Below are 250673 nucleotides of genomic sequence, written 5' to 3'. Positions count from 1 at the left end.
TCTATGACCATCTGCAGGAGCCTGGAAACACAGTCAATAGTACTATAGCCTCAGCCCCAGATGTGGTCCCTACTCCCTAAAGAAAGTACTTTCTTGGGACACCTGGGTCTCAGTGCTTGAGCGTCTGCCTTCAGCTCAGGGTGTGATCCCGGGGTCCTAGAATTGAGTCCCACCTCAGGCTCCCTGCAAGGAGCCTGCTTATCCCTCTGCCTGTGTCTCTGCCTCTCTCTGTGTGTCTCTCAAGGATAAATAAATAAAATCTTAAAAAGAAAGAAAGAAAAAAGAAAGCACTTGCTTGATCAAGGCACATTCCATTTGGCTGATCCTGCAACAGTTTCTCAGGGGGCTTTGGGGAAGGGAAAAGACATCTCTCACAGGGCTATGGCCCCTCTATGACACACAATCCTGGACATCCAGTGTTGGAACTCTTTGTTTATACAGGGATACTTAAATACAACTGGTTTATTTCCCCAGGTATACCAATAGTGTGCTTGGGTAGCTGGATTGGAGCCCATTTCCAGGCTCAGCTACACACTGTCCCTAGAGGCAGCAGCCCCAAGCTCTTGCCCTTTCTAGGCTCACTGGAGGGTAGCTCTTCGTTTGTAGCAGAGCCTGGAAACTAGGAAACCCTTTCCCTCCCCGGTTTCACTAAGGGAAGTTGCCTCTCCCCCTGACTGTTTTGGGCAGGTGTGATTCTTGGCTTCCTCCTCCTACCCTTGGCCTCCTCCAGTTAAAGACAAAGGGTTCACTCCCCTGGGCGAATCAGTGGGGAACATGTCATCTAAAATGCTTTTTTCCAGGGATGCTGGAGTGGCTCAGTGGTTGAGTATCTGCCTTTAGCTCACGGTGTGATCCTCGAGTCCCACATCGGGCTCTCTGCATGGAGCCTGCTTCTCTCTCTGCCTATGTCTCTGCCTCTCTCTGTGTCTCTCATGAATAAATAAAATCTTAAAAAATAATAATAATAATAAAATGCTTTTTCTGGGACGCCTGGGTGGCTCAGCAGTTGAGCATCTGCCTTTGGCTCAGGGCGTGATCCCAGAGTCTCAGGATCGAGTCTCCCATCGGGCTTCCTGCGTGGAGCCTGCTTCTCCCCCTGCCTGTGTCTCTGCCTCTCTTTCTGTGTGTCTTTCATGAATATATAAACTAAATCTATAAATAAATAAATAAATAAATAAATAAATAAATAAATTGCTCTTTCTATGGACTTTGGCTCTGATGGGGGCAGGGGAATAGTTTCTAGTCACTCTCTTAGGGCAGTGGCGATGCTGAGGTCACTGGTCGCATCCACTGTCCTGATGAAAGGCAATGGCTGCTTTTCCTACTTGCTGCTTCTTGGCCTTCGGAGTTCCCTGAATTTCTGCTAACCCAAACCTGCTCTTCTAGTCTCTCAATTGTGTACGCTTCCATTGGCCTGAGCCCCAAGAGCTCTTGTCCTCTAAATTCTGGTGCTTATGCTGAGAACCCCGTTTGATACAACCCCCAAGGATGGACTATCTCTTTCCCTCTCTCACTTCCAAGACTTGCCCCAATTCCTTCCTCAGAGGATAATCTGGGTCCTCCAGGGCAGGCCCCCACTTTGCCTCATATTTATCCTTGTAGAAAAAGTAAACAAACACAAAAGAATATGCTCCCCAAATGTTGTCGCTAGTAGTGCAGGGTGGTGATGACTGGAGGACTTCATTCTCCCCTTTCAGCTCATCTCCTGAAAGATTGCTTCCTATTTACATTTATGGTTTTCATCATAACAACAATACTCGTGTGTGTTTGTTCGATTGCAATTAGAGAACCCGAGACACTGAGCAAAGGGCAGTGAAGCCCTTCCTCGTGCTGAAGGAGTGAGCCCTGTCCCTGCATGGGTGCCCTTGAGTGGGGGACACGGTCATTGTTTGGCACTGCCACCTCTTATCACCCCGCTGGTATGGGTGGATTTATGGACAGAGCCCAGGACTGATATTCCGTTGCCCTTGTTGTACACATGACTCAGGACCGGTCCTCGTCCGCTTTGGCCTCCAGGTCACCCCACATAAACAAGGAGAGATTGGGACTAAGTGACTAGCTGTGCTGTTCAGCTCTGGGGCCTTTTTAAAGGTCATTGCCTGGTGGAAGCAGCACCCAGGAGAGCCACTGGAATCCCACTCTGGGCAAGAAGGCTCTTTAGATGTCCTGTCTCCTGTCCTTGAGCTGGCAAACACCCACCTCCAACTAGCTTAAGTGAAAAAGAATCGATTGGCTCATGTAGCTGAAGCATTTAGGTCCAGAGTTGGGCTTGGCTGGATCCAGAGGGGAAGAGGGTATCAGGGCAACTGGTCTCTATTGGTCTCTTCTTTTTTTTTTTTTAAAGATTTTTTTAAGGATTTTATTTATGTATGTATGTATCTATTTATTTTAAAGATTTTATTTATTTATTCATGAGAGACACACAGGGAGAGGCAGAGACATAGGCAGAGGGAGAAGCAGGCTCCCTGCAAGGAGCCCAATGCGGGACTCGATCCATGGACCAGGAATCATGCCCTGAGCCAAAGGCAGATGCTCAACCACTGAGCCACCCAGGTGTCCCTTAAGATTTTATTCAATTGTTTGTTTTAGAGAAAGAGCTCCAACACCTAAGTGAGAGGGCGAGGGAGAGTCAGAAGCAGACCCCTGCTGAGTATAGAGCCAAACGTGGGGCTTGATCCCACAACCCTGGGATCTTGACCTGAGCCAAAGGCAGACACTCAATTGACTGAGCCAGACACCCAGACACCCCTCTATTGGTCTTTTCTGCTATCTGTTTCCTGCTTTGTCATCAGTCTCTTCCCCTGCAAAAGCAAGATGCAAAAGCCCCAGGCTTACCTCTTGCCAGCCTAGTGCCTCTTCCCCAGCATTCCAGCAAAAGTCACAGGGCTAACTGTCACTGGACTCTATTAAGTGACATGCCCATAGCTGAACCACGATTCCCTGGAGCCAGGGCATAGATTCTGTTGATTGGCTGGATTTGGTCATGTTCCTGCTCCAAATGTTAGGTAGCAAGCAAGGTGAATACCATTCACATCTATGGTCTAAGCGGTGAAGAGTGGGAGGGTAATTCACTAAAGACAAGTCAGGGGAAGAAAGAATGCTGGGAAGGAAAAGACCTCCAGAGGCCCACTCAGGCTCATCTAGAGCAGCTGTTATCAAAGTGTGCCCCTTCCCTCCAAGACTGGCAGCATCAACAACACATGGAAACCTGCTAGAGATGCAAATTCTCCAGACCTATGGGACAGATGGCACCCAGCCCTCCAGGGGATTTGGAGGCATGCTGAAGTTTGAAGATCCCTCATATAGACCAGAAGATCTTGCACCTGATTTCAATTAGAATTACCTAGAGAGTTTTATTTTTTTAAGATTTTATTTATTTATTCATGAGACACACACACAGAGATGCAGAGACACAGGCAGAGGGAGAAGCAGGCTCCATGCAAAGAGCCGGATGTGGGACTCGATCCCAGATCCTGGGATCATGCCCTGAGCCTAAGGCAGGTGCTCAACTGCGTCCCTCAAAGGAACTCTTGTTCTCAGCTCCTTCTAACTTCTGTAGCAGTGATAAAAGAGGATGTGGACAGTCCCTCTGCTATGAATGGTAGTTTATTAAAGCCATGAGTCGGGCATGTGACAACTCAAGCCAAACCAAGTGAAACAACAATGTGCGGGAGACATGTGACCCAACCAATTGCATGGAGTCTGAACTGTGGCTTCCCTGTGTGTGATAAATTAATCTCTACCATGGTCCCCCTCTTACCCAGATCTCCCCCTCCCCCAGGCAGACTGATTCACCCAAGAGGGAAAGAACTGGAAGGAAAAATGACAGGCACAGTTTACTGAGAGCTTATTGTATGCCAGCAATGAGTTTGGCTCATCGAAATCTGACATAACCCTGTGAGGTAGGTAATATTAACTGTCAGAGAAGAAGACACCGAGGATCAAAGGGTAGAGTAAGTAGACCTGAGAGGCTGAGCTGGGATTTGAATTCAGGACGGTCTGGTTTGACAACCAGGGCCCTAATCCCAACTCTGCTGCCTTCTAGGAGAAGCCATGGTGTCCAGTTAGGAATAGAGGAGCTTGGGACAGGGTTTAGAGGGGAAACCTCAGATTCCACAGGTTTTGAAGAAAGACCACTGAGCTGGAATGAAAATCTGAGTTGCACTCACAGTTCCCCCACTGATTAGCTGTGGAACCTGGAGCAAGCCACTTCCCTCCATCTCCTAGTCTGTACAGTGGGATGGCTTTAGCTGACCCCTGAGGGGTTTTTGTTGGTTGGATTTTTTTGTTTTTTGTTTTTGTTTTTTTTTTTTTTTTGGTTCCGTTTGGATGATGGTATCAGAAAGTATCCAGCAGAAGAACCTGCTTCCCAGGATCCTAAGACCTATTTTGAAACACAATCCTGTGCTCCAAGCTGGCCAGGTGTTCAAGTCATTCTGCTGGCTAAAGAATTTCTCCCTAGACCAGCCCAGGACTTCTGATTTCTTTAAGGCCTGGAGGACAACACAGCTCTGAGAGAAGCTCAGCATGCACAGTGAGATCTTGAAGAACTGAGACACTGTGAATTTCTGTGGATCTCATAACACACCTTAGGGGCCCCTGGGTGACTCAGTAGGTTAAGCATCTGCCTTCGGCTCAGACTGTGATCCTGGATCTGGGATGGAGTCCCGCATCGGGCTCCCTGCAGAGACCCTGCTTCTCCCTCTGCCTGTGTCTCTGCCTCTCTCTGTGTGTCTCTCATGAATAAATAAATAAATCTTAAAAAAAAAAAAACAGTTTCTGCATTCAGCTCAGGTCATGATCCCGGGGTCCTGGGATCCAGTCCTACATTGGGCCACCCGCTCAATGGGGAACCCGCTTCTCACTTTGCCACCCCCTGCTCGTGCTCTCTGTTGCTATCTCTGTCTCCATCTCTGTCTCTCTCAAATAAATAAATAAAATCTTAAAAAAAAAAAAAAAAGAACACACTTTAGTCATGTAAAAACCACAGTGCCTAACTCGCATTTATCACCCGCTGCTGCTCTCAGCTCCATGCTGGGCAGCATGGAAGACACAGAGACAAAAGGGGTGGCCCCTAGCACCAAAGAGAACAGCCATGTGTTAGGATAAGGCGCCTAGTCAACTTGACACTGATGAAGGAACTGCAAATGTAAGGAAAAGGCTTTTGGCACCAATGAAAGGGCTAAAATCCAGGGCTGGCATGCGGTAGTGAAATGAATATTCTCATACACCATTGGTGGAGTGTAAATTGGTGGAGCTTTTGCAGAGGGTAATTCATAAAATCTTCAAGAATTTTAAATGTGTATAGCCCTTAATCCAGCAATTTGGCTTCTTTTCTTTAAAAGATTTATTTATTTATTTATTTATTTATTTATTTATTTATTTATTTGAAAGAGAGAAAGAGAGCATGAGCAAGGGGAGGGGCAGACAGAGAAGCAGACTCCTTGCTGAACAGGGAGCCCAACATGAGGCTTGATCCCAGTATGCAGATCTCAATCCCAGGACTCTGGGATCATGACCTAAGCCCAAGGCAGACGCTCAATCGACTAAGCCACCGAGGTGCCCCAACAATTTTACTTCTAAGACTGTCCTCAAGAAATGTGTCCTCTGTGCACAACAAGAATCTTCATTGCTTTGTTGTTTGTAATGGTAAAAAGTTAAAAACAGCCCAGTTAGCCATCAAAGGGAATGGCTGAACAGGACTCCAGCTGTGCTTAGCAATACTATGTAGCATTTAAAAAGCACAAGGATCTATATGTAATCACATGGGGAAAAGTCCAAGATCTAGAAATGAATTTTTTAGAACAATATATTTGGCTAAAAACACATATGCCCCACAATGAGATCCTGCTTTACAACCATAATGGGGGGGAAAAAAAACAGATAATGACAAATGTTAGCAAGGCTATGGAGAAATTAGAACCCTCATACATTGACCCTGGGAATATAAATGGCGCGACCACTTTGGAAAACATACTGACACTTCCTCCAATGGTTAAACATAGAGTTACCATAAGACCCAGCGATTCCACTCCTAGATATATAACCAAGAGGAATGGAACGATGTGTTCACACAACAGCCCGTGCACAGATGTTCTTAGCAGCATTATTCACAATAGTCAAAAAAGTGGAAACCACCCAAATGTCCATGAGCTGATGGATACATGAGCCATACAGTAGAATGGCACTCTGCAGTAAGAAGTGATGAAGTCCTGACACCTGCTTAGGGCAGAGATGAACCTGGAAAACTTCATGCTGAGTGAAACAGGCTTTTCACAGAGACCACAGATTGTATGGTTCTCTATAAATATCCAAAATAGGCAGAGAGACAGAGAATAGATTAGTAGTTGCCTATAGCTCAGGGGAGTTATGAGGGATGGGGATGATCGCTAAGGAGTGAGGGGTTTCTCCCAAAGTAATGGCAGTGCTCTAAAATCGACCGTGTTGCCATGTCACAGCTCTGCAGATACCCCTTTTTAAATTTTTTTTTATTTTTTAATATATTTTTAAAGATTTTATTTATTTATTCATGAGAGACAGAGAGAGAGAGAGGCAGAGACACAGGCAGAGGGAGAAGCAGGCTCCATGCAGGGAGCCTGACATGGGACTCAATCCCAGGTCTCCAGGATCACACCCCGGGCTGAAGGCGGCACACCGAGGCTGCCCCCCCACCTTTTAAAAAAGATTTTATTCATTTATTTGACACACACACACACACAGAGAGAGAGAGAACACGAGTGAGCAGAAGTAGGCAGAGCAACAAGTAAAGGGAGAGGGAGAAACAGGCTCCCCACTGAGCAGAGAGCCTGACTTGGCGCTGGATCCCAGGACTGGGGGATCATGACCTGAGCTGAAGGCAGATGCTCAGCTGGCTGAGCCACCCAGGTGTCCCTAAAGGCTATTTAATTGTATACTTAAAAATGGATAAGTTGTATGGTATGTGAATTAGATCTCAATAGAGCTCAAAACGCACACACACACACACTCTCACACACACATGAACAAGTGATTGGCTAAGGAAACTGTGCTAAATACATTATCATGGAATAAAATGTAATATGCCAAAGGCAAAAGTGGATAAGTTGTGCATGGAGCACTGTATGACATGATCTCTAGGACATAGCACAAAATGAGAACATTAAGGTATAAGACAATGTGTATAGTGTGGTCTCCTCACATAAATAAGAAAGAGGGCAAAGAATGTTGGGGCATATTTGTTTTTTACGTGAGGAGGCCAGGGTTGGCATCCAACAATCCAAGGGCCAAATCCAGCCTGCTTCCTGTCTTAGCATCCCCAGCGAGCTAAGACTGGTATTTAGATTCTTAAATGTTTGAAAAGCAACCAAAAGAAGAATAGTATTTCATCACATGTGAAGGTGATATAAAATTCACAATTTCCACGGCTTTAAATAAAGTTTTATTGGCACACAGCCACACTCATTCATTTACGTATTGTCTACGGCTGCATTCTCGGGTACAGTGGCAGAGTTGATTAGTTGTGACAGAGACCATAAGCCCACAGAGCCTAAAGTATTTATGATCCGGCCCTTCACAGACAAGTTTTACTGACTTCTCTCCCAGCTTATCTGGAAGCTGGTGACTTCGGCGACTGTTCTGGGAGGGCATGGAGCAGCTGGGAGATGGAGTAAAAGGGAGTCTTCACCGTGTACTCTTTGGGATTTATTGTTGTAATTGTCAACCAAGCAAAAGCTATACATTTCTGCATGTGAACATATTGGGATGTGCGTATGTAGGACATATTTTACAGCTATGCACCAAATGAGTAACTGATGGTACTTTGAGGGAGGACCTGTCTGGGAAAAGTCAATTGGCCTCAGTAGTAAATATATTGTTGGAACATTTTACAAAGAGAATCACTTCGTGCATAACTTGTGCAATTAAAAATGAAGGATGCACACTTTTTAGAGCTGTGCACCCTGCGAGGTTGTGGGCTAGGCCTGTCTGGGGATTCACTATAGCTCCTGGTATGGGGTGGGGCCCATTCTAGGTGATAATCTAGTTACCGAATGAATACAATTGCCCCAGAGATGTGTATCTGGAGTGAAGGGTATGCTCAGAGGAGGAATGCAGAGTTGAGAAGGTTCTAGGGTGGGGGTGGAGGTGGCCCAGGAAGAAGGGAGGGGAAAGTCGAGAGTAACTGAGCATAATCCCTGATGCCCTCCTAGCCCAAGGCCGTGGCTTCCCAGGGTCTTCAGCATGCTGGTTGAGGAGTCCTAGCCTCTGGAGAGCTGGGGGCATTTTAGCATCTCTCCTCTTCCCCCTCCTGATAAGGTCCCTCAATTGTTGTCCTTCACCACCTCTCTTGAAGGACATTGGAGAAATCCAGCTGGGGACTCGTGCATACCAGCTGCACCTGCTGCTCCCTAGAATTGCGTCTTCAGCAAGCACCATCTGTGGTGTAGCCACTCTGAGAGGCGAGGCTCCTCCTACCAGCCTTCCAGGGCTGCAAGAATCCCGGCCCAAGGACCAAGCCTGTGATGGCTGTGGCACCATGACAAGGATGCTCAGGTGCCCAGGTGCTTGGCTCCAGGGACAGCTGGTGACAGGGATGTCTCACACGGACTCTTGTACTTGTCCTCATGCCTTCCTCCAGAATCAAGGCCCCCCTTTTTTTTTTTTTTTTTAATTTTTTTTTAAATTTTTATTTATTTATGATAGTCACACACACACACAGAGAGAGAGAGAGAGAGAGAGAGAGAGAGGCAGAGACACAGGTAGAGGGAGAAGCAGGCTCCATGCACCGGGAGCCTGACATGGGATTCGATCCTGGGTCTCCAGGATCGCGCCCTGGGCCAAAGGCAGGCGCCAAACCGTTGCGCCACCCAGGGATCCCAAGGCCCCTATTTTATTATTTTTTTTAAAGATTTCATTTATTCATGAGAGACACACAGAGAGAGAGAGAGGCAGAAACACAGGCTGAGGGAGGAGCAGGCTCCATGCAGGGAGCCCGACGTGGGACTCTATCCTGGGTCTCCAGGATCATGCCCGGGCTAAAGGGTGCGCTAAACCTCTGAGCCACTGGGGCTGCCCAAGGCCCCTATTTTACTCCGAGGACTCCTTATGCTCAATCCAGGTAGTTTGGATACCTGATTGGATACATGATACAGGCCTGGCCAACCAGAACATCCCATTGCTCTGGTCACAGTGATTGGTTCACTGGTGTGCGTGTGATCCAAGGCAGGCCTCCGGATGTTTGCCGGAGCTGGAGCTGCCATAGAAGAGATGCTGTGTCTCTCTTGGGGTTGCCACTTGCACAGCGACGCTGGGAGCTGCTGGTTGACTTTTCTCCATGACCAGAGCATGTGTGCCTGAGAACAAAGCTAAGACAGAAAGGAGGCAAGCCGATCACTGGAGACAGATTGATGACATTACTTAAAATGAATTCATTGACCTTCCATGCTTTTCAGTTGAATGAATCAAAAAATCCTTTTTTTCACTTAGGCTGGTTTGTAGTGGCAAGGATCGAGACTGCTACCTGAAGTTGGCGGAGCCAAGATTCCTACCAGGTTCTCCGAACACTTAATGGAGAATTGCACTTACCCCCTGGCTGCCATGCGCTTGGACCCTCTGTCAAGGCTTCCCCAGCTGCCCCCAGGTTGTTGACTCCTCTGGCCCCTGGCTCACCCTCCTCTCTGGGTAACATGTTGGTGTGCCTAGGCCTCTTGACTTTCCCTGGGCACCAGCCCACTCCTGGGGGTGTGTTGAGTGCTAGATCCCAGCCCCTGATTACCCAGGCCTGCTGCCCTTCACCCCCACGCCCATTTGTGAGTGAAATGGGATCCAAGACAGGACGGTTTTTGTTCTTCAAGCATTTCCTGCATGCCAGACTCTGTGCCAAGTGCCTTGCACGCATAATCTCAACTACTCCTCTCGATAACCCTAATGGGTAGGTTTTATGATTATTGTTCTCCTTTTTTTTTTAAGTTTTTTTTTTTTTTTTTTTTTTTAGTAATTTCTACACTCAATATGGGGCTCAAACTCATGACCCCAAGATCGAGCATGCAGAGCTGCATGCTGTTCTGACTGAGCGAGCCAGGCACCCTGTTACTCTCCTCTTTAAGAAGAGGAAGTAGTGGCTTAGGGAGATGATGGAAGTGACCTAAGGTCAAACAGCTGAGCCACATGAAGTGGAGGCAAGACCAGGACTGAACCATGGAGGGCACTGACCCCAGAGCTGCGCTCTTGACCACTGCACCTGTACTTCTAATCTGAGTGAGGCAGTGGGGTCACCTGGACACCGGTGCCCATCCCAGGGCCACCCTACCCTGAAAGAGGACGGTGCGGGCCTGGGATGGGATCTGGAGAGCACCTCTTTAACAAATGGCCCAGAGGACGCTGATGCATGAGGTACCCAGGACCTCACCCTGAGAGTAACCACCGTCTCCCCATCAAGGTCTTTGGCCCTAGAAAGAAGTTTGGCATTGCCAGGCCTATTCTGGCTGGAGCTAAAGCTCTGCCCTAGCTTAGGAATGATTACAATGTGAGACCAACTTCTTTGCTGACAGAAGGAAGAGAAAGATCAAGGGTGTGTGGGATGAGCAACTCATGCCCCGGAGGAAAACAAAAAATTAAAGAAAGCATCATGCTGCTCTTCAGGGGTGGGTGTGAGGCTATGGGCTTTAAGAAAGAGACAGATAAGCTACAGCCTGGAGAAAATTCAAATTCTATGGCTTTCTTAATTTCCCCCCGCAAAAGAAATGGCTCTCACTGCTCTTAGTGGTGACATTCAACGTTCTTAACAAAGCTTAAAGCCCTGTATGAACTGGTCGTGTACTCTTGACACCCAGCTTTAGGCACACTGTTCCCTGTTCCTGGAAGGCTGTCTCTCCCTTCCTCTCCTTTGCTTAACAAGCTTCTACTCATCTTCAGGTCCCAAATTTGGTTGCATTTCCTCTGGGAAGTCTTCTCTGACCACCAAATCTAGCTTACATGTCCCCTTGACAGTTCTCTTGGCTCCCTATGGTATTTCATGATCTTACCCTCATATTGTATTTTATGTGTCATCTCCCCTCCACTAGACTATGTGGTTCCTGAAGGAAAGGCTATATCTATCTATCATGGCCTCAGCATCAGACACACAACGGTGCATTAAAGGAAAAAATAAGTGGATGAAGGTGTGGGTTCCTAGCTGGCTCAGTCGATAGAGCATGCAACTCTTGATCTCAGCGTTGTGAGTTCGAGCCCCACGTTGAGTGTAGAGATACTTAAAAACATAAAATCTTGGGACTCCAGGGTGGCTCAGTAGTTAAGTGCCTCCCTTTGGCCCAGGGCGTGATCCTGGAGTCTTCAGGCTCCCTGGTGGAGCCCGCTTCTCCCTTTGCCTGTGTCTCTGCCTCTCTCTGTATCTCTCATGAATAAATAAAATCTTAAAAAAAAACTTTAGAGAATGAAGGTGTAATGAAATCTAGAGAAAGCTCAAAGCAGTTACTGCAGTAATCATCTTGGCCACTAGATGGCAAGCCGCCATGACATCTCCATTGAGCTGGGCTGGGAGCCGGGGTAAGAGTGAAGGCTGAGCCAGTAGATCCGGTGAGGCCAGACCTCCCGGCGGGACCTCCAATCTCCTGCAGACTAACAGCTGGAGACCTTTGCAAGCCCTTTGTACCTTTGGTGGTCTTTGCTCAGGTATTTGCATTACTCCCCAATTCCATCAAGGGTTACGCTTCGAATGCCTTTTCCAATTCTCTCCAGTTTCTTCCAGAGAAGAAACAACCAAAGAGTTGTTTTTTCTTGTCAGTGTGGTTGCTGGTGATTTCTTAAAATAGTTTTGTAAATTGTTGTTTAAAGTTACCACTTAAAGAAGAAGGTGAACTTTCTCACTGTTAGGATCTGAGCCCCACCTGATCCAATCTTCCACTCAATAGTTTATCCACAACTTCTCTTTCCTGGCTTAAGGACCAGCATGAGCTTATATATTTCTCTTACTCTTCCCTTCTATCACCAGCACAAATTGGCTTATTTTTCAAGGAACCATATTTTACAGAAAGTCAAAGATTTGTTTGTTTGTTTGTTTGTTTGTTTTGGGTGGTGGGAGGATTACCTCCTGAGAATTGCAGGATACCTGGCAAGTGACAACAACAAAGCAATGTTGAAATGTAGCTGCTGGACAGCAGGCTCGGCTCATTTACTGGCTGTTAATATTTCCAGGATACCAGGCCCCGTTGCTGAGATTTAAATTTGGGCTCAGCAAAATGCCGCACCTGTACTTGCCATGAGCATTCTGGCTCACTCAAATAATTAAAACTAAGAATTTAAACTGAATGATGTCAAGAATCCAGAGTACCAAGCTGATGAGTACCTGGTCTGACCATAAGCCCCAACAGTCCCACACTGTTATATTGGTGGCATCAGGGGAGCCCGGGTGGCTCAGTTGGTTGAGTATGTGCCTTCAGCTCAGGTCATGATCCCAGAGTCCCTGGATGGAGCCTGGCTTGGGGCTCCCTGCTCATTGGGGAGTCCAGAGGGGTGACTGCTCCTCCCTCTGCTCTCACCCTGCTCCTCTTTCTGCCCTCACCCTGCTCTTCTCTCTCCCTCTCTCAAATAAACAGAATCTTTATTCTTTTTTTAATTTTCATTTATTTATTTATTCATGAGAGACACACAGAGAGGCAGAGACACAGGCAGAGGGAGAAGCAGGCTCCATGCAGGGAGCACAATGTGGGACTTGTCTCCAGGATCACACCCCAGGCTGCAAGCAGCACTAAACCGCTGAGCCACCTGGGCCGCCCTAAACAGAATCTTTAAAAAACAAATAATGGTGGCATCCTTTGGAGAATTTTTTTCTTCTATAAGGTAATGAAAACCTCAAGTTGGCAGAAATTTGCTAACTTGGAGACTTGCAGAAGTCAGGAATTAGGTATTGGCATAATGGGGTTAATTCCAGACTAACCTATTGATGTTCACATGACTGTATTAACCTCTCTGTCTTTGCTTCCTTATCTCTCCAATGGAGGCAGCAAGACGGCCAGGTCTGCCCCATGAGGTGGAGTTCGAGCCTCCTCTTTGTATGTGTATTTGACTTGGAGCTGGTTCCAGGCCTATAGCTGCAGTAAACAGTTACAGAGGCCTCCTGTAATCTTGCTTTGCCCTGCTCCCCGGCCAATGCCAGTCTCTGCCCATTACAAACTTCATATCTGAACAGTTTGGGAATTATTTGGAAACGGCCTTATTTGTACTTTCTACAATCCAGCTAGAATGACAGCCATAAAGATTGCTTTCTGGTTCCTTGAGTTGTTGATTGAAGGGTGTGGGAAACAAAAGCTGAGTTAGTCAAGGGCTTTTCCCCAAGGTTGCTGCAAGCAACATAGGGGTAGTGGGGGCCAGGTGAGGGCCCGGGACTCCTGGGAACCCAGATGATGCCTCTGCCCTCTCCTGGCTGTTTCCACGTAGTGTGTATGTGTGTGTGTGTGTGTGTGTGTGTGTGTGTGTGTGTGTGTGTGAGTGTGTGAGTGTGTGTGTACTGGGGGTAGATATGAATTATGCAGTCACAATCCTTGCTGAGTGATGTTGTCATAAGCTGCCACAAAAATGGATTCAGTGCTGGTGGGGAGAGGGGGATGGAACAGAACAAATGAGAGCCAGTCCCTGGCCTCAGACAGCCTATAGTCGAGAATGCAGAATGTTAGTAAACAAACAAAAGATGGTAATATAAAGCAAGGTTTCTTGTAATCCTAATGTTAACTAAGTTCCTGTGTCTTTTTTTAAAAATATTTTATTTATTTATTCATGAGAGATACAGAGAGAGAGAGAGGCAGAGACACAGGCAGAGGGAGAGGCAGGCCCCATGCAGGGAGCCCGATGTGGGACTCGATCCCAGGACCCCAGGATCACGCTCTGGGCCGAAGGCAGGCACCAAACCACTGAGCCACCAGGCATCCCTTTCCTGTGTCTTTTGAGATTAAATCAAATTAGCTGGAGTTCTAGCCCTCCTCTATGGGAAGTGTGATGCCCTCTCTGAGTTTCCACAAGCTCCCAGGGACCTCTATCCTCCCTATGTCCCCATGCCCTGGGTTCCTTCTCTTTCTGAGGCTGGCCTTTTTTATTTATTTATTTATTTATTTTGATATTTAAAAAAAAATTATTTATTGAGAGATAGAGAAAGTTTGAGAGAGAGCCAGCCAGAGCAGCGGGGAAGGGCAGAGGGGCAGAGGGAGAGGAGAAGCAGGCTCCCCACTGAGCAGGGAGCCTATGTGAGGCTCCATTCCAGGACCCTGAGATCATGACCTGAGCTGAAGGCAGATGCTTAATCCACTGAGCCACCCAGGTACCCCTCTGCAGCTGTTTTGGTTCCAGGCAATTAAAGCTGTCTTTCTTTGTTTTGCCCCCAGAACTCTCCCTCCAGAGGTTTGAGCGCAGCCCCATATACCGATGCCTTGGTGTGTGTGGTCAGTAAGGCAAGCAACAGTAATGTAGATGCTGGCCAGCTCTGGGCCTGGAGGCCTTTGGACAACAAAGCCCTAAGACCTCCTCTCCGGACACCACCTTCAGGACCTTGGAACTCCATTTGAGTGCTCTGCCCCTTTGCTCTTGGAGTCCACTTTTCTGCCCCTGTGGGCTCCCCCAGGAGTGCAGTTTTCCTCACCGTATCACTTGAGGCAAGGGGATTCCCCACTCTCACTTGTACCTACCTCCTTGCACATTCAAAGGTTCATTAACGTGGTGTGCCAAGGACACACCATCTGCCTTTTGGATTCTATACCATGTACAGCTAGTATTTATTCTCTCCAAGCCAAGTACTTTTTTGAAAGAGTCTTTCTTAGGATCTCACCTTTATTTCAAAGAAAAAACAGAAGAAAAGCTGTGCGATTTCAGCCTATTGTTTCTTCTCCCACCAGCCTCTCCAAAGAAGTAATCAGTTTATTTTTTTTTAATTTTATTTATTTATGAGAGACACAGAGAGAGAGAGAAAGAAAGGGAGGCAGAGACATAGGCAGAGGGAGAAGCAGGCTCCATGCAGGGAGCCCGACGTGGGACTCAATCCTGGGTCTCCAGGATCACACCCTGGGCTGAAGGCAGTGCTAAACCACTGAGCCACCCGGGCTGCCCGAAGTAAACAGTTTAAAGATTTATTTTTCCACTGTTGGGGGCCACGCTTCCCCCTTAGAAACACAGAAGCCATTACAGTGAGCTTGAGTCTTAAATTGTTTTCTCACTCAGTTCCATTTATAACATGTCCCATTCATTCATTCAACCATGACACAGATGTTGTAGGGGTTCAACTGGAGGGAGCTCTGCTGGGCTGGAGCAATCAGGGATGACTTCACGGAAGAGGCGGGAACCGATCTGGAACCTCAAGGCAGGGAGAGACAGAATTTGGTTAGAGGAGGACAGAGGGCGGGACAGGTGGAAAGTGGGAGCGGGGACTGGTGTGCAGGGAATCAATAAGCCTCCACGCAATCCACAGGCGCTTCTGAGGCTCCGCGCGGTTCTGGTCCCGCGCTGGGCCCTGCAGCAACAGACACGGACGATTCCAACCCAGTGTGAGGGATGGGAGAAACACAGGGCTGTCAAGGCCTGGGGTCGGGGTGGGGGTCAGGGTGCTACCTCAAGGGAGAGGAGGAGAGACTGCCCAGGGACAGTAGCATTTACCCGGAGACAGGAAGAATGAGTGGGTGACAGTGAGCGGCTGCAGCGGCTTCACGTACACTGTTTACGCTGCTGCAGTCAAGGGAGAGCCTGGTAAGAAAGTGAGGCAGCCCAACATGGTGAGACCCTAGGGCTGGAGCTGGAAGGAGTGAGGAGTGAGTCTGGGGGGGCGGGGGGCCGGGAGCCTGAGGGCTGTGTGGGGACAGCCCGGAAGTGGCAGGATCCAGATTGGATCTGGGCTCTGGAAGGCACCTGGGTGTGGAGGCTAGATAGAGGGGGGCCAAGTGGGAAGCGGGGGGGAGTGCTCAGGAGGGGCTGCTGCACTGCATGGAGCTAAGGGTAGGCGCCTGTGAAGGCAGCCGGTGGGTGAGAGGAGGGACCCTGTGCTAGGGTCCAAGTGGGCAGCAGTGGAGCTCAGGACCTCATGCTGAGGAGGCCGAGACAAGAGGCCCTGCAAAGGAGGGCCTCTGAGACACATGGGGGGCTGCGGGGGTGGGGCTCTGGGGAACCGACCTGTGGGTGGCCCAGGGTGAGGCCTCTGCTCTGCACCCACAGGTTTGTTTGTTTTCTTCCCCAAGAGCAAAATAAGCCCTACTGAGGGGCTGCTGCCTCCAAGAGAGGTGGGGCATGATTCTCACAGCCAGAAAGTTCGCTTTCTCAGTTCTGCTTCAGTCCTTCCAGGAGAAAGCCTCGCTGGGAACTAGGCTGCCTTTACCACCTCTGCCGCTGCCACTCTCCCTTTTTACAAAGAGAGATCAGGCCTCAGGCGCAGAGCCTTCAGCGGGAGACGCGTCTAGCCGGGGTTTGAGAGCATTTCCTTGCCTTTATTTTCATGGCTGCTTTCCATTTATGGTAAGTGAAACCAGATTTCCAATTAGGGCAGTGAAACCAAGTTTCGCTTTCAAGCAGAAGCATTTAAGCTAAAGGGAAAAGATGGGCCACCTATAAAGTATCCTGCTAATGGTCTGGGTGGTATAGGCATCTGGCAGGACTCGGCAGGCGCAGGCGGGAGGTCGGGAAACTGTGATGGGCAAGAGAGCACTAGGGTTGGAGTCCTTCAGCTGTGCCCGAGTGCTGCCCAGCAAATGACCGGCTCTGCTCCCCAGAGTGGGGGGAACAGCCTCTGCCCTCCTGCCGGTCGTCGTCAGGACTGGTTGGCATCGTGGACGAGAAAGCAGCTTCGGGACTCTTGAGGTACAGCCAGTGAGGGACGAAGGCGGTCCCCGTCCCCATCCTCCTGCTGGGTCACGGCTGTGCAGGTACAGGTGGGATTAGAAGCCCAGCCCTGGGGAGACTAGTGTCATTTTATTCCAGGGACTTCTTTGGTTCTTCGAAGAAATTTTGCTCTTGAAAAACAAATCTCTCCGAAGATAAAATATTTAAGATAAGTTGCCCAAACACTACCAAGGTAGACTTTGCACTCCCGAAGTCATGTCAAAAATCAAGCCAAGCCATAGGGAGGTTTTGGACGTGAAGCGGTCGCCAGTGTCAACTCCGCACAGCTCCCGGGCACCGAGGGCAGGGTGACCTGGGCATGGGTCAGCAAGGGGAAGCGGTCCCTCTGCGGCTGGGGAATCGCCGTTGTTGCAAGACTCAGCACTCCATGCCCCCTGGCTTGGGGGCTTCCTCTTACACACTTTCGGTCTTGGTGGCAGTGGGTGGTTTGTGGGTGTTCTCCTGCCCACCCCCCAAGCCCTGGTGGCCAGGAGCTGGACTGGGCACTGGGCGTCGCCAGATCCAAAAATGGGATTTCCCTCCGAGCACTTAGTCTCCATAATTTAATTCTCGGTGTTTCCTGGTTGAGTAGCGTCACTCACTAGGAGGTCAGCTGGAAGAGGACAGAGCCTTGTTCTCACCTGAGTTCCCAGTGCCTTTCAGGGCCCAGCACTGCCTAAGTAAGTGTCAGAGTAAATGGGAAGGGTCAGAAATGTGTGCTTCCTCACTAGGTCCCACAAAGACTAGTTAGAGCATCCTGAGTAATACAGAGCTGGGAGCAGATTAGGAATTGGTCTTTTCTTGCCCCAGTGACCTCATCATTTATAAAAGGGGTGGAAGAAAGAATTCGTTTAAAATGAAAACTTAAAAAAATAAATAAATAAAATGAAAACTTAGGGGCACCTGAGTGGCACAGTGGATTAAGCATCTACTTTTAGCTCAGGCCATGATCCCCGGGTCCTGGGATGGAGCCCCACTTCAGGCTCCCTGCTCAGTGGGGAATCTGCTTCTCCCCCTCCCTGTGCTGTTCCCCCTGCTTGTGCTCTCTGGCTCTCTCTATATATATTGAATCAATAAATACAGTCTTTAAAAATAAAAAAATAAAATAAAATGAAATGAAAATTCAGGGGCCCCTGACTGGCTCAGTTGGAAGAGCATGCAATTCTTGATCTCGGGGCTGTGGCTTTGAGCCCCACAGTGGGTGTAGAGATGGCTAAAAAATAACTAGACTAAAAAAAAAAGTCAAAATAAATAAAGTGAAAATGTAAAGAATTGACACTTGTTCTGAGTTCAGAATCTAAAGCCATATTTTAGGAGCACTGGTGTGCTTTTATGAACCACCTAAGTCACAGAAGTGTTCCTGTTGTAGTGGAATCTGGGAAGAGGAGGGTTTTGAGTGGTTCCATGGGACGATGGGGCTGGAGAGGGGGAGTTTGCCCTCTTTCACTTGGAGGAGGTAACTTGACTAAATGCTGGCTGACTGGAGCCTGACTGATTTTCATACCAAACCACCCACCGCTTTGCTCTCGACCTATGTTCAAATCCTGGTTCTGCCACTTGGTGGCCATGGGACCTTAGACGAGTCATTTTGCTTCCTTAAACTTTGGTTTTCTCATCTGTGAAATGGGGATAATGATAGTACCTATATTATGGGGCTGTTATTGGGATTAAGTGAATGAATGAGTGTGAAGCCATTAGAACAGTGGCCAGCTCCCACATAGTAGGTGCTCAATACATGTCAGCTTTAATAATCAGTTCCCCGGTTTTCCCTTTCTGTGATAGAGTGAGCTCAGTTCCAAGAACCTAAAAGCCCTGTAAATTATTCTGAGGAACGCCACCCCCCGCCCCCCATGAACTACATTCACTAGGAAACAAAACACACACAATGATGAGAAAATTTTCAAGGGACAAATGTTGTCATCAGTGAGTTGGTGTCTTTCCTCCTACACAGTCTTGGCAACCTTTGTAAAAGATGCATGGTGTCTCTTCATCCGCCCCAAGCTCCATAACATTCGAGGCTTTCTTGACGTCAAGTGCAGGTGACTTCTGCTTCTCCTCAGCAGGCAAGCTGAAGAGGTTTCCAGAAACTTAGTAGCTATAGCTCTGTTTTTTTAAAAAAAAGTCGATGAATTAGAAGTAAATCACCGATTTATAATTATTGCCTGACAGCAAGGATCATACTTTTTAAAAAAGGATTTATTTATTTATTTATTTATTTATTTATTTATTTATTTATGATAGAGAGAGAGAGAGAGAGAGAACGAGAGAGAGAGAGAGAGAGAGGCAGAAACACAGGCAGAGGGAGAAGCAGGCTCCATGCAGGGACCCCGACACGGGACTCGATCCCGGGACTCCAGGATCGCGCCCTGGGCCAAAGGCAAGGGGCTAAACCGCTGAGCCACTCAGGGATCCCCAAGGATTATACTTTGAAATGTAATATGCTGATTGTGACCATTTGCAGTGAAATCAGCTTATACACCATACATTTTTATGTCCCTAAATTAATAAAATGATTTTTGACCTAAAAAGGGAGGGTACATATTTTGGTTTCCCCTTTCATTTTCATCCATCCCACCCCATCTCTTACAAACGCAGCAGAATGCTTTCCCCACAGTGTCAGTATTAGAGGAAATTGTAATTTCTACACTAGAAGACTTCCCATTTCCCCTGAGATTTGTTCCCCACGACCACCCACACATAGGCCTGTCTCCCGTCTAAAACTCAGCTTCTGGCTGGGGAAACCAGGAGAAACCAAAGTCCCAGTATGTGAGGACATTGAGGATCTAGTTTGGGGATCTTCTAGGAATGAGCTCTAACTATGTCCCTGTTAGAGGCACTAGTTATTCTCCTGAACCTACCAACTGGTCTCTCTAGGAGAAGGGGAAAGGGCTTGGTACACATGCCTCCCTCCCTTTCTGCCTGTCTAAAAGACCAAGGCTTACTGTGAAAATGAGTTCTAGAATTTGAATTTCCTGTGTATATCCTACAACATCAATCTCTACTCTATAGCGGAGGAAACAGTAAGTGGCATCCTGCATGGGATTACACTGTAGAGGCCATTCCTTCAAAAGCATTTTACTTTCTTTTGTTCTCAGCACCTGCTCCATGCCAGGCACTGACAACATAATGGCAAGCAAGACCCATCTGTGTTTTTCTGGAGCATGGGCATCCTTATCTGTATAATGGGAATAACAATCATGTAATAATGACTCGGCCCTTCTGAGGGGGTTGTATGGGGATTAGAGGAGCTAATGGATGTGAAAGTGCTTTATAAAATATTAAAGCCTCCTATAAATACAAGAATGACCAGGTATAGCATGAAAGAAGGAGGCTCGGTTTTCTGCACTATTTCCTTCATGATGATAAAACAACCACCACCAATTTTGCAGCACCCACTATGTGCCAGCCGTTTTACTTCAAGACCACCCAGTCATCCCAACAACCCCACTGGCAGCTGAACAACTTCCTACAGGGGCAGCGCACCTTGCCCTAGGTCATAGGCAAGTATGTGGCGGAGTCAGGCTGGAGCCAGCTCAACCAGATGGTTTCCCTTTTGCCAGACCCTCCATGGGGCAGGGCCTGGGTATCCAGGAAAGAAGGGTCAACGGAAGACCAAAGGTTGAATAGAGAAAGAAGAGGTAGGTGCATTTCCCCGTGGATCACACAGACAAAGCTGAGGCCCAGGGGCTCCAGGGAAGTTCTCAGAAAAGAGACAGGAACTAGCAACCAGGGACAATGACTTAAGGGTTTTTTAAGTTTCTAAACCACTATGACTTCCCCTTATTAGTTCTTACATTATTCAGGCCTTTTGCCTATGGGAAAGAGCAATGAGATGTATCCTTCGGTCTATTCATATTTATTAAGCACCTACTCTGGTGCCAGGCAGGCCCAGGAGACGGGCCAGGGACATCTCTTTAGAGGCAGGAAGAAAGAGGTGCTGTTGACGAGTCCTGTTCCATACCAACTGTGGTTGAGGACGAGAAGCCCAACGGACCAAGAACGCAGGGGTAGCTGGAACAACAAAAAGTCTCTAGGGTCATCAGGAAAGAAGAAAAGGGGAACACAGGGACATGGGGCTGAGCTGGTCCTGTCCCTACAGGAGGCGGTCACAGCGCTGAGTTCAGGGCCTGGGCTGGGCTGTGTCCTCCCTGGCCCTCCAGGCCCTGGAGTTCCTCTTCCTCCTCCCTCCTCCCTCCCCCTGCTTCAGAGAGGCCCACCCGCATTCTTGGGGAATCATAGGCTAAAAATAAAGTCACCACCAGACTCTGGGTCCAGGGAAAAGGTTCAACAGGAGTCCTGTGGACAGCAGGTTGGGGCTGGTCCAGCAGATGGAAGGGAGGACAGCTACAGGTCCTGAGACCCCCATCTGGTGATGCGAATAATCCCGCCCACCCCCAAGCTGGCCCTTTGGGAGCCAGGCCTTTTACCCTTCAGCTCCGTGACCTTCTATGGCTGGGGCTATTTGATCCCAAGCAATGTCACTGTGCCTGCCGGAGAGAGATAGAACATGAGGCAAAAAATAGCTTCACCCCCTTGCAATATTCCTACCCATAACGGGACAGGGTGAGTCTTTATCAGTCCAAAGGCACACTCCCACTGAAGCAAAGGTGCTTTTCTGGGAAGGCAAACCCCGTGACTCCTCAGCCCAGAGAGGACTCCGTGGGGTTCTCATTACTGACGGCATAGTTGGAATCCTTTGGATGGGAGTCTGGCTTTAGGGCAGACCGCAGAGATGGGAGTGGGCTGATGTCAACCAGCAACACCAATCTGTCATCTAAGGAGCCTTGGTGGGTCTTAGCTGTCCTTTACCCTCCAGCCTGTGTTACTAACAAATGTTAAGGCCACTCCCAAAATATACTTGATGTATTCAAGGAATGTCATTCCAACCAAGTCATTGCCTGGATTTTTGTGAACAGGAATCCAGAGGCTGGAAGACCCTCCCTGGCTCTGTGTTAATTTTATATGTGACTATAAAGAGACTACAGCTCCAGGGTCAGGCACCCTGGAGTCTCTAATGATATTAATAACAGCACAAGCTACCGTGAACCAAACACTGCTGCAGTGCCACGTATTGTGATCACAGCTTTACGTGGATTACCTTGTTAAACCCTTGTATGTTGCTGTTTCACACCCATTCGGCAAGTGGGAAAAATGAGACATGGAGAGATTAAGTTGTTTTCCCATTTTCACACACATCATGAGCTCCTAGGAGCCCAGGTCTGGTGAGTCTACATCACTCTGACTTCAGAGAGTTCTGTTTCACATGCAGGGAGATGGAAAAGGAGGCCACAAAGCCAGTGGCAAAAGTCCCCAAAACATTTTGGAGAGCTGCCATCATGTCCTGTCCACTGTGGTGACCCCAGCACCACCAGTCCCCACAATACACGCGATTGGGGATGCCATTCCCTCTGCCTCAAATGCACTTCCCTCCCCACTGACTCTGGCCGGGCTCCTGCTCACCTGCAGGTCTCAGCTTCATCCCTGTTCTCAGGGAAGCTGGACTGGCCAGCTGTGTTCTCACCACACCATGTACCTCTGTTTACTAGGCTTCAGCACAGATGCTGAGGAATACGCACGCAATGGAGTCATTTGCGGCTTGTTGCTCTCTCTGACTAGAATGGAAGCTCCAGGAGGGCAGGAACTGTGTGGGTCTTGTTCACCAAGGTATTTCTATGACTCAGCACAGACCCTGGCTTAGGTGAGTTGCTCAGGAGGTATTTTGGAATGAGGAAGCAAGGAACAGGCCAATGAATGATTTATTGAGTGTTGACTAAATGACCCCAAACAGTGATTGCAAATGGAGCTAGCTGAGCTGGAAATAATGGCAGCCCAGACACACACACACACACACACACACACACACACACACACATGCACACACGGTGGGAGGGTGAGCTGTGGGCAACAGGCTGCCACGAGACACAGAGCTTCGTTGGGGGTGGTGTCAGAGAAGGACAGGGTGGGCCTGGAGGATCCTTAATGAACCAGATCACTGGAAGACTCTGTCCAGTTGTGAAATGCTTTGACTTGATGTGAGGATGGGCTGGCGTCCTGGATGTTAACCTTTCAAGGTCATTCTCCCCGAGGCCCTCCTTGTTTCCTTGAACAATCAATCAGAGTACATCCCACCATATGGGTTCTGAACCTTGTGAGGAAACAACTGTATAAAATTGCTTTGAAATGGTTCTGGTGGAAGCTTCTGTCAGTGGTTAATTCTGGAAGGTGGGATTCCTGAGGGCTTTTGCTTCTACACACATTTCTGTAATGATTGAATTCTTCCTCCCTCCGCCCCCCCCTTCCTTCCTTCCTTTCCAACAGAAATGTGTTAGCTTTGTGTGCAGAGCAACAAAGCCAGGTTACTTAGGATGCTTTCAAATATTTAGGGGGTGGAAGGTGGCTCCTCTTTAAGAAGTTTTTGGTTGCAGAGAATGAGGAAAAAGGAGGGAGGAGGGACTGGCAGTGAGTGGCTGGGTTAGAATGACAGTATCATTGATCACTATTTTTTTCTCATTTTTAAAATTCACCTTAAGTAAAATTGACTTTCAGGTACATTTCTATGAATTTTAGCCTATGTGTAGATTGGTGTAACCACCAAGTCAATCGGGATACAAATCAGGTCCATGAGCCCAAAACCCACCTGGAGGTGCCCCTCTGTAGACCTACAACTCCCGCCCCCTACACACACACACACACACACACACATACACTGATCTGTTCTCCATTGCTCTGGCTTTGTCTTTTCAAGAATGGGAAATGGGATCCCGTAGCATGGAACCTGCTGAGACGGGCTAATTTCCCATTCATTCAGTTGTTGTGTGCATTGATCGTTTGCACCTTTTTCCTTTCTTCTGAGTAGCTTTCTAAGAGAATGGACTAACCACAGTTTGTTTACCCGTTCACCCCTTGAAGGACATCTGCGTTGCTTCTAGTTGGGGGGTGATTATAAATAGAGCTGCTACACACATTTGTGTGCAGGTTTCATATGAACCTAAGTTTTCATTTCTCTAGGGTAACCGCCTAGGAATGGGGTTGCTGGGGTTGCTGAGTCATAAAGTGAGTGTAGGGTTAGCTTTTTTTTTTTTTTTATAGGCTTAGCTTTGTAAAAAACTGCCAAACTGTTTTCCAGAGTGCCTGTATCACTTCACATTCCCTCCAGCCATGCGTGAGGATTATGGTTTCTCCAAATCTTGCTAACACTTGGTACTGTCAGGTTTTTTTTAAGCCACTCTAATAAATGTGCAGTGGTGTCTCAGCATGGTTTTGTTTTCCATTTCTCTGATAGCTAATGCTGGTGAATATCTTCTTACGTGCTTATTTGCCATTGTATATCCTCTTTGGTGAAATATCTGGTCGAGTCTTTGGTCCATTTCCTAACTGGGTTGTTATTTTCTTACTGTTGAGTTTTGAGAGTTCTCTTTATATTCGGAATATAAGCCTTCTGTCAGATACGTGATTTGCAAATATTTTCTTCCAGACTGTAACTTGTCTGTTCATTCTCTTAACAGTGTTTCTCACAGAACAAACTTTTCCAATTAAAAACAAATTCTTCTTGGAGTAGGGTTAACATACAGTGCGATATTAACTTCAGGTGTACAACATCGTGTTTCAACAACTCTATACAATACTCAGTGCTCACCATTGCCACCATACGGCATTATTTCAATATTATTGGCTATATTCCCTGTGCTGTACTTTTTATCCTTGCGGCTTGTTTATATTATTTTTTAAAGATATTTATTTATTCATGAAAAACAGAGAGAGAGAGACAGAGGGAGAAGCAGGCTCCATGCAGGGAGCCCGATGTGGGACTCCATCCTGGGTCTCTAGGATCATGCCCAGGGGTGAAGGCGGTGCTAAACCGTTGAGCCACCCGGACTGCCTTGTTTGTATCATAAAAAAAAAGTTTGTACCTCTTAATTTCCTTTCTAATTTTGATGAAAATTTGACCAATTTTTTCTTTTATCGATTGTATGTTCGACTTTTCGCCTAACATTATCATATTTTCTTAACATTCTCATTTTCGGGATCACTCACTTTCTTTATGCCGGCCTGAGAAGCCCACATTGCTTAACCCACTTAATCCTCACTGTGATCCTATGAGGTTGGCACTATTTTTATATAACCTTATATTACAGATGAAGAAACTGAGGCAACAGAGAGCTTAAATAATTTGCCTAAGGGTCACCAGCAGAACTGGGATTCCGATGAAGGTTTCCAGGACTTCAGAACCCACCCTGCTCACCACTTGGATCAGATTGAAATTCTGCCTGTGGAATGTCTCATTGGAACATCATCAGAGCAAGGAAACCAGTAACATTTGCTCCTACTTGTCATTCAGTTCTTAGCTTAAATGTCACCTCCTGAGGGAGATCTTCCTTGGCCACTCCATCTAAAATAGGCTCTCTCCCCACGTGCCCTCTTCTCCCTCACTCTCTCTCTTAACTGAGAATGAGTATCTTCAAGGCACATCCCATTATCTCTAATGTGTTAATTTTCTTCAATTATGTGTTTTCCTCTACATAATTTGTTTCTTTCTCAATAGAAGGTCAGCTAGGTGAGAGCAAGGACCTTATCTTTTCTCTGTTATATCTCCAACTTTTAGCCTAGAGTCTGGCACAGAGTGAGTGCTCACCAAATACTTGCTAGAGGATGTTAGTGGATAGATAAATGGATGGATGGATGGATGGATAGATAGATGGATGGATGGATGGACTATCTCAGTGGGGGAATTTGGTTTCTCAAGGAGAGAAATGCAACCTTGGAACAAATCAGGTTCTGACTAGAAGAAATCGAAAGGCATCTTCCGTATGAACACACTTGTTTGTGTGTATAGACAATATGTAGAGCATTTGCTTTAAAAAAAATAGAATATGTATGTGTACATGCTAGTACATACCTAGATTATCTCCGGAAAGATACAAAAGAAACTGGCATAGGGCTGGGTGGTCAGGACACCAGAGACAGAACGAGGTTCACTTTTCACTAATATACTCTGTTTTTATTTTATTTTTTTACCATGTGCATGTATTCCATATCCAGAACATATGTCTCATTTTAGAATAATCACACAATCAGATTTCTTTCCCCTGGAAGTTCGGGCAGCAGAGCAAGTCAAGAGGTTAATCAGAGGAGGTTGTTCCGAAGACAATTAACACCTTTTCTCCAACCAGAAGCTTAATTGTAGGAGCTGAAGCAAGGTAAGTGTTAAAGCAGAAAAGATTTCATGAGAGTAGACAGGCAGGCAACATTTATTGAGTCATTATCAATGAGCAAGGCTTATTAATTAGTTTGGTTTTTTTTTATAAAATATGTACTTATCATGGGGTGCTGGGCAGCTCAGTCAGTTAGCCATCTGACTCTTGAGCTCAGCTTAGGTCTTTTTTTTTTTTTTTTTTTTTCCAGCTTAGGTCTTGATCTCATGGTTGTGAGTTTGAGCCCTGCTGGGCATGGACCCTACTTATAAGAAAAAAAAATGTGTGGTCATTGAGACAACTCAAATTTAAAAACATATCTGAAGCAAAACTAACACCCCCCAGTCCAACTTCTTTGACACACTGTAATTAGAAGTTTGATTTTCCTACTTTTCTTTGCTTAAACAAGTATTCAAGGTGATTTGGAGATGCTTATTCTGTTTTCCATGAAATTAGGCATTATTCATTCACATCCTTTTTTGGCTTCCCACGGTTTAGAGAGAATTGTAATTTGGCACACATGAACCTACTTCATTGATTTTAATAGCTACATAATATGCAACTATATTGGTGCAATCAGGGTGTTTCTAAGTTCTTGTTATACAAGAATGTTGTGGTGTCTATTCTTGTGTATTTCACTATGTATTATTGTTTTCATTTCTGAAAATTGTCGCTTTTTTTGGGGGGGAGGGTAGGCTCCATACCCAATGTGGGGCTTGAACTCACAACCCTGAGATCAAGAGTTGCATGCTCTACCAACTGAGCCAGCCAGGCACCCCACATGTTTATTTATTGTCATAAAATTTTTCAAATTTTTTCCTAAAAGGTGTAATTTTTTTACAATGGGTATGGTAGTGTTGGTTTTCCTCTGCCTTCATCAGCCATGCATGTTACCAATATTATTCCTGTTTGCCAGGATTAGGAGATCTATGGGGGCTGATTATTGAATTTTCATTTCCCTGCTTAGACATATGTGTGTTGACCATTTTAATTTCTTCTTCTGTGCACTGTTTGTGATCTTTGCCCATTTTCCCATTGGGTCATCTGTATTTTTCCAGTTTATTTGTTGGAGCATGTTCACGCTAGGGATGGTAAGTCTTTGTTATATGAAGTTAAAATATTTTCTCCCACACTCTCATTTATCTTTTGGCCTCATTTGTGATGGCTTTTGTTATACAGAAGTTAACATTTTTTCCTGTGATCAGATCTTTCTATTTTTTCCTTCCCAGTTATTAATAACCACAGATGTTTCCATAACCCAGTGGTTTTCGTACCGTACTCCTGACCTTCGGGGTCCGTGGGGATGAACGGATGTCAGGGGGTGGGGTGAGCAGGGCTGCTGGCCTTGAGGCGCTTGCCACTGTTCCTTCCCCTGTTGTCATTGATCGTTCACATGCTACCACCAATACTGCAGTAGAGAAGTGCTGGAGGTATTGGGCAAAATATTGAACTTCCCTGGGCCTGAGTTTAATATCCTGAGGATTTAAAAAGAAATTTATTTATTCATGAGAGACACAGAGAAAGAAGTAGAGACATAGGGAGAGGGAGAAGCAGACTCTGTGGGGAGCCTATGTGGGACTTTCCCAGGACCACGGATCATGACCCGAGACAAAGATAGACGCTCAGCCACTGAGCCACCCAGGCATCCTAATATCCTGAGGATTTAAACAGTGCCTGCCCCCACCGTGGTGTTGAGACTCCAGTGAACTGACCCATGGAAAGCCACTGCTTAACTAGCACTTACCATGTGCCCACGAGTGTGCTAGGCAATGTACATACCTATGTTGTCACCCCATCCTTATGAGCCATCTGAGAGGCCAGCAGGATTATCTTGGTCTCGCAGAGGAGAAAACTGAGGCCCAGGAACTCAAGTTACTTGCCTAAAGGCACAAGAGTAGCAAGTAATTGAGCCAAGATTTGCACCTTGGTTTCTAGGAGACTTCAAGGTCCTGAGTCTTCTCTTACCTACTCTCTACCACATAGATGTTACCTACTCTGTTTCTGCCCAGTGCTGGGCATTGGGGAGTCCAGCGGTGAATATGACAGTATCATTCTCTTGTTGCTGGCAGTCTACTGGGTGAGGTAGTTGTGAACAACTAGACAACTTCAAATTGTGGGTCCCTGCACTTATGAGCTTTGCGGTGAGAGACAATATGGTGGTGGCTCTTCTTGACTGAGGGATCAGAAGAGGCCTTTCTGAGAGAACTCTACTTGCCCTAAGACATAAAGAATGAGTAAGAGCTGGCCAGTTGCAAACTGCACCCCATCAATTGGGTGGGCTCCTTGGCAGGCTCCAAGCATGAGTAGAAGGTCAATATGGTGGGAAAGCAATCTGTGCCAGGTCTGGGATAGAAAGAGGGAGAGGTCAGGGCATGCCAGAGCATGTGAGGCCTCTGTGGGTTGAGATGAAAAGCTTGGAGTTTATTCTGAAGGCATTGGAAAGTCATGGAAGTTCTAAGAGAGGAAATGCTACAATGTGACTGTGCTTTAAAACACCGTTCTGCAGACATGTGTGCACTCTGTGATAAAGTAGGTCTACTCCTAGGTAGGTAGGTACCCAACAGAAGTACATGCTTATAGGCACTGGAGACAAAAATATGGACAAGCGCACTCTTCGTCATAGCTGCAAATTATAAACCACTGAAATGCCTCCCATACTTGACTGAATAAATATTGATGTAGTTAGACGATGGAATATTATATGGCAATGAAAAGGAACACATTAGAACGGTACGTAATGAATGCTGTGGATGTGTCTGACAAAAGCAGTGATACAGGAATTGAGGCAGCTATAAAATAGTACACGTGGTATTAACCCATGTATATAGAGCTCAGAAGCAGCAAAACTAATCTGGGGTTAGAAGTCAGAGGAGTGGTTATCCTGGAGAGGAAACAGGGGTTTCCAGGGTGCTGCTTGTGTTCTGCTTTCGAGCCGGGTACCGGTTACACAGGTGTGTTCAGTTCATCAAGCTTAACACTTAGGATTTGTGCGCGACTCTGCACGTATGTTCCACTCTGGCCAGTCTGTGGGTGTTGAACTTGGAAAGAGGCAGGTGCGGTCTGGGGGAGATGAGGTAGGCCTATTGCAGCAGGATCCAGGTGAGTGACAATTGGTCTGGAGGGGTGGCGGTGGCAATGGAGATTTGAGAATGGGTTGGAGACACACACTGGAGAGGAAGCCACGGCACTGGTGATACTAGAGATATATGGATGTACAGTACGATTTCTTTCTTTCTTCTTAAAGATTGTATTTATTTATTCATGAGAGAGAGAGGCAGAGACACAGGCAGAGGGAGAAGCAGGCCCCATGCAGGGAGCCCAACACGGGACTCTATCCCGGGTCCCCAGGATCAGGCCCTGGGCTGAAGGCGGCGCTAAACCGCTGAGCCACCCGGGCCGCCCTACAGTACGATTTCATTTGGACAAAGAAAAGATCTTCTGCTGCTTAGGAGAATGTCTTTTTTACAAAGCACATTCAGTTTCCTTATCTCATTCCACTTAACTTCATGACAAAAATTCTTCAAAAAAAATTTTTTATTTGAGTATAGTTGACACATAATGTTACATTAGTTGCAGATGTACAACATAGTGATTTAACTTCTCTATATGTTATGCTACGCTCACCACAAGTGTAGCTACCATCTGTCACCACAGGACGCTGTTACAATATCATTGACTGTATTCCCAATGCTGTGCCTTTTATTCCCCCTAAAGCCTTATCTGTATATGAGGCATGGCGGGGGGCTGGGTGGGCAGAATGTTTCTTTGTGTAGAAAGCAGAGATATATTCACGTGTATGCTGCTACATGAACGTGCTATGTTTATATATTATAAGAGTGGGCCCTGGACTATGAGGCTGGCTGACCCGCAGAGGGCATCCGCTGTGTTGGAATGGCTGGTTGAGGTTCTGGATTTGGCTCTCAGTGCAGGGGAACGAGCTAAGAGGTCTAGGACCCAAGTGTATGTAGAGAGAAGCTTTCAGAGAGCCTTTGGCCCCTGGGACAGGCCACAGTGCAGAAACATGGGCCCTGATACCATTTGATTCCATCTGTCCCTGCCTCCCCCTGAAGAACATGGATCACATCTTGCCCCTCCTGTACCTTCCAAAACTCCCCATTACCCTCAGGCTGGAGTTCTTGGGCTAGCCAGGCAGAAGCCCTTACCATTTCTGCAGCCTCATCTTTCACTTTTTTTTAAATCAGATTCTCCATGTTCCAGACACAAGGGGCTCTCTTTCCTCCTGCTGAATGCTCTACGTTCTCTCCTATTTCCAGGTTTTAGTGCCATCTGTTTCCTCTGCCTGGGAAACTTGGTCCCTCTCGTTCACTCTTCATCAGGCTGAGCACTACACATCCTTCACGTATCGGCTTCATCGACTGTTTTCAGGAAGGCTTCCCCATTGTCTGAACAGGATGAACCCTGAACTGTTCACCTTAGGCAATCCAGCACTGCCGGATGCGACCTTCGCTGCCCCTCGTGGTAGGTCTCATTCAGTGTCTTGCCTTAGCCACCAGGCTGTGAGCTCCAGGAACTGAGTTCCGTGCTCAGCACAGGGACAGTTGAAGGACTTATCCCATGCCCTCCCAGACCGAGGACCGTGCCCTGCTCCCTGGCAGCAGATGTCAGACATGTCCTCACAGCCATGTTCTTCCCTTGCCTTCTGGGATAAACTCGAGACCCAGCCAATGACTGCGAAACTGGGCATCCTTCATTCATACCCCCAAACCCAGTGTCCACTGTGCACTCAGGGACTTATCCTTGTGCTTATAAAATCCTCTGAAAATGCTCATGACCATGACTGACCCACACCTACTTTTGTCAACAGAATGCTTGGACATAGTTTATAAGCAGATTAAAGCCCCAACCTGGACCCAACCCCTTGCAAGAAACATTTGAAGGTCAAACCCCCTGGGGCCAGCTCAAGCTGAAATAATGTAAAACCATGAAGGCATCCAACAACAAGTTGGATAATGACTCTGGAAGAGGCAATGGTCATAGAGCATGAAGGCAGTAAAACACTGTGTCACAAAGCCTTAAGGGTATGAGTACCCTTTGTTTTAGCAATTGCACCTCTAGGGGTTTATTATAATAAAATGCTGCATGGAACAGAGATGAATTTATGAGATATCTACTACAGTGTTGCTTATCATAGTGGAAAATGGAAATAATCTAGATAGCCAACAACAGGAGATTTGTTAAAAGCAAAAATTCAGACAGTTCCCTGCCACCATTAAAAATGATGTTGTACCTGTTACGTTACTGACATGGAATTATGTCTATGACACATGTGTGTGTCAAGAGCTCTTCAGTGACAAGTGACAGACTCTATCTCAAAATAGAAAAAAACAAAGGGAGGATTTATTGGTTTATGGAATCCAATGGAGAGTTGGACCATCGAGGTTCAGAAAGGACCATGGTGTGACCAAACCTTAAAAACAACTGGGAAAAAAAAAAAAAAAACAAAACTGGAATGTAGGACTGAGACAGCTCCAGGATTCCCCCTCTGTCTGCTATGTTTGCCTCTCCCCATCTCCAGACTCACTTTCTCACTGCAGACCAGAGGGGGAAATAAGTTTGCAGCACAGGAAAGAGGCTGCTGGAAGCTGTCTTAGCCCCAAATTAATATATTTTTTTTAATTTTAAAAAGAGTTTATTTATTTATTCATGAGAGATACAGACACAGGCAGAGGGAGAAACAGGCTCCCTTTAGGGAGCCCGATGTGGGACTGGATCCCAGGACCCTGGGATCGTGACCTGAGCCAAAGGCAGACGCTCAACCACTGAGCCACCCAGGTGCCCCTCCACAAATAAAGTATTTTTTAAAGATTTTATTTATTTATTTGAGAGAGAGAGAGAGAGAGAGAGAGATTAGGGGGAACAGCAGGTAGAGGGAAAAGGAGAGACAGACTCCTTGCTGACCAGAGAGCCCGACACAGGGCTTGAACCCAGGACCCTGAGATCATGACCCGAGCTGAAGGCAGACACTTAACCAACTGAGCCACCCAGGTGCCCCATAACTGTTTTTTTTCTTTTTAAGTAGTTCCATGCCCACTGTGGACCCCAACAGGGGACCCAAATTCATGGCCCTGAGATCAAGACCTGAGCCAAACCCAAAAAAATCTTAAGCAAGAAGTATATTGGCCACCTTATAGGTCGAGGATCCAAACCAGAACCAGCCAACTGTGGGCAGGGTACCTTGGCACTGTGGTTGACCCAGCTGGGGTCAAGACCTGCCTCTGGATCAATCAACTAAGACCAGGGAAGGGGGCTCCTTGATTTAACAGGAGAGCTCCAGAATTAAACAGGGGCTAGGAGTGGTTCCTAGGAAAGACAACTGGCCAATAATCTCAGTTATCCTCTACCTAGTGTTCAAGGAAATGAGTATACAGACTGGAAGCACAGTGAGGCCTCATTTCTGTAAAAATGATGGGGGGAGGCAATAGGAGAAAAATCCTGAAAGGTATTCTAAAGTATTGGAAGTGATTTTCTTGCAGCTGTGCTGTTTTCTACAACAGACTCAATGATTTGTGAGATTAAAAAACTTTTTTTCAATTTAAATTTAATTAGATTAAAATATTTTTAAGAGTTTTTATTTATTTATTTGAGTGAGAGTGAGAGACAGAGAGCATAGAGGGAGAGGGAGCATCAGACTCCCCAATCTGGGGCTAGATCCCAGGACCCTGAGATCATGACCCGAGGTGAAGGCAGATGCTTAACTGACTGAGCCACCCAGGTGCCCCTAAGATTAAAAATTTTAAGAGAGGAAAAACAATTTTTTTAAGAGATAAAAGCCATATTGACTCCATGAGTATTCAGAATGTTGACTCAATCTTCCCTTCGTTTCCCCTTCAGCTAGCCCATGTTGGATTTGAAACACAAACAGGTCTGTGACCTGCAGACCTCACTTGTTCTCCAGTCACCCATCCATCCAACTAATGGGTATTGACAGAGGCCCCCAGTAAGTGCCAGGCAGCAGTGCATCCTGGAGATTCAGTGACAAGTAAGGGCCAGACTCTGCCCTGGAGGAGCTCCCAGTCTGGAGGAAGAAACAGAAGAATGCATATCAGTTATGTTTTAAAGAAGCTCAAAACAGAAGTGTGAACAGCATGCCAGGAAAATATAGACCAAAGAGCAACACCTTCTGATTATGGGGATCTTGAAAGGTGGTTTGAGGCACTGAGGTCTTGGGGTGTATGCAAAGGTACAAGGTTCACCAGCAGTTGGCAGGTAGCCGGGTGTGGCAGGGAGTCTGAGGGGACAGGCAAGAACTCCATTCTCAAAGCATTTAGTGAGCATCTATCATGTGCCCGGCTTTTGCCTAAGGGCTTACTGATCAAATAGGAAAAGCATTTGGAATTCAATTCCAGAGGACCTTGAATTCTAACTTTTTTCCTATAAAACAAAACTGAAATTAAAATGTGGGTTTGGGCAGCTCGGGTGGCTCAGAGGTTTAGCGCCGCCTTCAGCCCAGGGCATGATCCTGGGGTCCTGGGATCGAGTCCCACGTCGGGCTCCCTGCATGGAGCCTGCTTCTCCCTCTGCCTGTGTCTCTGCCTCTCTCTGTGTCTCTCATGAATAAATAAATAAAATCTTTAAAAAATAATACAAATAAAAAATAAAATGTGGGCTTATTGGGGCGCCTGGGTGACTCAGTTTATTAAGCATCTGACTTCAGCTCAAGTTGTGATCCTGGGGATCCTGGGATTGAACCCCATGTGGTATCGAACTCCAAGCCTGCTGGTCCCTTTCCCTCTCCTGCTCCCCTCTCCCCATTTGTGTGCACTCTCTCTTTCTCTCTCAACTAAATAAAAATCTTAAAAATGTGGGCTTGTCACTTATCTCCCAGGAAGGACAAAGATCTCACACACCCTGGGCCCTCTTGAGTATCTTTAGCTTGTGCATCTCCACATTAGGAGAGGAACAATGCACCTCCACATGTTGGGGGTGATGTGGTGAGGGTTTCCCCACACCCTGCTTCCTGGATTTGTAATTACGTCCAAGTGCCAGGGATATTGGAACACAACATTTGGGGAATTCTCCCAGAAAATATTACAGAAGCTGAGCTGTGTTCAGAAGGTCCTGGCTGGGCTTTGTGGTAGAGGCCTAGAGTCACCACCATGGCACTACTCTCCCAGCTTTGGGTCTCTGGAGGGGCTCTGGGAAAGGGGGATCACGGTCTCTGAAGTGTCTTTCATGCACTAAGCCGAATGACCTTGGCCTGAATCGCTGAGGGTTATGTAAGATTAGGTAGCCACTTAGTCAAAAATAGCTCTCATGCTGACTCCAGCCTACAGAACAGCATCCAAGTGAAGGGGGTACAGATGGGCCAGAGCTGGGTGAGCACAGGGAAAGTCCCTTCCTGATCCTTACCACTGGAAAATCGTTGGAGAGCGTCAGATGGAACCTCAGAGCTCTGATGGGTGATGCCCCACGCTTGTCTGTCTGGCAGCAGCCATGTGGCTGTTTTGCTGAAGCACAGAAACCAAGGGACCACACAGAAATTCAGTGCAAACATTAGAGTAATTTGAGTAAGAGAGTACAGTAGGTACAGTAGATAGAAGAGCAGTGAACTAAGAGTCTTCAGATCTGCTACGACCACCAGCACCCTAGAGGCATTTTTGTTTATTCATTCAACAAACAGTTACTGAGCAGTCCCTATGTGCCAGAGACGGTGCTGGCAGTGGAGACACAGAAGCAAGGACCGGGGTCGTTCCTACTCCCATGGAGCTTCAGTTTGCGGTTAAATCGTCTTGTCCCCCATCCTACTGAGAACTAGTATTTTCTGAGAGCTTCCCTGTGCCGGGTGCTACCCAAGGCATTGCCCTTCCCATGAACACAGTGCCTGGCTGCAGGTTGCTCATGGTCTAGAGGAATAAACAGACAAATAACAGACAAAACAACAACAATAAAACGCAAAGTATCTTTATGACAATTCTGAGAAAGATTGTCCTTCCAGATAAGAGCCCTTCCAGATCTAAGAGGAGGACCCCTCTGTTGAATGAATGGGACTGTTCTATCTTCTTTCAGGGTTCTTCCAATGAAGGAGCATGCCAGGACCCCCGTACTCTCCCCTGGAAGTGACACCAGGGCGCACGCTTGAGGTAGAGGCACCTCTTCCACTGCTATGCACAGTAGGTGTTGGTCTGATACTTTTTGGAGGACGATTTGGCAACAGTAATCACAGATTTAGAGGTATGGCTCTCCTTCCACCTAATAAGTCCACTTCTGGGAACTTATCCAAAGGAAATAATTGAGTAAGTGCACAAAGATGTACATTATAATGAAGCTTACAACCTCCTTATTTATGATAGTTAAAAATTTGGAAAAACTATGATAGTCAATATTAAGGGATTATTGGAACAAATTGTAGTATAGCTGTAAAATGTGGTAAAATGAGTCGGTGGCCCTCTATGCCACAGACATGGAAATATGGCCATATGTGAAGTTTAAAAAGTTGGGTGCAAAGAAATCAGACCCTTGTGCACTGTTGGAGAGAATAGGAAATGGTACAGCCCCTGTGGAAGACAGTGTGGCATATCCTTAAAATATAAAAAATAGAATTGCCATGTGATCCAACAATCTCACTTCTAGGTGTATACCCAAAAGAAATACGACCAAGTTCTCAAAGAGATATTTGTATCCTCCAGTTTATAGCAGCATTATTTTTAATAGATGAAACATGGAAACAACATGTATCTGTTGATAAGCAAATGTGGTGTGTATACAGAATAGAACATTATCTGGCCTTAAAAAGGAAGGAAATTGTGACATGTGTTACAACATGGATGAACCTTGAGGACATTACACTAAAAGAAATAAGTCAGTTACAAAAAGACAAGTACTGTGTGATTCCACTTATGCGAGTCACTTAGAATAGTCAAATCATAAAGATAGAAAATAGAATGGTGGTTGCCAGGGGCTGTGGGGAGGGGAGAATGAGGAGTTACTGTTTAATGGACCTAGAGCTCCAATTTAACAAGATGAAAAGAGTTCTGGAGATAAATTGCAGTGGTGGTAGCACATTATGAATGTATTTAAGGCCACTGAGCTGTACACTTAAAAATGGTTAACATGGTAAATTTTACATTATTTTACCATAATAAAAAGTTAGAAACAAATGGGTACAATAGCACCGAAAAAGAATAAAATACTTAGGAATAAATTGAACCGCGGAGATGCAATATACTAAAACTACAAAACATTACTGAAAGAAATTAAAGAAGATCTAAAATTGCGGACACACACGTTCATGGGCTTGAGACTTAATACTGTTAAGGTAAGGGACGCCTGGGTGGCTCAGTCAGTTAACTGTACAACTCCTAAAAACAAACAAACAAACAAACCTGTACAACTCTTGATTTTGGCTGAGGTCATGATCTTAGGGTCATTGAGACTGAGTCCCTGATCTCAGGGTCAGCTCCATACTCAACTTGGAGTCTGCCTGAGATTCCCTCTCCCTCTCCCTCTGTCCTTCCCACAGATCACGTGCAAATGCTCAATCTCTCTAAGATAAATACATAATAAAATAAAATCTAAAAAAAAATGTTAAGATGACAATAATTCCCGAAGCAATTGCATATTTAATGCAATCCCCACAAAAATCTCAAAACCCCACAAATTCCACTTTTCAGAAATAGGAAAACCAATTCTGAAATTTATGTGGAATTGCAAGAAATCCCAAATTGCCAAAACAATCTTGAAAAAGAAAACTAAGTGTGAATTCTCACACTTTCTGATTTCAAGGCTTGCCATACAACCACAGTAATCAAAATAGTGTGGTATTGCATAAGGATGGTCTTACATATAGATCAGTGGAATAGAGTAGAGAGCCCAGAAATAAACCTACGTATCTTTGACAATGGGTTTTCAATAAAGATGCTAAAGCCATTCAATAGGAAAAGAATAATCTCTTTAATAAGTGGTGCTGGGCCAACTGGATATCTTCCATGTAAAGAATGAAGTTAGACCCTTACCTCACACCACATGAAAAATAAACTCAAAACATATAAGTCCTGAATATAAGAGGTAAAACTATAAGAAGAAAACACATTAAAAAAAAAAAAAAGAAAACATAGGTGTAAGTCTATGACCTCGAGCACAAGTGACAAAAGAAAAACAACACAGATAAATTGGACTTCATCAAAATAAAAATCTTTTATGCATCAAAGGAGACAACCAAGAAAGTGAAAAGAAACCCAAAGAATGGCAGAAAACATATGCAAATCATATATGTGATGAAGGTCTTGTATCCAGACTATATAAAGAAGTTGTACAAGTGAACAACAGAAAAGCAAACAACACAATTTTTTAAATTGGCAAAGGACTTGAATAGATATTTCTCCAAAGAATATATGCAAATGGCCAACAAACACATGGAAAATGCTCAGTGTCATTAGTCATTAAGAAAATGTAAATCAAAACCAAAATGAGATGCCACTTCATATACACTAGGATGGCTAGAAAACAAACAAGGAAACAAACAAGTGGAAAATAACAAATCTTAAGAAAGATGTGGGGAAATTGGATTTTTTATACATTGCTGGTAGGAATGTAAAACAATGCAGCCACTGTAGAAAGTAGTTCTGTATTTTCTCAATAAATTAAACATAGAATGACCATTCGACCCAGCAATTCTACTTTTAAGTGTAAACCTACAAAAAATCGAAAATAGATGTTCAAACAAAAATGTACACATGTGTGTTCATAGCAGCACTATTCACAATAGCCAAAGGAAGATATAACCTAAATGTCCCTCAACTGATCACTGGATAAACAAAGTATGGTATATCCATTCAATGGAATATTATTTGGCCATAAAAGGGAATGAAGGTACTGATAGAAGCTGCAACATGGATGAACCTTGGAAATATTATGCTAAATGAAAGAAGCCAGACACAAAAGACTACCTATTGGGATGCCTGGGTGGCTTAGCAGTTGAGTGTCTGCCTTTGGCTCAGGGCGTGATCCCGTAGTCCTGGGATTGAGTCCCACATCGGGCTCCCTGCAGGGAGCCTGCTTCTCCCTCTGCCTGTGTCCCGGCCTCTCTCTTTTTCTGTGTCTCTCATGAATAAATATATAAAATCTTTAAAAAAGACCACCTATTATATAATTTCATTTATATGAAATACCTAGAATAAGCAAATCCATAAAGATAGAAAGCAGATTAACAGTTATTAGAGGCCAGGAGAGGGGAATAAGGGGTGACTCCTTGATGGGTACAGAGTTTCCTTTTGGGGCAATGAAAATGTTCTGGAAATAGGTAGTGCTCATGGCTATACAATGCTGTGAATGTACTAGGTGCCACTGAATTGTACACTTGAAAATGGTTAAAATGGTAAAAAAAAAAAAAAAAAAAAAAAAAAAGGAAAAAAGAAAAAAACAAAAAAAGGTGTGCCTTCCTGAAAAATAACTGGAAGAACAGACACTAAAATGTTCGCAATGATGATTTCCGGGTAATAGTTAAGAGTGACTTTTCTCTCTCTCTCTCTCTCTTTTTAAACTTACTGATCATTTTACAATTAAGCATGTTTTGTGTTAGTAATCAGAGTGAATAAAAGCCACAATGAATTGTTTCATTTTAGAAAGCAAGAAGACAAGGAAGGAAAAAAGGAGGAGTGGAAGAGAAGGACAGAGGAGAGGGAGAGAAGGAAGGAGGGAGAGAACAAAGAAGGAAGGAAGAAAGAAGGGGGAGGAGAGAAAGAAGGCAGGAGCCCTTGAACCACCTCCCTCCTTGTCTCTCCCATCTACCTGGGGCTGCAGGCCTTGCTAAAGGTGTTCGGAGTTGTCAGGCTTTCTGGTTAGACACCCAGAAGGACACTTCAGGTCAATAGGGGTGAGGTAACAGCTAGTAGAACTCTTTACGTGTGCTATAGAAAGATTCCCCCAGAGGAGCACTTGGGTGGCTCACTGGTTGAGCATCTATCTGCCTTTGGTTCAGGTCGTGATCCTGGGACCCTGGCCCGCATCAGCCTCCTGATGGAGAGCCTGCTTCTCCCTCTGCCTGTGTCTCTGCCTCTCTCTCTGTGTCTCTCACGAATAAATAAACAAAATCTTTAAAAAGAAAGAAGAAAGAAGAAAGAAAGAAAGAAAGAAAGAAAGAAAGAAAGAAAGAAAGAAAGAAAGAAAGAAAGAAAGAAAGAAAGAATCCCCAAGATATATTGTGTAAGAAGCAAGGTTTAGAACATAGTACTCCAATTACTGTAAACACACACACACACACAATCACTAAAGAATGTAAACACATATATTTGCAAATGCAAAGATACTCCCTGCCAAGATGAATTAAAACAAAACAAAACAAAACAAAACAGTAAAAACCAGTTTTTCTCAGAGAGGGGGACTGGGTGGGGCATATAGGTGGCTCAGTCACTGAAGCATCTGACTCTTGATTTCGGCTCAGGTCATGATCTCAAGCGTGGTGAAATCCAGCCCTGCGGGTGAGATCAAGCCCTACATTGGGCTCTGTGCTCAGCAGGGACTCTACTTGAGTTCTCTCCCTCTGCCCCTTGCTCTCCCTCCCCCCCCCCCAGCTTGTGAGAGCTCTCTCTAGAAATAAATAAAATACTATAAAAAAGAGGGGAAGGGGATGGGGGCTGACTTTTTCACTATGTGTACCTTTCCATTGCTGTACCTTTTGAATTTGGTGGCATGTACTTTAAAAGATATATACTTATTATTTCTTGAATACTTGCTTTGCATCATAAAAACAGTTTCTGGGGCACCTGGATAGCACAGTTTGTTAAGCCCTGGACTCTTGGTTTCAGTGCAGGTAGTGATCTCAGGGCCAGGAGATCAAGTCCCACGTCTGGCTCTGGGCTCAGTGTGGAGTCTGCTTAAGTTTCTCTCTCCTAAAAAAAAAAAAAAAAAAAAAAAAAAAAGACTCTCCTTAGCCCAGATGTCCATCGACAGATGAATGGATAAAGAAGATGTGGTGTATATCTACAATGGAATACTACTCAGCCATCAAAAAAAACCCTGAAATCTTGCCATTTGCCATGATGTGGATGGAACTAGAGGGTATTATACTAAGGGAAATAAGTCAATCAGAGAAAGATAATCACCATATGATCTCATTCATATGTGGAATTTAAGAAACAAAACAGAGGATCATAGGGGAAGATAGGAAAAAATAAAACAAGATGAAATCAGAGAGGGAGACAAACCATAAGACTCTTAATCATAGGAAACAAACTGAGGGTTGCTAGAGGGGAGGGTGGGGAGGGTGGGGTAACTGGCTGACGGGCATTAAGGAGGACATGTGATGTAATGAGCACTGGATATTATATAAGACTGATGAATTACTGACCTCTACTCTGAAACCAATAATACACTGTACATTAATTAATTGAATTTAAATAAAATTAAACAAAAAAGAAAACAGTAAAAAAAAGGCTCTCTCCTTCTCCCTCTGCCCCTCCCCCCATTTGGTCTTTCCCTCTCTCTAAAATAAATACATCTTAAAAAAAAATAAATAAAATAAAGTTTCTGACATAAAAAGATATTCAGGTAAGAAAAGGTTGTTTCTGCCCTATTTTGTATTTATCAAAGTAACAATTAAATTTACTTAACATAAGTAAGGCAGGTATTCCTAAACATTCAAACAACACAGGAAGGTTTAAGCAGAACACTCCTAGCTTACTTACAAAGGGAAAGTATATTTAAAAATAAAATGTATTTTAAAATAGATGTATCAGAAAAATAGTCATGTTCTTTCTTTTCTTTTCTTTTTTTTTTTTTACTTCTCTTTTTCTTTTTGTCCAGATTTTCTATAATGACATCTATTATTTTATTTTGGAACAGATCTGTAATTAACCAAGTTCTTGAACATAAAGCCATGGGCTTTAGGCAGCCAGTAAAGCAGAGCTGGCCTGACCTTGACCTCCTGGCAGCCCCAGACCCTTCCCTTTGGCCCTGCTCTCTGCAGTTTCCTTGGCCCAAACTCTGGGCCCTGCCTCTCCTGCTGCCCTCAGATGGCCTGTCCTGGCTGCCAAGCCGTTCACTCTGTCCCTCATCTTCATCTTCCTTAGCTCTCCGGACTTCCTGGTGGAACCAGGGCATGGCAGAGGGCAGGGTGCTTCTGGATTATTCTCTGGGTGGGGGGGGGGCGGGGCATGGGGGCTGTTTTGAAAGTGTTTTGTCCACCAAGCACAGTGTTTTCACTTTGATAGTATGTTAGAGTTTTCAAAAGAATTTTTTATTCTTTCTTATGATAGGTTGAGCAAAAATTGTCCATTTTTTAACAGTGGGTCAGTGGGTGTGCATATGTTGGGGGGAGAACTGATGGAGACGGAGAAGTGGGCAGGCCCTGGGACCATCCTCTCTGCCCCCCCACCCCCAGTGCTATGGCCATGATGGGGAAAACTTGATGTCTGCCTGCCCATTCCCACCTTGCAAAAGACAGAGGAAAGCAAATAGCCCCCAGCCTCCTTGTCTCCAGACATGTCATTGAAAAATCTTCCTGGGCTGCCCCATGGTCTGGACCAAAGGTTTCGAAGCTTTCTCCTGGGACTTGTTTTCTGAGCCTTACCCCTGCTTGGCTTTTCTGACCTACTGTTCCCTGCACACTTCTGAGGTAATGCTAGGTCAGACCAAAGTGGGCCAGTCAGAAACTTCCAGGCTTCTCTGGTGGCAGCTCTTGCAAGGTCTTTTTTACCCTGGATAACTCCTCTATTGCCTAAAATCCTTCCATTTGAGAGCCACCTTCAGGCATTCTCAATTCTAAATACCTATTTAAGAACAAACAGAAGGTTCATTTTTCCTCTGAATTATAAAAATATGTAATTGTGTAAAATAGAAAAAGGTAGAACCTTCCCCACCAAAAGTCACAAAATAGCCACACACCCAGTACCTAAAGAGAACCACTGTAGTATTTTGGAGTACTTCTTTGAAGCCTTTAAAAATAAACCTCTGAGTCACAATTATTATTATTATTATTGCTTTATATAGTTGTGATCATTCCATATATAACTTTGATTCTTTTTAACACAAACCATTTCAACGGAAGCATTTTTTTTCATGTTGCTATAAATCCTGGCTCTACAGTGCTATTGGAAATATAATTTTGGACATATTATTAATCTGTCTGTGCCCCAATTTCTTTACCTGCAAAATGGGGATGATACCAATATTTACCTTGCAGGGCTCCTGCAAGGATTCAATGAGACAATGCAGGTTAAAAATCTCTGCTAACAGGGAAATGCAATAAATGTTAGCAATTCATCTATTGCTAGTGTAGATGGTTGATTTCACTTTTCAACGATCATGAATAATGCTATGATGAACACCTCTGTGTCTGGAGCCACGTCCACATTGAGGATTAATTCCTTAGGAAAGATTCCTAGAAATGGAATTGTTAGATCAAAGGGTGAAGACATTCTTAAAGTTCCTATACAGATTGTTATTGACACTCCTGCTGGAAGAGAAAGAATCCTGGTTTGATTTACTCTTCAATTATTTATTTGTTTGTTTATTTCCAGCTTTCTTGAGATACAATCGACCCATAAGTGTAAAGTTTACAATGCGATGCTTTGATACACTTATATATTGCAAAATATTTCCCGCAATATGGTTAGTTAACACATCATCTACCTCACTTAATTACCATTTTGTTGTTGTTATGGAGAATCCTGGTTTTAGGTGTGCATCTCTCCTCTGCAGGAGAGGCCATAGAGCCCCCATCCTCTACCCCAGCACACACAGCTTTAGTGGGCGTGAGTTTAGAAGCCTTCTCTCTCTGAACAAACCTGCCTGCAAGTCTGATAAGACATCTTGGCATCATACAGGGACCTGGGAAGATAACCCTCAGTTGTACTCTTTGAAAAACTGGGGCAAGGATCTTGCCCAAGGTGTGGTGAGGAATAATCAATGGCTGATGGCTGGACTGGACTTTTGTCCTCCTGGTCATAAAAGACCTTTGATTTGCTTGGCCACTTTTGAGTTTCTCAGGAAAAGTGATAACACTAGGCCAAAGTTCATGCCAGTTGGTCAGACTGTCTCCCTCCAGCACCCACAAGGCTGGGGTGAGTGAGGAAGGAATGCAGTCCCATGAGAGCTGGGCCAGGTTCATTGGGGTAGGGGTCATCAGGGTTAGGAGACGCTTCCCCATTGATCCTCCCACACATCACACCACAGGAAATATCTCCATGCTTTGTCAGTCTACCACCCACCTCTGACACAACTGAAGGAGGTCGGTTTGATATACAGTAGACAGAAGACTTAGGATGAGATGAGGCTCAGCCCTGATATGAGGGGACTGGTCAAAGCCACATTTGTTCCTCCTTCCAATACCATCCAGTCACCCACCATTCTGCAGAATGACGGAATCAGCTGTGTGTAGGCACAGCTGGGAAGCCAGACTAGAGGAGAAGAGAGCTATCACACGGGACTTTTGATCGTGGTGAACAATGTAATTCTCCCCTCCATGGCCCACAAAGTCTTCAGTAAAATATACAGGGCCTGGCAGTGCTTTTGGGATCAAGTGTGTTTTTGAAGGGTGAAATGGAATATAGAAACTAGCTTTGATCTATACCCATGAGTATCCAGCCACATCTGAATGTCATAAGATAGGAGAAACAAAAAAAAATTTTTTTAAGATTTTATTTATTTATTCATGAGAGACACACAGAGAGAGGCAGAGACATAGGCAGAGGAAGAAGCAGGCTCCCTGCGGGGAGCTCAATGCAGAACTCAATCCTCAGACTTGGGATCATGCGCTAAGTAGAAGGAAGATGCTCAACCACTGAGCCACCAAGGTGCCCCAGAAGAAAATTTAACGACATAGAAAAATGTTTGCAATATGTTGTTATAGAAAATTATTGGGTGCAGAAGGAAATGTGCAATTGCAATCCCATTTTGGTCAAAATAGAGAAACATCTGTTTTGTCAAAATGTGAGATTAAAGAATATTTATTTATACATATATATGTTTAATTATTCATGCTTTTAAAAATATTTATTTACTTATTCATTCATTCATTCATTCATGAGAGACAGAGAGAGAGAGAGGCAGAGACATAGGCAGAGGGAGAAGCAGGCTCCCCAGGAGGAGGCCGATGTGGGACTTGATCCGGATCCCAGGATCACGCACTGAGCCAAAGGCAGATGCTCAACCACTGAGCCACCTAGGCATCCCTAATTATTCATGTTTCATATTTTCTCTAATAAACATGTATTAGTTGTAATGTTGAAAATGTGAAATGTTTGATAATATGAGCTGTTCTTACTGTGTTTGGTTGGTAAAGAAACGCTAGAAGTGAAGTAACATTGTCAAGGTCAAGCCAAGACTGAGTGGCCCATTGATTCATGGCCAGTTCTGTGACCTTTCCATTTGACTGGAAGGAAACATCACCCCAGTAGTGCCTTGAGTGCTTTGGACACACAGCATCTAAAAGATCTGATAGACTGGACTATTCTCTCTCCCACTCACTCCCTTTTACTGGATTCCAGGGAAAGATCATTGTCTGGAGAGTGTCAGTGGCTATAAGTACATTCTTTCTCCCATTTCAAAGTATGCTCACCAGGTTTTCTTCTGCACTTCAGGTCAGTAACATGACCCTCAAGCTCTTCTGGGCAGAGAATCATGTCAGCAGGATGGGCTGTGAAGCCTCCTGCAGATTGAGCCAGTAATAATCTGTGACTCATATCTGCAGATAACAATTTTCTATAAAGGTGTCTGTTGAGTGAGAGGGACACACAGAGAGACAGAGACAGAGGGGCAGCAGGGCTACATGCCTAGACTTATAACCCTGGGATTGAAGGGACCCTTCCAGATCACCTGTCTCATTGCATGACCTGGAAATTGAGACTTGCATCACACAAGCCAGCAGTAGGGCCAGGGCCAGAAGTAGCTGGCTTTGTTTCCTGAACATGCCATCCTTTGCTGTCCCTGCTCCTCACCCCAGTGCACAGGGATGCCACAACTCCTCCCTCGCTGATCTTCCTTCCACCTACAGCTATGTCACTGGGGGCCCTATGAACCATGCTGGGGGATTTGCACGTTAATCTGGTTCAATGAGACAGCACAGAAGGATCTTTAGTCGGGAGACTAAAGTGTCAGGCACATGGCAGGTGTTCAGTAAATGATGAGTGAATGAATGAAGGAATGAATGGCTCTTAACTCCTGGATTATTGTTCTTTCTACTGTGCATCAGGCGATCCTGACCATAAACCTAAATTCTATAACCCTAAGTACTCCAAGGCCATCTCTTCCGGGCTTGCACCCAACTCAGGAATCCCCTCTACAGCATGCCTGACAGATATCCATTTGGCCTATCTTTGGAATTCTCCAGGGATAGAGTACTCGCTGCTTCAAAAAGCAATCCATATTAACAAGCAACCACCCAAACAGTAGTTTAAAACTCAGCTATATTGAATTTAATTGATGTAAAATAAAATGCACCAACTTAAGTATATAATTTAATGAGTTTGACAAACATATAGTTATGTAACCACCACCACAATGCCTTTTAGAATATTTCTATCATGTGTGCTCGCTTCGGCAGCACATATACTAAAATTGGAATAATGCAGAGAAGATTAGCATGGCCCCTGCACAAGGATGACATGCAGATTCATGAAGAATATATCTATCATGCCAAAAAGTTTGCTTGTTTTCTTTTGTAGCCATTCCGCTCCCACTGCCACCCCTGGTTTCAGCTTCCTGTCATTATATTTTTGCCTTTTCTAGAATTTCATTTAAGTGGAATTACAGTTGACCCTTGAACAACATGGATTTAAAGCGTGAGGGTTCACTTTTTTTGCAGATTTTTTTTCAATAAATACAGCACAGCACCGTAAACATATTTTCTCTTTCGTATGATTTTCTTTTTTTTTTTTGTATGATTTTCTTAACACTTTCTTTTCTCTAGCTTACTTTGTGTAAGAATATGGTATACAATACACGTAACATATAAAAAATGTGTTAGTTGACTCTTCACGTTATCAGTAAGGCTTCTGATCAACAAAAAGTTGTTAGTAGTTAAGTTTTGGGAAAGTCCAAAGTCATATGCCGATTTTCAACTACACAAAGAATCGGTGTCCTTAACTTTTGCATTGTTCAAGCAACAGCTGTGCACACTGTTGAATCGTTGAGCCTGGCATATCTCACTTAGTACAATGTATTTGAGATTCATCTATGTTGTTGCATGCATCAGTAGTTTGTTCCTTTCTTTCTCTGAATACTATTCCATTGAATGGATGTCACCATCATTTGTTTATTCATTCAATCGGTTTACTCAACCCACCACTTGGGTTGTTTCCAGCCTTTGGTTGTTGTTAACAAAGGTTCTATGATAATTCACATGTGAATCCTTATGTGCACATATTTTGAAAAGTTTCTCTTGCATAAATACTTAGAATGTGATTTCTGGGTCACGCAGGAGGTGTGTGTTTAACTTTTTTTTTTTAAGATTTTATTTATTTATTCATGAGAGACACACACACACACAGAGAGAGAGAGAGGCAGAGAGAGAGGCAGAGACAGAGGGAGAAGCAGGCTCCATGCAAGGAGCCCGATGTGGGACTCAATCCAGGGTCTCCAGAATCAGGCCCTGGGCTGAAGGCGGCGCTAAACCACTGAGCCACCCGGGTTGCCCTATGTTTAACTTTAAAAAAAAACTGCCGAGCTATTTTCCAAAGTAGTGTCTTGCATCTGTATCATTTTGCACTCCTGTCAATATTGTACAGGGGTTCCAGTTGCTCCACATTGTGGCAAACACTTGGTCAGTTTTTAAAATTGTAGTCATGGGGCCAGCCCTGGTGGCTCAGCAGTTTAGCGCTGCCTTCAGCCCAGGGCCTGATCCTGGGGACCGGGGCTCGAGTCACAGGTCAGGCTCCCTGCATGGAGTCTGCTTCTCCCTCTGCCTGTGTCTCTGCCTCTCTCTCTCTGTGTGTCTCTCATGAATAAATAAATAAAATCTTTAAAAAAAAAATAAAATTGTAGTCACGGTAGGGAATGTGTAGTGGTATTGCATTGTAATTGCCACTTGTGGTACCCTGATGACTAGTGATACTGAGCATCTTTCCGTGTGCTTGTTTGCCATACGTAGGAAAACTACGCTAGAAAACTGGCCCAAAGTCACTCAAAAGTAGAGCCAGTCTTTGAACTCAAATCTTGGGACTTTAAGTCCCAATACTGGACAGCCCGGGTGGCTCAGTGGTTTAGTGCTGCCTTCAGCCCAGGATGTGATCCTGGGGTCCCGGGATCGAGTTCCGCGTCAGGCTCTCTGCATGGGGCCTGCTTCTCCCTCTGCCTGTGTCTCTGCCTCTCTCTCTCTCTCTCTCTCTGTGTCTCTCATGAATAAATAAATAAAGTCTTAAAAAAGGAAGTAGATGAGATAGGGAATTCAGGAGAACTTCCATCTCAGCTCTGAACTGTCTTCACAGAGATATAGGCATGTTGTCAATCATCCATCACACAATTATTGAGCACCTACTGTGGACCACATGCTGTGCTGGCTCAGGGGATGGGCATGAACCAGACAGACATGGTCTTTGTTTCACGAACCTTACAGAGTCAGGGCAACACATTCACTTCCTTTCTTCGTGGCAACTTATATAAAAAATATGTATCTACCTGTAAAAGAATTGCTGAGTGATTAGGAAACATCAAAACAGATATATGCAAATTGTATATGTTATAGAATTTTATGTTGATGTCTCATTAAGTTGTCTTTCGATTAAGATATATGAACTTATTAAATATTTGATTATTTCACATGGGTTACCTTGGAGGAATTCCAAGTGCTCATCAAGGGACATTAGGATTGCTATTGTCTTTGAAACTGAGAGCCAGAGCACTAGAAAACTGGCCCAAAGTCACTCAAAAGTAGAGCCAATCTTTGAACTCAAATCTTGGGACTTTTAAGTCCCAATACTGGGCAGCCCGGGTGGCTCGGCGGTTTAGCACCGCCTTCAGCCCAGGGTGTGATCCTGGAGTCCTGGAATCGAGTCCCACGTCAGGCTCCCTGCATGGAGCCTGCTTCTCCCTCTGCCTGCGTCTCTGCTTCTCTCTCTGTATCTCTCATGAATAAATAAATAAAACCTTTAAAAGAAAAAAAAAGTCCTGATACTGCTTTGAATAGTATCTGAGTACCATTGACGTATTTTTAGTATCCTTTTAGAACTAACATACTAACTATAATCAGTTAAAATTAAGGTCCAAAGGGTTATGGTCTGGGTTATTTTCCAAAATTTTCTAAATATCTATTCGAATTCCTCATTTAGCCTGTGAGGCCACAGAGGTCCAGAGGGAACGGCCACAGAGTGAGTCAGAATCTAAGTCCAGGTCTCCTGACTCCGTATTGTTGTTTTATGTAAGTGCTGCCTCTCTGGGCTCACTTATTTGCTTGGTCTGTCTCTGTTTATTTTATTTATTTATTTTTAAAGATTTTATTTACTTATTTGAGAGAGAGAAAAAAAGAGAGAGACCTCCCCAGCAGAAGGAAGGGCAGAGGGAGAAGCAGGTTCCCACTGAGCAGAAAGCAGAAATGCTTTCTCAACAACATCTGATAGTGTCTTTTCTGTCATGATATTTTCACTCTTCTTTATAAAAAGTATAGACATTCGTTTATTTAAAATTTTACAAAGAACCATCACATGGAAAAAATAAGTAAAGGACCAATCCCAGGACCCCGAGATCATGACCTGAGCCAAAGGCAGATGCTTAACTGACTGAGCCACCCAGATGTCCCAGTCTCTGTTTATTTAGTCCATAAACATTTAAAGCAAAAAAAAAAAAAAAAAAAAAAAAAACATTTAAAGCGGTCTGTGCCGCTGTGGGCAGAGGAGTGAGGGAGGGTGGGGAGAGAGCCTCGAGAAACCTAGATTCTAACCTCAACTCTGCCACTTCCAAGCTGAATGACTCTGGCAAGGAACCTAACCTCTGAGGCTCAGTTTCCTCATCTGTGAAATGGGAATAATAATAATAGCACTGACATTAGAGAGTTGCAGAGAGGCTTCAAACTTCACATGCATGGAAAGCCCTCCCTTAGAGCTATGGATTTTACTATTTGTTGAATAAATGAAGGAATACAAGCACTTAGCTCCCTGCTGAGCTCATAACAGCAATGGATAAATTACACAATGGCCAGCTTTTCTATTTAATAATTGCACTGAAATTATTTTTTATGAAGATTGAATTAAGGGAAATTTTAGTAGAGAACATTTTCACTAAAATCAAAATTCAAATACACTGTTTCATTTCTCCATGTTTTCTTCAAACCTTTATCCCCTTTTGGAACTTGCATTTAAAGTGATTTATTATGAAGAACCTGACAACAGCAAAAAAGAAATCCTTAAAGGTACATTTTTATATAAAACCATGACTCCAAACACTAACACTTTTCATTTCTCCACATTGCCTTCAAATTTTATTCAGAAAACGTTTACTTTGTTGGAATCAGAATGGCTCTGTGTCGCTCTTTTTATTACTTTATTTTTGTTTCAAATTACTTAATAAATAAAGTGGTTTGTGAAATTTATGCTGCTGCTTTCTAATGGTTCCATAAGACCCTGCCCGGTAGAGTTCATCTATCAACCTATCTCAACCCCTGTGGGAAATTTTATGATATTGTCATATCTTATATTTCTCAAAATCACTAAATGTGTACTATGTAATGTTTGAGCATCATCACAACCCTTAGATTAAGTATTAAAATTATCCCACTTTACAGATGAGGAAACTGAGGTTCACATAATTTTAATAATGTACCAAAATTCATACAGCTAGCATTTCAGGAATCAGTCACTGTGTAACAAATTGTCCCCAAATGCAGTGGCTAAGGCAACCATATCAGCTTATTTGTTCATGATTCTGCAATGTGGCCAGGGTTTGGTGAGGTTGGCTCATCTCTGCTCCATGTGGTACTGACAGAAGCAGTTTTACTGGAGCTGGAGGATCCAAGATGGGTTTATTCAAATGCCTGGTGTCTCTTCAGGGGAGATGGAAATGGAGGGGAGCTAGCTGGTTTCTCTCTTTGTGGTCACTAGTCCTCCCAGGTCTCTTTGTTTCCATGCGGTTTGTTTGGCAGGTTGGCTGGACTTCTTTATGGGTGTGTGGCTTCTTAGAGGCTGAAAGCAGAAGCTCCAAGGCGTCTTTTTCTTTTTTTATGTTTTATTATTATTTTTTAAAGATTTTATTTATGTATTCATGAGAGACACAGAGAGAGAGAAAGAGAAGCACAGACACAGGCAGAGGGAGAAGCAGACTCCACACAGGGAGCCTGACAGGGGCCTCGATCCCAAGTCTCCAGGATCACACCCTGGGCCGAAAGCAAAACTAAACTGCTGAGCCACCCAGGCTGCCCTCCAAGGCATCTTAATGGCTAGGCTGGGAATGGGCACAACACCCTCTCTCTGCTGCATTCTTTTGGTCAAGGCAAGTCACAATGTCAGTCCAGAATCAAGGAGAAGAAAACAGCTCCCACTCCTGCTTGGAGGAGCACCATGCATGCAGAATGGGGGCTGGGGGGGAGGGGGGGACTGCTGGCTGCCATCTTGATAGCTATATTTTATGCATACCCTATGTGCCACAAAAACTGGAGTAAGTAAATTCTCTCCTGAGCCTCAGCTTCCTTATCCATACAACAGGCCTAGCTACCAATTTCAAAGATGTGGATCATCCTTCATTTAACAGCATCCTCCATGTGCCAGGTGCTGTCCTAGGCTCTGGGGGACACTTACAAGTAGACAGGCAATATAATTTCAGAGACTGAATTTAAATCACACAGCGAGAAGGACTCCCTAAGAAAGTGATATTTGGGTCAAGGTGTGAAGAATGGGAGCAAGAGCATAAGGGGAAGTGAGGGTAGAGCATTCTAGGTCAAGGGAACAGCAAATACAAAGGTCTAGAGTCAGGAGATAACACATTACAAGGAATAAAATGGAGCTCATAAGTAGGGTCATGTTCTACAAACTGTGAAGAGCTCCAATAGTAATTATTTTACACAAGAGGGCTTTAAAAGATTCTCAACATTATTATGATCCTTAAGTGATCCTCAAAATGATTCCAAAAACGGTAAGGTGGGGCAGAAAAGTATTATTAATCCTGCTTTACGGAACAAAATATTCTCATGAACTATCTTTGCATATTTTCCCAAAATGGTCCCACTATACTTCTATGCTTAAATTTAATTTCATGTATCACCATTATGTCTTATTACTTTTGATGATGGGAATCTTCTGGGAACTAGAGACATCTTTATAAATCTCTTCCCATTATGATATTTAATTCTGTGGTTAAGTCCTTATGTGTACTGCTTTTGCATCTGTATTCATAAGAGTTATTGCTCAGTAGCTTTCTTATGATGTCTTTGTCTGGTCTTGGTATCAGAGTGATACTGCCCTCATAGAATGAGTTGAGAAGTATTCCTTCCTTTTCTATTTTTTGGAAGAGTTTGTGAAGATTTGGTATGGATTCTTCTTTAAATGTTCAGCAGAATTCACCAGTGAAACCATCTGGGCCTGGGCTTTTCTATGTGGGTAGTTTTTTTATTACTAATTCCAACTCTTTACTTGTTTCAGATCTGTTCAGATGTTTTATTTCTTCTTAAATTAGTTTTAATACTTTGTGTCTTTCCTGGAATTTGATCATTTCACCTGGGTTATAGAATTCCTTGGCGTACAGTTGTTCATAGCATTCACTATAACCCCTTTTATGTCTGTAAGGTAGTAATGTCCCTTCCTTCATATCTTATGTTAATAATTTGAATCTTCTCCCTTTTTTTTTCTAGGTCCATTTAGGTGAAGGTTTGTCTATTTTGTTGGTCTTTTCAAAGAACCAACTATTGGTTGTGATGATTTTCTCTATTGTTCTTTTATTTTGTTAATTTTGGCTCTAAACTTTATTATTTTTGTTTTTCTGCTGGCTTTCAGCTTAGTTTGATTTTCTTTTTCCAGTGTCACAAATCTAAGCCCAGAGGCTTAGATTATGGATTTGAGAACTTCTTTTCTGATAGAGGCATTTAGTGCTTTACATTTCCTTCTCTCTCATGTGCTGTTTTTAACTTCAGGAGTCTGAGGTTCACTCTCACCTTCTCCATTGACCCTGAGAGGTCTAGAGTTAGGAAACCTTTGCTGGGTCCAGATACTGCCACTTGCTAAGTAATCTTGGCAAGTCCTTGCTACTCTTGGGTCTTTGCTGCTGTTGTTTTAAAGACTTTATTTTTTAAGTAATCTCTACACCCAACGTGGGGCTTGAAGTCACAATCCTGACATCAAGAGTTGCATGGTCTACCGACTGAGCCAGCTGGGAGTCCCTGTTTTTCTCATCCTGGACCCACAGCATCTGCAGGGCTCTTCTAGCCTAAATGGTTTAGAGGGCAGGCTCACATTTAGCACATCTTTACAACTTTTTGGAGTGGATATCTGTCATTTCTGTCTACTTCTGACAAAGACACCTCATTTTCCTTCAGGGAGACCTCTCTGCCCCATATTATATTTAGACCTTTTTGTGTGTGCCCTGGACCCTTCTGGCAGTCTACAGAAAGAAGTCCATGGACTCCTCTTCAGCTGGGTTTTTTTAAAAAAAGGTTTTATTTATTTATTTGAGTGAGTGAGAGAGAGAGAGAGAGTGCACATTAGTGGGGGGAGGGGCAAAGGGAGGGGAGAAGCAGACCCTCTGCTGAGCAGGGAGCCCAACAACCTTGGGATGACCTGGGGCTGAGTATCAGGACTGCGGGATCATGACCTGAGCCGAAGGCATATGCTTAACCAGCTGAGCCACATAGGCACCCCCAGATGGATTTTTTTTAATGCATACTGTAGACTGCTTATGATTTAAAAGAAGTCAATTATATATATTTTAAATTATTTTTTTAAGTAGGCGCCACACCCAGCATCCGATGTGAGGCTTGAACTCATGACCCTGAGATCAAGACCTGAGCTGAAATCAAGGGTTGGACGTTCAATTGATGGAGCCACCCAGTACCCCTAAAGGAAGTCAATTATATTGAAATAGTTCTCAAAAAAAAAAAAAAAAAAGTTCTCAAATGATTAGAAAAACAAACATTTGGCATAGTATTATTTATATATACTTATTTATTTGAGAAAGAGGGAGAGCACAAGCATGAAGTGGAAGGGGCAGAGGCAGAAGGAGAAACAGACTCCTTGGCTGAGCAGGAACCCCATGCAGGCCTCAGTCCCAGCACCCTGAGATTATGATCTGAGCCGAATGTAGAAACTTAACCAACTAAGCCACCCAGACACCCCTATATCCTTCTTTATTAGCACATTAAATAACAAGATCTAGTTGGCCTGATACCTATCATATTTGAAATAGTGATGAACATAAATGAAAGTTTGAGATACTAATGACAACTGTGATGTGGTGTGAAATATTCATACTGGTGACAAAGTTACAGGTACTTTTAATGCTACTGTGATTTGTTTGCTATATTCATAACAGAAGGAAATACTAAATTTCAGTTAGAGGTCAGTAAAACGAAAGATATAATTTTTTCCTATGCAAATTAATGGTCCCTTGTTAAGAAATCTTTGTTTAGAAACAGCTTGACTCCCAGATTCAGATGTAAGCATGTAACCCAGTACTGGCCAATCAGAACAGAGACTGGCTTAGCGATAGGCATTTAAGCCAAACTAATTGAATCAGAGTGAATCTTGGACCTTTGCTGGAAGACTGGGACAGTTTCTTCTGCTGGATTTGCTAAAGAAGATTGGGTCCAGGCCTGGATCAAACACACCTTGCCTTCATCGAGCAGATCCTGCTTTAGAATGAAGCCAACACAGAGAAAAGCAGAGCTGAGAAATGAACACTCACAACTTCCTGGCAACATTCCTCCCATGAATGTGTTAATTACGGAAGCCAATACATTATCTGTTAAAGCTGGTTTGAGTAGGGTTTTCTGTTCATTGAAATCAAAGCGGTCATAACTAATACAGTCCCATAAAGCTCAGCAGAGTGTCTGGCACAAAGTAGGTGGCTCATGAAGGAATGATGAATGAATTTCAAACAATGTGGCAACATGATTAATATTATTTACTAAATTCATCTATACAGATCTGTGTATTAAAAGATGAGGGATCTGGGCAGCCCAGGTGGCTCAGCGGTTTAGCGCCGCCTTCAGCCCAGGGAGTGGTCCTGGAGACCCAGGATCGAGTCCTGTCCCAGGTCAGCCTCCCTGCATGGAGCCTGCCTTCCCCTCTGCCTTTGTCTCTGCCTCTCTCTCTCTGTCTCTCACGAATAAATAAATAAAATCTTTAAAGAAAAAAAAAAGATGAGGGATCTACTTAAAGTAAGCATTCTTACAGGCTTTAGTTGGCTGAATGAATGAAAGAACTCATCCTTTGCTGTTACTTCCTATTTTTAGTTATTTTTTTAGTTATTTTTATTTTTTGTTTATTTTTATTTTTAGTTTTATATATTCTTCAGAGACATAACCAGGACCATATACCGCCTGGAGAAGACAAATCTACAGTCATGATGGGCCACAGTGACAAATCAAGTCCGTGCCCCACTCACCCTGGGGAATACCATGCAGTGATATAAAGGAATAAGGCAGATCTACGTATGCTGATATGGAAGCAGCTCTAGACACATTAAGAAGGAAATTACAAAACAGTAATTACAAGAAGATTCCATTTTCATTAAAAACAAAATCTCCCAAGCAAATCTCCCAATCTCTTTGAGTTTCTCTGTGAACATAGTAAGTGTATAAATCAAAGAAAAAAGTCTCGAAGGCCACTCATGAAACACTAACAGTGGGCACCTCTGGGGAGAGAGTGGTATTGCGTGGGGGTAGTCATAGTCATAGAAATGTCCTTTCTGTTGTTTCCATTTTTTATACAGGGATAATAATTGTGTGTCACTTGTGTAATTTAATTTATAGGGGCTCCCGGGTGGCTCAGTTGGTTAGGCTTCTGACTCTTGATTTTGGCTCAGGTCATGATCTCACGTGGATGGGAGGGGGTGGGGAGGTTGGGGGGTGGGGGGGTGGGGGGTAGGGGTGGGGGGTAGGGGGGATGGATCCCGTTGTTGGGCTCTGCTCCCAGCATGGAGTCTGCTTAAGATTCTCTCTCTCCTTTTCCCTCTGCCCTTCCCCCTCCTTCTCTAAAAAAATAAAAAGTAAAAAAATAATAATTTGTAGTGAAAAAATAATAAAACAACTCTGACAGAACCTGGAATATTCCCTTTTAATCTGTCCCCCCCCCCCCGAGATGTCTGTCAGTATTCTGAGGGAAACTGAAGATAGCAGGGCTGTGCCCGTGATACTCTGCTGTGCCCAGGACGCCCCGCTGCGCCCAGGACGCTGTGCCTGTGACGCCCCGCTGCGCCCAGGACGCTCTGCTGCGCCCAGGACGCTTTGCTGCACCCAGGATGCTGTGCCCAGGACGCCTCGCTGCGCCCAGGATACTGTGCCCAGGACGCCCCGCTGTGCCCAGGACGCTCTGCTGCGCCCAGGATGCTGTGCCCATGACACCATGCTCAGGACGCCCTGCTGCGCCCAGGAAGCTGTGCCCAGGACGCCCCGCTGTGCCCAGGATGCTGTACCCAGGATGCTTAGCTGCGCCCAGGATGCTGTGCCCAGGACGCCCCGCTGCGCCCAGGACGCTGTGCCCAGGACGCTGTGCTGCGCTCAGGATGCCCCGCTGAGCCCAATATGCTGTGCCCATGACGCCCCACTGCGCCCAGGATGCTGTGCCCAGGACGTTCTGCTGCGCCCAGGACGCTGTGCCCAGGACGCTGTGCTGCGCTCAGGATGCCCCGCTGAGCCCAATATGCTGTGCCCATGACGCCCCACTGCGCCCAGGATGCTGTGCCCGTGACGCCCCCGCTGCGCCCAGGATGCTCTGCTGCGCCCAGGACGCTTTGCTGCACCCAGGATGCTGTGCCCAGGACGCCTCGCTGCATCCAGGATACTGTGCCCAGGACGCCCCGCTGTGCCCAGGACGCTCTGCTGCGCCCAGGATGCTGTGCCCATGACACCATGCTCAGGACGCCCTGCTGCGCCCAGGACGCTGTGCCCAGGACGCCCCGCTGCGCCCAGGATGCTGTGCCCAGGACACCCCGCTGCGCCCAGGATGCTGTACCCAGGATGCTCAGCTGCGCCCAGGATGCTGTGCCCAGGACGCCCCGCTGCGCCCAGGACGCTGTGCCCAGGACGCTGTGCTGCGCTCAGGATGCCCCGCTGAGCCCAATATGCTGTGCCCATGACGCCCCACTGCGCCCAGGATGCTGTGCCCAGGACGCCCCGCTGCGCCCAGGATGCTGTGCTGCGCTCAGGATGCCCCGCTGAGCCCAATATGCTGTGCCCATGACGCCCCACTGCGCCCAGGATGCTGTGCCCAGGACACCCCGCTGCGCCCAGGATGCTGTGCCCAGGACGTTCTGCTGCGCCCAGGACGCTGTGCCCAGGACGCTGTGCTGCGCTCAGGATGCCCCGCTGAGCCCAATATGCTGTGCCCATGACGCCCCACTGCGCCCAGGATGCTGTGCCCAGGACGCCCCGCTGCGCCCAGGATGCTGTGCCCATGACGCCCCGCTGCGCCCAGGACGCTGTGCCCAGGACGCTCCGCTGTGCCCAGGATGCTGTGCCCAGGACGTTCTGCTGAGCCCAGGACGCTGTGCCCGTGATGCCCCGCTGCGCCCAGGATGCTCTGCTACGCCTAGGCTGCTGTGCCCATGACACCGTGCTCAGGATGCCCCGCTGTGCCCAGGATGCTGTACCCAGGATGCTCAGCTGCGCCCAGGTGCTGTGCCCATGACTCCTCGCTGCGCCCAGGACGTTCTGCTGCTCCCAGGATGCTGTGCCCATGACACCGCGCTCAGGACGCCCCGCTGGGCCCATGATGCTGTGCCCATGATGCTGTGCCCGTGACGCCCTGCTGTGCCCAGGATGCTGTACCCTGGGCACTCAGCTGCGCCCAGGACGCCGTGTCCAGGACGCTCCGCTGCACCCAGGATGCTGTGCCCAGGACGCCCGGCTGCGCCCAGGATGCTGTGCCCATGACACCGTGCCCAGGAAGCCCCGCTGCGCCCAGGACGCTGTGCGATGCTCTGCTCCACCCATGACGCTCTGCTGCGCCCAGGACGCTCTCCCCATGATCTCTGCAGTGACCATGATGCTGTGCCCGTGATGCCACACTGTACCCTTGCCATGCCTGTGAGGCCGTGCCCTTTCCCTGGAACTCTGTGGTTCTGGCTGCTCCAGGAGCCAAGGAGATTCCACCCATATAAAACCCTCCTGGGGTGGCCTACTGACCTGGATTCTCTTCTCAGTATCCTGACTCCAACTGCCTCTGCTGCCAAACTACACATGGCCCAGATGATTTCTCCCGCAAATGGGAGAGGGAATCCGAGCATCTCACAGTCAGGGCAAAGGCCTCGGGGGAGATGTCCATCCAATAAATGTTTGGGATGGCCAATGCAGTGCAGATGGCCCATTGTGCAGAATGGGAATCTGAGGCTTAGAGTAGGGAAGAGATTCATCCAAATGTGAATTTAGTGCCAGAGTGAGACTGACCTGGCTCTCAGTGCAGAGCTCATTTTAGGGAGGGTGCTAAAAGTTCCACCGTCATGGCTCTCCTTTAGGTAGAGACCTTGTCTCCAAAATGTCCTTGTCACAATGCACATTTGTTACTTAAAGAACACATTCAGCACTCGGCAACCTAGTTTCCCAGAGGAGCTGGTTTTTTAGCGTAGAAAGCAGATAGCAAGTTGCATTTTATTTATTATAAAAACAAAATTGTAGGGACGCCTGGGTGGCTCAGCGGTTTAGCGCCTGCCTTCCACCCAGGGTGTCATCCTGGAGTCCCGGGATTGAGTCTCACATTGGGCTCCCTGTATGGAGTCTGCTTCTCCCTCTGCCTGTGTCTCTGCTTCTCTCTCTGTGTGTCTCTGATGAATAAATAAATAAAGTCTTAAAACAAATAAAATTTAAAAAATTAAAAAAAACAAAATTGTAACAGCACAAATGAAAATGTTAAAATAAATTATTTCTGCCATCCTCATTCTGTTTCATGTGTTTGGATTTCTTATGTCACTCTAACATATGTACATTACACGTGCATTTATGCATAGAGCTATAATCATTTCATAAACATTTTTATAGCCTTGTGTCACTTAATATTATACATTTTCCCTATGTTTTCCACATAGCCTTCTTCTGCCTTCTACAGAGTATTTCATCACGTAAATAAACTGTATTTACATAAGGACATCTTCATTGCTCTTATAAAATATTTCAAACACACAGAAAAGCATAGGAACAATAAACTATACAAGTTTAACAAAGATTGACACTTTAAAAATATTTTTGGGACTTTTTTCAAGAAAATAAACCATTTCAGGTACAGTTGGAGTGCTCTTCTGTACAATGGACCCTAATCTCCCAGGACAGGCTACATAACTTGCAGGGCCCAGGACAAAGTGAAAATTCAGGGACTTTTCTTGAAAAATCATGAGTTTTGAGACAGCGACAGCAGAGCATTCAACCAAACATCGGGTCTTTCTAAGCGAGTGGCCCAGTGTGACTGCATGTGTCGTACACCCTGAAGCCAGCCTCGATGCCTTCTCTCCTCTCACTTTCCTAAAAGTGATCTGTGTCTTTGCTGTCCCATGTTTATGCTTTTACTTAGTATACATATATGGACCGACATTATGGAGTATTACTTTCTGTATTTTAAAATATTATCTAGGGATCCCTGGGTGGCTCAGTGGTTTAGCGCTGCCTTCCGCCCAGGGCATGATCCTGGAGTCCCGGGATCGAGTCCCACGTCAGGCTCCCTGCATGGAGCCTGCTTCTCCCTCTGCCTGTGTCTCTGCCTCTCTCTTCCTCTCTGTGTGTATCTCATGAATGGATAAATAAAATCTTTAAAAAAATATATTATCTAAGTGGCATCATACTACATCCCTAGGCTGCTTGTCTCACTTATTGTTTTTGTGATTAATCTGTGTGGATTCATGAAGGTGTTTTTGATTTTCACTATCGTCTAATACTCCACTATGTGATCTCACCACCATTCTTTTTTTTTTTTTAATTTTAGAGTCTTCTTTTTACCACAATTACCAATGCTGCAGTGAGCATCCTTGGACAGTTAGTTCTTTGTGTACGCGTGAGCTTTTGTCTACTCTCGGTGAGGGGTGTGGGATTGAACTGTTCTGGCTTACTCCATGTTGAGGTTATTTCCAGTTTTTTGCTTGGCATCAATCTGCTCCCCTTTACATGTCTCCACTTGGATGACCCACAGACTTACGATACCCCCATTAGGAGACTTCCCTCTGAGTTGCTTCTCCTCTGAGACCCACCATCCACTGAAGTCAGAAACTGGGTGGCCTGTAATTTCCCCACCATTTCCTACCTATGACCAAAGCCTATTGACTCTCAGTCTACAATCTGGTTTTAGCCCATCCACTCCTTCATATCCCTCTTGTTACTTTCATTGTCTTGGCTCAGGCCCCCAGCTCTGCCTGGGGTCTCCTCCCAGCCTATCTTGTCTCCAGCCTCCCGGTGTGTTAAAGAACTTATTAAACCCTAGTGAATTGCATGTTGACATCTCTTCCCTGCATGTTGTGGAGAGCAGAGGTGTGAGTTATACAAGAGCAAAGACTGTATCATGGTTTCCATTTGTGCAGCCATAGCACAGTGCCTGGCACCTGGCAGCTTCTAAAAATATTTGATAAATCAAAGTATGTAAACATCGTGCTCTAGTTTTCCCATCTTTTGAATCAGATCCCTAGGATAAATTCCCAGAAGGACTATTATTGATGACTTAAGATAATGAACCTAACACTCAAAGTCCTTCGTAAGTGAACTTGATCCACACAAAATTCTAGGTCAGGTAAGATAAGACAAGCCTCGCCAAGGAGTCATTTTCACAAGGTCCCAAAGCCAGTAAGTGACAGAGTGTAAAGAACAGGTCCTTGGGTCTTGCCATCTACTTGCCTTATTTGATAGGGTTCCTAAATTTAGATGGTGCCCTTTAATGTTGGGTGACTGTTGCTTTAAATGCTGCTGTTCTGGTACACACATAACAACCTGGTGGAATTTACACCTCTGCAAAAACAAAACAAATCAAAATAACCCTCACATTTATGAGCCTTTGTTTCAACATCTATCAAATGGGCACAAGGATCTTTTAGCTTTATGGGCAGATGAGGAGGAAGCACTTTTTTATCCCTCCTCTGATCCATCTTTCCCATGATCTATGCATGGTCATTTACAAGACTAAGGAGGGTGAATGAAAGACAGCCTTTGGGATGCCTGGGCTGCTCAGTGGGTTAAGCGCCTGCTTTTGGCTCAGGTCATGATTCCATCCTCATCCAGTTTCATGTGTTTGGATTTCTTATGTCACTCTAACATATGTACATTACATGTGCATTTATGCATAGAGCTATAATCATTTCATAAACATGTTTATAGCCTTGTTTCACTTAATATACATTTTCCCTATATGTTTTCCACATAGCCTTCTTCTGCCTTCTACAGAGTCCTGGGATTCCAAGATCCTGGGATGGAACCTCATATTGGGCTCCCTGCTCAGTGGGGAGCCTGCTTCTTCCTCTCCCTCTACTCCCCCCACCCCAACTCTTGCTCTCTGTCTCTCTCTCAATAAATAAAAGTCTTAGAAAGAAAGGCAGGTAGCCCTTGCATATGGAGAGACAGCAGTAGCTGACAATATCTTGGCTGTTTAATGTCCCTCACCGGCTGACCTAGAAGCCCTTTCTTTAATCACTGTAGCATATGAAAGAGAGGTCTGCTAAATGTAGCCCCAAAATGTACTGCGGGTTCATAGGCTAACCCTGCAGGAAGAAGACGGCATTGACCAACACCAGAAATGCCTTGCTTATGATGGATATTTGAGTGTCAAAGACCCCTCACCCCCAACGCTGAGACCTGAGGATGACACCATCTAGGTGGGGTCTTTCCAAAGGCTCAGCCCTGATGAGAAGCCACCTGAGCATGACACACACTGGAAGCCCTGGCTTCCAGTCCCAGCTCTGCCACTGAAGGGCTGGGTGGCCTTGGCCGCATTCTCCTACCTGTACAGTGAGGCGGGTAGATAACATGCTCTCTACTGCCCTGCCACCGTTCTAAAGTTCTGCGTTCAATGAAAGGTGGAGATGGCTGTCAGAATTAACAATACAAAGCAAGTGCCTTTTTAGTTCCTCTTGGCTCCAGTTTCTGCCTCCTGGACAGAAACTGGGGAATAGGTGTGTTTCTGACTCCTTGGCCTGGCTTATAGAATCACAGAGTTGTGGGTGGCAGGCAGGAAACCTCAGTGATTATCAAGACCTATGCCCTAGCGCCTTCACTCTTTCAATAAAAGTTCGCCAGGCACTGATCATGAATAGAATATAAGCCGGGATGGCAGCTATTGTGTTCACTGATTTATCCAAGGCACCTAGTGCGGTGGCTGGCTATTAGGTGCTCAGTAAACATTGGTTGAATGATAGGCAGTTTCTTGCAGGAGAGCCATCCAGGGGAGCCTCTTAAATGAAGATTCCTGGGTCCATTGCAGACCTACTGAATTATAATCTCTGGTAACAGAGCCCAGGTGACTGTCATGCTCTCCAGAATTTGAGACATGGTCATAGCATCTGAATAAAGCATTCTTCTATTATCAGAAGGGAGGAAATGCTCATGTTTTTAATTTTGAGCGTTTGTCAGTAGTGACTAATATTCAAATGAAAAAGGTTCATTTTACGGTAGCCATTTCTGTGGAGGCTGGAGGAGTCAGGGCTTTGCCTGGTGTATGCACAAGACAAACTTCCACTAATCTCGGGAGAGGCAGGGCCAATAAAAAGGCAGAGCAGATAGGAGAGAGCCACATGAAGTCCAAGTTTGGCATTATTATTGCCCTTCATTTAGAAGTCATAAAATAAGAAATGTGCCACCGTTCCAGCTTCTTGGGAGTGGTTGACTGGTGTGAGGTTTTTTTTAAAATTCCTTTCAAGATGGGATCCCTGGGTAGCACAGCGGTTTGGCGCCTGCCTTTGGCCCAGGGCGCGATCCTGGAGACCCGGGATCGGGTCCCACGTCGGGCTCCCTGCATGGAGCCTGCTTCTCCCTCTGCCTATGTCTCTGCCTCTCTCTCTCTCTCTGTGTGTGTGACTATCATAAATAAATAAAAAATTAAAAAAAAAATTCCTTCCAAGAGTCTATAGCTCAGACCAGGCAGGCTTGGGTTCAAATCTCAGCTGTGTCTCTAACTGCTTATTCTTGGGCTGATCACTCCAATCTCTCCTAAGCTTCAGTTTCCTCTGTTGTCAACTGGACATCAGAATGTCAACTCCTCAGGGCTGTTGGAAATGATCTGAGCTGATACACACTCAGGTGTCTGGCACATGTGCAGTATGGAAAAGCTCAGTTTTGGCTAATATCTATAAATTGCCATCCTATTTGGGCCGGAGGGTTCAGTAGAGGATCCTTTAGCTCTTTTGTTTTAAAGGTAGGGAAACAACCTGACAGAGGGCAAGCGAATTGCACAAGATCACCTAGTGCCTTAGGTCTCTGGAGAGCTTCCATTCTCAATGAAGTACCTCAACTTCCTCCTCAAACCAGAGAGGGTGAAGAGGCTGAGCTCTGTAGGTGGCCTGTGATGAAAGCATTTTGAAATGTGCTTTTGAAAAGAAAATGACATTATCTCAGGTGAGGTACCTTCTCCCGAGTTGCTTGCCAGCCAGAAGCCTATTCTGAGGAAGCGGTGGTGATTGGTGAGGAGGTCCTTGAAGCCGGTTAATTTGCAGCAATTCCTTCAACACTAGAGTTTTAAGGACTAAAGCTGCTTTGGGCGAGCACTGTTGAGGCCTTCCCTGAGAGGCCCTACCTGGTGCTGCAGCTCTGCAAGGCCAAAGCCGGGAGATGGCTGCCCTTGGGGACTCTTCAGGTCTGGCCTTTAAGCTATGAGGGCCTCAACACCAGTCACAGGCTATGTTGGATCTGGTAGGAACATCTCTGGAAAACTGTCCTGCTGGGGTCCATGGGCAGGAGGAGCAAAGCACTTTGTGCTAATGGTGATGACCTTGCTGATAGTGATGACGATGAGGGAGGAGGAACCCTCCTATCTGCCAGGTGCAGGGCCCAGCAATTTGTTTTATGTGCACAGATTCATGCAACCCTCACAAAAACCCTATGGGAAGGAAATGTGGCTCAGAGACATTAAATAAAGGACCAAGGGGCACATTATTTGTGAGCACCAAGATTCAAATCCAGATCTACTGGAATCCAAGGCAGCCAGAAGCCTGTGAGTGCTGGAAGAAAGGAAAAGAAAGTCCTTCAAGGAACATGTATGTTATCCTCATTTTTACAGATGAGGAAACAGAGGACCAGAGTTTAGCTATTTTTCTCATGAGGTCGGGCACTGTGCCAAGCACTTTACATATATTACCTCTTCCATCATCATAACATCTCTATGAAGTAAGTAATTCTACGATCCCCATGACGTAGATGAGGAAATTGAGGCCTGACACTACATGCAGGGGTTCACAATTGGGCAGTCCGACCAGGGGGCCCTTCCTCTGGACTTCTTGAGTTGCCCAATACTGAGACAAGATGTAGCACGGCTGGACCAGGACCCAGGACTCCTGACTCCCAGGCTAGTGCTCCAAGGCTAGATGTAGGCTCTCTGTTGGGATTCATTGTTCCTTAAAAGCGCTCTGGCCTACAGCCCAAAGAGTGAAATCACGCCCTGCGGTTCTGGGAACCTCAGACTGGAGAAGGAAGCTCTTGCTCTGGTGTTCAAGTCTGAGCAGGTGAGCTGAGGACTCTCCCTGTTTCCTCCTCTGGCTGGGAGGGAGCCCACGCCGGGTGGGCAGGGTGGGGCAGCCCTCCAGAGTGCCAGGGGGTGGGGGGGTGGGGGCAGGATGCAGGCGTGCCCAATGAAACAGGTCTAAATCTTCCCGCCTTTTCGCCTTTATTCAGGCGGTGCCCTCATCTGCTGTCTGGCAAACAAACAGCAGGGCATGATGGTGAGAGTTCAAGGCTGCAGCCTGGGAAGTTTTCTTATGTGTGCAATGTGTGGTGGTGGTGGGGAATCCAAATCCTCTGGTTGGCACATTATTTATTAAGCATCTATTATGTGCCAGGCACCGGAGACATGGCAAATATGACAAAAAAAAAAAAAAAAAAAAAAAGATTCAGCTCTTGGGTCTTAGAGTCTTAGAGTTAAGAAGACACACGAAGATCAAATCTTCCCTGGAACAAACGTAAAATGGCAGCTGTGGCCAGTGTTTTCAAGGAAAGGCCTGCAGAGCTAGGAGAGCCCATGACAGTGGGGCGAGGCGGGGAGAAGGAACCCCCTGACAGTCTGAGGGGCAGTGGGAAAGGACGCGCTGAAGATGTGGTTACTGGGTGAATGAATGGCCACTGGGTAGGAGACACCAGTCTGTGTGTGGAAGCTCCTTGTGAGATGGTTCATGGAAGGACCTGGGAAGCCACGGGGCCTGGGGAAGCCTGCGTGAGCCTGGCCACCTTAAGCATTGTGGGCCATGGTAAGAGAAGTCATTCAAGTTTATGGGCAGCGGCGGTGGCGGCGGTGGCGGTAGGGGAGTGAAGGAAAGCTTGAGGGTGATGGCCAAACTTAACAGAATATCGGTCAACGCATCCTTCAAAGAAAAGAAAAACATGCCACCCCCTCCTTGAGCCTGCCCGGATTTCTCCACCTTTGCCCTAAGATATTCCTCTCTCTGGCCTTGGAGCTCAGGTACGGAACCTCGGAACCTCGGGGCCAGTCAGGCCTGAGCTTTGTCTTCCAGCTGCTGAAATGCACCGCGAATTCAAACCAAGTCCTCCGCCTTCCCGGGCCTCAGTTTCCCCAGCAGTGCAGAAGCAGGTTTTCTCAAAGGACCCGCCCAGCGCTAACGCAACGTGATTCGCTCGGGCAGGAGCGGGGGGCTGCCCGCATTGCTGCGCAGGCATCGGGCCCGGGGCTGGGGCAGCGTCACCCGGCCGCGGGCGCTTCCCTCCGGGCCGGGGGGCTGCCGGGGAGCTGCCGGGGAGCACCGCGCAGCCAGACGTGGCGCAGTGAGCGGGGGCGCGACCCCCGGCTCGCGCGGGCCCCGCGCGGCCCCGCCCCCGCAGCCAGCGGCCCTGCGGCAGCCCGGGCCCGAGCTCCGCCCTCCGCCTCCCGCCGGCCTCGCTCCCTCCTCCCGCCTCCCTCGCTCGCTCGCTCGCTCCCTCCCCCCGGCCGGCTCGGCGCTGACTCCGCCGCACGCTGCAGCCGCGGCTGGAAGATGGCGGGGAACGACTGCGGCGCGCTGCTGGACGAAGAGCTCTCCTCCTTCTTCCTCAACTATCTCGCCGACGCGCAGGTACGGCCGGCAGGGGCCGCGGGCCCGGGGCAGGGGTGCTGAGCTGCGGGGGCTGCCGCCGCAGCCGCGGAGGCCGGGAGGCGGCGGTGGGCGCAGCGGGGGGAACGGGGGCTCCGGCTGCAGAGCCCCCCTTCCTTGCGCCCTGCGATGCGCCCTGCCACGGAGGCAGGGGGCCCGAGGCGCCCCCCGTGCAAGCCGGGCCGTGGGGGCGCTACGGCCGCCGGGGAGGGTCTGGCCTCGGTCGCTGGGAGTCCGCACCCCCCTGCCGGCAGAGGTGGGGGTACCGCGTTTCCTCGGGGAGGTGGAGCGGCGCCAAGGTGTGGGGGACCCCTAGGCTGGCCCTGGGAGTCGGAGGCGCGCCCTCGGACTCCCGGCACTTGCTGCCGTACTTTCACGTGGACTTAGGGCCCCGGCTCCGGTGCCTGCCCCCGTCCCCGGAGCGCCTCGGTCCTCGGGTCTCCCGCGCCCCGCGTGCTGCTGCTGGCCCCCCGCGGCTCCCCGGCGGCGCGGAGTTTCCTGCCAGTTGCCGGCTGAGGGCTTAGGAGGCTGCGGGGCACGTGGGCATGCGGGCGGGGACAGCACCTTCCTGGTTTCGCTACCGGCGGAGCCCCTCGGGAGGAAAGCACGGCAGGATGGGGGTGGAAAGACTGTCTGGGGGCGCCTGGGTCCCCCTGCGGCGCGCGGCCCCGGTGCGCGCTCGGCGATGCTGGGGGAAGGGAACGCGAGGCGGCGTCCCGGGCTCTGGCTGCGCCTGGGAGCCCCACCGGCGACACGCGCGTGACAGGAGAGGGTGCTCTGGTGTGCCGGGGCGGGGGGGGGCTCGAGGGAGCTGGTGACTTGGAGACGGGGCGGGGGGGGGGGTGCTGCCGGGACGAGCCGCCACCGAAAATGCCTGCGCTAGGCGTGCGCGCCCCCCACCCTTCCCTGGCTTTCCCCACCCCATGCCTGTTGCAAGCGTAAAGTTTGGCCCCATAGTTAGGGCTTTCCCTCCCGGCGCCGCGCTGCGGGCAGCCGGGAGGCTGGGGATGCGGCGGAGGCCAGGAGGAGCCCCCGGATGCGGGCGCACGGCTGGGCGCGGAGAGGGGCCGCCGGGCGGAACCGGGCGCGGCTCGCGAGGGCTGGTTTGGTACCTGGAGTCGGAGCGCCGGTGCCGGCTCGCTTTGCATAACACTGGGAGGGAGGGGGGAGGCGGGGGGGCGGGCGGTGGGAGGAGAGAGAGGGAAACTTTGCTTCTCGTTCTAATCTGCCTGTCTTTGGGCGGCAGCAGCTGTCATGGGACCGGGTGGGCGGGGAGAGGCTTGCAAGCTGACTCCGGGCGGTGAGACCGCGACTCGGAGGGGACGCGCCGCCGAGACGCTGGGCTCCGGGCGGCCGCTCCCCAGGCGGCCGGGACGGCGCGGCGTGGCGGGTGCCGCGGAGAGGAGGCCGCCGCGCGCCGGGGAGGGCCGGCCCCGCTCGCCGCAGACAGCCCTGCGCGGGGAGCCGCGGGGCCTCGTGGTCGGTGGCGGGCGTGCCGGGGTGGCTTCGGGGCGGGGGCCGAAGGGCCGGTGGCGGCGTGTGACCGCGCGTTCTTCGGGCCGGGGGCGGGGGCGGGGAGGGTGTGATGAGCGGGCTGCGCGCGCGGGTGTGTGTGAGTGTGTGCACACGCCGCGCGCGCCGGGCGCGTACCTTTACCTCTGACGAAACTGCGGTGGAGCTCCCGCGGCGGTCACCGGCACCGTCGCCAGCCCCGCGCCCACGTCTGCTCGGAAGGCAGATCCCAGCCCCGGTGCCACGGCCGCCCGGCTCCATCCCCCCCGCGCGCCCCCCCCCCGCACCTCCCCCCTGCACCCCCACCCCCATCCCCATCCCCACCCCCGACCCGGGCCTGCGGGCAGCCCGGGACCCGGGGGACTGGGTGCAGGCGGGACCGAGGTGCCCCTGGGAAAGTTCTGTCCTCGCCCTGGTCTGGGGGTGCCTGAGATTGCCGGAGACTCGGTCAGGGACCCCCTGTAGCGAGAACCCGTCAGTCTGCACCCCGGTTCTTAACTCCATCACTGGGGGTTCTTGGGCTCACCGATAATTCATTATTTGTCCTTCGAGCCGCCCAGCGGGCCTCCCCTGCAGGGATATTTCACCCAGGGATACTAGAAAATTGGGTAATCAGGTGTCAGCAGAAGCAGCACAGTGAAAGTTAATCTGGGACGTTTGCTTTTTTTATTTAACCACGTGACGGGCCGAGGCTCCTCTGGTGATCTTCGCCGGCCCAACTTGGGAAATGTAATTGATAGGGAAGCTTTGCAGCCACCCCTAGAAGGTTCACAGAGCCCCGCCGGAAGAGGACCTGGGCGGGCCATCGCGTGCCTCCTCATTTTACAGCTGGGGAGAGAGGCTGCGAGGGGTGAGCGGCTTGTCCAGGACCACGCAGCCAGCGGGTGACAGAGCCACCCAGGGCTCCTGACTCCAGGTCCTGTGTGTTACCTCGAAATAGCACTGGACTTGGAGTCAGAAGGCCTGAGTGGAGTCGCCTTCCCCACTCTCTGGCTGGGTGACCCCAGAGCAAGCCATTTTAACTCTCCGAGCCTCCTTTCCTCCATCTGTCAAATGGGGCTGGTGCTGCCGCAAGAGGAGACCGGGTCGAGGTGGTGGGGGTGAGCACTGCTTGCATGCGAGATGTCTGCTTGTTCCTGTGACTACCTCTCCTCCTCCAGTCCCTCCCTGGTCCTCCCCTCCATTTCCCCCTTTGGAAGGGAAGGGGTGGGGAGAGTGAATAAAAAGGTAATTTATTGTCTTTATCCCAAGGACTTGCCTTTGGTGGCTAATCCAGAGTCAGATAGAGGGAGGACTTCTGTTTGGGAGAATTAACTTTTTATCCATTCGGGCCAAAGTTCAGAAATTCTGCAGACCAAGGATTGTGAAAGCTTCTTGGAAAGGTTTGGGGCATGTATTCCAGAGGACTTTGGGTTGGCTTCACCTTTGCCCAGCCTGTGCCCCTTGCCTCCATTGCCCTCACCCACCGTTCCTGCATGGCCTTCTCTAGCAGGCCTTCCTTCCCTGGCTTGCCCTGCTTTCTCTCTCTCTCTTCTGGTTTTTGTAGTCGGTGTTATACAACCAAGCAAAAGCAGTTTTTCTGTGTGAGTCCTGTGGCCCAGTAGGATTCTAGAACTAGAGTTGTGCCTTTTATCTTTGTGCCCCCTTGGCACCTGCCACCATGCTGACTGAGTTCCTTTGCTCAGCCCTTGGTCTGGGGGTCCGAAGGTGAATTACAGGGGGGATGGGAGGGGGGGAGCCTCCTAGGCTGGCCCCCAGGACAGCTGGGCAGCAAGCATGGGTAGAGAGGAATGAAGAAAGCTACAGCTGTGGGCCATGACTTGAGCTCCAAAGGCCACACAGTAAGCCCACACTAAATATGGGTTGTTTGAAGTCACTTGGGACATCAATCATAGATGCCCCAAATGTCAGAGTTGGCAGGAACTTTACGGATCATGTGGTCCAATCTCTTATCATTGAAACATAGTTAGTAGTAGAGTTGTTAGAAAAATACTGGCAGGCATAAAGAAAAAATGGAAAGTATGTAATCTTACCCAAAGGTAACCACTGTTAATTTTTATGTATACTTCCAGGCTTTTCTTTCCTATTGATTCCTATGGATTATATCTGTTACACAAAAATGGAGTTTTTCATTATATATTCATTGTAACTTGGAATCATACTGTTGTAATTTGCTTTCCCCCCCCCTTCCAAACAATATGCTGTGATTGTCTTTCCACATCAATAAATATTCTACTTCATGTCTTAATATCCGAATGGTTATATAGTATTTCATTGTGGGTTGAACCAAAATGTATTTAATCAGCCCTTTGTTGTTAGTCATTTAATTTGTTTATAATTTTTGTTGTTGTTCTTGTAAGCCACGCTGAAATGAATGTCTCTGCATATGTCTTCTTTCGTTCATTTAAATTCCTAGAAGTGAAATTACTCTGACAAAGGAACTATGCAGGCGGTTGGTAAACACATTTCTGGAGTGCCTTCTAGGAGGATTGTGCTAATTTACACACTTACCAACATTGTGTGGGAATGCCTGGTTCCCCACAGTCAGATAACTCTTGGTATTTAATTGTTTTTCATTTTTACCAGTCTGTTCATCAATAAATTCTTTTACCCTTTTGTTTTAATGTGCATTTCTTTGATCACTTGGGATGCCCCTCCCCCCCTAATATGATCATGGGCCATTTGGGGTTCTGTTTTGTGAAATTTCATGCTTGTGAATTTGGCCCATTTCTCCATTGGTATCCTGTCCCCTCATTGTTCTAGACCTGGGTCTGAGTACATAGAGGGGGCCCCATCACGCAGAGAATCAAGAAATGGGTTGAACATCTAATGGGTTACTAGGTCTGCAGTGGTGCTGCTTCCACAGTCCGGGAAGCCAGGGCTAACTTCTTCTCCAAGCCAAAGTCCTAGGCATCTGGAGGGGCAGGTGTAGCACAGCCTTGGCTGGGTGCCTCTGTCCACCCTTCACCCGTGCGAGAATAGGGGGAATAACTTATTCACCTGAGCCCAGAAGGGGACAGGTTTGCTGGCTTCGTCTACCAGAGGCGGGGGCTCCGATTTCACTGGGGGCTCCCTGGCTGGTACTAATGATCAGGATGCCCTCGGAACCAGGAAAGGCAGTGGCCTAGCAATGGGGCCCCAGGGGCTCGTATTTCCCCTTCACCTTGGGGCTCTCCTCTCTGCAGCTGGTGCAGGCCAGCCAGAAGCTCCACCATTGCCAGGGGATGAGTCACCCTTTTCCCTCTCTCTCTGGGATAATAGAAGGAATACTGGTTTGAGTCAGAAGCAGCTTTGCAAATGGGGGTTTGGGCTTAGAAGTGAGGTCATAACATGAACATTGCAGTGTTAACAGCTAGCTTCCTCCTGCATCACCCATGACATTTGTGAGAGCATCCTTTAGATGCCATGCACTCTGCCAAGCCTTCTTTTGCATTGTTACATTTTATCCTTGTAAATAGTCTACAATGTGTAGGTGCCATGATTATTACCATTTAACAGATGAGGATTTCACAGTTTCAGAGAACCCACTGGCTTGCTAAACACAGTCTCCCTACTCCACTGCCTTGGACTGAGTAGAAGAACCAGGATCAGAGGCAAGGTTCTCAGACCACATGACTCCAAGTTCGCAAGGCAGGGACTACTCTCTACTTCTGTTCATTGTTTTTCTAGCACCTTGAGCAAATGAAGGCACGATGCATAGAGAGAAGACAACTCCTAAAGCCCTCAGTTTCTCAGTCTCTGAAATGGGGATTGTAGCCCTGACTCAGGATTGAGCGTAAAATAATAAAATGTCTGCAAAATGAGTAGCAGCTTACTGCTCAGGAAACTTGGAATTCTCTTTGGAAGCACTTCAGAAGGGCAGGATTAAGTGTAATGAAAACTCCCCTTCGTGCAGTCTTTTTTATGCAAAAAAAAAAGGAAGCATAATTCCATGTAATCTTTTTTATGTAAAAAGGGGAAGCATAATTCTTTATGTGAAGGTGAAGGAAACCCAGATAAAGTCATTTGGAAGAGAATGAGCAGGGCCATTTCCTATTTCTCCTCTTAGGTACTCAACTGACACTCAGTTGTTGCAGAATCAATTGGATTGGATTGCCCTTTCTATGCATTTCCTCTTCTGGTCTAGATCTTTGTCCTTTCACTACCGTGGGATTCCTGTAGTTAGCAGATGTGAACGCGGGATTCCTGTAGTTAGCAGATGTCCGTATCTGATGTCACTCCCTTGCTTACACATCACCCATAGCTCCCCAGTACTTTCACATTAGAGCCTAAAGTTGATTCCCAATGTTCAAGAACCTTCAGGTACTTGAAGTCAGAGAGGTAGGCCCCTGACTTTTTTCTGATTTGTCTGCTTTCCCTTGGGGATATGTCCGCTGCAGTGTAGGTCATGAGTCTTCTTCCTGGAAGGGTAGGCTCCTCCTGCTGTTGTCTGTCTCCTTTGCCCCTGTTTCTTCCATTCCTACCACTCATCCTTCCTGACCCAGCTGCCGTGCCACTGTTGTCATGCTGGCTTCTCCCTGCCCTCTGGGCACAGCTGCTCCGTCCCTTGCGTGGGCCACTGCACTCACTTTGAAGGGGGCCTGTCCGCGTTTGCCGTGCTGGCTGTGAGACCTTTGGTGGATCCCATAACTTCTCCACTTGGATCATTTAAAACTGTTGTGAGAAGTCCACGAACACCTAATGACAAATGGATTTATTTATTTATTTTTTTTAAGATTTTATTTATTTATTCATGATAGTCACAGAGAGAGAGAGAGAGAGAGGCAGAGACACAGGCAGAGGGAGAAGCAGGCTCCATGCAGGGAGCCCGATGTGGGATTCGATCCCGGGTCTCCAGGATCGCGCCCTGGGCCAAAGGCAGGCGCCAAACCGCTGCGCCACCCAGGGATCCCCTGACAAATGGATTTAAAGCGCCTAGCATAGGTGCACCTGGGTGGCTCAGTTGTTGGGCGTCTGCCTTCAGTTCAGATTGTGGGCCCAGGGTCCTGGGATCAAGTCCCGCATCTGGCTCCTTGCAGGGAGCCTGCTTCTCCCTCTGCCTATGTCTCTGCCTCTTTTTCCATGTCTCTCATAAATAGATAAATAAAAATCTTAAAATTAATAAAATGCCTAGCACAATGTGTGCTAGGTAATAAGGACCAAATAAAAGATATTTTAAGTTCCATTAAGTTTAACCACTTAAGAAATCACAGCCTGAAAATTCAGGCTCCATGAGGGCAAGGATCTTGGTCTGTTTCACTCTCCATTTTTCCCACGGGGAATAGACAAGTGCCTAGAACTCAGCCACTCTAAATCCTCACTGAGTGGATGAGTATGCTCGACTGTGAACCTTTTCAGGGCAGACACTGCTCCTCCTTTTGTTATCCGCAGTCTGTGTGTTCCTGAGAAGGGACAGAGTGATACATGCTTGTGAAATGGCCTTGGAATATGCTCCCACAACTCCACCCCCACCACCTAAATGCATTCACAGCCCCCCTGCACTTCAGGCTGCCCCTCAACCTCATCCCCACACCTGCCCTCCAGGGAAAGACTTTCAAGTCAGCTATTGTGCCTCTGCCACTCATGTGGAGGGTACTACCTACTGTCCCCCCCCCCCCCCCCCCACGTCTGCGTGCTGTTGTCCCTACCGCTAGGTTGACAATTCTGGGAGGGCAAGAATTGTTATCCTGAACTAGCTTTGTGGTTACCATTTAAGTAGATCTTTGAGCAAAAGAATGTTTTCTGTGATGAGGTGTCAGGGTCTCTGAAGAGGGGTTTGTATTTTAAACATTTTCCTGTGGCAAATGTCCAGCACCTACAGAAGGAGCCAGTCATAGAATGGTATCGTGAATCCCCAAGCTCCCATCACTCAGCTTCAGCCATTTCGGACCCATGCCACTCTTGTTCATCCATCCACACACCACATCATGTCATCCGTGACTATTTCAGTGTGTATTTGTGAAGAGACTTTTTAGTATTAGCACATGGTTTCTCCCAATAACTGTCAGGTTGGTTCTGTTGTCCCCATTTGGTAAGTGCAGAGGGTTAGGTTAGTCCTGTTGGGTCTTGCGGCGTGCGAGGGTCTAACCTGGGATTTGAATGACAACCCCTGAGCTGCTTCCTCTCCTACCATGCTTGAGAGGCTCATTGGAGAAGATCCACTCTCCCCCTCCCTTTTCCAGAAGAGGGTCACTGAGGCAGAGTTGGAGAAGCCATCTAGCTGGAGGAAGCCCAGGTGCCAGACTCTCAGACCCTTTCTTTTCCAGGATCAGGACTTGCGGTGGGGGTATCTCTGCTTTGGGGGATGAGAGACACTTTTGCCCAGGTGACTGGGCTTTGTGGTGGCTGTGGGGATGCTGGGGTGCAGTCCACTACCACTACCACTGGGCAGGCTGCATTTGCTTCCTGCTCTCACAGCTTCTAAACCCCAAAGGTCCCCCACTCCCCTTGCAGCTGAGTGTGTTTCTTCCTTCGGTGCTTTCATTGGGGTTTTCCAGTAAGCAAGTCAGGGGGACCATAGGGTCAGAAACCTGGGTTCACATGGCTGAGAGGAGGCATCTGACTTAAAGCGCAGAGCTGGGCCCGGCACAGGGTCTGTAGGCCCTTGATGGTAGCTAGACTCCTGGGCTCCCACCCTGCCCTTTCTTTCTTTGAAAAAAAATTTCCCCATCTTGCCCATTCTTCAGGGCAGAGACTGATTTGCTGCCCAGGGGTAGGGTAGACCAGAGAGACTTTTATAAATGGGAGGGTAAAGTCATTGATTAATTATCCCCCAAGGCCTGTAATTACTGCTCAGTCTTTTAGGTAAGAAAACAAACATTTGCTCTAATTATTTGTTTAGGTGGCTGAGAGGGCTTTGAGCCCTGGGGTTGGGCTCTGCTTGAGGCAGCCCTGTGGCCTTGGCATGAGGCTTCTTTGTACCTGGGGTGTTGCATTTGGGAAATGGGACTGACAATATAAGCTCCATGGGAAATGGGACTGACAAGATTCTGGTCCTAGCCTGTGATATAGAGGGTTGTAGGACAAGTTGAAATGATGCCTGTAAAGTGCTTAGGAATGTTCAGTCCGTGGGGACCATTGTTAGTAAGAAAACAGACACGTACCATGTAGAGCCTGCCACTTACCTTCCCATTGAGCTCTGGGTCCTTGATCATGTTGAGGGCCTGTGGTTTCTCTCTCAGAGCATTATGTTTTCTTTTCCCCTGTACTTCTGGGGGAACTGAAGAGGAATCCCATCCAGCCTTAGCAAGGACCGCAGTATTGACTTTGAGAAAACCAAATCCAGTTATAGACGCTGCTTGAAGAGAGAAGAAACAGATAGTGGTTAAGAGCTTTAGAGTTCCACCGCAGAGGGTTTAAACCCAGGGGCCTACCATTTACCAGTTGTGTGACCTTGAGCAAGCGGCTTAACCACTCTGACCTCAGTTGTAGAAGCAAGCTCCTGGTATGGCATCCAGGGCCTCGCATCCAATACTGGGCATGACAGTGTTGTGCCCTTCGGATGGCTGTAACAGAGGATGGATAATGCTTGGAGCATTGCCTGACACAGAGTAAGCACTCAATAAATAGTAGCCACTATGATGATGACAGTGACGAGGGTGTAAACACCAGCGTAAGACTGAGTTTTCAGCGAGTTGGGAGTGCCACGCAGACCGTCTGACTCAATGCCCTTACCTTGAAGTGAGGAAACAGGCTGGTTTTTAGCAGACCAGCCATTGGCTTCAGATCACCACCTAGCAGAGGCAGGACAGGACTCCTAGCCTCTGTCTGCGTGGGCAAGGCTGGCTCTGGATGGCAGACACTCCACTGTCTGGGACCCACTGTCTGGGAACTCAGCCGGGCGAGCCCTGCGTGTCTGAGATGGATGCTCCCCAGCAGCTCTGCAGCCGTGTTTTTCCCCTGTGCTTGCCTGGCAGAGCACAGCCATTTAGCAGAGGGAAAGCTAGGAGACGTGAGAAACCAGGCCCTGAGCAGTTGCAGCAGCCGGCCCACGAGTGGCTCCCTGAGGTTGCCATGGCAAACAGCCTTGGCAACGTGGCTGCTGGAGCCTTTATTTCTGATCCCAACCTCCTCACAGGAAGTGTGGTACCCGGGACACTGGGGAGGGCCCTGTCTTGGCTCCTTGACACCGAGGATGACCCGGTCTCCGTGCTCTTGGGGATCTCAGGCTGCAGCAGCCACAGCTGAAAACCTCTGCAGGCCTACCCTGCACAGCCTGCTGAAGGGAGCTCCTGGGTATGGCATTTGAGGCCTCAAATGCCTGTCCATCTGTCCGTCTGTATCAGTCTGTTCCTCAAATAGCCTGAGACCATGCAACACTGTATCCCTTGCTGCAGGAACAGAACAATATAATAATTTGAACATGGACTTGGTGCTAGGGGTTCCCAATCTGGCCCCCATTGACTGAGTCAGTCCCCGTGCTAAGTTAGTCACATAAATTATTCACAGTCACATCTAATCTCTGAGGAATCCCATGGAGTAGTCCCTACTCTTCTCTCCGTTTTACAGTTGGGTAGGTTGAGGCTGGCTCCAGAGTCTGTTGTGCTGGTGCCACTCTGCAGTCCTTGCTTCCCTGTACCAGGGAGGCTCTAGAACTGCCATGACGGATCTGCCCTCTCCCCATTCCCCAGCTGCATCCTTCAAAAGGCCCAGCACAAGTGCCACCTCTTCTTATTCCCCCTCTTCTAAGTGGGCCCTTTCTGCCCTGTGACCCCACAGTCCTTTAGAGACCTCTTGTGTGCCCTCTTTGTCTGTGTATTTTGTCACCCTGCTGAATTTATACCCAGACCTCTAACTGGCCCAAAACAAAACAGACAGGGAAGCTGGCTAAAGGGCAGAGCTTTGACCACCCTGTTCAGGACTTTGCACTTGGCAGGCAGTGAGGAGTCAGCAAAGGTTTTCATGAATATTGTTATTAATTACAGTAATCATAGAATTACATTAACAGTTAACATTCAATGACCACTTGGTAATCGTAGAAAACAGCTAACATTCGATGACCACTTACCAGGCACTAGGCTGGGACATTAGCTAGTTGGATCCTCTGCCATCCGGTGAGGTTGGGACAACAAACCCAAGGTCAGTGACTTGCCCCTCATCCCTCAGGCAGGTAGTGGCAAGGGCGGGACTTGAACCTAGGTTCTGCACTTGGCCTCAGCTGGAGGGGGGGTGAGTGGGAGTGAATGGGATGTGGGAGAGAAGCCACAGAGTGCAGGGGGCTCTGTGGCATCCCTATAGCTGAGATAAGGGGTGCAGAAGAGGAGTTGCTTTGGGGGAGGATTTGTGTGAGTAGACATCCATTTATTCGGGCGCACCGTGTGCCGGGTTTGTCCCTACCCTTGGCTTTCCCCAGAGCCTTGTTAAATGTAAAACTCTGGTCCCAGCCTGTGATAACTTTTGCTTACATTTTATTCTTTACTGTTCTCCTACCAATTCAGGACCAGAGGTCCCTAAGGAGAAGGACTTCATTGGTCTGGTTCACCATCAGGTCCCCCAGTGCCTTAAGGGTGGCAGGTACACCATAGGCCCCCAGGAAATATTTGTCCACTCACTGTCTGAATGAACAAGTGCTGTTTGATCTTTCAGGAAATTCACCAACCATTTGCTTGGCCCCAAAGGCCTTTTCCCTGCTTGGAACTGTGCTAGGACATGTAGGTGAGGGGAATTGGGAGAAGGGTTGTACCAGTCCCCACAAGGGGCCTATTGCCGTCGTCCCCAAGATAAGCCTTGCACACAAAGAAATCAACGACAAACATTTTTTGGAGCCTCCAGAACTCCCTATCAGAACATGCCTCCAGTGGACAGGTCTTTGTAGAATGTTAAACTACTGCTAGGAATCCAGTCTGTTACAGGGCATTGCTCTGGCCCAACTGGGAAGGGGCTCAGAGCTTTTAGGGTCTAGTGTCTGCAGGGAGGTGCCTGGTCAAATAATTCACACCTTCCAGGGAGATTGAAACCAGCACCTCACACCAGGATTTATGTCCTTTGCCCATCTGTTTATTCTGGAGGGACTGGGATGGCTAGCCTCACTCTAAAGGAAGGAGGAAATGCAGGGAGGTGAAGGACAGAGGACAGACGGAGCACCTGGGGACCAGTGACTACACTCTGTAGCCCAAGAGAATTAACTCGGTATCATATCAATCTTACCTTGCTCAGAATCCACTCAAGACCCTGTTCCACACAAGATCACCCCTTACCCTTCCTGCTTAGGGCCAACTGACTCTTCATTTACACACAATTCTTACAGGTGTGGCCTGTCCTGTCCACACCTCATGACTTGAGTAGCAGTAAGCCAGTTCTATTAGTGTATGTCCATGCAGGCATGGGACGGGGCAGGGGTGGGGTGGTGAGAATCTACCAGAGGCAGAAACACTTGGACCACAGCTCTGCAGGCCACGGGGTCCTTTTCATCAGGGGCCAAGGAGGCTCCTTGTTGCTGAATATACTATATGCAAGTTACAGAGCTGAGTCATACAGACTGTGCCGTCCCCAAGGAAAGGTACATTTCTGCTCAGTGTTCTCTGTTGGAGGAAGCAAGGAAGAGGGAAATACACTTTGGTGTTACCACCTAAAACAGGAAGTCTATCAAAAGCAGGAAAAGTTCCAAAGTTACCTACAGACTTAACTGACTGTGAGCATCCGTTATTGCTCAGTAACACCAGGTGAGTAAGGAGTGAGTCTAGCCATAAAAGTTTCTTTAGTTTTTAAAAAAGATTTTATTTATTTATTTATTCATGAGAGACACAGACACACACACACACACACACACACACAGAGAGAGGCACAGACATAGGCAGAGGGAGAAGCAGGCTCCATGCAGGGAGCCTGATGTGGGACTCGATCTTGGATTCCAGGATCACGCCCTGAGCCGAAGGCAGACACTCCACCACTGAGCCATCCAGGTGTCCCGCCATAAAAGTTTCTTTGAAAGTTAATGCTGTCTCTTATTATGAGATGTTTTTCATATTTTCAGGGCTGCACGGAGAATTAGGAGTATGTTTGGCCTCAAGAAATTGTATGGCCTTGGGGCGCCTGGCTGGTTCAGTCGGTGGGGTGTGCAACTTTTGATCTCAGGGTCGTGAGTTCGAGCCCCACATTGGGTGTAGAGATTACTTAAAAATAAAATCTTAGAAAACAGATTGTGTGGCCTCGTAATTAATGAGAGCAAACTGCCTGGTTCAGATCTTAGCTGTGTGATCCAGGAGTTACGTAGCCTCTCTGTGCTCTCGTTAGCCAGCTCCCAGATGGGAATATGAATGCATCCTGCCTTCCAGGGTTGGTAGAACTAATCAGTGGTTCTCAACCATGAGTGTGTATCAGAATCAACTGTGTAATTAAAAAAAATAATAATTATACGTCTGGGGCTGTCCCAGACTTAGTGAATGAGAATCTTTGAGAGCAAGCCCTTAAGTTTCTATGTTTTTAGAAGGCTCCCTCTCACGACACCCCTTCTTTGGTCCTAAACAATCAGATACTGTTTGTAGAGTGTCTGGCATCCACTCTGTCCTTCCCTCCCCTCTCTGTCCTTTCTGCCATTAGGCCCAGGCCACAGGGTAGCCCTTAGGATACAAATGACCCAAAAGCAGATAGAAACCCCTTTCTAATGGCTGTATAAAGCTGGGTGGCTTCTTTATCTTGCATTTCCACTTATCTTCACATCAATTCTGGGTTGGAGGCAGGAGGAGGGGAGTATTCCCATTTTACAGATCGGGGAGCCTCAGTGGTTCAATAGGATACTGCACCAAATCAGTTTTCAAATATTGCCTTCATCCCCATATCTGTCTTCCTTGATCCTCAGTAACCTACTCACTCCTGGGCCACTCACGGGGTGGGGAGTTGGGGAGTGGGAAGAAATCATGATTACTTCAAGATGTGGGTAGGTTGAAAGAGGGGGAAAGGAAAGAGCTTGAGGGAATGGGAGCTACCTACAGACCCTCAGATCAGGAAACTTTTGATTTATCAGGATGCTTAAAGATCAGAGAATGTTGGTCATGGTCCCAGGCCTTATGGTAGTTTAGGAGAAGCAATGGGATTTGAACCTACTTCTGATGCCCAGTTCACTGTCCTCCCAGCTCTGTGAGCTTCTTCTATAGAGTAGACAGAGTGTAGTTCGAGTGATAATAAAAGTAATCTTTGAGGTAGTGTAGTGAGGCCTTTGCAAGTATTGTTCGCTCTGCCAGGAATTCTCTTCCCAGGCATCATGGCTTGCTGTTCCCTCTCCTCTCCAGATCTGCTGAGACATCATGTCCTCAGAAAGGCCTTCCCTGATCCTCCAGCCCTGATTTCTATCTATCCTAGCACATGTTCTCTCTTCTTTAAGATATGCACCACTCCCAGCTACTTTTGTATTTATGATTTTGTACTCGTTGGTTGCCTGTTGTCCTGTGGGAATGGAAGGCTCCATAAGGCTGGACATCGCCTGTCTAGTTCCCACTGTATCCCCAGGACTTAGCCCAGGGCCCAGCACATGATTGGTACTCACTGAATGTGTCTTGAATGAATGAATAAATGAATGAATGAATGAATTTGCATTAAGCCCTTAATCTGTACCAGCCCCTGTGGTAAGCTCACTTTGATTCTCCCAACAACCCCTGGAGATGAAGCCTCATTCTTCAGGTGAGGGACCTGAGGCTCAGAGGGTGAGTGGTGGGGCTAGGGGATATAGCTCCTTTTTTTTTTTAAAAGATATTATTTATTTATTCATAAGAGACACACACACACACACAGAGGCAAAGACATAGGCAGAGGGAGAAGCAGGCTCCATGCAGGAAGCCTGATGGGGGACTCGATCCTGGGATTCCAGGATCATTCTCTAGGCTGAAGGCAGGCGCTAAACCGCTGAGCCACTCAGGGATCCCCAGGATATAGCTCCTTTGCTGATCAGGCCTCTCCATCTGGGGCCCCACAGATGGGTGTGACCAGCCCCCTGTCCCCTAGGAGTCCTACCCCAGTGTCCCAGTGACCTCCTACCACTTTCTCCCTAGGGTTGGGCAACAGCCCTTCTTTGTCCCGTGGGTACAGTTGAGAGTACCTGCTCAGCAGCACCCCGGGCCTCCACCTTCTCCAGCACTTGCTCTTTGTCCTAGTGGCTGAGGGAGCAGCTGCTTGACTTGAACTTTGTGGATCAGCCACCAGCAGGAGTGTGGGGGTCTCCTGCTTCTGGGTGTGGGTGTGGGCGTGGGGTGGTCTGCAGGCTGTGCAGTGTATCCCGTGGACCTAGAGGACAGTGGTGGGATCTTGCCAGAGGCTTTTCTCCCTAGAGCCCCAGTTGGCCCAGATTAATGGACCAAGTCATGGGGGAGAGCAGAGTAGGCTCAAGGATGAGATGAAAAGCATGAGAGAGGGAGGAGGGAGATTTAGAATCCACCCCAGAATGAGGAGGAAGGCCTCCTTTGCTCAGATGGCCTCACAGTAAATTTTCAGCGATCTACCTGCAGGACAATAAGAGAGGAGCAGTATCAGCTGCTTCCAGGTGGTAGACTCAGCCTGGGGTTTGGATTTTGAGGGTCAGCAGAAGGCAGACTTGAACAGACGTTAGTTAAGATGAGAAATTTGAGTCAGTCTGGGTCTAGGATCTTTAGCAGCTGAGTGATTTAGAGCATGTTATTTAAACTGCCTGGGCCTCAGTTTCCTTATCTGCAAAATGGGATGAAAGTAAGTATCTCAGTGGGTGGTTGAAATGAGAAGGTAATAGTGTTTGAAGAGAGTGCTGTGCCTGGGTGGTATTATTAATAATAGCAATGACAGCGCGACTGCTTGGTTTGATGACAGATTGGTGGAGGATACTGGACGACCCTATGAATTACAGACTGCAGGTTATCATTCGATGCCTCTTTTTCTCTCCATGCAGCAATCACTCCCTCTGTGTGGGAAGCTAGGATCACAGATTTGCATAAGTCCTGCTCCCTGGCCTGGGGAGAACCAAGCTGCAGATGGTCATGGAGGGTGGCCAGTGCAGAGGGAGTGTCCAGACAGTCTGTGTAGCAGACGGAGTGTGGAGGGGTGAGCTGGAGCTGACTGACATGGTGGGGAGGGGCATCCCAGGGAGAGACCAGCCTGTCATAAGGCCCTGGATGTCCTGTGGCTGGTGAATGATCAGTGAGTGACTCGGGGGAGACAGGAGCTCCCTTCCTACCGTTGGAAGATTTGAGCTGGCCAGAGGACTCTTGATGAGGACAAAGAACGTAAGGGATGGTCCAAGTGTCTGGAAGACACCCAATAGGAGCAAGTAGGAAGACACACAAGTAGGATATTTCCAGCCTGGAAAACTAGCGGGAGGCTGCTGGGGGGCATGGGGAGGCCTGAAGAAAGGTGGCTAGGTTTTCTCTGGGCCTCACAGGCAGGTGGACTAGTGGTATCACCCTGTGGTCTGTGCAGGCATGCAGGCCCTAGGCATGGAGCAGAGACACAAGGCTGGGGCATAGCTTCTCACCTGCAGTCCTGACCAGAGGCCTTTGCCTGATAAAGCAGCTATCCCTGTTGTGGTGGGGCCAGGCCCCACACACCCACCAGGTACTTGCGGGGCAGAGAGAAGGTTGGTAACTTTACAGAGTAGACCTTGAATAGATTTAATGATGATAATGATAGGTATTGCCATAGTAATAATTACTGTTACTCTTTTTACAACTTACTGTTATCCCTTTTAGCATACTACTGTGAAATTCTCAGGGTATTTCACATCCATAATCCATGTCCTCAGGAGGATTTTCTTGTCCATTTTACAGATTAAGAACCTGCGGCCAGGGATGTTGAAATGTCTTGCCCAATAAGGTCACCGTTGCAGGCACTTAGCAGGAATGTGGGACTTGTGCCCCCCTCCACCCTGAGGGGAAAGTGGATTTGGAGGGGGCCACAAGACCCACCTGGTCAGGAAAGGATGGTTTTGGAAAGGGCCTCTCAGCGCTTCCTGTCTGTGCCTTGTCTTAGACTGAGTTCCCAGGATTATTTTGAATTCTCCTTGGAGCGGTGATCCCCAGTCTTCTGGGAGTTGCAACATCCTTCCGTGTTAGGATTTTGCAATAGTTGCAACTCCCCCTCAGAAAAGTCTAATTTCCATTGATTCCTCTAAGTTAGAGTTAGGGAAGAGGTTTGTTTATAGAGAAGCTCGTACAGGCGCCTGGGTGGCTCAGTCGGTTGAGGGTCTGACTCTTGATCTCCGCTCAGGTCTTGATCTCAGGGTTGCAAGTTCAAGCCCCAGGTTGGGCTCTACTCTGAGTGTGGAGCCTACTTGGGGGGGGGGGGGGAGAGAGAGAGAGAGAGAGAGAGAGAGAGAGAGAGAAGTTTGTAACTGTACTGGAGATCAGTGCCGTGATGATGGCATTGTACTTGGAACTCTGGGAAGAAGGTCTGGGTTCCATCCCTACCTGTCCCTCTTTGCTCTGTGACTTGGGGACAAGTCTGGTCCCCTTCTGGGCTCTGAGTTTCCCTATCTCTGCCATGCCGTGACTCATTTTCCTACTGTGGGGGCTGTCTTACCAATTCTGCTTGGGGCGGAACTGCCAGGTACTGGAGAGAGAGGGAGAAGGTTTGTTCCTGGAGACAGATGGAGCTAGGCAACCTGTCACATCTTAGGTGGGCAACACGATTTCCCTACATCCAGTGAGCAGAGCCTGTCGCAGGTTCTTAACTTCCCCGGTTGTGTCCCTTTTTCTGGTGACAGGTGCTGACTTCTCTTTGAACTGCAAGTTGGAAGAAATTTATCATGGGATCATGTGTCTTAAATGTGTGGGTTTGGAAGGAGGAGAAGGCAGAGGAGGAGGAGGAACTTTAGGCAAGAGAATCCCCGATTTCCAACCTCCCCAGTGAATCACGGAACACTGGGATAAGTCACTCACGGGGGTGGAAAGATTGGGCGAAAATTAGGAACTTTGGGCCAGGTTTTTTCAAAGGAGCAAATTATTCAAAATCCTCTACCAATAGATTATATCTAAAATTGATTTCTTCCCTTTTTTTTTCTCTCCACAGTGCTGTTTTATCCATCTTGAATGCTTTTGTGATCTATAAAACTATCTTTGAGCTATCTCGGTTTCAGTTAAGAAAGATTTTAGCTGGGGAGAGGGAAGGTGCCAGTGAGTTTTGAGATATTGTGGGGGCCGTGGGTGCTCTTTGAGGCTCAGATGGCCATCCTTGGGCCCTGGGCCCTGGGCCCTGGTGTCTTAGACGTAGAGCTCCTGCCGGCTCAACCACAAAGTCTGCAATTATTTAAGGAAAGCTCGCATCAAGTGGAAAAAGAGCGGACCACACTACCCGAACCATGTGGCCAATAGGCAATTCAACACCAGAGCTACCCAACCCCCTCAGGCCCTCACCAGCTGCTGGATTTTGCAGCCCCGTGGATTAGGTGACTGCCTGCCTGACAGGCAGGTCCATGTGCACAGGGTGGGTGCCCGCACAGGCGGCCTGGCTCTGCGTCAGCCCGGGAGACTGGATCTGCCTATATCCAGGGGAAGCTCTGTTCTGAGCCTCACAAAGCAAGTTAATTTAACCCCCCCTCCTTTTTTTTAAATAATAAAGGAAACAAAAAGTGATGAGATTTAAAACGATTTACTGTAACTCGGACATTTGTTTAATTGCTCCATAATTTGCTGTTAACCCCAAAAGATTTTGGAGAGATACCTTCCTGCCTTAAATTCCTTTTTTCATTTTATATTTTGTTTGTTGGTTCAACAGATATTTTGTATATTTTAAATGAAAATTAAAATTTCTTCACCAAGAATTTTTTTTAAAGTAATATTTAAAAAATTTCCAATGTTTGGAATTAACTCGTCAGAAAAAAACGAGGTCACTCCCATCTTGTAATCTCTTATCCATAAGAAACAACCAATCTTAGCAGTTTGGTGTGTTTAAATGCCTTTCAACTGAATACGAGATTATCTGTTTTATTTTCATATAAGTTGTATTTTCTCGTTATGAATAGGTGGCAGGTATTAATTTATTGAAATTTGAGAGAATAGAAATAGGCAAAAAAAAAAAAAAAAGAAAAAGAAAAAGAAAAAGAAAAAGAAAAAGTTATCCCAGCACCCAGAAATAACCAGTCAAAAGCAGTGCTTTTTTTTTTTTTTTTTTCCCTTTAAAGTAACATTGTAGGTTCCACCTGCAGCCAAGCTGCCCTCCTTGGGTACACTTTCCCTGCCTTTCAGCTGGCATTTGTGAGCTGATTTCTGCCTGTGACCTTGAGAGGGAGAGAGCCTCAGCTCCAGGCCTGGTGTAAAACTGCCGCCCACCATGTGACCTCTTTCAGCCTTTCATAAATGGGAACAATCTGTGCATTGCTGTGAAAATGCACATATCATGGATTTCAAAGCTAATTGCAAGTCATAGAGTCATAAACAGATACAAGGCCACCACAGCGACTGCTATTGTTTTAACTCCAGACAGTATCAGGTTTGGACAATCTTTGATTACCTCCAAATATTTCATGTGACCAAGTGCTATTATACTCCAAGATTTGATCACTCTGAGGCTTGGCTCCTCGTTCACACAATGTGTGCGGCATCTGTCTATATATACATTTGTTAACATGAACAGAGCACGATTAACACCCTTGCCGGTAGGAAAGGTATTCCAGCACAGCCTTCCTGATTTAGAATCTATTACTCAGCTGGGCTGTTTGAAGGGTTCACTGATCCCTCTTGTGATTCAAGCTACACTTGGAGCCCACGCAAGGGGAGGAGATGGGTGGGGGTCCCTGGGAGCAGGGCCCCAGGAAGATGCAGCTGCTTGACAGGTTCATTTTGTACTTGACAAGTTTCATTTTCGTTTCAACATACAGCCCTGTTCAACGGGAAACAGACAATAGACCTACTTTTGCATTTCTTTTGAAGAGGTAATACGGGAGCCTCCTTGAGGAAATTGTCAAAGTTACAAATGGAAGTCATCTCTCCCATTTTTGTGTCCCTATCCCCCCGAGGAACCCCACTACCAATTTCTAACATGTTCTTCCCAGAGATAAACCATGCAGACACCAGCATATACAGGGTCTTGCTTCCTACCTTCATTTTTTGCACCGATGGTAACAAGCTAAGAACACTGCCGTGCCCTTTGCTTTATTTCACTTCGTAATGTATCCTGATGGTCATTTCATATTAGTACATAAAAAAAAATCTACTTCATTTTTTTGGCTTGATTGAAGTGGTTTAACCAGTTCTCTGTTGAGCGTTTAAATTGTTCCTAATTTAGCGCTGCTGCTAGTCTGCAGTGAACATCTATCTTTGTGTGAGCGTCATTTTGCACACTTGTGTGATGGATGTATGGGAAAAATAACTCCCAGGGGCAGTTGCTCAGTTAAAGGGTGTGTGCGTTTAAAATTTTGATGGCAGTTGCCACATTCCCTTTCATGAAATTTTATCAGTTTTAGATTCCTACAGAGATGAATAAGACATACTTGTTTCCCCCACACCTTCTCCAACACAGCTTGGCTTTAAACTTTTTTGATCTTTGTTAATCTGGTGTGTCTTTGGAGTTTTAATTGCAGACTTTCTCTCCTGGTTAAGAGTCACTCGTGTTTCCCCTCCAAAGAACTGCCTATTGTGTTGTTAATTTTTTCCTCCTTGATTTACATGGGTGTGCTTGTTGTCCCTTACTTACCTCACAATACCCCCGGCGTTGTCTTGGGCTCCAACCTCCCTCAGGCAGACTGTTTGGAGGAGAAAGCCCACAGGGCTAGAGTCACAATCCAGATCCTGGTGCTGCTGCCTTCCTGCTGTGTGACCTTGACTGAGTCACTTAAACTCTGAGTCACTGCTTCCCACCTCGTAAGTGAGGATGTTAGTTCAACAGCAGGATGTTGTTGGATGGATGAGATAATCAATGTAAAAGTGTTCTATAAACCGTGGAAAGCTTTAAAAACACAATCTTGCATTAATAGTGACTTAGTTGCAAGTGAGTGCTAGAGTTTAGATTCCTACAACTTTAGAGGCCAGTTGAGTCACCTGGTTAAACCGGTGCGGTAAGGGAGGCACAGAGAGAATGGACCTGCCAGAGTCATAAGGCAGTGGGGTCCTGGGTTGTCATGCGGTTTCCTCAAGAGCATTCTGATTTTTATATTAAATTATTCCAACTTCCACGTGGAAATGCAGTGTGGCCGAACCCCAGGAGGCCATGCTTCAGAACTGAAAAATCTCTAGATTGGCTCGCATTCCTGCCAGCTGGGAGTTACTGCCCCTGCACCAGGTGACTTCACCTTTTGGGACCACAATAGCCTTCTCTGTGGAGGGCAGAGGGCTGTGTGTGGAGGGATTGCCGAGACCACAGTGGTGGGGCCCTGCCCGGCTAGCGCCTGATGGGACTTGGTAAATGGTGTCATTATTGTTGTTTGGCTTCGCAGGAGGTGTGGCCGCCGGGGAATCAGGGAGCCAGGCTCTGATGCCAGACACCTGGGGTTCAAGGCCTTGCTTTGCCCTGCCTTGCTGGTTGGGCATCTTACTTCACCTCTCTGAGGTAATCATAGGAGTCCCAGCTGCAACGCTTTGGTTTGAGGAATCAGTGGACTTTGAATACAAAGTGCTTATCACGTAGGAGGCGTTTATAAATAAGTAACGAAAAAAGTACTTTGCTGAAGTGCCTGGATGTGGTGGCAGTGGCCCAGATGTTGGGGTTTAGCAGAAAAGAAGAAGGGTTCCTGGCTTCGGGGAGCTTATGTCCTAGATTCTTATTTATGTTAATTGTTGTTCTCATCATAGTAACGGCAGCGTGGTCTGGTTGGTGTCCCTAGACTCTGCTTGGCCTCTGTCTAGAAGCTCTAGGACACACACTCTGAAGGGACTTGGGGGGTTTTCCCTGTTCCTGTAGACTCTGCAGATGACTTACTTCCTATGAGATGCTCTTTTTCCATAATTATAGGGAACTTGACCCAGCCTGCCACCCTCATCCCCTCACAAGGGCTGGGGGCTGAAGCCTTTTGGTCTAGTGGCTTGTTTGACCAAGACTAGACCTGGCTTCCTGACCCCTCAGCCTGGGTCTCTTTGCTTCATTCATTGTTTGGCCATGGGAAGCTTCCCTCTCATCCAGCCCATATTTAAGTCCATTTCCTTTGTGCCAAACACTGGATTTGGGCCTGGGGACACAGCAGTGAGTCCAGTCCTGCCCACTGGGAGCTGGCATAGGGCGGCAGGAAACAAGATGATTTCTGCTAGTGATGAGCCCTGAGAAGAGAATCAGTAAGAAAGACAAGAACATCCAATGGTGGTGTGTGAGCTACGGTAGAAAGGGTGGTCTGGAAGCCTGTCTGGAATGACATTCATGCTGAGGCTGAGAAATCAGAAAGAGAGCAGGTTTCTGGGAAAAGGTGTTCTAGGCAGTGGGAACAGCAAGAGCAGGGCCTTGTGTGGCAGGGCTTGTCACTCACAGAATGCGCCCACTGCCGGTGCAAACAGCATCCAAGGGGAGGCCCTATAAGCACAACTGGTGTGTTGGAGCATCTTTTCAGAGCAGGCGGTGAATTTGTTATCAATCAGAGTGGGCCCTGCCTGAGGGGATCACTGCGTCTGGTTGGGTGCTGGGTGCTTGAGTGAGCAAATGCATTTTCCACCGTGGCTTGAGCTTCAGTATTTGTTTGGAATGAATAGAATCCACCAGGCCTTCGGCAGGGGCAGAATCAAGGCATTCCTGGATTCCGAGCAGCCCTGGCAGGCCCTCCTAACAGATGAGGACTTCCTTGCCGGCTCACCACCTAATGGTGTCAGCACCCACAGTCACCGTCGGCAAAGTCAATTTCCACTCTTGGATCTGCGATTTAACGCCCGGCTGCGCAGAGAGCTGCAGAGAGCTGAGGTCAGGGAGCTAATTGGGTTGCTTCATAAGAGGGAGGTTCTTAGGATTGGAATATCTGGGCCTGGGGCAGGGTCACAATGCAGAGAAACCAGCAAGGCTGGACTGGGGGGGCTGGGCTGGCTGGAGCCACTGGTAACAGAGCTGAAGTGACAGGGATTAATTAGCATGGAGGGTCTGGATGCCCAGGGACGGCACTCCTCTGGGGTTTATGTTCTAGAAAAAAGGCCATGTGGGCAGCCTGGGGTATTTTCTGTGCTGGATTAATCTTTCCTAGCAACAGCCTGGGCAGCGGGGACCTCCTCTTCTTCTCGCGCCCTGAGACCATGACCCCGTCCTGCATCCCACACATGTACTGTCTGTGGTCATCACCAGCTGCTGTTGGGCACAGAGCTACTGCATGATGGCCATGTGAGGGTGTAGCTCGTAAGACTGAAGAGTACTTGGCCAATTCCTATCTATATCTCTGTGGAGTGGACTCTGGCCAGGTAATCCTGCCCTTGTTCTGGGTTAGAATTCACTTATTCATCCATTCATTCATCCATTCGCTTATCCATCTAATCAGCCATACTTTTGTTTCTTTTGTTTATTTATTCCTTATGGAGCCATAGTCCATGGCAGGCTCTGTGTTGGGTGCTAGGGACACAGTCTCAACAGGAAAGCTCTCCACTGTCTTAGAGTTTAGAGTCCACAGGGATAAGAAGAAGGAAGCAGACCTGTGCATTGCACACATCATCATCATCATGGTTACACTTGTCACTGAAGCTGCGTGTCAGTTACTGTTGTGAAATATACCTCAAAAGATAAGCACCTGGCCAAGGGATCCGAATCCATGTGGGATCTCCTTGTGGTCATGTGCCAGGGTAGGTGCTGCCTTTGGGAGCTCATTGCCACAGGATTCAAAGATGACCGCAGGCCAGTTCTGCCCATGTACTCGGGCCTTCCTTCCCGGTTTAACGGTGTCTTGTGTTTCTATTATGAGTTTATATCCTGCTTTTAAAAAAAATTCACCAGATATTTAAGGATTACACATTTTTTTGCACTTGACTTCCAGTTTTTGTTTTAAAGCAGGTATAAATAAGGAATTGGCCATTAATTTTACGCATTCATAATTCCTTTCATTTACATAAGGGTAACTTCGGCTTTTTAAAATCAATTTTAATTTTATTATTTATTTATTTATTTATTAGAGAGGGAGAGAGAGCGCATGGGCACACATGAGCATGAGTTGGGGGAGGGGCAGAGGGAGAGGGACAAGCAGACTCCCCACTGAGCAAGGAATGGATGCTGGGCTTGAAGCAGGGCTCCATACCAGGGCCCCAGCATCATAACCTGAGCCGAAGGCGGATGCTTAACCAACTGTACCACCCAGGCGCCCTTCCTGCTTTGTTTTTAAAATATAAACCAAAAATGGATGTAAACATTTTTTATTACAAGATAATACAATCTTTATTAAAGAAAATTAAATAAGTAGACACACCCTCCAAAAGGAAATAGAAACCATACCAAATTTCACTATTTAGAAGGGACCACCATGAACCTTTCTTTTTTCTTTCTTCTCTGATACATTTTTCCTTTAAAAAAAAATCAGATCCTATTATCTTTGTGACTTTTTCACTTGGTGGTATATTGGATAATGTATTTTTATTAAGGTCTTATTAATCTTTATGAAGGTTTTATAGAAGGTGTTTTCCATGGCCTTACACTTTTAAACTCACCGTTTTGATGACAGCGAGCAAGGTAATGTTCCTCATGGATGGAGCTTGAGATTCTGTTTTGTGGTTTGTTCTCTCATAGCCAGTTAGATTTTACTCACAACTTCAGGCAAGGAATTGAGTTCTGTTTGCCTCGTTATTTCTTTGTTAAAAGGAGAAACCACCGTCTCTCCCCATTGGAGTACATGCTCCGGTGCCTGGAATATGCCAGAACCACAGCTGCTACTGGGGAGCGGGTAAGGAGGGAGGAGGGCCAGGTGGCCAGGAGCTGGACACTGAGCATGAGGTCACCTGCCCTAGGCGGCTGAGCTGGGTTGAACTTGAGCAGCATATAAAGGGAAGTTTAGTGTAAGGATGGAACTCTTCCTCCTCCCCCCCTTTGTCCTCACAAACCAGACCGGGAGGAAGTGCATTTGGTTAAGAATAACCCACATCCGCCACCAGGCATGCTTCCAGCCATGCTTCCAGCCTCAGTGTGGGGCAGCTGCTAGGCTGCTCCTTGGGAATTGGTGAAGGACCTAGCCTCCCAGAGCCCCCCAAACCTCGGACCTCCCACACCTGCTCTGCCCATTGAGGCTCAGAGAGACCAAGCTATCCAAATTAGGCAGTGTGTTAGTGGCAGAGCTGGGATTTGAACCCAGGATTTTCCTACCATATCTTCCATTTTTGACTCCTTCACCCACTGGGATGGCACATCTGTTACATGCAAGGAACGGTCAGGGGACAAAGAATGGGTGCAGTCCTTGCCGAAATAGTGCACAGACCATGCTGGAGATACTGTGATGGTCAAGGACCCAGTAGGGATGTCCACTGGTTCATCCCTTCAGCTTAAGCTGGGCCAGGCCCTGTGCTCAGCTCCATGGACGTAGCTGTGAGCCAGCGGATGGCATCGACCGGCAAACAGCAAACTGTTGGCAGGTTGAGGCTGATGAGCCCAGTGTTGGAAAGAGCACTGTGTAGTTGGCAGAAGGCTCTGGGCTCCAGTCCATGGGAAGAATTGCTGGAGGTGGGACTTAAGCTTGGGGTGCCCTAATGGAGGTGCCCCAGCAGCCAGGGTAGGGCCTTGGCATTGAATGGTAGTCTGTAGTAGCTAGCTAGGTCTGAAGGTTCTGCTGATTGACATGCTGTGTGACTTTAGGCAAGTTGCTTGGCTTTTCTGAACCTTCTATCCTGTTTTAAAAAGGGTGCAGGTGGGCACCTGGGTGGCTCAGATGGTTAAGTATCTGTGTTTGGCTCAGGTCATGATCTCCAGGTCCTGGGATTGGGCCCGCATTGGGCTCTGGCTCAGTGGGGTGTCTGCTTCTCTGTCTGCCTCTGCCTCTCCACACACTTGTGCTCTCTCTCTCTCAAATGAATGAAACCCTTAATAAAAAGGGTGCAAGAATGCAATGATAATCAGTGGACCTCCTGTATCTGCAGCAGCCATGATCATCATCACCAGCTTCTTGGCCGCTGTCCTTCATGGCCGTGGCAGCAGGTGTGCAGAATCTGGGACACACCCGGGACTGCCACTGCTTGTACACTGCGGAGTAAAATCTAAGTAGAGCCCAAATACTATGCAAACATGATAGATGGTATCCTAATAATGATCTCATGTACCTGCTGTATTAATAAGAGCGGGACCGAGGCCTGCTCTGCTTGGCTGCTCCTTGCTATGAGCAGGAGTGGAGTCATTTCTGGAATTAGCCCCAAGGTATAACAGGATTCCATTTGACCTGGTCCCACCAAGCACCCTGAGCATTCCAGGAGAGCCTGCCCATCCTGAAAGTAAAGGTGAAAGAAAAGGCTCCTACCCTGAAGTGGGGAGGGGTTGGGGGCGGGGTAGGTAGGGAGAAGCAGGAAAGCTTCTGGAGTCAGCGTGCTTCCTGCTGCTCTGGTTATTAAAGCAGCAAGAGGTGTCTGGGTGAATTTGTTCAGGGACAGATGCTGGCTGGGCGTCCGGCCCTTTCTCACACTTCACAGCTCTGCTCTGGTCTTGCAGGTCTCAGAGGGGCTGCCTGGGGTCCAGTCTTGCTTCTGTGGCTTATCAGCTCACTGGGCTGTGGGTCCCCACTGTCCTGTCTCCTCATGCATAACCAGGGCAATGCTTGTTGTCCCCGGGGACATCGGTGGACACATGACAGTGGTGCCATCCTCATCAGAGATAACATATGCATAAAGAACAGAGCATAGCACCTTCCCCCATGAGCACTCATGTCTGCTCTCACAACTAGGGCTTTCTTCCTCTCCTCTGCTGTTCCCTCCCTAGCTTGGACTGCCCCGCTCCCCCATCCTCTTCTCTGGCAAGACCCTTGGCTTCCCTGGGTTCCTGTGAGGGGGCCAGGATAAAAGGCAGGGGAGTGACAAGCAGGAGGCAGTGGAGTCCCCTGTGGTGGCCTCTACATGCCTCCCTTCTGATCCTGGCCTGACTCAGACATGGAGGCCCCTCTGAGTGGCTTCCCTGCCTCTTGGGCCCCGGTCTTCACTTTTGTCCTGAGGAAGAATCCAAGGTTCAAAGGAATATTAGATGGTGATGTTAGAGGCATCTCACCCCACATCTTCCCAGGCAGGGTTTTTGGATCTTCTAGCTGCTGCTTGTACACATACAAGGACAAGGTAGGTGCTAACTGTCTCTGGAGGCCCCTTTTTTGTTTGGGGGACACTGTTGGTGATGTGTGGGTGGGTGCTAAGCCAAATGTGTTTCTTCTGTCTGCTTTCGCTCCCCATGGACTCTTTCCGATGCCCCTGGGGTCCCTCCATCTCCCTGGCTCTGTAGCCTCAATCCCTCTGGCGCTTGGCCCTGGTCCTACAGTTCCCACTCTGGGTTCTGGGGGGAGCCACAGTGGAGTAGAGTCGAGAGCTCACCATGCCCCAGGTCCTGGGGTGACTCTTGAACTTTACTTTTTTTCTTCTATTAAAGATAACTCGCTTTGGCTCTCGTGTAGAACAGAAGGTGTCAAACACTTGGTGTGATTTTCTTTTCTCGTTGCAGGGGATGTTGTTGGTCATGAGGGGTGGAGTTTAAGTGTCTTATTGGGGCCCATTGTGCTCTGGGTCCTGAGTGTGAGGATTCTGAGCATGTGAGTGGGAACCAGAAGGCTTTCAGAGACTGTCGATTCCTGGGGCTTTGGCCAGAGGTCCCCCTTCATTCTTCACATCAGAAAGTCAGAACATGAAAAGGTTTACATGTGATTTCATGAATCCTCAATGCCACATACAGACCTGAAATAAGAACTAATATTTGAGTCCTTTCACCTTCATTGTACAGACAGGGAATCTGAGGTCCAGAGGAGCACCCCTATACTTCCATTTACTGGTGGGCTGGAAGAGGGGAGGGAGGAAGGGTGGGAGGAAGCACCAGGGGCCAGGAGACTGGGGATCAGGAGCATAGCCGTGGTGGATCAGCCATGGGATCAGGAGCTCAGCCAGAGGTAGGGCCTGTGGGGTGGGTGCACACAGAGCAGGGTTGGGATGGAGAGGAGCCAGGAGGAGGACCCAGAGGGATGGAGGCTCTGCAGAGGAGGCTGGGACAAACATGGCAGCCAGAGGGAGGTCGGGTGGGAATTGGCTAGAGATGTGCAACCTTTGAATTCGTGGTGGAATCAAGACGGGCTCCAGTACAAGGATGACATGATCCTTAGCCAGTGGAGGTGCCAGACTCAGGGAGACCCAGGCGTTGGGTTGGAAAGGCCTCAGATGCTACTGTTTAGAATTTTCCAGGGGAGGAAGTGAGGCCAGCAAGAGCAGGAGGGTGGGAAGTACATGTGAAACAGGTGAACTCCAGAGTCGCAAAGTGTGGCATGGGTGGTCTGCTGGGTGATTTGGGGTGGCAAGTGCATCAAGTTATTTCATTTCATTTTATTTTATTATTATTTTTTAAGTTATTTCATTTTAATAGCTAAGTACATAAGTGCACATTTGAGAAAATATAGCTAGTACATATAACTTATTGCTAAGGGTAAATCTAAGGAGGAAAAAAAATGAGTGGATTTAAAGATATACCCGGTAAGAAGTAGTAGAGAGGTACAACTCAGGCAGCTGGCATGGGAACCTAGCTCTCTAGTCCCCACTACACTAATGACAGACAGATTTGATCCAGGCTGACCCTTGAGGCCTGAGGATGGGCGCCCCTTTGGACAGAAGGGGAGCCCATCTAAGCTCTCATGCCCCCTCCGTCCCTTCTAGGTGGGCTGCTTCCCAAGAAGAGAAAGAGAGGGAGAAGCAGGCTCCCCCGCTAAGCAGGGAGCTGGATGTGGGGCTCGATCCCAGAACCCTGAGATCATGACCTGAGCCAAAGGCAGATGCCTAACCAACTGGGACACCCAAGCACCCGCCAGCCCCCCCCCCCCCCCCGGCCTTTTTTTTTTTTTTTTTTTTGGGTGGTTTTTGTATTTTTAGTGACTGAAACAAAAGAGAAGGAGGGACCAGGCAGGTTGGAGCTACTTAGGGACTTTTCTCCAGAACTTGAGCTTAGGCCACTTCCAGCCTGATGGTGCACAATGGGTTCTGACCAAAGATGTGGGTCTTGTCTAGGTTGTCCTTAGCTCTGCGACTAAGAAGATGGGAAGGAGAGTGACACACCTCCTGCCAATCTGTGCCATATCGTGGCTGGAAGAGCTGCCTAGGGCCTGTCCAGTGATGGACTCAGGTCAGTCTCTGCTGTCTGGGCGTGGAAGGCACAGGCTGCCCTCCTGGTGGCGGAGGCACCTGTGGCTGCCACTGGAGAAATAGGAGAAGGTGGAGCTGCTCTGCCCTGGGAGGTCCAGTTGGTTCCTGGGGCGGGGGGTTATTTTATTTTATTTTTTAAAGATTTCATTTATTTATTGGACAGAGAGAAAGAGAGCACACAAGCAGGGGGAGCAGTAGGCAGAAGGAGAGGAAGAAGCAGGCTCCCAGCCGAGCAGGGAGCCCAATGTGGGGTTTGATCTCAGGACCCTGGGATCATGACATGAGCCGAAGGCAGTTGCCCAACTGACTGAGCCACCTAGGTGCCCTTACTTACTTACTTACTTACTTATTTTAAAGATTTTATTTATTTGAGAGAGAATGAGAGCGAGAGATTGTGAGCCTGAGCATGCACATATGGAGGAAGAGGGAGAAGCAGACCTTCCCCCTACCCCCACCCCCAGCAGAGAGCCCGATACTGGGCTCCATCCCAGGACCCTGAGATCATGACCTGAGTGGAAGGCAGACGCTTCACCGACTGAGCCACCCAGGTGCCTGTCCCAGGTTTTTTTTTTTTTTTTTTTTTAAATTAAAAAGATACATTTATTACTATTATTTTTTGTTTTTGGCTTGAAAGGGGTTGGTTGAAAGAAGGAGATCAGCTGGAAACTCTAAATCCGTAGGGTTACAGAGGAACCAAGAAGGATGGGCTAAGGTACCTTCACCCGGTTAACTACAGAATACCGAACCTGGCAGAGACTTAATGAATGATCCACTAATCTGTGCACTTAAAGGTGCCACTTATTAAGCTCCTTCTTAATAGGCCAGGCAATTTGATTTCAGTTTCCTTCAGACGTGGCTCTAACGCCCCCTCAGAGAGGCCTTCCTGGGCCGTCCCAGGCACCCCTGACTCAGACACATCACCCTGCTGATCTGCTCTGCTTTGGGATGATGTCTGACTCACTGATGCATTCACTGCTTATTATCTCTTCCCCCCCCAGAACAGCAGCTTCAGGGGGTGCTGGGGGAGGGGGCATGAGAAAGTGCGGGGCGGGGGGAGGAGGTGGGAGTGCTGAATGGTGGAATCACAGCTACTGATAGCCAGAATGCAGGCGAGGGAGTTTGCCTCTAGGATCTGATAGAAGGAAACCGAGTCACCTCTTGATTCAAGAGGTAGGGAGGTATTATGGGTGTGCCCTGAGATAATCCAGAAATTTATTTTTAAGGCAAATAAATCCTATGAACAGAAAGGAGGGACAAGCCCTCTTTTTCACTTCTATTTATTAAATAAGAGAAGAGCTCCCTTAGACTAGGGAAAGACAGGCACTCAGGGAGGCCTCACATCAGCCTGTGTCGCTTCCTTTCTGGAAGGCACTGAGGCAGCCCGCTGGCATCTTTGGTAAATAGTAAACCAAACTGCAGGCTGGTGGAGCTGCTTGCCTGGCATCACAGCCTGGAGCCACCCAGAACTGAGGGCAAACCTTCAGGAAAGAGGTGCTCTTTCCTACCTGAAGTCCTTTCTTTAGGAGATACAGGCTATGTGGCTTGTCACTGAACCCCTCTCAGCCTTTAGTTCTTTATTTGCAAAAGTGGCAATAGTAATGCCAGCCTCTATGGGATTATTTTTAGGATTAAACAAGATTAAGCACCTGGCAGTATCTGCCAAGAAATTACTGTATATATTTTAGGCTGTTTTTTTAATAAAAGACTTTTAGTTAATGCATGAAGAAATTTAATGATTACTGATCTGAGAGAGAAGAGCAGAACTTTACCTCTGAATCAGACCTTTCCATGAGAGATCTGCCACCTTGTGGCCACTTGCCCAAATTGCAGGTTCAGCGTTTCTTTTTTTTTTTTTTTTTTAATTTAAAAATATATATTATTATTGTTATGATTGTATTTTGTTTTTGGCCTGAAAGGGGTTGGCTGAAAGAAGGAGATCAGCTGGAAAATGTACTTTCATAGGGTTTCAGAGTAACCAAAAAGGATGGGCTAGGGTATATTTGTCTATAGACTACCCGACTGGGCAGTGACTTAATGATCTATTAATCTATATACATAAAGGTACCACTTATCAGGCTGTTTCCTTTTTTTTTTTTTTAAAGATTTTATTTATTTATTCATGAGAGACAGAGCGAGAGAGAGGCACAAACACAGGCAGAGGGAGAAGCAGGCTCCATGCAGAGAACCTGACGTGGGACTCGATCCCGAGTCTCCAGGATCACACCCTGGGCTGAAGGCGGCACTAAACCGCTGAGCCACCCAGGCTGCCCTTAAGTTCTTTCCTTAATAGGCCAGGCAATTTGATTAACACTTTGCACACATCCTTTGTAGTCTGTTCTACATGGCAAGATCCATAGCAGTACCATATTTCAAAAGGGGAAACTGAGGCTCAGAAGTAACCGAGTATCTTGCTTGACGGCACATAGCCCATATATAGCAGAGCTGGTGTTTGAACCAGGCAGTTTGATTCCAAAGCCTGTGTGTGATCTCAACCTTTTTACCGTCTCTCAACCAAGGCCAGGCCAAATACCTGTCGTGCTCCTGGACCCTGGAGAGGTCAGTGGGTTGTGTTCTTGGTTTCTGCCTGCAGCTGACCTAAAGAAACACTGTATAACCCCAGCACCTGGGTGTATGCCCTGTAGTCCTGCCTGTTTGCTTTACAGAGCACCCATCATGAGTTCATTGTATCCCACTGAATGTAGATGATGGAATTCCCTGTTTGGCTACCCCTACCCCCCAATCAGGTGGCTGGTCTCTTTGGGAAGGTGGATTTTCTCTGAGTGCCTCTGAGAGAGAAGCAGGTCTTCTGCTTGTACTTTGAGAACCTGAGTGTAGAACCCACCCACAATCAGTGTGGAGGTGGCAGGAGTGTAAGGAGGAAACAGAACTGGTGTGTTTCTTTCCAAGTCCGTTTTGCTGGTGGTACAGGCCTGGCATAGCTGATGTGAAGATGGGGACCGGTCCCCGCGTTGAGTGGGTGGAGAGCTGTCCTGGCAACACCCTGGCCCCCAGCAAGGATATCCTCCTGGGCCAGGGGAGGAAGTCTGCCCCACACTAGGAAACAACAGGCTTCTTTCTGTAAAGTTGGATGCCTCTGCCTGTTTCCCACGCTGGCTTGGCTGGCAGGGCAGGGTGTGGGCTGGGGTGTAAAGTTCATGGCAGTGGGCTGGGACCTGAGGGGGTGTTTGTGCTTAGAGGTTCAAAAGCCCAGGGATGCAATCTTGTACCTCCAGCCTTTCCCTCTGCTTCGGGAGATGTGTCTGGGTGAGGCTGGCTGGAAAGATTCCCTGATAATAAAATAATTGTTTAGAAATGATGGTTTACTCAGGACTCCCAGGGGAAGAGTCTTCTTCCTGCTTTTCCCTCTGAGTCCATGGACACCAGAAAGCTTTGAGGATGTGTGGAGAGATGGTATGGGGTCTCAGACTTTATCGAGGAGAGAGTCAGATTTTACAACTTCAGGAGCATCTAGAACCTTGTTTTCAAGGTAAAACATCTGGAAATCTAGAACCATCTTAAATCATGAGTTGATGGATATCCTTTGGCCTAACATTCCTTCCCAAAGTAAGAAAGCTTCTCTTAGCATCCCTGGAAAATGCTGTACCCGCTCCTCTGTGCATCTCCAGGGATAGGACATTCATTCCTGTGGGGGGTATCCCATTCCTTTTGGACATCTGACAGCTTAACTGTTCCTTTCACTGAGCTGAACTCTGCTCCCTGGAACTTTCTAGCATTTGTTCACATTCTCCTACATAACAGCTTACATTTCCCCCTTACAAATGATAATCTGAGTGGCTAAAAGAAACTACAGGAGAGGTAAGTTCTCACTGGAACAGGAAGCCCATCGAGGATAGAGGAGTTCACCTTGCTTCTCACAGCTGAGGGACCCCCCCCCCCCCCCCGGCCACTTCCTTCTTCTCCTGGGCTTCAGTTTCTGTACTTGCACACTGATTGGGGCACTTATTAGTGTTCTATTGCTGCTCTAACAATTTCTCACAAACCTAATGGCTTAATGCAATACAGATTTTCAGTTTTCCAGGTCTGGGGGTCAAGTCCAGATGGGGTCTCCCTGGGCTAAAATCTGGCTGTTGGCAAGGCTATATTCCTTCCTGGAGGTTCGAGGACACAATATATTAGCTTCTAAAGGCTGTCTGAGTTCCTTGGCTTGTGGTCACACTGCTCCACTTGCATCATCACACCTCCCTTCTGTGGCTCTGACCCCTCTCATCTCCCTCTTATAAAGACCCTGTGATTACATCGGACCCACCAGATAATCTGGGATGATCTCCCATCTCAAGATCCTTACCTTAATTCTCTCTGCAAAATCCCTTTTACCATGTAAGGTAACACACTCACAGTTTCAGGAATGAGGATGTGGATGACTTTGAGGGGGATGTTGCTTGCCCTTGGGATGGACTCCATCCTCTCCAGAGCCCCCTCAGCTCTGCGACAGCTCAGCGTTACCACCCCCCGCCCCCGCCCCCACCCCGCCACCGCTGCACCTTTGCTGCCTTCCTCCATCAGGGTTGTGGGAACCCCCTTTTGCAGAGTCTGGCTTCCTAACGGGGAGAAATGCTGAAGTCCAGAAGGTGCCTTCACCAGCTGTCTGATTCCATCCAGTTTCTTATGACTCGAATGAAAAAAAAAAAGACTGGCTTCTTACCTTCCAGGAAGGCTATTTCCGATGTCTGGTGGCCCCTCGAGGTACAAAGAAATATGACATTATCTCTGCAGTCCAAAAAAGCTGATCATCCAGTTAGGAGGAGATGTAGGCCCCCACACAAAGTCAAGGCCTTTACTAAGCAGTGTGACTTTGGCAAGGAACCTACTATCTCTGAGTCTCAGTTTCTCCATCTATGACCTGGGAACAGTAGCATCTTCCTTTTCCCCCAAGGGCTGGGTTAGGATAAACATCAGAAGATACTATGGAAATACAAGGGTTTATTGGAATGGCATGAGATCTTTGAATGATAGCAAAACAGTCATGATAAGGACTTAGTGGGTAAATGTGACACATAATTATTGTAGGAGAGGCTGGCTATGGTTGGGGAGGATGAGGTCTGCTCTGGAAGACATGAGGACCCTGGGCTTTGAAAGATCATCATCATTACCAAATTTTGTGTTCTAGAACCTTGAAGAAATTGGATGACTGGTTTATTGAGGTGAAGGCAAGAGGACAAACAGAGGTCCTGGGCCTGCACTCAGTGTGGTGGCCCCAGCTGTGCGTCCAAGCTCTGTCTGCCTTTTCCCCTGCAGCTGACCACTGCTTAGTCACCCTTGGGGCTGAGAGGGGTTTGCCCACCACTCATGCTGTGAGTTGTACTATGGTTGGTGGACCTGGGGGAGATGTTTGCATGGAGCCGGGAAGCAGGCTCAGCACTATTTAGGCAGGGCATTTGGGGTCTGGAGTTGGGCCAGAGCGATGCCCTCTAAGAAGCAAAGCCCAGAGCGAGGGCCCTGATAGCTCTGGTCTGAAGAGCTATTTAGGGGGCAGGGTTGTGGGCCAAGGCGTGGAGGCAGGAACTAGCTGGGTGTGGTTTTGGGCCCCGAGAGGTCAGATTTTGGGGGTGGGGACGAACCGAGACAAAGGCATGGAGTAACCACCTATTATTATGTTGCACTGTGTACTACATAAATTATAGTAAGAAAAGTGTTTTCTTTCTCCTCTGCCAATTTTGCATAGAAAGACATAGTGAGCTGTATTTCTTTTTCCTTGTTCTTTCTGTTTGCCTATTTGGTAGTGCCATGTGGACAGCCCTGTGCTTACTCTACCTTACAGTCCCTGGTGTGCCAGAGAAAGAGGGACACCCGGCTCTGGGGTGGACTGGGGAGCCCTGGATTTTAGGATTTGCCAGTTTCCATGATGTAAAATTTCCCTCCTGTGGCCAATTTCATACTACTGATGTGATGCCACTGACTATTTCTCCAAGCTGGCTCCAGCTTTCATCTGCTTTACATTTTGTTTTAATCTTTCAACAATCCTGTGGACAGGTGCCATCATCCTAGATTTGCAGACAGGCGATGGACTCAGGCGAAGATTTCCAGCCCAGGCCTGTGAGACTCCTAACCTGTGTGGATGCTATACTGAGCCTTTTCCCGTTATGGACTTCATTCTATTCCCCCTCCCTGCCCCCCGTAATTATACTGAAGCTGTAAGCCCCAATATGACTGTATTTGGGGACAGGCCTTTAGTGAGGTCATAACAGTGGGCTCTCTGATAGGGCTGGTATCCTGATAAGAACAGGAGGAGATGCCAGAGAAGAGCCACGCATATATACAGCAGGAAGGCAGCTGTCTGTAAACCAGCCTATTGGCTCTGTGGTCTTGGACTTCTGGCTTCTAGAATTGTGAGAAAAGAAATGTCTGTTGTTTAGGGTCTCCCTCTGCCCCATGCCGTCTGCGGCATTTTGTTATGGCAGCCCTAGCAAACGAATCTGTTCTAATAGTATGGCCCTGAAGCCCCAGGACCATAGCCCGTTATCATCCACTGACTCATCCTGCCAGCTTTTTTTGCAGGCGGCTTGGCCCTATGAGAGGTGCTACGGAATATCTATGCAGCAGGGACCCACTGGGGTTGGCAAGACAGGATGGCTGTCCCCATTCTACAGATAGGGAAACTGAGGTCATCCCTCGGGTCTCTTTCCTGTTAAGTGGTGCTGCCTCTGCCAGACGTCAGGGCAGACAGGGCTTCCCTATCCTAGCCCATCAAGGTCAACAGCAGCTACATAGCGCCCCAGAGGCACAGAGGGTTGCTGGGGCATTTCTCTCTCCCAGTCTACCACAGGGATTCTCAGGGGTTGCGATTCAGTGTCAGAGCCCCTGGGAGCTTTTTAAAAAGTCTACCCTTCTGGGACGCTTGGGTGGCTCAGAGGTTGAGCATCTGCTCAGGTGTGATCCTGGAGTCCCGGGATCAAGTCCCACATTGGGCATGGAGACTGCTTCTCTCTCTGCCTATGTCTCTGCCTCTCTCTCTCATGAATAAATAAATAAAATCTTGAAAAAAAAAAAAAGTCTACCCTTCTGGTCTACTAGTGATTCTGCGAGTTCATCCAGGGTGACTGATGGCCCTGTGTATCTGGAGAATGTGACCAAGAATTGGGGTGGGGGTGGGAATGGGGAGGAAGGGAGAAGGCAGGTCCCAAAGGGGCCAAGAGGAGTCCAGGGTGCGTAGCCTCTGACCCGTGGCCGTGGAGCATGGTCAGGGTGGACACTGTGCACTGGGAGCCAGGAGCCAGCACAGTCAAGGACCAGAGCGGGTGCACGCCAGCCCCACACTGAATGTGGGTGGAGAGCCCTTGGAGGGGCCTCTCTCATCTGCTCTGGCCTGAGGTTGCTACCAGACCCGTGATAAGCAGGCACAGCAGTAAGACTCGATGTTGGGTCAGAGTGTGTTTTAGCAGCTTCAGTGGTGAAGGCCTGTGCCGTGAGCTTGTTGGGCTGGCAAGTATGATAGGTCGCGAGAAGGGTGTTTGGCAGGGACATTGCTGTGATGTGTCGGTGGTGGGTTAGGTGTGGTGGGTCTGCGTCACACCGGCTGTTGAGGTTTGTGCTAACGATGTCACAGTGTTTGGTAAACTGGATCCGGCTGTGGAGGATGTACAGCCGGCCGGGGCTTTTGTTGTGTTTCCAGTCACTGAGTGGTAGAGGTGGAGAAGTGGAGGGTGGAGGGGGTCGTCGGTGGGACTGACTGTGACCTTGCGAAGGTGTTGTGGCAGTGTCCCATGTCGACAGTCACACCATGGAGGCATCTGGCTTTTCAGGTAGAGGCACTGGCTGGGGTGCTCTCACAGGATGGTGTTTCCTACTAGGCTGTGGTGCTTGGTGGTTTTGGGGACCAATGCTGGCTGGACTGGTGCTTTCTCTCTGTAGCTTCTTGGTGTTTGGGGTAACCATGCAGACTTTATTTCATTTTTTTAAAGATTTTATTTATTTATTCATGAGAGACACAGAGAGAGGCAGAGACATAGGCAGAGGAAGAAGCAGGCTCCCTGCGGGGAGCCCAATGCGGGACTCCATCCCAGGACCCCAGGATCACGCCCTGAGCCGAATGCAGATGCTCAACCACCGAGCCACCCAGGTGTCCCAACCACACAGACTTTAGTGGGGTTGAGAATGGAGGTTGCTGTGGTGATGGCTTGTGTAGGCAGATGAGACCTACCTGCCTTTTATTAACAAAACAGCCTCCAGAGGAAACACAGCCGTGCCTGCCAAGCCTGACATCACCAGGGTCCCCTGGTATCCTGTCTGAGTGTCTGCCTGGTGTTTTGGGAGGGCTGGTACATGACTGAACCCTGCAGTTATCTATCTCAGCCATTGATGTCCACCAGAGGGAAGGCTGCTCTGGCTCCTTCTCTGGCTCATGGGCAGGGGTGGGACGAGGCACCATTCTCTCCAAGTGACTGTTGAACTCCTCCTCACTCATCAAAGCCTAACTCCTCTTCCAGGAAACTTCCCTGATTGACTTTCTCTCCACACCCTGGAGTGATCTCTGCCCTTTTGGATTTCTGTTGGCCCTTGCTGTTGGGACCATTCCCAACTTTGCATGTTTCTTCCCTGCTGGACTTAACTCCTTGCTAGAATAAGCACGTATTGAGTACCCAGCATTTGCCAGCACTGGGCAAGTGAACAAGATGGCATCCTGTCTGGGTGGAAGGGGATGAGGTGTGGGGGAAGACTGACAATAATCAAGTATCCTAATCAGTATGTAGTTACACATTGAGCCAGTGCTCTGAAGCTTACACACGTGGTGGTGGGAGGCTGAGCAGCCAGGGAGGTCCACTGAAGTAGCCAGGGCAGGGTGGCTTTTAGCCTCGTTGGAGACTCTTGGTGAGGTGGAAGCAGGTGGAGCAGTGGGGATCTGCCTTCCAGGGAGGGAGCTGGCTGTGAACTTCTGAAGGAGGAGACCTGATGGCCTGACTTGATGGAGAGGCCCTGGGATGGGGTGCCTGTGGCCAGGGCCTGGTATGCCAGGTCCTCCTTCCCCTTCCTGGTGTTTCTCTAGGATGTTGGAGCTCTGTCCCTAGGATCCCACCCAGCCCTGCATGGGGCCCCATGGCAGCTGGTGTGAAAGGGGGTGTCTGCAGGTGTGCCTCAGGTCTCTATCCCGAGCCCTGCCTGTTTTGGCCATTTTAGCAACAGAGCAACCGAGGCCTTTGTCCTGGATTCCCCTCACAGCTCTGACCTATTGCCCTTTGTGTAGAGGTCAGGGGCATCCTCCACCACTCAGTGGGAAGTCCAGGGGTTGGTATCTTGTAGCAGCCACGATGCAGAGAGCCTGGTGAAGCCCCCTGCCTTACTCTGTTGAGATGGCGCCATAGCCTTGCTGCTAACTGGCTGTGGGCACTGAGCCTCAATTTCCCCACCTCCAAAATGGGGCTAAAAATATTACATACTTGTGGGGGGTACATACTTCTTATGAAGTTTAAGTGGGATGACACCAGTAAAGCACTCAGCAGTGGGCATGGCCCTGAATAAGTAGATTTTGCTACTACTAGCCTTCTCTGGGGTCTGGTCCCAGGATGGCCTGCCTGACCATAGTTATCGTAGCTGGGCATTAAGGGGGGACTTGGGATGATCCTTGACTCCCAGCATTGACATTTATTTGTTCATTTGGCTCACAGGCTGCATCCCATATAAACCAGGCCTTTCAGGGTGACAGGTGTTCAGGGATACGCATGACTGAGCACCTGCCCCACGTGTGACCTGACTGCTTGGCAGGGTCTGAACCTTACCCCCTCTCCCCTCTGTCTTTGCCCCACATTGCATACTCTCCTCTGTAGCTAGGCCCTGTTGGATTGCTCAGAAAATGGCTGCAATCCTCCAGGATCTGCTCAAAGGATGAAGTTGCAGGTTTGAGAGCTGAGGGCTTTTCACCCAGGGGTGGGGTTCTATGCCTAGGTCTCAGAGTCCTTTGGGACACAGGTTCAAGTGTGGATTCCAGGTCCTGTCCCAGCTATTTGCTTGGTCTGCCACTGGGATTGGCCTATGTGTATTCATAAGTCTCTTGTGTGAGTTGCTCTGATAAAGCTGCTGGTCCACAGACTGGTGTTGGAGGCCATGAATCCACATTGAACAGATAGGAAACTGAGGCCTAAGGTGGGAAGTAGGGCCTTGGCCAGGGCCCTAGAGTCTGCGATTGGCAGAGTGGAAACCCCAGTCCAAGACTTGACTCCAAATCCAGTGCTTCTCACTGTCCAGCATAGCCTTTTGGGGGTGGTTCCTCAATCTTAGCTGGTGTGAGGCTCAGGGCTGTGGCCCAGCTGAGTGATATGTCCCCCAGTCAGAGAGCAGGGTGAGCTGCTGCGGGTAGTGGCAGCTATGGGGTGGGCACCAGTAATGGGACTGGTTACACAGCTTCACCTGGATTGGCCTCCCTTTCCTCCTTCGGTGGGGTGTGTTCATGCACAGCGAGGGGTGTGTGAGGGGTGTGTAAGGGTGTGCAGGGGTGTGTAGGGGTAGTTCCCTGCTGTAGAGGCCTCTTGACAACCTCACGTGGGTGAACTCTCACCCTTCCTTGAGGTTTTATTGCAGAAGCCATAAACCATGGTCAGGGGGAAGGGGCAGAGGCATCTGAGAATGCACTTCTGTGGGGCAGGGGCAAAACAGCAAATGGGGGACAGATGGAGTCTCAATTTCTCACCTCTGTTATCATTCTCTGACTCATTCTGTAACCTCAGATGGTTTCCCTGCCTTCAATTCCTTTTCTTTGAAGGGGCTTTAATCATTCTTGTCCTGCCCACTGCCCGGGTTGCTTGGGAGAAGACAGTAGAGTGCAGTCGGAAGAGGCTTCCTGGAAGGGAGAAAATCGGTCTGAGATGTCACACAAGGGGGAACTCCCCTTGCAGCACCCAGGGCAGACAGAACTAATCAATCACCACTGTCTGTCCTCTGAAGCTGGCCAGATTCCTTTGCCAAAACAGGGCTTCAGGCAGTCTTCCCAATCAATTGGAGCTGGCGCTTGAGACAAACATTTTCTAAGAGATCTAGAAAGGGATGCTGAGTCTGCAGCTGGGCCTATCTTGTGTTGAAGGCTTCGGCTAATGATGCCTACTTCTCTTCCTGTCCTAGGATGGGAGCCAGGAAGTACTCAGGGCTGGGTTGCTGTGGCTTTCTGGTCTACATCTGCCTTTGGACCCCTTTCTCCACCCCCCCCCCCCCTTATCCCCCACTGGTACCTCTCTCCATAGTTGGCACTGAGGGGAGTTGTGGTGCTAGGTGCACGAGGTGGTCTATAAGGAAAGTAAGTCAAGTGAGATAGAAATCAGTTAATAGGGGTGCCTGCATGGCTGAGTCCGTTAAATGTCTGTCTTCCGCTCAGGTTGTGATCTCAGGGTCCTGGGATCGAGCCCCATGTTGGGCTCCCTGCTCAGCAAGGGCGTCTGCTTCTCCCTCTCCCTCTGCCCTTTCCCACCGCTCATGCTCTCTCTCTCTCTAATAAATGAATAAATAAATCTTAAAAATAAATCCATCCATAAATAGAGACTTCTTTCTTCCCCTTCTTAACCTCCTCTTATTGGTCTTTCAACACAACCAAGCTGCCTGAGACCAACATTGCCCCCTCGTGGTCAGCAGTGAGAGCGTGCTCACTGCACCACCCTATCTCCACTGCTCCCTTTCCTTCCCCTGCCAAGCCAGGACCCCACCACTTCACCTCCATCTGTGTTGTTGGCTCCCTTCTCCACTTCTCTAACTCTGCCATGTATCATAGAAAAGACAGTAGAGCAGAGGTGATGAAGGCTATGAAGGGGCACTGGACTGGGAACAAGAGGAGCTGACTGTAGCCTCATTCCCACTCTAGCTTACTTTGTGACCACGGCAAATTCCTGCCCTTTTCTGGGCCTTAGTTTCCCTATCTGCACTATAAAAAAGTTTACTTATGTTCAGCGTTCCCCAAAAGAGGTGCCAAAAGCTTTTTAGGTTGGACAGTTTTTCACTGCACAGGATTGCCCGTGCATTCAGGACATGTAGCTTCCCCGGGCCCCAGATCATCGTGCCAACCTGAAACTCCCAAATACTCCCTAGCAGTGGTACCACCCATGACTGGTGTCTTTAGACCTGAGGTTCTTGAGATCATGTTGAGATGGCTGCTGCAGCCTAGGTGCAGTGAATTCACCCAGTGGCCCTGGGAATGGTCCACACGGAGGCCAGACTGGAGAGTCACAGTGGGATGGTGGTCTCAGCATTTGGACATGCATTTATGTCTGCGCTCGGCCCCTTACAAGCCCTAACAAGTTTGAACAAGACTGGTTCTCAGGTGAGGATGGAAATAACCCAGTAACCTTTTCCCTTTGGCAGCAGGTAGGGTGAGGCATCCTGGGCTGCCTGTGCTCTGCATGCATGCATGTGCGCACACCTGCATGCTCCTGCCCGGCTCCTGCCCCTGACTCCTAACCCACGTGCCACCCTGCTCTTCTGCCCCAGGAACAACCATTTCCGGTGTGTTGCACTTCTTAGTTGGCCAAGAGGGAGGCTGTTAATCCCATGTGCAGGTGTGGGACCTAAGGCTCACAAAAGTGATGTGACTTGTCTTAATGAAGCAGCAAGGTCAGGGCCAGGACTCGGTCTGAATTCATTTTTGTTGCTGTCATTATTGCCAAGGCAGTTTGTGGTTTGTTTCATCTCCTAGTTATCGAGCATTTAGTGTGTGCCCAGGGCTTTAGAGTAATTTCCCCCATCACCTCAAACACACACACGCACGCACGCACGCACGCATACATTCAGGCCACTTTACAGATATGAAAGTCCCAGAATGCATGCCAAGGCTGCCCGGGATTGGCACAGCCAGGATCCGAGGTCACTTCCTCTGTCTCCTCTACCCACGCATACTCTTCCTACCAACTGCCCAAAGCCCCCCACCCCCGGGGCCATTGCCAGGCCACCACGCTCAGGAGTAAGGCCTGGCCCGAGCTGTGCTGACACCCAGGGATGGGAGGGGGCGTGCTGGGCTCTGTGCCCAGGAATGTGTTGGGAAATTCCACTGCCGTCCCACGCTACCCTCCCACGGGGGAAGGGAAGAGTTAAATGGCTGCCTCGTCCCTTATGGATCACGGAGGCCTCTTCACTCCTTTTACAGCCTGGGTCTCCTCAGGAAACTGCCTGTGGCCCACCCCCTCCCCCTCCATCCTAACTTTTTGCCTTCTTTGGTCCTCTCTCCCTAGGAGGCTGCACTGCCCCACCCCCTCCCAGAGCTCCAGCTTCCCAAGAGGGGAGCACTTGGAAGTAGGGCTTACAGACTCTTCTGAAAGCACACGCACAGTGTCCAGCTGTCCACATGCACCGACTGGCATCCATGGGCTCTCGGCGCATGCCCTGTACCCATCGGGGATGGCATGAGGGAGGCCGCCCCTGAGCCCAGAGCAGGGAGGAGGCCTGTGTTCCTGGCAGGAAGATTTCCGCCTCTCTCAACCCAGCCTACAACTTGGCGGGAGGCAAAGAGGTTTGTGAGGCTTCCTGACTCCACCTGGACCTCCAGGGGCCAGAGAGAACCCTGACAGCAGCTGGGGGGGAGGCACAGAGCAGGGCTGTGGGCTCTCTAGGTCAAGGGGATTTTCAAGCCTGTCTCATCGAGACCACCACTGTCTGTCGCTCGTGCCTCCTGCCATCTCACCAAGCAGGCTGTATTTGCACATGCCCAGTCACAGAGCCCTCGCCACCTCCAAGGCTGCCTGGGACCAATCCAGCTCTGGCTGTCCCAGGGCTCTCTTAGGATCAGTGAGCTGCAGCCTCTGCTCCCACCCTGGGCGCTGGCTCAGCTTCATGGGACCTCAGAGAGTGAAGCTTATCCCTCCTACTACAAGTCACAGCCCTTTATCCCCTTCCTCCCAGTCCCCACACACTGACACACAAGGCCAGACATCCTGGATCTGTAACAGTCTGTCTGGCTGTGGCTGGCTCATCTCATACAAAACCTGGCATCTGTGACCTCCGTTTCCTTGTTTGAATAAAAGGGAAGCGTGACTATATGATCTCAGGATGTCCTCGTCCCATTTTTCTAGGATTCCATGGAAAGCAATTATCCAGAAGATTCTAGAAACATGACATAGGGAGATGACCTGTGTCCCGTATCTGTGTTTGACAGCAAGTCTGTTCACAGACCAGTTTTTTGAGAACTGCTCCCAACAGGACATGTGTTTGAGTGTCACAGATTGAAGGCCCCCCCCCAGGCCCCTCCTCAGAAGGGTCTTCCCTAGATTTCTGTTGACTACTGGATAGTTTCGGCTTCCTTCTCACAACACTGAAGGCTCATCATGATCTGATTATGGCTTGCCAGGCTCTGAGTACAGCTGTGAGAGAGTCCTGAGTTTTTAGTCCCATCTCAGCTGCCTTTTGGGTGCACAGCACAGACAGATCAGCAAGCGTCTCTGACCTCAGTGGTTGACTCTCCCCATCTTTTAGGAAGGTGTCAGGGTTGCTCAGATCCCATGGGATGAATGCAAGTACCTGGTGCGCCTTAAGGGCCCAGATACCGGAAAGCATCTGGTCTGGGAGAGGAGCTGCCATCTGTGCCCTCAAGGTCAAATATTGGTACCCCTTTTCCCCAGAGTGTCACTGGATCATCTCAGGCACCATGCGTCATTCGTGCTGTATACTGGAAACTGAGGGTACGGTGATGGAAAGACAGGCTCCTGCATTCTTGAGTGTTCTAGAGGCACAGAAATGAGGAAACAAATCAGGAGACAGAATGGGGGCAAGTGGGTGGTCAGGGCATGCACCGAGTCCGCCTTTGTTGCTGTGTCCTGGTAGTTTGGTGCTCTGTGATGTTTGATAAACTGTAGATAGAACCCGCGCCCAGCCCCTCCACGTTGGAGCTCTCCTGTTTCCGTTGGCATTACTAACACCCTCTGGCTGGCAGCAAGGGAGTGACCATTTCCCTGTCCCCAAGCTGAGAGGAGATCTGGGTGAAGGGCCTTGTATCCTGGGTGGAGTGAAAGGGAGGGCCCTGCAGTGAGTGCCTGGGCCGGCAGGTGGAAAGCCCGTGCCTACTACGGAGTTTGGGATTGGGTAAGCAGAGTGGGGAGCAGAGCCGTGTGAGGTTGGAACATTGGCACCCAGGAGGGTGAAGCCCCAAGCACAGATTCTGGTACACGGATGAGCCCTGTGTGGAGTGCAGCTGGAGCCAAGTGTGGCCAGAGGCCTGGCCCCAGGCCTGCAGGGTTCAGATTCTCATCCTGACCCGTCAACAGTTCTCAGTATGACCCAGGTTCATTCGCCTGACCTTGAATTGGGTGCAGGATTTCAAGTCAAACATTACCTAGTGTTTGGTGGGCAGAGTCCAGGACTCGGAGGAAGATATCTGGGTTCCAGTCTGGCTCTCTACCATCTTGCCACCGAAGCTGATAGGACCCCTGTCCCTCATCTGTACATGAGAGGCTTATTAAACTAGGGGTCCCTAAGCCCCGTCTTGCTCTGACAGCTTGTAATTCTGGTTTATTCTAGTTTTGCAGGATGTTGGCAGAGGAGGGTGTTTTGGGGAGAGGGGTGTATAGTATGAAGCACAAAGAATCTCAAAAACTCATTGATAGTTCTGAGAATTTGAATGTATTAATAGAAGTCTGGGGTCTAGAACTAGGGAGGAGGTGGTTCTGTCACCACCATAGGCAAACAGATATGCCCTCAGAGAAAGGAACGAAAAGCAAGATGACTTTAAACCATGTATTCTTCCAAAGGGTAGGGGCTGCAGCAGTGTGCAACCCAGAGGAAACAAGATTCTAAGGAGGGCCTGAGATTTATCTGTGAATATTTGACGTTGGAGAGGGTGGTGCTGGTGAATGGAGGTCATAAGGAGAGGTTCCAGCTCAGGCTAAGGAGGAGCTTCCCAAAAGTCTAGAACTGCCTCCAGATGGAATGATCTGGCCTGCCTTGGACGGTAGGGTGTTTCCTGCCATGGGAGATAGGAAAGAGCAGGTGGGACGGTCACCTGGCAGGCTGGCTGTCCTTTGTTCTTTGGAGGATCGGACTGGATAATTCCTGCTGGTTCTGGACGGCTGCCATTCTGTGAACCAGGTTCAGGTCCGAGCCTGCTCACTCCTGTAGCATGACCCGGAGATAGTCATTCAACCTCCACGTGCCTCGGTTTACTTACTGACAAGAGGGAGAATATCTGTGTGCCTCTCAGACTTTTTGTCCAGATCATTTGCAGTGATGGCTGTGGAGTCCTTTGTGTGGGGCCCCCACAGTTGGGAGCAGGAGATGACTGTCATTTTTTTTTTCCCTCTGCATCATCTGCTTCCACTGTGCTGACACTTTGGGTGGGGGCGTGGGAGAGAGGAACCCCTCTTCTCACAGCTCAAGCTGACTGATCTATAATAGCTGAAATTTTGCCTTTAGGAGTCTAGTCTTTGGGGGCGACAGCGTGAAGGGTCAACAGTGAAGCAGGGATAATGAAACCTGGTGTGAGTGCTGACATGGGCTCTGGCCGAGACAGACATCACCAATCAATCACCACATTCATCCTTCTGATTTTGGTTATGGTCTCATAATCCTTACACACATGATGACAGCTAGTACTGTTAGGATTTAGCCTGTGAGATAAACCCTATTTGCTACTTCTAAATAAAGGAAAATAATTATTAATGCCATTTTTGGTCAGTGCCAAGCAAGTGACTCAGTAAATGCATTAAGGGGAGTGTATGTGCTGGCAGGGAGTGGGGACTGGGGCAGCATTGAGCTAAATTAAATTAGGCTGGGATGGCTTCTTGGTGGAGGTGGTAGTGGGCTAAGTCCAAGAACGGTGAGAATAAGAGAAGAAGGGAGAAGCAGCAAGGGCATTCCAGGCCATTGGCAATGTCAGCAGAAACCCACCTTTCAATTTGTGGCACTGGCAAAGGCCCATTCCCTTTGTGTAATGTAAGGAGCACACGTTCATCTAATATCCTTCAAGCTGTTGAGAAGCTCTAAAAAACATTTCTGTAAAGACCAGCATCTCTGACACACACACATACACACACACACACAAACGCATACACATGCATACACACACACACACACACACACACAGAGGCACCCCTCTCCCCAGGCGGTGGGTTCCTAATGAATGCCTTGTTGGTGGCAGCATATTAAAGTGTGATCCAAATGACTCAGAAATCTGGGGGCTGGAAACAGTAAGTACACCAGGATAGTTACTGGGGGAAGAAGCAGGATGTGGGCTGAGTGTGGCTTGGGCTCTACAGATCACCCTGGATTCCCAGCGGCTGGAGTATTTTCCCTGAGGTCAGCACCAGGTTTGGGTCCAGAGCAGCTGAGCTGGGTATCTGGGCCTCGGCATCATTTCAAGGCGCCCTTTCATTCTTGGCCAAGAGAGAGGGGAGGCTGGGTATGGGCAGGGGGGCTGACAGGTTCTCATCTATTTATAGCTGGGATTTGGGGTCACGCGGTCCTGGGTACTGGGATGGCCTGATGCCTGGCTTTGCCAGCCAGTCACAGGGCGGCTGGCCCCAGGGTCCTGCACATTAGCAGGTGCCCTAATGTGAACCCACAAGGCTGGCCTGGGCTCTGGCCAGATGCTCAACATTCCCTCCTGACTCCCAGCAGGCCTCTGGGGGGCTGCCAAGTGCCGGCTGGGATAGAGGTGGGAGCGGGGCAGAACAGAAGGGAAGAAAGGGCTTGTGTGAAGGCAGCTGGTGGGGCTGTCCTGGCCAATGGTTCTGAGCTTGTAGGGTTGACGGAAAGTCAGGGTGCTAAGGGCAGAGGTCCCAGAATGGGTACTAGAATGCCTGGGTCCCAGTGTCAGTGTCACACGGGAATGAGAGAGAGGAGACTGAGAGACCATTGGCCTACTCAGGCCTTCCTCAACCTTAGACATATCTTTTGCCCTCCTACAATACTCGGCACCTCAGAGGCCAGTTAGTTAATTTTCCCTGAGACAAACAGCCACCACCAGGATTGGGGAACTTGTCTTGACTGATCAGCACACCTGCCCCCATTGTGCCCTGTTGGAAACTCCATTAAAGCCGTGTAGAGTTTTTTTGTAAAGAGAGTAGCATGTCGGGCAGCCCGGGTGGCTCAGTGGTTCAGCGCCGCCTTCAGCCCAGGGTGTGGTCCTGGAGACCTGGGATCGAGTCCCACGTCAGGCTCCCTGCATGGAATGGAGCCTGCTTCTCCCTCTGCCTGTGTCTCTACCTCTCTCTCTGTCTCTGTCTCTCATGAATAAATAAATTAAATCTTAAAAAAAAATGAGAGAGAGAGTAGCATGTCAGGGTAAAGAGGATTAGTGACCTCAACAATGACTGCATGGGGCTTGGGAGACAGAGTGACCTACGGGAACTCATCCAACCTTTTGGGGTTGTAGGCTCCTCATCTGCGAAATGGGGAGAACTCACCAGGATGCTCTAAGTACCACATAAGAGAGTGCATGGATCTGCTCTGTAGCATCACACAGACAGGGGTACGGTAGCAGTATTCCTACCTGCCGCTCCTGCGCACCTGTGCACATGGCCACTGGCCTGCTCTGGGCGGTACTGGCCTACCTGGGCAAGGTGGGTATGAGAGACCCCCTGCCTTTGCCTGCCTGAGGCTGCCTGTACTGCTCCCCTGCTTGTCCCAAACTCAGCAGGTCCGAAGTAGAGCTCCTTTTACGGTTCACTCCCTGCTCTCCCAGCCCTCCTTAACTTTCCCTTCTTAAGGAGAGCCTGGCTCTCACCAAGTCTGGTCACCAGAACACAGATCACAATAGGTCTAATTCATTTGCTCCTCTTCATTTTATTTCCTTCTGCCCAGACGCCACTGTGTCACATTAGTCTATGGGGCAGCCACTCACTGGGCCTCCTCCTGCCACTTTGTACCTATCTCCACATGTCAGCCAGAACACAAATCCGTCATGTCATGCTGTCCTGCAGAAATCCCCCTCCGTGGAGCCCCATGATTTCAGGTAGAGACCAGCCTTAACACATGGTTAGAAGTCTGGCAGGGTCTGGCCCTAATACTTCCCTCTTATCCCTCCTGGTCTCCCCGGACCCTCACTCCAGCCAGCTGAACATCTGTCAGTTCCCTCTCCTTGTGTTTGGATCACCTGGGCCCAGTTCTGGGAGCTTCTCCATCTTACTAGACAGTGGGGACCCCATCTTTCTATTGCCACTGTGTCCCCAGATACATGGCACAGGTTAGCATCGAAATAACTGTTTAGGAAGAAGGAAAGGTGCTTATGTACTCACGGGGCGACAAGGAGTTCTCCAGCCTGATATCCAGGTCGGGAGGTCTGGAGAGAAGCCCCACCCAGGACCACAGGGAGCTGGGTCCCATGTGGGCCTCTTCCTCTGAGGCATCAGTCTCCTTGACAAAGGATTGAACCAGACCCCTCATCAAAGGGCCCTTTTAGTTCTCATGATAGGACGGAAAAAAGGCAGAGCCTAGTGTCTCGGACGTTGCAGCCAGACAGACCCAGGTTCAAATCTTGACTTTTATCAAATGTTGGCCTGGTGATCTCGGGCTTCCTTGACCCTTGGTTTCTCCATCTGTGAAGGAGATGGAGATAATTATTTCTGCAGTCTCAAATGTCAGTGCCTGACACTTAGTACATATGCAGTAAGTGGGGGCCCCTTTCTTTTTAGTTTACAATCTGACAATGGAACGTGGCAGTTCAAATGATTCATTAAGAAAAATTCTCCTCCCCCCCCTTACCTTGTGCTATTTGTAGAGAGGTTGCTGGGCATCTGGTCCTGCCTCTACTCACCAAGATGGTCTCACCTCTGAGATCGCACCCCCCTGCTCTGTACACAGGGCAAGGACATTTTAGTCTCCGGGTGGTACCACCTGAGTGGTCCAGGTGTGTCTGTGGAGGTTAGTGTTGTGACTCGGGAGCTGATGCCACCCCAACCCAGGCGGGTACTAAATGAGGACCAGAGAACAGAATCATTTGGTAACCCTCTGCCCACATCTACAAATTAGCTGCCCAAGGGTCTGGGCCAGGCTTGGCTCAGAGTGAAGGCAAGCCAAGGGAGGGCTGAGCCTGACACCCATTCTTTTTTTTTTTTTTTCTAACCTATTTTTGAGAGAGAGAGAGAGAGAAAGCACAAGTGAGAGTGAGGGTCAGAGGGAGAGGGAGAAGCAGGCTCCCTGCTGAGCAGGGAGCCCAACCTGGGGCTCAATCCCTGGTCCCTGGAATCATGACCTGAGCCAAAAGCAGATGCTTAACCGATTGAGCCACCCATTCTTATTTTTATTTATTTATTTAAGAAAATATTTTATTTATTTATTCATGATAGACACAAAGAGAGAGGCAGAGACACAGGCAGAGGGAGAAGCAGGCTCCATGCAGGAAGCCTGACATGGGACTCGATCCCGGGTCTCCAGGATCAGGCCCTGGGCTGAAGGCAGTGCTAAACTTCTGAGCCACCCGGGGTGCCCACGCCGCCCATTCTTAATGGGAAGATGCCCCAGCGGCAGGAGCCAAGACCCAGAGAAAGAGGCAGGTATCCGTGCAGGTGCTTTCCAGACACCCTGCCACAGGGGTGGCCTATGTGCAACCACAGTTGCGTGTCTGCTGCAGACTGCCAAAACTGGATGTGGAGGCAGCCGGGGAGGAAGGTCTTAGGTAATAGAAAAGGTGAAGGAGAATTCAGAGGGTCAGAATGGAGATCACCAAATAGCAGTGAAATGTCGGCAAAACGAATAGATGCACAAGTGAACAAGTGAATGAATAAGAGTATTATCTCCCTGCCTTTAGAAGCAGAATCTTCTGCTAGGCCTCAGAAGCATAGCCTTAACCTGCTTGGCTCAAGCCTTATCAATTTTATTAGGTGTCTAGAGTAGAGAGAAAAAGTCAGAAGGAAGCCACAGGGTTAAGCTCAGTGATTTTTCAGACTTTTACATCCTATCCAGCATGCATGTTGGAGAGCCCCGGCTTGCTCCCCACGCATGCCCAGGGTAGGTACCAGTTCTGGCATGGCTAGAAGCCACAGTGGCCATGCACTTCCCAGATTTCTTTCTTACCCATACTGAGTATTTAACTATCAGGATTGTTTTGGTTATAGGGACAGAGCACTGACTCAGAGTCACCCTCTAATACAGGAATTTATTTGGTCCCATAAGTGAAAATGTGGGGTTCAGGTTCAGTCGGACCTAAGAGCTCCATCTCTCAACTCTACTTTCCTTTGTGGGTGGGTACCGCTTTCATACAGGTTCTTCCCAGTCAACGGGAAGAATGGCTCCAAGGCTTCTCATGGATCAACATAGCAGCCACAATAGGAGAGGAGCATTTCTTTTCCAAAAGCATCAGCTAATTGTGGGACTGACTCTTGTTGTCTGGATTGGGGGCACATGCTCAGCTCTGAGCCATTGTGATGGCTGGGAAACAAGGGTCGTGGATTGCCCAGGACTAAGGCATGGCACTTCTGGAGCAAGAGTGTGTATATGGGTTCAGCGTCACTGACCTGTGAGACCTAGAATGGGAAGGGACTATTCTCCAGATAGATGGTAGAGTGATAAAAACTCCTTGTGCCCACTGAACAGCTCCTCTTTACATTAAAAACCAAATCATCCTCCAGATTGGGATATTTATTTATTTAACCTTTTCTTTTTTTTAAGATTTTATTTATTTATTCATGAGAGACACAGAGAAAGAGGCAGAGGGAGAAGCAGGTTCCAGCAGGGAGCCCAATGTGGGACTCGATCCTGGGACTCCAGGATCATGTCCTGAGCCAAAGGCAGATAGATGCTCAACCACTGAGTCACCCAGGCATCTCCAGATTGGGATTTTTATTTTTTAATTTTTAAAAGTTTTTAAAGATTTTATTTATGAGAGAGAGAGAGAGAGAGAGAAGGAGAGAGAGAGAGGCAGAGACACAGGCAGAGGGAGAAGCAGGCTCCATGCAGGGAGCTCGACGTGGTACTTGATCCTGGGTCCCCAGGATCAGGCCCTGGGCTGAAGGCGGCTCTAAACCGCCGAGCCACCCGGGTTGCCTCCAGATTGGGATTTTTAAATGTGATAATAACGAATTATCTACCGCACCTTTCACCAGCGCCCTTAGCCACACAGAGGAGACCTGCTGACGTGGAAGGCTGAGAGCATCTGCTTCCCCCATGACCTGACATGACTGCCAATCACAAAGGCAAGGCTGTGGGCCCGACTCTAAGCAAGCCATCCATGTTGAGCAGCTTCTTGGATGTGGGGAAAGATGGATGCTGCTGTGACCACATTCTATCCACAGGGACACTATAATCTATGAAAAGGATCTGCCTGCAGGGAGGTTGACATGTGTAGTGATGTGATGGCTGTGGGCACCCTTGTCTCCCAGTCATAACTAGGCTTGGAAATCACCCAACTTTGGCTAGAAGAGTCTGTCCATACAATGGAAGAGTTGGGTTTGATTATCTACCATCTGTGATCCATTGGTAATGACTGTCAAGAGTGCTGTGTAGGAGAGTCCAAAGCTGTGCTCTGGCTCAGCAGGAAGGAGGCCTGTGATTGATTAGCAGTGTCTGCCACGGGTAAAGGCGTTGAAGTGGTGATGCCACTGCTGTATGGTGTTTTTTTTTTTTTTTTTTTTTTTTTTAAGCTCTCATTGTAGACACGAACCAACAGAACAAATGAGGTCAACATCAAGGCTCAAAGGAGAAACAAATGTAAACGTGGACTTGCCTGGGAAGTGACTAGAGAATTCAGAGACCTATACCGTTGGCTGTGTTTCCTCGTGGAAGTCCTTCTTCCCTGTTGATGTTCACTTTTCTCGTCTGCAAACAGGACAAATGATCCAGTCCTGTGAACCTAGAGGGATTGTTACGAGGATCAGATGAACTGATAAATGTGAAATCATTCCGTCTTGCTTACAATTATAACAGCAAGTGTTAAGTAACACTTTTTATGTTCCAGGCACAGTTTTACTTTATCCGCATTTTGTCCCCAAAACAACCCTATGAGATAGTTGCTATTGTTAATCCTCCTTTTAAAGAAGACAGCGCTTAGGCTCAGACATTGAGTCACATATCCACACAGCTGGCTTCGAACCCAGGCAGCCTGGTTCTGGCGGCACTGCGCTGAATCCCTTCATTACGGTGCTTCTCACGTAAAACTGTAGAGTGAACTGCACCTGCAAGGGATTACCTGAAGCAGCACCTCTAATTCCTTCCTTGCTCAGGAAATGTCCCACTAATCCACTCCCTCATTAACACTCACGGAGGTGAAAATGGTCTGCTTTGGTGTGTGTGTCAACGTTTCAGGGCTCAATGACACTTTCCCAAGACTTCATAGGCAGTAAGGAAGGGAAAGTGGTGTAAACCGAGGAGTGGATCCCTGATCCCCAGTCAGACTGCCTGGGTTTACCTCCTGGATCTAGCACTCCCTAGCTGGGCGACCTTGGGCAAGTAATCTAACCTCTCTGAGCCTTGGTTTTCTCATCTGTAAAAGGAGATGATAATCAGATCTGTCATGTGAGACTATTGTGAGGAGTAAATAGGATAACATCAGAGATGTACCTGGGAACATTAAATACTCAGTATGGGTCATGGAGGTAGGGGTGGGAATGTGGGTGCAGAGGCTGAAGGGACCGGAAATGGTGGGCCTGAGCTGCCCCTCTCAGGACTGGGCCAAGGACCAGGGGCTTTCTGCAGCAGTATTTATGATGCTGCCCTGGACAGCCCTGAGCAGATCACTGCCCCCCTAGAGGGAAGCTAGTACCCTCCACCCTCAGCCCCCAGACATGGGGCTTGCTAACCACTGTGGAGTGAGCCTCTGCTCTCACTGGCTCTCCCACTGCAGATAGTTGTCGCACCCTTGGTCCATGTTGCGGCAGCCCTAAACCAGCCAAATCCAGAGCGAGCTAGTCTGCAGCCTGCACTTCCTGGGGACCTTTGAGGCTTAAACAATGTAATATAAGGAGCACCGTCGGAAGCGATTCTGATACTAGGGTGAGGCGTCTGAGAGTATACAAGTGCCCTTGTTTTTGGACCAGATGAAATAAGCAAAGACATAACTGACAGTGCTCATGGATGATTTGCTTTCCTGTAATTCAGTCTGGGTACACTTCCTTCTGTTGGGAGTGGGTCTCAGGAACCCCACTGTGAAATGGGGCCTGGCAATCTATGGGGGGATGTGTGAAGTGTATAGATTCCTACACTGGAGGAGGGTTCCAGACAATGGACAGTCATGGTTCCTTCATCACTTGGGGGCTTGTTTAAAATGTACATTCCTGGGTCTTCCCCAGAGGTGGATTCAGGACCTTTGGGGGGTAGGACCCAGGAAATTGCATTTTTACTGGCTTCTCCAGGAGATTCTGTAGCAGCTGGTTAACTGAACCAAACCTTGCAAATACTGTCTCTTCTTATAAGTATATCCTTTGATTCTCTTCAGCTTCTCCTAGGCTGTCCCCTCTGAGCTACCCCACCTCCAACTCTCGGGGCAGCTTAAGGCCCTGCCAGCTGCCCAGAGCTCCTACTTTAAGAGTTTCTAGAGATGAACCTCTGCTTGTATGTGAGCTCCTCATCTCTGGAAGTGTGCAAGGAGCTCCTGAGCATGCTTGCTTTGGATCTGGGCTACTGAGCCAACCAAGCACAGAATCTCCTTTGGTGGTGGGAGTCTGTGGTTTTCTTTTCTTTTCTTTTCTTTTCTTTTCTTTTCTTTTCTTTTCTTTTCTTTTCTTTTCTTTTCTTTTCTTTTCTTTTCTTTTCTTTTTTCTTTTCTTTTCTTTTCTTTCTTTTCTTTTCTTCCCTTCCCTTCCCTTCCCTTCCCTTCCCTTCCCTTCCCTTCCCTTCCCTTCCCTTCCCTTCCCTTCCCTTCCCTTCCCTTTCCTTTCCTTTCAAGATTTTATTTATTTATTCATGAGAGACACACACACACACACAGAGGCAGAGACACAGGCAGAGGGAGAAGCAGGCTCCATGCAGGGAGCCCGACTTGGGACTCGATCCCGGGTCTCCAGGATCACACCCTGGACTAAAGGCGACTCTAAACCACTGAGCCACCGGAGCTGCCCAAGTCTATGGTTTCGTTGCCTGGAGAGGCTCCTCTGTTATAGCAGAAGTCAGTTTCTGTGGAATGGGGGGTGAGGAGAGAATCTCAGAACCGGAAGGTACCTGTTCGCCCGAGGGGTCCTTTTCTGCCCTCTGCAGACAGAACCTAACCCACAGTGGGCTGAGTGGAGGATACGAGTGGAGTTGCTCTGATGGGACCAGTGGCCAGCAGCCCCCCTTCCCTGGTCAGCAGGCTTCTCCAGATGACTGTACTGAGAGCCTGGGTCTCACTGCTTGTTGTTTTCCTGTGGAAATATAAAAGGGTACATCCGTAAGAGTTTCATTCAACAAAGGAGCACCTGTGGGACCCTAGGATGCACCCCATAATCCCCTGGTCTTGGGTTTGGGGCCTTCCCAAGGGGGAGTGATGCTAAAGCCATAGAAGGGTGTGAACTGAGCACAGGGTGTTCTCAAGCAAAACTTGGAAGGGCAGCACCCTGAAGACATGGTGCAGGGAACAAAATTGCCCTAGCAGGGCAGGCTGGGAGCAGGGTGGGGTGGTGGAAGGAGGAACAGTATGTACAGAGGAGGGACCATTCAGGGTGTTTGGAAAACGGGGTGGGGAGGGGCAGGGCAGGAGGCTGTAACAGGGCACTGAGCAAGTGGGCTCTGCATGGACAGCCCGTCCCGGAGCCAGCAGGGCTCTTTCAGGTTTCCTGACGGAGACTTCTGATCCCTAGGGAAGAGGGAGGCAGAAGTCTTCCTCCTTGGGGCCTCTTTCAGATGTGGGGCCCTCACTCATCACAGCAGCTCCCCAGAGGTGGGAGACCTCAAAGGCCATGACACTGTCCTGAAGTGGATTCATTCCACTTTGGGGATGGCACTCGGATTCTACGTGTCATTGCGGGAATGCGATTTTTGGAGACCCTGGCATTAAGAAGCTGGGCTCTCTCTTCCTGGCTGGCTGCATGGCTTTTGCCTCTCTGTTTCAACCTTTCTGAGCATGAGAGTTGCCTTCTGCAAAGCAGGAGGATAGTAGTTTTTTTTACCTTGAGGATTGTTGTGAAGTCTGAAGACTATGCCGATGAAGCGGAAGAGAACACAGCCTAGTCGCATAGTCCTTGACTCCTTAAAGCTGTCCCCGTTCTTGGGGGCAGGAGTCCCCTGTGCAGTGCACACTGACAGCCTCTGCATAAATCCCAGCACAGAGGAAATTGCTGTCTTTATTAGGACATTCTTCCTTGTATGGGAAAAAATGTGACTTCCACCCATTGGTCCTGGGATCTGCCCTTGGGGCCCCACAGGAGAGGTCAGTGTATCTTTTCCTGGAACACCTTCAGAGATGTCCAATGACAGTGGCTGGCCACAGCCTTGGGACCTGACATCCTCCACTACTTGACCCAGTCAGGGGCACTGAGGAGTTAGGTCCCTGGGTTTGGTGGTAGGTGTGCCCTCCAGCCCTCTGGACCTCCCTGCCCTCAGGGTCGCTAGTCTGGTGGGCAGAGCTGCTGCTGTTGCTTGCTCTTTCCCCTTCGCCTTCCTGAGAACTGGGTGGAGGCAATGGGCAAGCTCTTCGTTGGCAGGGGAGTGGTTTCTGCCTGCCAGGAGGAGCCCCTGACTCATAGGAGATGTTTTCCTGTCAGAAGGGAGAAGTGGTTATATCACAACTCCCAGGGGAAAGACAGAAGGAAGCTGGTTCATCAGAGCATCCTCTGTCATCCCAAAATCCCAGTGTGCTCTTAAAAATAGTGTAAGTGGACCCCTGTTTAGGATGCTCTTGCCCTGTCTCATTTGGTGTCTGTGCTACATATGTTTCTGGGGAGGACAGGTCACACCCTGATTTCCTCATGCCTCAGACCCACATCATCCAGCAGTCTCTGCCTTCTGGAATCTCGTGCAGAGCTTGTGGAAGCCAAAACCGTTATGACAGAGGCCAGGGACTGTAGCTCCCCAAATGATTCTCCTTCAGAGCCTACTCGTTCTGCTTTTAGATACAGCCTTCAGCTTGGAGATCCGGTTGACCAGTTCGCTGCAGATCAGAAATGGCGCCGAAGCAGAGGAGTGGAATTTGGTGAAGGCTGGCAGGCTCACAGGGGAAGCCCAGACTCCGGGGAAGCCCAGACTCCTACTGGCCAGAGGAGCTGCCGGTGGAGGGCAGAGATGTGTTGGAGCAAAGGGCCCCTCTGAGGGGGCAGTGGTGAAGATGATGGCTCCTGGGCTCAGCAAACTAAGGCCCTGAGGGCCAAACCCAGTCAGCTCTGTTTTTGCAAATAAAGTTTTATTGGAAGCCAGCCACACCTACCGGTTTATGCGTTGCCTGTGGCTGCTTTTACACTCCAGCCACAGAGCTGAGTGGTTGACTTTTGAGCTCAAATATTTATTATCTGGCCTTTTACAGTAAGCGCTTGCTGATGATTTGAGCTATGAGGGGAAGAGTTAAAATTCAGCCTCTGTTAGAGCAATACCAGGAGGTGTGAAGTTTCTTGGAAAAGGACTTCCAGACTGGCTGATGGTGGTGTCACTCGCGTGTTGGTGCTTTAATGAATGGGAAAGAGCCATTTTGGTCATTCAGATCATCTGGATTTCACAGAATTACCATTAAGGCTGAGATGGCTGTTGCCTGGTGTCTCGTTTGACTCTTTCACATCCATACAGAGAAACTGAGGCCCAGGGAGGTGAGCATATAGTGGCCGCTCTTGCTCTCAGATGGAGGCCAGAGCACTTTGTTCTGATTTGCTGTTTTATGGCACATGCATGTGCATGCATACGCACAAGCAAAAATCTCTAAGCAGCAAAATGGCAGAGATGTGTTTGCCTCTAAAGGGCAGTTGCTTATTTTGTCTCTTCTGTGTCCATTGCCTGAGCATTTGGAGAAGCGGGGCAAGGATTCCTGCCTTGCCCTATATAAGGAGGTTGTTGTCCCAGCCAGCCCCATCCCATGGCAACAGGGCTAAAATGGAAACAGGGAGCTCTGTTTAAGGGCAGCTTCTGCACCACAGCTGCCTCCTGCCTGCTGCGGACGGAGCATTGTCTGCCGGCACCTGTCCTTCCCGTTGGAACCAGATTGGAATGTTGGCTCTGGGGGCTGCAGGCTCAAGGGGGTCCTTTGTGGAGTTGGGACCCCCAGCTGCGTGCCACCTGTGTGCCCTGCCTTGTGTCCAGGGCCGTGGGGAGTTCACCAGAGGCAGCTTGATGCAGGCTGGGCATCTGAGCCTCAGTTTCCCCCAGTTCTGTCCACAGATTCTTTTTAGTCTGTTGTTCTGCGACTCTGGCACCTGTGCCTCCAGTGGAGAGGCTCCGAAACAAAAAGGGCTTTGTTCTTATTCTAGCTGAGAGGTAAGATACCATGGCTTAGGGGGCCACGTTTCTGGGTTCTCATCCTGGCTCAGTGACTTACTTAGCTGGGTGTCTGCAAGGGAAGTCAGCAAACCTCTCTGGGCCTCAGCTTTCCTCATCGGTAAAATGGGGGTAAGAGGGAGCCTCCCCCATGAGGTCCCTGCAGCTATTTTTTGGTGAAGGCATAGGAGGGGGATTGGACTAATGGTGTCAACAAGGTCTCTTCCTACCTGGGGTTCTGTGGTTCTAATTCCAGCTCTCTAGCCTCTGGCAGGTGTCCTCACTTTCCCATTGTCGACTGGGGAATTTCCAAGCAGAGGATACTCCGCAGCTCTGGAAACCTGATCGGGGGATTAGAGGCCCGGAAAAGCAATTGAGGAGAAAGGAGCTGTAGGGAGTTTCCCGGGCCCTGCAGGCAAATGTGGGTCCAGGTGTGGGTGCCACATCCCTGCCAGCCAGCTCCCCCGGGGGGGAGAGCGCCAGGAGGGCCACGGCTTCTTGAGCAGGATGAGGTCGCAGCATTGTGAGGCCTGGGATACCATCACTTCCGCCCCATCCCTGTGCACTTTTCTGCAGAATCATCCTTCCCTTGTCTTCTGTTTGGGGGATGATTTTTGGAGGGGGATAAGGAAGAAGGAAGGAATCTTTTTTTTTTTTTCTTCCCATTTTGAGCAGTATAATACAGTGATTAAGAACTTGGCTTTGGAGTCAGATGGCCCTCAGCCAGCTAAGGAACCTCACTGGGCCTTCTCAGCTCTCCTGGAAAATAGAAATAATAGCAACTGTGAGGATAAAATGACAGAAGGTATGTCAGCTGAGCCCGTTTTCCTGCACAAAATAAGCCCGATCAGTAAAATCTGAAGAGTGCCTACTGTGTGCCAAGATATAGTGGGAAACAAAGCCAGACTCATTTCTAGGAATCAGGAGCTTCCCTTCTGGTGAGGGTGGACAGATAACAAACACATGACCAGAACGGACAAGATCATCTCGGACAGTGACGTGGATCACGAGGAAGAGAAGACAGAGCCATGTAATGGACAGCATGACGAAGTGGGGGAAGAGTAGCCATCTTATAGAGTGAGCGGTCAGAGAAGGCTTCTTCGAAGAGGTGACATTTGGTCTCAGTGTCAGGAAGGAGCCAGCCATGCAAAAATGGCTTGTGCAGAGGCCCTGGGGCAGTAACCAACTTTTGAGTTCTAATGTATAGAAGAATGCCAGGTTGTGGGGGGTATGGTGAGTGAGCCAGAAAGTGGCCAGAGGGGATGCTGGCAAGGTAGGTGGGGTAGCCATGAGTGTTTGAATTCCATCCTAAGTGCAATAGGAAAGTCTTCAGAGAGTTTTGAGGGGGCAGTGGGGCAGCACGGTCTGATATTTTCTAAAGATGATTTTGGCTACTGGTGGAAGAGACCAGCTTGGGGTGGGGTGGGCAAGTATGGAAGTGGAAGGTAATGCCAGGCAGCCTTGTAAGCGTCTAGAGATGTTGGTAGCATGGGCTAGTATGGAGACAGCGGAGACAGAGAGAGAGTGGACAAGACCAGCCGATGGATTGAGTATGAGAGAGAGAGGTGTGCCAGGGTGTTGCTCCTGAGCAGTTGGGTGAGAGTTTTGCCATTTACTGACATGGGGAAGACTTGAAAGAGCAACTGGCTTGGATGGAAATAGAACTCCATTTGAACATAAGGTTGAGGTGCCAGTAAACCAGCCAAGGGGAGATGTCAAGGGGACAAGATCTGAAAGGGCTCCTTTGCAGGAGTAGCTGAGGACACAGCTAATGTAGAGAAGGAACTGCTTGTTTTGAGCTGAGACAGCCCAAGTGCATATCTAACTGGAGCTTAACCCTCTTCCAGCCCTAAGCTTCTGGATTAGCTTTAAGGGCCTCCCTTACTCATTCGATAGCCTTGCATGACCCACATCGCTCCCCGGGCCCCTCATGGGCTCAAGGCTGCTCCAGCCACTCCCTGAGAGGACTCCTGATGGCATGCAGGTGGAACCTTGGGCCCTGTCGTATGTGGGGACAGAGCCTGAGCCAGCCTGAGCCAGCCAGGCCCTGTGGGAAATGGTTTATAACTGAGCTGCTTAACCTTCACGCCCATGAACCCCAAGGGGTTAGAGTATGGGGGAGTGGGTGATCTGTGGATTTGGATAGAAAAAAAAATTATCTCTGACCTCCGGGTGAAAGGTTTTTTTTTTTTTTTTTTGCCAACCTGTAAGTGAAATTTAGAATTTCTATTCATTAGGAACTTAGATGACAAACTGAAAATATTAGTGGTACCTGTGACTTTGTCACCAGTGGAAGTCACGGATGTTTTCATATCACATTACAGTTATTTCAGTTACCTGGAAATATTTATGCTCATTGCTAGTTTGAAACTAGGGGTAGTTATTGGGGCACCTAGGTGGCTCAGTTGGTTGAGCATCTGACTTTTGATTTCGGCTCCTGTCATGATCTCAGGGCTGTGGGATTGAGCCCTGTGTTGGGCTTCCTGCTGGGTGTGGAGCCTGCTTAGGATTCCTCTCTCTCCCTCTCCCTCTCCTTCTGCCCTTCTCTCCCTCCCTCTCTAAAAAAAAAAAAAAAAAAAAAAAAAGAAATTATGGGTAATTATTATACTTGCTATTAGGTCTTACTATTTATTTATTTATTTATTTATTTTTAAAGATTTTATTTATTTATTCATGAGAGACACACAGGCAGAGGGAGAAGCAGGCTCCATGCAAGAAGCCCGATGTGGGACTCGATCCCAGGTCTCCAGGATCACACCCTGGGCTGCAGGCCAGGCGGTGCCAAACCACTGCACCACCAGGGCTGCCCTAGGTCTTACTATTTAACATCGTAATAAGGAAGTATGTTCTATTACCGTAACACAAATTTATTCTTTTTAATATTTTATAAATGTATCTTGATATTATTGCTTTCTTTTATAATGCTGTTATATGCATTTTAAAACATTTTACTTATTTTATGCATTTATAACATTCTGAGAAGTTTATAGGCCTCAGGAGATTGCCAGTGGGACCCAGTGACTCAAAAGAGACTGACTCCTGCTTTACAAGCACGATCTTATCACTCTCATTTTATAGATAAAGATGCTAAGTCTCAGAGAGGGTGAGGATCTTGGCCAGGGTCATACAGCTGGTTGAGTGAGGGAGCTTAGATGAAGGCAGACCTTTCTGATTCCAAGGTCAGTGTTCTTGAGAGGCCCATTGCCACCTCCAAAGTAGCCCCTCTGTTAAAACTATGACTGATTTAAACAGAATCCACAGCATAAAAACCATTCCTATTTTATCCAAAAAGATGAATGCAGCTTTTGCATTCCAGTTGCTAGTGTACCCTTGTTTTTTTTATAATAGAAGAAAGTTTTCTTTGGCGGTGAAATGAGTTAGCTTTCCATTGTGCCAGATCTTAGGGGGTGGGAGTAGAGATCTGAGAAGGGGCACCATGCCTGTCCCATGCATTTGAGTATTTCTCAGCCTACCACTGCATCCCCAATGGATGTGTGATCAGAGACAGAGAAGCTCTGTAGACTCTCATGCTGCCCTGTGGGTTGCTGCCTAGCTCACTGAACAAATGAGAAAAGTGAGGCCTCGGCCATTGGGTGGTCTGCTTATAATCCCAGAGCTCCAACCATTGAAGTCCTAGTTCTTGCTTTTCTTGCTGCTGCTGCAACCTTGGTCCAGTTTCAATAGCACTGACTTAGCTGTGTGATCTCAAGCACCTTATTTACGATTCCTATGACTCTGTTTTCTCATCTGTAAAATGGGCTGGCTGGTTGTTGGACAGTATCAAATGAGATGTCTGTAAAGTGTGTTCGCAGAGGTCCTCAGGCAGGGGCTGGCTACTGAGGAGGGCAGGGACTCCCTTGCTGCCTAAGAGGTGAGATGGGCTCATCACCAAGCTCCCACCAAGGCTGGGAGCCAAGTCTGACATGTGGGTCCAGTCTCAGCTGCAGCGCAGAGCTTCCTAGGTGAGCAATCAGGACTGGTTGACAGGGGACAGACACCCTGCCTCTCATCTTTGTCTCTCTGTCCCTTACTCAGAGCCTCAGCACCAGACGTGGTGGCTTTATTTCACGCTCCTCTATATTTAATAAGCAGGACCATGACGAGATTCGGTGACCTCAGGGCCCAAATGGACTGTCTGCTGGCATAAGCGGTGCTTGAGTCATTTCCCAGGGATGAGCACTGGGCAGGTTTCCAGGAGCTGAATTTACCCTCCGATTCTCTGCTTTCCTCTTTGCCTCCCTGCCCCCAAGCTCCATTTTAGAGTTTCCAACTTCCTTGGCTTTGGGAGGCCATGGACCAAGATAGAAAGTGAAACAGTTACTTGTTTGCAGAGGCTGTCCATGCCCCTGCCTCAGCAGAGGCCCCAGGCTCAGTGTGGGGGAGACTGTGGAGGCCCAAGGCCCTGACTCAGGCCCTGGGGCTCCTGCCTGGTGGGGTGCTCCTGTATCTGTATCCACTAGAGGATGTGGGCTCAGTGGCCTATGTGCCTGAGAGATGCAAGCAGAATATGATAGGGATTGAGAGGAGGGACAAGCTGGGGCAATCAGGGCAGGCTTCACAGGGGAGGAAGCATTATGCATTGGACCTTCCTTGGAGGATGGGTTGAAACATGTATATGACCAAATACAAATGAAACCTTCGAAGAGTGAAGAAGGACTTAAAACAGAAGGTAAATGTTCTCTGACCTCCCTGTCTCCCCAGCCAACTCCTTGTTCCTGTTTCTAAACTGTTAGTATTTTCTTGTGTCCTTTTAGCAACAGTCTATGAATATGTGAACTATGTATCTATTTTTCCATCCATCCATCCATCCATCCATCCATTTTTTAAAATTTTTATTTATTTTTATTTTTATTTTTTACATCCATCCATTTTTTATTAAAAGCACAAACAAGATCCTATAGTGTTAACTTCCCCATTTCACTTAGCGACCCATCTTGGCAATCTTCTCATGGCAGTGCACATGGGGGCAGTTTACTTCAGCTGGTCGTGTGGTCCTTGCGGGTGGCCTGGAAGGTACAGCGAGATGAGAAAACTCAGTGTGTGCAAGGAGCTTTGGCAGAGGTGTGCGGGAAGCAGTATTGCCAAGTGGTCAGAAACCGAGCCTGACCTTCGGATTTGGAAGATCTGGGGTTGAATCCCAGTTGTGGCACTTTCCGGCTGTGTGGCTCTGGGCGAGTTTCTTTACCTCTCTGAGTTTCGATTTCCCCATCTTTCTAGTGGAGCTAATAATGCTTCTCTCTGAGAGTGTTAGAGACTTTGAGTGAAAGCACTTACCACTCACAGAGGCACCTGGCAAACGAGAACAGCCACCCATTTTTGTAGCTGTTGCTGTCACGCATCATATGGGGCAGGGGCAGCCGAGCCCTGTCAGGTAGGGCTAGGTGCATGTTGGGTGTTTCTGAGCGACATTTGGAGAGAGGAGGGCCAACAGATCGATCCGAAGCTTAAAATAGCCTGGAAGTGCAAGAACAACAATAAATAAATGGGTTCCGGATGCTTTTAAATCTTGGCATTTCCTGATCTCAGCTCAGCTGGTCCAGACAGCTTCATCAGCGTTTACTGCTGAGGCCGGCGGCACACGCCTCCCCTGGCCGTGTCCCAAAGCTGCTTTCAAGAAAATCAGATCTAGAAAAGTTTGGATCTCTGGCACTGGGCCAGCGGGTCATGGATGCAGGTTGAAGATCAAGCAGTGTTGGGGTTGGTTCCATGTGTGTGGAAAGTTAAGGCTGAGGGGATGAGGTAAGAGGGATGAGGGGGTGAGGCGGTTGCCCAAGAATGGGGTTATTCATTCACTACCCAACTGTTCATTGAGCACTTACTAGGTGCCAGGTGCCAGGGATATAACAGTGAGCATTATTAAAATGCCCATTCAAAAGAAATGTTTGATTACTAACTGTGGTAAGCCCTAGAAGGCTCAGGACCTCCCGAAGGCCGAGAGAAGGTGCAGTAGGGCTCCTCACGTGGTCTTCGGGGCTCAAGGAAGGCTTCCCCTGAGAAGTAAAGAGTGAGGGACAGATGGAAGAGAGAACTAGGCACAGCTGGTCTATGGGTGGGGATGGCATCCCAGGCAGAGAAAACAGCACATGTAGGGACTCTATGTAGGAAAAGACCCTGGCAAGTGCTGGAGTGAAAAGAAGGCCAGGGGGACCAAAAGTGGAGGTAGGGGTAGGTTAGTACTGGGACAGGTAGGCAGGACCTTTCAGGCCTCAGGAAGGATTTTGGTCTTTATCTGGGAGGAATCGGGCAGGCTGTGTATGAAACAGGGCCCAGGGGGATGAGATCTGCATCTTGACCAGATGGCTGTGGTAGTTCCTGTCCAGAAGCTTGGGGGCGTCTAAAGTGGAAGCAGGAGCCTGTGGCTGCCATTCAGGTGTGAGCTGATGGCAGTGTGGACTGGATCCGTGAAGGACTAACTCTGACTGGGTGGTGAGGAAGCTCCAGCAGCCCAGAGAGGCTGCAGCAGTGCCAGCAGTTGCTTCAGGACTTGTGTAATAGTCTCACAAATGGCCATTGTCTTTTGAGCACTTACTCTGCCCCCAGACGCTCTACAAAGCCCTTCTTCTTAAACCCTCTTAAGAATATTATCCTCTGGTTTACTGAGGCCCAGAGGGGTTAAATCACCCTGCTAAGATCACATAGCTCAGCCCCCCACTGTCCAGCACGGTCCCTGGGTCAGTGTCCTGCAGTCAAGCCTGACCCTTCTCAGGGCTCGGCCCAAGCCCCCTGGCTTCCGTCTGCTTGCTCCAGTGACCTTCGGCGTTGGGTCCCCCTGGCCACAGGACCCGTTCAGAGCTGGCCTGGAAAGGCATTGTCACATGTTGGCCGAGGGGACACAGTATGTGTGGCTCTTGCTCCTCTATCCCTCCCAGCCCGGTAGCTTCTGGCAGTGCTTTTGACAAGCCTGGTGCAGGACGTGAGCTGAAGCGGCTGCATCTCTGGGTTTCACATGTCGCCTGCCTCTTGGGGATTCAGATGTCTCTGCTGCTTGTTTTTTGTTTGCTTCTTTATTTCCTCTTCTGTCTTCCTTTCCCTCTGCTCCCACCCTGTCCCCATCTGTTACTGCCCTGTGGGGGTCTTTGCTTTGCCTCCCACATGCGCAGGCAGGACTCGGAATGGAAGGAGAGGCCTTCCAGGAAGGAGAGGAAGCAGCGGTTTGGGCTGCTGTTACCTGCGGGGCACCGGGCAAGGCTCTGGCAGGCACCGTCTTACGTAACCCTCACAGCCGTCCCTGGAGGGGTGTGCGTCATTATCTGTCCTCTGCAGACAGGGGATGCTGGGGCTCCAAGGCCTGAAGTGCCGAACCCAGGATCACATGCTACAACCTGAGGCCTCATTTTAAAATGTTTGCATCCCAAACTTAAAAGTGCATATGAATCATCTGGGGTTCTTGTTTAAATGCAGATTCTGATTCAGGAGGTCTGGGATTCAGCATGAGAGCCTGCAGAATTTCGTAGGCTCCAGATGAAGCCGATGCTCTAGGCCTGTGGGCCACACTTTGAATAGCATAGTGAGGAGCTTGCAGATCTTCCCACATGCCCTCCCATGACTCCCGTGCAGACCCAGGCCACCGCGAGCTCCATCCCTCAGTGGCCACCACTCCGTGCAATACGGAAGGGGCATCAGGGGCTTTCCCACCATGCCTGGCACATCATGGGGTGAGCCTGCACATCCCAAAGCCCCAGTTGACTATGTATGGTCTCCAGTGCTGGCTTGTGTTGGAATATAGAGAAACTGAGGCTCAGAGAAGTAGAGGGACTCATTCAAGATTGGACACCAGTAGTGCAGAGAATTCAGGGTTCTGACCCCCAATCAGTGTTGTCTGTTACTGCTTCAACTAGGAGTCTGCCGTCTTGGGGTTGTGAATCCTGCTCCTTTCTTTAGCTTTCTATGTGATTGAAGGCAAATTAGTTCTCTCTGAATTTTAGCTTCCCCCAGGGAAACATGGCTTCACCTTTGCTTTGTTGTGACAATCAGATGGGAGAATGTCTAGTTTACAGCCTGAAGGATTCATATGAGCCCTGAGCCCTTCGGTCCCAGCTGGGTGAGGGAGACTTCACATGGCAGAGAAAAGCAGGTGCTTCAGATGGCGCTTACATGCGGGGATGGCAGGAACTCTGTTCCCCGAGAGGTCTCACTGTCCTGTATTTGAAAGCTTCCCACTTCTTGCCTATTTCCCATAAGGCTTTGGTGATAATCAAACACTGTGAGGTGGTTTCCCTTTCATAGTTTAGGCACCTGTTAACTCCACTGTTAGTGTTTACTAAGGAAGCTCTGCCCTGGCCCGGAAGCCCGTGGCACCCTCTCATGGGATGCAGAAGAAGGGAATGGAAATGTGGGATTTGTCTGGATGCAAATCCATTTTCTGTTCCTAGTTAACACATTTCTACACAAGGCAGGTCCACCTGTGACTGGAAGGAGCCAGTGCCTCAGGCATGGGGGACATGGGTGACAGGGGGCCTGCTAAGTAGGCCTTCTTGGCCTCCTTCCTCCTCTGGCCCTCACTGACCACATGACCAGGGAGGGCCTGCTGGGGCCAAAGAGAATCTGTTTCCCACCAGCTTTATCTGGGAGTCCATGGGTCTGGGTTTCTCATCATCTGACCCACTGGAAAAGAAAAGGCAGGAATTTCCATAAGGGAATAAATGGATATGGAAGGAAACCACCCCCTCCCCACCCCCAGTAAAGGCAGGGATGAGTGTGAGCGAGACTTTGCAGGGATCACAGTAATATGAAGCTTAGATACCAAAACTGCCCTGGGAAATGGGGGTTCTGTCCCTATTACCACCCCCTCCCCCCGTCCCGCCGAGTTTTAGTGAGTACCTACTCTGTGTCAGACACTGTTCCAGGCACTGGGATTCAATAGAGGGCCAAGCCCAGTCCTTCGCCCTTATGTAGCGTCCATTCTAGAGGAGAGACAGATGCCCCCCTGGATTTGTGCTGTGGATAACATTCCCTGTGGCCCAGTGGGTTGGGTGTCAGGAAAGTCCTCTCTCACTGAGACTGAATGTTGGCAACGTGGCCAGTGACCTGGGGAAGTGTCCCAGGTGGAAAGCCCAAGCTAAGAGGGCTTTGTTCCAGGGAGAAGGCGGCCACTATGGCTGTGGCGTGGGGCATGTGGGAAGGTCCAGGAGATGGTTAGGGGGGTGGGGGGCGCAGGCCAGGCCATACTGAGCCTCATAACCTGTTGAGGACTTTGGGTTTTTGTCCATGGCAGTGAGGAGTCAGGGAAGGTTTTTAAATAGGGAAGTGAGTGACTAGCCCTAGTCTTAGCTCTGCTCCCTGCTCCCTGCTCCCTGGTTGATGGTAGGAGAGCCCCTGCTCTCTCGGATGGGGCCTTGGATCCCTCCTCTGCTGGTCTATACCAGCAGCCTGGGACCTAGACTTCCTGAACCCATAAAGAATCTCAAAGGTACTAGCAGGGCTTTGAGAATGTTTCCCCCTCCCCATTATTTCAAGGTCTAGTAGATCAACTTGCACAGAGCAAGGAGAAGAGCCCCCTCCCCTGCCCCAATAGTGTTATTGACAGCTGTAGTCGACCTGAGTAGGGGCAGGAGGGTGTAGCAGCCAAGAGTTTGGTACCTGAGTCTGGATTCTTATTTCTGCTTAGCAAAGTCCTGTTACTTCCCCAAGCCTTACTTTGTCATCTGCAGAATGGGGAAGTACGGCCTTCGCAGGGCTCTCACCTACCACTCAGGTGCTCTTACTGATGGATACCACCTACCTGGGAAGCGGCTTTTAGTCTAAGGGTACAAATTAACCTCCGAAAACCCTTCAGTTGCCTGTGAAATAGTGTGTGTGTGTATAATAAGTATGTACGAGTGTGTGGGTATGGGGAAATCTAGAATTCATGTGCAGAGTATAATGTCACCATATTTCTAATCTCTAAGAAAGAAATAGGAATTTGGCTTCTTATGTGCATGTGTTTTGCCAAGCTCATAATGTTGAATTCACTTAGGTTCAATAGGAGTATGCTGGGTTGCCGCTGTATGGTTTTTAGTTAATAAAAATGGAAAAAACTAATTAATTAACTCCCTCCTAATCTCTCCCACTTCAAAGCCCGGGGCCCTGGTGGGCTGTGGGAGAGATGATGCTGGGGGTTCCCCAGGGAGCCCAGCGTGGGAACCACAGGGCCAGATGGGCTGCGAGGCCCCTCCCGGCTCCCACGCTGTGCAGCAGCGCAGCAGGGGCAGTTGCGGCGTGAGCGTTGCTGAGTCATCTCTCCCTCCGCGGCCGCGTGTGTTGGCTGACAAGCTGAGGCTGGTGTGCTGGTGGCTGAGACCTGGCCTGGGTTCTTGAGGGAGCTGAGTTCGGCTTCTTCCTGCGAGGCTGGGACGGGGGGCGGGGGGAGGATCCTCAGCTACCCACTACCCCTCCACCCACCCAGCGTCCCGGCCCAGCTCCTTAGCACCGCTGCCCTTCCTGGTGGGAGTGCTGCCCAGAGGCTCCCTGGCATGAGGGCAGAGTTGCAGTCAGCGCTGGGCAACACCGGTCTGGAGATGTGAGCTGGCACCTTGCTGGCCTGTGGAGTGTGACATTTCCTCAAATGCCACAGAGGGGCTGCCTGACCTTCACCCCCCTGCCAGGACCCCCTTTCTGCCTCCTTCTGGGTTATTTATAACGGTGCTAACAGGCAAAAGGGCTTCTCGGCTGAGCCCTGGCCCAGCTCTCTGAGACTCTTCCTGGCAGCTGGGGCAAGAGACACATAAATAGAACCAAAGAACACGGACACTGTAGGACCCCAGAGGATACCTCTAGACAGAGTGTGCTGGCTACTTTTTCTTTTTTTTAAGGTCTCTGGCACTTTTAATATTTATTTTTATTTTGTTGTAGTAAAGTATACATAACATAAAACTGAGCATTTTTTAAAGGGTCCAATTCAGTGGCGTTTGGCCCATTTACAATGTCAAACAAATATCACTGTCACCTATTTCCAGAAATTTCCTGTCATCCCAAAGCCATCTCACATATGAAGACGGCTGGCACATGCTTAGGACCTTCCATCACCCCAAGGAAATTCAGATTTTGAGGAAACCGCACAAACTGAGAGATGATGAGAGAGAGGCCCAGCCAGTTCAGGATTCCCACAACTTGATTAGAATGTCGGCAGTCGCCCCTTTCCGCAGCGTGGAGTGGGCAGATTTCCCAGGGCCCGCTGAAACCCTCTGTCTTTCTTCCCATTCAGGAAAGGGATCAAGACAGGAGGGGATGTCCTGGTTGCAGGGAGAACCTCGATCTGCTCTAATCGCCTTCTTTCCTTTGTTTTTTTTAAAGTTTTAAAAATTATTTGAGAGAGACAGAGAAAAAGAGGGCATGAGTAGGGAGAGGGGCAGAGGAAGAGGGAGCGTCCCAAGCAGACTCCATGCCCTACTTGGGGCTCAATCTCACACCCCTGAGATCATGACCTGAGCTGAAATCAAGAGTCCAATGCTTAACTGACTGTACCACCCAGGTGCCCCTAATCTCTTTCTCTTCTTTAAGCAAGATGTACTCATTTAGCAAACTTCACTCCTTTTAAATAGGGCAAATGTTTTGCAGCTCACCATGGTGCTGAATGCTGCTTCCCACTCGGTTGGACCATTCACTACCTTTGATAAAAGTTTCATAACAGTTCCTTGCACGCAGACAGCACTTCAGTTTTCCCAAAACACGTTTCCATCTAAAACACCACACTGGACAGGCCTGGGATAATCCCACAGCCACCAGAGGGTTACGGATCCCTTTGGAGAGATGTGGAAATGGAGACCAGAGTGACATGATCTTGGACATGATTGGGCTCCCTCCAGTCTTCTGTACATACAGTAACTCACCATCTCGTCCAGACTGGCATTAGGGTGAGGCCAAGGAGACACATGGTTCAGGCACAAAACTAGAGGAGATGCCAAAAAGTCAGTAATCAAGAGAAATCCTATTTTAATGCAATGTTTAAAAATAATTAGTTGGCACCTACATAGCCATGCAGAACAAAAACCAAATCTTTAAATAAAGGCAGGAGCAGTAAGAGTGCCATACAGAGGAGTCACAGAGGTGCCTGAAGCAAAATGAAAAATCAGTACTACTGGCCTGTCTTTATATAGAATTTTGATATTTTGCTCAATGTGGGGGTTTTGCACTAATGTTTTTTTTCGGAGTGTTGCATTAGGAACAATCTGTCTTGATTAATGAAGTTTTTGGGTGCCCAAAGGGGAGGTGCCTCCCTCACTTCATCCCAACCCTGGCTCTGATTCCCCCTTCCAATTTCGGTGTCCTAGTGTCACAGAGGACCCACCTCCCAGGTCCCCAGGCCTCAGGTCACCATATGCCAAAGCCTCTCAACCACTGCTGAGAGTGGCATTGGCTCTCTGCAGTCTATTTTTGTGCTTGCCCTTCAGCGACTGATAAAATGTTGCTCTGGGTACAGCTGATGTGTTGAAATGGTGAGTGTTCATGTCAGGTGGTTTGTGTGATCGGATATCTTCATTCTTGACCTCGCAGAGGGGCCTGGAACCAGGAAAGCAAAGGAGCTCTTGGTGGTTTTGCCTCCACAGAGATGGATTAAACTTGAAATCGTGATCTGGTCACAGAGGCTACCAGGCACGTCAGCCTCATTTTGGGGCTATATGGGGAAAATCTCCATGCTGTCTTTTTACTTTCATGCACAATTTATGAGGCATGTCCACATTTATCTGATTTTGCTTATTGAGCACCTACTAGGTGCTGAGTATCTGCTTAGTACTAGGGGAGCATAGGTCCTGCTGGTGCAGAGCTACTAGTTAGGGGAGGTGACAGCGCCGAGGTGGGTACATGGAAACTGGGGATGAGCTCTAGAGGGAGCTGGTGGCGGCTGTCTATTCACAACAGGGTGAATAGACTCAGTGCCTCTGAACTGTACACTTAAAAATGGCTAAAATGGTAAATTTTATGTTATGTGTATTTTACCATGATTTTTTTTTTTTTTTTTTTTTTTTTTAGTTCTGGAAAAAGAAAAGGAGAGGAAGGGATGTCAGGGATCAGAAAGTGGTAATGGAGGGCATGGCAGCAGGGTGACCAATAAGAGGGGAGATGGGCAGCTGCTGCGGGGTGCAGTGGTCAGGAAGGCCCATCTGGGAGAAGCCCTGCACCTGCCACAGGGATGCTAGGAAGCGACCAGCCCCTTGGAGATGCAAGAGGGAGGAGGAGGAGGAGGAGGCCCTCCGGGTGGAGAGAGCGTCAGCACAGAGGCCCCAGGCTGGAAACTCAAGCCATACGACAGTTCCCTGGGGGAGGCTGGTCTCAGGAGATGCCAAGAGGCTAGGTGATGCCCTGCAACTAGCAAGTGACGAGTCAGGGCCAGCTCTGCCCCTGCAAATCTTAACAACAGATACGTGTACACGCTTTGCAATTTACCAAGCACTTTTCCTGCCACTCTTTGAATTCAAGAGCCCTTGAACTCAAGTGTATAAAATGGACTGCAATTGCAGGCAGGCACAATGCGTGGATCACACTGTCCCCAAAACACCTTCACTCACTGCCTCGCTCACTCAAGTGGCAGGACATACTCCAGCCTTTTCCTGTTTTAAAGTAAAAAATGCAATACACACCACCTTCCTGGGCCGGGGGCAGCCTGTGCCTTCTGAAAGGCCGCTCTGACAGATGCCAGTGGGGACACCGTGGGGCCAGGGCTTAGCTGCCAAGGGAGGGGCACCTGGGCCCCGCATAGCCACCTGCCAGGGCATCCGAGAGCTGCTCCACCCCAGGTAACCCTGCCTGGGCACAGCTCCAAAAGACTTTGCAGATCTCTGTTGGATAAGGGGCTGCTTGAAGGCAACATGGAGGAAGAAAGGAGATGGCTGTGTAAGATAACATCCACCTCAGGAGACTTTCTGCCTCAGTTTCCTTATCTTCAAAATAAGAGATGAGTCTCTAGAAGTCTCTCTACAGTCTTCCAGCACCACCTGCCCCATACTGTGCTGTGTTTGTAGTCCATCGTAAGGATTTATTTCCTGTGCTGTGCAGGCCACAGACCATGTACAATAGGCATCTTATCTGATGGGAGTGGGGAACAGTAGCTGGGGGTGGCAGGGCATGGTAGGGGCTGGAGAGGGCAATTCTTAAGAAAAGTCAGTGAAAGCGCAAAATCGTGAAACATAATAATGAAGCCATGTGACATGTACATTATTTCCAGTCTTTTGCTCTAGAGCTGTCTGTGGTGCCAGCGCCGAAATCCCAGCTCATCTCCTGCATAGGCCACACCCACAACTGCACCAGGGCTCCCGTTTCCAGATTGGGGATTCATTCCACTAGATCAAGAATTTATAGTAACAAGCGGGTTTGGGAAGAAGCACAGCTGACCCCCAGTATAAACAAGCAATCCAGCCAGTGGGAGTGGCCTTAGGGAGTCCTCCCTGCAGCTCCGGAGCACTGTAGGCATCAGCGAACACTGTTGTCACAGGAGGAGATGGACAGTGTTGGTGAACGTGGGCAGCTGGTTAGGGGAGCTCCATCCTATTCCCCTGCCTACCGTGCAGAGCTGCCTTCACAAGGTCGCTGGTAACTGGTCATCCTTCCTGGTTAGCGGAGTCTGGCCAGCTTGGAGTAGCCCAGTTTGGAGTACTGGAAACCGTTTTGCTCTTTGAGCTGGGGGACTCACTCACCAGACCTGATGACCTTCTGTTGGGTTGCCTTGACACTAAAGCCCTGAATGGGCAGTTGTGTGGCTGGGGCCTTGGGTGCTGCCGAAAAGGGCTGAGCATCACTGAGTTTTGCTCGACAGGCCTGGGGCCTGATGCTTCCACGTGGAAAGGGCCTCATGTTGAGGAGCTGAGGTGCTTTAGCTTTGAGTGTTTTGGTGGGAGAGCCTTTCAATGGCCTGGTTTATCTAAGCTCTGGGTGTTTGTTCTTTTAGGCTGGGCTCAGAACCTCTCAATTATCTACTTATCTTTCCTGGAATTTAACTTTGTGTCTGTGGTTCCTAAGTCCTGTTTCAGGGGATGCTATAAGTATTTCTGTATGGACTAAGCTCAGTTACTCTTCTCACTGTACTCCTAGAAGCCTCTTTAGGAGTTTTGTACTCATTTGGAAGACAGTGGGAAGATTAGATTTTTCTTTTCTTTTCTTTCTTTCTTTCTTTTTTTTTTTTTTTTTGATATAAGAGAGATGAGTTAGTCACAACTTTCTCATTGATAGGTGACAAACTCCAACTGGCATGTAATCTGGAAAGAGAACTTATTCACTCATGTAACTGTGAAGTAAAAAGAACAGACTCACTTCAGGCACAGCTGGACCCAAGTGTTTAAATGATTTTATCAGGTCTCTCTCTCTCTCTCTTTCTCTTTGCTTCTTGGCTCTGCATCCTGCGGGCCGACTTCATTCTGAGGCAGGCTCTCTCCCCAGGCAGTGGCAAAGATGGCTGCCAGCCTCTCCAGAATTAAATTCAACCAGCTGAGCCCCTTTGTCTACGTGCCTCAGCAAAGTCTTGGTGTTCACTCTGAGCCATCCCTGAACCAGGTGAAGTACTTGTTGTGGTCGCTGGATGAGGCATTTTTAATTAGCCAGACTGTGTTTACCTGGACCGTCTGGTTGGCACGCAGAAGCAGCTTCCCCAAGAAAAATCAGCAGGCTGCCACCGTTAGGAGGAGGAATGGGTGGGAGGCCAGCCAAATCACAGAGGTGGGAGGAGAAGAAAACATCTGTAAAATGAAATGCTTTGCAGGGACTTTACGAACATTTACCTTATTTCCTTCTTGGAAGGCAAGTACAGGTACAGAGTCATAGGTCTAGACCAGGCTAGTTCTATCTGATCAGTAGTGGCTCCTGAGGCTCCATGTTGAGCAGGCTTGGGGCTCAGCAGGAAGTATAGTTGTGTTCAGTTAGTGGTGTCCACCATGGTTAGGAAGGTGGGAAAGGTGACCCCACTGCCAGGTACCTGCCACCCTAGCAGATGGCGTGGCTGGTCTGGGCATTCCTGATTGCAATTTAAAAGGGGAAACGTGCCTCAGACCATCAAATGCAACTTCTTGTCAGTGGAGGAGGTTCTGAGCTGGCAGTAGGGTGCCACCCTAAGTACCGTCCTATGCATAGAGTAACCAAGATGGTGGTCAAGAGGTCTGTCAGGCCTGGGTAGGGGCTCTGCTCCTCACCATCCCAGGCAGGCCTGGAAAGAGCCAGTGTAGTCTGGCTGTCAGGGAAAGGTTATGTCTTCAACAGAAACCATGAGTGATGATAACAGTGGGATTGGGGGCTGGTGGAGGTTGAAGGAACACAGGGTTGGAAGAGCCAGTAAGGTTTAGTACGGAGGGGATGGGTCAGAAGACATGTTTAAGCATTGACCCTCTGAGAGCCCTGTTTTTCCATGAGTCAAGTGGAGATGCTGACCATCGACCTCTTCCTGCATCTTGGGAAGGTACCAGTGAGACCATAGCTGTGAATGTCTCTTGAAAGTCAACTGTAGGTTCTGTATCATTCCATTCATGGGGTGTCCAATGCATGCTAGGCACACATCCCTATATTGCTTTACCTTTGTGAGAACGCTATGAGGTAGGATTCTTTTTATTTTCTCCATTTCGTCAGTAGCAACCAGGTGGCCAAAGTTATGTCCTGACCTCAAAAGGTTAGCATTAAACAGCAAAGCCAGGGCCCAGACCTTTGTGTAGGCCTCTTTCCATTTCATGACAGTCCTTCTCGCTCCACCTTTGTCTTCCCCTTGGTAAATTCATTCATTCATTCACTTATTTATTAAGTGCCAGGTTCTACCTAGATATTTACTGAAAGCCTATATGGATTTCAGAAACTAGATTAGTACAGAATTGCATCGAATGCTTGAGCAAGAGGGGTCTGTCCCTTTGATGTTCTCTTTTCTAGAGAGGGACAGTGAGAACTGGGAGGACAGGTGACTGTGAAGTGCACACGTGGTAAAGGATGCATAGTGAGTATGCACAGCCCCAGAATCCAGGCTCTGTCACTGCAGCCTCCCTTCTTCCCCCTCCTGCTTTCTACCACTCAGTGACTCTGACAGTGTGCTCTAGGCCAAGGACTAAGCTTGACAATTTGCTGATTGCAGTCAGGAAAGTGGAGCCACCAGTTTTTCCTGAAGATGCATTCTTTCTTAAGCAGAGAATCGATTTCCAACAAGATACACAGGCTTCCAATGAAGCCACTTATGTGAATCTGTACAAAACACCATTAATCCACTGCTAGGGCCATTTATCTCCCTGGCTTAGGGCAGCCGCAGCCTTTTCAGATCAGGGATATGATGCTGCTGGAGGAATGGGTACAGAAGGCTCAGCAACCAGAGGGACATCCCATGGCATGGGTGTAAGCAGACCATTGGTGGGGACCAGAGATGGCTGGCCATCTGCATGAGTCCAGTATACAGCACAGTGTTTGTGGCCCCAGACCTGTCCCTGAACTTGCCATGTGACTTGGATCTTTCTCAGCCTTTGTCTGAAAACCCCCCGCCTTCCCACCTGTAAATGGGAATATAAATGGTCTTGAATGCTCCTGTCCACTTTCAGAAGCAGATGCCAGGCAATGGCATAAGCTTTGCAGGGAGCAAAAAGACTTGGCTTTTAATCTCTGCTTCCCTGTTCTGGGACCCTGGGTACTGTGGGTTGAGTTGTGTCTTCTGAAAGAAGATAGGTTTGAGCCCTAACCACACAGCACCTAACCCCCAGCACCTCAGAAAATGACCTGATTTGGAGATAGGGTCTTTACAGAGGTCAGCAGGTTTAAGTGAGGTCATTAGCAAGGACCCTAATCCAGTATGGCTGGTCTCCTTATCAAAAGAGGAAAGATAGGCACCCACAGAGGCAAGACGATGGGAAGGCATATAGGGAGAAGGCCACAAGCCAACAAGAGTGGCCTCAGAAGGAGCCACCCCTGCCAACCGCTTGAGCTCAGGCTTCTAGCTTCCAGACCTGGAAAATAAAACATTCCTGTTGTTTAAGCTCCTGGCCTGTGGTGCTTTGTGATGGCAGCCCTGGCAGGCTGATCTGAGGGCCTGGATCTCCAAGTTCTCTGATGAATAACATGGGGACAATGATACCTGCCCTGCAGGGTTGCTTTAAGAATCAGATGCGAGGACACTTCTAAGGCATGTAGTGCGGCCCTGGCTTTTGGTAAGCAAGCATTTGTTGATGACCATGGATGTGAGTCCTGTGTTGTGCCCTCCAGCTCCGCTAGGGGGCCTGCAGAAGAGCCCGGGATGGAGCAAGGCCTCAAGTCAGACCTTTCAAAGAGAACTGGGTCACCCAAGGCACCCCTTCAAAAAGCCTCTCTAAATATGGAGAAGGCCAGAGAAATTACTATTAATGCAGTTCTTAATGGTTTTTAGCCAGAAAGTGGCCTCAGCCCTAATCGACAAGGCCGCGAAGCTGAGGTTTCTTTATTTTTATGTCCTAGGTACACTTTGAGTATGTTGTGCTGCTGTGGATAATCCATAAGTGCAGTAGTCACGGCCATTTAATGCGTGTTTGGTAAAGGAGGCGGCATGGTTTGGATGGGAAGGACACTCACCGGATGACCCCGAGCAAATCCATTAGTCTCCCTGGGCCTCGGTTTCTCTTCCTGTGAAGTGAAGGAGGGAGACCAAGCAGGCCAGGAATTCTGAAGCTTTGTGAGAAGGCCTGGAAGTTACATATACATTTCTTGCATGTGCATGCGTTGCTCAGACATGTTTTATGGGCAACATAAAGGCTATCCACAGCTCTTGTCTGGTTCCCGAAGGGGCCTCTGACTCCCAGATTGTCTGCAGTGACTCTCCTGGACAACCTCTCAGGGCTGCCAATTCCTGGCCAGTCTGGGATTCTGAGACTCTGATTTTAAAGTGGTTTCTAAGCCTCAAGAAGCAGGTCCTACAAATGTGGCTTTGCTGAGTTCCTGGGATGAGAGGGATCGGGGACATAGAAAGAGCTCCCAGAGAGCTCATTGCTAAAGGCTTTGCTGACCGGGGGGACCCCAGCTGCCCAGTACTCATGAGTCTGCTCTGGCCCTCACTGCAGCAGAGTGGGATCTCATAGCCCGCCACCTGTCCCTCTCCTGGATGCTCGACCTGCCTAACCTATCTGCCTGCGCCTCTGTGCTGGCCCCACCCCCATCACACTTGGAGTAAAACCCAAATCCCTTGCAATCCCTCCCTGATCCGGCTTCCACCTGCCTCTCTGGAGGCATCTTCCCCCATCTCCCCCTCGCTCCCCGAGCTGCAGCCTCACTGACCTCTGGTCAGTGCTTTATGCTCTAGCCTTGGCCCACGCTTGGGTCTTGGCCTTGCCGGGCCCTCTGCCTAGAACATTCCTCCCCACATCTTCCACTGCCTGACTCCTTCAAGTCTCAACTCAGAGTCAGCTCTTCCAGGAAGCGTTTCCTGAGCCCCCACTATCCGAGACTTCCCTTCCCTCTGTTACCCTCGCTCAGCACACCTGGCCTGTTTCCTTCAGAGCACCACCACCACCCATAAGGAAGTATTTATGTGTTTTTCCCCTCCTAAGATGCCAACTCGTGAAGGAATAAACTGTCTTACATATCTCGGGGCCCGGCTCATTGTAGCATTTAATAAATGCGGGAGCACACTCACCAGCACGGCTAAAATTAAAATGACTGACACCACTAAGCACTGGGCAGGGTGTGGAACAGTTGGCATTCTCAGCACAGCCGGTGAGCATGTACTATGGCACAACAGTTTTGGAGAATGGTTTTGTAGTTTTTAAAAAGTCACATATGCTGACTCTGTGACCCAGCAGTGCCACTCCATTTACCCAAGGGGGCTAAAGGTGCATGTCCACACGAAGATGTGTACACACATATTGCAGACTTTGTTCACAATAGCCAAAAACTGGAAATAGACCATCTAGCTGCATCCCCACAGTCTGATGGGACAAAGAGGGGAAGGAAGCCCCCGGAGGTGGCTGAGAATCCACCCAAGTGTTTCCTGCAGCCAGGGCAACTGAGTGGTGGTGGCCAGTAGTAGTAGTAGGGTGTTGGGAGGGGCCTGCAGCGATCCCAGGGATGGCCCTGGAGACAGAGGCTCGCAGAGCACCCTGGTGTCTGGTCTGAGAACAGGGGACCAGCCACTTGAGAGAACCTGGCGCTGGTGGTGCCCGTGGATACAGAGTTCTCGCAAAACACCAATTAAGACATTTGACCCAAATTCGGATAAAAGCCTTTTTCCTGTGTCAAGTTGAGCTAATAATATACATTTGTTCATAATTTATGAGGCTTAGTAAGTGGGAACAATTAAGGAAAAGGCCTGTGCAAAACCTATTTCTTTTAAGCGCTACATAGGCCTTTTCTTGTTCTCGAAGACAGGTCTACGCTCTCTGACTGCCATGAAACACTTTTTTTTTTTAATTATTATTATTTCTTACTTTTATTAGTACTGTTACTACCATTCATGGAGCGTCTCCCAAGCCAGGCTGTAGCATTGCCTTGTTTAATCTTAACTCTGTGAGGCAGGTTTTGTCCCATTCTACAGATGAGGCAGTTGAGCTTCGGAGAGGAGAAGAGCTGTGCCCCAGGTTTCATAGCTGGCACATGGGGATTATGATTCAAGTCTACCAGCCCCCAAGGGCTGTGGTGTATGCCGTTTCTGGGTCAGCCTCCCAGCTCGGGCTGTTTGTCAATCTGCAGGGCAGCCCTTCTATGGGTGGTTGTTCAAAGTGCGAGACCAGGGTCAGAAAGCCGTTGCCTTCTGATGAGTTGGCTTGGAGTTAGGCCTGAGAATCTGCATCGTCTCTAACACGTTCCCAGGTGGTGTTGACCCTGCCGGTCTTGGGACCACACTTTGAGATAGGCTGGGTCAGTCAGGGCTGCCACCATAGTCCTCTGGGCCTCCCCCCAACCCCGTCCACTGCGGACAGGTGGATTTATAGCCTTGTAGAACTTTTCCTGTATGTTTGCTACGTATTATCACACACAGAGAGTTGTATAGTTGGATTTTTCTCTTTACATGCGTGGGATAATATTCTACATGCTATATTCTACAATTTATTTCCACTTGACATGTCTTGGGCATATACCTCTGCCTCATTCTTTTTAGATGCACCGTGGTATTCCATGCTACAGTGATTATGGTTTTATTTACCTATGTCCACGGACAGGTGGTCTTCCACATTTTAGACTTTACACATAGTCCGATAAAATCCCTGAGAACATAAATGAGTATTTCTCCAGAACATCATCATCCCTCAATAATGTCGGCCATTATTATTACTGGGTTTTGTTTCATTATTAACATTGAATTCCAGAAATCCCCTTTCTGGTGGGGACAGTAATGTACATGAGTATCTATTTACAGCTTCTAATGAAGTTTTCAACACAACAGTTCTGATAAGAGGAAAGAGGTGCTATGGGAAAAGGGCTTTGAGGGATGTGTAGGAGTGCAAAGGAGGAGGGGATGGAGCAGCAGGCAGGATTTGTATTGCCAGGGCCTGGCTTAGCTCCTGGTAGATTCAACCGTTGCAGGAGGGTGAGGCCTACCGTGCCATTCCTTGGTCACGTGGCAAAATCAGGCCTTGACCGAGAGCTGCCAGAGATCCAGGCCGGCAGCACCATGAGTTAAGAGGGTCTGTGCCTGGGTCCAGCCAAGCCCAGCTCTGACTCAACTTCCTTCTTCCTGTCTCTTCAGAGTGGGGTGTCTGGGGAGGAGCAACTCTGCGCAGACTTTCCTGAGCTTGACCTCTCCCAGCTGGACGCCAGTGACTTTGACTCAGCCACCTGCTTTGGGGAGCTGCAGTGGTGCCCAGAGAACTCTGAGACTGAACCCAGCCAGTACAGCCCCGATGACTCCGAGCTCTTCCAGGTATGTCCTCTGAGCCTCCAGGTAGCTCTCTGCTCCTAAAAGCCTGGCTCTGCCCCGTACCACCTTCTTTTGCATTTGCTCATGCAAAAAAGTCTTATCACCCACCAAAGCTCTTGGGACCCTGCCTCTTATCGTGGATCTGCTCTTGATCTTGGGAGTTCTTACCCCTTGCTGGGCCCGTTACCACCCCTGGACAGCGAGGATGGGGAAGAGCTGCTCCTGCTATGCCCCCCAGTCAGAAATGAGCCCCTCCATGGGCCCGGGTGGCTTAAAACCCCAAGACCCTCCTACCCTCTATTACCTCACTGAATTCTCATCCCTACCCTGTGAGGCAGGCATGATTATAAACCCATTTCATATATGAGGAGACTGAGGCTTGGAGAAGTTAAAAGTCATGTGCCTGGGGCGATTTACCTAGTCAGTAGCTGAGCTAGATGCAAACCCAGTCTGCCTCCCTCCTGAGCCAGGGCTTTGTAACCACGGCTACGCCATATTGGAGATGACTCACATGTATTGAACAACTGCTCTGTGGCAGGACTGTCCCTGTTGTGTCTATTAACTTATTTAATTTTCTTAACAACTCTTAGAGCAAATACAGTTGTCTCCATTTTTCAACTGGAGCCCAGAGATTCTTTAAAAAGAGGCAGTGCCAAGAACTGTGAACATAAGGCCTCTTACCTTATGCGCTCTGCGTCCAGTCTCAGGGCATGTGATGGGTGACATTTCCTTTAAGAAGCCCTCAAGTATGGAATAATAAGTCTGGGATTTGCTTCAACATACAGCAAGCTCTGCTTGCATTTGCATATGTGGGTGTGGGTGTGTAGGGGAGGGTGTATGGGAAATAAGATTGGCCGTGTTGAAACTGAGTGATGGGTACAATCGGATTTATTATTATTTCCTTGAAATATGCTCCCCTATAAAGACTGGGGGGAGAACCCTTAGTCCCCGTGCCTGTCTGGCAATATAATACTAATAAACAACAATTTAACCTACTATTGTGCCGTGCTCGTATGCCGTGAGCATCATCTCAGATAGTCTCAACAGATTGTAGCATTCCTTCTAGAAATGGAAGCTCCCTCTGTGTGTCAGACACTGTGCTGTCTACAATCTAGAGAGAAAAGTGACCCTAGATCAGTTAACACCGAAACTGTGGTCATGGTGACACGTGCGCAAAAGAAACGCACCAGGTGTGAGAAGGGGATCTAAAGACTGGGTGGTCAGGAAAGACCTCTCTGAGGAGGCCGTGCTTCAGTTGGAGGATGGTTGGAGGAGCCCTGTGAAGCTCAGAGAGCAGAGACCGAGCTTTCCAGGCAGAGGAAGCAGTAAGCGCAAAGTCCGGGAACAGGAAAGCTGGCTATGTTGGAGAACAGAAGAGCTGGCAGGTAGCAGCTAAAGGGATTGTGCCAGAGGGTAGTCGGAAAGGTAGGCAGGGGCCAGATCATGCATGCAGGGTCTCGGGGGCCATGGTAAGGGGTCTAGATTTTTCCTGAGACTATCCTAACCTATAAAGAAAGGACTATTAATAACCATTTTATAGGTGAGGAAAGTGAAATTCAGAGAGGCTAAGTAACCTACGCCAGGTCACACAGCGAGCAAGGGTCAGTGAAGATCTGAGGAAGCCCTGCCCCTCGCTGCTGTACAGCTTCTCTGCCAACCGTATGCAGAGCAGCAGGGCTGGGCTCTGGTTTGGGCTAGGTCCAGGGACCTCCATTCTTTATTTGAACAATAGAGGTGAGACCTACACTACGCTGCTTTACCCCCCTCCCCCCCGGGGGTGTGTGTGGCTCACTTCCAGAAAATACCTTCAGGCAGGGAGGGCTGATGAGCAAGAGAGGTTGAGATGGTGCATGGAGAACCCCACCCGAGCTGTACGGGCTCCCTGCTTCCTCAGAAAGGAAGCCAGCCCCTGCCGAGATCCCACTGTGCGCCTGAAATGGCCTTGGACGCCAAGTGAGCCTGTGTGGCCCCCGGGTTCCCAGCCCCACAGACGGAGAGGACCTTGGCCGACCTCTGCCCACCCAGCCCCGCCCCGGTCGTGGTCGGCACACCCCACCTGCCCTCCTAAGCCCAGGCCAGCGCCACCCATTCCCCACAGATGCGCCCCTGTGCGTGTGATGGTGTGGTCAGTGGCCGTCCCCCTGCCACACACACATCCTAAACCCCCTGACCTGGGGTCACGATGGCACCATGCGCTATTATATTCCCGGGCTCTGCGCAGAGCCCCGCACTCTCCCAGGGCTTCATGAATAGCCACCAAGTGGATAATCCCCTTCAAGCTGTCGTGTCGCCTCCTTAGGCAGTCGGTGAGTTACTTCCTCTCCCAGGCGCCATCTGTGTGGCGTGCCCGTCTCCCTGTGCCCCTTGGACGGTGAGCCCCGGGGAGGGCAAACTGCGTCTGGTTAGGCTCTGGGGGCGTCGTACGTGGTGAGGACTCGCTCTCGCTCTCGTGCGTTGAATGAAGAAGCTGATTGTGAAGCTTTCTTTCCTGTCAAGGACCAGACGTCGTGGCCCGTTCCACAGGCCTCAAGCTGGCGTCGTGGCTTCTCCCGCGGCCACAAGCTCAGCTTTCTCATTTGAGCGGCGGGAACCCTGGAGCCACCGCCTGGGTCCGAGCTGTGTTCCCCCAGGCAGATGGCACCATTGCTATGGAAACAGACCTCGAGGCAGCGTGACAGGGTGAACAAGTCCTCGAGGGCAGGGAGGGATGGTGGCCTCGATTTTCTGTCTTCCCAGAGTCCTCAGGCCAGGGCCACAACCATCACCAAGTATTTTTGGAGGAAGCAGGCACCTGGTTGTCAGCTTGCTGTGTGGTCGTGGGCAAGTAGCTCCCTGGGGAAGGAACGTGGTGGATTCAGTCAGTGGTTCTTGGTCTGTTGAGGGGAGGGTCCCCGTCGCAGTTTTCTGATGGAATCTGTGGGCCCACTGCCAGAAAAAAAGGGAGGAAAAAACTGATTTCCTGGGTTTTCTGGAGCCCAGTTGAGCCCCCTGGCTGGAGGGTGGGGGTGGGGATTTCTGAGTGTTCTTCTGGCCCTCGAAGCAGAAATCCTGTTCTCTGTCATTCCTTCAGGCCCCTCCTAGGCCTTCAAAGTGAAGCATTTTCCCTCGGATTTCTTTCTTTCTTTTTTTTTTTTTTTAATTTATTTATGATAGTCACAGAGAGAGAGAGAGAGGCAGAGACATAGGCAGAGGGAGAAGCAGGCTCCGTGCACCGGGAGCCCGACGTGGGATTCGATTCCGGGTCTCCAGGATCGTGCCCTGGGCCAAAGGCAGGCGCCAAACCGCTGCGCCACCCAGGGATCCCTCCCTCGGATTTCTTGAAGTCTTTTTCCTCCTTTTTCCTCCGGCTTGAGTGCAGCTCAGGAAGGCTGGGGTGGGGTTGAGTCTATTAATATCTCTTCCTTCCCTGATTAACTCTCCATTAATTTGCACTCCGCTTCCAAGCAGAGCAGGAGAGCCTGGCCAATGGGCCCAGGAAGAGGACAGGATGGCGCGGCCCCCCGTGATGTATCATCCTAGGTGCTGACGGACGCCGTGGACGCTGTGGGCAGAGGGGCCTTCCTTCCTGGCAGGGTCAGCGCTTCCAACCCTGTCTGTCTGGCTGTTCCCGAGCTGGAGCAGCCCAGGGTGGGCTGAGGAGAGGGAGGAGGCCTTTTGTTACTCATTTTGTTTTGGCTCAGCCTGTTGGGTGCTTCCTGAGGTCTTTGCCATTTTGTATTCATTTTCACATGGTGCCTGGTACACAGTACATCCTTGACCACCACCCTGACTTGCTGTGTGACCTTGACAAGTTTGTTTCCTGGACTTTCATTTCTCCGCCTCCACAACCCCACCCCTACACCCCCCCTCCCACCATCACCAGTGACAAATAGATTTCCTCATGAGGAAATGAGGAATGGCAGTTATTGCTTGGAGGGCTCTGTTACAGGTGCTGGTATGGGAGGCGCCTTGGTGATGCAGTCAGTTAAGCATCCAACTCTTGATTTCAGCTCAGGTCATGATCTCAAGAGTTGTGAGATCAAGCCCTGCATTGGGCTCTGCGCTGGGCATGGAGCTGATTGGGATTCTCTCTCTGCCTCTGCAGCTCCCTCTTAAAAAAAAAACACAAAGAAAGAAATATAGAACGATAGATACTGGTGTGGAAAGAACAAGAGCCACAATTGGGTAGTGATATAGGGGGGCAGTGGCACACAGGACCCCATGCTTAACATCATTGGTTACTTTGTGATCCCTGAGGGATCCAGCTCTGATGTGTGTGATAATTCATAGTATTACCACTGGACCACTGGCTCTTGTCCCTGTGAGAAAGGGGGCTCTTATTTGATCCAGTGCTGGTGACATTTCTGAATAACTTCCCTCTAGAATCTCTCCCTTGAGGCGCTAGCTAATCTGTTCCAGTGGCCAGAATGCATTGTTTGGTACATTTTTCCTTGTATTTAACAAATCTGCCCAGGTGCCACCTGCCCCAGGCACTGGGCTGGGCTGGGCTTGGGAGCACCCTTCAGTCCAGATCTGGCCTTCCTAAGCAGACAGTGGTGGTGGGGTGGGGGAGTCATGTTTTCCCATTTTACAGAAAAAGCGGCAAGGCTTAGAAGAGGGAACCGATTTGCTGGCAACCACCCTGTGGTGGTGGAGCCCCATGTTGTCAGCCCCCAGAGTGGTCATTGGGTCCCTGGTTCCAAGGTCTTAGTTAACTCCCTGTCAGGCTAAACAGACCACTCTGGGAATATAGGGGACTCTGGCTTGAGGGTGGTGGTTGTGTGTGTGTGTGGGTGGGGTGGGGGGGGCGGGGGGTGGTAGGGGGTGAGAGGAGCAAGCAGTCAAATGAGCCCATCACATTCTTAAGCCAGAGTCCACAGGCCAGGATCTGCCCTTGTGTGTCATTCCCACCCCACCCCCCACCTCTTCCACACACATACTCCCCGGGGCCTGGGTCAGGCCCGACCAGAACCTTCTTTTGACCCTTCTTTTATTTTAGCTCTAATCCAAAAGCTACAAGCACATTTGTTCTCTTCACTCCATGTTCCCCCTCTTTGAGTTACTCAGCTGCCTCACTGGTTGCAAGGCCCGGAGCAGATTCAGTGCAGCCAAAAAGGCTGTCACGAGATGCGTATTTCAGATGCACTTCCTGAAGGAAGGATAAACAGCCTGACCTGGGAAAGAGTGCTGGCGGAGGCATCATGTGACAAAAGGCGCCTCCTGCCAGAACAGGCCTGGCAGCCAGGGCTTACTGAACCAGGTGCTTGGCGCCTCACCTGGAAGCTACGTGATTGCCATGCTCCAGGGCCTCTGGGCATGGGGGCCACTGGGCTGGTGTCTGGGGGTGGGCTGGCAATCTATGTGCTGACCCCCGTCATTATAGGTCTTAGACATCGGAAAGGCTCAACTCTTGGCTGATGTGGGCCATGGTGGAAGTCCTGCCTCTGTCCCGGATTTGTTATATGACCCCAGACACCTGGTTCAACCTCCAGGAGCCTCAGTTTCTCCAACTGCAAAACAGAGATTAGAGTAGAACTCCTCTCCTAGAGGTTGTTGTGAGGTTTACCCAAGGCGGTATTCATGAGGCCTGGATGCTCCTCTCCTTGGCCCCCAGTGTTTATCCCAGACTTTGGCTCTATATTTTTTTCTCTGCCTGGGGTCTTTGGTTCTCCACCCTCCGCCTGGTGCCCGCATGCCTTTTGGGCCTCAGTTGAAATGCCAGCTGCTCAGAGCAGTTGTCTGTGACCACCCTAACTTGCTTGTAAATCTTCACCACGTTCTTCTCCATGGCAACTTCCTTTTACTTTCTTCCTAGATTTTCATTCTCTGAAATGATCTCGTTTGTTCCCTTTCATAAGTCTGTTCTCTGCTGGAGAGGAAGCTTCATGAGGGCAGGGGCCACACCTGTCTTGGCAATGCGGTAGGACGAGTGCCCAGACGGTGCCAGGTGCAGAGTAGCCATTTAGTACATGCATGTCAGGGGAAGGGAGGGAGGAGGCGGGAGGAGAGCCTGCCGTTGCCTCCACCACCACCATCATAGTGGCAATGGTAGTGGCAGGACCGAGCACTTATCATGCAGCAGGCTCCTTTGGTTTGCTAAGCAGCTTATTGTATGTACGTTAGCTGAGATGAGGTTAGGTCCTCAACATTAAGCTCAAGAAGTAGGTACTGTCGTTGCATGAGACAGATGAAGAGACTAAAACTTGACCAAGGACCCATACCTGAGAAGTGTGGGATCTGAGATGCAACCGCAGCCAGAGCCCAAGCTCCTGACCCCTCCTGAGTGGTGAGCATGGCCAAGGAGCCCACTGGGGAACAGTAGCGGTTTTATTATTGCCATCGTTCTCATTGTCATTGTCAACCCCGAAGCTGCCAGCCTGTACACTGCCTGCCTGGCACCCAGTGTCCTTGGGAGTGGGGGGCTGCAATGGCATGCTGTTCCCAGAGACAGAGGCCAGCTTTGGGGACCAAGGGCTTGTCCCAGGAGTTAGAACAGGAGGTTGTAGTGTGGAGCTGCTGTCCTTGCTACAGGGGACAGCAGGTGTCTTTCAGGTAGATAACCCTGTGCCCACCCCGATGAGCAGCAGAGCCAGGATTGGGGCTCCTAGGGCAAGGCTACTTCCAGTTTCACCTGCTGCCTGCTCACAGACTCTGTGATTCCTGGAGTCGATAACATATTTCTCAGGCATCTGCCATCCCAGTGATACCGAGAGATCTGAGGGCGGGGGAAGGATGGGAGAGGATTTGGCAAGAGAGTGATGTGGTGCAGCTGCATGTGCAGAGCAGATTTCTACCACGAAGACGTGAAGACGGCTGAGCCCGGGTACTGACTAACTATGTCCCTCTCTGCTCCACCCGCGCTCCTCGTTTCAGATAACTGACAGCGAGAATGAGGCCCTCCTGGCAGCGCTCACCAAGACCCTGGACGACATCCCTGAAGATGACGTGGGTCTGGCTGCCTTCCCGGCCCTGGATGGTGGAGATGCACCATCCTGCACTTCAGCTTCGCCTGCCCCCTCATCCTCACCCCCCAGTCCCAGCCCCTCACTGGAGAGACCCCAGCCCCCGGCACCTGAGGTGGACGACCTCTCACTGGTAAGAACCTATTTCTAGCTGCGGGGATGGTAGTGGCTGGGGCTGTGGTGTCTGCTTGTAGGGGTAGCAGGTGTAGGGGAGCCAGCTCCAGCCCCTGTGGGGGGGATGTCTACGTATCACTGACACATGGCGGGCAGCCTGGACAGGGCATGGAAGTCCCTTCCGGGCCTCCCCTTTCCTTGTGGTACTGCGGGGCTCACCTTGGAGGCTCCACCTGCACTCTGTAGGTCCTTTGGGATTTCATGGATTGACCTTCCTTGTGTGGTAAAACCTCGAAATTACATGTAAACCTCTTTCTAAAGGTTATACAGACACAACGGCAGTAAAAATTCAAGCAGAAAACGTGGGTAGTTAGAAGCAAAAAAAAACACCTCTTTGCCCATCCCACAGTTGAGTTCCTTGGCTGGAGGTAACCATGATTACCAATCTGTTGTGTGACTTTCCTCTTCTACTTTTTTTTTTTTTTTTTTTTTTAACACTGCAAAAGGGAGTTGACCTCATAAATGGCTCTGCACCTTTTCTCAATGAACTGTGTGCCTTGAAAACTCAGATGAGCACAGGTAGCTCGGCTCCATCCTTTTTGTTAGCTGCATTGTGTTCTTTTGTAAGGATGGACCATAACTTATTTGACTAGTCCCCTCTTGGTGGAGATTTAGGTCTTTCCACCTCTCCCTGTGACACTGCTGCGGTCAGTGCTTTGGTAGAGGCCTTTGCACATCTAAGTGGATGAGTTGCTAACAGTGGGATTCCTGGGTCTACCGAGACCCGGTATTTCAGTTTAGACAGATATTTCCAGGTTGCCCTCCACAGAGGTCAGACTGGTTGATACCCTCCTCCCCCCCAGCAGAAGTTAAATGTCTGAGTATCTGTGGGATGGGGAAGAATGGGCACATGGCGTTGTATTTTTCTGGGGAGAAGGTCTCCGTGTTTATCAGATTCTCAGAAGAGTCCAGACCTCAAAAAGTTACTGAAAGCAGTTGCTGACTCAGGCAGAGGGAAGCTGGAAGCTGGAAGCTGGAAGCTGAGATGTCATGGGGCGTGTGAAGTCCCACCTCACTCATGTATCTTGGGCTCCCTGCCTTGGCACTGGAGAACCTAGGTGCTGATAAGACTCAGCTGGAAAATCAGGGCTTATTGAGCTGGCGAGGGTCTTAGGTCATGGAAGGTTTGAGTGGAAAGGCCCTTGGTAACTCTCAAGTGCAGCTCTGGGGAAACTGAAGCCCAGAGCAAGGAGGGATTCTCCTGTGGTCACACAGCAAGTAGGTATTCTGACTCCTTTTCCAGGATCCTTTTTCTTCTCTCCCACGGCCTGCAAGTTCCCGAGAGTGGTGTGAAACATTTAGTAAGGACCTAGTGTGTGCTGGGCGTGAGAATATGTTCAGTCGTACGTGGTGGCTTCTGCTGACAGGACTCAGACTGGGTTTGAATCCCAGCCCCACCAGTTAGTGCTTGTGTGTCCTTGAGGCCCCTAATCTCTCTGACTCCGCTTCCTGGTCCATAAGGTGGGGTTAATAATAGGGTTTATCTCAAAGGCTGTTAGGAGGAGTACAGCAGATAATGCATGGAGAGCGCTTAGAGCAGTGCCTGGCACAAAGAAGTTGCTCAATAAATACTATCTAAGTAATAGTCCTGGTGGCAGTAGTAATGAGGAATTCTCTGTGGGGGTTCTGGAGAGGCAGAGAGCGACCCCTGCTGGCCACAGGGTGTTTCCCTCCCATGCCTCCGACTGCCTTCATTCCTCCCACACCTGTTGAGCATTTCAGGAAGTGTGCTAGGCACGCAGGTAACAGACTCACCAGCTAGACTTCCAGCACACCGGCAGAGTTCAGAAAGGCCCTGACGAGTGATCCAGATGCCCTGTTCTTAACCTGGAGTCACGGATCCCAGAGAGCCCGTTGGTGGGCTGGCCTCTACATATCTGTGCATCCTTCTGAGCTCAGCAGCTTCTATCATATCTTTCGAGGGACTCCTGAATCAAAAAAGGTTCAGAACCAATCATTTAATGTGCTTGCCACCAATATGCCGATGGAAAAGCCAAGGCCTGAAGAGGGAAAGGACTCATTCAAGGGCTCGTAGTGAGTGGGGCTGAGCTGGGCCAGAACCAGATCCCTTCCCGCCAGCCCAAGAATCTCGTTCTATCCATGTCAGAGAATCACGGACCTGCGTGTGTTGGTTTGGGGTCTAGGTGGGGTGGTGGGAATCCTCTAGCTCCTAGGGGAGTGAGGATTGGCCTTCTCTCTGGCTCACCCCAGCACTCCTTGCTGGGGTGACCTGGAGGGCATATCACTTGAGGAAATACTTGGTGCTGTAGCAAAAAGCCATCCTGCTTCCTGGCTTATTCTCAGTCTTGCTGTCACAGGATCCTTGGTGGGACTTGCAGGTGTACTCAGTTCCCCGCTCTCTTCTGGGATACACTATGCACCTGTCCTCTGGGTGCAGAAGTGTAAGAGACTCAGCAATTTTTATGGAAAAATTAGAAAAGCCAGACAAGCTTTAGTATAGTATGCTTCCACTTGTGTACAAACAACCAGGTGTGTTGGGGGTGATATGTACATACATTCCTATGTGATTGAATCCCACCTCAGAATGGGGTTGCCAGAAGGTGGTTAATAGTAGTTATCTCTGGGAAGGAGGAAGGGACCTCGGGCAGGAGGGGGACTTGTCCACCCCTTAGTGTCTATAGTGTATATTTTTTTCACTACTTACAAGCATTTCTTTTTAAATTAAAAAAATTAACTTTACACAAAGCAGTATGAATAAGCAAAAAGAACAAAAGGAAAGTCAGTTGGAATCCCATACCAAAGAATCCTTGTGGTACCTGACTTTCCAGATTGTGTGTATGCATGCGCATGTGTATCGCAAGCATATGCAGAGTGTCCCAGTAAGGTGTACGTGGCATATTTTAATGGGAAGACATGACACCAGATCTGTTTGGAATTTCTCAAAGTCACAGATACTCCTCTCGGGTTAGTAACTCTGAAAAGGATTTATATTTTATTGGGATACTTGTGTGTGTCTTACATTGTTAGACAATCTGCTTTCTGTGCTTAATGTAATGGGAAACATTCTAGGTCATTAAATGCCCTCCCTGTGTTCTTCCCATGGTCCTGTGATGACCCAGAGTCAGGGCGTGCTCGGTCCCTAGAAGCTAGCTCTGGGCTTAGGCTTCTCCCCGCCACACACTTCTCCATGTCCCCCAGCGGAGCACAGCCCCAGCTCCCCTCCTCTCTGCTTCTCCCACAGCTGCAGAAACTCCTTCTCGCCACATCCTACCCAGCCTCAAGCTCCGACACCCAGAAGGAAGGCACCACCTGGCGCCAGGCAGGCCTCAGGTCCAGGAATCAGCGGCCTTGTGTCAAGGTATTTGTGTGCACATCCCAAAATCCACCTGGACTCCCAGGTGGCCTCTAAGGGGGTGCAACCTTCCACTCTTATTAGAGGGTGTCAAGTTCAATCAGCATCTGGTTTCCCTCCATTACCCCTGTAGCTGGTGTGCTTGGTGTTTCTTGAGACCCAGGCTAGTTTGGGGTTCTAGGGAGAGCACTGGGCTTTCTCTTCCACCTCAGTATTGCAGGCACCGTGTTAGAGGATGGGTTAGAACAGGGATGAGAAAGATGTGGCCTGCTCTCAGTGGGCTTATTCTAGTGGGTGACACACTGAAACATAAGCTCCTCACTGGTTGTGGGGACCTCAATAAGGAGTTTGGATTTCTTCTGGGGAAAGAAGCCATTGGAGCAACCAAAGCTCTGTCGTGAACACCAGGGAATGAAGCAAATCCCTTTTCCTCCTTGGGCTCCATCTTCTAAGACTTTCAGAGAGGTTTCGCAGGTGATTTCCCAGCATTCCCGTTACTCAAAGCCCACGCTCAGTCCTTTTCTTTGGTCCCTAGACACTTCTGCAGGGGACTGTTGCACGCAATCCCATGCCCTCAGGGCAGAATCAGGATGTTTTTTTTTTTTTTTACACAGTTTTATGGAGGTGTCACTTAAATATCATAAAGGCATTTATTAAAGTATAATTCGGGGATGCCTGGGTGGTTCAGTGGTTCAGTGTCTTGTCTTTGGCTCAGAGTATGATCCCGGAGTCCTAGGATCGGGTTCTGCATCGGGCTCCCTGCATGGAGCCTACTTCTCTCTCTGCCTATGTCTCTGCCTCTCTCTTTCTCTCTGTCTCTGTCTCTCTGTCTCTCATGAATAAGTAAATAAAATCTTTAAAAAATAAAAGTATAATTCGATGATTGTAGTAAATTTACAGAGTTGTGAAGCCATGACTACAATTGAGTTTAGAACATTCCCATCATCCCAGAAATCTCCCCAGCACTCCCACATACACTTCTTCCTTGTTCCCATGCCCAAGCCGACCACCACTAATGTAGATCCTGGTGACACAACTGAAGTGTGTAGTGCAGGAGAGTGGGGTGGTCAGAGCAGGGCTTGGGGAGTGAACCGGGAAGGGGTAAAATCCGTGCCTGGGAGGCCTGTTAGGAGGCTGGTCACTCCTTTGTTCCTTGTCACCTGAGCACTGCCTGGTGCCACGCTGCCCCCAGCCAGTGGCTGTAGGCATGGGGCAGAGTGAAGGGGGCAATGTGGGCCTCATTCCTTACCGTGTCCTCCTTCTCTCTCTAGATGGACAGCACCCAAGACAAGAAGGCCCCCACAGTGCAGTCTCAGGGCCGGAGTTGTACAGAACTGCATAAGCACCTCACGTCAGTGCCATCCTGCCCCCAGACTAAAGCCCGCTCCCCAGACAGGGGCTTGCAGCCACCACCGGCCCTGAGTCCCCCGCTCCCAGCCAAGGAGGATGAGGAAGCTAGTGAGGACTGCCCGAGCCCCCAGCCAGCTCCAGCCTTGCCCCAGGACTCCCCAACACCGGGCAGGGCAGGCCCTGGCACCCAGGTGTCCCGGGAAGACATGCAGGCGATGGTGCAGCTCATTCGCTACATGCACACTTACTGCCTCCCCCAGAGGAAGCTGCCCCCCCAGGCCTCTGAGCCAGCCCCCCAGCCCTGCAGCAGCCCCTCCAAGCAGGTCAAACCCCGGCCCCGGTCCCAACACTCTTCCAAAGGCTCCTGGGCCGAGTTCTCCATCCTGAGGGAACTTCTGGCTCAGGATGTCCTCTGCGATGTCAGCAAACCTTACCGCCTGGCCACACCTGTCTACGCCTCCCTCACGCCCCGCCCCAGGCCCAGGCCCCCCAAAGACAGCCAGGCCTCCCCTGGCCACCCATCCCCTGTGGAGGAGGTGAGGATCACAGCTTCACCCCGGAGCACCGGGCCCAGACCCAGCCTGCGCCCACTGCGGCTTGACGTGAAAGGACACACTGGCCGGACAGCCAGGCTGCAGCGGGAGGAGGAAGAGGAGGAGGAGGATGAAGAGGAGGAAGAGGACGAAAAAGATGAGGAAGAGGAGGAGGAGGAGTGGGGCCGGAAAAGACCAGGTCGAGGCCTGCCATGGACCAAGCTGGGGAGGAAGCTGGAGAGCTCCGTGTGCCCCGTGCGGCGTTCCAGGAGACTGAACCCGGAGCTGGGCCCCTGGCTGGCATTCTCTGATGAGTCTCTGGTCCCTGTGGAGCCCCAGGGAACTCTGCCCTCACTGCGCCTGGCTCCCGAGGCCTACGACGTGGAGGGGGCACTGGGCAGCCCCACAGATGAGGACAGTGGCCAGGACCAGCAGCTCCCACGGGGACCCCAGATCCCGGCTCTGGAGAGCCCCTGTGAGAGTGGGTGTGGGGACACGGATGAGGACCCCAGCTGCCCACGGCTCCCTTCCAGAGGTAGTCGGAGTCGATGGTCTGCAAGAGAGGGGGCAGGGATGGGGCGTGGCATTCCCCACTGCGCTGGGAGCCAGGAGCCCTGTGCTGGGCAAGTCCCTTCCCCTCTCCGGCTCCCGACTTCCCTTTCTGTGCAATGGGCTAGTTGGGCGGCTCTTCAGAAATTACCCACACATCTCTGAGTTTTTCATCATGCGTGGGCCAGGCACCACTTAATGAACACGGAGCGAGATGCCTGCCCTCTTGGGGCTTTTGTGTCAGTGGGGCAGACAGGCAATCACAAAGTAAATAAAAAAGGAAGATAATTACAAATTGTGCTAAGTGCTCTAAAGAAGACGTCCTGGGTGATGATGTGACAAAAGGAGTGAGTCTTAAATCCAGCTCCATAATGATGTTGAATTTTAAATGGTAACAGTAGTGGTGGTGATCATACCGGGTGATCTGTTGTGTACTCGCTGTGCCAGGTGCTGGTCTAAAACTTGACACCACTTAACCCCGGTGATTCTTCACAGGGGGCCTGTGTAGTAGGTGCTAGCATAATCTCCATTGTCAGACAGAGAAACTGAGGCACAGAGGTATCGAGTGACCCATTGAGCTAGCGAGTCCTGCGTCCACCTGTTGGGGGAGTACCCTAGGCCCTGGCCTTCCCTGGGGCTCCTCCCCACTGTACTGCACTCTTTGGCCAGAAGGGATCACCCTCATAGCCACTTGCTTTTTCGGAAACCTCCAGTAGGCTGCCCACCGCCAATGTTGCTGAGACCCTGGGAATGAAGGTGGCTTTGAGTTGTTCCTGCCCTTTCCTGAAAATGACAGAGACTTTTGGGTCACATGCCTGAAGGGAGTACTGCTTGGGTTCCAGTGGGGGTTCAGGGTTTCCTCCTGAGGGAAACATATGTTAATGATGCCATGTTGGGGAATCTTATTTTTTTTCTTTTTCATCTTCTTTTCAGACTCTCCCAGGTGCCTCATGCTGGCCTTGTCACAAAGGTAGATTTTTGGAAATCACCGGTTAATTATTCCATGAGTCTTTATCCTGTTGGATATGTGTCTTGGGGGTGGGGAGATGGGTGGTTCCTCAGCCTCTAAGCCTGCCCCTGTCCCCCTGCACCTGCTCTCACTCTGCCATGTGGGGCCCGCCATAAGTGGGCTCCTTTAGAAGGGAGGTCTCTGCAGGCCCAGGGAAAGTGGGGGAATTAAGGTTTCAGGCCATTTCATAAACTGTACTTTCCAGGACAAGGGAAAGAATTCTTTTCTCCACAGGGGAGAGCTGCAAATGCTGTGTGGCTTTGGGCAAGTCTCCTCCCCACCCTGAGACTTGGGTGCTCCATCTGTAAAATAAGAAGGGTAGTGATGCTTGCCCTGTCCCCCTCCTCCAGCAAATTCCTCCTGTGTCTCCTGCAAGAGGTATATGCTGCTTTGAATTCCTCTAAGCCAGGATGAGGGTTTCCCAGAAATTCTCCCCAGGACCCACCTCTATGGGCAGCAGAACCAGGGTCCGTCGCAGTGTCCCCTTGCCCTCCTTGCATGCTGGGGGAAGTGGAGCCTGCTGCTGATTGGCCTCTTTCCTCTCTGTCCTCCCCACCCCCACCAGTGACACTCCTTTTGGCAGGAAGAGCTTTGAGCAGACCTTGACGGTGGAGCTCTGTGGCACCGCAGGTGAGCCAGGGGCTCAGCTGGTAGGGTGCCCTTGGGGGAGCAGACGTGACTCCTGGCAGCGAGTCCCCTACCCTGAGCAGCCCCTTGGGCAGTTGGGGGTGTACCCCACTGATCCTGCCACTGCTGCATGGGTTGCATGGGGTCTTAGGATACATAGTGAGGGTGTCATAAGGGGGAGAGTCAGCCTTTCATCTGCAAACAGTCCGCACATAAGCTGAGGGCAAGGTTAGGAAAGAAAGAGACACTGTCTTCCCCCAAAGGAGCCTGCCATCTTATGGAGGAGACAGACTCACACTATGACTCGTACTAGTCAAAGGATACGCAAGAGCTCTGGGAGCATTGGTACTGGAAGGGGCGGGGTGGGGCAGTGCAGGAGCATGGCCTGGGAAGCTTTGCAAGGCATCCAGAGCAGGGCGCATATGATCTGAGCTTGCGGGAGGAGCAGAAGTTGGGGAGATAGAGACAAAGAGGCGGGAAGGAGATCCCTGGCAGCAGAATCTGCAGGAGCAGAGGCACGTGGGGTGAAAGCACAGGTGCATCTGAGATTGACCACCTGCCGTTGCTGCATAGCAAAGGCAGGGCAGGCAGGAAGGAGCAATCACAGAGGGCCCAGAGGAATGCCAGGCTGAGGCTGTGATCCTGATCCTGTAGGCTTCAGGAGCCCCAGAAAGGAAGAGACCTCAGGCACTTAGCAAGTTCCCTTTGGTGCACTGGGGGGGAGGAGGGAGGCCAAGGGTGGATGCAGGAAGCACCAATGGCACTGTGATGGCCCAGTCCACAAGGGCAGTTGACCTGTGGCACCTGCCTCCTCTCAGCTCTGGGGACATCAGAGGCTGTTGAGTGACAGGATGTAGAGCAGGAGGAGATATCTCAAATGACCTGAAGGTTTTGGCTACCATCACTGGGCTATAGAGGGATGGCAAGTGGATTTCATCACATGCCAGCTCAAGAATTGACTGTGGAGGGGGGTGGGAGGATGGGTAACTGTCCATTAAGAAGGGCACGTGATGTAATGAGCACTTGGTGTTATATAAGATTGGTGAATCACTGACCTCTACCTCTGAAACTACTAATAATACATTATATGTTAATTAATTGAATTCAAATTGGAAAAAAGAATTGACCACAGACTGTGTGAGGAGTCCCAGGCCACATTCAGGCTCGGCTGGCAGTGCAGTGATTGATTAGTGATGCCTGCCATTCATTGGGTCGGGGAAGTAGAGGTACTTGTGCTGCTTATGTGGCATCCCAAACTAGAGTCTCTGTCCCCCTCACCTCTGGTTCTCCTCTTGCTTGGCTAGGACTCACCCCACCCACCACACCTCCCTACAAACCCACAGAGGAGGACCCCTTCAAGCCAGACATCAAACACAGCCCAGGCAAAGACAGAGCTCTCAGTCTCCCCAGCTTGGAGGGCCTCCAGCTTGGGCCCACCACAGCGGCTGCCCCCAAGCTGCCAAAGAAGCACCCAGAACGGAGCGAGCTCCTGTCACACCTGCGGCATGCTACAGCCCAGCCAGCCTCCCAGACGGGTCAGAAGCGCCCCTTCTCCTGTTCCTTTGGAGACCATGATTACTGCCAGGTGCTTAAGCCAGAAGGCGCCCTGCAGAGGAAGGTGCTGAGGTCCTGGGAGCCGTCTGGAGTCCACCTTGAGGACTGCCACCAACAAGGTGCCCCACGGGCTGAGGTGCAGGCCTCTGCCAGGGAGGAAGACAGAAGCTGTGACAGTGGGGGTCCCGCCAAGGACAGTGTGCCCCTGAGAGACCATGAGATCCGTGCCAGCCTCACCAAGCACTTTGGGCTTCTGGAGACTGCCCTGGAGGATGAAGACCTGGCCTCCTGTAAGAGTCCTGAGTATGACACGGTCTTTGAGGACAGCAGCAGCAGCAGTGGTGAGAGCAGCTTCCTCCTGGAGGAGGAGGAGGAAGAGGAGGATGAAGAAGAGGACTCAGGGGTCAGCCCCCCTCGCTCTGACCACTGCCCCTACCAGAGCCCACCAAGCAAGGCCAGTCGGCAGCTCTGTTCCCGCAGCCGTTCCAGCTCTGGCTCCTCTTCCTGCCGCTCCCGGTCACCAGCCACCCGAAGGACCTTCAGGTATGGATGGGCAGCCTCGAGAGGGACAGTGGGCAGCTGAGGACCCCAGTTCCTGGGGTGCCAAGGGAGGGAGGAGCCCTGGGGCTGCGTCTCTGTGTGTGGCCTGCGTCCTGGTCAGAGGCCCTGGAGGTGATCTCCCTGGGGGAGCTGTGGGCCGGTTGGAGGCAGGTAAAGCCTGCAGTGAAATGGTCAGGAGTGACGCCAGTCTCTTGGCCCCGGGAGAGGAAGAAAACCCACTTCCTGGCCATTCGCAGCCTTATGTCTAAATGAACTTGTCCCTTTCTCATCTGTGTTTTCTGCTTTTACATTTGTAAATTGGACTCAGTTTAATATATTGGGACATTTGTGACATTTGCATGTGAAAGGAAATTGAGCAGAATTCTGATCTGTATTCTAAAAAAAAAGAACACCTGGACTTAAAGCAGTGATAAGGTTTACTCCCATCTCTTGGGCCTGGCGAGCTGTGCAGGACTTCTAGCAGTTGAGAAGCTGCTTTACCTTCCCGCTGCGATGATGCATCTGAGCCTGTTGGCTCATAGCATCTTGGCCCACTGAACTAGTCTGAAAGAAGGAGCTGGTTCAAAAGTCAGTGGGGAGTTAGGCAGAAAGAGTAGGGGTTTGGCGTGTTTTGGTGGAGACCCGTTGCTTCTCTCCCTGATTCATAGCAGGACCCCAGTGAGTCTTCACCTGCGGGAGGCCTGAGGCGGGTCAGCTGGTGCAGGTCGCAAACCCTCCACCTGAGATGCACCTGAGCGACCACTAGATGGTGCTCTGGGGTCCTGAGCAGTGAGTGGCGGCCGCTGGTTACCTGTGGACCGCTGGACCCCACCCGCCCAGTGTCTGATTCTTTACATCTGGGGGTGGTGGTGGAGAATCTGCATTTCTGACTAGTTCCCAGGTGATGATGATATCACCAGAGAGCCATACTCTCAGACGCAGAATTCAGGTAATTAAAAAAATCTTAGAAAAACTAGGCTTTCTCTTATCTACACAAGTAACTCTTAACTGTTTGACAATCTAATGAATGCAAACACTCCTCTTCCCTTTAAAAAGTACATAGACCTCCAACTGGCGTTAGGTTTTAGGAGGTTTGTAGACTCTCCAGATACTAATGTTAAGAAGCCCTGGGCTACCTGTTACTCAAAAGAGTTCCCTAGCGATTTCTCGTAAAGCCCTTCTATGTAATAAGCCAGGATGAGGGCTCCATTCTCTATTCCTCGGGGGTCACTGAGCTAAGTGACTTGGCATCCATATTAGGCAGTTTCCTCTACAATGTTTAGTATTTCAAAAGGTACTAAGGTTCTCTTCTTTTTGAAACACCTCCCTCCCTCCCTCCCTCCCTCCCTCTAAGGCTGGAGCTGAGGTTTTCTGGCCTCCTTTCCCTCCTGACCAGCTCAGGGCTGTCAGGGTAGGCCCAACTTGCCTGCAGAAAGTTAGGAGCCTCTTTAGAAACTCCCATGGATTCTCCTTTCCCTCTTCTTGGTTTTGGGCCAAGTTCAGGGCTGGCTTTTTCTTCTCACTAGAGAAAAGTAACTGGTTAACTTGGTTCTTGCTCAGCTGGCAAAGTTCAGTGCTTGGTAAACCTGGTGAACTTGTCATCAGTCTTCTCCAGACCCACATCTTTTCACCTGTGCTTCCCGTACCAAACATTGGTCAACAGAAGTGTTTTGAGGGGGTTTAACAACACAAACCAGTCACCCTCAGCTCTGCAGGTGGGGAAACTGCCAATGCTTTGCAAATGGATGATGATACTGTTATTTATAGCACTTTACTTATTTGTTTATTTGTTTGTTGTTTATTATTGGAGAGAGGGTGGAGGAGAGGAAGAGGAAGAGAAAGAAAATCCCAAGCAGGCTCCATGCCCAGTGTGGAGCTGATGCAGAGCTCTATTTCATGACCCTGGGATCATAACCTGAGCGAAAATCAAGAGTTGGATGCTGCTTAACCAACTGAACCACCCAGATGCCCCCTGTTATTTATAGTGCTTTAACGTTTGCAAGTCACATCCCCTTCTATTACTGTATTTAGCTTCCCAGATGCACTTAGAGGACAATCTGCTTTTTTTTTTTTTTTTTTTTAAGATTTTATTTATTTATTCATGAGAGAGAGAGGCAGAGACATAGGCAGAGGGAGAAGCAGGCTCCCTGCAGGACTTGATCCCAGGACCCTGGGATTATGACCTGAGCCAAAGGCAGATGTTCAACCACTAAGCCACCCAGGTGCACTGAGGGCATATTTGCTTTTTGTCCCCATTTTAGAGATGAGGGAGCAGAGGCTGTAAGAGGTTCAATTGAAAAGCAAGCAAGCAATTAACTGAGCAGGTCTTGAGCTCAGCATTTTGTGTTCTGTACCTCACAAATGGCCAAGGAGGTGGTACAGTCAGTTTTCCCTGTCTTCCAGTCAAAGAATTGAAGCTAAGGGGATATCAGTAACTAGCCCAAGGTCACCCAGCAGGGCATCGAATGCAGGCCGTCTGACCGGAGAGCCGATGTTTTGTCATCTGTACTGAATTTCCCAGGGATGCAGACAGTCTGTGCAGAGCCAGGATGCCCTGCAGACCGCACATGCCATGCTCCTTCCACTCCAGCAGCCTGGCTCTCTGGAGGAGGAAGAGGCAGCATGCAGACAGGCAAGAGGACATGAGCGTGGGGCACCCACGAGTGTCCTCAGACTGTGCACCTGAGCTGATGAGCCCAATAGCCGGACGGGACATGGGGGCTGTGATGGCCGGGATTGCCTCTTGGCTGGGCATCAGCCACTAGAGAGTGGTGGGTCTAGGATCAGCACCCCTCCTGCTAGCTGTGCCTCCCCCGCGTTCTGGCTTTAGGCAAATCCCATACTGAATCTGAGCTTCAGGGTTTTCCTTTGGAAAATGGGGAAGCATAAGGCCTCGTGGGTTGCTTTCCCCCCCATCAGATCACATGCAGTAATGAAGCAAAAGGACCTTTCCACCCCTCATGGCATAAAGAGGCAGAAGGGTGCTGATTAGGGACATGGTGGTTTCCAGGGATCCAGTCAAGGAAGCTGGCAAAGGCACGTGTTGGATGGTGCAGAGCCGCACACAACCCTGGGCTGTCGCTGCTAAGGGGGACGCTGGCTTTCCGTGGGCGCCAGTCCTGCTACTTCTGCCCTCATGAGCAATTTTGAAAGAAGCGTCCCTTGCTTCCTAGAGCAACTCCACCCGCCCACCCACCCTGCTGTGGTCCCTCCTGAGAGTGAGTGCCTCTGCTTTGCTTGTTCACTGACAGATGTGAGAGCAGAGGGCCGTGTTCAGACAGAACGCCAAGCGTCCGGCACGCCAGGAAGCGGCGGGAAAAGGCCATTGTAAGTGACCTGGGGCCCCGGAGCCCGGAGTGAATGGGGAAGAACAGGGGCAGCAGGACATGCCAAGGCTTCAGAGGCCCGAAGCCCTTTGTGGCTGGCTGTGGCCTACAGAAGATAATTACGTTTCTTTGACTTAAAAAGGCACAAGGGTCACCAAAGGGCATCAGAGATGGCATCGTGCAAAGTGCGGCTGAGGGACTGGCTGTGAGGCGTGTAGTCGGTAGTGATTTTAGTGCTGAGCATCACAGGCTCGATAGAGCTGAGAGCACAGGCCGTGGGGCGGGGGGTGGGGGGGCAGGGAGCAGAGCTAGGCCAACCAGGCCACAAAGCAGCCCTGCTACTACCTCCTGTGTGACCTTGGGCAGGTCTCCCAGCTTCCCTGAGCCTCAGTTTACTCATCCATACACCAGGGAGTTGGGCCTGTCCTTCCTAAGGGTCCCCTGGCTCGATCAGGGCTAAGGGACCAGGAGAGCCTGCTCCTTGCTTCCCACTGACCTTGTTGACCCTCCTCCAGAGTTAGTCTCTGGGCCTCGGCTGTGCCAGGAGGCTGCAGAGGAGAGCCAGAGCCAGCCGCTCCATGTCACTAGAAAGAAGGGAAGGGAAAGTATTCAGACAGAGGCACAGAAAGACAGACTTGCACTTGATTGCTTTTCCACCATGAGGGTGCTTCAGGGCAGAGACGTGGACGGACACATGAGGTGTGTGTACCCCAGAGGTCCACAGCTGTCTGCAAGCAGGTGCTTAGAACCACGGGCTGTGCCTGGAGCGTCTTCTTGGAATCCACATGTGACCATGCAGCGGTTGTGATGTGCCTGGCGTGGACGAGACGGACCAGGCCCCTGTTTTCATGGCTGGGGCAGAAGGGAGACGTACAACAGACTTATAAACAAGGAATAAACACTATAATCAGAGATGGGGAGAGGCGCGGTGGAATTAATCACGTCAGGCTCGAGTCTCTGAGAGAAATAGTTGTGTTTTGATGGTTGGCGAGGATGTATTTATAGGGTAGTCTGGGAAGGGCATCTGCAAAGAGCTAGATGCTGATGGATGAAAGGAGCCACCATGAAGTTTCAGGAGGATGTGGAACAGAGGCAGGAAAGAACCTTATCAGGTTAAGGAGCTGCCAGGAGCCTGGGAGGAGGGTGTTTCTTCACTGAGCAGAATCCAGAACCTAGGGCGGAGCCCTGCTGGGTCCCTGGGCCTTGGTTTCCTCCCTGCCCCTCTGTGAGAGGAGAATGGGATGGCTCCAGAGTCCCTGGCCTTACCCTAAGCCTGTCCAAACCAGAGCTGTCTGTATTACCCACAAGAGTGCAGGTTTCCAGGAACGTAGCTGGAGTTTACCTAGCGGGTCAAAGCAACTCTTCCACTAGCAGTGGCTTTAACTGGATCCAGTCACGGATGGTAGAGGAAGAGGAGGGGACATTTCAGCCTGGGTTTCTCCCCAACCCTCCCTCTGCTGGGCAATTCTGGGGGCCCACAGCACAGCACCCAGCTCACCAGAAGTGACCTCTTAGTCCTCGTGTCCGCACGCTGCCCTGGCAAAGCTGAGGGTGATGGTGATTCCGAGCCCTCTGCCCGGGGTCCTACTGCCTTCCTCCCAGCCCACTGTGACCCTCACAATGACCCGGCTCCCCATCCTTGCCCATCACCATCTTGGCAACTTGCCTTTGTATCACAGCCTCCCCCAACTACCAAAAAAAAGCCCCAGACTCAGAACACAAATACGGTACACAGTTATATTAATACTGATGAACCCTCTTGTCTCGTCCCTTCTCTGCTCATTTCCTTAAGTGAGCAGTGGCTTCCTTTGGGAGCCACATCCCAACCCAACACTCGGCGGCCCCCTCCTCCAAGGCAAGTCTTTTGGGAGAGGGATTGTCCTCGTCCTCTCTCTGACTCCAGCTGCAGGTGGTGTCACCTGCTCAGCCAGGCAACACGGGCTGAGGATGAGGACTCCGTAGGAGCCCACCATCAAAGAGGTCCCAGGAAGCCAGGCAGTGACTGAGTCTCTCCGTGTCTCCCTTCTGGAACAGGGCGAAGGCCGTGTGGTGTACGTTCGAAATCTCTCCAGTGACATGAGCTCCCGAGAGCTGAAGAGGCGCTTTGAAGTATTTGGTGAGATCGTGGAGTGCCAGGTGCTGACAAGAAGCAAGAGGTGAGTCGAGTCGAGCTATTTGCAGAGGAGGGCAGGGAGGAGGGGCAGAAGTCCCGATCCAGGGCTGGCTACACAGAAGATGCCAGAGAAGATTTGTAGAACACATATCTGAGGAAATCCACAGCCTGGACCTGGAGAGCTAGGCCCCAGAGAAGGTCCAGTAACAATTGTGTGGCCCAGCAATAAGCAGCAAACAGCTGCTAATGGTTTGCTAAGTGCAAATTCCTGTGCATTCTCTTAAATTTGTTTGATTTTTGTTTTTTAAAGATTTTATTTATTTGACAGAGAGCACAAGTAGACAGAGTGGCAGGTAGAGGGGGAAGCAGGCTCCCCACTAAGCAGAGATTCCAATGTGGGGCTCAATCCCAGGACACTGGGATCGAGACCTGAACTGAATGCAGACACTTAACCAACTGAACAATCCAGGTGCCCCTCTCTCTTAAACTTTCTAACATACCTGTGACCTATGCACTCATTCTATTGCTCTCCCTTTCGTGGAAGTTGAGGCAAGTTAAGTAAGCAGCTAGTTAGTAGCAGAGCCAAATCTATAGCCTACATGTCTGCTTCAGGTTTTCTACCCTGGAACTGGCCCAGGGCGGCAGACAGCCCCTGGGGCTTAAGGACACAGTTGTACTAGAACCTCACTGCCCTGCAAGAGCCCCTGCTTCACATCCCTCCATTCCTCTGGAGCAGCCAGTTTCACACCACTGATTCTGCTGTGCTGATTCTTGATTTTTTTCCTCACTTACTTGGGGAAGCAGCATTCAGAAGTCAGGGTATCTGCAAGAAGAATAGGTTGCATGTAAATGCACAACTTAGATGTCAAAACTTTGTCAGTTTTGAGGTCATTCTGAAGTATCTCCCATTATATTTGCCAACTAAATTATTAAGGCTTTTAAATTCTAATTTAATAATTTTAAAGAGCTTCAATGACAAAATAGTTTCTATATAGGAATCATTACATGCTTCGTATCCATTAAGGTGGCTACCGAATATCACAAGCATTGGCAAGAGTATAGAGAAATTAGAACCCTCTTGCACTTTGATGGGAATGCAAACTGGTGCAGCCACCATGGAAAGTGGTGTGGAGGTTCTTCCAAAAATTAAATATAGAATTACTAGGTGATCCAGCAATCCGACTGCTGGGTATAAACTTAAAAGAATTGAAAGCAAGATCTCAAAGAGATCTTTGCACGCCCATGTGTATAGGAGCTTTATTCACGATAACCCAAGAAGTGGAAACAACCCAAGTATTCCATCGACTCATGAACGGATAAGCAAAATGTATATACACATACAATGGAATGTATTATTCAGCCTTAGAAAGGAAGGAAATCCTGTCACATGCTACAAGCATGGATGAACCTTGATAATCATGGATAACCTAATGATTATGCTACATGAAATCAGTAGCCACAGAAAGAGAAATGTTGAACGCCTCCACTTACATGGGGTATCTGGAGTAGTCTAATTCCTGGAAACAGCAGGCCGACAGGGAGGAGATCCGTTCACAGCAGTGTGGCCCAGTGTTGGTGAGCCCGTCCTGAGCAGTCGGGGGACTCCAGCTTGTCTCTGTGCTGAGGAGTATAGGTAGCAGAGGGACGGAGCAGCCAGGAGTCTCTTTCTTGCTGTTTGTGGAGCTGAAGAGCTGAGGGAAGAGCTGACCTTCAGACCCTCTCGCCTCAGCATCCTTCTCAAACAGGCTGCCCCCAGCTCTAAGTTTCCTCCTACTGGGGAAAGGGGGGAGTGTTCCTCACAGTTCCAGCCACGAGCTGGATGAATTCTTTGAGGTTCTGCTGTGGGCCAAAGGCTCATCCTTGAACGAGTCATTGTGAACACTTGGCACCGTTGTCAGAGGAGGGGGAATGGATGCTGAGCAGGGCAAGCTCAGAGATGTCTACCATCAAGGACGAGATGCGTAGCGAATACCAGCTGCGTTAGGGAAGGGGGAAGGCCGCATTAGCAGCCAAGGAAGTGGTGGCTGAGGCTGGCTTTGAAGGAGGCAGGAGGGGTAGGGTGGGGGCATAGGTATGGCAAACAGGCTTTCTTGGGGGGAGGTCTGAATTCGAAAACTTGCCCTGCCCCTTGCCTTTGGGCAAATTCTGAACTCCACAGAGCCTATTTCCTTATCCCTGAGGGGAGAAAATGCCAGAAGCCACTCACCCAGCGGTCTGAAGAGTGAGGCACTCTGGCAAACATTCTGTGAATCACCTGCTCTTACTGTTACTGCACAGTAGAGGTCAGCCTAGCAGTTGCCATCATCTGTATTTGGGGGGCCATGGACATGGTTAGTGGTTCTAACCACTGAGCAGTGTGGTTCTCTGCTCGTCGCCGACTAATGGGTGGCCTGAGAGTGTAGACCAAGCTGGCTCAGTAACACGCTCCCCCTGGCGTCTCCCCACAGAGGTGAGAAGTATGGCTTCATCACCTACCGGTGTTCTGAGCACGCTGCCCTGTCTCTGAGGAACGGCGCTGCCCTGCGGAAACGCCACGAGCCCTCCTTCCAGCTGAGCTACGGAGGGCTCCAGCACTTCTGCTGGCCCAGACACACTGACTATGGTAAGTACATAAGGCCCCGGCACATTCCAGCGAGGCCTAAACCCCCTCTGGACCCAGCTTCCACTCTAACGCTCTAATGTGCCATTGGTACAACCTTGCAGCTGGGAGGCCGCCATCTGGTTTTCCTTCTGGTCTCTGGCCCATCTTGTCCTGTCTCAAGACTGATACCAAGAGAGAGATTCGGGCCCCCCGGGGCCCCTTGGAAGGTCCAGTCTTGTGTTCACAGCCAGTTGGCAGAACCATGATTACTGCCTCTGACCTCACAGGGCCAGTGGCTGCCCTGCTGCCCTCCGGGGCATTCTGTGGTGGCCCCAACAGCTAGCAGACAGCCTTGTCCATTAATGGGCCACAGTGAAATAATATTGTCACCATGCCCTCCCCATTTGGGGACGAGTTGGTGAAGAAGGACAATTTAGGAGAGAATTATCTGTGGAGGAGAGTCCGACACAGCCTCCCGAAGTACTGGGCTGAGTGCGAGGAGACACAGGACGGCTCCGGGCCAGACACTGTTCCACCTGACTTTCTGTCCACGCATGAGGTCTGGTTCCATATCTACATAGGGAGGGCATCCTAGCTTTGTTGGCCACCTTATGCGACTTCTGCAGTGGTTTACTAGTGGGCAAGAAGCTCTTAGGGAAATAGATTTACAGGATAATCAGAACCAGAAGAGATCTCTGGGGTGCTCTAGTTGGGGCCACCATGTTCTAGAAACAAGGCCACCCTGAGACGTTGATGACAGGGCTGAGGTGTCACGGTAGGCCGGCGGAGGTCACGCGTGCTGTCTAGTGCTGTGAGGCCGTGGGCCACATGCCCTCCGTGGGCCTGGCCCTGGTGGCAGATTTTCTGATGGTCGAGCCTTTCTGAGTTGCTCACTGCCTTCCCCCTCTCCTTGACTCCCCCGCCCCCTGCCCAGATTCCAATTCAGAAGAGGCCCTTCCTGCATCAGTGAAAACCAAGTACGAAGCCATGGATTTTGACAGCTTACTGAAGGAGGCCCAGCAGAGCCTGCATTGATAACAGCCTTAACCTTCGAGGAATACCTCAATACCTCAGACAAGGCCCTTCCAATATGTTTACGTTTTCAAAGAAATTAAGTCTATGAGAAGGAGAGAGAGCGAGCGCGTGAGAGAACACACGTGAGAGAGAGAGAGACTTGAAACTGCTGTCCTTTTAAAAAAAAAAAATCAATGTTTACATTGAACAAAGCTGCTTCTGTCTGTGAGTTTCCATGGTGTTAATGTTCCACTGCCACATTAGTGTCCTCGCTTCCGGCGGGTGGCCCCGGGTGCGCCTCCAAGTGCTGGGTCAGTCACCCATCTCCCCTTTCTTCCCGAGAACTTCCCCTCGTAGACGTGCAGCCGTGTTCACCATAACATTTCTTGTCTATAGTATGTGATGATGAAATTGTTACTCGTGAATAGAATCAGGATTATAAACTCATTTTTAATTGAAGAAAAAAAAGTATATCCTTAAAATAATGTATTTATGGCTCAGATGTACTGTGCCTGGGATTATTGTATCGCTTCCTTGATTTTTTAACTATGCACTGTCGTGAGGTGTTTGCCACTGAGCTGCTCTGCTCCCTCTGCCAGAATGCCCTCGAGGTGCTGGGCAGCTGGTGGGTTGGTCCCCAGGGAAGTGTGGCCTGCAGCCACACCTGGGAGCAGTGGAGAGAGGTTCTGGGACCTTCCTGCCTAGCTCTGCCCCATTGCTCACTGAGCACGTGCGGGTCCAGTTATGGTTGGAGCCCCCATCTGGTGCCAGCTTGTGCTCAGGGCTTGTGCCTGGCCTGGAGTGCTCATATCCTATCCTGGCCAGCCTTGTATGGAAGGTGGGGCAAGCTGCATTGCTCTTGTTTTTCCAGGGGAGGCGGGCAGTGGTCCCAAGAGGTGAGATGACTTGCTCGAAGTCCCACGGCCAGTGAAAGGGCAGAGCAGTGACCCAGCTGAGGTCTCCTGATTCCTGGGCCCCTGCTTGTGCAGTAGCTGGGGTAAAGGTACACAGCTCCAGGGACTGGTAGAGGTGAGGGCAGCTACGCTGGGCCACAGGCAAGAAGCCTGTGGGGTTACTCTGAGGGGTAAGTCAACAGCTGACTCACCAGCATTAGGCAAGTTTAGGCTCAGGCATGTGTCTTAATCCAGAGGGTTCTGTGGATATCTACATCTGTGGACATGCCATCAGAGCTTCAGTGACACACCTGGAGAGGCACAGGCAGGTGATCTGGGAGCAATCATCCCTTTGGGGCCAGCCATCAACCCATCCTACTCCTACTAGCTTGTCTTTCCCTTGTCTTCACTTGTAAAGCCGTTTTGGTGGCATGGGGCGAGGGGAGCAGGAAGGGCATGTGAGGGCCAGGGGTGGATAAGACAGTCTCCAAGGTCCTTGCCAACTTTGACAACATTCTAATTGGGCTTTACTTTAAAATTTCTGTTCTTGAGTGATGTCAAACCGTGTCCACCTTGGATGTTCTGCAGGTGCCTTCGGGGCCATTCGTGAGGGAAAGCATGGCCAGGCAGGGTATGAGCTTGTTACTTCTGCTTCAGACAGAGCGGCTCCACCTTAATCTGGTTCATATGTCAGGGTTCCTTGGGAAATGTTTGTATTAAAAAGAAAAGAGAAAGAGTCCTGCTTGCTTTCAAAATGTTTGAAATTAACCCATTAAAACTAAAAGAAGCTAATTTAATCTATTGCGATTGCCAGGCTTAGAAATTTGAGACTTGGTAGTTGATTATCATTATTTTTATCAAATTAATCATTTGATAAAATGATTATTTTAATTGATCATCAAATGCCTTAGTAGGTATGCTGAGCCAATGAGCTTGTCCTGAGAGGTGAACATACTCCAAGCCTGCGGAGAAGGCTGGAGGAAACGGGCTTTAGAAGGAATAGTGAATTTGAGCTCCTGTGTATCAAGTCACTTGACCTCCCTGGGCCCCAACTTCCTTTTCTGAAAGGACTGAGAGGGAGACGTAGGCAAGTCGATCCCTAAGGTCCCAGCCCTCTCTGAATCTAACCTTCTGCCTTCTGCAAAAGTGGTATCTAGCTCAAGATGGCAAATACATGGCACATGTGCCACTAGTCCCACATCCTTGGCCAGTGGCAGACATAACTAATCGACCACAGTACTCACGTTCTTTGAGCTTGGTCATACTTTTAGAAGTCTCAACACAGTGCTCTGGGCAGCCATTACTAACATCAGAGTTTAACCTATTTGACATCCTGGTCTGATCTTTGAAAGGCTCCCAATTCTACAGAACCAAATGGTGACTGGGTTTCATGCTGGCTCATCCCTGTCTCTCATGTCCTGATCTAAGAGAGAAAATTCCCCGAAAGCGATTCATTGGCACAGGACTCCCAATAATACTGTGACACACAACCCCCACTTGGGTGGCGGGTGGAGCAAGTGGAATAGCAGATGTGAAATGTTTGAGGGAGGTGGGGTTTATGAGGATAAACCCAAGAAAAGGACTTTCCACAGCACAGACCTGAACGTTGTAAATTCCTTTTATAGCTCTTCACTGCCCAGCATACAGTAGGCACATAATAAATGGTTATGGAATGCAATAGAATAGAATTTAAATCTGTCTGCTGCCTCCCCTAAGTCCTGATTTGACCAAGGAGTACACTGAGGTTTCATCCTGTGGAAGCCAATGGGAAGGAACTCCAGAGTCTGGAGAGCTGGGTTGAGTCTTGACTCCACCAAGGACTTTGTGACCTTGCTAAATCCTCGCCCTCCCCTCCGCACCAGAAGGAGTTGGACTAAAGGTTCTCTAAGCCCCTGCTACTTGCTTCTTCTTTGCTCACCCTAGGCCAGAGCTTCTACCCTGGGCAGGTGGTACCAGAGGGTAAAGAAATACCAGGTTGTAGTGGAAGACCAGTCTCTCCCTCCCCTCTTCTGGGTCAGCTGAGGCTGCCCATCCACTTCGGATTAATACAGGGCACTTGAAGTCACTTAGATACTGCCCCTTGAGCAGAGCAGAGATCTGAGCATGGCACTGGGAGGTAACGTGCCTAAGGTCAGGGCTGGCTGTGGTGGGAGAGGAAGCCTGCCAAGACCGCCAAGCAGTTTCTGCTTGCCATCCCATCCATAAAAGGCTACAAGTTCTAAAATTGACCAAGCCTGCAGACAACCTCTATCTGGAAGACTCATTCGGTGCTGTGTATTATTAACCAAGGAGACTCCAAGGTCTCTCCAGGAAAACTTGTCCACCTTGGTCTCTTGCCCACCATATTAAGGAGTAAACCCAGAGGGAGCAGCGGCCACTGGCAACCATCTCATTGTAGCTCTGTCCTAGTATTTGCTCTGGATGATGTTTACATGTGATTGCCATAAAAGCTTACTGTAGACTGTGTTGACAGCCGCCCGTGTGGGGCAGGTTGTACTGTCCGTCTCTGTGCCGTGCTGGTGTTTCCAGAAATGTCCGATCCAACCGCTAAGTGGAATTCATCTCCTTCCTCAGTCGGTACCAGGCTGAATCAGAATCCTCATTCTTGGGGGTTCTGGTTGCCTAAGGAAAATGCATCAAAGAGGTAAAGAATATGAGTGGATGGAGTGCAGAGAAAGCCGACCACCCCCCCGCCCCGCCCCCCATTAGCCCACCACATCTTGCTCCCAAGCCAGGAAACTGTTTTGAGTCAAAGAGCCACAAGTCAGGTGTCTGCATCTGCTGTGAGGCCTTGCAGTGTTGGCATGTTGACCGTGCTCAGGGGAGAGGCAGGGCTTCGGGGGCTTCGGGGGGCAGGGGGAGGAAGGGAGGAGCGCTCGGAGCTGCAAACACTCAGTACCCAAGTCCTGATGCAGGAAGAGATGCATAAAGCCTATGCTCTTAGAGGTTTTGAGCGTGGTCTCTTCCGGGCAGATGCGGCACGCGTGCCGAGGCCCCCGTGCAAGCGGTGAGGGGGCGGCAGGGAGGGCACTGACACGTCGTCCTCCTGCGTGGGCTGGGGAGGACCTCCTGCCAGGCCTGGGCTTCTGTTGAAATCACAGCTGAGCCTCCAGCTTGAGGGAGGGGCTGTCCCAGCTGTGAAGCAGAACCAACCCTAGACACTCGGTTGATCTAACTCCCTGACGTCAAAACCGCAGTGTTTTCTTAGCGTTTGGGATCTAGCAATTCCCCTCCAATAGGACGAAGGGAAGAAATTGGATGTACGGTAGCAAATAAAGTGAACCTCATGGTTTTGTTGGCCAAAGAAGAGGGACCCCCTCACCCCTTCCCACTAGGGCAGAAGGAGAGCAGTTGGTGCTTGTGTGCAATATGTTGGAGCTGGCCCCCGAGTCCCGGGGGGGCATATGCCCACATAGGTGGGCTCCGGGGCTGTCTGCTGAGTCCGGAGGTACAGGGTAAATGGAGGGAGAGCTCGGGAGCTGGGAAACCCACAGAAATGTTCTTGGCCTGAAACAGATGGCGGGGTGCGGGGAGGACCCGTGGGAGGCGGCTGCAGGACGTCCAGGAGGCAGGCAGAGGCTGACTTTGCATTGAAGCAATAAAAGCACTTTGAGAAAACCACACTGCAGCCCGGCTCCATGTTTCTACCCCGCAGATTCGGGTTTCCCTGGGCTGTGTGAGGGACTCTCCTAGGCCCTGGGCGGGGGTCGGGAGCGGGGCTGGTGGGAGAGGGCAGAGCCAGGCCTAGAGTGAGCCCTCGGCCCGCCTTCTTGTCAGAGGCCCCAGTTTAGATCTTGGTACCGATTGTTCGTGGATGGATTAAACAGTCAAAGCAGCCCAGCCGACGGAAACGGGTTTCCAGAGCAAGTCACGTAACTATATAAGCCATCTCAGTGAGAGACCCGATGTTTCTCACTTGCTGTGTGATCTGGGACCTCTGTTCCCTCCACTAATGAAGGAGAACATTGGGCAGAATGAGCACCAGGGTCCCTTTCGAGCCCAATAGGCTCAGGTTCCCACCCTGGAGCCCCGGGCGTGGGTCACTAACCTGTGAAACCGATCCCATCCTCTGGCTGCGCCCAGCTCGAGGCCTGGGTGAGAGGGTTCTCCGCAAGGTAACCAACCAGCAGCAGATTCAAGCCCACCCGGTCCTGGCCGAGCTACCTCGTGTGCAGGCCAGCTCCCCAGGACAGATCTAAGCCATAGTTTCTCATGGGGATGGTGAGAAGTTCGACCCCAGCTTGGCCAGGTGGCGGTTTCGAATCTCACATTAGCCTCATCATCGTCCCCACCGAACAGCTTTTAATCCGAATGTTGTGATGACCGCTTGGCTGTTTGTCTCTTGCTCTCAGACGATACTAGCAATACACTCTCTCCCCGCCGCCCCCCCAAAACAGCTTAACTTAGGCACTTTTCCATACATTTCCTCCAAATGATTGTAACACCTCTGGGGCAACAGGGAGGCATTGATCACACCGCATATATCTAGGGCAGCTTTTTGCTTTTTGTTTCTGTAATAATACAGCAGCGGTGGCTGAGGCTTTGAGATCCCGGAGGACAGGTTTGCAGGTATTCCGTGTCCTCAGAACACCTTGCACATTTGGAAGCAGCATAGACATCCGACTCCCCGGACTGGGGGCACCTTGGAAAATCCGGTTTTGTTAGGTGGTCCGTCCCTGGGCAGAGCAACACCTCAAAGCCTTGTTTCTATAGCTGAACCCCCTCTGTGCTGTCTTGTCAAAGGATCCTGCAAGGAAGCCTAGCGGAGCCGCCTCTTGCGCGGGGCCGCCTGGCGCCCCGGGGGGGGGGGGGGGGGGGGGGGGGCTTGGGAAGGGATTGGTCAGCTTCCGCCTCAGCACTTTGCCTTATCAACGTCTGGTCGCCCTCTAGTGGCCAAGGACTGTCTCCACCAGCTACCCAGAAGGAAGGCAAAGACATCCTTTCGGCCACTTTGCTGCCCCAACACCCATTCGGGGAATTACATGTCATGGCTTGAGTGAACCGTCTTCTGTGTGTAGAGCCCAATGTAACACCAGTCAGAAGACTCCAGAAGCAACCACTAAGTAGACTCTTGCACAGACTTGAGAAGCACACTAGTTATCCTGTGGGCAGAGGAGACAGGAGTGGGCCCCGGGGAGGGGGTGGGGGTTACTCTAACTGCAATACTAGCAGCTCAGCTGCTGATCTTGTTAAGTGAACCTCTGCTGGGGGGCCCGCACTGTACCCTTGGGGCAGGCAAAGAGGCTGGGTGTGAGGATTCTGGGGGCGGGGTGGGGGTGCTTGGGGGCGGGGGGCCTGGCCATGGCCTTTGATACGGTCCACTGAAGAGCCAAACAGGTTTTTTGGTTTGTTTTTTTGTATTTTGTATTTTAAAAATGTTGTCAAGTGTTTTTGTGTTAGGAATAAAAAGTCATAAACTCTTCCCAACTTCGTTTCTTGAGGGGTGTTCTGATTCCGATGGAAACAGGTTGGAAATCTCAAGGGGTGTGTGGTCAGTGGAACGGGGAGGCGGACCACTTGAATTTCCAGATGGTTCCTGGGGGGAAGGTGACCATCCGGAAGGCTGGCTCAGTGCAGCCTGCTGGGAAATTCACGCCCACCCCCTTGTGCCACGGTATTAGCATTGGCTTTGAGCTTTGAGCACAGCTTCCTCCAGAGGCAGGTGCTAAGGTTGAAACCGACACAAGATCCCTCTCCCCAACCCCAGGTTTTAAAGAGACGGTGTCTGTAGCTAGCCTTAATCGACTGGGCGAGGTGGTCCCTATGGTCCCTTCCAGCATTTCCAAATCTTGGACTCAAATCTTTTTCTCTTGGTGTGACCGTGCAGCCTAGAGAATTCTGAGCAATAGGGAGCCAGGGCTTTCCCCGGCTCTGTGACAGGGTCAAACCAGGGAATGGCTAAACTTGTTAGGTTTGGGCATCCCCAGGGGTACTACTGTAGGGGGCATTATTGATTGGGAAGCTCAACAAGGTAACTACAGCCTGGGGTGCGTGAGCGCAAGGCTGTGTATGTGTGTGCGTGCGTGCGTGTGTGTGCGTTGTGCCTGTGTGTGTATTTGTCTGCTCATGTGCACGCCTGTGTGTGTATGTGTGGAATTACATTGATGCATTTCTTGAGAAAGGTGCAAGAATTTCACCTACACAGAGGGACACATCTGCTTTGTTATTTATAATAGAAAGCTAAATTTTAATTTTTTAAAGGACACTGCTAATGATTGAGAATCGAGTTTTTAGTTTTGCTATTTTTTTTAATTGGTAGAGGATTTTTATATATTTTTTCCATTTTGTTGGGTTGTGTCCTTATTTATATAAATACTTTATCTGTAAGAGGCAAGGAAGAGACCTTCTTTGCTTTTAATTATTGTGGTTGTCATCGTCCCTATTTTATTTCTGGTGTGATTTATCTGTCTTACCTTCTAAATGAGAAACCGTTTTCCTGTATTTGTACATTGTCAGATTCTATAGTTTCATAGATAATTTAACCAAATTGCTCTATGTATTATTATTCCGTGAGTATAAAGTTCTATTTTAATGTCTGTAAATACTTCAAAACTGGCTTCTTTTCTCAGACTCCCACTGTGGGGTTATTGTTTACATCACAAAAACTGTAGAATCTCTATGCTCATGTACTGTAAATAGTGAAGTGATCTGCTTATAAATAAACTTAATAAATACACTATGGAGATTAAAAAGAAAATACCACCCACAGCCCCGTTTAGACGTGTCTTTATTTGCGCTCCTGGAGGGGACACCCTGCCCACTAAATGGGAAAAGGATTCTGGTTTCGGGGTCACTTTCCCAGAGAAGACCCTGGTCAGGGTGTGCCCCGCAGCCTGCCAAACGCTCTGAGCTCACATTGCCTTCTGTGACAGCACATTTCACGGTGATTGTGAGCCATAGCCTCTCACGACAGCCATTCCATGACCAGCTTTTGGCCATGACTTTTAGAAAAGCTCTCCCACTTTCTGCACAAGGACTTCCTTGTTTGACTATGACTCCTTTTTCACACGAGCACACTAAATAAACATGCCAGAAGCGATATTTTGACATGTTTTCAAAGCAAAAACCCTCACCAACTGACAACTACAAAACACTTTCGGGTGGAAAAAAAAGAGAGAGAAGAAAAAGAAAAAAGAAATCACACAGAAAACTCATTTCTGGCCAGGGGATGTGCAGAACAGGCTTGAATTGTGTGCTGCATTTGGGTGACTTCGCAGTGTTTTCCTTTGCTCACTTGCTCCCAGCAAGAGCGGTCAAGACATGACTCTCCAGCCTGGATGATGTATGTGTTGTTTCCTTGGTTTCAAGCTCTCTTGGGTTTAGCCTTTGTTTTGCCTTAAAGCTGCTTTTGCTTTATTTTCTAAGTGCAGTTGGAGTGCAAGAGACCCACGGATCGCCATGTGCCCCCGAAGGGTTGAAACATTGGGGAAGAAATCCTAGATACACAAGAACAAGTGCACTAAGCCGTTCCACTTTATGTTCTGTGCACACTGTTTGTAAGTTGTTGATTTCCTACGGAAACTAGCTCTCATTTTCAGGTGATTTATTTTCTCAATCTGGAAATGGTCTAGACTTTGCAGTTGGAAAGGCGCACACCATGATATTTTCCGTTCAGATGAGTGAGGATGTTTCCGCTGGGCAGCAGGGTACAAGTTACTCTTTCAGAGGTTATCCAGGTGACTGATTGCTCAGTATTTGTCGCTCTCTTACTCGATGGTAAAGTCCAGGAAAGCAGGGCTGCTTCTCCATTCATGGCAGGATGCCCGGCCCTATTGCTCGGGAATTCCTGAATGGATGAGTGAGTGGATCCTATCCGTGGCCTGATGACTGTACACGGCGAGGGAGGCAGCCAAGCCACAGAGTCACAGAAATAATCCCTTCAAAAATACATTCAATGGTGTGAGAGCTTTAGAGGCTCAAGACCTGTGTTTGAGACCCAACTCTGCCACTTGGATATTGTGCAAACTTGCACAAGCCACCTCTTTGGCCCCTGGTTTCCCCGAGTATGCCAGATGATCTGCTTAGATGAACTCAGAGGTCCCTTCCGTTCTAAAACAGCTGATTCTCAGAAGCAGTATGGTGCAGGGGAAATGGTGACAAGCCAGGAGCCTGGTGTCAGGCTGTTTGGCTTTGAGTCTTGACTCCACCACTTACCAGCTGGGTGTCCAAGGGCAGGTTTCTTACCTTCTCTGAGTCTCCTCATCATGTGATAAATGAGGCTAGTGATAGTTTCTACCTCGTAGGGCTGTGAAGATGAAATTTAAGATCGTGAACAGTACCCCGGACATCATGGGAGACAATCGACATAAGCTGCTATCCTCATGCACCGTCTTGTGGGTGCTAACCACAGCGCTGTGCGAGGCATGGTGAGGATTGTGACTCTCATTTGACAGATGGGGAAGGCTGAGGGCTGGGGAAAGCAGGGGGAACTTGCCCAAGGAATGGAGCCAGGACCAGCATCTGTATGTTCCTGAGTGACACATACCTCTCCTCTTTACCCTGCCACTTAACCACTACATGTGGCGTGCTTAGGGACATGTCTCTGTTTAAAGACTACTGCTCTGAGATTGTCAGTTTGGGGAGGGCTGAAGAATCTAACCTAAGAGTTAAAAGAGGAGGGTTCGAGACCCAGCTCTCTAATGACATCATGACCTGCAAACCTGGGCAGGCTCATGCGTCAGGAGCTGGGATTGATCTGCTGTGGAAGTCCTAGGGACATGTGCAAAGTATGCTGCATTCTCTGGGACTTCAGGGATCTGATTCTTGGGGGCAGCCAGGGAACTGTGCCATGAACTTGGCCCAGCTTGTCCTCTTATGGGCCTTCAATTTCCTCATTTATGTAAAAAGGAAGGTTAGAGGAGATCCTGGTTTATAGTTTGGAGAAACCCTCTGGTCCCCTCCTCCAAGCAAATGCTCTAATACATTAACATCTGCTTTAAGACAGTCTCTCTGGGAGGAAGGAAAGTTCTAGAGCTACCGGCCACCGGGGACAGAGGAGAAAGACACCACCACAAGGAGCCAAATGGGTAAATCCAGAATATGGGGCAACAGACACTGTTTCTGCAACAAATCACTGGCAAAGGAAAAAGAGGAGGGAGCGCTTTTGTAGATTGAAAGAGGCTTAAGAGACATAGCAATTAAAGTGTGACCTTTGGGTCAGATTCAAGCAAACCAACTAATTAGGACACTTTGGCGACATAGGGGGTGAGACCACGAAGGACAGGTATCCCCAGCTGACCTCCCCAGAAAGCAGCCTCTGCAGGAGTCTTGGTCTGCAGGCTGTTTATTAAGGCATGCCCATGGGACCAACTCCTGGGGAAGGGAAGGCAGTAGAAATGGGCAGAGGAAGAAGCTGAGCTGTGATGGAGCTCCGGTGACAGCCGTGGTGACCCCATGAGGAATCCTTGAGTGAGAAGGTCCCTTTGGAGTTGTCTTGTGCAGGGAGCCAAGGTGGCCAGGCCTTAACCCCTTGGCATGGGTCTGTCATTGTGTGTAGGACATCCCGGGAAAGGGCATGGCCGTGGGCAAAGTGTCTCCCCACAGCTGAGGTCATCTCTGAGGGCTGTGGGACACCACTGGGTGCTGCAGGGACCACAGGTCCTTTACTCTTTAAGAAATGTCTGTCCAGCTCATCACCGCATCTACCACAACTGGATTTGGTGTTCATTGCCTGCATGTGATAATGATGTGGTTCTATGAGAAAACACCCAGATGTTTTTAAAGATGTGTCATGAAGCAGTGAAATGGTATGTCTGGAATGTGCTTGTACATACATCAGCTAAAGGGCACCTGGCTGGTTCCTTTGGGGAAGAGCATGTGACTCTTGATCTTGGGGTTATGAGTTCAAGCCCCATGTTGTGTGTAGAGGTTACTTCAATCAATAAATACACTTAAAAAAAGAAAAAAGACCATCAATTTAATAAAGAAAATACTTCACTTCAGCTAAGAAAAAAATGCGAAAGAAATGTAAAAGAATGGATGAAGCAAATGGGGCAAAACCCTGATATTGGAATCTGGGTGATGAGGAGGAGGGATTCACTGAACAATTCTCTACTTTTGAGGATGCTAGACAATTGTTATAAGAAAACATAAAATGGAAGTATAAGAGTGAAAATGATTCTAAGCAAGCAGATGAACTTGGCCTTAATTAAATGTTTAATTGATGTCTATTAAAGCTAGAATGTTGGTTTTAGCTCAGTAAAAAGTATTCAAAACTGAAAAAATGTTCAAAAACCACTAGATGAAAGTAAGCTAAATTCTCTCCCAGCTTTCAAATCCGATTACTATTTTACTTCACAAGCAGGGTTTTGGTTTTCTGCTGGCTTGGGTGGTCTCTTTCCAGGAAGGGTGGTACCATTCGGTGCAGCTGATGCCAGGCAGCGTTACTGGATGCAGCAGGACTTGGATGCAGGTGCGCCCCCGGCCGGGCTGGGGTTGCCCCCCGGCTGATCTCCTGCCGCCCCTGCAATCAGATAGGAAAGAGACCCCACTAGGTGAGAGGAAACTACCATGCGCTTCCCCTTTGCCCAGGTTTAGACCAAGTTGCAAACTAAGGGGCTTTCTGAGGCTCACAGATAATCACACATGCAGAAGGCAAGCCAACTGTAAGGAGAATCAGAGAAATCAAGAATGAGAAGTAGAATAAGAGCAGCAAAATCATGACGATAAATGGCAACTGGCACTTGGTACTTCTGGGATGCAACAGGGAGTGGTGGAGACTGTGGCAAACTGGAGAGATCCTCTGTCTTATCTAAAGGGGGCAGTTGCCACTCAGCTCCAGCTAACTGTTCTGCAGAAATGCAGACTGGTATGGCCAAATAGTGATCTTTTAAAAAAGAAATACTGCAAATCTGGATTTTTCAAAAAATCTGAAATATCCCAATTTTATTTTACTTTATTTCTTAAAGGTAAATTTATTTGAGAGAGAGAATGTGTGTGTGTACAAGCCGGGGAGGGGGAAAAGGGCAGAGGGAGAAGGAGAGGGAGAAGCAGGCCCCCCACTAAGCAGGGAGCCTGATGCTGGGTTTGATCCTAGGACCCTGGGCTTATGACCTGAGCCAAAGGTAGATGCTTAACTGACTGAGCCACCCAGGTGCCCCTGAAATATCCCAATTTTAAAACATGGACAGCAAATTCACCTTAAAAGAATACAGTCCAAACAAAAGATATCTGCAGGCTACAAGACCTGCCACAAGCCCAAAAGATAATTTGCAAATTAGAAAAAGATGCATCTTCCTTAGGACACTTTACTGCCATTTCTGGAAAATTGTAATAACCATACAAATCTATGATAAAGGGGGTTCCTGGTTGGCTCAGTAGGTTAAGCCTCCAACTCTTGGTTTCAGCTCAGGTTGTGATCTCAGAGTCATGAGCTCAAGCCCCACGGCAGGCTCAGTGCTGAGTCTGTTTGAGAATCTTTCACTCCCTCTCCCTTGGCCTCTCCTCCCCACTCATGCTCTCTCTTTCCCCCCTCTCTTTAAAATACAATAAATAAATCTCTAAGATAGCCCAAACCTATGATGACTGTAATGTACAGGACACCTCCTGGAGCTGTGCAAAAAGCACAACTTGCAAAATGTAAACGGTAGCTCCACATTTGCAGCCACCCGTTTAGAATCACCCCATGATGGCCAGGGCGTCACTAGAGTCATGACAGCGTCCGTGTTAAGAGCACGGCGGAGGGGCAGGTGTGCAGAGGAGGGCCCTGAGAGTGAGGCCTGGACCACAAGTCATGTCCTATGAGAGAACTGGACTCACTCAACCAGTCAAAGAAATGACCTGAGGGAGGGAAAGCGTGTGTCAGTTGGGAAGAGCTGGAGCAAGCAAATCCCATTTGATTCCTGGAGGCAGGACTACGGCCACTAGGTGGAGGTTTCAACCAGGAGGATTGCAGGTCACGGAAGAGCTTTCTAATAGTGGTACTGAATGAGGATGTCACGTGTGGTAGTGAGTGCTCCATCACTGGTAGTGTGCAAGCAAAGGCTCACGATGGTATAGAGGGCATTCAAACATCAAATGAAAGGCCAGAAATACGACCCCTCAAATTCCTTCAAAGAACAATTCTAGCTTTTCTCCTTTGCCCCTGGGGAGGGCCCTCTGCACAGCCTTGGAATTGGAATCCGGCCTACACTGGTTGGGGGACAGTCGGAGGTCCTGGCTGGGAGATTCAATCTTGGGAACGAGGCCTTGCCACGGACTGTGTCACCTGGCCATGGTGCTTCATCTCGGCGACCTCAGTGCCCTCATATGCAGAACGAGGGAAGCCCGGATGGGACCACACGCATGAGGCTCTGAGACCAGGCCAGGCACGCTGTGAGTGTCATGTGTGGGGACGGGCTGCGTGTCGCCCCTGCCCACGACCCACAGACCTTGCTTGGCTGTCTGCTGCTTCTGCTTCTCCTCCTCCAGGGCCTTCATCTTGGTGTCGTACTCATCGGCGAGCGCCTTCCACTCCTTGCGGTTGTTGGTGATCCCATCCAGCATGGGAGTGATCTCCTCGTGGAAACGGGAGAATTCCTGGAAGAGAGCGAGCCTCTGGGGCAGGGGCCACGCGCCAGGGTCCGGGGCCAGGGAGACACAGCAGTGAACGGCCTGGGGCGGCGGGTGTCCCATCACCCAGTGGTCCCTGTGTGTTGACCCTCCTGTGGCAGCCTGGCCTTCAGGATGAAGGGAGTGAGGCCTTCACTCGGCTTCTGAACCCCTCCTGAGTCGCTCCCCTCGCCCTTGCACCATTTTGAACCCTCTGGGTAAGTAGAGTCCCCAGTGAGAAGCTCCCGAAGCCTCTCTTCCACATCTCACTCCATCCTAAGGACTCCCTTTGCCGGTCTCCCCCAGGGGCTGTGACCTTGGAGAGGGCAGGGACAGGGGCGCCTTGCTCACTGGGGTGGCCCCGGCTCAGCACAGTGTCTGGGGCATAAAGATACCGGGAAGTATTTGCTGAGTGAGACTGGGATTCATGAAGGGGATTCTTGAGGTCTCTTAACTCCAGGAATAAAAATAATGCCTTTGAGCACAGCACATAACTGATAAAGCGCTTCATCTCCTTTGATCCCCAGAAACTCCTGGGAGGTGGGAAAACAGGATGCACCCCTCCTACTTTCGCAGGGGAGAAAATCCAGCAGGCAGGCTGCTGGGATAGATTGGCTCACGGTGAGAAGGGCAAATCCAGGGCCCGCTGCCGAGTTCCAGCCGGAGCCGGTGGTGCTCTGAGCTGCCTGGGTTTGGATCCAGCTCTGCCACAAGCCGTGTGACCTACAGAGCTCAGCCCCAGCCATAAAGTCAGCACAGGGTAACACCTACCTCACAGGGCTGTGAGAGCGCACTTAGGGCACTCAGCCTCGCCTACCTGGTTTAATAACCTTGCTGATGATAGTGGGGATCACGGTTACTCAGAGGACCCCCATTAGCCACAGTATATTGGAGAGGCACTTGTCCCTAGCACAGCAGAAAGAGCCCCGGACTAGGGATCAGGTGCCCTGGCTCTAGTCCTGGTGCATGGCTGACTCCTGTGATGCTGGCCCTGTCATTTCTCACGTCTGGCCTCTGCCTCCTCGTGTTACACATGACCAAAATAAAAATAACAAATGGGAGGCAGATGGTAGCACAAATCACACGGAGTTGGGAGCAGTGGGTTTTCTCTGAGCAAGAGCTCAAAGAAATTCCACATTATCTTTTGACAATTGGGTACCTTGACCTATCACATTTCCACCAGCTAGGGAGGTTAGGAGAGTGTATGTCTGATAGAGCTCCCCCTTTCCTGTCTGGAACCATGCTTAGTCATCTGTCCCTATGGTGTTGAGCAACTAGAGTGTGTGAAGCTCCAGGCTCTGGCCTAGGCAGATAGTCACTCAAGACCCCATTGTTTTGTCCTGAGGACCAAATGCCTTTGCAGAGGAGAAGCTCTTTGTAAACTATCACCCACTGGTCACTAGTCAGGGTTTATTATTCCTGATGGTGTTCGGGAATTTCCGGTTTCTCAAAGCTATCTCATCGGGCCTGAGGAAGCAAAGGACCTACCTTGTAGACAAAGGTGCAAACAAAGTCAATGAAGCCGACTTGAAGCTTGGGGAGTTCATCTGCCTTGTTCCTGTCCATCATGGGCTGTCATGGCAGAGAAAGAGTTAGCTGTACTGGGCTCCTCCTGGCATGATGCATTAAAAGGGACCCACCCTACCTATGAAGCATTCTTGTTAAACAAAACAAAACAAAACAAAACAAAACAAAACAAAACACCCAACTAAACCTGAACTCCTCAAGTTTCCAGATCTGACTAGTGGTTTGCTGGAAATAATCAGCAAATAAAGGAACATATTAAATAACACCATGTAGGTACCATCAACTGAATCCAGAATGTGGGAAACTATACAACAGTTGCGGGTTGAAGACCCACAGTCTTCAACAAATAAAATACATGGCATATTAAAAACAACAACGACAACAACAACCAGAAAACTGCTATGTGTTGAAAGAGGCTCAAGAGACCTAACAACCAGAGGGAGTGTGATGCTTGACTGGATCCTGATTTGAGCATATCTCCCTAATTATTTCTCTCATTTGATGAGGGAAAATGAACAGAGGTTGACGGTTATATGATTTTAAAGAATTACTAATTTTGTGAGCATCACAGTGGTACTGGGAGGGGGTACGCACACATGCCTCGTGTTTTTCTTATCTCTTAGAGACCCATACAACTGAAGTATTTATGGAAAAAATGATAACATCTGGAATTTTCTTTAAAATACTTCAACCAAAAGATAGGAAAATGCCTGGGGGTGGAGGGATAGATAAAACAAGAATGGCTGACCGTCACTAGGGATTGTGGTTGAACCTGGCTGATGGGTCTCTAGAGTTTGTTCCCTCGTCCCTCTACTGTTAAAATGTGGAAAAGAAAGAAAAGAGATCCCAATCCGTGGCCCCCTGCTACTCAAGTTGGGATGCTCCCTGCATGCTTGCATTCAGACTGGCACACCGCTCACTGCCTGTCCCTCTCAGCCCCTGCCCAAGCCCCACACAGGGGGCCCCGCCTCCTCGGCACTGTCACAGGCTTCACCGTCCCTATAGTCCCTATCTCCATCAGTGGCTCTGTCCCCAGGATGTCTCTCCCTCTTATCCCACCTCTGCTTCCTAGCCCTGCCCTGGCTCAGGACCTTAGTGAATCTCGCTTCCTGGGCTCCCCAGCTCGGGTGGGGAGCCGACTGACTCTCCCAGCCAAGCTTCTTCAATGTTGATGGGTGTTCAGCTTGCCAAGGTCTTCCCCTGTACACTCTACTGTCACAGCAGGGCCTGGAGAGGTGGCCCCCTAGCCTGTTGGAACTGAGAGGAAATCTGTTTTTGTGTCCTCTTGTCAACCTCTACCTAGCTGAGTGAGCCAAGGATACGTACCCAAACTTTAGGAGGGCTTATTATATAGGAGGGCACACATTTGCTGAGCCTACCTCCAGAGTTTCTGCTTAGGAAAGTCTAGGGTAGGGCCTGTGAATTTGCATCTCTAATATGTCCCCAAGTAATGAGGTTGATGGTAGCCTGGGGACGATACTTTGAGAATCAGTGCAACAGGAAAAGGTTGTCTCTATGGTAAGATCACATGCACCTATGTCAGGGGTCATGATCGCTCAAGCTCAACATCAGGCTGACATCCCCCCCTACTCACAATGGGATTCTGCTGCAGCACTGTGCGCTCCAGGTCACCTTGTTCCCAGAATTCGGCAGCAACCAGTAGAGCTACCTGCAATAGGCAGACCCCCCCCCAACACGCCCCAAAGAGTCAAGCCCCAGCGCCGGTCCTCCAACCCCTGCTCCCACCCTTCCTGGGTTTCCAGCTCAGTGAAAACTTAAACCCCACCCCTGCCTCGCCACCCCCTTTGTTGTCATCACTGGAGAGGCACTAAAGTGGTTTCCATGTCTTGGCAGATGAGACGAAGGTGGGCTGCCTCTGGAGCTGGGAGTCCGAGCCGCATTGGCTGCTGTCATGATGCCAGGACTCCCCTCCTCTCAGGTCAGGAGGGCTCCATACCTTACTCTGCACCTCCCAGGGCTTGGTGATGGCTGAGAGATCACAGGCGGTCATCATCATGGCCCTGCACACAAGGACATCCATCAGCCTGGAGCTAATTAAGGCCGCAAGTGCTGGTTAACTCCAACCGTCTCTCCTGTCTCCGCACTGCATTGCGAGGAGGAGGCCACTGCTGCATTGCCTTTGGAGCGCAGGCTTTGAAGTCAGTGGTTAAAATCCTGCCTCTGCCAATGACTAGCAGTTTGGCATGGGGCAATTAAACCAACCTCTGTAAGCCTCAGTTTCCTTATCTGTAATAATAGTGGTACTTTCCTCATCAGACGGGTGCTAGTTTAAGTGAGATCATGTGTGTAAAAATCATAGCACAGGGTCTGGACATAGTATGTGCCCAATAAATACTGGTGATAATCATTAACATACATCGGGTTTTTTTTTTTTCCATCGGGTTTTTATTATGGGGACACGCACTGCTCTAGGCACTTTGAAACATCGATTTCATTTCAGTCTCAGCACCTCTCTGGAGTTTTTGCTCTCTTGTCTAGTGGAGACCAATGTTTCTCAGGCTTTATCTCATCATCCTCCACCTTCCACGTCAAACAGCCTCTATGCACATTTTTTTCTGTAATCACTCCACCAGGAAACCTTAAGACCATAGCCATGCTGTATATCTGTCTGGAGGGCCACAGGTCACTGTAATACATAAAGTTTTTTGCCTCTCCTCCAAGAACTACTTTTTGCCTGGGGTGGTGGCTGATATCGCCTCCATTGAAAATGCACCATATAAGAAGTACCCCGTTAGTCATTTTAGGAAGCCTTGCATTAAGAAGTAGAAGGAAGAATTAGGAATAGAAGGGATTAAGACATGAACTCTGAAAGCAGTTTTGCAACAACAGGAAGAAGGTAAGACAGGTATTATTACCTAGATCCGTACAATATAAGACAGACAAGAAGGGACGTGGACAAATAATTGGGGGGGGGGGTGGAATCTGAGAAGGTGTTTCAGAGATGGGGGTGCCGTGGCATCCACATCCAGGATGGGAACGCAGGAGCATGTGGTGGGGACATGACATTCCAAGCTGGGAAATGGAAACTGTATCTGATAAGCCATGGAGAGCTACTGAAGGTTGAAGGCCTGGTCATGACCTCTTTAGAGCTGTGCTGCAGGCCAGCAGGTTGGCAGCACCTGGAGGATCGAGCAGAAAGGAGAGGGTGGGAAGGAAGGAGGGGATTGCTGCAGTGATTCAGGCAGGAGGGCAGGAGGGCCTGACCTGCCGCAGTGTCTGCTGGTCAGGCCACCTTGCTGAGGTCTGCGGGATTTGGTGAAACTTGGTGAGGCAGGTGGGCAGGGGCTGGGGAAATGGGAGAGTTGGAGAAGGCTGGGGGTCTTGCTATTTGGACAATTTTACAATTAACCAGGTGTATCTGGCATAATTCATATCAGCTGGTCTGGGAAGCCTTCAGAATAACTCATGGAACAAATGGGCAGTTGCCAGAGGAGAGGGGGCTGGGGGGCTGGGCAAAATGGGGGAAGAGGAGTGGGAGAGACAGGTTTCCAGTTATGGGATGAGTAAGTCAAGAGGATGAAAGGCATAGCCTAGGGAATACAGTCAGTAATTTGTCACAGTGTCGTGTGGTGGCAGATGGGAGCTACACTTGAGGGGAGTGATGCATAACCTCCAGACTTGTCCAATCACTATGTTGTACACCTGAAACCAATGTAACACTGTGTGTCAACAGTACTTCAATAAAGAGTTATTCATGAAATTCTAACAGGTTTGGTGATCTTTCATTAAGTAAACCCTCAAAAATTCGTAGGATTCTTTAAGTAAATAAGCTTTCAGAAATGCATACATTTCCTTTGAAACAACTATAGCTTTGTAATAGCTTCAAAACATGTGCCCTATGCTTAATATCAAGTGTCATAGACACGTTACCATCAAATACACTAAGCAAGTGAATGTCTGGCTGTGCACACAAGAGTCCCTGGTTCCTTATTACCCATCAGTGTCCACATTTTCAGTCCACAGCTAGGCGTGGCTTCAGGAGAACACTGGATGTTTACTTTCTTTGGCTGGAGAGTTCATGTGAAAATCATTCCCACTGTAGGGGAAACACACCCAGGTGTTTTATAGACAGAGATTGTGTGCCTGGGAATGGGGGAGCAGGGAAGTGAGGACTTCAGGGTGCCAGGAAAACAAATCCAAAGCCTCATGCCCTAAAGACAAGGCATTGCATTCATGTCAGCACCACCTCCTTAAGTGCTGTGGGGCAAAGGTGCTATGCTAGCTATCAGGCATTCAGAGAGGCTGGCAGAGAGCTCACAGTCACTCAGAGAACAGAGAGCAAAAAGCTGTTTTCACAATATGCTCAGTGAGATGGCAGAAAGAAGTACAAGGTGTAAGAGAAAAACAATTATGTAGCTCGGGGATATGCAAGAGATGACAGGGCTGCATAGGAGTTCTCCAAGAGAGGATACAGTAAGCAGAGATGCAGTGGAGTTGCGCAGGATTGCCATAGGGCAGAGGGTCATCCAGGAGGTGACTGTGGGGAGCCCATATCTATCTACCCTGCACCCATCAGTGTTCCTGCTCTCAGACAGCTTACACATACATTGGGGGGGGGTCACATATTTACCACACAGATGAGTGTAAGCATGTAAACAACTGCTCTGAAGGAAAGGAATTCGATTCTAGGAGAATAGGTCTGAAATGTCAGGGAGAACTCCCTCCTGCAAGTGACCTGTGAGCTGATGTCTGCAGGCAGTGTAGCTGTAAATTTTGTAAAGAAGTGGATGGGGAGACACAATCCTGGCAGAGACAACATCTATTGCAAAGGCCCTGGTGGAAGGAAGCCTGGCACATTCAAAGAGCTAGAAGGTGAGAGGAGCTCAAGAAGCAGCAGGAAAGGGGGTAAGATGAGGCCCAAGAGACACAAAGGCAGGCCCACAGAGCCTGGACCATGGCGGGGGAACATATTCATACCAAGAACAACAGGAAAAGCCACTGAAGAAGAGTTGGAACAGAAGGGTGAAACCATCAGATTTGTGTTTTCCAGGGTCACTGTGGCTTTAGTGTGGAGGGGACGGGAACACCAGCAGGGAGCCCAGCCAGGAAGCCATTGCAGGACCAGGACAAGTATCCAGATAAACAAGGCATTGAAGGAGTAAACTCAACAGGGCGTGGGGACAGATGAGACATGCAAAGTCAGGAAGAGGGAGGTGTCAGGATGGGGGAGGGCAAAAGACAATAGGGTTACTAGGCAGACAAGAGCACAAGTCATGAAGACTTTAGATGTGGAGACATGTGAATCTTAGCTGCTCTGGGTGAGCAAGGGGCATCCGGGGAGGAGGGCACGGAGCTGAGTGGGAGGACATGCAGGGCTTTGGAATCAGAGCAACTAGGGGTCTGCTCTTCTCCTTACTTCCTGTGTCCAGGACAAGTGACTTAGTGTCTTTGAGCCTCTGTTCCTTTGTAAAAGGAGATCATCATATTAGCTTGGATCACGAAATTCTGACTTTGTGGGTCAAAACCAACACAAAGTCAGCAATTTCACACAGGTTTGATGTAATACATGCCGTCCCCTGGGCTACTGTGACTGTCACATACAACGGCCCTGTGAGTGCACACATTGTCCTCATCTTCATTATCATCACCTTCATCACATTAAGCAGGGTTGCCCAGGTGCACAGGGCTGGGCCGCTGGCAGCAAGCAGGGCTCCTGCTCACCTGGCCCATCCTCAAGGCAAATGTCTCAAAAGGATGTGCGGCTCAGTGGCACTTCTCTCTGCCCCCTGGCTGGCCCTGCAAGCACTCCAGCCAACCCGGCCTGGCATTCAGACACTTCTGGAATTGCACCTGGCCTGGAGGGTGCGGCCTGCGGGGGAGGGCCTACAGAAGCCTGAGAAAGCTGGAGGCGTGCAGGAGAGGGGGAGGGTGACTCCAATCACTGATGCTCCCGTAATGCATGTGTGACACCAGGTAAGTCACATTGTCTCTCTGGTCCTCAGTCTCTCGTTTATAAAACACTAGACCAGGAGCTTGAAAACTTTCTCTATAAAGGGACAGATGGTAAATAGCTTCAGTTCTACAGACCACGTGGGTTCTATTTCAACTACTCAACTCTGGCATCGTGGTGTGAAAGCAGCCAGAGGCAAGTAAAGGCAGAGCACCCAGGATACTTTTAGGGGCCCATGAAAATGTTTGAATTTTAATTTCTTTTCAGGTCAGAAGAAAACAATCATATAATAATGACAAAGATGTAAGAGTGAATTCAGCCCACATTATATTTGTCTTTATACCAGCACAGTCATAAAATACCATTTTTTTAAAAATTTATTTTAATAGAGGAAGAAGCCACAGAGGCCAAAGTGCCTAGGACCCACCGAAGTCATAATGTGGCCTTGTGTAGAAAAATAAAATGTTACTTATGGGTACTGAAATTCAAACTTCTTAAACTTTTTATTTGTCAGGAAATATTCCTCTTTTGATTCTCCCCCTACAAACATTTAAAACTGTAATAGGCATTTTAGCTCATGAGAGGTACAAAAACAGGTGGCAGGCCTTACACCCCAGAGCTAGAGGGTCCCAGAGCCCTTCCAATTCATGGTCTGGTCAGACTGTGAGGAATGAAACTGGAAATTAAGTGGAGACATGAGGGATTTCAGGAAGAACGGGCAGTCACACCCTCAATCTAGAGTTACTTTCACACCTCAGCCCAATATAAATATACAATGTAGGGTGACCTAGAAACTAGCTGTGCAGCCAGTGAAAATCAGTGGGTTTAGGATGTGTCAGGGGTTTAGGTGTGACCTTAGACTAGAGGGGGTTCACTGACAGGAGCCCTCCAAGTTAATCGAAGCACTGGGGTGGCAGTGGGGGGGGGGGTCGGGGGGGCGGTGTTTTCTCCCTCACAACAACCAATTCTGACATCAACTTCATGTCCTGCGATTCAATTCTGACACGACCTGTCAGACTCCACGGGTATAAGAGCTCAGTCTCCACAAGCAAAACCCTCACATCAGAGGGTAGTCACAAATATCAGGTCCTTGGGTTACCCACACTTTTGCCCAACGTGGCCACAAAGTCAAGGATTCCCACAAACACCACCTTTGGATTCAAAATTTTGCAGGGACAGCTCACACAACTCAGGGGAACTCTTTACTAACATTTACCAGTTTATTATAGAGGATATGCTTCAGGAATAGCCAATGGACAAGAGGTATGGGAGAAGGTATGGGGTGGAGGTGGGGTGCATACAGAGTTTCTACACCCTCTTTGGACATGTCACCCTCCCAGCACCTCCTTGTGTTCCCCAACGCGGCAGCCCTTCGCATTCTGTTGTTTAGAGGTTTCTGCAGAGTTTTTTTTTTTATCATGTAAGCATGATTGATTAAATCATTGGCCATTGGTGACCAACTCAGTTTCCAGCCACTCTGTTCTGCCCAGAGATTGGGTGTGGGGCTGAAACTGCCAAGCTTCTAGTCATGGCTTAGTCTTCCTGGGGATCAGCCCCCATCCTGCAGTCCTCCAGAGTCACCTCATTAGAACAAAAGACACTCCTATCACTCCTACAGCTCAGAACATTCCAAAAGAGTTTAGAGCTCCGGGTCTGGGAACTGTACAAAGACCTAACACATACATCTTATGAAAGTCCAGGAAGCTCCCGACACCACTACATACTGTGAAGAAGCCTGCTCAGCCCCCACGATAATCCATCAGGTAGAGTTAGGAGGTAGGATCCTTCATGTTCTTTGAGCAGATGAGGAAACCGAGGCACAGAGAGGGAAATAACCTGCTCAAGGTCACACCAAGCAGTAAGTGAGAGAGAGCTGGGACTTGAACCCAGGCTGTCTGGTGTGGAAGCCCTTCATTGTGTAACAGGAGGAGCCACGCGGGAAGCTCTAATTTTATGTCACCGATGGATCTCAAGACTGCTTGATGGCAGTGGTGTTCATGCAGGGACTATCTTTTGCCCCTAGGGGATATTTGGCAATATTTCCCCCCAGAGATATTTTTGATTGTCACAGCTAAAGAGGAGGCTGCTACTGGCATCTTGTAGGGAGAGACCAGAGATGCTGTTAAACATCCTACAATGCACAGGACAGCTCTCGACAACACAGAGTTGTCCCCAGATGTCAACAGCATTAACACTAACCTTGAGGTTGAGAAACTCTGCTTTACAGGTTTTCAGATGAGAAACGCTTACTCTTTTATGTGTTTTTAAGTTGACATCTTGACAATTTCATCATAAGCTTAAATATTTGCAAAGGAGCTAATGCAAAGCATATTGTAAATATTGGCATTTTATTTTATTTATTATTTAAAGATTTTTTTATTTTTATTTTATTTATTTGACAGAGAGAGAGAGAGAGAGAGAATGCGCACAAGCAGCGGGGAGGAGTAGAGGGAGAAGCAGACTCCCCGCTGAGCAGGGAACCCCAATGCAGGACTTGATCCCAGGACCCTGGGATCATGAGCTGAGCCAAAGGCAATGTTTAATCAACTGAGCCACCCAGGCATCCAATTGATACTGGCATTTTTAAAATGAAATTGTTACATCATTCTTCATATACACAGAAATCTAAATGGCATAGCAGTTTCATGCCAACCATCAGCCATTCATCCATTTAAAAATCTGACTCTTCTTTTTTAGATGCAAGTAATTAGAAGCCTTGGGAATGGAAGTTTTGTTACAGCAATGTCACTCAATTCTTTCAATTCTTCCAAATTAGCTGTTAAAAAGTATACTCTGATCATTAGTCTGAATGATCTATCAGCTGACAATTCAATTAGGTTCTCCTTCAATTTTGTTTAAAGCAAACCTTAGAAATCACTCACTTCCTCAATCTCTGGGAAGCATGCCATAAAGATTTTCCCATTAATTACACCCCTGACACTTTCTCTGCAGCATTCTGGTTAAGCCAAGATACTCAGAATGGGTGAGATCAATTAAAACATTATTAATTTAATATATTTTCCAGCGTTATATTTTTTACAAAGTGCTTTTATCCTAGAACAAGTTTTAACTGTTTTCATCAAAACTTTGAAGCTGCAGACTTGACTCATTTCATCTACAGAAATGTTTGCTATATAATATCATTGGACATGCCTGTCTGTTACTGTCCACTAGAGCAAGCAGATCAGACATGTTTTTGTCAGAAAGATTCTGATTTTATTTGCCAACTTAAATAAGCATGTTAGAATGCATCCCAGTGTCATCCATCTTACTTTTTCTTTTCAATTCTAAGAAAGATAGAGGTAGGTAAATCGATTAGTTATGTAGGTAGAACAGATACATGATGATAGATAGATAGATAGATAGATAGATAGATAGATAGATAGATAGAGATAGAGAGATAATGATAGATGATTGATAGAAGATAAATGATAAATAGATAGATAAGAGAAAGTGGCACAGATTAAATCAGTGCTGCTGTCATCAGAACTTATTTTGATGCCCCCTTTGCCCTGATATCTGCAGGACATCCCTGGACAGTGGTACATTCTCTGAAGGAAGTAATATTGTTAAATAAAAGCTGCCTTAGCTCCTGCTGCCCCACTGTACAATTCAGAACAGAATTCTCCTTCTCTAATGCCTTGTTTTGTTTTGCATTATAAATATAGAGAGAGAGACTGAGAGAGAGACAGAGACAGAGACAGACAGGGAAGGCCTGAGTTTGACTTTATTTTGTAAGGAGGAAGAAGAGTAAGGGAACTAACTTACAATGCTTCACTCGTGTGCTATCTCAGAAAGATAATATTTAGAAAGAGAACACTGACTCCCTTGAGGCCATCGATGCCCATGTATTTCTTGGAAGGCTTTGGGCTGGGAGTGGGAGTAGGAGAGGTAGGGTACGTGTACCTCAGTTTGAAGACTTCCAATTAAAACTACCTTGGCTTTTGCAGTGATTGAAGTCCTGCCTGTGGCCTTTTTTTTTTTTTTTTTAATTAAACATTGTATTTTGGAAATCCTATCATTCTCTGTAGAGTCTGTATAACATCCCGTTGTATGAAAATACTGGCATGTAGTTAACCCGTTCTCCAATCCATGGATATGTGTTTTCATCTTTTTGATGATTACGAATACTGCTGCATTGAAGAGCTGTGTTCAAAGGTGCACACAGTTGGCACGCAAGGGGGACAGTACCCGGCGGGGGGGAATCCTGCACGGGGAACTGCTGGGTCAGGGTGTGGGCGGTTACAGTTGGACAGGAGTGGCCCTCCACAGAGGCTGCATCTATTTACCTGCCCACGGCCATGGACGGGATTGCCTGCAGCACAGTGTGCTTGCAAACGTCTCCATCTTGGCTGACACGAAGGACAAAAACATATCTTGTTCTAGTTTTATTTTGCATTTCTCTGATTTTGAGTAAGGCCATCCTGTTTTCATATGTTTACTTTCCTCTGTAATTCCTTTTCTGGGAAATGTCTGGGGGAAATGAGCGTTTGGCCGACTTTTCTATTGGATTAGTCTTTTTCTTGAATTGTATTAACACTTTATTTACTAAGGAAATGGGCTCTTTTTCTGCCAAAAGTTCTGTTGGATATATTGCCCCAGCTTCCCCCCTGCATTCTGACTTCAGCTATGTGTTTTTACACGTGTTGGGCAGAAATCCCTAATTTTTATGTCGTTAAATTTATCAATCTATTTACGACTTTTGAATTTTATGTCACACTTAGAAATGCTCACTCTGAAATTATTCTTTTTAATTCTACCATGCCCCTTTGCCTCTCTTCCCTTTTTTTTTTTTTTTTAGCTTGTTTTCTCATCATTTTAAAATCCTTGGTTCATCTGGAACTTATTTTGCTACAGGAGTGAGATAGCGATCCAGCTTTGCGATCACCTACAGTCTCATGCTCTATATAATTGGTCTTTGTTTTTGGTTCCTGGAACAAAGCTTCTCAAACCCTTGGAGTTTCCTGAGTGATAGGAATGCCCTTCATGGAAAGCCCACTATGGGTTTATGTTAATGGCCATGATTTAGTGCGAGGTCCCTAAATAGGCTCAAGGTGGGACTGGACACCAGAAAGTCCAAGCAAATAGAGGAACTTTCAGCTCCACCTATCAACCTTTGTGAAAGGAGGGGGCCTGCAGCTTGAGCTCTGTAAAACTCAAACAATGGCAATTTGATGAGCTTCCAGGTTGGTGAAGTGTCCACTTGCAAGGAGGGTGGAGCACTCTAGTACCATAGGGATGCAAGCTCTTGCGCCAGCCATCCACTTCTGAACCTCACTCTATGTATCTCTTCATCTGGCTATTCTTCTGCAGCCTTTATAATTACTATCCTCTATAATCAACTGGTAAATATTAGTAAATAAATGTTTCTCTGAGTTCTGTGAGTTGCTCTAGCAAATGAATAGAAACCAAAGGATGGGGTCATGGGAACCTGCAATTTGTAGCCAGGGGGTCAGAAGCAGAAGTGGTAACCTTGACTTGCAATTGATGTCTGCGGTGGGGCAGTCTTGTGGGACTAGCCCTTAACCTGTGGGTTCTAATGCTACCTCCATTTAGACAGTGTCAGAATTGAGTTAATCTGTAGAACACCCAGTCTGGGTCCACCAAGAAATGGAGAAAAAAAAAAAAATCCACTAGACTACCTTACCATCCCAACATCATTTATGAACTTATCCCCTTCTTCACTACTATATAATCCACTTTTTAAAAGTTTTATTTATTTAGGTAATCTCTACACCCCATGTGGGGCTCAAACACATAACCCTGAGATCAAGAGTCTCATGCTGTTCTGACTGAATCAGCCAGGCACTTATAAAATCCACTCTTGGGGGATCCCTGGGTGGCTCAGTGGTTTAGCACCTACCTTTGGCCCAAGCTGTGATCCTGGAGTCCCGGGATCGAGTCCCGTGTCAGGCTCCCTGCATGGAGCCTGCTTCTCCCTCTGCCTGTGTCTCTGCCTCTCTGTCTCTCTCTATGTCTATCATGAATAAATAAATAAAATCTTAAAAAAAAAATCCACTCTTAACACAGGCATAGTCTTTCCAGTCTGCCCCACTGACCTGTCCTACTAATGTCTAGGACTGAACTGCCTTTAGTTCTGTTTTTTCCTATCATTACTCTTGTATTTCAGGATTTTCTGACTCTTCTTGCTTACTTATTTCTTATAAGAATTTTAGCATTGCTTCCTGATGATCCCAAAAAGAATGTCAATATTTTCCTTGGAATCACCTTAAATGAATAATTAATTAGGGAGAATAAACAACATTTAATATTAAGTGCCTCTATCCAAGAATAAGATGTGCTTCCCGCTTGATCAATTTTTCTGCTGCACAGTTTGAAATCAGGCAGCTAGCTGGGAGCAGCCACAGCCTCAGCGTGCCCCCGTATTCAGTGGTGACAGGTCACACAGCTCCTCAAGATCAGGGGATCTGCCTGGCTGGACAACTGCAAGGCCCAGGGAAGGAAAGCCTGCCATTGGTCCCTCTCCCCTGAGCCCATCCCAGCAGCCACCCCTTCTCTGTTGCAGGAACTCGCAACATTTGTGATTTAATCAAGCCTCATCTCCACAGAAGCATCTGGAGATAAAACCTGATAACTTCCTTGGGAACTGGGTCAAGCTTTATCTTCCCTTACCATCAATACCTAGGACTCATCACAGGGGAACCAGGGGACCATTTGGCTTGGGCCATATAGTCAGAAAAGGCCTCAGATTTACACTTCTCACCCCATCATCATTTGAGGTGAATCATGGGGCACATGAGGGAACCAAAAGAAGATAGTCATTAAAAACTGAAATGGGGAGGCGCCTGGGTAGCTCAGTTGATAAAGTGTCTGTCTTTGGCTCAGGTCATGGTCTCAGGGTCCTGGGAATCCAGCCCCATGTTGGGCTCCCTGCTCATCAAGGAGCCTGCTTCTCCCTCTCCAACTCCCCCTGCTTGTGCTCTCTCTCTCTCTGTCAAATAAATAAATAAAATCATTTTAAAAACCCCAAAACACTTAACTGTGACTCCCATTATCAGGCCTCTTGCCAACAAGGGACTATAAATTTAATATAAATCATGTACCTCATTTGTGACTAGAAGAGCTATATAGTAGGACATTGCTATATATAAAGGTATGCTAAAAAAATTAAGCCTACATATTTTGAGTGATACACAGATATCACTCAAATCATAGTTGGCATAATGCTTTGTGTTTTATCAACACGTTTAAAGTTATATTACTTTACCACCAAAATTCTGAATCTTATGATAGCAACACTTCAAGTATTGTCCTTTTCGTTACAGAGAAATAAAACAGTAATATATTATCTTGTATTTTAGTGTTAAATTCAAAATTAAACATATACCATAATTTCTGCAACTCCATTTGGGCATAACTTTATTGTTTTCAGATATTGGAGGACTCCAAAACGGCAAGTGTCCCAGAGCTCTCTTGAGGGCACTAAGGCCTGTGTGCAGCATCTCACCTCAGGACCCTGGGCTTAGGAAAATCAGGGTTAAAGCCCTGTCTTACTCACATAACAATTTCCTTCCGTGTCTGCTCCAGCATCATGTACTGTGTCCACTCCTGCTGAGTTTCATATGTTTTAGACTGATCCACGATCTTTTGGAACATTGTCCTCTTCCTGCAAAACATACCAGGTTATTAAAGAAGCTCATCTTAGAGTAAGGCAACACCCGGGCTTCTAACTTTGCCTGTTTCAGACAGAGGTTTCTGAAAACAACATAATTAACAAAACAAGGTGGAAAGAACCAAGGCCTGGGAGTGAAGACCTAGGTTCTAACCCAGACTCTGTCACCACTGTGTTACCTGCTATTACTGAGCAAATCTCTTCCCCTGCATTCCAGCGTCTCATGGATACAATGGGGGTGAGACTGTCTAACTTCCAGGATCTTACTGAGAGTTACTGTTCTGTGGTACAAGTGTTGTGCCAGAACATATTAAGTCAATTGGATCTATGGCGTTTGTTATTATTACAGTCATTGTTATTGTTATTGTTATTGTTGTTCTTAAAATGAAAAGAAATACCAACTTGAAATACAGGGCGAGGTCTGTGGCAATGATTGCTATGTCCATCATGTGGATGGCGTGCTCGTGCTGCCTGCGATTGAGGTTTTGAAAGATATTCAGGCTCTAAAGAGAAAACCGTAGAAGAGATGTGAGAAGTGATGCTGGTAGGATAGCCATGCAGCTACTGATGATGACCTCTGACCTCTGATGGTCATCATGATGGGAGAGGCTGCCAGGGCCAGCGGGAAGAGCCCTGTGGGGCCACATTCAAGCTTCTTGTGAGAAGCCCCCACCCATCCTACCTCATCTCGCAGCAACGTTTTGCCGAACTCCAAGTGGTGTCTTTCCAAGATGGAGGACCCATGGAGCTTGGCCAGTGGGTTCTGGGACCTGAATGGGAAACACACACACACCCACACGTGTGCGCGCGCGCGCGCACACACACACACACACACACACGAGTCGGCATGGAATGACCAAGATAGAAGTTAAAAATATCATCCTCACCCAGTCCTGCCCCCTTCTAGTTCTGTAGGCAGAAAGGCTGAAGGCCAGAAATAAGGAGTTTGTCACATGGTGAGAGTGGGAAATAAGACTAGATGTCAGGCCTCTTGACTCTCAGGCTTTAGTTTTCTCCACAGCTGATTCCGAGCCTCTCTAGGCTCATGGACTCCTTAGAGAGGCTGTTGAATAATGTGTACCCAAAAGGCACAAACGCACACAATGCCACATGCAATTTTAGAGATTTATGGGTTCCCCGTAGTCATCCATTGGACATTGGCCCTGGGTCATACTTTAAAGACCAAGCCCTAGATATGATATTTGAATCTCAGGAGAAGCCGCTGAATTCCCACAAGCCATGTGTTTATCCATGTCTTTATTCAATAAATATTGTGGAATGCTTACTATGTGCCAAGCACTGAGCTCAATACTTAGCTTCCCACAAGATAAGCATGACCTCTAGTCTCAGCAGCATGTACTAGGGCTTGTTTATGACCTATAGACTGTGGGCCCTGGGCAGAGCCTCAGTTTCTTCCTCCATAATGTAACACTAGTCCCTGCTCTACCCAGCCTACAATGTGGTCATAAGGTCCACTAAATTCAAGGACCATGTTTCAGAGGCTGTCTGGAATATAAGCTATGTGAGGACAGGGACTGTGTCTGTTTTGCTACCATGGTACCTCCTTTGCCTAGCATAGGGCCTACAACACTTATAGAAAACATTACAAATATGAGGTGAATGAATGAGCCAGTATCAGTTACTAACATTTGGCTTAATTTCATTCAGCAGGTAGAAAGGGAGAGTGGGAGGGACCCTACTCCATATATTGCTGTTATAGCAAATTACCACAAAGTTAATGGCTTAAAGTAGTAAAGATTTATTATCTTATAGCTCTGGAGTTCAGAGTCTAAAATGGGTCTACAGAGCTGCTTTCCTTCTGGAGGCACTAAGGGACAATCCGTTCCCTTTGCTCTTAGCTTCTAGAGGCCATCTATATTCCTTGGCTTGTGGCCCATCCTTCATCTTCAAACCCAATGGTATAGCATCCTCTCTTGTCTCTGACCTCCCATCTCCCTCTTATAAGGACCTTTCTAACTACATGGATAATCCAGGATATTTCAAGATCTTTAATCACATCTGCAAAGTCCCTTTGAATAGAAGGCAACATATTCCCAGGCCCCAGGAATGGGGGCATCGATATATTTGGATATATTTGGAAGTCATTATTCTGTCTATCACAGGAGTTTACTAAGAGCCACAGAGCAGGAGGAAGTAGGAAGCTATGGACAGTGGGACTTCCCCTTGGCCAGTGACTCTCTGTCTGAGAGTCTTTAGATCTGGGTAATGAATCATGGGAGCAGGAGGTAGAGAGAGGGGACCATGAGGGCTGACTCACTTCATCTGGTAGAGATTGTTGGTGCCTCTGTGGTCAATGTCATGGCAGAAGGCAGCGGTGACCATGGCCAAGGCCTCTAGGTCTGTGAAGTATCGCTTCAGCTTTCCGGTCTGGAAGAGCAATCAGAGGTGCCACTCACTCCTTTCTTGAAGGGTTGGAAGCAAACAGGTGTGAGGGGGAGGGCCTGGCACTTGGAAACACAGGTCTGACCTTGGCTCTATCCCTGGCACAATAAATAGCATGGCCAGATGTTTGCCTGAGACTTGGGGTTTTTCAGGGATATGGGATTTTCCGTACTAGAACTGGAACAGTTCCAGGCAAATGGAGATGGTTGGTCACCCTACTCCTGAGTGACCTTAACTGGTCCCGTCTCCCTCTGGGCCTCAGTATCCCAGTCTGCACCCTGGAGGTAGTAGGCACTGGACTAAATGACTGTTGAGAAATTGTAGCTGCCAGGTTTTAGGATCTGGAGGGTTTTTGAATATGCCCAGAGTGGCAAAGCAATCTCTCCAAACTGGTCTATTGGTTTAAGCACAGCCCAGAAGAATCTTTCCCTAAGTCTCTTTCAAATACTTCTTGTTTATGCTGAGTGTTAGAGAACAGGGTGGGGAAGACCTCTGAAGAGGTGATGCTGATTCTGTGAGTCAAAGAAATCAAGTCTCAGTGCTGTCACTGTCGTCTTCTGTGGTGGCCTGGCCAATATTCCTGCCTTGATGTCCTAGTGCCTATCCCACCCAACCATTCCAGACATGGGGGAAGAAATGAGGATGAGGCGCACTGGACAACGCCAGAGATTTGCATCATGATCTGGATAGGAAACACTTTTAAAGAAATATGAATCTCTGAACCCTCGGAGCTGAAAAGACTGACACAAATACACATGTCCACCCAAGGACATCATGGTAGTGTTCCCAACAGTGAAAGATCAACAACAACCCCTGTGTCTAATAATAATAGGGGGCTGGGCAAAGAAATTATGGTGTATTCGAACAATACCGAATACTATGTGGCCATGAAATGATACCATGGATAAGCCTTGAAAACCATCACATTGAGTGAAATAAATCAGACACAGAAGGCTAATCCCGTAGGAGACTACTTATATCAGGTCCTTACAATAGTCAAATTCACAGAGACAAAAAGGGAAAAGTGGTCCCCAGGGCTGGGGAGAGGGAAGTGGGGAATCGTTGTTTAATGGGACAGAGTTTCTATTTGGAAAGATGAGAACGTTCCAGGGGAGGATAGTAGAAATGGCTGCATAACATTGGGAATGTCCTTAATACCATCGACTGAACTGTACACCTAAGAACGGTTAAAATGGTAAGTCTTCTGTGATGTATATTTTACCACAATAAAAAATGAAACGAAGAATGTGACTGATACAGTTTTTCAAACGAAGAAAGCATGTTCTAGAATATTATTATTCAGTAGGTTATAAACAAAATAAACTCTGTGTGCGTATGTAAAAATAGGTCTTGATGCTTCCAGAAGATAACTTGGAAGGAGTTGTGCCATGGTTATCTAAATAACTGCACTGGGGTGGGGGGTAGCCTGTGGCCTTTTACCACTTTTTATTGTATACAATTCTCTGTGCTTGGGATCCATGTATGCTAAGCATGTACTCCTCTTGCATCATGTTCTTCAAAGCTGCTGCTGCCCGGAGGAGGTGCAGAGGCCTGTGGTGTGGCAGGAGCCCCAGCCCCCCGCGCTCCCACCATACCACCAGCAAGGAGAACATGGTCTGCCCCACGTTGAAGCCGTGCCGCCAGTTGTGGTAGGTGATCCTGCGGTAGCCCTTGCTCAGCGAGTACATGAAGCGCACCAGGGCCTGCGAACACAGGCAGGGGAGTGAGGCCTGGGGCCTTGTGTCCAGGGGAGGCCCTCCCGCCGCCCACTGGGCCCGAGGGGTGGGGAGCAACAGCTGCGGTAACCCTAACGCTGTGAGTGTACTTTGCAAACTGCTAAGTACCAGCAAAATGGGCCTTGTTATGAAACGTGGTGGGTGTGAGTCACTCCACTCAACCCACTAATGGAGCTTCCTAACTGCCCCAGAGAGCTACAGGGGAGGAAAACAAAGGGGGTCTTGAAATCCGTGGTTCTCAAACTTGAGTGCCCATCAGAAGCACCCAACAGGTTGGATAAAACACACAATTTCTAATTCATTAGAGCCAGGAGAATGCGTTCACAAGGGAGAATCTGTGCTTCTTTTCTTTTTCTGGAAAAAAGATTTTATTTGAAACAGAACACAGGCAAGGAGGAGGGTCAGAGGGAGAGGTTCACAGATCCCCGCTGAGCAGGGAGCCACCATGTGGGGCTCAATCCCAGGACCCTGAGATCATGACTGTGCCACCCAGGCGCCCCAAATTTGTGCTTCTGATACATTCTCAGCTAGCACTTTGAGAACTGCTGCTTTAATCAAACAAGTCTGGGAAATTCTGAGCTTAACACTCCCCCCAACCAGCCCTACCTTCCTGTCCCTCCAGGCACACTGAAGGAGTCCTGCAGAGGAAACGTCCTGTTTAAACTGATGTCACCCACGTTTCCCACCCTTGTTTGACTATAGGTTCCTATATATACCCAGCCTTCAGAACTCCGCGTCTCACAACCCACCTCGAGAAGCCAATGCACCCCAAATGCCACCATTCAGAGGAACTGTGTGTCTCTTTTCTGATAAATGACTCATCTGTGCAACATGACTAATGCTTTGTATCCTCAAAGCTGAGGGCGCGCTGTTTGCAGATGGAGTTTAAAAAAAAAAAAAAAGGCAAGAAAAAGAAAAAGGGAAATCGAAGAGGCTTATTTCGACCTTACCTCCTGAGGAATGTGAAATTTATCCACCACTTTGAGCTCATAGTACATCTGTATCCCACATTTCACCAGCTCCAGTTCGGTCAGGGGCAAGTCGCTGAAGTGGAATTTATTGATTTCATATTTCTCTGCATCTGGCAGCTCTCCTTGCTGTGTAAGGAAGGGAGCCCAGTGGTCGGAGCGCACGAAGTGTTTGTGGGTCTCTCCCCCGCAGCCCCCAGCCCTGTCCCCATCCCAGGCCGGCTGGGAGGATCAGAGCAGGGTGGCAAGGGTCGGATTTTGCAGGGGCAGCCCTCCGCCCCGCACACGCTCGGGGCCACCCTGCCCTATTCCGGGCCAGGGCCAGGGCCCTTCTGCCCTGCTCACCAGGATCTCAGCGAGTTCCTCTTCCTCGCACTCCCACGGCTCCTTCCCATACACCTCTCTGGTTTTCTGTCAGGGCCCAAGGTAGCAGACAGAGAGAAGAAAAAAATTGGTTACTCTATCTGAGGTCTAGAGATACCTCCACTTTTCCATTTCCATTCTCTTCCTCCCTCCTAAGCACTTGCAGCGGGGCCACGAGCTCAGAGAGGCTGCCCTTCACCATTTGTTGACCGGCAAATTCAAAGCCCTGGGCTTTGGGGTTGTGGGGACCTGCGTCCAAGTTCGAGCTCTGCCACTTATTCTCAGTGCTACTGAATGCCTTCGATCCTCCATTTCCTCATCTGTAAAATGGGGATAATAAATACTTAACTGGTGAATTCAGGTTAGATTTACGCCAATTCATTTTGAAAACACATGTGTACAGCTAAATGAAATAAAGCACGTAAGGCCCTTAGTGCGGTGCTTGGCACATAACATAGTAAGTACTAGAATTAAATAATGTTGTTGCTGATATTGTTATTATTACTGACCAGGAGTCAGAAGGTCTTGCTCATGGTCCTGGTTCTTCCTCTTACTTACTGTGTGACTTGGGGCAAGTTTCTTCCTTCCCTGGGCCTCCGGCACCATGCATGAGCCAGCGGAGGGGGGGACATGGACCCAGTTACTTGTTTCTGATTTCTTGACCCAGAGTATAGTCTACTCACTTTTCAGGGGTTCACTGGGGCTATCCTTCCATAAGGTCCCCATATCCCTCATTTGGCTGAAATCACAGACTGGCACAAGCAAATCGTGAGTCAATTCATCCAAACTCGATGATTTGTCCTTTGAATTTATCAGTTATTGAGATGAAATGATAAAAATTGTTGTGATAGCTTCCCAGCTTAAGAAATCACTTGTGAAAACACTGGCCTGTATTGTCTCGACTTGTGAGGTCTATAAGCAAGGTCTGGGGAGCTCAGCTGGGCGTCTTAACCAATGCCATTTGGCTAACTCAATTTACTGTTAAGATTATGGTCTCTTTTAGAACAAAATCCCAGGAATGATGAGTCCCTAACTGCCACATATCTTTGAAAGTACCTCATCCAGTAACCTACCCTAGGTAGGACTCTTCTTTATAGCATTCCTGACAAATGATCATCCAGCCTCTACTTGGATACCTCTCTTGACAGGGTGCTCACTCCCTCATGAGGCAGCCCATTCATAAAAGTGGTAGAGAATTTGCACATTATCCTGATAAAGCTTAAGTGAGACCTATTTAATGAGCTGGGTGATTAGGGGTCAAGTTACTTCCCCTTTCTGGACCTCAGTTTATTCATATCTACAATGGGAATAGAAATCCTCACCCTACCCACCCTAGTGCACTGTTGCGAGCATCAAACAATATCCTAAGTATGAAATAAACTGTAAGCTCTATAAACTGTAAAGTGATGAAATTATGTGAGGACTCCCTACTAACATCTAATTCCTTCTGTCATACTTCTTTGTTCACCAAACTCCTCTGATCTGATTGGGTTTCTAAGTAAGCTGACCTCATGGAGGGAGACTCTGAGAAACCGACCATTGTCCACTGGGCTGTCAGATAGAGCTTCCTCTCAGAGTAGGTGCTGTGGTTGGATGACTCCATCTCTACTACCTAAGTCAGCCCTCACTCAGCACAGTGGAAAATGGAGTTTCTAGAGATATTAAGCCAAAATTTGGCCCCCACTGAGGTGGCTTGCTAGATACGGCTGTCGCCAAGCCACACAGATCAGCCATTATGTAGGACTCTCTGGTACTTGTACAGATCAGCCATTATGTAGGACTCTCTGGTACACCCATCCATCCATCCATCTGTTCGATGTGAGGGGCCCGGGCATCCCTATGCAAGTCTAGTCCACCTGTCTCTGCCCTCATGGAGCTTCTGTATTGCTCTGGCCACATCTCCAGGGTGCAGTCCCTGCTACAGCAGAAACAATACAATTTTACCCACCAGGATTTTCTGGATCTCTTCATTGTCACACTTCACGTGGTATTTTACCATGTCCTGGAAAATATCCTTCCTGTTTTCAAGTCTGTTCATTGACTCGTAAGTATCAGGATTTAAGACGGACCAGCCCAGGAATTGAGCCAAAGACTGAAAGGAAGGAGAAGAATAATCAGAAGCAGAACATCCAGGCTTTATCATGCCTCTGCGACTCAGGGCAAGACTCTAGGATTCCATTTCCTCAGCTATAAGACAGGTTTGATCAGCTAGGTGCTGCCCTCTTCCAAGAGATGTTGTGAGGATGAACAGAAAACAATGGATGCGAATGTACTTTAAAATAAAGTGCCAACACACATAAAGCATCGTTCTTATGTGTAGTAACTCCACTCAAGGGGAATGTGTTGTGTCCATGTGTGGACAGGAGGCATATGGGAACTTTATACTTTCTGCTCATTTTTGCAAAGGTAAAGTTTATTAATGAAAATTTGTTGTAAAGGGAAGGTGGATTTTTCTGACAACACATGGAGTGCAGAAGTGCAAGCAAAGAAAGCCATTGAGGCTGAGTTAGGGTAGTGTCTACAAGGTGAGCTCCCCTCCCCTCCACAGGTGAATGCCCCCAGCACACTTGCAACAAGCCAACTCCACAACCCAGTGGCAAAGGCCTCCTCCCAAACCATACCTCCATGAGGGTCTCATCCATTTCATCAAAGGGTTTTCCATCTTTGCGATTGTAAAACGTGGCCACCCCAACAATTTCCTCCTTCTTGTTCACAATTGGCATAGAAAGGACATTCTTAATCATCCATCCAGACTCATCCAGAGGCTCTTTCTACAAGAGAAGCCAGAGTAGGTTACAAATCTGTTATTGTTCAGGAGGACCTTTCATTCAGAAGTCTGGATAGAACTGGCCCTAGAAATAGCAGTCAGGGAAGGACAAGGGAAGGATAATTCCATCTGCTCGTTATCAACAACATGAGCAACAACAGAGGAAAGTAAAGATAATCACAGTCCAGAGGGGTTCCGATGAGTTTAAATAGCATATAGTTCACGGGCCTCTGTGCGTCAAAGCTTTCAGACTTTCTGCCACACCAGCTATTTAGGTCTCTTTAAAAAGTGCCTATGCTTTCCAGGTAATATCTACAAAATGAGACCTGCAAAATAACTAGGGCTTCTGTGGGTAGGTGGTAAACAAGGCTATGAAATCCAATTGTAGCTATGTCAACAAAACCTTTGGCTTTATGACCGGCTCCCTGCTTTGTTTTTCACCTGTCTGTTCTGGCAACAGGTAAAAGGAATCTGGACTGTTTCACCTGCTTCTGATCGTTCACAGTGTCTCTCACAATCACTTATGGATGTGCTTAAGCAAGCCATCATTATAGTTCTTGTTTGTTTGTTTGTCTCTTGATATGACTTCCTGTGCTACTTTTGGCATGTTATTTTTTTCTGTTGCCCTCAATTGTCTCATCCACAGATGGGGATGGGAGCAAGAAGGTGTCCCTCATGGAACAAATGAGACAAGGGAGGTGAAATTTCTCCATCAGTGGTAAAGTGCCCCTTGGTGAGTCATTTCCTGTCTGTTTGAGCTTCTCACTTTTATAATTTATAACATGGAGATGACCCGACTAGGTCACTTCTAGACTCTTTTCCCATGAACTCGTAAAATATTAAACATTTTTCAATGTGCAAAGAACTAAGCTAGAAACTGAAAAAACCCAGGCAAAATAAGGCACAAAGGTTGTCCTCAGGTTGCTCATAATCTAGAAGGTAAGCGAGCAATGACATTGCCTGTGGGGAGTTTGTTAGGGTTCTTGGGGAGCCAGAGGAGGGAAGGAAATCAAGGAAGCCTTCCTGTACTCGGAGAGTCTTCCAATTCAAAAGTTCTAAGATTTTTAAGGCGGTGAAATGATGATGATGGTTTCGGGAAAACTGGAAGTCAGCAGCTGGTGGGAAAGTGACTCTAGTAGGATACAGATTACAGTCTAAAGAGCAAAGGGCTGTTGGTCAGGGAACAGGAGTTCCAGGTCTGCCTTCCCCCCAACTCTCTACCTAACCTTCAGGGAATCCCTTCCTTCTGAAGGCCATGATAAGGAAACAGGTTTTATTGAAAGTGAAACGAGAAAGCATTAAAGATTTTTAAGCAGAAAAGTTACTTGATGCAGCCTGAGTTTTGAAAAATTATGCAGGCTACTTGGTAGAGGATGAGTTGGAGGAAGAAGTCTAGAATCTAAAAACGAGATCAGATTTGTTATCTTAATGTGGGTAAACTGAATTAATTGGCTAGAGACCAGGTTCTGTATGGTGATAATCCGGTTAGCAGCTCTCAGCAACGATTTGGGCTTGTCACCTCGCTAGGATCAAAATCCCAACACAAGACCTACAGCTTTAACTTTGGAAGGATATTCTCACTTAACTCTCTCATCACGTTTTTCAAGGGGTGAAAAAGTAACTCACTAATTTTTCTAGGAGTCATTTTTATTTTCTTTTTAATTATTTCCTGATTACTAATAATGATTTATTTTTCTTCCATTTAGCATGCTAAACTCAACAAATATTGATAGGGCACCTGGAGCTGAAAATGTTAACAAAGATAAGGCCCAACCGTTGACCAAAAGAAGCTGATATTTTGCTGAGAGGAATTAATCTGAGAGCAAGGAAGGGTAATAAAAGATAAAGTAAAGAGACTATAGTAGGAGGAACTAATTCCCTGGCAAGGCCCTCTAGGCCATGTGTCATCTGGCCTTGGTTTACTTCTCTGGAATCCCCTCCTGACACTCTCCACTATGTCTCTCACTCAGAGTAATTGGTCTAATCTAGGTCTTACCAACAAACTCTCTCTTTCCTACAATCTTCTCTCCTTTCTTTGCTGCCCAAATATAATTTCTCAGGGATACATTCTTTGATTTCTTCCACATTAAGTTAAGTTCCCAGAGAGATTCCTCTTCTCTCCCTCTGTCCTTCTCTGACCTGCACACCAGGGCTTTCTCCCCATACAATCATGAGCCCCCTAGAAACAGAGATGATGTCTGTCTGGTCCACCATTGCAGCCAATGTAGCACTGTGTCAATTCCTGGCCCAGAAGATGCCCTCCATAAATATTTGTTAAAAAGATGCACAAAATCAAATGGAGTGTTAAACAATATTCCGTGAAATTCCCAAGGAGACAGAAATTATTTTAGCCAGAGGAAACAATAAAGCTTCATCAAAGTTTCATAGCAATTTGAGGTTATATGGAAGGGCAGAGAGTATTTGGGCAGGATGTGATGGTTTGGGGGTGGGGGAACAGCATAGCTAAAGGTCCTGAGTCCAGAAAGCAAAGTGTGTGAATATTAAAACCAAATAGGACCTTGGAATTTACCAAAGTAACTCCCTCCCCACTTTCATAGGCACATGACTTTTTTCCATCCATGTTTTCAGTTTGTTGAAACTGTTTCCCAATAAATAGATGGATTTTAATGTATTCTAACCCTCTTTGGGGGGAAAAACATCAGATGACTAAGAGAACAAACAAATTATGACTTACCTGGAATGCAAAAAAGTCCTCTGCAGGTGCATTCATGATGTTGCAAATCTGAAAGCCGTGAAGAGGAATAATGGAGCCATGATTAGATTCTATAGCATACCCAGTAAGCCCTGCGTGCTATCTTCAGAAATGCTACGTCCTTGCCCAAGGCGTTCACATTCTTTCATCAGGTAGACATGCTCGAGATGGTTTTCAATGATTAACTGAGGCTGCTGGACAGAAAAGCTACCTTATAAACAGTGTTTCTTGCCATTTGCTTGGCTCCAAGCTTTGAAAAAATGAAGGCGACAATTTGTCATTTTTTTTTAAATTTTTTTTTTATTTATTTATGATAGTCACAGAGAGAGAGAGGCAGAGACATAGGCAGAGGGAGAAGCAGGCTCCATGCACCAGGAGCCTGATGTGGGATTCGATCCCGGGTCTCCAGGATCGCGCCCTGGGCCAAAGGCAGGCGCCAAACCGCTGCGCCACCCAGGGATCCCCAATTTGTCATTTTTAATAGCTGTATTATAGTATCTCATTTTTGATGTCTCTCTTGTTGAATATTTGAGTTGTATCCAAATTTGGTATTATTAGTGCAAGTAAGGCTACTTTAAGCATCTTTAAGGCAATTACATTTAGGTTTGGTATTGTTTGTTTGTAAGGAAGGAGTTTTTTTCTTGGGGTATAAACACCAAAGTAGGATGAGAAAAAAAATTGTAGCTTTGGTTTTATATTGCCAGATTCCTCTTCTAAGCATTGAACCAATTTACCCTACCATACATATGAGACTTAACCTGATCCCTCCAGAGCCCTGCATGGGGTTATGGTATACAGTTGCATAGCATGTGTACTGCACAAAAGCGTTTCACTGAAGGGCTGACTGGGAGTTGAAATCCAGCCTGCTCTTGACTTGCAAGGCCATGCACCTAGTCTTTCTCTTTTTGCCCGCTGAGAAGGGGTACTTTTTTCTAGCTCTCAAAAAGGCACCATCTGGGCTTGAAGTAACCCTGCCTGTCCCATTGGCCCTGACCATACTGTGGTCTCAGGGGGTCAGCTGTTTTTGCTCCTGTTCCAAAACTGCTTACCCCTTGTACATCTCTCTGGCCTCTGTTTAGACCAATTCCATTAGTTGCCACTATTCCCTCCTGATCTCCGACCTCTCCAAGGGCTCTTTCCCCTCAGCCGTGAGCTTGCTAGAGTGTCTCCCATCCTTGAAAATGAAATCCTCCCTTGAACCAAACATGGTCCCATAGGAACCGTCCAGGCTTTCTCCTCTTTTTTTCTTTTGTGATTCTCTTCCTCCTCATTACCCATCCATACCTCACAGACCACACACAGGTTTCTACCTCCACCTTACCACCAAATCTGCTTTCATTGGGGCCACCGATGATCTAATTGCCAAACTCAATAGTGTTTTCAGTTCTTATCTCGCTAGATCATTTTTACTATCTATTTCCTTGGTTTCTGTGACACTACTCCCTCCTGGGACTCCTAAGACCTCTGAACCCTCCTTCTGTTCCTTTCTCACACACTCCATTTTCTCCATCCAATCTTTAAATGTTGACATCCAACAGTATCCCACCCCAGGTCCCTCTCACCTTCCCTGGTGACTTCATCCACACACATAGTTTCAAGTAACATCTATCCTGATGTCTTCCAAAACCCCATCTCTGTCCCTCCTCTCTTTCCACAACTTCAGAGTCATCTCTTTGGCTGCCTACTGGACATTTGCTGCTGAAAAAATGTCTCAGTGTCACCTTGTCTGAAGCTGACCTCCTCATCTCACATCCAAATTTGATGTCAGCACTACTTATCCAACCAGAAGCCTGAAACTGGCTCTGACTCTTCTCTCCCTCCCTCTCTGCTCAAAATCACAAAGTCCTGCCAGTTTTACCCTCCTGATATTAAATCTGATCCCCAATCTCCCTCTCTCCATCTTGTCTCTGTCAGACTTGTGTGAGTGTCAAATGAGCAAATGTATTTACTGCATGCCTCATAGGTACTCAATGGCTGTTAACCATGGATAGTACTAGTCACTGCCTATGCCTTTGATGAGATGCTCATCTTCTCCTGCTTGTAAGGATGTACTTTTTGCTCTGCCTCTTAATCCCTTCAGATCTCTCAGTTATCTTTTTAAAATGAAAATTGGCTATGCCAATCTCTTGCTTAAAAACTCACTGCCTATAGAATAAAGTCCTACCCCCATGACCTGGCATCCAAGGCCACTGCTATCTGGCACTCCCCTCCCCCTCAAGCCTCATCTCTTGACATCTTCCTGTCTCAAACCTAATATTCCAACAACACTGGACCGCACATATCATGCCGTTCAAACCTCCAGGCCTGTGTTTGTGCATATTGTCGCCTCTACCTGAGATCCCCTTTCCTGCTCCCACCTGCCTAGTGCCTATTTATTTTAAAACTCAACTCAAACAAACACTCTAGGAAGTGAAGCCTGGTTTAGATGCCTCCTACTCTGTGTTCCTAGAATATACCGTGTATATCTCTATTATGTCCTTAGCACATTGGAGTATAAGAATCTGTTTAAAACATCTCCCCATGTGATCATGAACTTCAGAACAGAAACCGTATCTGATGCATCTATCTTTCTATCCCCAGAGCCAATTACAGTGCTTGGTACATAGAAAATGTTCAATAAATAAACTTCTTGTTATGTGAGCAGGATTGAGTAGTGTGTGCCTGAAAAAGGATAAAAGGGTAATCAGACTCAAATATGGGGGTGATGTGCAGCTAACAGACAAGACCCTTCTCTCTAGGGTCTTGTTTACTTCATTTTTTACCCTGAGTGAGTGGGGCATAGTGGGAGGTAGGGCATTTAAACTCTGCTGTAGGTGGTATAGTTGGAAATGTGGCAGGGATGAGGGCTAGGGAGTGGCAACTAGGTCTCTAGAATGAGAGGCTGGGACTTGGTGTGTGATGAGCCTGGAAGACCAGTCTGCCATGCTTTTGTCCCCGACATATGAGTAGGTATCTTTAGTTGTCAGTGAGACTAAGCACCTTCCCATCTAAGGATTAACATCTCTGTGTATTTCAGATTTCCTCAAATGTCAATTCTCTGTTCATGTCCTTGGACCAAGGGTCAAGCAAGTTGAGAAATGAGAGAGAATCAAGTTTTTAGAGACCCATGCTTCCCATCGTGTTTCCCATTCTCTCGATCTGAAATCCTTTCACTCTTCTACTGGATTCAAGCTTCAAAGTTGTATTACTTACCAGGCCATTCTGGGCAACATAAGTGGGCAGACCACTTACTAAAGCCCAATGATCAGGAGGTGGATTCCTGTTAAGGCCAAAGACAACTGGTCACTTTTGCTGTAGGGACAGTTGGACTAAAATCTTGAATCTGGGTCTTTGCCCCCCTCTACTCTCTTGTGGCTCTCAGCTCCTGCTTACATCCACGGGGCCTTAATAAGCCCCAAATCTTGTTTAAGCAGCTTACTGTCTCAAATTTAGACATGGAAAAAAGACACGATGAATACAATATTTTATGGCAGCACACTGAGTTTGATTACCCAAGAAAAGGTACAACATTCATTCAGCAGATTGTCTTGACTATTGGGCAAAAACAGGCACCATCGTTTCCCTCCAATAGTACTTACACAGAGCAAGGTAGCTTAATTCCATAGAGAGAGTGAGGAAACTCATCTGTGGTGAACTCCTACCATGTACCGAGCACTAAGCTGGGTGCTTTACATATCTATTTACCTCCCACAACAATATAACCATTTTCGGTATTATTATCTTTCTTTTACGGTAAGATTATACTTGTTTGCTGTGAGAAAAGATATAAATGTGGAAAAATGCATCAAGATCTTCATGAATCGTTCGAAAGTGAACATCTATTAAACTACACCCAGGTTGAGAACAGCCTTGTCAGCACCTTGGAGACTCCTGACCTGTCCCTGCCAATGGCAGTCCTCTCCCTAACTCCAAAGGTAACCAGTGTTCTGACATGATGATAAGTTACAGTCTTGTTTGACTACTTAAGTATCCTTTCCAGTACCCTCTAGTTTAATTTTATGTTTTTCCATTTCATTTGGGTGGAATCATACAGTGTATGTGATTTCATTTGGTCTCTTTTTCATGCTGCTGTCATTCATTTGTTTTACTGACTTACATTTTTTCCTTGTAAAACTATATCACAACATATCCATTCAATTATTGATGGCATCTCCCCCAGTTTAAGGCTAATATAACCAATGATGTTACACACTGTCTGGTATATCTGCTCTCCATTCTATGTGATACGTACTCAGGAGTAGAAATATTGAGATGTACATCTTCTAAGATGTACATATTTTCAACTTTACTAGGTAAAACCAAACTATTTTCAGAAGTGGTTGTTTCTAGTATAGTAGAGCCTACTCTAGAGTATACAATAGTATATTTGAGTTTTCTTTTGCTCCATGTCTCTGCTGATACTTGGTTATTTACAGACATTCTTTTTAGAAAGTTAAGAAAATTCTCTATGGAGATAAGTATTTCATGTTTCTCTAAATGTAGCAAACTGTACTGACTGATGTTTCTTTTTCTTTTTCTTTTTTTTTTTCTGACTGATGTTTCTTATGTTAAACCAGCCCTGCATTATTGGAATAAACCCAACTGAGTCACCACATATAATCCTTTCTAGTTATTACTTGCTAAAATTTAAAAAAATAATGAATTTTTTATTCAATGAATTTTTAATTGAAGTACAGTTACACACATTAGTTTCAGGTGTACAGCATAGTGATTTGACAACCCTATACATTATCCTCACCACAAGAGTTGCTACCATCTGTCACCATACAATACTATTACGATACCCTTAACTGTATTTCCTATGCTGTACCTTTTATCCCTGTGATTTATTCATTTCTTTTTTTTTAATTTTTAATTTTTTATTTATTCATGATAATCACAGAGAGAGAGACAGAGGCAGAGACACAGGCAGAGGGAGAAGCAGGCTCCATGCACCAGGAGCCCGACGTGGGATTCGATCCCGGGTCTCCAGGATCGCGCCCTGGGCCAAAGGCAGGCGCCAAACCGCAGTGCCACCCAGAGATCCCAATTTATTCATTTCTAATTTGCTAAAATTTATTTAGAATATTTGCATCTATGTTCACAAGTGATCGGAATATTCCTTTTTTATACAACCCTGTTGGATTTTGTTACCAAGTTTATACCAAGCATTTCTTTTTCTGTCCTCTTGGATAATTTGCATGAGAATTGCATTATTTCTTCCTTTAATATTTCCTAGAACTCACCCCTGGAGACATCTGAGCCTACAGTCCTTGTGGGAAGGTTTTGATTTATTTTATTGCTGTAAGACTATTACAGTTTTCTATTTCTTCTCAATTTGTGTTTAGTAAGTTTTATTTTTCCAGGGATTTGCCTAGCTCATCTAGATTTAAATTATTTTTCACAAAATATCCTCTTATCTTTTTACTGTTTGTGCCATTGAAGCTACCCCCATTTTCTTTTTTATAAAATTTATTTATTTATGATAGTCACACACAGAGAGAGACAGAGAGAGAGAGAGAGAGGCAGAGACACAGGTAGAGGGAGAAGCAGGCTCCATGCAGGGAGCCCGACGTGGGATTCCATCCCGGGTCTCCAGGATCGTGCCCTGTGCCAAAGGCAGGCGCCAAACCGCTGCGCCACCCAGGGATCCCTACCCCCATTTTCATTTCTGATATAACTCATTTGATTTTCTATTTTTCTTGCTTAGTCTTGTCAGAAATTTGTCAATTGCGTTAGTCTGTTCAAGGAACCAACTTTTGGCATTTGTCCATCATTTGTATTTTTCTATGTTATTAATTTCTGGGCTTGCTTCTTTTCTGCTTATCTTTTCCTTTGGGTTTATTTTTCTGCTAGTTTGTTGTTGATTTCTTAAGATGATGTTGTAGATAGCATCTGTCTGCCCCTCCAGATCCACTCTCAAACCTGTTCCTTCCTGTGCCAGGAGGGACTACATCAACAGAGCTTTTGGCCTTCTAGGTTCTAGTTGGGTTTGGCCCAGTGGGGGGACCTGGCCAAAGACTAGAGGAAGACAGAACAGCGAGCTGAGGTTATTTATTTCCCTGGGTCCCCCCTGGCAAGGTCACTTTGGGCTCACTCTGTTCCCTGACTAAAAGGCAATGCTTCTCTCAAGGTGGCCTGTTCTGCATGACCCCTTCTTTCTTCAAGTTTTAGAAATCTCTCTTCGGGTCCAGGAGTGGTTATAACAGCATCACTACTAGTACCTTCTCTTGTGGTTTTCTTCCTTCATCCACCCACACCTCTGTAATTTTCCCTTTGTATATAAACCCTCCTCAAATTATCCTAGTTTGAACACCTACCATCTGTTGGCACCTTGACAACCTCTGATATGTATATTTGAGGCTGTAAGTCTCACCTTAAGCATGATTTCACTGCATCACATAGGTTTTGATATATAGTATCTTTTTGTTATTTTTCAGTTCAGAATATTACTAATTTCCACTGATTTATTCTTTTACGCATGAGTTTTTTGGGAAGTGACTTCTTTTTTGTTCTTTCAGAAGCATATTTTTGGGACCACTGAGTGGCTCAGCGGTTGATCGTCTGCCTTCAGCTCAGGGCGTGATCCTGGAGTTCTGAGATGGAGTCCCACATCGGGCTCTTTGCATGGAGCCTGCTTCTTTCTCTGCCTATGTCTCTGCCTCTTTCTCTGTGTCTCTCATGAATAAATAATAAATCTTTTTTAAAGGTATTTTCTAGCTTCATGGTTGCATATGAAGATTACTCTAATCAGTTTTTTTGTTATTGGTTTCCAGAATATTTTCATTGTGACCAAGAGACATTCCATGTATTATTTCAATCTTTTGAAATATATAAATATATGGCCCATTTTATCACCAGTTCTTGTTAAGTGTCACATATATGCTTGAAAAGACCGAGTGTCCTCTAGCTTGGAGAATGTGGTGTGATGTTCTCTCCATACCGATTAGATTAAGTTTGTGTTATTAAAATATCCTATATTCTGTTTTAGTCTGTCCCTCCTATCAATTAGCAAATATGGATTTGCTTTTATCTTCTTATATTACTATCAGCTTTTGCTTTTTCTCTTTTTGAGGCCATGTTAATAAGTGTATACAAATTTAGAATTATAATATCTTCCTGTAATAGCCAGGTGAATTAACCCCTTTATCATTAAGAAGTGACTACATCTCTACTTGTTCTCTTTGTCATATTGTCTATTTTATCTGATATTAATATAGTTATATTAATTTTTTCTATTAGCATTTGTATAGTATATATTTGTTTCATTCTTTTACTGTTAACCTTTCTGTATTCTTTTCTTTTAGATGGGTTTCTAATAAACAGGATGTACAATATTTTTTTATACCTAGAAAGCCAACTGTTCCTTGACAGACCATTTCATACATGCAACTAGAAAGATAGAATGCTGCAGTTAATCAGTAACACAATGTTTTTTTTGAACTTGTATTATTACTTTATTAATATCAATAGAACTCTTTTAGAGTTTAGAAATAGATTTTTATATTTCACACCTTTTCCTATCTTTTTGTGCTTTTCAAAGCAACTTTTTGTTTCAGTGCTACATTATAGAATATAATTTCAAGTTATTTATTTTTTAGAAAAAGAGTTATTTATTTACTTTAGAGAGAGAGAGAAAGCACAGAGGGGAGGGGCAGAAAGAGAGAGAGAGTTTTAAGTAGACTCTGAGCTGAGCACAAAGCCCCATGTGGGGGTCAATCTCATGATCCTGAGATCACGACCTGAGCTAAAACCAAGAGTTGAACACTTAACTGACTGTGCCACCCAGGCACCCCTCTTTAAATTACTTTATATGGTAACTAAATTAAACATGGGTACAAACAACAGTGCACATAACTCAACTGAAGTCCTAGCAATATGAACTGTCATTGCCAAGTTCACGCATAGACAGGCAGCAACACCTACATCATGACTGCCATCTGGCTGACAGAAATTATATAGTGTCATTGATTCTATTCCAGAAATGTCAAAAAGTAGAAGAGTATGCATCTTAAAATCAATGAAATGTGAAAGACTTCTTTCTTTTCCAGTCTGGCAATCTTTATCATTTAACTAGAACATTTAGTTGATTGACATTTAAAGTAATTATTGATATATTTTGGTTTAAATACCACCTTAATGTGTACTTTTTATTTTTTTCATCTGTTCTATGTTCTCTCTAAACCTATTTTGTCTTCTCTTGGTTTGGTTAACCATTTATTTACTGTTCTGTTTTCCCCTCTCTGAGTTCAGATGGCATATACTTTAGCAGTCATTTAGGATAGTTGTGAATATTCTGGCTCTCACTCTTGGCCTGTGGGATGGTTGCATTCTCTATCTACTTGAGGTTAGGTGCAGCCCTATACTAACTCTGGTCAATGAAACATGAGAGGAAGTGAAGAGCACCACCTCCAGAGGGATGTTTAAGAGCCAGTGTGTGTTTTGTTGTGTTCTTGCTTCCCTTTGGCAAGTTAGTTAACCTCGAAAGGTTAGTTAACCTCGAAAGGTGGTTGCTCTATCAGCTGTGATCCCTACCTGCCTACAGTCCATACAAGATACTCCAGCCACACCCCAACCCGCAATTAACATGGAGAGGGAGGATAGATAAATTTCTACTGTTCATACCACTAAGGTCTTTTTTCTTTTTTTAAAGATTTTATTTATTTATTCATGAGACACACACACACACACAGAGAGAGAGAGAGAGAGAGAGAGAGAGAGGGGCAGAGACACAGGCAGAGGGAGAAGCAGGCTCTATGCAGGGAGCCTGATGTGGGACTCAATCCCAGGTCTCCAGGATCACGCCCTGGGGCTGAAGGCAGCGCTAAACTGCTGAGCCACCCGGGCTGCCCATACCACTAAGGTCTTAAGGGTTTGTTGCCATAATACAGCCTGGCCTGCTTTGGCTGACACAAAAATTACTATCAGTGACAGGGTGCCACCATAACAGAGAATCTAAAATAGGTGACACCACTTAGGATGGTCTGTGTGGAAGGTAGCAAAGTGAGTGTTAGCAGAAGTTAGGAGGACACAATGTTTGAGCACAGGTGGTAAAACACTGGGGGAAACTGTGATCTGTGGTAACAGATAATGAGTTTAATAAACTTTTATCCCTAGAAAAGAAGTTAGAATGGTTAAAGGGTATGCCTTTGACAAGGTTAAAGGTTAAAAAAAAAAAAAAACATGGGGTGCTTCAGTGGCTCAGTTAAGCATCTGACTCTTGATCTCAGCTCAGGTCTTGATCTCAGGATTGTGAGTTAAAGTGCTGCATTGGGTTCCACGCTGGCTCTGGAGCCTATGCAAAAAGTAAAGAAAAGAAAGAGAAAGAAAGAAAAGAAAGAAAAGAAAAAGAAAGAAAGAAAGAAAGAAAGAAAGAAAGAAAGAGGAAGAAAGAAGAAAAGAAAGAAAGAAAGAAGAAAAAAAGAAAGAAAGAAAGAAAGAAAAAGAAAGAAAGAAAGGAAGGAAGGAAGGAAGGAAGGAAGGAAGGAAGAAAGAAAGAAAGAAAGAAAGAAAGAAAGAAAGAAAGAAGAAAGAAAGAGGAAGAAAGAGGAAGGAAGGAAGGGGTAAGCTTAGAAAATCAGTTTTCATACAAACAGGAATGAACAGAGAGAACCCAGAAACTCAGGCCCTTGAAACAACTTCTCAACCCCAACCAGTTACAGATAAATTTGTGAACTGCGTTGTCTGTGCGATGGATTATTATCATTCAGTCTGGTGATGACCAAGATTAACTCCCATTGTGGCCTCTCATACTCACTGTTTGAGGAGCAAGGTGACCAACAGTAAATCCCAGAGTCTGACTTTGGCCTGGAGGTGTCTACGATTCAGTTAAGAAAGTGAGCCAATTTCAAGACAGAACTGTGGGTGTGCCTCTTAGCACGCAGAGAGGATTCAAATAAATAATAAGGCAGCTAGGTTTCTGCCAGTGATCTACTGACCAAAAATGGATAAGCTTATACTAAAGAAGGTTCTTAACTGTTAGATTCTTAAAATGGCCTTGAGTTCTTACCATGTACAGGGAGGTAGAAGCCTCACTCTCTAGGAAGTTCTTTCCTTTCATTATCCTCCATGGTCAGTAGGAAGAGGACAACAGAGAATGAGCTTTCCCTGTGCCAGCTTCTTGCCTTTGCCTCACCTCCCTGACCAGGCTCCAGATCTGCCTCCACAGAAAACCATTGGAAAACCCTGATCAGATCCCACGGTCTCTTTCTGTAGATGGAGAATTGAGGCCTGGGGCCAGAACTCCCAGCAACTGACTCAAAATCCAGCCTCTTTTCCCAACCTGTATGGTCTTTCTTCCACACTGTCTCCTTACTGCTCTCCCTGCCTCTAACTAAATGTGTGGCCTTCTTGGGTGTTGATCTTGGAATGAGTATTTGTGGACATTGATAACATGCTTACAATTCTACAGGTTTTGAGAAGAAACTTACGGGATTACTTTGATGTCTTCTTTGCCATGTAGGATATAGTCAATGACCTTGTAAAAGTTGATTTCCTGGCAAAAGAGATAAAAAATACATAACTCGAGAGCCAGATCCCTCTTTCCCAGATCCCAGAACTTCAGCATGAGTGTGTTCATGAGACAAGGCTTGTTCTCTACCGTGTACCCTGTGGTTTTCCAGAAACACCAGCCTGGCCCTCTCAGGGCGTATCCCGGCTGCCTCTGGAGCTCACTGTCCTCAGCTGACTCACAATTCAGCGTGCTTAACCTTCAAAGCAGCTCACGGGGGCCAGGCAGGAGCTAGGATCTGGGCAAGAGGGGTAGGAAGTGTTCCAAGGGGAGCTGGGGGGTGAGTACAAGGAGACAGAGAGAAAGACTGCTTTCTGGAGTTGAGGGAGAGAGGGAGGTGGAAAGGAGACTCCTGTCCCATTCAGAGTTGTGGTCAACTCAGCCATCCCAGCAGGGCTCAGCTTCATGGTCACCACCCCCTTTTCTCCTTGTCTCCCATCACTCAGCTACTCTCTGCTCTGTCAGTTCTTCCAGACCTGTCTTCCCCATCTTACTTCATGCCTCCCAACCCACTTTCCATCTCTCCTACCTCCTTGCACCATGAAAACTCCCATCCTTTAAAGTAGATCTGTTCAGTTACATGACTTCCTAACATGTAGTACGATATTGGCAGGTGGCTCCTTTCCCCTAACCCTCCAGGGAAAAGTCTATTGCCTTATTAGATCCTCTGAACACCCAGCTATGATGGGCAGGTTAGAAACCATCTTACAAATGGGAAAAATGAAACCCAGAGAGAGGAAGAGACTCATTTATAGTAGACAGTGAGCCAAAAGCAAAGCCCCTGAGTCCTATACTCAGGGTTCTTTCTGTGACGCTACTGAAGGTTAATCTTATGTTAATCAAAGATAGTGTTTTACTCTCTGCATCCACTCTCACCCAGAAGAAAGTTATTTGAAAGATGGGCCCCAGACTGAGACTGCCGGCAAACTATCAGGTGTCATTCCATGCTGACATAAAAACAGAAACTGAGAGTCGGTGTTTAGAAACTTGTATAGCAGTCTGACTGAGTTAGCTTAGGCCTGCTGAAACTAATAAAAAAAAGGGGTAAGGGATTTACATTTTGTATGTCTTTGAAATTTTTTATTTTTCTAGTTATATATTACCACATTTTAAAAAGTATCAGTCCAAAATGGATTGGAAATTAAAACAAAACTGTTCCTTGAGGGCAGTATTTTGAGAAGTATTGCTCTAGAGATTTATTTATTTATTTTTTATTTATTCATGAGAGACACACTCAGTGAGGCAGAGACATAGGCAGAGGGAGAAGCAGATGCCTTTCAGGGAGCCCAATATGGGACTTGATCCCAGGACCCCGAGATCATGACCTGAGCCACTGAGCCACCCAGGTGCCCTGCTCTAGAGATTTAAATGTAGATACTTGAGCTCCATCCTGGTCTCCTCAGAGACCTCAACAAAAAGAAATTCCTGATCCAGCCAAAGGTGTCTGAAAGCCCATTTGGTAGACAGGTGATCATGACCTTCTTCAGGCTTCAGAGGGAGAAGCTCTGCTTCTCCTGACTAGCAGCCACTGAAAAGACCCATGCTCTAGTCTTGGTTCTACTATGTGCACTCTTGGGGGCTCAGTTTCCCCAGTCGGAAAACCAGCGGTGTGTGTTTGTTCCAGCTGCCACAGTGGAGGCAGAGCTGGGCACAAGGAGATCCAGCATTTCTCTTTGCTTCCTCTCACTGCCTTTCCTGTCCTACCTTCCTCATTAGTCGCTGCTGGCCAAGGCAACCGCTGTAGAAGTGGAAGGGTCTAAAGACACTCAGAACATTTTATTTTATTATTTTTTAAAGATTTTATTTATTTATTCATGAGAGAGAGAGAGAGAGACAAGCAGAGGGAGAAGCAGGCTCCATGCAGGGAGCCCGACATGGGACTGGATCCTGAGACTCCAGGGTCAAGCCCTGAGCCGAAGACAGGTGCTCAACCACTGAGCCACCCAGGGGTCCCCAGTCAGAACATTTTAAAACCTAAACTAGATAATCCCCAAAGTTCTTCCCAGCTATGCTTCTAAGATTGTGGTTGGATGGTTAGTCAAATCCCTCGTAGATTAAAATGCGTATCTCCTTTGACCCAGCCATTCCATAATTGGTAATGAACCCTAGAGACACCCTTCTAAATGTGGGTCAAAGCATCGTTTGCCCCATCCAGGCGTCTCAGCCAGACTGCTTTCCGAAGTCTGGAGACAATGTAATGTTGCCATTAGGAGAGTGGCCAACTGGCTGCGTGCCGTGCATGTCTCCAGAACAAGGTAGCTGTATCTGGGCTGATAAGGGAAGATGCCAAAATATCGTCAGGCTAGGAAATAAGGCACAAAACAGAAGCATCCCATTTATTGAGGGTTGGGCTGGGGGTAGAATTCTAGGATTATCTGGGCATCTGTGGACATTTCTGGAAGGATAGACTGCTCACACTGGCTGCCTTCGGGGAGGCTGGATTTCTGTGGTGCGTCATTTTGTATAGTATGAGCTTTTCACTTGCTCATGAATCACTTTTTCAATAGATGTAAACGGATTGCACTAAGGACAGTTTTTAAAGTGAGGTTCTACCCTATAGGCAGTTCCTGAAAACAAAAATGGCAACGTTATCTGCTGAGACTTGGGTATAGCTAAGTGCCCCCTGTGGGGAAAAGGAGGCTGATTTCTAGAACCTTCTCGACCTTCAGGTCGTTGTTTCAGGCCATCTGTCCTTGAACTTGGGGTGCTCCTTGAAGTGGGCTGCTGGCTCCCTGGCCCCCCTCCCCCAGGCTGCCCTCTCCAGGGGTCTGTACGAGACTCCTTTAGAAAGGTTAGAAATTGATTTTTTTTTTTCTGAAGCCCACAGGAGAATAAATTTGCTTTCACAGAAAGCAACAAAAAGATCAGTGTGCTTGAGGTAAATAGGGCTTTTTCCACACACTGCAGCTCAGCCAAGTTGCCTTTAAAGCCATATTCGTGTTAAGAATTCACCAGCCTTTGGAAAGTCAAAACTGAGCCATCAATGGGCACCTTTGTTACCTTCCACCTGAGCAGCTAAGGCTATAACACAAGAGGCTTTGAAAGAGCTTAAAATATAGCCAGAGCGAAATTATCCTGCATGAAAATATACCAGTTTTTAAACGAGTGCTGTTTTGGTGTTTTGTTTGTTTGTTTGTTTTCCACAAAGCATCATTAGCTTGTATAACTTTTTAATAATAAAACACACACATGTATAATGTTTTATTTTTAAAAGGAGATGAAGTGAGGTGTAGCTGCCGTTGGAGATCTTTAGACTCAAGATTTGGGGAGGTTAATTGGTCATAGTCCAGACAAAAGCTATATTTCTCACATGAATGTGGCAGGTAAAGCATGAGGCCATTAGAAGGCCAGAGGGAGTGCTAAAAAGCACAACTGTAATGATTTAGCAGAAAGAAAAGCAGCTTGCCTTTGAATTTGTGCAAATAAACTGACCCCTCATAACCTCAATCTCTTCAACTGTGAAATGGAGATCATGAGGATACTTCCTTTATGAACTTGTTGAGGAGAGTAAATAATATAATCCGGGTAAAGTGCCAGCAGATAATGAGATTCAACCCCAGTAGCCATGATGATTGTTTGCCTATTATGTGTCTGTGTGTGGTGTGCTTTAGCTACCATGGTCCTGCCAGGCCATCTCGACTACCCAGGCGTTACAGATGAGGAAGGTGAGGTTTAGAGAGGTTGCCCAAGGCCACACAACTGGCTGATGGAGCAGGGATCTCTGGAACTGAGGCTGGTTCTTTCCAAGCCCAGTCTTTCTAAAAGATCCACTTTGGGTCAGTCCTTTTCTACTGGATTTGGGCCCCAGCTCAGGCCTATGTGTGTGTCCTCCCTAGCTGTGTCTTGGACCTACAACTGACTTTGGAGACAAGTTTGGTGACAGTACCTCATAGTTGGGTACATCGAGGACCAAAAGGATTATTTGACCAAGTTCACCCTACAGGTCAGCAACCAACCAAAACCACAGTCCTTTGCCTCCTGGCCTTTTCCATCACAACCTAATGCATCATACGCTTGCAAGGACTGAGCCCTTGCTACCTGAGGTGTGGAAGAGTTTCTGGAAAGGAAAGTCTTAACCATAAATGTGCTAGTCACCTTGGGGAATGCCAAACTTCTTGAACTGATCAAACGATTGGCAGCATTTCTTGGACTAGTGCTGTGAGAATATGTTCTGTTCGGCTCCATCTTGAAGATTGGGGTGCTGGAGGATGAAGAGCCAGATAATTCAGAGCCCAGCATGGCTCTGGCCATCATGGAGTTGGAGATGACCTCTGACCTCAGGACTCAGCTCAGAGAGCTGAATATTAAAAACAGCCTAGGAAATTGAAGTTAACTGAAGTTGGTGGTGTCTGAAAGCAATGGTGAACTCTATTCCAGTCCTCAACATCTAAATTTCCAGAAGATACAAACCCAGCTCTTATATGAATTAGAAAGCTCAGTGGTAACATGTCAACTATACTGACAGAAAAGGCTGTGCTTAAAAAGAAAAGTGTCCCCAAGTTGCTTTCCAGCAGCAGCACATGATGCAGTACTTGAAGACTCAGTCTTCCCAGTTATGAAATCATGGAATTGTGTGGGTGGAACAGTGGTTTGAAGCAGAACAAGAGCAGGTTAAAAAAGATACTTTGGATGAAGCACAGCAGATGATGTGGATTTCCAGAGTGAAATCTTTCCTGGTGAGTACATGAAGCTCACAGGCAAGGGTGTTAATTTCAATGCCTTTGAGTTTGAATTAAGATAAAGTCCATTATACACACACATACTTGCACACCCATGCACATTTTAATTTGGGGCAGGGTTACCGTTGGCTGGGGGAATCAGGCCTCCTACCAGAAAATCGCTACACAATTTCAGATAGGCTAAAAGATCTTTTGGGACAAGCACCAGACTCAAACTCAATTCTGGGGGTGACTCTGCTGCTTACTTGTACTATATGGTCTCAACTAAGGTCAACCAGTTATTCCACAGGTGCCCTAGGCTATTTGAGTGACACATCCGGTTACCTTGCCTCATCTCCTCTCCACAGATACCATTTCAGCTTCTCTAAGGTGTTTGTTTATGCCTCATCTTTTAAAATAAAGCACTGGGGTGCACCTGGGTGGCTCAGTTGATTAAGTGCCTCTCTCTCTCTCAAATAAATGAATAAACCTTAAATAAAATAAAATAAAATAAAATAAAATAAAATAAAATAGCAATGCTATAAAAGCAGAGGTCACAAACTCCAGTGCCTGGAGAGGTCTGATAGGAACATAAATGAGAGTGGGGCCTGGGGGGCAGGGGTACACAAGGGGAGTGGTGGGGGCTTTGACAAGCTAGAGAGCTCAGGCCAGGTTCCAAGGAGGTAGCTGTCACTCGGCTCCCATCAAATTTACCCTGTGGGAGAACCTGGCTAGCTCAGTCAGCAAACCATGTGACTCTTAATCTTGGGGTTGTAAGTTTAAGCCTCATGTTGGGTGTAGAGAGTACTTAAAAATAAAATTTAAAAAAAATTTACCCTGTGGGACTGTGGGTCCGAGGAAATAAATCTTGGTGTTTTTTTTTTTTTTTAATGTTAAGCTACAAATTCAAAAAAATTAAAGTAAAAAGAAAGTATTTTTAAAATTTTTAAAAAAGATTTTATTTACTTATTCAGAGAGACACAGAAAGAGAGAGGCAGAGACATAGGCAGAGGGAGAAGCAGACTCCATGCAAAGAGCCCAATGTGGGACTCGATTCCGGAACTCCAGGATCACATTCTGAGCCAAAAGCAGATGCTCAACTGCTGAGCCACCCAGGCATCCCAAAGAAAGCATTTTAAATGTATGCAGCCAAATAGGTTTATCTATTGGCTGGAATTGATGTTCTAGCTATCAATTTATACAGTCTCAATTAGATATTAAGGTTATTTCCAGCTCTAATTGTCTGCAATTCTAAACATTTGCTGGGTGAATTTTTGAGCAGATAGCTTGACCTCTCTGGGGCTATTTTCTTATCTGTGGAATGAGGATATTAATTATTCCTTAGTCTATCCCACCAAGTTATTATGAAACTCTAGCAAGATATTAAAAATACCTTGCAAATTATAAGGCGTGGCAATTATGAACAATTATTAAAACTTCAAGGGAAATGACCCAACCCAGAGAAGATAAATAAGTGAAAAAGGAAATGTCAGCAAGGTCTACAGTGCCTTACATTTGTATTTCAATAAACATTAGATCATACTGAGCAGGCCAGAGAGAGACCTACCCTTCCATCCGGAGTCCTGGGACCAGAATAGGGTGGAGCCTCCCCCATCAGGACTGGCCACACATCAAAAAATTCCTAGGAATGAGAAAGACAATAATTACAGTCTTGAAAATAGGTCAGGGAAAAAAGATTAAGAAAAGAAGACCCACCTATATGAGTCACCTATCACTGAAATTTGGAAGGTGGGAAAAGTTCATTGAAAACTAAGCTTGGAAGGGATGCAAAGTTCATTAGTGTCAGAGGATGTTGGTCATGTTTGTGCTTCAAGATATTGTTGAACTAAGCATGTCTAATCATTAAGCAATAAGTAAGAGCTGAGTTGGAGCACCTTAATGCTCTCCATGCTGTGGAAGTCAACATGAGAAAGAAATTGGGCTCTCTATGTCTAAAAAGTTGCTAAGCATGCTAAGCATGTGACCAAAGGTTTAGTTAAAATGATGTCCTCTGCAGGATCATTTATAGTTGTGGAAAGTTAAGAACAACCTAAGTGTCCAGTAAGAGGGGACTTATGAAACAATTATGGCACCTCTATTAACTAATGCTACAGATGTCTATATGTTGATTAAAAAGGTGTCCTTGCTGCATTGATGAGTGAATAATGTGAGGTAACAAAAAATATAGATCATGTAACTTCAATGCTTAATTACACATAGAAAATCCTCTCAAAGAATTCACAACAAAGCATCATAACTAGTTTTCTCTGGGTAGTCGCAGTGAGACTCTATTTAGCAATTTTTCTGTAATAAAATTAATTGCTTTTGAAATCAGGAAAAAAAATATCTTGCCTAAATAAGAAAGAATCCCTGGGTGGCGCAGCGGTTTAGCGCCTGCCTTTGGCCCAAGGCGTGATCCTGGAGATCCGGGATCGAATCCCACGTCAGGCTCCCGGTGCATGGAGCCTGCTTCTCCCTCTGCCTATGTCTCTGCCTCTCTCTCTCTCTCACTGTGTGCCTATCATAAATAAATAAAAATTAAAAAATAAATAAATAAATAAATAAGAAAGAAAAAACAATGGTGCCAAAAATGGACAGACCTGTAGCTGTGCTCCAACAAGAAAAATGACACCCATAAAACAACTGGCAAAGGAACAGATAGGGAAGAGAGAAAGGGCCAGCTAAGGCACCGCATGGACACACAGCCTCAGAAAAAACTGGGACACTGCACAAGCTCTTCCTTGCCACTTGTCTGCTGGTTTTCCTGGGCCTGGCACAGGAGACCTCCATGCTTCACTGCCCTCTCTGTTCATTCATCTGTTCCTGCTTAGGTACAGTGATCTGTTAGTGTTGGGTCATCATAGATAGGATGCTAAGCCCTTCTGCTTTTGGCCTCTTTCTCATTTGAACACAGTGGGTTACTATTCTAATATCATCCAGAGCACAAGCAGAAGAAAGTCATCATGAAATTCAAACTCCTTGTCCTCAACCTTCTGCCCAATTGGACTCTTTGTCTTGACTACACAACAGGAAGAAATTAAATTCTGGGTGAAAATGTGAGGAGGGAGTCTACGTAAGCCCCACAACATGTTTGCTGCTAGATGCACAGAGACAAATAAGGCAGAGTTCATGCCCTGGGGGAACCTGCTATCTCTTGGAGGAGACAATCAAGTACTCAAGTAAATATATCAGGTAGACAGGGTAAGAACCAAAACAGGAATGGAAAAAGAACAAAAATGTTAGAGGAGCCCAGAAGAAAGGCAAATACATCAGGCTGACAGCCTTTGTGTCAAACACTGAGTGGGTTTGAAGATTGCCCCAGAGAGAAGCAGAGGGGTTGGGCAGAGAGTGGGGCGTATTCAGGCTTGTCTTCCTCATTCTCAATCTCTCTCCTTTCTTTTATTTCTAAACAGCTTTATTGACATGTAATTCACATGCCATATAATTCACCCAGTTGAAATATACAAGTCAGTGGTTTTATTGACTTCTTTCATAATGTCAATAGCTCAGATAAGAGCTTAGCTACCTGAGGGGGCAAGTCGTTAGAATGATTATGTGCAGGCCAGCCCACTTCTAATTGCTAGATTGTTCCATATTTGGGGGATGACTAAGTCAGAATATTCTTGTTTAAATGTGACTTTCCTTTTTGAGAGAGAGTTCAGGAGAAACAGAATACAACCACACACAGTAGCCCACACCTGGAGCCAGATCCTTTAGGGTGTGAGCACCTTTTGAGTTCAACTATTCAGAAATTCTTTTGATTAAGAAAGAACAATTCATTTGTATTAATTTATTCATTTGCTACTTCCTGAAGGTGTGTCAAAGGACTTATTGCTGGACTAGGCAATATTTAGCAAAGTATTTGGTTCATAAGTATGCAGAAGTCAAATGGATATCTACACTAGAATCAGAGGTTCCCTAAAATCAGTAGATAGCCCACCTGCACCAAAAATCACATACAGAACTATTTTAAAAATCAGAATAATAGACCCATGAGTATATGGAAATGTGGTATATGATAACATGGCATATCAAAATGGTAGCATTTTAAAACAGTGGAGAAAGGGTAGACTATTCTCTAACTGGAGAAAAATGAGTGAGGGACAACGTTTACCCCTACCTCAAACCATACACATTCATAATTTCAAGATGAATGAAAGATTAAAATATATTAATCAAAGCATACCAGATTATTTCAGATTATCTTTATAATATTAATGTTGGGGAAGTCCTTCTTAACAGAATCCAAAACTCAAGTGTCCCATATATATGGTTACTTGATTGATGACAGAGGTACATTAGAGAAAGATGATATTTTCAAGAGGACAGTGGAGAAAGAATGGTCTTTTCAGTAAGTGGTGCTGGGTCAATTGGATCTCCATTTGGAAAAAAGTTAATATTGACCCTACTGCACACTGTACATTTAAAAAATTCCAGGTAGATCATAGAGCTACATGTGAAAGTTAAAACAATGAAATTTTAGAGTTAACATAGATGAGTATCTTTATTCCCTTGGGGCCAGAAAAGATTTCTTAAATAGGCCACAAAAGTCAATAACCATTAAAAAAAAAAGATTGATAAATTGAACTACATTATAATTCAGAATTTACATTCATCAAAACATACTATTAAGAGAATGAAAACACAGAGTGGGAGAAGATATTTAGAATGTGTGTATTCCACAGAAAACCCATTTCTAGAATGTATAAAGAATGCCTACAAAGCCTAAGATTAAAAAGGACAAAAGAATTTTCAAAATGGAGAGAGACTGGAATAGGTACTTCTTTTGAAGATATCCATGTGGTCAATAAACAAGAAAAAGTGTTCAACCTCATCAGTCATTAGGGGGGTTCATGTTAATACCCAATGAGATAATACCCACATGCCCACCAATATGGCTAAGATTAATAAGACTGGAGATAACGACATGTTGGGAGGAAACCCTCATACATTGCTAGGGAGAGTGTAAAATAATTTTGAAAATCAGATGGGCAGTATCTGTTAAAACTAATACCCAGAAATTCTACTCCTAGGTAAACATCTAACAGAAATGGGTACAACTGTGTAGCAAAAGATATGTACTACAATGTTCATAATAGCACTTGATGGGATGAGCACTGGGTGTTATTCTATATGTTGGCAAATTGAACACCAATAAAAAATAAATTTATAAAATTAAAAAAATATAGCAATATTCATAATAGCCCAAACCTGAAAACTCAAATGCCCATCAAGAGTAGAATGAATAAATACTTTGAGGATTATTCCTATAATGCAACATCCCATAAGAATGAAAATGAATGAAATAATTCTATGTGGAACAATAAAGATGGATCTTACAACCAAAATGTTGAGCAAAAGGAGCTAGATACAAAAGAATATGTATTTGTATGATTCTGTATACAGGAGGTTGAAAAACAGGCAAAACTAACATGGCATTAAAGGTGAGTGATAAGGAAGTTCTATGCAGGGTGAAAGCCAGAAAGAAGTTGCCAACTTCAGGAATTCTCAGAAAATGCCCTCGAAGGTGGGTATAAACCTTCCCCATGGTTTGTTGAGCTCACGGCCTACCTGAGACTTCTTTAATGAAGTCATTAAAGGCCATAGTGGTCACTTTTAGGGAGGAGGGTATGGAAGTTAATGGAAACGGGTAGGCAAGGGGCTTCTGAGGTATTAGTAATGTTCTATCTCTTAATCTTGTGGTTACATGAGGAGACTCTCTGTACAATTCATTGACCTATTCACCTATAATTAGTGCTCGTCTCAGTATATATGTTATATTTCAACATAAAGGCTTATTAAAAAGAATCCACATGTACTAATGTGGTAAGATGTTCACAAGCATTAAGTTTAAGAAAAAAAAAGCAAACTATCAGGAAATGTGATCCAGCATTTATCAAACATTTCCTCAGAAGAATCTGAATCAAGTCTGGGAACCTCTGGACTAGACCCAAAGTCTTTTCCAACTCCAGATTCTGCAATTCATTGAATCATCAAACTAAATATTTGGAGGGTCTGCATTGGTCTGTGCACCACACTCAGCACACAGCCCTACAAAAATGAAACTGACAGGAATCGTGGATCATGGCTCTTTAGGATAACTAGAGATCACAAATCTAGATAACTCTGGAACTCTATTTCAAGGCAGAAAATGATTAGCTGCAGGAAGCAGAGACAGGTAGAGAAAGGAAAATGGGGAAACTGATTGGGTTGAAAACCTGGCTGAAAAATATTGCAGGGGCTGTATAAGTCTCTGAATCCTTAGCTTCTACAGATCTGCCCCCTGAGTGTCCAGAGGGCCAGTTCCAATCATTTGCCTCCACTTCAACTGCCCGGGTGAGCTGGAGGCTTGACAAACCATGGAGAAGGTTTGGGTACAATTCTAATTCGTGAAGTTGGCAACTTTCTTCTTTCTGGTTTTCACCCTATGTAGAACCTCTTTATCACTCCCCGTCACCATCTCCTCAAGCTTTCTTTTGCCACGGACCAGGGAAGACCAGGTTGTTTTCACTCACTCATGCCCTGGTCAACTTTTCCTCTTTAAAGTTTGGTGCATCACTCTTCAGTATAAAAGACTTCAATGTGAAGACCTTTTTGCAACTAGCCACATCCTCCCTGCCTCTTCCCTATGAACTGAATGTGCAACACAAGTCTAGGCTCCACTGTATATTTAACCTGTTCTTGGAGATGTCTGTTTCTAAAGCCCTCTCACCTTCTGCTTGGTCATGTCTAAGAGTCCCACAGAATATCTGTCACAGTTGAGGAAGGCCCGGACTGTGTACAGGGCCTTGTGGAACTGCCTCTCGATGTCCGTAAGCTCTTCAAAGACTTTGCTCCCAGACCACAGCAGTATCTTAACAAAGTACAAAAACATAGTCAAAGTTTTTGAGACACAAAGCAGTGGTTCACAATAACCCCAAGACAGAGACAGGATAATTATCCCCATTTTACAGATGGAGAAACTGAAGTCCAGAGAGCTGAAATATTGGATCCAACTCTTTCCATTTCTTTTGTTTCACAGATTGTTTGATAAGAATAATAATAACAAATATTGATTGAACGTAAGTGTTCTACATGCATTATCTCATTTACTATTGATAATAATAATAATAATAAGCCTCATTTTTCAAATGGGAGAGACTGAAGCTTAGACAGGGGAAGTGGTCGTAGGGTCTTAGGGCTTGTAAATGGTTTAATAACTTAATCTAAGTTGCCTGACTTGAAAACTGTGCATATAATAATTCTGGGATACAGCTTTAGTGTCCACCTTACTAACACTAGGGATGTTGGGCAGACACTCTAGGACGGTTCCCAGGCACTTTTATCACCACAGCCTTTCCAGCCTGACCACATCAATGCTTCAGTAAAAAGACATGGTCAGTCCATTCCCTTGAACCAAGCCCCTTACCTGGCCACGCCGAGTCTCGCAATTGTGTAGGTAACTCAGGTGGTATACCTTCATGATTAGGTTTGCAAAATTGAGGTACTTGAGAAGAATCTGGAAATCAAACAGCACGAGGGGAAATAGGTGAGAAGAAGAAATTCCTCCTCTGGCCACTTCTACCTTCAGCAAATATTTGAATACTTTAAAAGCATCAGAGGCAATTTTCACAGATGGATCGTGGAATGCTGACTCATAAAATGTTGCATTGTTAGAATGTAAAACTCATAGAATGTAGAATGTCAATGTTCACAGGATGTATTAATAAAAAATCAGTATTATTTATTGAGTTTGCAGTCCCTGTGATAAGTCATTTAGGTATGTTATCTTATCTGATCATCACAAGTACCCCAAGAGATGGATGTAAAACTAGGCCCATTTTACAGATAAGAAAACTGAGGTTTAGGGGTGCCTGGCTGGCTCAGTTGGTAGAGCACCTGACTCTTGAGCTCAGGATCCTGAGTTCAAGCCCCATGTTGGGAGTGGAACCTACTTAAAGGAAAAACAAAAACAAAAACAAACAAAAACCCCCTGAGGTTTAAAGAAATTAAGTAACTTGCCCAAATCAAACAGCTAGGTATTTGCAGAGCCAGGACAATTATCTCTACTCCTAGCTCCGGACCCCAACATCCTAACCATTACCCTGTCCTGCCTCCCTCAGAGAGCATCAGATTAACCCCCTTATCTTACAGATTGGGAAACCAAGGCCAGGTCAAGTAACAAGGCTCGGAGAACTTCACAAATTGGGAGAATGTGCTAGCGTGGCCACCCCAGCAGTTTCTGAAGCATTCTTACCTCTTCATCTCTCTTGGTGAAGTGGGGCTCGTCCACTTTATTCACAGCCATGATTACTGCCACTACGTCCTTCCCATTCATTATGGGGGAAGCCAAGATGTTCTTGGTCTGGTACTCAGTGAGGGTGTCCACAAAGTCACAGAAATGCTCATCCTGAAGGAAGACAGAGACAGGCATGGGTGGCTGGAGGAAGAGCAAAGATAGTAAACCAGCCCAGAGCCCCATGTGCCCATGGTAGGAGGTGGAAGGAAGGGTATCACTATTATCTTGTTGACAAGAGAGTTAAGATATTTCCATATACTTCTTTCAGCAAGAGTAAAGCCATCGGGGGTGATTTCTGCCCTGGAAGCCTCCAATTTCCAGTAGGAGAAAGTCTGAGATACAACTTACTAAGGACTGTGAAGGGGATACGATCAAAGCCCTGTGGAAACCTGAGGATGGGGAGACTGATTTTGCCTGGGGAGTGAGGGCTAGAGGAGGTTCTCTTGAGTGTATGGCAGTTAGCCAAAATAGAAATTTGAGTGAGAAAAAGACTTTAGTGAGTATAATAATCACCACTGCTAGCAGGTATCACGTGTGGTGCTTTATGTGCATCAACTCACTTTAATCCTATGAGATGGGGGCTGCTAGTAGCCCATTCTCTACAAAGGGAAACTGAGACTCAAGCAGGTTAACATGACATACTCTGTGTGTGTGTGTGTGTGTGTGTATGTGTGTGTGTGACTCCAGAACCTGCCCTCAGCTCTGCTGTCTTTAAGGGAAGCCTCTGTGAGGTTAGACCTGCATTTTGGTCATCGAACAAAAGAATTTGGTACTGGGGCATCTGGGTGGCCCAGTCACTTAAGTTCTGCTTCGGCTCAAGTCATAATCCCAGGGTCCTGGGATCAGCCCTTGCATCAGGCTTCCTGCTCAGCCAGGAGCCTGCTTCTCCCTCTCCCTCTGCAGCTTACTCTGCTCCTTCCCCTGCTTGTGCTCTTTCTCCCTCTTTCTCTCTCTCTCTGTCAAATAAATAAATAAAATCTTTAAAAAAAAAAAGAATTTGGCACTTCCAGCTTGTTGAGCAATTCCAGCACAGCATGGTCTGTCCAATGGGTATCCCTATTCTGCAGATCTTCATGGAAGCCCCATTGTATGGCAGGCCTTGTGCTGAGTGCTGGGGATACTAAGGTTCAGGCCAGCTCACAGTCAAATCAATAATAGTAATACAGGACACAGGGCTTGGCTCAAAGCTGTGAGAGTACAGAGAAGTACACATCCCGACTCCCCCCCACCCCTAAAGCAGCCTGGGAGACCAGCACAGGGCAGTGGTCAGAAAGAAGAGACAGAGCATGAATTGTCTTAAATCCAAAAGAATCCACCTTTCAGTTTCTTGGTAGCACTATGAATTTTCCCGACCATAGGCCTTGCTTGGTACACAAGCCAGCCCAGATATGCACAGTTCATGCTGTTCTGAGAAAGGACGTGTATTTCACAGAGCTGATTCACATAGCTTTTCTAGGATTGGGTGTGCAGAACCTTTCCCACAATTGAGAAATTCAGAGCGTAATGCTCTGCATCTTTGGCTTTCTTCCAGTTGGAGTGGGATTAGACAGGCAACAGCCGTGTTGTCAGTGAAGATGTCTCAAACCAGGTTAAGAGTACAGTAATTAAGAGACACCTGTAGGGCTCTGCTTGAATTAGCATCAGAAGATTAAGCAAAATCTCTAAAGAGGCATTAGCCATGAAGGGTTTTCCATGTCTTTCTCTAAGGACACTGATAAATCCCTAAACACAGGCCTGGGTGGGGCATGCGCAGATTCATTTCACGAAGTCAGCTCAGTCTGCAATATTCACTTCTATCAAGGAAAGCAACACTTAAGCCTTACCTACATCTGAAACAGATGTTACTAAGCCACCAGAACCCTCTTTCCCACTGAGAATTCCAGAACTCTCTCACAAATAACACAGCTGCCGACTGACTGGTGTTTGCACAATCATTGCCATCCTTGTATTTTCAGCATAGAAAGTGCTCTACACAATCATGTCACAGAACCTCAGATTATCAGAAGCAGAGGGGGCCTTAGCAGCCATTTAGCTCAAACTGTTTATTTTAAGGTCTGGGAATCAGATGCCCAGCTTAGGGAAAACCCAGAGTCATTCACTCATTCAGTTAGCATTCGTGGAGTACGTTTATGCTGGACACTGATCTAGACTCTGAGGTTACAGCAGCAAACAAGGTAGTGAACCACGCTGAGGGCTGATGTTTCAGGGGAGCCAGGTGGATGAAACACATTCCAAGCAGGGAGCACAGAGAATGCAAAGGCCAGGAGAGGGCAGTGAGTTGACCCATCTGAGAAACAGAAAGACCAGCATAGCTGAAGCACAGCGAGGGAGAGGCAGAGTGGAGGGCTAGGAAGTCTGACAGGTGGTCAGGGGTCCCATGCGGCTGAGCCTTGGAGGCCACTGTAAAGAGTTTAAATTCTATTCCACTGCAGCATCTTCCAATGAGAAGATGGCTTCTCATTCCTGAAAACCCCAATTCCTCTTTTCAAACCTTCATGGGGCCAAGCTCCATTGTGTCCCATGTGAGATCTTGTTTATGGAGCAATAGTGATGTATGCAGCCCCAAGCCTGACGACTTAATCTATTATCTCATTAACTCACACATCAGCGCTGTCACATAGAACCATCACATAGACAGCTCCCTTGCTGGTAAGCGGGACAGCCATTCATTCACTGGTTTATATACTGATACACTGACTCATTCATTCATTCATTCATTCATTCATATTTGCTGAGCATAGGCTCTGTGAGAAGTATTGGATATGCCAAGACCAATAAGAAAGAAGGGGTTGTCCTCACTGGGTTCTTCCAGGATACTGGGAACATCATGCAAAACTTGAACCCACAGTTCAAACCATAACATGAAGGATGTCCCCACAGGATGGGTGACGGGGAGAGAGGGACTTGTTCTCTTGGGCTTCGGGGGGTCAATTTGTACATTATCAGTAGTTTGAAGATTCTCTGAGCCTTGGTTTGCCCTTTGGTAAAATCAGAGTGTTGGAGTGGGTCCTCCTTGAGGTTTTCTCCTAGTCTAGAATGCTGGGTTCTGGGTCCCCCATGCAAGGAAGGACAATAGCTGTGAGAGTCTCTGGAAATGTGCTCTCAGGTTCAGTCTTGAGAAATGGGAATGGTCGTGTGTTGGAAAAACTCCCTATTCTCCTTTCGTCTCACACGAGTAACACACTCACGCCACTCTAACACCAGATATGTAGGTGTCTCTCCCACACCGACCAGTTATCTGACCCCAGCTGACTGTCCAACAATTCAGTTCAGTTTTGACCCCATCTATCTGGAGTCAGCATCTCACCCCACAGGTTGAGTTCAATCCCACAAGACTGCCCCCATTGGCATTTCACATCCCAGTTATAAGTCCCAGTTTGTCACCTATGCTTCTGACTGGCTGGGTATAGCAGTGTCCCAAGACCCCCTCCTTGGGTTTGATAATTTGCCAGAACAGCTCATGGAATGCAGGGAAATACTTATGTTTACAGGTTTATTGTATGATAAAGGACAGAATAAAAGATATAGACAAGCTTTCATATGAAGAGATATATAAGGTGAGATCCAGAAGGCCCTTGAGAGCAGGCACTTCTGTCCCCTAGAGTTGAGGTGTGCCACCCTCCTGGCACATGCATGTGTTCACCAACCCAGAAACTCTCTGATGTTTCAGATTTTTATGGAGGCTTTATCACACCTGCATGATTGATTATTAGCTCCATTTCCAGCCCATCCCCTTGTTGTCAGAGAATGGGGAGGTGGGCTGAGGGTTCCAAGTTTCTAATCATGACTTGATCTTTCTGGTGACTGGCTTCATCCAGGAGCCCAAAAGTCACCTCATTAGAACAAAAAAACCATCTAATATATTGGAAATTCTAAGGAATTTAGAAGCTCTGTGTCAGATGCTCCTATTACTCAGGAAATGATAAGAGTCTCAGGAGCTCTGTGTCAGGAACCAGGACAAAGACCAAATAAATACTTCTTTTTATAAATCTCAATATCATAGCCAACTGGGTAAGGACCATCATTTATTAATTTACACAATAATCTGTAATGAGTACCCACTCTGTTCCAGGCCCTGGACTAGAATCTGGGGACCAGTGGTGAATAAACCAGACAGGAATAGGCAGGCCTTGTGGGCTTTCCTAAGGAGAAATGTTGAAGAATAAAACACACAAATATTGAAGGGCTAGCGGGGTTGCCAGATTTAACAAATAAACACAAGATGTCTAGTTAAATTTGAATTTCAAGTAAATACTTTTAAAACTGCAAGTATATCCTAAATATTGCATGGGACATATTTATACTGAAATATTGTTCTTTGTTTATCTAAAATTCAAATTTTACTGAGAATCCCATATTTCATCTGGCAACCCTAATGGCAAGTCTTCCTGAAGAGATCCCAAGTTTAAGCAGGAATTTGCTAGGACATGGGGAGTTATATTACAACCCTGGGGAGATTCTTCATTCATCGTTTCACATTTCAAAAATCCAGTGATTGTAACCATGCCCCAAGTTTTTTGAGGGTGCTGAAGGCTATCACTTTTTTATGTTGCAGGATCAACCCAGACCTGAGTATATACCATCTTCCTTCTCCTCCACCCAGCCTCCAGTCACTCTCCAGAGTCCCGAACAGAGCAAGATTTCTCTAGAAGGGAACAAACACAGGCAAATAGTAGGTACCAAGGCTTACTATCCTGGATGAACTTCACCCTCAGGCCTGAGTCACCAACCAGGGAGACTGACCCAGGCTTGAAAGCTTCCAGGTAAGTGCAGACATTACTTCCAGAGTGAACTTTGGTCTTGAGCAGGAAATATTGGGTGATCCCTTAGCACAGGGGCTCAGCAAACTCTTGCACTAGAGTACGTTAGCATCAGAGCACCAGCCTAAATGCTCAGTCCTTCAACACCAGAATCTACAGAAACTGTCAGCACCTCTCTTCTGTTTTTCCCACTGAAAGCTCCAGAAGGGCGGGACTGGATTCTTCTCCAAATCCCACCACAGACCCAGTACAGCATCCATCCCTTAGAATAGATCCTTAGCAACAACAAAATAATAATAATAATAACAAGGAGCAGGAGCTGCCAATAGGAGCCACTACAACGTGCCAAGAACTTTGCTAGATGAGAAATCTTTCTCTCCTTTGATCCTACAACAACACTGTACAGTAGGTATTCTCACCCCATTTTATAAATTAGGAAGTGAGCCTAGACGGCTCAACAATATGCCAAGGCACTGGTCTAAGAAAGTTACAGAGTCATGATTCACACCCAGATGTGACCTCAAGGCTTAACCTCTTAATTCTCTGCCATATGAATTGAAATGACCACTGGTAAACAGCACCTAGTTCAATGCCCTCATTTTACAGATAAGGAAGAAGGATAGAATAGCAGAGCAGTGGAAAATGTGGGCACAAGGCCAGAGTGCCTGGGTTCAAATACCTGCTCCACCACTTTCTGTCAGAGAGGCTCTGGGCAAGTTATTAACCTTTCTGGGTTTTTGCTTCACCATCTGTGAAACAGGGATAATCAGTTATGTCATAAGACTGGTGGTCCATGTTGGCTACAATTCAAGTCCAGAGAGAGTTGAAGGGACAACAGATTCCAGTCCCATTGAAAGCCTCCTGGAGGCAGAACCATCCTCCCCCCTCCCCCCCCTCTTGGATGTCCAAGGGGAAACAAGGGACAGATGAACCCCATGGAAGATCCAGCCCAGTGTATTTCAAAGAAAACTATCTCCCATGGAGGTTGAAGTCTGTGCTTTTTATCTTGCCAAGGAACCCAAGTCCAAAAAATAACTTGTTTGAATTCCTGAATTTGTGGATGTGAAGTCCTGGCTCTGCCCTAACTCGTTGGTCACTTTGGACAAGTCCCTTCTCAAGCTCTCCTGACTCTAGACTCCTCAACCATTAAATAAGGCAGTTGGATGAGATAATCTCTGAAGCTTCCTCTCTCCCCTCTTAACCTTATGACCCCTAATATGAAATAAGGCCAGAGGTAAGGTGAACAAAGTCACAAAATGTCCAGGCTGCATCTTGGAAATTCCTGAACACAGGCTCCTGGTTTGGTCAGTGCTGCTCACCAGGTTTGGGCCCTGCTATCATAGAGCAAACATTTTGGGCACAACAGGAGTTAAAGGAATTAAGTATAATTACTTGATGGTACATTTTTTAATGCCAGGTGTTTACCGAGCCTCTGCTTTGTGCCAGACATTTGCTGGGATAAAGTGGAGAATAAGACAGGCATGGTCCCTGGCCCCCAGGCTTATTATGATATATGATTTTAGGAAGGAAACTGTAACAGAGGGGTCTGGGAGGGCCTCCTGGAAGAAGTGACCTTTAAGTTGAGATCCAGAGGATAAGTAGGAGTTGGGCCAGGGGTAGAGAGCCATGTGGAGAGCTGTATGAAGTGCTTTGTCCTGGTGATCAAAGAGGTCTTTATCAGAGCTGCCAGCAGAATCCCACAGAACACTAGACTCAGAAACAAAAGTCAAGTGCTTAACCAAGTGGCACTGTTAACATTTCCAGTGATGAGACAGACATCCATCATACGTCTCCTAACGAAATGCACAAAGATAACCACAATATCACCTCTACAATACTCCTGAGAGAAACATGCAACCTGAATCTAATCATGAAGACACAAAGCCCAAATGGAAGGACATTTCCACAAAGTATTTGGCCTGTACCCTTCAAAAACATCAGCATTGTGGAAAACAAGACAGACCAAGGAACTGTTTCAGATTTGAGAGGACCAAAGAGATAGTGCTATCTGGGGGTAATTGAGGCAACTGGCAAAAACTGAATCGGGACTATTTATTTGAAAATAGTAGCGCATCAATGCTACATTTCCTGAATTTGATCACTGCACTGCAGAGACGGTAAAAAAAATGTCCTTGTTTTGGAAATACGCAGCATGTTGTCTGCTATGGACTCCCAAATGGGTCAGAAAAATGGAGCAATAAAGCAAATGTGGCAAGGAATGAACTTGGATGAAAGACATATAGTTGTCTGTACTATTTTTAAGCTCTTCTGTTAGGTTTGGATTTTTTTCCAAATAAAATTGTATAAATAAATAAATAAAGAGAAGCACCAAACTTTCACCATCCCAGCATTGATGGCCAGCAGCTCTCTCTCCTCACTTGAACCCGCCCAGGACCCCAGGAAATAATGCCTCCCTGCGCCCCTTCTCATTGGGGAAGAGGGTACCTCTTCTGTGTTGACGACGTTGGCGATCTTTTTAGAGTGGGCAACGTGACCCACCACACCCATGTCCAGGGGGAACACAATCTCTGAGTCGGGCGCCACCAGGCATTCCTCAAGGACAGCATCCTTGTGGACATTGAAGAGCCGGGTGGCTAGCTCTGCGATGCCATTTCGGACCCTGTACATGAACAGGCTCATGCGATCTGCCTGAAGGAGGAAGCACAGCTTCTTCATGACATTGAAGATGCATCTCTCGGCCTGCAAATTCTCCTGGAAGTCTCGCAGGAGGTCAAAGATGATTTCACTCTCTTCCACACTGCTCAGCGAGTGGTAGTTGCTGAAGTCCACCGCTGCCTCCTTGGCCCCCAGCATGTCTGAGATGACCTTGGCCCGGTAGCGGAGGTTGTAGTACTGTTTGGCAAAGATAATATTCGAGTCCAGGAACTTCTCCACCTGCTCTGCTGTCACCTCACCCATGACTGGAATCCCGCTGGCTACTTCCCAGGAGAGCCTAAAGCTGGCCTGCCCAGGGAAGGTCTATAGCTGGGGGCAAGACAGAGTCAGGAGGTGTTTTGTTCCCACCTGGGCTTCTGTGGGATGTGGCCACTACGGCTGTAGAGGTGAGGCACAGAGCTCGGGCTCAGGAGATTAAATTATTAATATTTCCTGAGAACAAGGATTATGAGGATCAAGAGGGTTCCAGATGCTGCCAGGCCCCAGACGGGAGAAGGTGAGCATTTCCTTTTCACCTTGGCCTAACAGCTGAGAAGGGATTTCTAGACAGAGCAGGAGGTGGGCAAAACAAAAACCAGGGGCAGCCCGGGTGGCTCAGTGGTTTAGTGCCGCCTTCAGCCCAGGGCCTGATCCTGGGGACCTGGGATCGAGTCCCCCATCAGGCTCCCTGCATGGGGCCTGCTTCTCCCTCTGCTTGTGTCTCTGCTTCTCTCTCTCTCTCTTTGTGTGTCTCTCATGAATAAGTAAATAAAATCTTAAAACAAAAACCAAAAAAACCAAAAAACCACCCCAAGGCAGAGGGCAGCACAGGACCAACTGCTACTAACGGAGGTGTGTTTTCTCTGCCCTGCAGGGTGTTTTTCTTCAGTGTTTGACACAGAAGCCTACCTATGCTGTTGAGATTCGTTCAGCTTCTCCTGGAGAATTGGAAGACCTAACGACCCTGGGCCTGCTTTCTACTGGAATGGCCAGAGCCGAGAGCAACTGCCCACCCAGCCCCCAGCCACCCTGGCTGTCACCCCTACCCTTCTGTGCCCCCTTTCCCAGGGCCCCCGCAGTCCAGCTTCACTGCGCCGGCTCGCCAATCCGCCTGCTTCCCTGTGTTCGGTGCGGCTCTGGCACTTAATGGGCCCCGATTTCAGAATCTGCATCAAAGCCTTTCCCAGCTTTAGATTTCAACGACCCTTTAACTGTAGAATTCGAGGTGCCCTCATAAAAATAACGCCATTCATACTTTTTCTTTCATTACAAAACACATGTTCACTGCAGAAAATACGCAAAGAAGATCATTAAAGTCCCCCATAATCTTGCTACTCAGAGGTAACCTCTAGTGAGCATTTTTGTTTCTGTCCTTTCTGTAGAGACTTACCTTTAAAATCTATTTCCCTTGACTGCATCTCCCCCCCACCCCCACCCCCACCCCCTATCTTTCTCTTGATACTTTAATGTGGTTTTTCTGGATACGATCTGTACCTTTTGGGATTGTCAGTCAGAAATGCACACAAGAGTCTAAATGCTATCGGCTCTTTTTGAATCTTGAAAACACCAGAATCTTCATTGAAGTACCCTCCAGGACAATAGGGGAGGAGGAGAACATTTTCTTTCTGTACTTTTGTTTCCGTGAATATACATGTGAGAGCCTGGTGTCTCTGTCTTGTAAACACTGTGGAATGCAGGCTAATAGACTTTTTTAAAAAAAGATATTTATTTATTTATTTATTTATTTATTTATGACAGCGCGAGAGAGAGAGAGAGAGAGAGAGAGAGAGAGAGAGGCAGAGACACAGGCAGAGGGAGAAGCAGGCTCCATGCAGGGAGCCCGATGTGGGACTCGATCCCAGATCACACCCTGGGCCAAAGGCAGAGACACTCAACTGCTGAGCCACTCACCTCAGGCATCGCAAGACCAATAGACTCTTGCTGGCACTCTGAACTTTGCAAATGAACTTTAATGGAGAGTAGATTACTTCCTTTATTGTAGTGTGTAGTAAATTCTTAGAGTATTGTGCCCATTTAGCCCTGTGTACACAGGTGACCGCTCCGTCTGGCAGGCCACTCAGCAACCTGAATTTCTGCAAACATTCCCACCATAAATAACCTGAGCCCTCTGCCTGCAATGCTCTTCCACAGCTCTGCATACAAGCTCCTTCTCAACCTCCAGGTCTCTGCTCAAGTTAGTCATTTCTAGTGATCTTATTCCAAGTACAGCCCTCCTCAGGTTCTTTCTGTTACATCATACTATTTATCTCTTCTATTTAATTTATTACTGTTAGAAATTATCTTGTTTGTGTTTCATTTCTTTGTCAATTGATGGTCTTCACATCTATACTGTGAGTTCTATGAGGTGGGGACCTGCCAGGGCTGATTCCCTAGGCCTTGCAATGCTGCCTGGCACATTCTTGATGCTCAGTAAAAAACTGTTTTATTTTTATTTTATTTTTTAAAAAGATTTAATTTTTTATTCATGAGAGACACAAAAAGAGAGAGAGAGGCAGAGACACAGGCAGAGAGAGAAGCAGGCTCCATGCAGGGAGCCTGACTTGGGACTCCCCAGGTCTCTAGGATCATGCCTGGGGCTGCAGGCAGTGCTAAGCTGCTGAGCCACCCGGGCTGCCCCCAAAATTGTTTTTTTTTTTTTTTAAGATTTTATTTATTTATTCTTGAGAGACAGACAGAGAGAGAGAGTGAGAGAGAGAGGCAGAGACACAGGCAGAGGGAGAAGCAGGCTCCATGCAGGGAGCCCAACGTGGGACTCGATCCCAGGTCTCCAGGATCACTCTGTAGGCCCAAGGCAGTGCTAAACCGCTGAGCCACCAGGGCTGTCCCCCAAAATTGTTTTAATTGTAAGTCTGGAATGGTTAATTTTATTTTATTTTTTTTTTATTTTTTTAAAATTTTTATTTATTTATGATAGTCACAGAGAGAGAGAGAGAGAGAGAGAGAGAGAGAGGCAGAGACACAGACAGAGGGAGAAGCAGGCTCCATGCAGGGAGCCCGACGTGGGATTCGATCCCGGGTCTCCAGGATCGCGCCCTGGGCCAAAGGCAGGCACCAAACCACTGCGCCACCCAGGGATCCCTGGAATGGTTAATTTTAGATGCCAACTTGACGGGGTAAGGGCTATCCAGATAGCTGGTAAAACATAATTCTCAGTGTGTCTAGGAGGATGTTTTTACAAGAGATTGGCACTTGAATCAGTAAGCTAAGTAGATCTCTCTCACCAGTACAGGTGGGCATCACCCAATCAGTAGAAGGCCTGACTAGAACAGAAGGTGGAGGAAGGGAGAATGTGCCCTCTGCCTGAACTGGGACATCTATCTTCTACTGCCCATGGATATTGGCACCCCTGGTTCTCAGATTCAGACTAGGACTTCCACCTTTGATCCTTGGTTCTCAGGCCTTTGGACACAGACTGAATTATACCAATGGCTTTCCTGGTTCTCCAGTTTGCAGATAGCAGATTGTGGGACTTCTCCATAACCACGTGAGCCAATTCTCTAGAGAAACCTGACTCATACAAAATAAAAATTCCTATATATTCTTGAATATGATTTGGAAAAGACAAGAAGACACAAAGGAAAAATACTGAAATTAAACATAATTCCAGATATTACCATTGCAATATTTTTTGGATATTTTTAAATATATGGAATATATATATTCTTTTGGAAGATATTAAAATATGTATTTTAAAGATTTAGGCATAAAAGTAAAAAATATATACATAGTATCAATCTTGACACTTTCAACATTTTGGGCCTAGTAACTCTTTGCTCTAGAGACTGTCTTACATATTGTAGGATGTTTAGCAGCATCCCTGGCCTCCACCTACTAGACACCTACTAGTCACCTGACCTCCATCTACTAGACTAGAATTCTTCAAATTGTGACAGCAACCAAAAATAAATCCAGACATTTCTGAATGTCCTCTAGAGTCATAATCACCTCTGTTGAGAACCACTACTTTACAGTTAGACATTTAGGTTGTTCATAATTTTCATGTATTATAAACAATGCTGTAACGAACATCATTATATTTTTTAGTAAAAAACAAAAAACAAAAAGCAAACAAACAAGAAAAACCTAGAAGGGAGATCCAGCTTATAGCTCTCTAAGCATTTAGATAAAGAATGCTACTTTTGCTCTCCAAGGCTATACCAGAGTATATGAGACTGTTCTTACCCCCACCCCTCCCATCAGAAAGTAAGCGATTTTTCTTTTTTTTTTTTAAGATATATTTATTTATTCATGAGAGAGATAGAGAGAGAGAGAGAGAGAGAGAGAGGGAGAGAGTGGCAGAGACATAGGCAGAGGGAGAAGCAGTCTCCTCACAGGGAGCCCAATGTGGGACTCAATCCCGGATCCTGGGATCACGACCTGAGCCAAAGGCAGGCACCCAACCACTGAGCCACCCAGGTGTCCCAGCAATTTTTCTTAATCTCAGCATTAACAGAAATCCAGAATGTGGCTCCAAAACTCTTTCTGCTTTGTTTTTCACAATTTCTCTGTAAACACTATAAGCTCCACCCTACTGTTTTTCATTCTGGTTTTTGCACCTTCATACCTGCCATGCCCCCTGTTTGTCCAGTTCAAATGCCATTCCCTCCATGGATTCTTTGATGCCTCAATTAGACTCTTTTTCTATTTGGAACCCCTAAGCTATTGGTTTCCTTCCATTCCAATAGGAGTTTCTTCATTCTAGGTTGTATTACTTCTGCTCATCTGTCCTCTCACCAAACTCAAGCTCTTTGAAGATAGGAGTAAAACTTTACTTTTTCTTAAAATCTCCAAAAAAGCCCAGCCCAAGTATTTTATCATAATATACCAACGGGTTATATCGGGTTAGTTGCAACTGGCTTAGGAAGCAACTGTTTTTTTAAAAATATTTTATTTAAATTCAATTTGCCAACATATAGTGTAATACACAGTGTTCATCCCATCAAGTCCCCTCCTTAGTGCCCATCAAGGAAGCAAGAGTTTTGTAAGAAATCTACTTTCGCCTCATTTTTCAATATGCCAGAATGAGGAAATCGAGCCTGTTGAAAAACTTCAGTTCTAATCGTTGGGTAGGTACATATAAGCAGATGTTTGCAGCAGGTGACCTCCTACCTTGCTTGCCAAATGGTTCTGATTTCAGGTATCAGCAGAAGGAAATCTGAAACTTCTTTTATTGGGAGCAGGGACTAGCAGTAGGGTTAGGAAAGATTTTTTTCTGTAGTCTAGTCTTGAAAAAGAAACAATGCTACTAGAAAGAAGAAAACAAGACTGTAGGCCCAGCAATGCCACTGATTCATTCTGTGACTTTGAAAAAGTCTTGTCTTCCTTCAAGGTTTTGTTGATTTCCCAGTTCACAGAAACATCTAATAATGTGTCTCAAACACATCTGGATCCATGACTCCAGATGGGCTCAGAGGGATGACTGACCTGAAACAGCTGACTTGTCCATCCCTGACCATAAGCCTTGCTAAAGGATTCTTTTGAAAGACTACCTAGAACCATTTATTTAGAATGATCTCTATTCCAGGATCCATGTTTCATGGGTGAAAAAAGTGAAAAGTTTTGAAAAGTTAGATGACTCAAATCATAGGTGACTTAAAAATTTTTTAAATTGAGAACTGATTCACGTAACATAAAATCCACCATTTTAAATTGTACAATTCAGCATTTTTGTTTTTTTGTTTAGTATATTTGTTATGATATGCCACCAATGATCTACTTTTTCATCCTCTGGTTACCACTAATCTATTTTCTCTCTCTAATGGTTTGCCTCTTCTGGACATTTTATAGAAATGGAATTATTCAATATGTGGCCCTTTGTGTCTGACTACTTTCATATAGCGTAATGTTTTCAAGGTTCAACCATGTTACATGTATCAGAACTTCATTCCTCTTTATGACTGAATAATGTTCCACTGTATAGATATACCACATTTTGTTTATCCATTTATTTGTTGATGGACATTTGGCTATTTCACTTTGTGGCTGTTATGAACATCCACGCACAAGTCTTTATATGGAGATAAGCCTTCAGTTTTATTGGGTATATACCCAGGCTGTGTAATTGCTGGGTCCATGGGTTATTTTATGACTCTGAATTTGAAGGTAAAAGGAGGGTATAAGGAAAGAAATAGGACATAGCAAGGAACCAACTGGGTCAAGAAGATGCATTGTGGAAAGGTGTTTTGTGAGACACTTTTTTTTTGGAAAGAATAGGACTCTGAAATTTGGGATCATTTTGAATGGGAATGATCAGCATATTAGTTCCACAAATTCTAGTGCTGGGTGAAAGGTCTCCATGGGCTCCCCACCATTTATCCCTCTTATAAATAGCAATAGTGAAGGAACCAGAGATATTCAGTTGGGAGGAAGCTCTGAAAGGATGTTGGGGATGGAGAGTGTGCCAGTTTGTTCAGAGAGGATCCAGGGAGGAGGACAGAGGAATAGATTATTATAAGAAGGCAATACCCAGAGTGTGTAAGAGGTAGAGCTCAGGAGTCAGATCTGAGACTGACCCTGGGCCTGTCACTTACTATTTCTGTAAATTATTGAGTTTCTCCTGGACCTCATTTTGCTTTTCTCTAAAATTAGAATGCTTTTCCATGACTGTAGTGGAGATTGAGATAATTTATAGTATAATGCCCAGCTATGTATTACCCAGTGCATATTAAGGTGAACTCTATGAAATCATCCCATTTGACTATTTTTGTCCTACACAAACAACAATTTATATATGGTTCAATTTAAAAGTAGTTATCCTATTGTCATTAGTTATCACAACTTTCAAAGACGAGCTGGATTAACTTGAAGATAGTGTGCTCCCTGTCTTTGAAGGTATACAAGCTGAGGACTTGGCAAAGAGGTTTCAAACACCAGCATTAGAAAGATGAGTCTGGGGCTAGGAAGTCAGTAAGGAAGCTGTCTCAATCTTCCCAGAGGAAAAGAACAGGTCTAGGATGGAGGTTGAGAGAGTGAAGAGAAGTGAGTGGGCATAGAAGCAAGAGGAAGGCTGTTGAAGACATCCTGGCTGACTGGGAAAGAGAAACATAAGAAAGAATGGGGTAGGCCTGGGTAATTTGTGTGTTATTGGATCCCTATAGGAAACTTGGCACTGTGTGGCCCCCTTCAGAACATTTCACTGGTGTCCAATGTTGACTTGGTCTCCATTTCTTGGTTGAAGGCCTTTCCTCTCCAGGCTTGCCAAACCCCATGTCCTTGTGAGGCCACAAAAGAGAAGGCCATTCTCTGGCTACATTCTTAGAACTGCTGAAAGAAATAGTTTGGTTGGTCTCCACCCTCGTTTATACTTAGCTTGGCTCACTTCCATGTTTCACGTGTTCATACCCTTGACCTACAGTTGTTATCATTTCCTAACTGTCCAGTCATCTGTTGACTTAGTAACTTTATTCAACTCCTTGGGTTACCTGTTGGTCGATCCTTGCTACTCGGCTAGTCCATGATGTTCTCCTTGTTTGACTTTCAGGGTCTTATATGGGTCAGTGGATGCGTCTAGTAGAAGTTTGTCCTAAGTGCATTTTAACCTTCTGTTCATTTTCTCAAAGGTCAGATTCTGAAAGGAATCTGTAACTCAAAAATAGTTAGGAACTCTAGGGAATCCTGAAAAGACAAGTAAAATTAGGTCCTAAATACCTGCCCTGTGACCATAGCAGTAGAAAGGCAACAAATAGGAGAGTATACCTGGGCTTTGGATCCAGAGTGGTTTGAGTTTGAATCCTCTTCCTATATCATTCACAAACTTTGACATTTGGCAGATTACTTAATTTCTAGTCCCAGTTTTCTCATGTGCGGATTGTGGATAACAATACTTATAGCGCTGTTGTGAGGATTGGAGACAGTGTATCTATTGAACTTGGTTGATGGCCAGTTCTCAATAAATGTAACCTTTAATAATGACAATATAGTGGAATATGAGGCAGTGGTATTTGTAGAAAACAGAAGTAATGCAAATATATCTATTTTCCTATTATTTTCTAAGCAAAAATTCTTATTATTTTTCTCTTTATAAAGTTATACATCTTGCTGTAGAAAATTGAGGAAATACAGGCAAATAAAAAGAACAGAATGGTTACCACCCAGAGAAACATTTTGATGTACATCCTTCTTTTCTAATCATATAAATATGTTCATAATGTAACTGTGACTATGTAATCTTGTATTTTATTTGTTTAATAACATATGCAAACATCTTTCTGTGCCATTAAATATTCTTCTTTAATGGCCTCATTGACTTCTGTTGGGTGGCTGAATCATAACTTGTCTAATGTATTTCTAGCTGTTGGTTATTTAGGCTCTTTCGAATTTTTTGGTATTCTCAATGAATACTTTTGTGGTGAAACCTTTGCATACTTGCCTGGTTATCTTCTTACCTTGTTATTAAAAAACTTGACCTGAAAGACAGAACAACTTCATTACTAATCTTTGAAGATTTTCCTTGGCTATCCCAAAATACGAAAGTTTAAGTAAAAGTTTAAGTAAAGAAGTAGTGGGAAAGTCAATATTTTAATGCAAAGATCATGTTCTATTTTGAATGACCGTCTCCCATAGCACCTGGCACATACCTGTGAAGGAACAAATCTGGAACTCTGGGGCTTGTGATTGCTGGGACAAGTCAAATAACAGATTACTTTCTGTACCTAAATATTTGTAGGAAAAGTGAATTATGCTTTTTTACCCTGGTTAAGAGTCACATGTCTTTTCTTTCTCCAGATTAAATGTTCTCTGTTCCAAGCCCCCATCCCACAGTGCTGGCAAGATATTAATCTGGATAATTATTATGATTGCTGCCCACCCCAGGTTCATGTGAAAGTCTGTCAGTCTAACTCAGGGCAGCCAGGGAACAGCCCTCTGGCCTTCCGTTCACCCTGACACCATAAATGTGCCCCTCTTTCAGTTTGGTATGGCCCCTGAAAGGCCCACAATTCTCCTCTTCCCAGGGGCTCAAAGGTCCTCCAGCCTTCCAGGGCAACCCATGTGGGAGGATTTCCTGCCTGCCCAGGGTAGAGAAAGGTCTAGATCCTTGCCACTCAAGTGTCCTACAAGGCCAAGCCCACATCAACCTTACGGAGGCTTTCAAAAATCTCCTTTCCCCCAATGACTTGGCTCTCCATTCTTTCCTTGTCTGGGACAGTTCAGCACAATTTCCCTCAAAGGTCCAAAGAGGGAGGGGATCTCTTCTTGAGCCTGAGAATGGTTACTTCCTGTCCTGCTGCACAGTGGCCCTGAGAGGTAAGTGATCAAAAGACCAAGCCCCTTCTAAGGAGTGGGGATAGGGAGCAGAAGGAAAACATCCATAATAGTTCAAAGCACCCTTTGTAATATTAAAAGAATGGAAACAACATAAATGTCCCTCAATGCTTAAATAAATGACAGTATACCCAAACATTGGAATACTATTCAGCTGCTGTGACCAAAGATAGCCATAATATTTCCCATCCCAGGGATGCCTGGGTGGTTGAGTGTCTGCTTTTGGCTCAGGGCATGATCCTGGGGTCTGGGATCAAGTCCCATATCGGGCTCCTTGTGGGGAGCCTGCTTCTCCCTCTGCCTATGTCTCTGCCTCTGTCTGTGCGTGTCTCTCATGAATAAATAAAATCTTAAAAAAATATATTTCCCATCCCACTCCTTCTTATAATGTGACTTTGACACCTCTCCCATGGAGATTTGAGGTCTACTGCCCTACCCTTGAAATTAGTTAGGCTCGCTTGCTCTTTCCTTCCTTCCTTCCTTCCCTCCTTTTCTTTTCTTTTCTTTTCTTTTCTTTTCTTTTCTTTTCTTTTCTTTCTTTTCTTTTCTCTTTTTTCTTTTCTTTTCTTTTCCTTTTTTCTTTTCTTTTCTTTTATTTCTTTCTTTTCTTTCTTTCTTTTTCTTTTTTTCTTTTTCTCCATGCCTACAGAAAGCATGGAGCCCAATGTAGGGCTTGAACTCAAGACCCTGAGATCAAGATCTGAGCTTAACCAACTGAACCACATAGTCAGCACCCCTTGGTCAGGCTTTTATGATTTTCAACCTACTCAGTGCAATAGAAGTGAAGCTATGAGCCTTTCAAGGCGGGAAGGCTGGATTGTAAAAGGCTTATCCAGTGTCCTCTTTGGTGGAACACTGGCTCTAGAAGCCTTTAGCTGTCATTTAAACAGAGACTTCTCTGAGACTGCCATAGTGTGAGGAAGCACAAACTGGCCCACACAGAGCCACAAGGAGAGGCCCAGACAGCCTTCAGCTTGATCCCTATGCCCTGTCCCCAACCTGGCCACTTTCTGACTATAGGTCTATGAGACACCACCCAGTCAAGCTCTTAGCAAATTCCTGACCCACAGAAACTGCAAATTAGCAAAATGATGAGCCACTAAAAGTTTTGGAGTGATTCGTTATTCAGCAGTAGACAGCCAGAAAGCAGCTCTTTATGCACTAATATGGAACAGTCTTCAATGTATAATATTAATTTTTTAAAAGTGTAAAATAGTGTATATTGTCCCTTTTATTTAAAAAGAAATAGTTTTGTATATGCATAGATCACTGGTTTGCCAATCCTGTGTTGGCATTAGAATCTCCTGGGTTTTTTAAGAATATATCAATGCCTGAGCTCAGGCATTCTACTAGAATTCGATCATAATATCTGGGAATGGGACCCAAACATTGTTATCTTTTAAAAGTTCTCTAAGAGAGGGACACCTGGCTGACCCAGTGGTTGAGCGTCTGCCTTTGGTTCAGGTTGTGATCCTGGGGTTCTGGGGTCCTGGGATCTAGTCCCACATCACACTTCCCACAGGGAGCCTGCTTCTCCCTCTGCCTATTTCTCTGCCTCTTTCCATGTTTCTCATGAATAAATAAATATAATCTTAAAAATAAAAAAGTTCTCCAG

The 250673-nt window shown here is 47.6% G+C and overlaps 2 protein-coding genes, 1 long non-coding RNA gene and 1 other non-coding gene across 18 annotated transcripts; 3 read left to right on the top strand and 1 right to left on the bottom strand.

Moving 5' to 3' along the window:
* Positions 1-11541: 11541 nt before the first annotated feature.
* Positions 11542-33440, top strand: LOC144312830 (uncharacterized). 13 transcript variants are annotated; one of them, XR_013378449.1, is made up of 5 exons: positions 16473-16865; positions 20211-20459; positions 22368-22519; positions 24957-26018; positions 30287-31266. It is a non-coding gene; the product is annotated as an uncharacterized LOC144312830 (long non-coding RNA). The 13 variants fall into 13 exon arrangements; XR_013378460.1 differs by lacking the exon at positions 22368-22519 and adding an exon at positions 32865-33440 and having other exon boundaries at positions 16476-16865; positions 30287-30491; XR_013378455.1 differs by lacking the exon at positions 22368-22519 and having other exon boundaries at positions 16479-16865; positions 24957-25131; positions 25880-26018.
* A 12054-nt stretch (positions 33441-45494) lies between these two features.
* LOC144313136 (U6 spliceosomal RNA) lies at positions 45495-45601 on the top strand. Its single transcript, XR_013378860.1, has one exon. It is a non-coding gene; the product is annotated as a U6 spliceosomal RNA (small nuclear RNA).
* A 19515-nt stretch (positions 45602-65116) lies between these two features.
* Positions 65117-174008, top strand: PPARGC1B (PPARG coactivator 1 beta). 3 transcript variants are annotated; one of them, XM_077895933.1, is made up of 12 exons: positions 65117-65273; positions 143700-143873; positions 150723-150944; positions 154188-154304; positions 155570-156716; positions 157664-157700; positions 158305-158369; positions 159671-160463; positions 163712-163787; positions 165821-165942; positions 168347-168501; positions 169415-174008. In XM_077895933.1, exons 1-12 carry the CDS (start codon positions 65196-65198, stop codon positions 169513-169515), a joined length of 3087 nt encoding a protein of 1028 aa, XP_077752059.1. In that variant the 5' UTR covers positions 65117-65195; the 3' UTR covers positions 169516-174008. The 3 variants fall into 3 exon arrangements, 2 of the variants coding, with proteins under 2 accessions (XP_077752059.1, XP_077752058.1); XM_077895932.1 differs by having other exon boundaries at positions 165818-165942; XR_013378447.1 differs by lacking the exons at positions 163712-163787; positions 169415-174008 and having other exon boundaries at positions 168347-168484.
* A 6274-nt stretch (positions 174009-180282) lies between these two features.
* Positions 180283-240055, bottom strand: PDE6A (phosphodiesterase 6A). Its single transcript, XM_077895931.1, has 22 exons — positions 239567-240055; positions 232320-232472; positions 231492-231581; positions 230796-230936; positions 225651-225725; positions 219346-219410; positions 212129-212195; positions 208919-208966; positions 206078-206227; positions 205405-205548; positions 203439-203504; positions 203076-203222; positions 201985-202092; positions 200265-200374; positions 198669-198756; positions 198389-198489; positions 197873-197980; positions 186400-186463; positions 186037-186111; positions 184404-184487; positions 182756-182903; positions 180283-180849 (listed from the first exon to the last, which is right to left on the bottom strand). Exons 1-22 carry the CDS (start codon positions 240038-240040, stop codon positions 180770-180772), a joined length of 2586 nt encoding a protein of 861 aa, XP_077752057.1. The 5' UTR covers positions 240041-240055; the 3' UTR covers positions 180283-180769.
* Positions 240056-250673: the final 10618 nt, after the last annotated feature.

The sequence above is a fragment of the Canis aureus genome, chromosome 4, assembly GCF_053574225.1.
Source record: "Canis aureus isolate CA01 chromosome 4, VMU_Caureus_v.1.0, whole genome shotgun sequence".
Taxonomy (NCBI): Eukaryota; Metazoa; Chordata; class Mammalia; order Carnivora; family Canidae; genus Canis; species Canis aureus.
Note: the sequence above shows the minus strand (reverse complement) of the source record. Positions and strands in the feature narration are given on the sequence as shown.

Bases quoted from the DNA above. Each gene is read 5' to 3' on its own strand.
- PPARGC1B (XM_077895932.1), top strand. From the start codon at position 65,196: ATGGCGGGGAACGACTGCGGCGCGCTGCTGGACGAAGAGCTCTCCTCC. The intron at 143,874-150,722 runs GTATGTCCTCTG...TCCTCGTTTCAG, and splicing joins ATGACTCCGAGCTCTTCCAG to ATAACTGACAGCGAGAATGA. The intron at 160,464-163,711 runs GTATGGATGGGC...GTTCACTGACAG, and splicing joins GCCACCCGAAGGACCTTCAG to ATGTGAGAGCAGAGGGCCGT.
- PDE6A (XM_077895931.1), bottom strand. From the start codon at position 240,040: ATGGGTGAGGTGACAGCAGAGCAGGTGGAGAAGTTCCTGGACTCGAAT. The intron at 219,411-225,650 runs GTAGGTCTCTCT...CTCTTTTGCCAG, and splicing joins CCAGGACTCCGGATGGAAGG to GAAATCAACTTTTACAAGGT. The intron at 184,488-186,036 runs GTGAGTAGGGGG...CTGCCATGACAG, and splicing joins TGCTGCAGCAGAATCCCATT to CCCATGATGGACAGGAACAA.